A 238,353-nucleotide genomic window follows, 5' to 3' on the forward strand; every position below is an offset into this window, starting at 1 on the left:
TGCAAGGAGCCAACAGAAGATTGTGGTGACCTTGCTAAAGCTGAGGCAAATGCTGTCTACTACTCTTCTTTTTGTCCATGCAGCCATCAGTCCTCTCATCACCCAAGGTGCTCAGGTTGGTCAGGCATGACTTGCCCTTGGTACATCCGTGCTGGCTACTCATGGTCACCCTCCCATCCTTCCTCTGCCTGAAGAGGCCTTCCAGAGGGATTTGCTTCTTAATCCCGCTGGGGACTGAGGCAGCCCACAGTCCTTGTGCCCTCCGTCTTGGTGATGACATTTACCTTCTTCCACCCATCACACTGGAAACACACCAGCCTCAAGGGAAAAAATGAGAGCCTGAGGGAGGGGTGCCCAGAACTGGAAGGAAGGTGATGGGAAGGATCAGCTGAGGAGCGTGATAAAGGACTGAAAGGGGCAGCAAGAAGAGAAAAGGGCCCTTCTGAAGGGACGAAGGAAAGGTCTAGGGCTGGCCCTGTCTCTGGTGGCTCTGATGGGGCTTTCCAAGCCCAATGGGAGATGTGGGGTACCTCTTTCTACAGCCTTTTCACACCCAGCAAGGGTGAGTGCCAAGGGCAGCAGAAACCGCTGATGGCTAAGGTCAGGTGTATTTTGCAGAATGAGAATTAGCTTAGACACGGAAAGCCCCGACCCACACCCTTTGCTGAGCACTATGTGGGGCAGCAGGCTGAAACCTCCCAGAGCCAAACGCAAAAGGAAAGTAAATGTCACACAGAGTCCCGCCAGAGTTCAGCCAGATCCAGGCTCTCCCTCTGCTCTCGGCAAGGAAAAACCGTTCAGAGTGCACTGCTGTGAGCAAACTCCCACAATCTGGGCAGCATTTGGCATTTAAAACCCTTCCGGGGCCACATCCTCGCCTTTTCTTTCCTCTCCAGCAGAAAAATCAGCTACAGGAGCTGCAGAGCACGGTGCGATGCCACGGATGAGCCTTGGCAGGTCGGGTCCTGCCTGGGGCTGAGCCCCCTCCATCCTCCTCCCTGCTGTCAGCATCGCCTCTCGCACCTCCTCATCTCCCCGCTCGATACCAGCCCTGCGGCCACGGCCCGGCTGACAGCGGGAGACGGATGGGGCCGAGCCGGTGCCGCAGGAACACGGGACACATGTGGGGATGCGATGGACGCAGGGGGCTTGGGGAGATGGTTTCTCCCCGCTTTGCATCAGTCCTGGTCCCAAAATCCAGTGCTGCCGACGCAGCCACCTCGGCCACCCTGCAGCGTACGGGGCCCAGAGGGTTTCCTCTCTGTTACGATGGCCGCAGGATTTAAGCACCAACCCCAAAGCAGAAGTGAAGGCTGAGGCTCCATTGGGAGAAAACCGCTGGCTTTGGGCAAAGCAGGGAGGGATTTCAGCCCTTGCCCAGTGCCACCATCACCAGGGTACCGCCGGGGACAGAAAGCCATCAGCATCCCCACGAGGATGTCCCCTGTTCCCTCCAGACCCATCCCCAGAGCCCCGGCATCCCTCATCCCACCCAAATACACTCTTGTGGTGTGCAATGAGACGGCATCCGTAGACCCATTGCAGTTTGCAGGGGAGTGGGGGGCTCTGGAGTAGCCCCTCTGCTTTCTCCCCCCCCCCCGCAGCCCCCCACCCCTGTGTCAGTCGCCTCCCTGCACACATCCCTTGCCCCCGCAGCACTGGCTTGTCCCCATCCATCTCCCGCTGTCAGGCCGGTATCGAGCGTCGCGATGGGAGGTGTGGGATGGAGGGGGCTCAGCCCCGGGGCAGGGCTGGGGGTCCCGGGTACCACGGCAGAGACAGAACCAGTATTTGGGATGGGTGCGGGGGGGGGGGGGGGAGTGCTTTCGTCCCCACCGCCAGAGCCGCAGAGACTTTGCGTGAGCAAAATGCTCACATGTGGATGCCTCAACGCCTCGCCGTGCTTTTTAATACAAGGTGTTGACGGCGGGCTGTCGGTTGAGCCGTCGGTGCATGGGCTGCCGTGTGTCGAGAGGGGCTTTGCCCAGGGGAGAGGGTTGGAGCAGCCCCCGTCTCCCCCCGCTCAGATGTGTGACACGAAGGGGACAAGGAGAGCCCCAAAAGAGCTGTCCCTCCCCAGCCCAGGGTACCCCGAGATCCAGCTGGGGACCAGCGGTGGTCCCAGCAGTCCCAGGACCACCGCTCGCCTCCCGTCCATCATCATCGCGTCAAGGCACGAAGGCAGGTCGGGGAAGGGGGCCGTGCTCCAGCCCCCACGTCTCCACCCCCCGAGCTGGGGCATAAAACCCCCCGGCACGCTGCGGGGGTACAGTCCGGAGCTGGTGCTGTGCTGGGAGGGGCTTCGTTGGGGGTCCCCACTGCCGCCGTGCCGGGGGACGGAGCCACGGACACCTCCTGCCCACCCGCTGCACCCATGGCAGGTAAAACCCACCCACGGCAACGCTCCCCTGTACCCAGCGGTGGGGTCCCGCCGTGGTTTTGGGGTGCGGTGGGTCACCCAGCCCCACCAGAGGGTGGGACTGCAATGGGGAGGGGGATAAAACCCCACTACGGTGGGGGGCCGGGACTCCCCAGTCCTCCCACCCTCTCCACGGAGGGAGGATGCGATGGGGTGGCTGGTGGTACACGGGGTCTGCTCCTACAGCTGGGGTGCAGGATCAGCCCCCCCCCTCTCTCCCCAACACCCCCTCACCCCTCCGCAGCCTTTCTGGGGGGGCCGGGCGAGGGGTCCCCCTGCGGCACCGGCCTCGGGTGGGCAGGCGAGGGGCCGGGGACCAGCGGCAAGAACCGGCGCGTGTGCCACGCCGCGGCACGGCTGGAGATGGGCAGCCTCTGGGAAGAGTTCAACCGCCTGGGCACCGAGATGATCGTCACCAAGGCGGGCAGGTAGGGACCGCGGCGGGGCAGGGGGGGCTGCCGGCGTAGGGGGCACCCCCTTCCCACCCTCCCCCCCCCCCCTTCCCCGCAGGAGGATGTTCCCCACCTTCCAGGTGAAGCTGTCGGGGCTGGACCCGCTGGCTGACTACGTCTTGCTCATGGACTTCATCCCGCTGGATGACAAGAGATACAGGTGAAGATGGGGCGATGGGGATGCTGGTAGCGGGGGGGGGGGGCTGGATCCTGGCGGTGCTGAGCCCCCCCCCCCTGCCCCACAGGTACGCCTTCCACAGCTCCTCCTGGCTGGCGGCGGGACGAGCCGACCCGGCAGCCCCCGGCCGCGTCCACTTCCACCCCGACTCCCCGGCCAAGGGAGCGCAGTGGATGCGGCAGATCGTCTCCTTCGACAAGCTCAAGCTGACCAACAACCTCCTGGATGACAACGGCCACGTAAGGACCCCGGCCTCGGGGTGGGCGATGCTGGGGGGGGGGGACACGATGCACCCCTGCGTGGGGGGGGGTCCTGCTTACCTCCCCTCTCTCTCTTCCCCCCCCACCCACCCACCCAGATCATCCTCAACTCCATGCACCGCTACCAGCCCCGCTTCCACGTGGTCTTCGTGGACCCGCGACGGGACAGCGAGCGCTTCGCCCACCAGAACTTCAAGTCCTTCAGCTTCCCCGAGACCCAGTTCATGGCCGTGACGGCTTACCAGAACCACCGGGTGAGCCCCGGGCTGGGGCGACAGCGGGGTGCCCCCCCAGGGACCCCCTGACCTCGCTCCCCTCCGCAGATCACCCAGCTGAAGATCGCCAGCAACCCCTTCGCCAAGGGCTTTCGGGATGGTGACCCCGAACCATGGTAAGCCCCCCCCCCCCACCGCCCCGATGCCACGATGAGGGGCTCCACGCCGTCTCCCCTGAGCCCCCCATCTCTATTGCAGGTGCGGGGCGCCGGCAGGGTCCCTGCTGGGTGCAATGCCCCGTGCCCGGGCCACCGCGCTGCCCTCCCGCCCCGAGAAACGGGAGAAAGGTAGGGGGGCTGGGGGGGGACCTGACCCCCTGTTGCTGTCTCTCCCCCCCCCAGGGGCTCCCCGCAGCCGTGGGGCCCTGGTCACCACCGTACCCCCACAACCGGCCCCGCTGCCGGCCCCCCCCGGCTTCCCCGAGCTGCCCGCAGCCTCCTTCCAGCCCCTCGCCTGCCCCCCCGGTGTCTACGTGGGGGCCAAGCCCCGCACCCTGCCCTACCCCCTGCCCACCTTCCCCCCGCTCAGCACCTACGGCACCACCGCGGCCCCCACCTTCAGCTACGGGCAGCAGTGACGGCGCGGGGCACCCCCCCACCCCCCCGGGACCCCCTACCCAGCCCGCGGCGGAGGGGACGGAGACGCAGAGCTGGGGACGAGCCACGGGGACGGCTTTATTTGCTGCCGAGGAGGGGACGGGGAGGATGCTGCAGCCGGACCCCCATCGTCCCCCCCTGGTCCTGGGGGTTTGGGGGGGGGGGAACCCTGCCCCCCCAGCACCCCCCAGCCGAGCTCCCCGCAGCAGGGTAGGGGATTGGGTCCAGCCGATGCTCCGAGCCCCCCCCCGGCATCCATCCGGCACGGCTACTCCCAGGCGTTGGGCGCAAAGGCGAAGGGGCACAGCTTGTACCCGGCGCCCACGTAAAACTTATTCTGAAACTCCACCCTGCCGAGGAGAGGGGCCGGTGAGGAGCGACACTGGTGGGGGGGGTCGGTCACCCCGTCCCACCAGCACCCCCCTCAGCCGGGCTTACCAGTGCAAGCGCAGGGCGTGGAGGAAGGCGGAGAGCCCCTCCATCACCAGCAGGATGGCCACGGTCAGCACGGCGAAGGCGGCGAAGACGGGCACCAGCACCACGCCGCCCGCGTAGTTCAGCCGCACGAAGCCGTTGCGCATCACCATGGTCCACAGGACCTCCGACAGCTCTGGGGATCGGGGCGAGGGGGGGAGCGTGAGGCTCTGCCCGGCCCCGGGGGGGGGCACACGGGGCGGGGGCCGGGGGGTACTCACGGGCATGGGCCAGGCTGAGCGCCCAGAGCCGCAGGTAGGACGCGGTGTTGGAGACGCAGCCCAGGCAGTACTCGATGGTGTGGATCGCCTGGTGCATGAAGATCTCGGCGAAGTCCAAGTGCTGCGGGGACAGAGGGGACACGGGACGTCGGCGGGGGGGGCACGACCACCCCCACCCCACCGCCCGAGCTTGCCGGGCCGGCGACCCTCACCTTGGCGTCGGGGCCGTGCCCCCCGCTCTCCACGTCCTCCTTGGTGGCGTTGACGGAGCTGCCGGCCTCCTGCCCCTCCAGCAGCGGCTCCTGCTCCGCCGTGGTCACCGGCTGCGCGGGGACGGCACCGACGGTGAGACCCCACCGCGTTCCCCCCGCCGAGCTCCCCCCCGCCGCCTCACCGTGACCCCAGCCTTACCGCAGGGCGGCCCGTCCTCGGTGCGCGCTGCTGGCAGCACAGGTAGAGCGGCGTCCCCAGGAGCAGGACTGGCACCGACGCCAGCGCCAGCACCACCAGCACGGTCTGCACCGGCACCTGCGGCACAGGAGCACCGTTTCGGGGTCCCCTCCAGCACCGGCTACCCGAGCTGAGAACGGCCCTGCTCGTGACACAGCGGGGGACCCCCTCCCCAACCACACCAGCCCCCGCAGGGCTCCCCGCTGCTCCCAGCTTGGGCAAGGAGAAGGGTGGGCGCGGGGTCCCCGGGTGGGTGCCCCCCCACACACACATCTCGGTGGGGTGCTACCTGCCCCCGGTAGAGCGGGAGGTTGCCAGCGTTGGAGGTGAAGAGGAACATGTCGATGAAGTGGATGAGGATGCTGGGGGCCACCAGGGAGTCGGCGGCGCTGAATTTGACCCACTTGTAGAAGATGAGGAAGACGAGGTAGCCGAAGAGAGCCAGGAGGAAAACCATCTCGGGCAGGAGCTCCAGCACCAACCGGTGCCGCTGCTGGAAGTGCCTGGGCAGTGGGGACATCGGCCACGCTCAGCCTGGCACGGCGCACCCTCACGTGTCCTGGGCTCCCACCCAGATGTAGGGGTACGGGACCCCGCTCGCCCACCCCGACCCGGGTGTAGTCCAGCCCCGGACTCCTTAGCACGACCACGGGTGGCCAGAGCTCGTGGGCGCAGCCACGGGGACTCACACGTGGTTGAAGACCCCCAGCAGGACGCCGAAGCCCATGTGCACGATGCCCAGCACCACGGACATCTTCATCTTGAAGGAGTTGAGGAAGTTGAGGTGGTTGGTGGCCAAGCTCCAGATCTGTCGTGGAGGACAAGGTGGGTGAGACTCTGGGCCAGCCCACCGAGGGTCCCACCCCATCCTCTCCTCCACGGGACACTCACCGGGTCGATCCCGAAAGGATAGGGCCCTTGGAAGACGCCGGTGATGTTGGGGTCCAGGGTGAGGGACGGATGGGTGGCGAGGTAGGCAGAGCTGTGGGCAGAGCGAGGGGGTGTCAGCGCAGGCGGGGACCCGGGCAAGCTTCACGGGGGGGTTGGGAGTCCCACCTCCAGGAGGAGCGGTTGGCCATGGTGGCCACGCTCCAGGCGGAGGGGAAGATGACGGTGGCTTTGCTGAAGCACTCGTTGTAGATGAAGCCGGTGTAGATGGAGAAGGCCCCCATGAGCAGGATGAGGTAGCGCCCCTCGAAGAACGTCAGCCAGATCTGGTGGGGGCAAATGTGACTCCCACGTCCCGCACCACCTCCCTTGCCCCACACCGTCCCCCTCCCACACCACCAACCCTGCCCCATACTGTCCCGCACCACCAGCCCCATCCCACACCACCAGCCCCATCCCACACCACCAGCCCCATCCCACGCCTCCAACCCCATCCCACGCCTCCAACCCCATCCCACGCCCCCAGCCATGTCCCACACCTCCCAGCCTGGCCCCCCCGCCACGTCCCCCTCACCTCGTTGCTGGCCTGCCGCAGGCTGGGGCTGTTCTCGTACAGCACCATCCAGAGAGCAAAGAGGAACATGAGCAGCCCGTGCCCCACGTCCCCAAACATGATGGCGAAGATGAAGGGGAAGGTGATGATGGCGTAGGGCGCTGCGGGGGCACAAGGGACCATGTCACACGGGGCACCCCCCCCACCTCAGCCCTGAGCTGTGGCAGGGGGCTGGGGGGGCCTTACCGGGGTTCACCTCCTGGTAGCTGGCCACCCCGTAGGCGTCCACGATGCTCTGGAAGCCGGCGGTGAACTTGTTGGTGCGGATGAGGGTGGGGGGGCTTTCCGAGGTGGGGATGCGCTGCACGAAGCACTCCACGCTCGAGCCGCTCTTGTACTGCGGGGAAAGCGCCCGGCGCCTGACCCACGGCAACCCCCCCTGCCCGGCACCCACCCCACCATGGCCGGAGGACACGGGGACACCGAGCAACCCCAGCACAAGGACACGGGGACACCGAGCAAATTCGGGCATGAGGACACGGGGACGCCGAGCAACCCACCGATCCCTGGCGCAGGGCGTCCTGCACTTGGGTGAGGTCCCGCACGGGGCACCAGACCTCGGCGATGAGGCACTTTTCGGTGACATCGAAGCTGCACTGGTTGAGGATGAGGTAGATAGCCTTCATCTTCTGCACCTGCACCCGCCAGGTGGGCAGCGCCAGCACCACCTTGTCCAGCACCTGCGCCAGGTACTGCTCCGTCTCCTCCAGCACCTGCAGGCACCCGGCACGGGTCAGGGACCGGGGGGGGGGGGGCGGTCCTGGCGCGGCCCCCCAGTCTTCTCTATGGTGCCCAGCTCACCACGCTGAGGTCCTGGATCTGGTTGTGCAGCCCGCTCATGGTGTCCGCCCGGCTGGCTTCGCTCTCCGGGTAGGGGTACATGTGGCAGTGGAAGCTGGGACACACGGACGCCGACGTGTTGGGGGGTGCCAGGGCTCCCCGGGGGCACCCCCACCCCCCCCCACTGTGGGGAGTATGGAGCAGTTTTGCTAAATAAACCTCTGCGTGGCCAGACGCGTGGCGCGGGGCCACTGGCTCACCAGTCCGAGATCTTGCGGATCTTCTGCCCGATCTGCTCGCCCCAGTAGGAGATGAGGAAGATGACCCAGGTGATGCTCTCACCCTGGGGACGGCACAGCCCAGGTCAGCCCCGGTTGTCCCGGCCCCCCTTCCCTGCCAGCCCCCAGCCCGGTGCCTCGCTCACCGTGGCCGGGTCTTCCATGGGCTCGGGCATCTCCACGAAGCTGGCCACCAGGTAGCCGCGGCAGGCGCGCCACAGCAGCCGCTCGAAGGCGTTCACTCGCCACGGGTGAATGACGCCAGCCACGAAGCTGCGGGGACACAGCGGGGGCTCTGGGACGGGCACGGCTCTGCTGCTGCCCCTGCCCCACGGTTCCTCCCCAAACCTCATCCTACAGCTACGCCCCACGGCCATACCGCCGCCCCGTAGCCCATCTGCAACCCTCACCCTATACCGTTACCCACTTTTCCTGCTCCGTAGCCACGCCGTTGCCCCGCGGCTCATCTCCAACCCTTATCCTACAGCCGTCCCAGGTGCCCCACGGCCACGCCGCTACTCCGTGGCTCATCTCCAACCCTTATCCTACAGCCGTGGCCGTTGACCACTGCCCCACGGCTCACCTTCAACCCTTATCCCACAGCTTTCCCAGCTGCCCCACGGCCGTGCCGTTGCCCCACGGCCCATCTCCAACCCTCACCCTGTGCCCTTACCCGCTGTCCCTGCCCCACGGCCGTGCCGTTGCCCCACGGACCGTCTCCAACCCTTACCCCACAGCCGTGCCCGCTGCCCCACGACCACGCCACGGCCCACGGCCCCTCTCCAACCCCCGCCCCACACGCCAGCCCCACTTACTTGATCTTGCGGTCAAGGTGCTGGTGCAGGGAAGGGTCGAGGATGGGCTCACGCTCGGAGAGCGCCCGGGGCCGCGGCGGGGAGCCCAGGGGGGCCTGCGACGACGGCGAGCAAAAAAGTTGAAGCTGCGGGGCGAAGGGCAGCACCCCCGGGACGGCGGGTCCCCGTTCCCCCCACCCCGGGACCCACCGGCAAACTGGTGAAGCGCTGGCCCTCGCGCAGGACGTGGAGGTACTGGCGCAGCTCCCGCAGGCGCCCGCGCAGGGAGGCACGGTTGCGGCTGACCTCCCGCAGCTCCTGCGCCAGCTGCTCCGACTGCTCCTGCACCCGCAGAGCCTCCCGCGCCAGCGGTGCCCGCGGGTTCTCGGGACACGGCTCCAGCACCCGCCCGGCACCCCGTAGCTCCTGCTGCAGGAAGGCTGCGAGAACCGTGGTCAGATGTGGGGGGCCGGGGGGAGGGGGGGGGCATCAACCCACCCCTGAGCAGCCCCCCCACCTCCTCTTCCTCCACCCCGAGTCAGCCCCGCGTCCCCCCGGCACTCACTGAAGGTCTTCTCCATCTCCTCGCAGCGCCGCACCTCGCCCACGAAGCGCCGCTGGAAGGCACTCACTTTGGGGTTCAGCTGCCGGGGTTGGGCGGGGGGGACACGGTCACGGCACAGTCCCGGCACGAGTCGGGGGTCGAGCGTGCCGGGGGGGGCCGGGCAGCCCCAGCACCCCTGGCCCAGCACCCTGCCGTAGCCCCCAGTATGCAGGGCACCCCAAGCCCCCCCCCCGTGCACACCCCCTGCACCCCAAACCCACCGCACCAAACCCACAGCACCCACAGCAGCCCAAACCACCCAAACCAAATCCGTGGCACCCCAAAACACCTGCATGCACCCCCTGCACCCACGGTAGCCCAAACCATCCACCCCAAACTCCCTTGCACCCACAGCACCCACACACACCCAGACCAACCCCCCCCTGCACCCAAGGCACCCCAAACCACCTACCTCAAGCCCCCTGCACCCAGGGCACCCCAAAACACCCACCCCAACCCCACTGCACCCAATCCCTACACCCAGGGCACCCCAAACCCACTCAGACCAACCCCCCTGCACCCAGAGGCACCCCAAACCCACCTACCCCAACCCCCCTGCACCCAGGGGCACCCCAACTCCACTGCACCCAACCCCTACACCCAGGGCACCCCAATCCCCCTGCACCCAGGGCACCCAAACCCACTCAGACCACCCCCCCTGCACCCAGGGGCACCCCAAACCCACCCAGACCAACCCCTACACCCAGGGCACCCCAAACCCCCTGCACCCAGGGCACCTCAAACCACCTACCCCAAACCCCCTGCACCTACAACACCCAAACCCACCCACCCCAACCCCGCTGCACCCAGGGGGGCACCCCAAACCACCCGTCCCAACCCCACTGCACCCACGGGCACCTCAAACCACCCACCCCAAACCCCCTGCACCCCACAACACCCAAACCCACCCAGACCAAGCCCACCTGCACCCAGGGGCACCCCAAACCCACGCCCTGCACCCGGGGGCACCCAAACCCACCCAAACCCACCCCCTTGCACCCGGGGGCACCCAAACCCACCCAAACCCACCCCCTTGCACCCAGGGCACCCCAATCCACCTGCACCCACCCTGTGCACCCGGGGGCACCCAAACCCACCCCCTTGCACCCGGGGGCACCCAAACCCACCCAAACCCACCCCCTTGCACCCAGGGCACCCCAATCCACCCGTACCCACCCCGTGCACCTGGGGGCACCCAAACCCACCCAAACCTACCCCCTTGCACCCAGGGCACCCTAATCCACCCGTACCCACCCTGTACACCCGGGGGCACCCAAACCCGCCCCCTTGCACCCAGGGCACCCTAATCCACCCGTACCCACCCTGTACACCCGGGGGCACCCAAACCCACCCCCTTGCACCCAGGGCACCCTAATCCACCCGTACCCACCCCGTGCACCTGGGGGCACCCAAACCCACCCAAACCCACCCCCTTGCACCCAGGGCACCCTAATCCACCCGTACCCACCCCGTGCACCTGGGGGCACCCAAACCCACCCGTACCCACCCCGTGCACCCGGGGGCACCCAAACCCACCCCCTTGCACCCAGGGCACCCCAATCCACCTGTACCCACCCTGTGCACCTGGGGGCAGCCAAACCCACCCAAACCCACCCCCTTGCACCCGGGGCACCCTAATCCACCCGTACCCACCCCGTGCACCCAGGGGCACCCAAACCCACCCAAACCCACCCCCTTGCACCCAGGGCACCCCAATCCACCCGTACCCACCCCGTGCACCCAAACCCACCCCCTTGCACCCAGGGGCACCTCGACCTACCCGCACCCACCTCCTACACCCCAAGACACCCAAACCCCCCCCCGCCCCACCCCTACGTACGTCCCTGAACTCAAGCAGCCCCCGCTCGCCCAGCTCGCTGACGCAGCTGTAGGCCGAGGCCGACTGGAGGAAGAGCTGGGCCAGGCAGACCTCCTCGCTGCGGAACAGGGACCCCATGGTGGCCCCCCCCGGGGGGGGACCCCGCTCCGGCCCTGGGGTGCGGAGGAGTGAGGGCACCCGCCTGGGGTGGGGGGGGCACACACAGAGGGACGGGGGTGAGGACTGGGGGGATGGCAGCAGGGCTTTGGGGGGGGGGGGGGGGGGTCTGGCTGGGGGGTCCCGGGGGGGCTGTAGGGTCCCGGGGGGGGGGGGGCGGCTGCAGCGGCGGAGCCGGGCTGTCCCCGCAGCCGTGGCCGGGGGGGAAGTGACCCGCCCCGGTCACACGCGGCTTTTCCCAGCCCTGGGCTTGCAAAATACTTTCCAGTCGTGTCGTGGGCCCCCCCCCGCCACCCCACCCCCCCCCCCCCCCACCCCGTTCAGCTGCATCTGAGTCAGGGCCACCGCGTCCCCCCCCCCCAGCCCCGATGCCCGGTGGGGAAGGGGGGGGGGGGGTGCGGGCAGGCTGTCCCGGACCTCCCCCCCCCCCCCCCAAATTTTCCTCCGTGGGTGCTGCCCCCCCCCCGCCCCGTACCCGGGATGGCGGGGCCGGCCGGGCTCCGGCACTTCCACTTCCTCTTCCTCTTCCCCAGGAAGGACCCGGCCGCGGGGAGGGACCGGCTCCGTCCGGCCCCACCGACCGGGGAACCCCCCCCCCGGCCCCGCTTGTCCCGGCTCACACCGCATCCCACCGGGAAGAAAGACACCCGGACTTCCCCACCCAAACACCCCCACGGCAAGCACGGGGCCGGGATCCCTCCGGACATTCCCCCCCCCCCCCCCCGCCGCCATTCCCCGAGGAGCACAGAAATGGAAACACCCCCCCCCCCCGAGCCCCCTAACCCCCCCCGGCACTGCCCCTTGCTCCCCGTGTGCCCCCCCCAACCAGCCTTACCCCACAGCCTCCGCACCCCCTCCCCATCCCACACCTTTCCCCACCAGCGACGCACCCCACGTTCCCTGTGCCCCCACCCCGACGTGGGTGACGGCATCCCCAGGACCCCTGTCCCCCTCCCCGAGACGTAACCACACACCCCCAGCCCCCCCCTCCCCGGGCTGTATGTGCCCAGGGGGGCTCAACCCCTCCCCTGCCCCAGCGCTGGAAAAGAAGAGAGACGGAAAAAGCCGGAGCTCCGGGTTAGGAAGGGGCCGGTGCCCCCAGTGCAGATGGGGGTGGCAGAACCCCCCCCCCCAGACCCTTTATTAGGGGAGCGGGAAGGAGACGTGGCGGCGCCCGGCCGTCACCGGTACAGGTAATCGGCCTGGATGTTGGCCGCGATCTCAGCCTCCCACTTGTCGCCGTTGTTGAGCAGCTTCTCCTTGTTGTAGAGCAGCTCCTCGTGCGTCTCCGTCGAAAACTCGAAGTTGGGGCCCTGCCGGGATGAGAGAGATTCGCCCTGAAGGCTCATCGGACCCCTGCCATCCCGGTCGGGGGGGGTGTCTCTACCCCACAACTCCGTGTCCCCCCCCTCCGCCTCGGCTCACCTCCACGATGGCGTCCACGGGACAGGCCTCCTGGCAGAACCCGCAGTAGATGCACTTGGTCATGTCGATGTCGTAGCGGGTGGTACGGCGGCTGCCGTCGGCTCGGGGCTCGGCCTCGATGGTGATCGCCTGCCGTGGGGTGGGGGGGGACACGCACACACACACGCCATCAGCTCCCGCTTTAGGGGAACGCGCCGTCCCCGGGAGCTAGCGGGAGGAGGATGAGGGCGGACGAAGGCTGACCTGTGCCGGGCAGACAGCCTCGCAGAGCTTGCAGGCGATACACCTCTCCTCCCCGGAGGGGTAGCGGCGCAGGGCGTGCTCCCCACGGAAGCGTGGGCTCAGCGGGCCCTTCTCGAAGGGGTAGTTAATGGTGGCCGGCTCCCGGAAAAGATAGCTCAGCGTCATGGCCAGGCCTGGAAAACAGAGAGGGAAGGGTTACGGCACGCTTGCGGGGGGCTGGCACCCCGCAGAACGGACCGGGGGCCGTGCGTGGGGAGGCTGAGAGGGGTTTGTTCCACCCGTGGAAGCATCCGACCAGCTCCGGGACTCGCCTCGGAAGAGCTCCGTCCACAGCAGGGTTTGGGCAGCCCGGTCGGTGATGGATCGCATGTCCATGGCCGGCTCCTGGACGTTGACGTACTCTGCGGGGAGAAGGACGCTGTGCCCACCCCGGGGTGGGGGGAGAGGGAAGCTGTGCCCACCCTGCGGGGAAGGGGTGCGAGGGGGAGGCACCCCAGGGTGGGAGGGGAAGGGACGGGGATGGGGGGGGGGGACAACGCGCCCCTACTCACTGTAGGAGTCCCTGGGGCCGGTGGTGCTGAGCGGGCGCAGGTAGCCCAAGGGGGCCGGTGGGCCTGTGGGAAGGGGAGAGAGAAGGGTCGGGGGTGGGTTTTGGGTCAGGGAGAGGGGGGTGAGGGGGGGGCCCGGCGCAGCCCTCACCTGTGCAGGCAGCCCGGTACAGCAAACGCAGCGTCGCCATGGCCGGTACTGCTGCGGGCAGAGGGGCTCGGCCTGATGCTCGCTGCCGGCCCTCAGGTGCTGGGCCAGCAAGTGGCTGGGGGGGGGAACGACATGCCCCCCCCCTACTTCCCACAAAGGACCCAAGCGTCCTGACCGCCCAACCCTCTACCAGAAGAGACCCAGACCCCCCAGGACCCCTCCTCCCGCAAGGGATCCAGGTATCCTCTCTCCCTGCAAGGCAGCGAGGTATCCTACCCCCCCACCCCCACAAAGGACCCAGGTGTCCCAACATCCCCCCCCCCCAAGGGACCCAGGTGTCCTGCAGCCCCCCCCACCTCCCCAAAGGGACCCAGGCGTCCTCCCCCCACGCCCCCCAAGGGACCCAGGCGTCCTGTCCACCTCCCACCCCCCCCCCCAAGGGACCCAGGCGTCCTCCCCCACCCCCCAAGAGCCCCAGGTGTGTCGTGTGTCCCCCCCCCCAAATAGACCCAGGTATCCTGTTAACCCCCCCCCACTTCCCACAATGGACCCGGGTGTCCCCCCCAAGGGACCCGGCCGTCTTGGTTCCCCCACACCCCCCCCCCCGAGGGACTCATGCAGCCTCCCCCACCCCAGAGAACCCCAAAGCCCATCCCCAAGCCCCCCCCCCCGGCCCCAGAAAGGCCCCAGGCGCCTCAATATGTGTGTCCTCGGGGGTAGGGGGGGGTCACAAGCATCCGGGCCGCCCCTTCTCCCCCAAGCAGGATCCGGGGGCCACGACAAGCCACCACGGGCCACCACAACCCTCCCCGACCAAGCCCCCCCCCCCCCCCCCCCCCCCCGGCCCGGCTCACCTCCCCCAAGGACCCAGGCGTCCTGACCCCTGGCCCGCCCCCTCCAAAGCGCAGTGCGCATGCGCGAAGGGGAGAAGCGCAAGCGCAGAGCGGCGCCGGGGGTCACGGGGCGGGGCCGCCGAGCTGAGGGCGGGGCCTGGAAGGGGGTGTGGGCGTGGCCTGGAGGGGGTGGGCGGGACTGTATGTGGGGTGGGCGGGGCCTGGAGAGGGGGCGGGGCAGACGGCGCCAGTCTCGTTTCTCATTGGCCGGAGGCCGCTGGGGAAGGGAGCGGGGGCGGGGAGAAGTTGGGGAAGGGGGAGCTCGGTAGATTGGGCGGCGCGGTGATTGGCCCAGCGTGAGACGGAGGGGCGGGTCCGAAACGTACGGCGGAAGCGGAAGCGGAAAGGGGTGTTTATGATGGCGGCGGCGGGGCTCCGGGGAGGAGGCAGGCGGCCCGGTGCTTGGTCTCGGTGGCGGCGCGGAGCAGCGGGAGGCGGTGCGGGGCGTAGGGCGGGTAACGCGGGGTGTTGAAGGTCTCCCGGCCGGACCCGCGAAGCAGCGCGGACGGCTGGTGCGAGAAGGTTTCGAAGCTGGAACGACCGTGGTTAACGGCCTAGGCCGCTCTGCCCTGCGGGAACAGCGCGCTTCAGAGCCCGGTACCGTCCCGGGGAACCGGTGCTGGGCATAGGGACAGGGGAATTCAGGGCAGGAACCGGGACTCTATGGGCAGGAACGGCGGGCACCGGGGAAGGGGCTCAACGTCTAGCTCTGACCCCCGGCACAGCCTCTCGGGGCGGGAGGGTCGGCACCGGTAGGAGGCACGGCCCTGGGGGTCCCAGGAGGCACCGGGTAGGGGTTCAGGACTAGCCCCAGGGCAGCAGGGACCTGCTGTGGGTAGGGGGGGTGGGTGATAGTAGAGCTGGAAGGGGTCTGGGCAGGATTCCCCCAGGAGCAGGCAGGACCCTGCCGGCGCTGTGTTCAGCGGGCTGGGGGGTTTCCCGCAGCACCCCATGCCTGGAAATGGCCGTACCGATGCTGCCGAACGGCAGTGAGGGGATCGTCATGTGCATGATGGTGTCGTTGGCGCAGAAATCACCGCTGCTCGTCCGCTCCAGCACCCGGTTCACCACCTGGGGGGTGAGGGCAGAGGGGTGCTGAGCACCCAACAGGCACCCCTTGGCTGCCTCCTCCCTGCTGCCTGGGGTACACCAGGACGTGCACGGCTGGGGACGTGGGAGCTCCCTCCTCCCGTGAGCAGGGACGAGGCCAAAGGAGCTGCCCTGACTTGTTCTTGCCCCCCAGCTCCAGCGTCACGGGCGTCAGGTGCTTGGCAGCGGCTGTCATCACGATCCTCCCCACGGAGGGGCTGCCTGTGGGCAGGGGGAGCAGCATGAGCCCAGCGTGGTCAAGGCCTCCCAACAGATCCACGCCAGGCTTGTTGGGGCAGCCCCACGCCTGTCTCCATGCCTTGAAGAGAGGGATGGGACTGGAGTGTCCCTGTGGGATGTACCGGTGAAAAGAATATAGTCGAACTTATTCTCCAGCAGCCTGGTGGTCTCCTCCACGCCGGCGGTCACCACGGCAAAGCAGTCCTGTGACACAGCGAGGAGGTGGGGAGCGGGGTACCGGAGGCGGGCAGGAGCAGGGTGACGTGGGGGGGACGTGGTTTGGCCGAGCAGGTTGGGGACACAGAGGGGCAGGTGTCCCTGGAGAGGGAGGTGGCTGCAGCCGAGGGCACTCCTACCTCGTCCAGGTACCTGGGCAGCGTCTCGGCCACTAATCTTTCCACGTTCCTGGTGATTTCAGAGGGTTTCATGACAACGCAGTTACCTGCAGGACAGGAGCTCCCTCCTGGTAAGGACCTCGCTCTCGGGTAGCGGAAAACTTGCCCCCCTGTGCAGCCCCGCCACCATCACCCCATTCCCACCCCAGGGAGGACACAGGACACCCCCCAGTGAGGTTTCGGTACCCCGCGGCATGGCAGGGACGCAGCCCAGCCTCACCAGCAGCGATGGCCCCGATGAGGGGCACCAGCAGGAGGTTGATGGGGTAGTTCCAGGGCCCGATGATGAGCACCACCCCGTAGGGGTCCTTGCGGATGAAGGCTGAGTCCAGTTGCGTTGCCTGTGGAGGAGAGGATGGTGTGAGGGACGCCTGCCTCCCATCCCCTGCGTCCCCGACCAGCCGCTGCCCCGTACCCAGTTCTTCTCCACGTGCTTGTCCTTCACCCAGGTGCCCAGCTTGTTGAGCGTGTGGTTGAGCTCGCTCCTGCACATGGAGAGCTCGGAGACCTCCACTTCAAAGGGCGGCTGGGGACACACAGGAGGTCATCATGGCCACCGCTGCGCGTACAGCCCCGTGGCCACCCCGGGATGGTTGTCCTCGCAGAGGTCAGCACGGAGTCTCCTGGCAGGACGTGACTGGCGCTGCTGGGGCAGACACCCCCAGGGACACCCTGTGGCCTTGCAGTGGCAAGGATGGGTGGCACAGCCACCCCTCCAGCGTGCCACCTGCCTCACGACATGCTGCCTGGCCACCCCACGCCAGCAGCAGGAGGTTGCGGTTTTAGACGTGGATTTGGTATCTCGAGAGCTTCAGCTACACCAGACGCGGCTCCGGCGGCGGGGATGGGAACAAGGGCCCCCGGTTGCTCTCGGTGGAGGCTTCCCTAGAGCTAATTCGTCCCATTTCAGTGCAGCCAGAGAGGGTTGCTGTATGGTTCCCCCCAGCATGGGCATCCCCAGAGCTGAAGATAACTACAGAAAAACAAAGCCCACCGCTCCCTGGGTGCAGTGGGCTCACCCTGGCCAGCAACCAAGCACACGCCCGGCTGTTTGCCACTACCCTGCAGTGGGATGGGGGGAGACTCGGAAGAGCAAAAGCAAGAAAACTTGGGTAGAGATACAGTTTTATAAAGGAAGGAATGGGGGGGGGCGGAATACCAAGTGATGGAAAGGGAAGCAGCCCCCACCGGCTGCCCTGGCCGTGATGCTCTCACCTTGCGCATGTCTGCGGCGGTGGCCTGCAGGATGTCCCGCTTCTTCTCGTCCAAGAAGCGTCCCAGGGCCTCCAGCTGGGCCAGGCGGTACTCCATGGGCCGCGTCTTCCCCGAGAGCCAGGCTGCCCGCAGGCGGCTCACCAGCTCCGCGTGGGGACGCATCCCGAGGGGAGGCTCTGAGCACCACCCTGCTGATAAGGAACTACCGCTTGCCTTGGGTCAGACGTGGCCTGACTGCAGGGGAAAATCCCAGAGCGTGGGCTGGGTGACGCAGCTGACTAGTCAGTGGACAAAGCCGTCACCTTCCCTTCTGCTCTCGGAGAGTGGGGTTGGCCCAGCCGGGAGGGGGGACCCCTTCTCCCAGCACAGCCAGCCCCCCAGGCTGGGGGATGGAGCAGTACTGGTGAAGGAACAGCCTGGCGCGGCCCTCTGCTCCCCAGGAGCTATGCGCCATGCTAGGTGGGACTTGTCCGACAGAGTTTTGTTCCCGAGAAGCAGTGGGCTGGGTTTGATTTGGTTTCTCTGTTTTCAGGGCACGGGGTGGGGGTAGTGGAGCCGGAGGAGAGGAGGAGCAGCTGGAATGGAGGAAGGGAGCCCAGAAACCCGCTGGGTTGGAGCCAAAGCAACCAGGACAGAGCAGAGAGGGGCTCCAGAGGACAGCACACCCCAAAACGCTGCAGGAGAAGGCCCCCCAACCCCGCTGGCACCTTACCTGTCCCTCTCCTCTGGGTTCAGCTGCCTGTGCTCACTGCAAGGTCTCTGTCTGGTATTTCCAGCCCCGTGGGAGATAAGGGAGGGTGAATTGCAGGGCATGGGGTGGAGAAAACTTGAGACTATCCCAGCTCAAGGGTTTGGGAGGAGAATGTTGGTGTGCACCTTCTCGGGGCGGGAGGGGGGAAGAGTCCCCAAGGAGGGACACGGGCAGCGGGAGGTGACCACCGGCATCCCCCCCGGAGCACCCCACCAGTCCTTGCACCCCTCTGCTGTGGTGGGGCCAGCAGCAATGGGGCAGGAGGCTGCTGGCAGCGGGCATGGCTGGAACCCGTAGAGCTGGCGAGGGAGATGTGGGGCCCAGGGACTCCCTGTGGGGCTCTGCCCCCACCTCCTGGCAGGGTCCACCCTCCCACTGGTCCCAGCCCTCCCCAGTTCTCTCCCTCCTCTAGGCCAGCGTCTCCATCCCATGCCCCGACTGATGGGTCGGTGGGCAGGCAGGGAGGCGGAAGGGAAGCACGCGGGAGGTCATCGGTTGCAAGGAGACGCCTTTTCATTGCATGTGGTTGCAAAGAAATGCTTTTTCATTGCAGGTGGTTGCGAGGAAGCGCCTTTTCATGGCACGTAGTTGCAAGGAAACGCCTTTGCGTTGCAGGCGGTTGCAAGGAAACACCTCTTCATTGCACGTAGTTGCAAGGAAACGCCTTTGCGTTGCAGGTGGCTGCAAAGACCACCGTGACCGACAGCAGGAGATATCACGGTGGCGGCGGGGGACCCTCAGAGCAGGGTGCAGGCGTCCTTGCGCTTCACCTCGGAGGCGACCCGGACGATTCCCAGCTTCTGCTGGCTGTAGGGCGGGTAGCGCAGGGCGTTAAGGGCCTCCCGGCCCATGCCGCGGTGCAGGCAGCCGCGGTGGTGGGTGAAGGTGTCGAAGGTGAACTTGCCGTGGTGCATCCCCATGCCGCTGTTTCCTGCAACACAGAGAACAGGTCCCCAGCTGGGGGCTGGATCTGACCTTTTTTGATCCCGAAACCTTGGCTGCTGCCGGAGTGACTGGGAAGGGCGTCACTGGCTATGCACGTGGTGGTGGAGCGGGCAGCAGCAATGAGATGCTCCCGCCAGACGAGCTCCCCTACGGCAGGGATACCCTCCAAAACACATCCCCTGCGTGCTGGCTCCAGCCCCGCTGCCAGCAAGGCTCCAGGAGCGGAGAGGGGTGATCGTCAGGGTGGTTTTGGTGAGGATGTGACCCATCTCCAAGAACGGGTGAAGGGACTGTTGGGAGGTGAAAGCTGGCTGGCCAGGAGGAAGCAGGGAAAGCCAGGCAGGCTGGCAAAAAATAAGGAAATCCAGCTGTGTGCTGATAACTGATGTGATAAAATTCTGAGAGTCAGCTTGAGCCAGTCTGTCTTCCTGATAAAATGCAAATCCTGGTAAAGCAGATGAGTTATCTTTGGTGTCTCCCGTGTCAGCAGCCCCAGCACAGAGAAAGGTCACTAGATGGCTCTCGGCCAGCTGAGCAGCTGATTCTGGGGAGGAGAATAGGAGCTGGTTTTGCATGGTAGTGGAGATCATCTGATCAAAAGTGGGTGTCTGCACTAGCTAGACTCCTTCCTCTCTGCGGGAAGAGAGGAGCACTTCTGGACATGTTTTTTAAGCCTGAGTAGACATCCAGAACAGGCCAGAAGAAATACAGCCCCAAAGTGCTGTTTCTGTCCGTGAGCTGTGAAATGCCGTGTCCCAGGGGTATCGTGGGGACTAAAAGTTTCCCTGGATTCAAGGAGAGGCTGGGTAAGTATGTGGAGTCCAGCACCCTGTACCAAACACGTGGGACTATTCTGGCTTAGCAAATCATTTGAGCTGGAAACAGACGGAGGCTGGAAGACCTTCAGGAAGAAGTATCGTGCATGCGTGCCCTGTTCTTACTCATCCATCTGCATAGGGTTGTGGTGGAAGAATGCAGAACTAGACACAGGTTTGTTCCGAAGCCTTTAAAAGAACTAAAGGATTGTTTTCCAGCTGGTGCTCTGGATAGAAAACATCCCATGGGAGCTCAAAATCACAGAGATCAACTGGAACATGAGAGCTACACAACTTATAGCTGGTAATCATTTCCTTGCTTCACGTTGCAGGGAATCCTTGCATGATTGCCTGAATTGATCAAGTATAAAGCTAAAACCACTGCCTGGTGGCCAGTGTAGATGCGGAAGAGACTGCAATACTGCAGTCTATATAGATAGATCGGCCTTAAAAATATCACCTTTGGGTGATTTGTTAGTTCTGAGGTGGGATGGTGGGAAATGCTTGTAAAGCTTTTAACCCTTAAGGTATCTCTGCTAGGCTGTGATCTGGATCCCCTGCTGTTTACTCCCGAACGGTTTTATGCAATATAGGTCTTCAGGAGTTTATATAAAGGAACGCGTGTGCATTGGGAATTCACAGGAAATTGTGCTGTCTTCAGACGTGGAGTCCAAAATGGACATCCATGAAAAACTGAAATTCTGAGTTCCTGAAAACTGTGGATAAGTGACATTTTCCAAGTTTTCTCCTGCAGAGAAAAGGGGTAGCGCAGCAGCGGGATGGGTGTGACAGGCTGGCTGCCGGCACCCTGCAGTGACACTGCATGTGGAAAGGAAGGTCTAGAGATGTTTCTGTGGTGGCCACCTTCAAAATTCCCTACCTTTTAAACATGAGGGTTCCACATGTGTTCAGCAGAAACAGGGCTGCAAAGCCCAAGAGCTCAGCCCTGGCGCAGTGAAGCAAAGGGCTTCTGGTGGGGTCCTGCCTGGTGCAGAAGGATTTCCCTGCAGACCATTGAGCCCTCTGGACCTGGACCCCCCCGAGACCCTTCCTCGCCACGGCCAGCATGGCTCAGGCACCAGGGGTAGGATCACGCCCGGCTCACGTTGGCCAGGGGCAGGCAGGTTGGGGGATTTGGACCCACCGATGCCACCGAAGGGCAGCGAGGTCAACGTCACGTGCATCAGGGTGTCGTTGCCGCAGAAGCCGCCGCTGCTTGTCCGCTCCAGCACCTGGTTCACCACCTGGGAGGGAAGCAGAGAAGGTGGACGTGGGTCTCGCACCCTGTTCCCGCACCTCCAGCTGCAATCCTTCCCCCACAACCAGGGCTGTCCGCTCTAAGGAAGAATTTTTGGAGCGTGAACAGGGCTGTATACACCTGCCAAGGAGCACGAGGCAAGCGTAGCCCTGGCTTCCCGCAGCCTGTACGCTATACCTTGTCATCAGAGGAGAAGGCATACACAACCAGCGGCCGCTCGCGGCTATTGATAAAGTCAATGGCTTCATCCATGTTGGCCACAATGACGATGGGCAAGATGGGGCCGAAGACTTCCTCATGCATGATAGGATCAGAGGGCTGCACGTCCACCAGCACCGTGGGAGCTGCAGAAAAGAAACCCGAAGGCATCAGCCATGCACAGAGGTTGGAGATGACACCTTGGTCCTCTCCCCAAGACCCATACCTCCTTTAAGATAGGATGCCTCACCAAGATCCCCGATTCCCGTGCAAACCTTCCCTAAACTTCACTTCCATCTGGAACCTCCCCTCCAGTTGTGAGACCCTCTCCAAAATCCAAGCCCACTCCATACAAGGATGAAGACTGATGTGAAGTTCATGCCCTCACCGACGTAGCGCTCCTCCTTGTCTGTCTGTCCTCCGATGACCGCACGCCCGCTGCGCAGCAGGGTCTGCACCCGCTGGAACTGCTTGTCCCCCACGATGCGGCCAAAGTCGGGGGACTCCTGAGGGTTGGGGCCGTAAAACTCCGTGATGGCCTTACGCAGAGCGGGCAGCAGCTTCTCCTGCATCTCCACAGTGCACAGCACGTAGTTGGGTGCCACGCAGGTCTGCCCCGCATTAAAAAAGCGGCCCCAGGCCACCCGCCGGGCCACATTCTGCACGTCGCAGGTGTCGGACACGTAGCAGGGGTTCTTGCCCCCCAGCTCCAGCGTCACGGGCGTCAGGTGCTTGGCAGCGGCTGTCATCACGATCCTCCCCACGGCGGGGCTGCCTGTGGGCCGGGAAAAGATGCATCACGGTGAGGATCCCACCATGCTACAGCACAACCTGTGGCCTTGGTCGTATGAGGAGCCAGGACCAGGGAAGACGTGCCAAGTCCCACTCCTGTCCTGCACCCACCTTGGTGTGCAGCACAGGACTGCGCCCTCACCTCCAGCACCCTCTCCAGCTCCACTGTGGCATCCCCCAGCTCAGCCATTACAAAACCCAGTTATGGCTCTTCGATCCTCAGACATGTTGGTGGCAGATCCTGCACTGGATCCTGACACCAGATCCCCAACACAATGAGCCCTGCCACCTTGGAGCCACAGCGGGGTGTCCGGTGGGAACCCCTCTCTTTTCTTCATTGTACAAAACCCATCATACTCTGCTCTGGCCCTCGGGACATACCGGTGAAGAAGATGTAGTCGAATTTGTTCTCCAGCAGTCTGGTGGTCTCCTCCGCGCTGGCGGTCACCACAGCAAAGCAGTCCTGCAACGTAAGAGGAAGGGTCACCCACTGTCAGCATCCACTGTGTCCCCGTCCCCACCAGCAGCATCCCGGGCTGCTGGGCACGTGGACACCGGCTGAGCGTGGAGGAAGGAGGTACGGCAGCACCTGAAACCAGGGATGGCGTGGTGCTGGTGCGTGCAAGGCAGGCACAGTGCTGGGAGGGCACAAGGCGCAGCAGTGTGTGGGCAGGGGCTGGGAACACCCCAGCCATGAGACAGGGACAGGGAGAGCTTCTTACCTTGTCCAGGTAGCTGGGCAGCCCTTCAGCCATGAGCATCTCGCTGTTCTTGGTTATCTCCGAGGGTTTGATGATGACACAGTTACCTGGGGGGGAGACAGGCGGGATGTCAGAGCAGTGACATGGTGACAGCCAGCCCTTCTGGCACCCCAGCCTGAGAACAAGGTGTCCTCGCCGGTGCCCAGCGCTGCCTGGATCCTCCGGGCCAGGAGAGAGCTTCGGCTCACCGGCAGCGATGGCCCCGATGAGGGGCACCAGGAGGAGGTGGATGGGGCAGTTCCAGGGCCCGATGATGAGCACCACCCCGTACGGGTCCTTGCGGATGAAGGCCGAGTCCAGGCGGGTCACCTGCAGGACACCCACCACGTCAGGAGTGCTTTCTTGAACCACCGTCTCCATGCCCGTGTCCCATCCATCTCTGCCTGGCAGCTGGGTCCTTCCCCCCCATCCTCTACCTCATCTTCCCCCTTACCAGATTCTTGTCCACGTGCTCATCCTTCATCCAGTGGGACAGGTTGTTCAGGGTCTCATGGAGCTCGTTCTTGCAGAGGAGGATCTCGGAGAATTCGGATTCAAAGAACGGCTGGGGACAGAGCACCCTACGTGTCAGCTCCACATGTGCTGCAGCACAGCAGCAGCTCTTATCCCTACCCTGCATGTTTTTTTTACCCAAGATTTGAGGACCCAAGCCCTTCATGTCCCGTGGTGGATGCACACTTTGTTCTCACCCCCAAGCTGCACAGCACAGCCTGCCATGGGGAGGGGGCCAGCCCCACCACATCTGCGGGGTGGGGTGTTGGTAAGCTCCAAAATCCTGTCGCAATATCACCAGGCTTGTCCTGTTGACAGTCACCTGCCTGCGGCCAGGCTTTCTCTGCTGGGAGCTCAGTTGAGGTTCGGGAAAATTAAGTATTTGGGGAGGAGAGGGGTCTGTGAAGGCAGTGGTGGTGTTTGGGGGAAGAAAGGGCTGGTCTGGCTGTTGAATCCTGTTTGGTCTGGAGACAAGAGCATCCTGAGTCACAACCCCTTTTTCTATCACATGCATTTTCACACCCAAACAAAACAAGTTGGTGGACTCCAGCAGGATGGGCTATTTTTTCATGACCTGCCAGAGAGCAACTCAGGTAAGAGTCTTCAAGGGTTTAGCCAAATAAATAAAAGCTCAGAAGAGATCCGGGTGCAAATCCCACCACCCCCCCGCTTTGCCTGGCTTTGGCTTTCCCGCTGTGGACGTGTCACCGGCATGGGAATAGCGCCAGTGCTGAGGTCCGGCTGTGCCAGCAGCTCCTCACCTTCGATCAACAGGGGACCCGTTGATGTTTGTCCTACAGTTGGGTTTCTTCTTACGCAGGGGCACGGTGGAAGGTGAAGGTGGATAGGGGCTGGTGGGGAAGTGGCAGGTTTGAAGGATAAAACCAGCCGGTCCTGGGGGGTATCCACCACCCAGGTGTCAAGATTTGGGAGGAAATATGGGAGAAAAGGAAATACCCAGATTTTGGAGCCTGTTTGAGCAGGTTTTTTTGGCAGAGTGAGCTGAGAAAGCAGGGAGGAGATCCACCACCAAGCCTAGGAAGGAGGGAGAGCAGAAAGCAAAAGCTTCCAGAGGTTGTCCTCAGCAGGGCGGGAGGAGGGACAGTCATGCGGAGAGGGAGCCCGAAGGGTGGAGGAGTTTGGGAGCAGTGCAGGCGTGTGGCTCGGCACGACGTCAGGAGGAGAAGCAAGATGAAGGAAGAAGCTGGAGTGCCCATCCAGGGAGAGAGAGAGCAGCACGAGGAGACCAAGGTGTTGGATGTCTTTTCCGAGGAAAAGGGAACCTCAGGAAAATGAGGAAGCACAACTGACACTAACAATAGCTACCAGCCCGCTGCAGTGGGGATCTGGGTGAGCGGGGTGGCTCGGGTGGGCTGGAGCGGCTGGGCTTGTGCCAGGGGATGTGGCCCAAGCCGGAGCAGATCCCTGCACGGGGCTTTCCGCGATGAGGCCAGAAAAGACCGAGCCTGGTACTTCACTGTAGAGTAGAAGAAAGAAGAAGCAGAGACCCAGTGACCAGGGAGGGTATTGCAGGAGGTGTCCAACGTGTCCCTGAGAAGAGACTGGACAAACCGCAGGCAGAAGGATGCTCTGACTCCCTCGTGTGACAGCACAAACCGCTCTCTTGGTAAGGGAGCAGCAGTAGATGTTCGGGTATCTTGTTTTTCCCTTCACGGGAGTGGTGGCCCCAGGGGCAGCTCACGTTGCCGGGTGGCCGGTGCTGCCCGCAGTGCCACGGCAGCAAGTGTGGAGCACGCACACAGCTCACTGTGGACAGGAGGCAGCGTTGCTGGCTTCCAAAGGTATTTGCAAGTATCGTGTATTTGCCCTGTTTCTGAGCATTTTTCAGTGACCCTGGGCTGGACAGACGTTTGATCTCACACAACGCACCATGCTTGTGTCCATGTATGAGCTGTGGGGGTTTGCTAAGCTGCAGCTATCGCCGGTGGCTTGGGGATAACCCTCAGCAGGGTGCTGCTGACTTCGGCATGGTGTGGCCAGATGCGGAGGAAACCATGTGATTGAAAAAAAGAAAATTCATGACGGTACTACTGTGAAATAGTTAATAATGGTACTAACCAAGATGTTAAATCCCAGATTTTAACCCCCAATGGCATTGTGCTGTCTTGGGCTCATCAGCGGAGTTTTTCCATCTCAGATTTCTCCCTTGGGTGAGGGTGGATGTCGGCCACCACCATTTCTCTTCTCTCACGCTGAAGGTTGGATGGGCAAGACCTTCGCATGAGTGCCAGCCACAGCCCTGGCCACCAGCTGCTGGGCACCACACGAGCTGCAAGCACCGCGCCGGCCAGACCTGACCGGAGACGCTCCGCACCGGGCAGGGAAGGGAAGGTGGTCCCGCTTCCCTCCGCCAAGGGAGCATCTGCCCAGGACCGAGTCAGTGCTGGCAGCGCTTCCCAAAGCCCGCGTTGGAGGCTTCCCAATGCAGGTGGGTGTCAGGGTCCCACCCAGATCAGGAAAGGAGAAGCACAAAGGGTGCAGAAGCAAATGGGAAGCGAGGTGAAATGCAGCGCAGCTTTCCCTAACGGGGTCAAGCATTACTCCGGGTCTCCTCTCAGCACAAGAGCTGGCTGCTTAAAAATAGGAAAAATGATGCGGATGCCGTCGATCCGGACTGCGGTAAGGATGGGGAGGGTGTCCAAAGGGAAGTGGTGAACTAGGATGGAGAACAACAGATGATGAGCCCTGTGTGGTGCGTGAGGCTCTGGCTGTGGGTGAATGCGCTGTACCAAAGGGGGAACTATTGGGCTGGGGTGGGGGGCTGGAGCTCTTTGAGGACTTCTGGAGATGCAGGGGATGGGTCTGCTCTGCCTTTGGTGACCACGACGGAGGTGGGAGGGAGGGAGGGAGCAAAGAGGCAGGGGACGATGCAAAGCTGGGGGGTCCAGGCTCTGAGACCTGCAGGCTGGGTGGGCACCGAGAGAGGGGAGGGGACAACGTTTGGTGGAAAGCCCAAGGCAGGGAGCACACAGAGGGGGTGACAGGAATTGGGGATGGATGTGCCCAGAAAAGAGGTAAACTGAGGCTGATGGGTTTGGGAATAGCTAATTATGTCTGGGCACTCCCCACAGTCCCGCTCTGTCCACACTGGGGACGGTGACGAGCTCTGGGCTAGGATGTGCTCCAGCTCGGTCTCTCCTTTGCTGCCTCCATCAACATCCACTGGCTCCAAGCCCGGGGCAGAGCCCAACACGGGGCTGGAGCACCGAACGGGTGGGAAAGCTCCACCGGGGCATCACATCAACCCTCTGCGTGACGGCAGGAGCCGGCAGCGCTGTGGGCAGCCCCTCCAGCCGCTGGATCCCCTGGTTCCTGACCCCCTCTCACCTTGCGCATGTCTGTGGCGGTGGCCTCCAGGATGTCCTTCTGCTTCTCATCCAAGAAGCGTCCCAGGGCCTCCAGCTGGGCCACGCGGTACTCCATGGGCCGCGTCTTCCCCGAGAGCCAGGCTGCCCGCAGGCGGCTCACCAGCTCCGCATAGGGGTTCCCGCTGCGGGGACGGGAATGTCAGAGGGATCCTGTCCACCGTCCCCGTCCCAGCCCCTCATGGTCCCGGTGATGAGAGAGAGGAGCTCCACATCACCCCAGCCCAGCATCAAATCGGAGCCCTGAGGAGAGGGCAGAGCATCCGCACCCCTCCTGCCTCCCCCCTGTCCCGGCCACACGCTCCCACCTCATGGCATCGCCGTTATCCTCGGGGGCTTTCCCAGCCCCGCTGCTGGGGGGCTGCTCCCCGGAGGGCTCGGCGGGCTGCTGCATGCCGGGTTGCGGGAAGACGCTGCCGATCTCCACGGTCCCAAGGGAGCGGCACGGCGCACGTTACACCAAGGCTGCCCGCAGACTGGGCAAGCTGCCGGCAGTCTCGCACCGTTTGGGCTGCAAACCGCAGGTTCCCCACCCCAGCTAACAGGGTGTTTTACCCGGAGGAGGTGGCCTCAGCGAGCCTGGCCAGCACCCCGGCACTGCAGCCAGGATCCCGCTGAGCCCTGGGGCTGCCTGTGGGGCTGGCAGGGTGCAGGCAGGGTGCAAGCAGGGTGCAGGCAGGGTGCAGGCAGGGTGCAGGCAGGCAGCCACCCCAGTCCCTGGTACAGCTCGTTCCCCCGGAGGAGGGAGGCTGCCTGCCCTGCCGCACGTCACCGCTGCCTCCGCTCCAGCCCAAACCACTTGGGATGCAAAACGCGCCCCAAATCCAGCCCGGGGCACCTCAGTGCCACGCAGGCACCAGGCATGGGGTGATGGGAGGTGGACGCAACCCCATCGGGTTGTGATGGTGTGGCTGAGGGTGTCATTGCGATGGATGGGGACGTTGGGGCTCTGGGCACCCACCCCCTGGGGCTCAGCTGCTGGATTCCTGCCCAGTACCCCCCAAGCCGGGTGACAGAGGCGCGAGGGGAGGCCAGGCAGGAGAGCTCAATGCAAAGTCTTTACTACAGACAGGGTTACATGGAGGAAAAAGCAACGGCCGGCACTGAGAGGAGGGAGAGTGAGGTTCATCCAGAAGGAAAGGTCCGTCTAGCGGGAGATGGGGCTAACTGCTGGTCCTCAGCCTGGTGGGGACCATTTCTCTGCTGGGAAGAGAAGTACGGGCTGAGAAAAAGAACTTTTTGTCATTTCATATGTGTCCCAGCAAACAGCTCCCCTGGAGCAGAGACAGCTGGGGATGAGTGAAGGTGCGGGACGAGATGTCCATCCCCGTCATCCAACCTGCGTCAGGGTGGCAGCGAGGCAAAGGACGTGGCGAGGGAACGGGAGACCGGTGCCGGGGAGGGAGGAGGATACCGGTCTCCTGGGGAGGGTGGTTTTGCTCCCTGGGGAGACCCAGCCAGGAGTCCCCCCCTCCCAGTCCGTGAGCACCGGGGGGCAGCCCTCAGAGCAGGGTGCACATGCCCTTGCGCTTGATCTCGAAGGTGGCCGTCAAGAGCCCCAGCTTCTGCTGGCTGTAGGGCGGGTAGCGCAGGGCGTTGAGGGTCTCCAGGCCCATGTTGCGGTGCAGGCAGCCGCGGTGGTGGGTGAAGGTGTCGAAGGTGAACTTGCCGTGGTATTTCCCCAAGCCGCTGTTTCCTGCAACACACAGCACAGGTCCAAACTTGCTACGGGACTCCGCTGAGCGTCATCAACGCAAAGAAAACCTTACAGGCTTTCCTCGTTGTCCTGGTTTCAGCTGGGATAGAGTTAATTGTCTTTCTAGTAGCTGGTACAGTGCTATGTTTTTGAGTTAGGTATGAGAAAAATGTTGATAACACACTGACATTTTCAGTTGTTGCTAAGTAATGTCTAGTCTAAAGTCAAGGATTTTTCAGCTTCTCATGCCCAGCCAGTGAGAAGGCTGGAGGGGCACAAGAAGTTGGGAGGGGACGCAGGCAGGACAGCTGACCTAAACTGGCCAAAGGGGTATTCCATACCATGTGATGTCATGCCCAGTATATAAGCCGGGGGGAGTGGGGGGATCGCTGCTCGGGAACTAACTGGGCATTGGTTGACGGGTGGTGAGCAATTGCGTTGTGCATCACTTGTATATTCCAATCCTTTTATTGTTACTATTGTCATTTTATTAGTGTTATCATTATCATTATTAGTTTCATCTTTTCTGTTCTATTAAACTGTTCTTATCTCAACCCACGAGTTTTACTTTTTTTCCCAATTCTCTCCCCCATCCCACTGGGGGAGGGCGGGCAGTGAGTGAGCAGCTGTGTGGTACTTAGTTGCTGGCTGGGGTTAAACCACGACACTCATGCAAATGCTCCCGCTGCTGAGCAACGCAGACGTGGTGGAGGAGATCTCACCCTTCCCTGTGCCTTTTCCAGCTCCACAGCCACTCAGTCCAGCAAATCCTTCTGCACCTCACCACTGTTTGGAGGTCCAAGTGCATCATTTTTACTGGCCAACATTTATCTACATAAGCTTTGCTGGGTCTACAAGGCTCAATTTCCCTCTACAACCTCTACGGTGCTCTACCATATCTACCTATGGTTGGGAGCTACCAGCGTGGCCCCTACGAAGGTCAGCTTCTTCCTGGAGCTCTTAAAAATTGGAGCCACATTAGCAACACCAGTTCTCCTGATTCCTGTGGCTGGTTTAAGCTTGAGGTTGCACATTGCGGTTAATAGCCCAGTGACTTCACATCTGAGCTACTGTGGAAGCTTTAGTGAATGCCATCTCACCCCGATGACTTCAGACCCTTCACCTGACTGGGCTGCTATAAAATGGCTTCACCTGATAATTTGAGGCAGTTTGTCTGAATCATTTCCATAAAGATAAGTTATGGGATGGGAACCACCAAAAATTGTTCCCTGAGCCACAGTCAGGCAAGGAATTAATCGTGCTTTTCTGTCGTGGTGTCCTATGATGTCTGAATCAGCCATGAGCCCTGACAGAGATGCTGAGCATGGGCAGCATAAAACAGATATTTTCCCCAGAGAATATTCTGGGGAAGAGAACAGGACATTGGGAAAGTATTCTGGGGAAACATCATCAGAGGCTTCCTGTATTCCCGTGTTCTTCCCTGGACAATGCTACAACCAGGGCCCAGGACTGAGCAGACCTCACTTTTCACCTGAGAAAACAATTGTTGCTGCCCCTGGAGAGCAGAAACTCTTCCTCTTTGCCAAGGAGGATCTCCAAGTTACCATAAGCAGGTTCTCCAGATATTTCTAAGCGTTTTGCTCCTACTCTTTAGTCCTAAAAGGCAGAATGAATGTACAAGCCTGCTCCTGAGTGACGTTAAGGGCTCCTATCCAGCACCACGCCATCTGCAGGAGGAACCTCACCTACCCAAGAAGCATGACAAGTCAGACGTTCCCAGATGAGGAGCAGAGTGACCATAGGATAGACCAAAGGGAGCAGCCCTTGAGGAGCACCCAGGTAAGCCTGAGTAGGGCAGGAACCAAACCCTGGCACAAAATTTACTCACAGTGCCCGTGCTGCTCGGAAATACCAGGGAAATAATCAAGTGGTACAGATTTCCCTACCTTTTATATGAAGCATTTGCACATACTCAAGGAACACTGTGCTTGGGACAGCAAGAAAAGAGAGAAGAAACCTCACAGTGCTCCACGCATGGTCAGCAGAAACAGGGCTGCAAAGCCCAAGAGCTCAGCCCTGGCGCAGTGAAGCAAAGGGCTTCTGGTGGGGTCCTGCCTGGTGCAGAAGGATTTCCCTGCAGACCATTGAGCCCTCTGGACCTGGACCCCCCCGAGACCCTTCCTCGCCACGGCCAGCATGGCTCAGGCACCAGGGGTAGGATCACGCCCGGCTCACGTTGGCCAGGGGCAGGCAGGTTGGGGGATTTGGACCTACCGATGCCACCGAAGGGCAGCGAGGTCAACGTCACGTGCATCAGGGTGTCGTTGCCGCAGAAGCCGCCGCTGCTTGTCCGCTCCAGCACCTGGTTCACCACCTGGGAGGGAAGCAGAGAAGGTGGACGTGGGTCTCGCACCCTGGCTCCACGGGCACCGCTTGTCAAACATCACCCCATCAGCCCGGTGTGCCCAGAGCAGCTGGGCTCAAAAGACCCTTCCAGAGCATGCCACGGAGTGTCAGGGAGGTGGGCGCTAGCCCTACTGCCCCGTTCCCCTCACCCCACTTTCTGGGCCACGCACCTTGCTGTCACAGGAGAAGGCGTAGACAGCCAACGGTCGCGGCCGCGCATTGATAAAGTCAATGGCTTCATCCATGTTGGCCACAACGACGATAGGCAGGATGGGCCCAAAGATCTCCTCCTGCATGGCCGGATCAGAGGGCAGCACGTCTGCCAGCACCGTGGGAGCTGCGGAGAAGGGTTATGGCAACGCATCACTCAGTGCGCAGGCACGGATGGTCCCACAAGCCCCGGGGCCCCGGGCCCTCACCGATGTAGCGCTCCTTCTCGTCCGTCTGTCCTCCGATGGCCACGCGCCCACTGCACAGCAGCGCCCGGATGCGGCGGAACTGCTTATCCCCTACGATGCGGCCGAAGTCAGGGGACTCCCGAGGGTTGGAGCCAAAAAACTCGGTGATGGCCTCACGCAGAGCGGGCATCAGCTTCTCCTGCATCTCCACAGTGCACAGCACGTAGTCGGGTGCCAGGCAGGTCTGCCCCGCATTAAAAAAGCGGCCCCAGGCCACCCGCCGGGCCACGTTCTGCACATCGCAGGTGTCGGACACGTAGCAGGGGTTCTTGCCCCCCAGCTCCAGCGTCACGGGCGTCAGGTGCTTGGCAGCGGCTGTCATCACGATCCTCCCCACGGCGGGGCTGCCTGTGGGCCGGGAAAAGATGCATCACGGTGAGGATCCCACCATGCTACAGCACAACTCTGGGATGTGGCACTCTGGGGAGCCAGGTCCAGGGAAAACACACCAAGTCCCACCAGACCCTCAGACACACACCCCCCGGATCCTCCAACGGATCCTGACACAAGATCCCCAACACAAGCCCTGCCTTCTCAGAGGGCAGGGAAGGGGTCCTGTTCGCAGGCAGGCTGCCCACCATCGCATGTTGACGGGCAGGGTAAGCCACAGCGGGGTGTCCAGCGGGAATCCCTCTTCCTCATTGCACAAAAACCAGGTAGGGCTCTGCTCTGGCCCTCGGGACATACCGGTGAAGAAGATGTAGTCGAATTTGTTCTCCAGCAGTCTGGTGGTCTCCTGCACGCCAGCAGTCACCACAGCAAAGCAGTCCTGCAACATAAGAGGAAGGGTCACCCACTGTCAGCATCCACTGTGTCCCCGTCCCCACCAAAAGCATCGCGGGCTGCTGGGCACGTGGACACCGGCTGAGCGTGGAGGAAGGAGGTACGGCAGCACCTGAAACCAGGGATGGCGTGGTGCTGGCGCGTGCAAAGCAGGGTTGGGAACACCGTGGCCCTGGGGCAGGGACAGGGACAAGGACAGGAAGAGCTTCTTACATTGTCCAGGTAGCAGGTCAGCATTTCGGCAATAAGTCTCTCGCTGTTCTTGGTCGTCTCCGAGGGTTTGACAACAACACAGTTACCTGGCGGGAGATCGACAGGACATCAGAGCAGTGACATGGTTGACAGCCAGCCCTTCTGGCACCCCAGGCTGGGGACGAGGCCACTGGCCAGACCCCCTTGCTGGTGCGCCTGGCACTGCCTGGATCCTCCGGGCCAGGAGAGAGCTTCGGCTCACCGGCAGCGATGGCCCCGATGAGGGGCACCAGGAAGAGGTGGATGGGGTAGTTCCAGGGCGCAATGATGAGCACCACCCCGTACGGGTCCTTGCGGATGAAGGCACAGTCCAGCTGCGTCACCTGTGAGAAAGAACACTACCTCAGTGCCGTTCCCACCGCCTCCTGCCCTGCCTCAGCCCAGCACACAGTGCTGCCCTCCCCAACCCGCTCTGCCCCTTGCCACTGGCAATTTGTCTCCCCCTCTTCCTTTCCCAGGTCAGCCCAGAGCTTCTGCCTTACCAGATTCTTGTCCACGTGCTCGTCCTTCATCCAGTGGCACAGGTTGTTCAGGGTGCTGTTGAGCTCGTTCTTGCAGAGGAGGATCTCGGTGAAGTAAGCCTCAAAGGATGGCTGGCGACAGACATCACGTAAGCATCACACCAACACTGACCCCATCTCCTCCCCTTCTGCAGGGAACATCTCCCCCCTCTTCTGCCCATAAAGAGCAGGAGAAGCTATTAAGTAGCAGCTATTAAGCAGAAGTTGCTATCACCTCCTGCAACCCCCAGGCAATATCACAGTCCCTGAAATTTTATGAAAATAGGTATTTGGCCAGAGGAAAAAAACAATATTTAACATCTTCACAATATTTAACAGCCTCCTGAGCTCAGCATCTGTGAACTGCTCACCTGGCAACAGAGCCCTGAGCCAAGGGGGGACCGAGCAATGTCACCGGAGCTCCAGGAGCTCCAGAAAAGCTGGTACTGGTGTCAGAGGCAGCTCTGCGCTGCTGACCTGGGACGGAACAGTGCTGTTGTACTGGTGCGTTTGCGTCCCAACCACTTGGACACAAGAGTTGGAAGCAAAGCCCTGAGCTCCCTCCCACAGCCCGTGCACAGAAGCTGAACTTAAGACCCTGCTTTGTTCAAACAGAAATGTAAAGAAGAGCAACCGCTTAATTAAATGCCTGATGATGGAGCTCGGCTGCATGTCACCAGACTCCCCGTCCCAGGCAGAAACCCCCCATAGCTCCTGGGACTCCTGCACTGAGCTGGCAGGCAGCTGGGAAAGGCAGGTCGGGTGAGATGCCCCAGTCAGGGAATTAAACAAACCCAGCAGGTTTCTCCAAGATACACCATCCCATGACTAAATGGACAGTGACTTGGGAGCGGTGGCGGGACGTCAGAGCCGGGATCACAGGGGCTGCTGAGGCATTTCCTGCCCACGGTGGGTCCTCTCTGCTGCTGTAACCACAGCCGTGAAGCACAGCTCAGGACTGTTCTTGCAGAAGCATGAAGACACAAGAAGATAACTCAGCAGGCTCAGTAAAGCCCCTCCGTCACCCCAGAGCAAAGCTCCTGCGCTCTGAAGCCGTGTTTGCAAAGCGCAGTGGGCGCAGGTGTCTGACACCCTCCACCACAAGGTCCTTTGGACTCCTCCAACCCAAAAGCATCCCTGGGTGGGAGCCTTCCTCCATCGCTGCAGCAAAACACCACTTTGGGGTTGGAAAGTTTGATTGTTGGCTCCCAGGCAGCAACCTCTCATGCTCCACCACCAAGCCCCACTCAAGAGATTTTCAGGTCCCCAACGCCGCTCAAGCGCCTGGACACACGCCACTGCCAGGAGGCTGAGCTGCTCCTAGACGTGAGGGCTCAGCAGGCACATCGGATGTCCGGTGAAGCAACGGAGCCGCTCTCGGCCAGGGCTGACAGTTGCATCACTAGGAGGATGAGGAAATTGCTGTTGAAGATGGGCCACTAAGGGTTTTGATGGGACACGAAGGTTGTAAGATGGGACATTAAGTCTGAGGTCATCCAAATGCCTTCAATCATCAATGGAGAGAAACCGGCATCCCTGGAGGTGAGGCACCCACCTCAGATATGTAAGACCAGATGAATTGTCCATCTAACTATGAAGGCCTGACTGCATAACAAGCATATTACTAGACGACCAGCTCTAATTACATACAATTAGAAGAGATGAAGGACGCACTTCAAGCACTGATACCTATCAATCCCCGGCTGAAGGAGAAGGCCCTCACCTCAAACAAACAAGGCAATTACAAACCTTGGGAGATGTCAAGATGTTGAAAGCCGTGTCTGAGGGCACGGGCCGCTGCACTGATATGCCCACAGACACAAGTCTTTTGGGTCTGAGTGCTACCACTACCAGTTAAGACCAGTTATGTTGCACTGGGGCAAGCCATCCCTCTGAAAAGATTTCCTAATGCTGCCTGAGAGAAGCGGGCGGTGGTCCGCTGGGCTGCAGCACATGTCAGGAAGGGAAAAAGGGGGAGAAAAGGATCCTGAAGCGGCCAGACAGAGAAGAGTTGAGCTGAGACTGCTAGACACAGCCACAGCAGGAATGCTCCTGCTTCCTCGGCAGACCATCCGGGAGTTCCTAGCGTGCCGCGATACCCAGAGCCACATCCAGGTCCCTGCCTGTGCCACCGCACGGCTCAGCACCATGCCAATAAAACCAGTCCCTACGAGGCCAGCGAGCCGCCCCGGCCCTGAGCAGTCCTGGGAGGAATGTGCAAGGCCAGCAAGTTGCACAACACCAGTAATCCCAGGTGCGACTGTGCTGGCGAGGAGCACCCCAGGACATCACCATCTGCGGAGGTCGCACGAAGCCACCGGGGACTCGAGGCGTGGGGCAGATGCAGAGGGCGAAGCTGGGTAATGCCGAGGTTCCACCTCGCATCGGCCAACAGAGGCTTTGCCCCATTTAAGTGCACCGGAGACAGGGTTAGCAGCATCGACCCTGCCCAGCAGCATGGTCCCTACGCATGCTCCAGCTAACGCTTGCTACACAGAGCTCTGCAGGGACCCAGCACCTACGGGTGCACCACACCAGCCCTGGAGCACGTCAAGGGGGATGCAGGACCCTGACGAGGGGATCCCCATGCCCAGAGCCCCACACCTGCACCCAGCAGGGTGCAAGACCCAGACAAGGGGGTATGAAGGGCCCCAAAGATTTGACCCCGGTGGCCAGCACCCGGCCCCCTCTCACCTTGCCCATGTCTGCGGCGGTGGCCTCCAGGATGTCCTGCTTCTTCTCATCCAGAAAGCGTCCCAGGGCCTCCAGCTGAGCCACACGGTACTCCATGGGCCGCGTCTTCCCCGAAAGCCAGGCTGCCCGCAGGTGGCTCACTAGCCCCGCATAGGGGTTCCCACTGTGGGAATGGGGATGTCAGAGGGATCCCAGCCCCGTCCCAGCCTCTCACACTCCCAGTGAGGATGGAGAGGAGCTCCACATCACCCCAGCTCTGCGTCACCCCAGCCCAGCATCACATCAGAGCCCCAGAGTCCTTGGGGAGAGGGCAGGGAGTCCACACACCTGAGTCTTCCCCCTGCTGCCAGGAGCAAGGGCTCCTTGTGCACCCTACACTGCACCATTCCCGGCAGTCTCCTCCCTTGGGCTACACAGGGGTGCGGTGGCCCATGGACCCCAAACTTGTCCCCCAGCATCCCTCAGCAGCAGCAACCTGGGGACTCCGTCACCCCAGCACTGCCACAGCACCCCCTGCCCACCTCACCCCAAGCACCCTGTCTCCCTTCCGCCCCCAGCCACATGCCCCCAGCCCCTCACTCTCACCATACGGCACTGCAGATCACCGGCCCCTTCCCGATGCCTCCGCTGCCCCCGCTGCCCCCGCTGCACCCGGCAGCTTTCCCGGCATCACTGCCCATGGGGCTGCACTTGCTGTAGCCCGGGGGCTGCTGCCCAGGGGGCTCGAGGGACTGGTGCATGCCGAGCTGCGGGAAGGAGCTGCCAGTCTCCACGGACAGTGTGGTGACCCTGGGGAGAGACACGGGGTGAGTTACGCCGGAGCTGGAAGCACTGGAGATGCCAGCTCGGTCCCAAGAGGAGTCACCCGTGCCCCGAGCAAGCCAGGGCTGCCTGCGGCACCTTTGAAGGGTGGCTTGGTGCTCAGGGCTGTCCAGGCCGCGGGGTGACTCAGCCCGGCGCGGCTGCCAGAGGCCCCGGTGCGCCCGGCGGGGGATGCCTGGGATTCCCAGGCCCTCCCCGCGCTCCGGGATGGCCACCAGCCTCCAGCCATGGACCTGCCCAGGTTGCCCTGCTGACATAGGGTCACCCCATGGGGACCTCTGGGACCCTGGTGTGGGGCAGCATCCCAGGCTGCCCCACAGGGATCCCCAGAGCCCCCAGTGCAGGGCAGCATCCCAGGCTGCCCCACGGGGATCCCCCAGGACCCTAGTGTGGGCCAGCATCCCAGGCTGACCCATGGGGATCCCCAGGGACCCGAGCGTGGGGCCGTGTGAGCCAGCACCGGTACTGCCGCAGCCCAGCCCACCTTCGGGCACAGCATCGCGCCACCAGCACACAAAGACATCCCCAGAGCTGGGGAGCAGAGCCGCAGCCCCACATCTGCCCCCCATGCCCCCCTCCATGCCCAAAGCACCCTTCCTCAAGGGAACCCACCCAGCGGGATGCCCAGTGCCCCACAGCCTCCACCTGCGTGGGGTCAGAGAAGCCCAGCCATGGGGCCAGCCGAGTGCCACGCAGGGGGGTCCGGTCCCTGGGGCCCCAAGGTGCCTACCTGGGGGGCTGAGCGGTGGCGAGAGGAGCGTGAGGCCGGGCTGGCACTGCCGAGGCTCAGGGTGCCCCTCCTAAATGCTGTGGGGCCAGTGGCCGGGCCCCATGGCTGGGGGTGGGCAGGATTGTGCCCCGCCTCCGTGGGGCTGGCCGTGGGGAGATAGCACCCCGCCTCCGTGGGGCTGGCGATGAGGACAAGGCCTGGGATGGAATGGGATGGGATGGGACGGTGGCACTGGGGAACTCCCATGGCCACCAAACCACCACCGTGAACCTTGACCCATTGGGACTCCACAGATACCCGTCACCCTGCTCCCCAGGGCCACCTTGACCCACGGGGACCTCAGAGACACCCATCATCCTTCTCCCCAGGACCACCCTGACCCACGGGGACCCCGCAGACACCCCCGATGGACCCCATGGGTCCCCTCTCTGCCCACAGGGCTGCCCACTCCCACCCCAGTGCCGGCCGCCTGAGCCCTCAGCTCACCCCGCACCCGGCCCTGCCTGCCGGCACCGGTTCCTCCTGCCCGGCACCGCAGCCCTCACCTCCCCTCCACCGACGTCGGCTCCCCACACGCCCGCTCCCCCACCCCACCTTAATTACCCCGCTTCGTAAACAGGAAGGGCAGCAGCCCTGCACCACACACCCTGCCACCGCGCCCCGGGCTCAGTCCCCACGGCCACACTCCCCGGGGACCCACAGCAGCCCCCCAGGGAAGGGGGAATAGTTTCCCCCCTGGCAGCACCCCAAACTGGCACCGTGAGCTTGGCCATGATGCCCAGAGCAGCCCCAAGAGCCAACCCTGGCTTTGAGGGGGGCACAGGCCTTCCCGAGCAGCCCCTGCCTCCACGGAGGATGCCACATGTCCATCGGAGAGACCCACAAGGGACAGCAGTGGATCAGTACTGAGAATGGGCTCGTGGGGGGTACCGGGGCCCCCCACCCCAATTTGGGACGTGCCCGGGGAGGAGATGCTCCACACAGCCCCGGGGGATGGGGAAAACCGGGGGACCAGCTCTCCATCTCCGTCACCGGAGCCTGAACTGAGGCGGCTGCAGACCCGGGGGTCGCACGGTGCTGGGGATGCAAATCAGCCCCGGGGGGGGATGACACACGCTGGGGGGGTTGTACCCCCAACCTGCCTCGCCGTCCACCATCGCTCGGGTTTGGGGTCACAGACCCGCACCCCCGGGAAAGGCCCTTTCCCCCCCGCACCCCGGGGTGGCTCCTCTTGCCCAGGACGAAGGGGACCTCGGGGCAGGTGTTGCTCCCAGGGCCGCATCCTGCACCACTGCCGTGCCCCTTCCCAGGGCTGTCCCCCACCATGTCCCCCTCGTCCCATGGGAGCCACAACCTCATCACCCTCCCACGTGGCACTGGCTGCTCCTTCACCGCATCTCAAGAATCCCCCGCTACCGGCTGGGCCGGATCCTGCCCCGGCTCCCGGTGACGGAGATTTTACCCTCGGCCCTGCCCAGAGATCTCCCCACCCTGCCCTGTGGCACCGGCACTGCACGGCCATGGGCACCCCGCCATCGCCACGTGCCCGGACGCCCTCCCAGCCCCGGGTTTTGGGTGACGCGAGGACAAGCGTATGCCCCGCCAACCCCCCAAACCAGCCTCGCACCCCCAAAACGAGGTGTCCCCCCACCCGGGGCACCCTGCCACATCACCCGGGCCGGGAAAGGGAAGCGAGAGCGGCAGGGCCCAGAGCAGGACAGGCACCCAGTGCCACGGGCCACCCCGAGCTGGCAGCACCCACACCAGGGCCCGGTGGGGGTGCTGGGGGGGGGGGGGGGACAGGGGTGCTGGGGAGCGGGGTGCTGGGCAGGGAGCAGAATGAGGGCCGTGTGGGTTGGGGTGGGTGCTGTGTGAGGGATAGGGTGCAATGGGTGCTGTGCAGGGGGGGGGGGTCAGGGTGCCGTGTGGTAGGGGTGTGCAATGGGTGCTGTGAAGTGGGGGGGGGGGGTGTCAGGGTGCTGTGCAGGTTGGGGTGGGATGGGTGCTGTACGGGGGGGGTGGTCAGGATGCTGAGGATGGGCGCAGGGTGGGGGGTATGGGAGGGGGGGGTACGGGCTGGAGGCGGCAGCAGCGCAGGCGGACCGGGACCGGGACCCGGGGGGGCTGCGGGACACGAGGGGTGCGGGACACGGGGGGGGGTGCGGGAGCCGGGGAGGGGTGGGGGGGGTGCCGGAGCGGCCCCTTTAAACCCCCCCCCGGTCCTGCCCGCCCCGATCCCGTCCGAAAGAGGAAGCATCGCCCGCTCCGCCCCCCCCGCCCGGGCCGGCCCGCACGGCTCTGGGACCGGGGAGCAGGGGGCTGGGGACCGGTGTGGGGGTGCTGGGCGCAGGGGTGCAAAGCACGTGGGTGCCCGGTGTAGGGGTGCAGGGTACGAGGGTGCGAGGTGCTGGGTGTAGGGGTGCGGGGGCTGGGGGTGCTGAGCCCATGGGTGCAGCTGTGGGCGTACGAGACACGTGGGTAGAGGGCTTGGGGGTGCCAATAGTGTCCCCCCCACCCCAGCCCTGACACCATCCAGGCCCCCCCTGCCCAGAGGCGGCGATGGAGAAAGACCCCAGCTGCTACCAGGATGCGGCCAAGATGGTGGCGGGTGATGGGTCGAGCGCCGAGGGGACGGAGACGCAGGTGAGGCCGAGGGGGGGGACCCGTGGGGGGCTGGGCCCGCGGTGGCCATCCCCAGGGCTGACGGCTGGGGTCACCCGCAGCTGGACGATTTTGTGGGTGCTCACCCCGACTACAACGAGGAGGAGGAGGAGCAGAAGTACTATCGCCGCAAGCGCCTCGGCATCGTCAAGAACGTGCTGGCCGCCAGCCTGGCCGGCACGCTCACCTACGGTGTCTACCTGGGTACGGCCTTGCCCCTCTCTGGGGACCCCCCACCGAGGTGTAGGGGGCTCAGGGCAGGGGGTGACGGCTGCTGGACCCCCCCCCAGGCCTCCTGCAAATGCAGCTGATCCTGCACTACGATGAGACTTACCGGGAGGTGAAGTACAGCAACATACAACTGGAGGACATCGACCGCAAGGTGCTGATGGGCATCAACGTCACCCCCGTCGCGGCGCTGCTCTACACGCCCGTCCTCATCAGGTACGGTGCCGCCCGCGCTCCCCGCCGGCACACCGGCACGGGGGCCCATGCTTCTCCCTCCTCGCCCCGGCAGGTTTTTCGGCACCAAGTGGGCCATGTTTCTGGCGGTGGGCATCTACGCCCTTTTCGTCTCCAGCAACTATTGGGAGCGCTACTACACGCTGGTGCCTTCCGCTGTGGCCATCGGGGTGGCCATCGTTCCTCTCTGGGCTTCCATGGGCAACTACATCACGCGGTAGGCAGCGGCGGGGGGCGGACAGGGTGGGTAGGGGGGCCGGGGAGCACCAGCTGACCCACCGTGCCTTGCAGGATGGCCCAGAAGTACTACGAGTACGTCAACTACAAGGAGGAGCACGTGCAAGAGCAGCAGCGGGCGCCACGGGGCGCCTGCAACACCTACATCATCATCTTCCAGACCGTCTTCTACACCTGCTTCCACGTGAGTGCCGGCAAGGCGCGTGGCGCGGGCAGGGGGCCACGCCGGGCAGCCCGGCACTGAGCATCCCCCCCTATATGTCTTGCAGCTAAGCTTCGTCTGCGCTCAGATGCCCATGCTCTTCTTCCTCAACAATTACCTCTACCAGCTCAACCACACGCTCTTCGGGGTCAAGCACTGCGGTGAGCGCGCGGGCGCGGGATGGCACGGTGGTGTGTGGTGCGGGATGGCGCGGTGGCACGGGGACCCCCCCGGTGGGGGCTGAGCCGTGGCATGTGTGCCGCCCTCCCCGGCAGGGACCCTGAGCCACGGCACGCTGCCCGGCTTCAACAAGACGGTGCTGCAGAGCCTGCCCCGCAGCATCAACCTCATCATCGTGGAGAGTGCCCTGATGGCGGCCGCCTTCCTCGCCATGCTGGTGGTGAGTGCCAGGGTGGGCAGGGCACGGGACGGAACGCCGGCAGTGCCTCACCCACGGTTGCGCGGCAGGTCCTGGTGCTCTGCGGCTCGGCGTATCGGCCCACGGAAGAGATCGACCTGCGCAGCATTGGCTGGGGGAACATCTTCCAGCTGCCCTTCAAGCACATGCGGGACTACCGCCTGCGCCACCTCTTCCCCTTGTTCATCTACAGCGGCTTCGAGGTGCTCTTCGTCTGTACCGGCTTCTCCTTGGTAGAGCCTGGGGACGGGGCGGGGAGGGGGGTGACAGAGCGGGGACAGCCCGGCCGGGTGACGCTGAGCCTGTCCTCGCTGCAGAACTACGGCGTGTGTGCCCTGGGGCTGGAGAATCTGGCGTACCTTCTCATGGCCTATGGCTTCTCCGCCTCGGCTTGCTCCAGCCTGGCCCTCTGCATGCTGCGCCTGAGGCGGCAGATCCCGCTGCTGGCCGGAGCCCTCGTTCACGCTGCCCTCCTGGTGACTCTCTTCTGCTGGGCACCCGAGCCCCGGCACCTGGTCCAGGCACCTCTGCTCTACTCCATAGCCGTGCTCTGGGGCATGGGGAGCGCCCTCAACAAGACTGGCATTAGCAGTGAGTACCGGGAAGGTCCCCGACACAGCCTCTCTTGTCCTCTGGCACGGCCAGGTTGTCCCCAGCTCCCCAACGCATCCTCTCCTCGTGTCCCCCGGCACCGCAACCTGCTGGTGCCCAGCTCCTTGGACCCGCTGACAAGGAGCGGGACAGGCCTACTGCAGCTGGATCCTGCTAACAGTGCCCCGAGAGGGGACACCGGAACGGGAGGGGGATGCTGACAGCTGGTCTCCTCTGGCGCAGTCCTCCTGGGCGTGCTGTACGAGGACAAGGAGCGCCAAGACTTCGTCTTCACCATCTACCACTGGTGGCAAGCCCTGGCGATCTTCACCGTCTACCTGTGGTCGGGGCTGCCCATGAAGGTAAGCGTGGCCGGGTGCCACCTCTGGTGCCTGCCAGGCTCGGGGGGGGTGCAGTGCCATGCTAATCCCCCGCTTTGCCCTCCTGCAGGCCAAGCTTTCCATCATGCTGCTGACGCTGGCGGTGGCGGTGGGGGCCTACCTCTGGATGGAGCACAAGGTGGCACAGCACGTGGCATACCGCCTGCCCCGCATCCCCCGCCCGCGCCACAAGATGCACGGCTACCGTTACTTGGAGGAGGACGACTCCGACGAGACCGGCTCGGAGGGCGACGGTGGCAAGGACGACAATGATGAGCACCCAACGGAGGCCACCGGAGGGGACGAACTGCCAAAAGATGATGGGGACCAGCTGGGTTAGAGACAGCCTGTCCTGCCGCACCGCCGTGGTGGCCACCCCCCTGCTCTCTGAACCTGAAGGGAGGGTCCACGGCCCTCCCTGAAGCTGCCCAAACCCCCCGAGCGGGCCCAAACTTCCACAGGCTCCCCTCAGGCTAGGCTTACAGCCCCCCCAGGCAGACCCACAGCCCCCCCAGGCCAGGCCCACAGCCCCTCGGCAGGCCCACAGCCCCTCAAGCCAGACCCGCAGCCCCCCCAGGCAGACCTGCAGCCCCCCCAGGCCAGGCCCACAGCCCCTAGGCGGGCCTACAGCCCCTCAAGCCAGACCCACAGCCCCCCCAGGCCAGGCCCACAGCCCCTAGGCGGGCCTGCAGCCCCTCAAGCCAGACCCGCAGCCCCCCCAGGCCAGGCCCACAGCCTCTAGGTGGGCCTGCAGCCCCCAGGCCAGGCCCGCAGCCCCCCAGGCAGGCCCACAGCCCCCCGCCACCCCCTGAGGTACCACATCCAAGCCGGCCCGGTCCCCCTTTGCACCTTTATGGCTCAATAAAAGCTCTCCCGCCCGCCGCCTCCGCTGCCGCCGTACTCCGCCTTCGCGTCGTCGCGGCTTCGCCGCCCTCCATGAGGGGAAGCGCGCGCTAGGGGCCACCCTGGACGGGAGGGAGGGGTGAAACGACTACAACTCCCGGCGTGCACCGCGCTCCCGCGCGGTGCACGCCGGGAGTTGTAGTCCCCCGCCCTGCGCCAACTCATTGGCCCGCCTCCCCCGTCGGACTCCCTTACCCACAATTCCCCTCGGAGCAGGGAGGGGAGGGGGCGCGGTTGGCGGAGGGCGGTCACGTGCGGCGGCGCCTGCGCGCTGCCGGCTGTTGTTGTGGCGGCGGCGCGGCCCGCGGCTCCCCCCCGGCCGGTAGCGATGAGCGACAACGATGACATCGAGGTGGAGAGCGACGTGAGTCGGTCCCCGTTACCGGGACACCCCCCACACCCCCCCCCGCACCTCCCAACGACGCTCCCCCTCCCCCGGTACCCGTCGGGGAAGGGGTAGCTGTGGCGGAGGCGGGGGGGGGGGGGGGGGTAACGTTTGGTTTCTCTCTTCCCTTCCATCACGGCCCCGTTTCCCGGTGTCCCCCCCCACACACACACCTCCTTCCTTTTCCTCTTCCTCTTCCTCCTCCTCCCCGCCGGTCCGGTCCCCTCAGGAGGAGCAGCCGAGGTTTCAGTCCGCGGTACGTCCCTGCCGCCCCCCCGGTACCGGGAGCACGTGGGGGCGAGGGGGGCAGGGAAGGGGGGGGGGGGGGCACGGACTTGTGGGGTTGTGTCACTTGAGGGGGATGTGTGTTTTTGGGGGTGTCCTGTGGGGCTGGGGCTTGGGGAGGGGACATCTGTGGGGCTGGGGCTCTGGGGGGGGGGGCTTTTGGGGGGGGAACTGGGGGGGGGACCTGTGGGGCTTGGGGCTCTTGGAGGGGGGGAAATCTGGGGGGCTGGGGCTTGGGAGAGGGACGCAGGTGTGGGGCTGTGTATTTTAAGGGGGGGGGAACACCTTGGGGGGGGGCATGGAGTCAGAGGTTTGGGGGGGGGGATGATATGTGGGGCTTATGTCTCTTGGGGGAGGTGTTTGGGGGGGCTGTGGGGCTGGGGGATGGGGGGTGGTGGGTTTGGGGTGTAATATACGAGGCTTGGGTCTCGAGGGGCGTGTGTTGGGGGGGGATCTGTGGGGCTGGGGCTCTTCGGGGGAGGGGGAGCGTGGGGCTGGGGCTTTTGGGGGGAAAGTGGGGGTGTCTCTCTTGGGGGGGGCGTTATGTGTGGGGCTGCATCTCTTGGGGGAGGAGATGTGGGGGTCGTGTCTTTTGGGGGCATCTGGAGCTGTCTCTCTGGGGAGGCTGTCTCTGGGGGGGGGGCATGTGGGCCCGACTTTTGGGGTTGTATGACACTGGGGGTTGTGCTTTTGGGGGGGACACATGGGGTTGTGTCTCTTGGCAGAGAGCAGATAGAGGGGCCTGTGTATGGTTGTTTTGGGGAGGGGGGGGGGGCATGTCTCAGGGGGTGCAGGACAGAGTCGCGAGGTGCTCCTGGCCCTTGGGGCTGTGCTGTTCCCCACTCCGCTCCCCAGCTCTGTGTCATCCCCCCACCCGCCCCCCCCCCCGTGGGTGCTCAGGCCTGCCCCGGTAGCAGGAAGCTGCCCACGGGTTCCGACGGGCCGGGGAGGGGGGAAACTGAAAGCAACGGGAGCCACCTCCTCCCACGCCCTCGCCCTGCCGCCGCGGTGGAGCCGGAGGTGTCGCGGCCGCCATGCCGCCCGGCCGAGGAGGGCTCGGGGGTTCGGCCGAGCTCCCGCACCGGCTCCAGGCACCTCATCCGGAGCTGCCAGCGTGGGATTTTTTTTTGGGTGAAGGTCGGCAGCCCGGCTTCTCCTGCCCTGGCCTCTCCACCAGGCGAAGCGGGGCGGCTGCCGGAATGCTAACGAGGCTTTTCACGTTGACTTCTGGGACCCGGTGGGCTGTCCTGCAGCACCCACGGGAGAGGGGAGCAGGTCGCGGTTTCCCCCGTGGTGCCACCCCCTCAGGCTCCCCTCTCCTTTCCCTCTCAGGCCGACAAACGGGCTCATCACAACGCGCTGGAGCGCAAGCGCAGGGACCACATCAAGGACAGCTTCCACAGCCTGCGGGACTCCGTCCCCTCCCTCCAAGGAGAGAAGGTGAGTTTATGGAGCGTGGTGGGAGCCCGGCCACGCGCCCACCCGGGGTCCCGGCCCACGGCACCGAGGCTGGACAGGGATTTCCACGGCACCGACGAGAAGCCACGTCAGCGGGGCTGAGCCACGGTTCCTTGCCCGCGGGGCTTGCCGAGCGGCATTCCTGGGGGCAGGTCGTGCACCCCGGCCTCCGGCACCGCCTGGTTTTTTGGGAAGGCAGAGGGGGCGAATCCGCCTCGGGCGGCTGGATCTTCCAGGCTCGTCCACGGGGCAGCTCTGCCCGTTGGGGATAGCGGTGCTTTGCTTGGCGGCGGTGGGGCTGTCGGCACCCTCGCGCGCGACGGTGGCTTCTCGTTTCGGGATGCCGCAGTGGGGGACGTTTTGGCTGGGGCCGGTGCTCTCGGTTCAAGCCCAGCACCGTCAGCGGGGTCCAGAAATGAGCCCTCCCGGTGCCAGCGAGGCTCTGCCCCACCACGGGGGTCCCCGGTTGGGTCCCCGGAGGAGACGAGAGTTGGGCTTTGGTTTGCCCGGTGACATCAGCAGAGCAATGGCAAAATCCTTTCTGCTGCGCTGCGGGTGGGACGGGGCAGACAAAACCCCACTGGTTCCACCCCCCCACACCCGGGCTAGGTCTTTATCTTGCCTCTGTCTTTTCCCACTATTGCAACAGGCATCCCGGGCCCAAATCCTGGACAAAGCCACAGAGTACATCCAGTACATGCGCCGGAAAAACCACACGCACCAGCAGGACATCGATGACCTCAAGCGGCAGAACGCTCTCCTGGAGCAGCAAGGTGAGGGGGTCCCGCGGGAGCCGGGCTCGGGGAGGGGGGTGACACGCGTGCCGGAGCCCCCGGGGGGGTGACGCGGTGGCCCTGCCTTGCAGTGCGTGCGCTGGAGAAGGCCCGGTCGAGCGCCCAGCTGCAGGCTAACTACCCCTCGACGGACAACAGCCTCTACACCAACCCCAAGGGCAGCACCATCTCCGCCTTCGACGGCGGCTCCGACTCCAGCTCCGATTCGGAGCCCGACGAGCCGCAGAGCAGGAAGAAGCTGCGCATGGAGGCCAGTTAGGCCCCCCCGCGGCCCTCCGCCTGCCCGCCGGCTGCGTAAGGACTCTCTCCCTTCTCTCGTAGAGGCTCTCGGACTGCAGCTTCCCAGCCCTCCCCGGCCCTTTTCCCTGCTCTAACCGCAACGGCCCCGGGAGGAGCCGGCCGGGCAGGGCCTCACAGCGCCCGCCCGACAGACTTGGGGGGGGATGCGGGGGCCGCGAGGAGACGTCCCCGTCGCCCTCCCACAACTAGCGAGCCCCTCTCCCCTCTGATTTTATATGAGCATTTCTATTTATACCCGGGGACCACGGCAGTCCTGAGCTGAAGGGTGAGGCTGTGCAGGTGCCGGGCAGCACCCCCCCCCCGCCTCCCTGTGCCCCCCCAAAAGGCCGGGCCCCGCAGGGAGCTGCGCCTGCCCCCCCCCCCCCCCCCCCGGCAAGCGCTGGGGGTCTCGCTATTTATTTTCTGCGTGTGCAATTCCACCTGCCCCCAGCGCCTGCGAGAGCCGGGGGGGCAGCGCCCGCACCCCTCCCTCCACGGGCTGCAGAGCCGGGGGGGGGGCCCAGGCTGGGTGGTCTGCGCGTGCATCCTGCCCCCCTCTTCCTTCCCTCCCTCACCCCCCCAAAACGCCTCCCCCGGCCCCATCCCACCTCCGTGGCATTTTCTGAACTCTAGTGTCCCGTCCCTGCCCCGTAGGTGACCCCGTCCCCTGTCCCCGTTTCGATGCCATTCATTCCATGGATCTAAGGTATGTTGTACATACTGCCCAGAGTTGTCTTGCAAGTTAAGGCTTCCCTTTACTATAAGACTATAAATAATAAAAAAAAAAAAAACTTATTTTATCCTTCCCCGTGGTAGCCGCGTGTTTTTGGGGCGGGAGGGCACCGGGGCAGCTCCCGGCGCGGGCTGGAAACAGCCGGAGCTTGGTGTCACCTCCTGCCCCGCGTCCCCAGGGTCACCATCGGTGGGCACGGAGGCGGTGGCAGCTCCGTGCCCTCCCCGCGCACAGGAGACGGCAGGTGTCGGTTCTGGTTTATTGATGCCAAAAGCTCTGCCGCGTCCCGTGTCCCCCTCGGCCAGCTTGGCTCCTGCCGGGAGGGCAGCCGGATGCCCGGCCCGGTGGCAGCAGGACCTGACGGCCACGGGGCAGGCCGGTTTTTGGTATTGCTAGCACCCTGAGGACCTCGCTCTGCCCGTCCGCGCCGAGATGCCGCAGCAGCTCCCCACCGGCCCCGGGCAGGGCTGCTCCGCACAGTCTGGGGGCAGCGGGGCCCCTAGTTGGCAGCGGCCGCCGGCTCCAGGCTGGGCACAGGCTGCTGCAAGAAGTGCATTACCGCTCTCGCCACCTTTTCCGGGGTGATGTTGTAGACGGGGTGCGTGGCCTGCTGCGAGAGAGAGAGAGAGAGGGGAGGTTATTGCTTTTTCTGGCGTTGCGGAGGACAGGCAGAGGACAGGCAGCTCACGGCGATGCCCGGCAACCTACCAGCCGGTTCTCGGGGCCGCCCAGGACCACTTCGTGGTGGAGGTCGCCGCTGCCGAAATGCTGGGCGATGGCCAGCCCGCTCAGGCAGTAGCAGGTGTGGTAGAAATCTCGGGACCTGGCGGGGGGGGATATTGGGGTGCTGAGCAGGGGGCTGGGGCACCAGGCGCCCCCCCACACACACCCCCCGCACCGAGCTGGTACTCACTTGCCCGGCTTATCGAGCAGCCCCCCGGCCGGGCACTGGCAGCACAGGAGGATGTATTCCTGCAACGCCAACTGGTGAAACATCCAGCGTTCCATGCTGAGCGCCGTGTCGCCCGCCTGGAGGGGGAAGCCGGTGAAATGCCTGGTGCGGGGGGGTCCCAGAGAGGTGGCAAACTCCCCCCCTGGAGCCTCCCGCACATCCCAGGGAACCACCAAGGCCTTGGCCCAGCAGACAGTGGAGCCTCGCTGCCAAAAGCCCGTGGGGAAGCACGAGTCGCCCACCCCCGAGAACAGGGACGTGAGGACGCCCGAGTTGCTCTGCGCTTCGTTCCCTCGTGAAAACGCCTTCCTCCTTCCCGGAGATGCCGTTTTGGGGGGCAGAGGAAGCCGGGACCCCCCCCCCACCGCCACCCACAGCCGACTCACCCCTGGCGTGCAGAGCACGGTGGAGCAGGGGCAGGAGGCCGCTTTGCCAGAAGGAGTAGCAGCCGTCCACCAGCTTGTTGCAGCGGCCCTGGAAGCCGCCCTCGAAGCACATCTGCCGGCCGGTCACCCAGTGCTGTGGGGGACGGACAGGAGCGGGTGCCAGCGTGAGGACGGGGACCTCCTGGCACCGCCAACCTGCCGTGACCCGTCCCGGCTAAACGCCGAGGGGCCGCGGGCACGGTGCCGCTCACCAGCAAGCTCCGGAGGTTCAGCAGATGTTCCTTCTTGAGGATGACCAGGCCGCCATGCCGCAGAAGGTGTACCCGCCGTGGGCCTCCTATGCCCGGCACCCCACCGATGCCGCCCTCCCAATTCTGGCACCTGCGCGCGGGCGGCGGGGTCAGGACGTCGCCGACGCGCGGGGGCCGGTCCCCTGTCCCCCACCCGTCCCCGCGTACGCGGCTCTCACCTCGTATCCACTCGGCCGTCCCGGCAAAGAGCGCCGGAGTGAGGATGTTGGTCAGCGAGGCCACGGAGGCGGCACAGTAGGCGCTCCTGGGGGACACGGGCGCTCAGGGCCGTGGCACCGGCTCCCCGCCGCGGCACCCAGCCGGCTGGAAGCACGGCAGAGCCGTTTTTCCCCCCCTCCCCGGCCCGCGGCGCTCGCCTACCTGACGTCCACCTCGCCGCCGACGTGCATGAGGAAGGAGCCGTCGGGCTGCTTCAGCGAGTGCAGGTACTCCAGCAGCTTCTTCCTGCAAGAGCCAGCGAGCTGCGAGAAGCCGGGGGGGGGGACACACGCATCCTGCCTCCCCCCGGGCCCCGCCGCCAGCTGGCCGAGCCCCCCCACACACACCTTCAAGGCGCCGGCCGTACCTGTCGATGACGCCGAACGCCTCCTCTGTGCCGATGATGCAGAGCGCGTTGACGGCGGCGTAGGTGGGGGCGAGTGGGGGTGCTGGCCGGGGCCCCCCCCAAAGCCACCCTGGGGGCTCTGGCAGCGGCTCAGGAACTGGCAGACGCTGGGGGGTGGGGGGTGGGGGAGGAAAAGGGGCTCAGCGCTCCCCAGCCTCACCGCCGGCACCCGGTGGGTTGATATTTCCCACTCCGGGCGAGGGAGACCCCTTCTCGCCCCTGCCCCGCAGCAGGCGCTCCATGGCTGGCGGCGGGACAGGGGCCAGCCCAGCCCCGTTAAACCCCCGGTTCCCCCCCCCCGGAGATCAAAGCCAAGGGTTATTCTCTCTCTCTCTCTCGCTCTCTCTCCCCTATCTCCATCCGTCACGAGATGCTGGCTGGAAGAATAGGCGGCATTGACGGCCGCGGGGGAGAGACAAAGCGTTCCTTTGCTCCCGGGGACAGCGGGAGGGGTGGCACCTCCGGCATCACACGGGTGGCCGGCGGGGGGGGGTCCACAGGCTGCCGTTACCGTCCCCCCCCTCTCCGGCTCTCGCCGGTGCCACTTACTCGGAGGCGACCGACTGGGGAATGGGCTCGTCCAGCAGCTCCCAAGCTGTGCAGGATCCAGTAGCAGAGCCAGGGGCCGGCTGGCGTCCAGACACTGCGGGGAGACCAGAGGGGACAGTCAGGGTGGCCAGGGAGCGGTGGGGGGCCTGGGTGGTGCAGGCAGGAGCAGGCAGAGCTCTTGCAGGAGAGGGTACAGGCAGGAGACACACACACCCCCACACCCCCCCCACCAGAGCTGCTGCTGCTGCCCCGGAGCATCACCACAGGGACAAATGCGACCCAAGGGGACGTTAGGAACCTCTGCCCCGGGGCCGGCAGCGACGGAATCGGGCCCGGCAAACTCCGGCAGCGGCCCCGGGGGCGAAGGGTTTGCCCCAGCCAAAGGGCAGAGCAGAAAGCGGCAACACCGCCGGCATTGCGGGTACCTCATAGGCTTCGGTCAGCTGCCGGAGGCCTCTCTTCAGGTAATGGAAGTGCTTCTCCCGGTGCAGGACAAATCTGGAAGAGAGGCAGGGCAGGGCTCGGCAGGCAAAGCGCCGGCAGCCAGGACGGCCCGGCTGAGACGGGGCTGGGGGGAACACGAGCCCCGAGCCGACACCATCGCGTTCAGGCTCGCGGCCGGCAGAAGCGCCAGGATCCCACCCCAACGCCCGCAGGAGCGGCCGGTCCCTCGTGATGGGTCTCAGCAGCCACCGGAGTCACTGGTTTGGTGGGGGGGACGGGGGGGGTGGGGGGAGGCTTTATTTATTTATTTATTGTTATCGAGAATTTCGGCAGCTGGCGGGAAGCAGCTGCCAGGGGAACTTACTGCGAGGCGTGATGGTTCGTCTTGCAGGCGTTGAAGATCTCCTGCACGATGTCTTCCACCTTGGTCTGCCGCCGGCCACAGCGTGAAGGCGCGGCGGGGGGAAACGAAGATCACGGTCAGTTCTGGAAAGCGGCTCTGCCATTCCCAAACATGGGGGGTGTCCCACCCCAAGCCCCCCTGGCTCCCAGCCTGGCCAGGGGAGGGCTCCTGCCCCATCCCAGGGTGTTTTTTCTGGCTCATGGCCGCTCCCTGTTACCGGCAGCACCGTCTCAACGCCTTCTACGGCAAAAACCAAAGCCACCGAAAGCCGCTCGAGGGTCCTGCCCGCCCGCAGGACGGCTTAGCAGGAGCTGCCAGAGGAGCTTTGCGCCTGGGATTAGGCGAGGGCTTGGGCACCGTCCAGCGTTGCTTTTCAAACGCAGCAATTTAAGGATAAGAGTTTGGTTCGTCCCAGGACCCCCCCACGTAAAAACACCCCCGGCCTCCCTCCTCCCGCTAACGCCAAGGCGGCATCGCGGCTGACCGGTGACTTGTGACACCGTCCCCTCGTTTTAAACTTGAGCTCAACACGCAGCACCCCGGCACCGCAGCTGGTGCCGTCCCAAGCCGGGGTAATCCTCCCGGCCCCCCCAAAAAAATACCCTGGGCTTTGGCTGGGGGTGTTCTCAGCGTCACCTTTCACCCCGTCGGGGCCCGTCCTGGCGGAGCCGCCGCCGGGGCTGGATCAGGCTCAGCCGGAGCAGGGAGGGGGGTCCGGCTGTCCCCCCGGACCCCTTCGCCCTCCCTGAGTTGGCTCTGGGGGACACGTGTGACAGCCCCCAGTGGGTGTCCCCCCCGGGAGCTGCTGTGGCTGGTGGGTGGCAGCCACCTCCCCCCCCCCCCAGCCCCCCCGAAACCCCGGGTGCTCAGGCTGCTGCGACAGGCGGGTTGTGAGGCCAGCAGCTGCGTGGGGAGGAACCGGGGCAGGGATCACCCAGCCCCACGGCAGCCTGGCACCCCACAGCCCAGCCCCACAGCAGCCTGGCACCCTCGGAGCCAGCTCTATGGCACCCCAGCCCTGTGGCAACCCCACAGCCCAGCCCCACGGCAGCCTGGCATCCTCAGAGCCAGCGCCATGGCGCCTTCAGAGCAGCCCCGTGGCACCCCACACCCCAGCCCCACAGCAGCCTGGCACCCTCGGAGCCAGCCCCATGGCACGCCAGCCCCAAGGCACCCCTCAGAGCCAGCCCCATGGCAGCCTGGCACCCCACAGTCCAGCCCCACGGCAGCCTGGCACCCTCAGAGCCAGCCCCATGGCACGCAGCCCCAAGGCACCCCTCAGAGCCAGCCCACGGCAGCCTGGCACCCTCAGAGCCAGCCCCATGGCACGCCAGCCCCATGGCACCCCACACCCCAGCCCCACAGCAAGCCTGGCACCCTCAGAGCCAGCCCCATGGCAGCCTGGCACCCACAGTCCAGCCCCACGGCAGCCTGGCACCCCACGCCCCAGCCCCACAGCAGCCTGGCATCCTCAGAGCCAGCCCCATGGCACCCCACGCCCCAGCCCCACAGCAGCCTGGCACCCTCAGAGCCAGCCCCATGGCAGCCTGGCACCCCACAGCCCAGCCCCACGGCAGCCTGGCACCCTCAGAGCCAGCCCCATGGCAGCCTGGCACCCCACAGCCCAGCCCCACGGCAGCCTGGCACCCTCAGAGCCAGCCCCATGGCACCCCACAGTCCAGCCCCACGGCAGCCTGGCACCCCACAGCCCAGCCCCACGGTAGCCTGGCACCCCACAGCCCAGCCCCACGGTAGCCTGGCACCCCACAGTCCAGCCCCACGGCAGCCTTGGCACCCTCAGAGCCAGCCCCATGGCACCCCACAGCCCGGCCCCCCGGCAGCCTGGCCCCCTCGGAGCCGGCCCCCCGGCCCCCCCGCCGACTGCTCGCCGGAGGTGGCGGTCCGCAGCCCGTCGTCCCGCAGCCGCCGCCGCCCGCCGGGGGGCGGGGGGGGGGTGGGGGGGGGAGGCTCCGCCATGCTGCGGGCGGCTCGCGCCGGCGGGGGCAGCGGGGACGACGGCGGCCGGGCGGGGACAGACGGCCACGCCTCCCCCGCCTCGCCTCGCCCCGCCCCGCCCCGCCTCGCCTCGCCCCGCCCCGCCTCGCCCCGCCCCCCTTCGCCACCGCCCCCCCCTTCGCCGCCCAGGCCCCGCGCGCGCATGCGCGGCGGGACGGGACGGGGCGGGCGGGAAGGGCGCTGCGTCACGGCGTCGCCGCGCCGTGACGTCATGGCGGCGGGGGGTGTGGGGGGGGGGCTACCTGGCCGGGGCCCGGCCTCGGCGGCGCTGCCCTGCCTTATTGCGTCACTGCAGCGCTGCGTTGCGTCATCGCGCTGCAGCGCTGCGTCATCGCGCTGGAGCGCTGCGTCGCGTCATCGCGCTACGGCGCTGCGTCATCGCGCTGGACCGCTGTGTCGCATCATCACACTACAGCACTGCATCATCGTGCTGGAGCACTGTGTCGCATCATCACGCTACAGCGCTGCATCATCGTGCCAGACCGCTGTGGCGCATCACCGCACTACAGCGCTGCGTCATCACGCCAGAGCACTGTGTTGCATCATCACGCTACAGTGCCGCGTCATCACACCGGAGTGCTGCATCGCTGCGCTGACGCTCTGCGTTGTGTTGTCACGCTATGGCCCTGCATCGTCCCTCCGCGCCGCGTGGTGCCGTGCCAACGTGCCGCGGCGCAGCCTCGCGCCAGGGTGTCGCTGCATGGCGGCGCGCGGAGTGCTGCGGCACTGCGGCAGTGCCGCCTCGCTGCTGCATCGCCACGCGGCGTCTTCGCCACGACGCTGCCCCATGCGCTGCTCTGCCGTGCCGTGCCGCCGCGGCCTGCCCCGCTGTGGCCGCCTCTGCCGCGTGCTGCACCCCAGCGCCCAAAACTGCACCCCAGCACTGCACCACTGCACCCCAGCACCCAGCACTCGCACCCCAGTGCTCAGCACTGCATCCCAGCGCCCAAAACTGCACCCCAGCACTGCACCACTGCACCCCAGCGCCCAGCACTGCACCCCAGCGCCCAAAACTGCACCCCAGCACTGCACCACTGCACCCCAGCACCCAGCACTGCACCCCAGCGCCCAGCACTGCACCCCAGCGCCCAAAACTGCACCCCAGCACTGCACCCCAGCACCCAGCACCGCACCCCAGCACCCACTGCCCTGCCTCGGGTCCCTCAGCCCCGGGACCCCCCGGTGTCCCCCGGTGCCCCCCTGGGTGCCCCCCCCGGCCCCCCCGTGGGGCTCCCCGGGGTGCAGCTCCCCGTGTCACCCCGATGTCCCCTGCCGCACCCCCCGGCCGTTCCCCCTCGTGTCCCCCGCTCTCTCCTTGGGGGGGGGTCCCTGGTGCCTCCCCGGACGTCCCCTCCCCATGTTCCCCAGCGCACCCCCCGTGTGTCCCCCCCCCGGTGCCCCAGTACATCCCCCCGTGTCCCCCACCTGTGTCCCCTGCCGCCCCCCTCCCCGCCGGTGCATCCCCTGTGCGCCCCCCCCGCCCCTTGCATCCCCGGAGCATCCCCCGTGTCCCCCTCCCGGTGCTCCGGAGCATCCCTCGGTGCATCCCCGGCGCTCCCTCCCCCGTGTCCGTGCCCCCTCCCCCGGAGCATCCCCCGTGTCCCCCCCTCCCCACAGCATCCCTCCCTCCCTCCGCCCCGCCCCGGTTGCCAGCCCGGCGGCGGCGGCGGCGGCGCAGCGCTCCCGCCCCCGGTAACGGCGGCAGCGGCGGCCCCGGCCCGGCCCGGCCCGGCCCGCCATGGCCAAGCAGTACGACGTGCTGTTCCGGTTGTTGCTGCTGGGGGATTCGGGGGTGGGCAAGACCTGCCTGCTCTGCCGTTTTACCGACAACCAGTTCCACCCCGCCCACATCTCCACCATCGGTACCGCCGCACCGGCACCGGCCGCGGGACGACGGGGAGCACCCGGCAGCGGCGGGGAGCTGGAGGATGCTGGGGGGGGGGGGGGACGACGGACGGGAAAAAGCGGGGGGAACCGGGGAAGGGGAAAACCGGGGGAACCGGGAGTGCTGGGGAGCCGGGGCACCGGGGAAACGGGGAAAGCGTGGGAAACGGGGAGCAGGGGCACCGGGGGAAACGGGAAAACCGAGGGAACCGGGAGCACCGGGAACTGGGGAGCCGTGGCACCGGGGAAACGGGAAACTGGGGAGCCGTGGCACCGGGGAAATGGGAAACCGTGGGAACCGGGGAGCAGGGGCACCGGGAACGGGAAAACCGGGGGAACCGGGGAACCGGGAAAGTGGGGAGCCCGTGGCTCCGGGGAAATGGGAAAACCGTAGGAACCGGGGAAACGGGGAAACCGTGGGAACCGGGAGCACCAGGGAATTGGGGAGCTGTGGCTACCGGGGAAATGGGAAAAACCGAGGGAACCGGGAGCACCGGGGAACTGGGGAGCCGTGGCACCGGGGAAATGGGAAACCGTGGGAACCGGGGAAACGGGAAACCGTGGGAACCGGGAGCACCGGGGAATTGGGGAGCCGTGGCACCGGGGAACGGGAAAACCGTGGGCAGTGGGGAACCGGTGAGCACCAGGGAACTGGGGAGCCGTGGGCACTGGGTTACCGGGAGCACCGGGCAGCCGCAGCACCGGGGAAATGGAAAACCGTGGGCACCGGGGAACAGGAAAACCAGGGAGCCATGGCACCGGGGAACCGGGAGCACCGGGAAACAGTGGGCACCGGGGAACCAGGGAGCCATGGGCACCGGGGAACCGGGAACAGCAGGCAGCTGCAGCACCAGGGAACCGGGAAACCGTGGGCATGGGGGAGCCGGGAGCACCGGGCAGCCGCAGCACGGGGGAACTGGGAAACCGGGGCACCAGAGAGCCACGGCACCGGGGAACCGGGGCACACTGGGGAGCAGGAACGGGGAGCACCGGGAAACCGTGGGCACCGGGGAGCTGCGGTACCAGGGCACCAGGAGCTGTGGAACCGGGAAAGCGAGGGCACTGGGCAGCCGTGGCACCGGGGGAACCGGGAAAAAACAGGGCACCAGGGAGCTGCGGCACTGGGGAACTGGGGATACTGGGGAGCCACAGCACGGCAAAACCGGGCACACGGGGAGCACCGGGAGCACCCGCCCGGCAGCGGGACCGGGGCCAGCACCCGCGCAGTGACCCAGCACCGGGGCCGCCTGCCAGGCCTGGGACCGGGTGTGAGCACCGGCACCGGGCTGCTACCGGGGCACCGGGCCACGGCGGGGCTGCGGCTCGGGGCACGGGCGAGTCCCGCACCCGGTTCGGCAGCACGGCCGGGCTTGGGTGGGCCAGGAGAGGGTGGGGGGACCAGAGGGACCCTGGTGGCAGCGGCTCGCGTGATGGGGGGGACACACCGGGGCACCCCGTAACCTCTCCGCTCCCCATCCCAGGCGTCGACTTCAAGATGAAGACCATCGAAGTGGATGGCATTAAGGTGCGGATACAGATCTGGTGAGTGCCGGTGCCGGGCCCTGGGGTGGGGGGAATTTGAGGGGGGGGGGGGCTGAACCCTGCTCCCACCCCCCGGGTGGGGGCTGAGGCCTGACCAACTCATGCCGGTGGGTGGCAGCGCTGACCCGCTCTCCCCGGCTGCAGGGACACGGCAGGCCAGGAGCGGTACCAGACCATCACCAAGCAGTATTACCGGCGGGCACAGGTACGGGGTGGGGGGGGGTCCCATCCTGGTGCACAGGAGAGGGGAAACTGAGGCACAGGGGTGTGCGTGTGTGTAAATGGGGGTGTAAACTCCCCCCTCTCCCGCAGGGCATCTTCCTGGTGTACGACATCGGCAGCGAGCGCTCCTACCAGCACATCGTGAAGTGGGCGAGCGACGTGGATGAGGTCGGGGGTGCGGGGAGGTCTGGGGGGGGTCCGTCCCCCACCCCGTAGCGGAGGGGGGGGGGGGGGTCCTCACACCACGCCCTCCTCCCCAGTACGCGCCAGACGGCGTCCAGAAAATCCTCATCGGGAACAAAGCGGACGAGGAGCACAAGAGGCAAGTGGCCAAAGAGCAAGGGCTGCAGGTGAGCGGGGGGCTGGCGTGTGCCCCCGGGGGGGCCAGGGCCCCCCCCTGCACCCCCTGCATGGCCAGGGACGCCCCCCCCGAGCCCCCCCTTGCACTCCCCAGGGACCCCAACAACCCTCCTGCAGCCCTGCCTGTGTCCAGGGACATCCCCCCTGCACCCCAAGCATCCCAGGCCCCCCCTGCCCCCCCCAGCATGGCCAGCCCCCCCCCCCCCAGGCTCCTGCACCCCTCAGTGAGTCCGGGGACCCCTCCACGGTACCTTTGCACCCCCAGGGCTGCTGCTAAGCCTCTCTGTTCCCACCCCCCCGAAGACCCCCAGGCCCCCCCTGCACCTCAGCATGGCCAGGGACCCCCCAAAACACCCAGTGCCCCCCCCTCAGGACCCCACTGCACCCAGTGTCCAGCCCCCCAGGGGATGCCCCTACGCCAGCCCCCCCCCCCCCCCCCCAGTGCCACCACGGGCAGCACAGCTTGTCCGTCTGTCCGTGCCTGACTGTGCACGTGCCGGCGGGGGGGGCCAGGGTTGGTGACACCCCCCCCCCCCCCAAATTATGGTGATGCCGCCGGCCCCTCGCCCTGCAGCTGGCCAGGGAGTACGGGATGGATTTCTACGAGACCAGCGCTGCAGCAACCTCAACATCAAGGAGGTGCGGGGGGGGGACGACACGGGACTTGGGGGGGGCCAGGGTGGGGGGTCCCCCAGGCTCACGTCCCCCCCCCACCACTCCTCTCCCGCAGTCCTTCACGCGGCTGACGGAGCTGGTGCTGCAGGCCACACCGCAAGGAGCTGGAGGGGCTGCGGGCCCCCCCCGCGCCCCCGCCTTGGCCCACCTGGAGGAGGACGAGCAAGCAGCAGCCCCTGGGGAGCGAGGACAGCCCCAAAGGCTGCTGGTGTTGAAGCCTGGACCCCCCCGACCCCCCCCCACACCCCCCCCCCCAGGCTGTGTTGGTGGGGGGGCACGGTGGGTGTGGGATTGGGGTAGTGGAGGAGGGGGCGGTGGGGGGGCAGCGGGTGGCAGGGGGTGACCCGGGACCCCCCCCCTCAGGGATGGCAGGGGCCTGGCAGGCGTTGCAGGGGTGCCCCCCACCCCGACACCCGCGCTCCCCCTTGGTGGCAGGGGTGGGGGGGGTGTCACGGGTGCTGTGTGCCCACCCTGTGCCCGTGGGACCCCCCCCCAAGTTTACACACACACACACACACGGTTTGCAGAATAAAGGTGATGCTGGAGGTGGCCAGTGGCTCATGCGCTGCCGCGGGGGGGCTGCAGGGACAGTGCCATGCCGGTGGCATGGTGCCACGACGGCCGTGCCCCCACCGGAGCCCCTGACACCGCGGGGCAGCCGCCGGCACCGGGCAAGTGGGGCAGAGCGCCGCGGGCAGAGCTGGGCCACCGCAACCCGAGCGGTTATCAATAATTGAGGCTGCTCCGGGGCTGCCGGCACAGTGTCCCCTTTCCAGGCTTGGGGGGGACGGGTCCGTGGGGCACCGTGTCTGTCGCCACTACCCGGTGGGGCTGCCGGCTCGGCCCCGGCCGTAGGAACAGCCCCACGCGGATTCAGGAGCCGGCCCCGGCAGGGACATGGCCATCATGGTCAAACAGCTTGGCAGCGGGCACTGGGATGGTGGTGGGCACTGGGATGGGTGGGCAATGGGATGCTGCTGGGTACCGGGATGTTGCCAGGTACCGGGATGGGTGGGTACCAAGACAATGGTGGGTACCACAGCAGATGGGTGCCAGGGTGGATGCTGGCACTGGCACCAGTGGGCACTGGGACTGGGGGGAAGGCAGCAGGCACCAGACAGCAAGCGCAGGAGGCCCTGGGGGCGATGCCAAGGCAGCCCCGGGGAAGGAGATGCGCTGAGGCACCCATTCCCCCCCTTCGCCTGGGTCCGGATCGCACCCTCTGCAGCCCCAGCTCCCGGAGTCCCGTTATTTCGTGACTCCCCCAGCTGTTCCCAGCCCTCGGGGACAGCCCGTGCCAGGCTGGAGGCACCGAGCCCCGCGGCATCCCACAGCTTGTGGGCACGGGGAAGAGCAGTCATGCCGCGCCGGACCGTGCCATGAATTATTGAGGCAGGTAGGAGCATCGCCTTAGCCCCGCGCCACCCGTGCCTTGCCTCTTCCTTCCCGCCTCGGGTGGGTGCCAGCGGGTGGGTCGGGTGGGACGGCTCCGGTTTCTGCCAAGTCACGGCGGGGGCGAGGAAACCTTTGGAACCGGCACATCACGTGGGTGCCGGACAGCCCTTAAGGCGCGCCGACGGGCGCGTGGGGAAGGCAGACGCGCGCCCGCAGCCATGACCGTCCCCATCGCCAAGTCCTTCTACGACCTGAACGCCACCTCCTTGCAGGGGGAGAAGGTGGACTTCAACGTCTTCCGGGGCCGCGTGGTCCTCATCGAGAACGTGGCGTCCCTCTGAGGCACCACGGTGCGGGACTACACCCAGCTCAACCAGCTGCAAGCCCGCTACCCCCGGCGGCTGGTCGTGCTGGGCTTCCCCTGCAACCAATTTGGCTACCAGGTAAGTCCCCGGGGGCCACCGCGGTGCCCGGCGCTGGGCGTGAGGAGCGGGAAAATGCGGCACGGCCCCGGCTTTTTCCTTCCCCGCCGCAGGAGAATGGCACCAACGAGGAGATCCTCAACAGCCTGAAGCACGTGCGGCCGGGGGGTGGCTTCGAGCCCAACTTCACCCTCTTCCAGAAGTGCCAGGTGAACGGGCAGGACACCCACCCCGTCTTCGCCTACCTGAAGGCTCACCTGCCCGCGCCGGCCGACGAGGTGGCACACCTGATGACCGAACCTCGCTTCCTCACCTGGAGCCCGGTGCGGCGCTCCGACATCTCCTGGAACTTTGAGAAGTTCCTGGTGGGTCCCGAGGGGGAACCTTTCCGGCGCTACAGCCCCCGCATGCCCACCGCCCAGCTGGAGCCCGACATCCAGCGCCTCCTCAAGCTGGCCAAGTAGGGCCGGCTCCGGCATCGCCCCCCGCCGCCGGCTGCCACCCCTCCCGGACAGCCCCAGCCCTCCGCCGGGTGACGGCCCCCTCCGAAACTGCCGTGGGGAGGGGGCTCGATGGGGGCAGAGGGCCGGGGCGACCGGGGTGGCACGGGCTGGCGGCAATAAACGAGCCGGAGGGAGCATACCCGCGTCCGCGTGGTTTGTGGGGGGGCTGCCGGGGGACCAGCCGTGGGGCAGGCAGGAGGAAGCAGCCTCGGGGTGCCGGATCCAGGATATGGTGGTGCAGGGATGCAGCGGTGCCAGGCTGGCAGCGCCGAGCTCCCCGTGGGTGTTGCTGGGGCTGGGTGCCAACAGCGGCACGTCACCCCAGGGGAGCGATTTTGGCAGCCGTGGCTCACCCGGCTCCCTCCCGCCCCAGGAACATGCATCCCCTGGAGGGGCAGGGCTGGGTTACACCCCCCAGGGAAATGGGCCCCGGGGTGGGGGTGCAGTGACCCCACACGAGCTCCCACGTAGCCCCTGGGGCAGCAAAAATAATTAAGTCACTTCTCAGCAGGGTTTGGGAGAGCGCTGGTGAGCAAAGCGGGCGCTGGGAGGCAGGGAAGGGCCAGATCCGCTACAGGGAGAGGAATCCCACGGGCTCCCGGGAAGGGAAAAGCCCCCCCGATCCCTGCATTGGGCCCCAACGCCCTTCATCAGCCACGGGGAGTCCAGGGGGGGTGAAGCCCACGCCCAAAGCACTCCCGCCTGCACCACCGAGCTGTAACACGTCACATTTATTGCCCCCACACACGTGGGCTCCTGAGGCAGGATGGGGCGGGCATTTTTTTGGACCCCTTTTCGGGGTGACAACATGCTGGGCCCCCTTCACGTCTTCAGCACAAGGGGGGCTCGGGCCGTGGTGCTACACCCCGTTCCTGCAGCCGGAGTCGGAGCTGCAGGGTAGCGGGCACGGCTGAGCCACCACCGGGCATGGGGGAGCATCCAGCGTCGGGCGTCCGCCACATCCAGGCTGGAGGTTTGGAGAAGAGAATCACGTTAAGGGACTGCACTGTTCCCAGGGATCCCCATGCCAGGGATCCAGGGATCTCCTGGTGCCGCGACTCTGCGCGGTGGGGAGCGGGAAGGAAGGATACAAACCGGCTTTAGAAGAGCGGGGTCATCTGGCGGGGGTCGTCGGGCAGGATGCTGATGGAATCCTCGGCTCGGCCGCAGAGCAGGCACAGCATGGTGTACTCCTGCGGTGGGACAAAAGAAGGGGGGGACTGCCATAGCCGTGTTCTGCCACAGCCCCACTCTGGGCACAGCCAGGGAAACCCGAGCCGGAGCCGGCACCCGATCCTCGATTGCAATCAGACCTGGAGGGGATCTCGTTTCGTCCCCCAGGATGAGCCCCACCGGCTCCCCTGAGCCCATTTTCCAGCATTTAGCTGCTGAATAGGAAATGTGCCAGGGAGGAGGGCCGGGAGAACCGCAGGGCCCTCCACCACACAGCCACGTTTTACCGCTCTGGGCCACACACATCACCGACATTCCCATGCAGGGGCTGCGCGGGAGGTGAGAGGTGAGCTGGGCTACCCCCCGCCACGAAGCAGGGACTAGTGCCAGAGAGCTCCAGGTAGCCCCGAGCACAGGAATACGGCTCTGAAATCTTCCAGGCTGGCACCACAGCTCGCCTCCGAAGCCGCCTGGCTCCCTCCTGCGGCTGCCAGGGCAGGCGGGAATGAGCAGGGCTGCCCACGGCAGGGTGGGTGTGGAAACCCGGTGCCAGAGGAAGAGCCCAGGGCTCGGCTTAGGATGTCTCCGGAGTCGGGAGAGGGGCTGCGGGGGCACAAGCCGCTCCCCGTGGCGTACCTGGTAGTCGTCCACCACGCTGAAGGTGTACTCGTGGCGCGCGATCAGGTGGTGGCAGTTCTTGCACAGGTCTGTGGAGGAGAGAGGACAGTCGGTTAAGGGGCTGAGGGGACCCGGCTGCTCCCAGGGGGTATCCCCCCCCCCTCCCCAATCCCCTCAGTCCCTTGGGGACAAGCCCCCACCCTCTGTCCCTGCCCTCATCCCCTGGAGCACTGACCCCCCCCCCCCCCAGTCCCCGAGGTGGGTCCCAAGAGCATCAACCCCCCTAAGGACCATCAGCACCACGACACCCCCCCCTCCCCAAGCCTGGAGATCCCCCCCGAGCATCACCTCCCCACCCCCTGCCCCCCCAAGAGCATCAATCACCCCCCCTCCGAGTATCGATCCCCCAAATCTTCCCTCCCCAAATTAACCCTCCCTCGGGCCTCGCCCCCCCCCTCCCACCCCGAGACCCAGACCCCCCCACCCCCCCCAGCCCTCAACCTCCCCCCCGAGCCCTCAGCCCCCCCCCCAAACCCCGTCCCCCGGCGCACGGTCGTAGGTGACGATCTCGTCCCCGCCGTGCAGGCCGGCGGCCCGGTTGCCGAGCAGCACGAAGTCCCGGCGGCCGCACTGCGCGCAGCCGACGAAATTCAGGAGGAAAGAGCCGCCCTCCAGGCAGGTAGTGCCCTAAGGCGGCAGCACAGAGCTGGTACCGGGGCCGGTAACGTTAAACGGGCCCGGCCCGGCCCACCCACCGGCCCGGTCCAGGCCTACCCGCTCCGGGTACTCGGTGCCCACGCAGCCCCCGCACATCCCGCCGCCGCCCTACAGATCTCGCGAGACTTCCGGGGGGGGGGCGTGGCTTAGCGGTGGGCGTGGTTCGCGGAGGCGATAACCCCGCCTTGTGGGCGGGGCTTTGAGGGTGGTGAGCGTATATATGGGCGGGGCTTGGGGGAGAGAGGGCGGAGTTAAGGTGAGGCGGGCTGGGCTGTGCGACCCCCGGGTCTGCTCCAGCCCCCACCGGAGCCCCCCAGCCCGGGCTGACCCCCTCGGGTGAGGCGGGATGGCCCGGTGAGCAGCTCGGAGCCGGCCCCTGCAGCCCCCCCCCGGTGGGGTGTGGGCAGCCAGTGCGGAGTTGGGGAGGTCTTGGGGCTGGCTGGGGGCAAGCAGGACTGATTGTGGGGGTGCTTGGGCTAGCTGGGGGGCATCTAGGGTTAGCTGGGGGTACTTGGGGCTAGTTGGGGGATACCTGGCAATAGCTGGTGGGTGCCTGGGACTAGCGGGGGGACACCCAGGGCTGCTGGGGACACCCAGGGCTGGCTGGTGGGTGCCTGGGGCTAGCGGGGGGACCCCCCAGGGCTAGCTGGGAGACACCCAGGGCTACTGAGGTCACCCAGGGCTGGCTGGTGGGTGCCTGGGACTAGTGGGGGGACCCCCAGGGCTACTGAGGACACCCAGGACTGGCTGGTGGGTGCCTGGGGCTAGCGGAGGGACCCCCAGGGCTAGCCAGGAGTGCCTGGGACTAGCTGGGGGACCCCCAGGGCTAGCCAGGAGTGCCTGGGGCTAGCTGGGAGACACCCAGGGCTACTGGGGACAACCAGAGCTGGCTGGTGGGTGCCTGGGGCTAGCGGAGGGACCCCCAGGGCTAGCCAGGAGTGCCTGGGACTAGCTGGGGGACCCCCAGGGCTAGCCAGGAGTGCCTGGGGCTAGCTGGGAGACACCCAGGGCTACTGGGGACAACCAGAGCTGGCTGGCGGGTGCCTGGGACTAGCTGGGGGACCTCCAGGGCTACTTGGGACACCCAGAGCTGGCTGGCGGGTGCCTGGGACTAGTGGGGGGACCCCCAGGGCTAGCCAGGAGTGCCTGGGACTAGCCAGGGGGACTCGAGGAGAGCTGGGGGATGCCTGAGCTGGTGGGGGACAGGCAGGGCTAGTTGGGGGACACCCAAACCTGGCTGGGAGACCCCCCAGGGCCAGCTGAGGTGCACCTTGGGCTAGCCGGAGGGTGCCCCGGGCTAGCTGGGGGGCAGCCCGAGTTACCGGGGTCTCGCCGGAGGAGGAGGAGGAGGAGGAGGAGGAGGAGGAAGGGCTCGCCCCACCCGTGGCAGCGGGCCGCTGACGCCGTTCCGTGCCCGGCAGGTGCCGGTGCCGGTGGCGGCGGCGGCCGGGGGGGGCCGCTGTGCTGCATTGCGGGGCGGGCGGCCCGTCCCCGCCCGCCTCCGCCCGGCCCTCCCGGGGGGGAGCGGGGCTGTCTGGGCCGGGCAGCTCCACCGGCCCCGGACAGGAATGCCCCTGCGCCTTCAGATAATGTTATTTATATCGCCGTGCAGGGCGGCTCCGCTCCCCCCGTCCCGCTCCGGTCCCGGGCCCGCCGCCGCCGTTCCTCCGCCCGCCGCTCCGTGCAGGTGAGAGCCGCGGCCGCCCCCGGGCACCGGGATGCGCCGCCTCCGGGAGGGGGGGGGGGGGGGTGTTGAGGAAAGCGGGAGGGACCGGAGGGCACCGGGAGGCACCGCTCCCCGGGGAGAAGCGGGGGGCACCGGGACGCGCTGCCCGCCCCGGGGATACCGGCTGCAGCAGCGGGGGGGGGGGGGGGGGGCTGCGGGCACGGAGCAAAGTTTGGCGGGGCGGGGGGGCTCAGCACCCCCTTTTTTCCCCTCCTGCGGCGGGGGGGGGGGGGGGTCCGATGGCACCCCGTGTCCCCCGGGGGCTGCTCTCCCCGGCGGGGGCCGGGAAGGACGGGAGCGGGTGAGGGGGGGTGACTTTCTGGGGACACCCTGGGGACGCTTTCTCTGGGGTGACAACCCCCAGCGGGGTCCCCGCACCCGTCCCGGGTGCTCCCGGCACCGTCGAACGTGTGCCGGTGGGACGTGGTGGGCAAACCGGCTCCGGAGGTGACGCGGGGCACCTCACCCGGCCCGCTTCCACCACCGATTTTTAGCAACTGGGGAAACTGGAGTTACTGGGAAGAGTTTTCTGGCTTCCGTGCCCTTGGCCCTCCTCGTCCCGGCGCAGCGGCAGGAGGATGCTCGCAGGCGGCCGTTGGGCTGGGGGAACTCCTGCCCGCACCCCAATAAGGCGGCAACCACCCGGGACTGATTTCCCGGCTCCCTTCTCAGGGCGGCTTTTGCAAATCTCCAGCTCCCGGAGTCAGGGGATTGTGGTGCCCTTCGCTCCGCTGGATAAAGCCAACGAGGAGCGTTGGAGGGGGTGGCAAGCAAAGGAGACCCCTGCAACCCTGGTGGGTGCCGGCACGGCCCGCCGAGGGGTATTTTGCAGCTATCGGGTGTTTTTAGGGTTCCGGTTGGTGGTTTTGGGGTAGGCAAGGAGGTGCAGGGGGGCAGCTCCTAAGAAGGGAGTGGGGCTCGGCCCGCGCTGTGCGCAGGGGAGGCCTATTTATAGCCAAAAATATCTGTGGAGTGTCAGCACGTGTGCGTGTCGCCACGCGGTGCGCTGGCGGGTTAGGTGACATGGGACGGTCCTGGCACGGCCGGCATCTGCAACGACTCCAGCCCTGGGGAAACCCAAACCTTCGCCCGCCGGGTGAGAGTGTAGCCGGGGAGCCGCGGCCGGAGCGGGGCATCGCCGGCCGGAGGAGCTGTGCCATGCCGTGCCCAACGACCCCGTGCTGTGCCGAGCGGCCGTGCCGAGCGGGGCCATCTGCTCCCGGCCCTGGCCGTGCGCCTGGGAGGCAGGCGGCTGTCGGGGGGCTGTGGGCTTGCCCCCCGGTTCCTGCCCCTTCCCAACGGGGCCGGTTGCACCGGGAGCGTGGCTGACCGCTGGCTTGGTGGAGATGCAAAATAAAAGCATTAATTGCTGAAGCGAAGCAGCTGGGGCGATGCCGGGCAGCGGGTGGCCCAGGGACCCGCCGGGCTGTGGGCGGAGGTGACGGGCAGCTACTTCGGGGTGTTTTGGGGGACGCCGACGAGCTCTCGTGCACCGGCAGCCGGTGTTTCGGCACCAGGCTGCGGTGGCGAGGGCTGAGCCGGGGAAGGGGTTCACGGGTGGCAGGAGTCGAACCGCTGCCCCAGCCGTCCTCGGGGTGCAGGGGGGGTGTCACCTGGACTCGGCGGGGGGACCTCGGCAGCGGCACGGTGCCAGCCCCTTGCCGGGAAGTGCTGATTCACGGCGCTGAGCCGCCGGCCGGGGAAGACGACGCTGCCCTGGCCCCGGCTGAAGGATGCTCACGGTGGGCCCGACACCCCGGCACTCCCGGCGTGATAATCCCCGGGCAGCGGGTGCCGGCAGCGGCGTGGTTCTGCCAGACAGGGCTGTTTGGAAGGCGCTGGTGCGGCAGAGGGAGATTTAAAGGGTCGGCGAGCGCCCGCGCTCGAAATACACGCCGGCGGCTCCCTTGGGCCCCGCTGTGGCTTCCCTCGGCGCGATCTCCTCCTCCTCCTCGGACGCTCGCGGCCGTGGTCCTGCTGTTGTGGTGGTGGCGTGGGGGAGGCCCTGCCAGGACCGAGGTCTCCCGCCGGGATGGCAGCGCTGGGCTGCGGCGTGCCACAGAGACCCGACACAACTCGGCGCGCCCAGCCTGTTCGCAGCGCCCAGGCAGACCGGCCGCAGGTCCTGCGGTGTTGGGGTGGAGGTCCCCAGATTTGGGCTTCCCCAGGGGTTTTCTGCTGCAGGACAGGAGAGCAAGCCCAGTGCCAGCTGCGCTGGCTGGCAGCGGCAAGAGCCACGGCATGGAGGGCTGCGGGCCCCGGTCTTGCACGCTCCCGTGTGCTCCTGCCTGCGCTTGCATGGCCTTGCGTGCTCTCCTGTACCGCCTTGCATGCATTTGCATGTCCTTGCTCGCATGTGCACGCTCCTGCATGTCCTTGCTCGCGTGTGTGTGCTTTTGCACGCTCTGGCACAGCTCCTGCATGTCCTTGCTCGCACGTGCATGCTCTTGCACGCTCCGGCATGCTCCTGCATGTCCTTGCTCATGCGTGCAAGTTCTTGCACGCTCCAGCATACTCCTGCGTGTCCTTGCTCACGCATGCATGCTCTGGCACGCTCCTGCAGGTCCTTGCTCGCACGTGCATGCTTTTGCATGCTCCTTCATGTCCTCGCACGCTCTTGCGTGGAAGCCAGCTCCCGAGCCAAGGCCATGCCTGCGTGGCCGCGATTAGGGTGCGGAGATGGGGCCCGGCCCTGATAAAGCTTTCGTACCCGCTGGCTGCCCGGGAGGTCCCCCGGGGGCTGGGGGGCCGCGAGCTGTCATGGCTCACGGGGACACGAAGGGTTTGGGGGCACCCATGGTTTCCCCCTGCCGCACCGTGCACCCGCGGCCGAGGGTTCCTGGTGGCTCCGAGGTGCTGGGGGGGTCCCGGCTGGGGGGCTGGCCGTGGGGACCCCCCCCTACCACCACCACCGGCCTGGCACCCCTCACCCCACGGGGGCCCCAGCAGCCTCCTCCCGCCCAGCCCGGCCGCTGACAGCTGCTCGCAGGCATTTTTAGATACCGGCCGTGTCCTATCTGTGTCTCAAATGTCCCTGGGGGTGAGCGGCCCCCCCCCGCCGGCAGCTGTCGCCCGCTTTCTGCCACGGGTGCCGGCGAATCCCCTCCACGGCGCAGGCGTCGGGGTGGGTGCGAGCAGCACCCGCTTACCCCAAGGGCACCCGACGGTTGGGACGATGTCCCTGGGGACCTGGCCCAGGATGCTGGGTGGGCAGGCAGGACCCGGGTAGGGAAGCACCGCCGTAAGGAGCCGTCGGCACAGCTCGGCACAGGGATCCGTGCCGGCAGGGCGAGTCCCCGAGCGTGCGGCACCCAGGTGCCCCCCAACACCTTGGTGGGGCTGAGGCTAAATCCCTCTGAGCAGCTTAACCAGCAGCTCTGAGCCGCAAATCCCCACGCGTGGCAGGGACGGCGAGCTGCCGCGGCGATGCCGGTGCCCACGGCCTCCGCTGTCCCGCAGGGGCCTCTCGCCGGTAGCCAACGGCCGCCCGGCCGGGGGACGCCGGGACCATGACCTCGGCGAACGACTACGAGCAGCTGGAGCTGCAGCAGCAGTACAGCCGTTTCAACATCCCCTGGGAAGCCTCCGACGATGAGCTGGACAACGACAACAGCTCGGCGCGCCTCTTCGAGCGCTCCCGCATCAAAGCCCTGGCAGGTCGGGGATGGGTCTCGGGTCCCCTCGGTCGTCCCGGGTTGTCCCTGCTGCTGGTGCCACCGTGCCCGCTCTCGTTGCAGACGAGCGGGAGGCCGTGCAGAAGAAAACCTTCACCAAGTGGGTGAACTCGCACTTGGCTCGCGTCACTTGCCGCATCTCAGACCTCTACATGGACCTCCGGGATGGGCGGGTGCTCATCAAGCTGCTGGAGGTGTTGTCAGGAGAGCTTCTGGTAGGCCTCCCATCCAGCTGGAGACCCTGGGACCCATGCCATGCCATGCCATGCCATGCCATGCCCCACCAGCTCTGGTGCTCCACCAAGGCTGTTGACCTTGGCGTTGACCAAGGCTCCACCAGGGTTGGGTGGCAGCAGGGGTGCAGGGGGTGTCCCCGGGCAGGGGTGGGGGTTCACGGTGGGGAGGGGTGGGTGCTGAGCGCTGTCATGCCCCAGCCCAAGCCCACCAAGGGCCGGATGCGGATCCACTGCTTGGAGAACGTGGACAAGGCTCTGCAGTTCCTGAAGGAGCAGAGGGTGCACCTGGAGAACATGGGCTCCCACGACATCGTGGACGGCAACCACCGCCTCGTCCTCGGCCTCATCTGGACCATCATCCTCCGCTTCCAGGTAGGGCTGGGTGGGGTGGGGGGCACCCCTCAGCTCAGCACCCCATGGCTCGTTCCCGAGTGGGAGCCCTTCTCCGTGGATGTCCTCTTCCAACCCCAGGATGTCCTTCTGCCCCCAGATCCAGGATATCATCATGCAGACGCAGGAGGGCCGGGAGACACGCTCGGCCAGGGACGCGCTGCTGCTCTGGTGCCAGATGAAGACGGCGGGGTAGGTGGTGGGACCCACACCCCACTGCATTGGGGACCGGGGGTGCCCAGAGGGTGACAGTGACGCTCTGTCCCCATCACAGGTACTCCCATGTGGACGTCACCAACTTCACCTCGAGCTGGAAGGATGGGCTGGCCTTCAATGCCCTCATCCACCGGCACAGGTAGGCGGCACGGCGGCGGCCACTGGGACATGCTGGGGCTGTGGTGGCACCGGGGGATGTCCCACGGGCGCGTCACCGCTGTCCGGCACCCTCTGTCCCCAGGCCCGAGCTGTTTGACTTCCAAAATCTGACCAAATCCAACGCCCGGCACAACCTGGAGCATGCGTTCAGCGTGGCGGAGCGGCACCTGGGCATCACCCCGCTCCTTGACCCCGAAGGTGAGGCTGCCGCTGCCAACCCTCCTGCCTCAGTTTCCCCATTACACCCTGGGATGTGCCCAGGCCCCGTGGAGGGACAGAGAGGTTTCCACCCCGTGGAAGTGGGGTCTGGGTGGGAGCAAGGGGGGACCTTATGAGGCCGTGGTGGCCCGTTGCCATTGGGGTGATGCCGGGGCGACGCAGGCGCTGGGTCAGGACTGACGCCTCTCGCTCACGCTGGGCAGATGTGTTCACGGAGAACCCCGACGAGAAGTCCATCATCACCTACGTGGTGGCCTTCTACCACTACTTCTCCAAGATGAAGGTGCTGGAGGTGAAGGGCAGGCGTCTGGGCAAGGTAGGGGATGGCGTTGAGGTGGGGGGTGTTCTGCCAGGGTGCCGGCACCCTGCGCTCACCGCCGGCCCCGCCGCAGGTCATTGAGCACGCCAAGGAGACGGAGCGGATGATCGAGGGCTACGGGGGACTGGCTTCCAACTTGCTCACCTGGATCGAGCAGACCATCGTCTCCCTCAACAGCCGCAGCTTCGCCAACTCGCTGGCCGGGGTGCAGCACCAGCTGCAAGCCTTCAGCACCTACCGCACGGTGGAGAAGCCCCCCAGGTAAGCGCCCCCGAGCCCCCCGTGCCCACGCGGTGGTGTTGAGCACCCACGGGTGCCCGAAGGCTGAGCTCTCTCGGGGGCAGGTTTCAGGAGAAAGGCAACCTGGAGGTGCTGCTCTTCACCATCCAGTCGCGGATGCGAGCCAACAACCAGCGCGTCTACACCCCGCACGAGGGGCGCCTGGTCTCCGACATCAACCGGGTACGGGGCCCATCCCGGCAGCCTGGCCGTGTCCTGTGCCGTGCCGCGGGGACACGCGGCTGCTCCCGCCGCACCCTGCAACCTTGGGGGCAGCTCTTCCCCTGATATCCCCGGGAGCTTTGCTCCCCAGGCTGTCCCAGGGCAGGTCAGGGATGTGCTAGGGCAGCTCGGCTCCATCTCGGGGCGAGTCAGGTCCATCTCCCAGGGCAATTCGGGTCCATCCCAGGGCTGTTCAGTTCCTAGGGCAGTTCAGGTCTATCCTGGGGCAGATTGGGTCTGCTCGAGAGCAAGTCAGGTCCATCTCCCACGGGCAGGTTGGGTCCATCTCCTGAGCCAAGTTGGGTCCATCTCCTGGGGCAGTTTGGGTCCATCCTGAGACGGGTCCTAGGGGAGTTTGGGTCCATCTCCCAGGGCAGTTCAAGTTCATCCCAGGACACATTGAGTCCATCCCGGGGCAGGTCAGGTCCATCCCAGGGCAGGTTGGGTTCCTCCAGCCGTGCTCCCCCATCCGCGGGTCGCATTAGGGTTCGTCAGCAGAACAAGACGCGGGTGGGTGCGGGGACGTGGGATGCGGGTGCCATGCCCGTCCGGTGCCGCCTTCCCCCAGGCCTGGGAACAGCTGGAGAAAGCAGAGCACGAGCGGGAGCTGGCACTGCGCACCGAGCTCATCCGGCAGGAGAAACTGGAGCAGCTGGCGCGGCGCTTCGACCGCAAAGCGGCCATGCGGGAGGCCTGGCTGAGCGAGAACCAGCGCCTGGTGGCACAGGTGAGGCCGGGGACACCCACCCCCGGGACCCCGGGGTGCCCCGCCGGAGCCTCACCGCGGGCTTTGTGCCGGGGCAGGACAACTTTGGCCAGGACCTGCCGGCGGTGGAGGCGGCTAAGAAGAAGCATGAAGCCATCGAGACGGACACGGCCGCCTACAGGGAGCGGGTGCAGGCCATCGAGGCGGTGGCGAAGGAGCTGGAGGTGGAGGGCTACCACGACATCCAGCGCATCAACAGGCGCAAGGACAACATCCTGCGGCTCTGGGAGCAGCTCCTGGAGCTGCTGGCCGCCCGGCGCCAGCGCCTGGAGATGAACCTCGCCCTGCAGCACCTCTTCCAGGAGATGCTCCATAGCATCGACTGGATGGATGAGGTCAAGGTGAGTCGCGGGTGTTTGGTGCCACCATGGGTGGGATGCCACCATCCCACCAGGCAGGGCATTTTTGGAACCCCTGCCCCCCAGGGAGGCAGATGAGGTGCTGGGGTGCTGGCAGCGGCTTTTGGGTAGCAGTGGGTGCCGTCCGCTGGAGCTGGTAGTTGGTGACGGCTGGGGCTCTCCCGCAGGTGCAGCTGGCATCGCCCGAATCCGGGAAGCACCTTCTGGAGGCAGAGGAGCTGCTGCAGACCCACCGGCTGCTGGAGGGTGACATGGCCCTGCAGGCGGAGAAGACACGGGCCATCAGCGCCGCCGCCCTCCGCTTTGCCGACGCCGAGGGTAGGTGTGCCGGGATGCCCCGGGACCGCAGCACGACCGGGTGAAGCCGGGACGCCCTGCTGATGGGCGCCTGCCCCGCTCCCTGGCCAGGCTACCGTCCCTGCGACCCCAAAGTCATCCGGGACCGCGTGAGCCACCTGGAGCTGTGCCGGCGGGAGCTGCAGGTGCTGGCGGCCCGAAGGAGAGCCTTGCTGGAGCAGTCCCGATCCCTCTGGACCTGCCTGTGGGAGCTGGATGAGGCGGAGGGCTGGATCAAGGAGCAGGAGCAGCTCTACTCCTCCCTGGACTTTGGGAAGGACCTGCCGGGCGTGCTGCTGCTCCAGCGCCGGCACGCCGCCTTCGAGGCCGAGCTGCGGAGCCGGGGCGACCGGCTGGAGCGGGCGCTGGCAGCGGGCGAGGGTCTGGCGGCGGCGGCGGGGGGCCAGGCGGCCGGCCGGCTGCGGGAGCGGGGGGCTGCGGTGCGGGCGCTGTGGGCGCAGCTGGAAGAGCTGGCGGCTTTCCGCCGGCGCGGCTTGCGGGAGGCCGAGGGCTTCTTCCAGTTCCAGGTGGAAGAAGAGGAGCTGGCGGAGGGACTGCAGGATGCCTGCCGGCGGGCGGCCGCCGAAGAGCTGGGCCAGGACGAATCCCACACCCGCACCCTGCTGCGGCAGCACTGGGAGCTGCTGGAGGAGATGGCGGCCGCCCGGGAACAGCTGAACGGGCTGGCCCGGCGAGCCGAGGGCTTCCCACCGGAGCTGCGGGCCGGCCCCGAGGCGCAGAGCCGGCTGGCGGCCCTGCGGGAGCTGCACGCTGAGGCGGCCGCCCTGGCCGAGCGGCGAGGCCGCCAGCTGCAGGACGCCCTCGACCTCTACACCGTTTTTGGGGAGAGCGATGCCTGCCACCTCTGGATGGGGTCCAAGGAGACCTGGCTGGGGCAGCTGGAGGTCCCCCAGGCGTGGGAGGACCTGGACGTGGCGCAGCACAGGTAGGGGCTCTCGCGGCGGCGGCGCTGCCGTGCCGCGTCCCGAGGTGTGGCCCGTTCTCAGCCCGGCCGTTCCCCGCAGGCTGGACAGGCTGGAGCAGGAGATGGCCACCGTGGCTTCCCAGATCGCTGCCGTCAACCAGGCAGCCGACGGGCTGCTGGCGAGCGGGCACCCCCGCAGCCCCCAGGTCCGGCAGTGCCGGGAGCAACTCGGCGAGAGGTACGGCGGGCGGGCGACGCCGGGGCGAGTGGGTGACGCTGGGGCGGTCGGGCCGGTGCCGGCCGGCTGCATCCCCTGCCGTCACCCGCCTCCGGCTCGCAGGTGGGACCGGTTCAGGGAGCTGGTGTCCGAGCGTCGCCGGGCGGTGGGCTCGGCGCTGCGCCTCCTCAACTACCGCCTGGAGAGCGAGGAGACCCGGCAATGGCTGCAGAGCAAAGCCCGGGCGGTCAAGGCCACCGCCGAGCTGGGCCGGGACCTGGCCGGCATCCTGGCCACCCAACGCAAGCTCTACGGCATCGAGCGGGAACTGGCGGCCGCCGAGGACCGTCTGGCGGCCCTGCGCTCCCAGGCCGACCGCCTGGCCGAGGAAGGACCCGAGGTGGCCGAGGAGACGGCTGAGCGGCTGTCGGCGGTGGGGGCCGCCTGGGGGGAACTGCAGGAGGCCCTGGGGGAACAGGCGGCCTCCCTGGGGGAAGCCGGGCAGCTCCGGCGCTTCTTGCAGGACCTGGATGACTTCCAGGCTTGGCTCTTCGGAGCTCAGAAAGCCGTGGCGGCTGCCGACGAGGTGCCGGCCTCTTTGGCCGAGGCGGAGGAGCTGCTGCGGCGGCACGAGGCCGCCCGGCGGGACGCGGAAGAGCACGCGGGCGCCTTTGCCGCCTTGATGGAGTCGGGGGAGCGGGCGGTGGGGGAGCAGGAGGACCCCCAGTACGAGGGGCTGCGGCAGCGCCTGCGCGGCGTGGAGGCCGGCTGGGCCGCCCTGGGCAGGATGGCGGAGACCCGGCACCGCTTCCTCGCCCAGTGCCGCGGCTTCCAGGAGTTCCTCCGCGACGCCAAGCAGGCGGAGATCCTCCTCGCTAACCAGGTGGGTGCCCAAAGAGGGTCCTTGGAGGGGGTCCCCGACTCGCGGGTGCCCCGAAAAGGTGCTGAGCCCCCCGCCGCGTTCCCCCTCCAGGAGTACACGCTGGCCCACTTGGAGCTGCCCGCCACGCCGGAGGGCTCGGCTGCCGCCCTGCGCCGCTTCCAGGACTTCCGCGCCGGCGTGGAGAGCGGTGCCGAGAAGGTCCCCGAGGTGGTGGCCGGCGGCACCAAGCTGGTGGCCGAGGGAAACGTCTTTGCTGAGAAGATTGCCGAGAAGTGCCAGGCCCTCCAGGAGCGGTGAGTCCGGCGAGGGGGCCGGCGGGCGGGCAGCGTGCGGGCAGCAGGGCTGATGCTGCCTGTTTCTGGTCACCCTGCCAGGCACGGAGCGGTCCTGGTCAAGGCGGAGGAGGCGGCGGGTTTGCTGCAGGACAACCACGAGCTGCAGACCTTTCTGCAGAGCTGCCGGGAGGTAGGGATGCGGCACGGCCGGCAGCGCCGGGGGGGGGGTCCCGGCCAGCCGAGCCCTGACCCTCCTTGTCCGCAGTTCGACGCCTGGGTGGAGGAGAAGATGCTGACGGCACAGGACACCTCCTACGGCGAAGCTCGTGGCCTCCACGGCAAGTGGCAGAAGCACCAGGCGTTCATGGCCGAGCTGGCATCTAACCAGGGCTGGCTGGAGAAGATCGAGACGGTGGGTGCCGGCACCGGTGCCTGGAAGCCTCACCGTCCCCCAGCTGGGCGGGAGGTCCCCGTGCCAGCGTGGAGCCGTGCCGTGGCGGCCGCCAACCTTTTCGGTGTTGCTGGCAGGAGGGGAAGGAGCTGGCGAGCCGCAAGCCGCGGTACAGCGAGGTGGTGGCGCAGCGACTGGGCGAGCTGCGCGGGCGGTGGGACGGGCTGCGCGGCGCCGCTGAGGAGAAGGGCCGGCGGCTCTTTGAGGCCAACCGCTCGGCGCTGTACGCCCGGAGCTACGGGGAGCTGGAGAGCTGGCTGGGGCAGGCGGAGGAGGAGCTGCGCGCCGCCGAGCAGGCCAAGGACCTCACCGCCACCAACCTGTTGCTGAAGAAGCTGACGGTGGGTGGTGGCACTGCCAGCCGAGCGGCTGGGGGGGCGGAAGGGCGTTGGCAAATCGCTCTTTCCTTTGGGTAGGGATGCACCGCTCCCCAGTTCGGGGTGGCAGGGGGTCCAAGGTGCCGGGTCACGCCCCGGATGGGACTGGCCGGTGCCTTGGGGGTCTCCGGCCTGCCTCTGCCCCCTGGCTTACGTGGCTCTACCCCGCCAGAGGCTGGAAGAGCAAGTGGGCATGTGGATGAAGGAGCTGGAGGAGCTGGGGTGGCAGGGTCTCACCCCTGCCGGGGATGTGCCGGACGCTGACGGGCACGAGCAGAGGCTCCGGAGGCGATTCCTTGACCTGTTGGAGCAGCTGGAGAGGAGGAGGAAGGAGCTGGAGACCACCAAGGCCATCTACCAGCTCAGGCGGGATCTGGAGGATGAGACGGTGAGCATCCTCGCCGTGGCGGGGTCTGGCACGCTGGGGGCACCCGCGGGTGCCGCGTGGCGCTCAGCAGGTGCTCTCGCCCGCAGCTGTGGGTGCAGGAGCGGCTGCCTCTGGCAAGGTCGACGGAGCATGGCACCGACCTCCCGAGCGTGCAGCGCCTGGCCAAGAGGAACGAGGTGAGCCCGGACGCAGCGGCGGCGCCCGCCGGGACCACCCGTCCCATGGGCGAGCCCTGCTGTGACCACCCTCCCCGCCGGCAGACGCTGCAGAAGGAGCTGGCGGGCCATGCCCCCCGCCTGGCCGAGGTGCTGCGCCGGGGCGAGGTGGCGGCGAGCGGTGACGAGCCGAGCCCGGAGCTGGAGGCACGGGTGCAGGAGCTGCAGGGGCTGTGGGAGACGCTGCGGGCGGAGGCGGCCGCCCGGCACCGGCGCCTGCAGGAGGCCGGCGAAGCCCAGCAGTACTACCTGGACGCCGGCGAGGCCGAGGCTTGGGTCAGCGAGCAGGAGCTCTTCATGGGAGCTGAGGAGAAGCCAAAGGTGAGGATTGGGTCCACGTGGTGCCCCAGTGTCCTGGGGGGGGGCTCTGTGCTGTGCCATGTGGTGCCATCCTATGTCAGCCCAGGCCGTGCCATGCTGTGCCGTTAAACGTCATCCGGTACCATGCCGTGTCATGCCGTTACGTGCCATCCCATGCGGTGCTGTGCCATGACGTGCCATCCATCCCGTGCTGTACCATCTCATGCCGTGCCATTATAGGTCATCCCATGCCATGTCATGCTGTGCTATAACACGCTGTCCATCCCATGCCGTGTTGTGTCCTCACATGCCGTGCCGTTACACACCATCCCGTGCTATGTCATGCTGTGCTGTTATGTGCCATGCCATTATAGGTCATACCCGTGCCATACCTTGTCATTACATGCCATGCTTGGCCATAACAGGTCATCCTATGCCATTCCGTGCTTGGCCATTCCATGCCATACCATCCTGTGCCAAGCCACGCCGTTACACACCACCCCGTGCCACGCTATCTGTGCCATGCCATGCCATACCCCACTGGGATCACCAGTGCTCCCCGCTGCATTGGGCGGAGGCAGGACATGCCCATAGGGTGGGCGCTGGGGCTGGACCCCGGTCCCTCTCCCACGGCCATGCCAGGTGCTGACGGGCGCTGGCGTTTGCCGTGCCGCAGGACGAGGAGAGCGGCTTGGTGATGCTGAAGAGACACGTCCGGCAGCAGCGGTCCATCGAGGACTACGGCCAAACGATCAAGGAGCTGGCGGGGAGGGCTCAGCAGCTGCTCTCCGCCGGCCACCCCGAGGGGTAGGTGCCACCACCGTGTGTCCCCTGTCCCTCGGGGCAGCCCTGTGCCCTCAGCACCGCGGCGGGTGGGTGGTTTGGCTTCAGCTCCGGCAGCGTTGGCTGCCCCGGTGCTTCACTCCGGCTGGGTGGCATTGACCCGGCTGTGGCAGGGAGGTGGTGGCAGAGGGATGCGGGGAGCGCGGAGCGGGTCCCTCCCCCAAACCCCCCCCCCCAGTTGGCAACACGGGTGGGTCGGGGACATCCTTTCCTGGGTGAGAACTGGGGTGTCTGTGTGCCGGGGCCGTGCAGGGAGCAGATCATCCGGCTGCAGGGCCAAGTGGACAAGCACTACGCGGGGCTGAAGGAGGCGGCCGAGGAGCGCCGCCGGCGCCTGGAGAACATGTCCCACCTCTTCCAGCTGAAGCGGGAGGTGGAAGACCTGGAGCAGTGGATCGCCGAGCGCGACGTGGTCGCCTCCTCCCAGGAGATGGGGCAGGACCTGGACCACGTCACGGTGAGGGTGCCGGGGCAGGCACGGCGGGTGCCAGCGCGTGGTTTTGGGGGGGTAGACTTGACTCTTCCCTCCCCCACGCAGCTCCTGCGGGAGAAGTTTCGGGAGTTTGCGCGGGAGACGGGCAGCGTGGGGCAGGAGCGCGTGGACCGAGTGAACCTGGCCATCGAGGACCTCATTGACGCGGGGCACGCGGAGGCGGCTACCATGGCCGAGTGGAAGGACGGGCTGAACGAGAGCTGGGCCGACCTCCTGGAGCTGATCGACACCCGCATGCAGCTCCTCGCCGCCTCCCACGACCTGCACAAGTACTTCTACGACGGTGCCGAGCTGCTGGCCCTCATCGCCGCCCGGCGCCAGGAGCTGCCCCAGGACCTGGGCGAGGATGCCGGCTCGGTGGAGGCTTTCCACCGCATGCACAGCGCCTTCGAGCGTGACCTCCAGCTGCTGGAGGCGCAGGTGAGGCTGCGCCCCGGACCCGCGGGGATGCCTTGCAGCGCTGCCGCCGGCACTCAGCATCCCCCACGCTCTCCGGCTCCGCCGGGCAGGTGCAGCAGTTTCGGGAGACGGCGGCACGCCTGCAGACCGCCTACGCAGGGGAGAAGGCGGCCAGCATCCAGGAGCAAGAGCAGGAGGTGGCACGAGCCCTGCGGGCGCTGCTGGAGGCATGCAGCGGGCGCCGGGCCAGGCTGGTGGACACGGCCGACAAGCATCGCTTCTTCGGCATGGCGCGGGACCTGCTCTCCTGGATGGAGACCACCGTCCGGCAGATCGAGACGCAGGAGAAACCCAGGTATGGCTGCGCCCCGCGGGCAGCCGGAGCCGGTTGCTGGGACCCGGCACTGATGCCACCACCGACGCCGGCACCTCTCTGTCTCCAGGGATGTGTCCTCGGTGGAGCTGCTCATGAAGTACCACCAGGGCATCAGGGCTGAGGTGGATGCCCGGGGTAAGAGCTTCACCGCCTGCATCGAGCTGGGCAAGAAGCTGCTGCAGCGCAAGCACCAGGACTCGCCCGAGGTGAGGGCAGCCGGGGTGGGGGCACGGCAAGGACGGTACCACCGGGGCCCCCCCCGTGACGGTGTCCCCTCGCTCGCAGATCAAGGCGAAGCTGATGGAGCTGGTGGAGAAGAGGAAGGCCATGATGGAAACGTGGGAGCAGCGCTGGGACCGGCTGCGGCTGTGTGAGTGCACTGGCGGTGCCGGGGAGGACCGTGGCTCGGCTGGGGGGGGGGCATGGTGGCAAGGGGCTGAGCGCTGCCCATCCCTGCCCACAGTGCTGGAGGTGTGCCAGTTCTCCCGGGACGCCTCGGTGGCCGAGTCATGGCTCATGGCGCAGGAGCCCTACCTGGCCAGCAGCGACTACGGGCAGACGGTGGACGCGGTGGAGAAGCTGCTCAAGCGGCACGAGGCTTTCGAGAAGTCCTCGGCCACCTGGGAGGAGCGCATCGCCGCCCTGAGGAAGCTGACGACGGTGAGGAAGGCTCGAGGTGGGGCACAGCTGGTCCTAGCTTGCCCCTGCCTGCCCTGCCTCAGTTTCCCCACCCCACATCCCCACCAGCCCCTAACATCTTCGCTCCCTTCCCCGGCAGCTGGAGCTCCTGGGCGAGCGGACGCTGCGCCAGGGGCTGGCGCGGGACGGGGTGACGCGTGCCGAGGCTCCCGACTACCGCCTGGATCTGGACGGGGAGCTGGAGGCTGGGTAAGAGATGCCAGCACCATCCCCAGGCAGCTGTGGCAGCATCTCGGGCAGGGGCAGCTTGCGGCACCCACCCGGCACACGGGCGTTTTTTCCAGCATCCCTCTTCTCAAAGCATTAAGGGCATTTTTTTTAGCAATTCACCATTTTGGAGCAGTAAATTCATGAAGGTGAAGAGGAGAGATGAAGGTCAAGCCCCACCGTGCTGGGGCTTTCATCCTCAGGGGGGACGGGAGAGCAGCAGCCAGCCCCAGGTCCCTGCGGGACCACAGCTGCGTTTCCCCAGCGAGCTGGCTGGGACGGGGATTTTAGGGGTGCACGCTCTGCCGGGGATGCTGAGCGGGCTGCTTCCCTGCCGCAGATCCGAGGAGGAGGAAGAGGAGGAGAAGAGGGAAGGTGCTAGCATGCGGGAGGTCTCTCCGCCCGCCGCCGATGGACCAGAGCTGGTCAGTTCTCAAGTTTAGCTTTCTCTTTCCCCAGCAGCAAAAAAGGTGTCCCTGCATGTCCCCCAGACTCCTGGCAGACCCCATGGACGCGGCTGTGGCCGTGACCGTGGCACGCCGACGGCTGCCCTCACCCCTTGCCTTGTTCCTTGCCTTGAGTTGAATAAATGCTAAATGACCCTAAAAAGGCCGGGCGGGCACGCGGGTGCTGCACCTTCCCCTTTGCCCCAGCTCCTGGGGTGGCCGGGGGGTCCTTGCGGTGGCTTGGAGCACCCCTGTTCCCCGTGGCCAGGCTTGGGCCAGCTGGTGGAGGCTGGCACCCATGGGTGCACGGGGGTCTCTGGGATTGGGGCAGCAGCCAGAGCTGGAGCATCGGCCCTGGAGCGGGCAGATCCCAGCCACCATCCTCTGCTGTCGGCGAGGCAGCGTGCATCCCAGGAGAAACCCACGGGACACCGCACGGCCCCGGCCCCGTGGCACCCGGCTTTCCAAGCACCCAGTCCTGGGAGCGGGGCCGGCTCTGTCCCGGCACGGAGGGGACATTGTGCAGAGCTGCCCACGGACACGCAGCAATGACGCTCCTGGCTGGCCACGCTCACGTCAGCCCCACAGCACGTGGCCCTTGGGGCGTCATCACCTCATGGGGATGGCACCCTGCGAGGCATCGTCACCCCAAAGGGCATCGTCACCCGAGAGACATCATCACTGTGTGGGGGCATTGTCACCCTACAAGGCACCGTCAGCCCTTGGGGCATCGTCACCCCTCGGGGTATCATCACCCTGGGAGGCATCATCCCCCACGGGGCATTGCTACCCTCGGGGCATCGTCACTCGGTGTGCCAACCACCTTGTGCTTGCTGCCAGCCCCTCTGCCTCTCCTGCCTGCTCTGCCTGCTCGGGGACAGGATTGCTTTCTGGTTGTTCTGCCTGCTTGGGGACAGGAACCCCTTCTGCCTCTTCTGCCTGCTTGGGGACATGGGCGTCTTCTGGCTCCTTGGGGACAAGATCGCTTTCACCTGCCTGGGGACAGGATCCCTGAGTACCTACTCAGGGACAAGATCATTTCTGCCTGCTTGAGGATACGGGCATCTTCTGGCTCCTTGGGGACAGGGTTCCCCTCTGCCTGCTCGGGGACACGGCCGCTTTCACCTGCTTGGGGACAGGAGCCCCCTCTGCCTGGGGACGAGACTACTGCCTGCTTGCTCGGGGACACAATCCTTCTCTGCCACAGTCACCTCCCGGCTGCCAGGGACAGCGTCCCTCCTCCTGTCCCTCTCGGCAGGACACACCGCAGGACCTCCACGTGCTCCCGGTGGTGCCGGCAAACGTGGCTGGGGCCATCCCTGGGCGCAGGAAGAGGGGATGGGCACCCCAGGATCGCCGTGCCCCAGCCCCTCCCGTGGCACCCAGCTGCTGCCCCTGGATGGGCACCCCATTTGCCGGGCACCGTGGCCCCCGACCAGAGCCCTCTGCCTGCCGGCATCCCCTGCTGTCCCCAAGCCCCCTGCGTGGGGGACAACACCGGGATGGCTCCCAGGGCTGCTTGCCTGGCTCGGCTCAACCCCATCACCCCAAATCTGGGGGGGCCCTGGCACCGTGCTGAGCGTCCCAGGGCTGGACTGTCCCGCAGCTGCTTGCTGGCGTCCTCCCAGTTGCCACCAGCTCCCGCTTACCGGAGCTGGTGGGGTCACTGGCACGGAGATCTAGGGGTGACCCACCCCTGGCTGGCACCCATCGCCGGTTTGGGGACCCTGAGCCCCCGCTGGAGATAGGGACCCCCGCGCGGGGTGCCACGATGGGAGGGAACGAGACCTCAGGATGTGGCTTTTGGTGGCGAGCGGGTGCCACCGCGGCGTAACAGGGCTGTTGCTTTGCGGCAGCTGGCGCGGACGACGGGCGACGAGGAGCCGGCGTTGCCGAGCCCAGGGCCACCGCGGCAGAAGCCGGAGGAGCCGGCCACGCTGCCGGCCCGTACCTGCAGCATTCAGCTGGAGGGCTACCTCGGCCGCAAGCACGACCTGGAGGCAGCCACCAAACGGGCGTCCAACCGGTAGGCACGGCGGACGGCGGCGGTGCCGGACGGCGGCGGTGCCGGACGGCGCGGGCGCGCGCTGGGCTGACGCGGCGGTGTGACGGCAGGTCGTGGAGCACGCGGTACTGCGTGCTGCGGGGCGGCCAGCTCGCCTTCTTCAAGGATGCCAAGAGCCGGGCGCTGGGGCTGCCCTGCCACGGCGAGGAGCCCCTGGGACTGCGGGATGCCCTCTGCGAGGTGGCCGCCGGCTACAAGAAGAAGAAGCACGTCTTCAAACTCAGGTAAGGCACCGGGACGGCACGGCACGGGGGGGTGGGGGGCACACGCCTCACTGGCACCTGCGGTCCTGTCCCCAGGCTCAGCAATGGCAGCGTGTGGCTCTTCCATGGCAAGGATGAGGTGAGGAGCATCCCCGGGGGGACGTGGCGGGGGCTGGAGATGCCCCAGGGGACAGAGGGGACCAGTAGTGCCCAGGAGGACCCAGGGTGGCTGGTGGTCCCCTGGGGACATGGCGGTGGCCAGCAGTGCCCGGGGGGACACAGGGTGGCCCGTGGTACCCGGGGGGACGGAAGGTGGCTGGTGGTTCCCGGGGGGGACTAGCAGTGCCCAGGGGGACGTGGGGTGGCCAGTGGGATACAGGGTGGGCTAGAGATGCCCAGGGGAGACCAGTAGCGCCCAGGGGGATGCACAGGGTGACCTGTAGTGCCCAGTGGCTCACAGGCGGCCAGGGGTACCGTGAGGACGTGGCAAGGGGGGGGACATGGGGTGGCCAGGGGTGCTATCAGGACAGGGTGGGGGGCTGGCGGTGCCCAGAGGGACGTGGGTGGCTGGGGAAGATGTGGGGCGGCTGGCATCACCCGGGGAGCCAGAGGGTGAGTGGGAAGGTGATGGGGGGCCAGGGGAGCCCCCCCCCCGAGCCCCTGCCCATGCCCGCAGGAGGAGCTGCAGGCCTGGCTGCAGGGGCTGAGCACAGCAATAACCGAGTGCCGGAGCAGCCGGGAGAAGGCGCAGAGCCTGCCCCTGCCCCCGGCCCCCCCTGAGCCCCCCCTGCCCCGCAAGGACAAGGAGAAACGGTTCAGCTTCTTCCCCAAAAAGAAATAACACCCCTTGCTCCAGGGGGGGGGGGGACCCCGCACCCTGGGGACCCGTCACACCGGCGGTGCCCGCGGCCACGTGTGCATAGGGACCTGCATGTGCACGTACCTATACGTACAGCCGGGTCTATAGGGGCAGCTGCCGGGCTTCATGCGTGTCCAGGAGCCGTACGTGCCCCTGTACGGGCACGCGTAGACGCACCCCCTCACCTCTGCGAGTGCACGCGTGGGCTCACATCTATGTATGTATATAGCGGCACATATACGAGCGCGCACAGCCCATGCGCGTTGAACACGTGCCTGTGTGCACATGTGTATATATATATATTTATATTTATATATATACATACGTTTCTATGCTTAAGGGTATGCACACACCTATGCGGAGGTGAACGCAGACCTACACCTACGTCCCTGCGTGCACACGCGTAGGTGCGTACGTGCCCTTCCAGGCGTGTGCACCCAGGGGTGCCCCCACGCACAGGGGTGTGCAGCAGCCCCGTGCACACACGTGTCCCTGTGTGCACACGTGTGCACACGTGTGTCCCCGCATGCAGGCGCACCTACCCCTCCACGCGCACGGCCACGGGTGTGCATGCCCCACACGCGTGCATGCCCCCCCCCCCAACACCCACACGGTGGGCTGCCGCAGGGGTGTGTGTGTCCCCCCCCCCCAAAGCCATAACCCCCCCACCCCAGCGCGTGGGTGCAGAGGGGGCAGCTCCGGCCCCTGTGGGCACCAACCAAAGAGCGTCGGCCCGTGGGCACAGGGAGGGGGGGCCAGCACCGCTCGCCATTGCCCCCCCTCCCGCACCCACCACCAGTGCTGCCAGGGCCGGGGGGACCCCCCCTGCACCCCGCGGCCGAGCCAAGTCACCCCGGGGGGAGCGCGGGCGACCAGAGAGGAACTTTTGGTTCAGTTTGGTTTTTTGGGTTTTTTTTTGTTTGTTTTGTTTTGGTTTGTTTTTTTCTAATAAAGATGTGAAAGCGAGCCGGGCACAGTGCTGGGTGCCCGGGGGGGGGCACGGGGTGCCCCTGCTCCTGGGCAGGCTGGGGGTCCCCAGGGTGCCCCTTCTCCCAGGTGAGTTGGAGGTCCACAGGGTGCTCTTCCTGGGTGAGCTGGGGGTCCACGGGGTGCCCCAGCTCCTGGGGAGGCCGGGGGTCCCCAGGGTGCTCCTTCTGCCAAGCAACCTTGGGGGTCCGTGGGGTGCCCCTTCTCCTGGGCAGGCTGGTCCTCCACCGGGTGCCCCTTTTTCCAGGTAGATTAGAGGCTCACAGGGTGCTCCTTCTCCCAGGTGAGCTGGGGGTCCACGGGGTGTCCCTGCTCCTGGAGAAGCTGGGGGGTCCATCGGGTGTCCCTGCTCCTGGACAAGTTGGGGGTCCACGGGGTGCCCCTTCTTCCAGCTAGGTTGGAGGTCCGTGGGATGCTCCTTCCCCCCGAGGGTCCGCAGGACATCCCTTCTCCCCCCCGTCGCCCACCTAGCTGGCGGCGTCAAGGGTCTGAAATTTCTGCCGCAGGTCCCTGACGAGGCCGTGGCGAGGGGGTTCGGGGGGCTCGGGGGTGTCGGGGGGCTCCGGGCAGCGCCGCCGGTACTCCTCGGAAGCCTGGTAGGCTTTGCAACGCTCCACCACCGCCTTCAAGCAGATCTTCTCCCGGGTGGTGGGCGAGCGGATCTGCACGTAGGCGGGGGGCTCGGCGGGGGCCGGCAGCCGCTCCAGCACCAGCACCCGCTGCCCGGAGCCCAGGGGGGCCTCCGCCGCCACCCACAGTGCCCCATCGCTGCTGTGCCGCGCCGGCACCGGCTCAGGGGTGCCGGACCCCCCGCCCGCCTCGGCGCTCCGGCTTCGGCCGCTGCCCCGCTCCTTTTCGGCCGGCCGACCCCCCCGGCACGGCCCCTCGGGTGCCGAGCGGCTGCGGCTCACCGGCGGGGGCCGCGGGGCGCCGAAACGGGCGCGAAGCTCCCGCACGTCGGGCCAAGCAAAGGGCTCGGCGCTGCTGGGGCTGGAGGGGCTGCGGGTGGCAGCCGGGGAGGGGGACACCGCCAGCCCCCCGTCTTTCGGCGCAGCCGCCGAGGGGGTGCCGGCACGTGGGTCCCCCTCTTTCGGCTGCACCGGGGCGCGGCGGGCACCGGCGCGGCGGCTCTTGATGCGGAGGCTGTATTGCCGCGCCAGCTGGTACACCTTGGTGCCGGGGTGCGGGGGGGTCAACAGCAACCGAGGCGGTGGCCCGGCCGGCGGCCCCTCGCCCCCGGCACCCAGGTCGTCCTCCTCCACGATGAGCAGCGGCTCGGGGGGCTGCAGCCCGTTCTCCCGGCACGGCTCCTCCGGTGCCGGCTGGATGGGGGGCTCGGGGCTTGCCGGGGGCCGGGGGAGACCGTTGAGGCGGGAGACGGAGCTTCGCACCAGCCCCTTGGGGATGAAGGAGAGGCTCTCGCGGCGGCGGACGCTGAAGCCGGCGTCCCGGTTTTCGGCTTGACCGTAGTAGCTCTTGATCTTATCGAGGAGCAGGCGGTCCCGGCTGGAAAGCAGCGACTCCCGGCGGGTTCCGGTGAGGGGCTCGGGCTCGGGGACGGTGCTGTGGGACCCCCCGGGCTCCCCGGTCTCGAGCGGGGGGCCGCCGTCCAGGCTGAGGGCGCTGCCGCTGCGGCTGGCCGGCCGTCCCACCGGCCCCTCCAGCGCCAGGCTGCTGCGGCGGGAGAAGCTGCCGCCGCCGCCGAAGCGTTCGGCGATGACGCTGGCCTGGTCCAGCACCGAAGGCGGCAGGATGCTGTCTGCAGCTCCTTCTTCTTCCTCCTCCTCCTCGCTGCTCAGCCCCTGCAAATCCTCTGCAGCACGCTCCGGCTCCCCCTCCCCGCCGGGCAGCGCCGGTACCGGGGTCCCCGCCGAGGACGGGGCTTCGGGTGCCCCCAGCCCCTCAGGGTGCTCCCCGGAGCTGCCGGCCTGCGGAGGAGCGGGCGGGTGGGTGCTGGGTCCTTCGGGACCCCCGGGCGGGGGCTGCGGGGCTGCACTGACCTTCTCGCAGCTCCCCGGCCCCCAGCTGCTCGGCCGCTTGGGTCCCTCCGGCGCCGGTGGGTGCCCCTCAGCCTGGGCGAGAGCAAATATGGGGTGTCATGGGCTGCGGGGGGACCCCCCAGCTGCTCTGAGCAGGACCGCTGCCGGCGGCGAGTCCTGGCCAAGCCACAGCTGAGGATCCCGCAGCGGCCCCGGGAGCAACAAGGGGTGCCCCGAGAGCGATGTAGGGTGCCCTGCGAGACACGCGGGGTACCCCAGGAGTGATGCAGGGCGCTCTGGGAGTGATGCCGGGCGCCCCAGAAGTGATGTGGGGTACCCTGGGAACAATACGGGGTGCCCCAGGAGTGACGTGGGGTCCCTTGGGTAGCACGACGCAGTGGGTGCCCTCCCTGGGGTTTGGGGGGCTGGGGTGGGTACCTGCTCCTCCTGGGGTTCCACCGGCAGGTCCCTGGCCCCGGGCAGCTCCTCCTGGTAGTCCTTGCCCAAAGCCTCCTCTACATCTTCCTCTTCTTCCTCCTCTTCCTCCTCCTCCTCTTCCTCCTCCACCACTCCCTCAGCAGCCGCCCAGGATCTGGGGTGCTGGGGGGGGTCCCCGGCCTCCAGGAGAGCCCCGTCGCTTCCAGCGTGCTGCGCAGGGGCGAGCGCTGGGCTCAGTGCCCCGTGCCCTCCCGGCAAGCGGCGTGCCAGGGCAGGGGGGCACCGGGCACCCTAACCCACCCTGCGCCCCCGCCTTACCTTGAGCCCTGCCAGCCAGGAAAGAGAAAAGCGGAGGTTAGGGAGAGGGCAGCACCCCGAAATACCCCCCCCCGGCCCCCCTCCGCCCACCCAGCCGGTGCCAGCGGCCGTGCCAGCTCACCTTGCTCGCCCAGCTGCCGCAGGATCTGCTTGGCAGGCTCTGCGGGGAGAAGTTGGGCATCCAAATCGGGCGACGACGGCGTCATCCTCGTGTCCCCCAACCCTCCCAGCATCCCAAGCCCGGCACCCAGCCCCCCACCCCAGTTGGGGTTCCCGCTCCCTGCCGGCATCCGCACCCGACTGCCTGCGCCCCGTGTGCCCGTGCAGCCGATCCGGCAGCGTCTCCGCGCGGTCCCGGCACTGGAAGGGCTCTGCGGGGAACAGGGACACCCGTCAGCGCCAGCACCCGGTGCCCACCGTCCCCCACGGGCATCGGTGCGACCCAGCCACGGTTTTTGCCCCGGGGAAGGGACGGCGGCGGTGGGGACGCCGGGGATGCGCGGCTCTCACCGGACTGCCGGCGGCCCTGGCGCGGTTCGGCGGCGGCGTCACCCAAGGGCTGGCAGGACCAGCTCTTCTTCAGGCGCTCGGGGCTGCAGCGGGGCAGGCGCGGGGGGTCTGCGGGCACAGGGGGTGACGCTGGGGGACGGGGGGGACAGGCAAGGGCAGGGAGGGGACTGCGGGGTGCCGGCAGCACTCACAGAACAAGTCCATCTCCAGGATGGCTTCCTTAGCCTGGGGTGGAGGAAGGATGGAAGAAGATGGGGAGGGAAGCTGGGGTGCAGCTGCCCCCTCCTCACCGGGCAGGGGGGGACGACCCCGGTGCCAGCGTGGTGTCCGTCCCCCTCTGCCCTCACCTTCTGGGGGATGATGGCGTGGTGGTTCTCCAGGATAAGCCGCTTGATGTGGTGGGTCCACACACGCTTCTCCTCCACGCTTTTGGCCTGGGGAGGACAGGGAGGCCAGTGGGGTTGGGCAAGGGGGTCCCCAGGGTGCCCCCCACCCCGTGCCCCCCCTACCTGCAGGCTGTGCTGCTGCTTGCCGTGCTTGTAGTGAGCCAGGCTGAAGCAGAGCGAGTCCCGCGTGCTCTCGATCAGCATCAGCGAGGAGCACTGCGGGGAGAGGCCGTCAGTCCCCCATCCCCAGCACCCTCCTAGTTCCCCCCCCCCCATCCCCAGCACCCACCGGGATGTGGCTCTTGTAGACGTAGTGGTCACCGCGGCGCTTGGTGATGAGGAGGGTCTTGTCGAAGAGGAAGACGGCACGCTCGTGGCGCGCCCGCTGCACTCGGAAGGTGCCCTCCAGCACCAGCTCCCCGTAGCTGGTCAGGTCCGGCCCCTTCCAACCCAGCAGCAGCGACTGGATCTCCTGCGCGGGACCCCGGGAACGGGCACGTCAGATCGCCCGCCGCCGCGGTGGTGCCCGCCCGGTGCCACCCGCCGTGCCGCCGGCACCCACCTGCTGGCGGATGGCGTGCTCGTGCTTGCGCTTCATGTCGTTGATGTACCAGGCGACGCAGGTCATGGTGTCGATGGCTTCCAGCACCACTTCGTAGTCGTCCCCTGACTTGTGCTCAAAGTGCTTGGCGATCTCCTGCCGGCAAAGGACGTGGCGTCGGGGCAGCGCCAACGGGGCTGCGGTACCCGGTGCCGGGGCTCGTGCCATGCCGAGGGACCGGGCTGTGCCAGGTGCCTGTGCTATGCTGGGTGTGCGCACTGTGCCAGGGAAATGGGCCGTGCCGGGTGCTCGTGCCATGCCGGCAAACCAGACTGTGCCAGGGAAGGGTGCCCGTGCCATGCCAGGGGACCAGGCTGTGCCAGGGAGTTGTGCCGTGCTGGGTGCCCGGACTGTGCCGTGGAAGCGTGCCACGCCAGGTGCCTGTGCCATGCCGCGCGCCAGGCTGTGCCAAGCGCCTGCACCGTGCCACGAGCTCCCCCCGTGCCGGGTGCCTGGACTGCACCGGGTGCCCGTGCAATGCCAGGGGACCAGGATGTGCCAGAGAGATGCGCCGCGCTGGGTGCCTGTGCCGTGCCATCCCCCAGACTGCGCCCAGTGCCTGTGCCGTGCCATGAGCTCACACCATGCTGGGCGCCCAGGCTGTGCCAGGGAAATGTGCCACGCCAGGCGCCCAGGCTGTGCCACGCTGGGTACCCATGCTGCGCCGGGTGCCCAGGCTGTGCCGGCTGCCCGTGCCCCATCAGCTGCCTGAACCGTGCCAGGAACTCATCCTCTGCCACATCCCCACGCCGTGCCAGGCTCCCAGACCGCGCCGGCTACCGGTACCCTGCCGGGCGCCCACGCCGTGCCGTGCCACATGCCCGCACCGCGCCGGGCGCCGGCTCACCTGGAGCAGCAGGTGGTACTTGAGGATCCTCTGGACGGGCTTGAGCAGGTAGGCGCCGAGGGGCAGCGCGTGCCGCAGCCGCTCCTGGCACTCGCGGAGGAACCGAGCCTGCGGCTTGCTCCTCATGCACTCGGCCAGCGCCGCCACCGAGCTGCGGGCAGGGAGCGGGCTCAGCCCCCTGCCCGCTCCCCTGCCCGCCCGCGCCCCCCCCACTCACCTGGGGTAGTTGTTGCAGTACTGGGTGTAGATGGCAAACTCCTGGCTCTGCGGGCAGGGGGAGCGTGGTGAGAGCCCAGCACAACCCCGTGGTCGTCCCCCCCGGTGCCCCCCCGCCGTACCCGCGCTTACCCGGGTGACGAAGCAGACGGCCACGGCCACGGGGTCGCTGGCGCAGCTCTCCAGGTTTTGCAGCAGGGTGCTAGGGGGGACAGAGGGGACGGGGTGATGGCAGCCCCCCCACCAGCCACAGGATGGGGTGGCACCGGCTGTGCCCCCCCCGGCGGCACCGGGAGCACCCACCTGCTGAGCTCGTAGATGTCCTCGATGTTGCCGAAGAGCGCGCTGACCTGCTCCGGCCGCAGCACCGGCTCCTCCGTGTCGATGATCTTGCCCAGGTAACCCTGCCGGGCACCCACGGTTGGCGACGGTGGCACCGGTGCAACCAGCCGTCCCCACCAAAACCCCATCCAAGGGTTGTCCCCCCCGCCAGCGCTCACCTCCACGATGCTGCGCAGGTCGCGGGCGTAAGTGCGCTCCGACTCCACGATCTCCAGCACCACCCGCCCCAGGTAGCTGGGCTCGGCCCCGGGGCCGCCGAAAGGTGCCAGGGGGTGCCCACCACGGGTGCCCGGCCACCCCCCCGGGGAAGCGTTGTTGTTGCTGTTGCGCAGCCCCTCAGCCCACGGCTCGGTCCCGCCGCCGGCCGGCTCCTCCATGGCGCGGCCGGGCTCCGGCACCGGGCTCAGGGCAGGGCGTTGCGGGCAGGCGGGCACCGGCATGCCGGCATCCCCCGGCACCGGCAGGGCACAGGGCGGGTCTGGGGGGGGGGGGGAGAGCAGCGTACTTAGGGGCTGTTTGGGGCCAAGGGGGGGCTCACACCTCCTCCACGGTGGAGGGAGAGCCCCCGGGGTTGACCTGATGGCCGAACCCTCCAGGCCTGGGGGTGCCAGCATCCCCCAACCCCAAAAATCCCAGCTATGGATAAGGCCAGGCAGGATAGGGCCCGGCCGGATCCTGGCACAGCCCTCCCCCCCCGGGGCCCTGAGATTTGGGGATTCGCCTCCCCCTTACCCCAGAGCAGGGTGATGCACCCCAGGAGCCGGGGGCCGCGCTCCCGGAGGAGGAGGCGCTCCGGCGGGACCAGCGTCATCGCCGCGCCGAGCCCCCACACGCTGGCACCCCGCGCCGGGGCCGTGCGTCACCGCCGCACCCACGGGACACCTTCCCGGTGAGCTCAGCGCTGGCTCACCCTTCCGGACCACCGGTGCCGCCGACCGCTCCCCCGCGGCACCGGGATCCTCCCGTGGCACCGAAACCGCTCGGTGCCACCGAGCCGGTTGGGGCACCCGAAAACCGGCCGCCGGCGGCAAAGCGTGCCAGAGCGGCAAGGGCTCGCTTCCCCACCGTGCTTTTTGGCAGAGGGACGGTTTGCGGCAGGGCACCGAGCTCGCTCACCCCGGCGGGCGGGTGGCCGTGGGGACGGTGACCTTCAGCCGGGCCACGTGCCGGCGGCAGGGCTGCCCGAGCCCCCCAGCACTGGGGGTGCCGGCATCGAACCGGTCAGGCCGGTTCCCGCCAGCTCCTCCCCGCACCCGCCGTACCCGCCGTGCCGCATGGCCGCGATCCCGCCACCGCCCTCCCGATGGCTTTCCCGCCCAAGCCAGGATCCCCCCCCAAAAACCCACCGCCTTGCCCCCCTAAGCGGGGGCCCAGCCCCACATCCCCCAGGTGCCGGCACAGCTGGCTCTGCCGTGGGGCACCGCCTCGGCACCCTGGCTCTGGGTGATTTGGGGAGCAGCCCCCCCAAACCCCAAATCCTTCAGCTGTGCCCCGACCCTGCGGCCACCTCGGCCAGGGGGGGACCCAGCCCCACAGGCAGCCCGTACCGCCGGGGACGCCGGGGCCAGCAGACCCCGAGCACCCACCCCCGGCAGGGTCCGACCCCCCATCCCCACCCACGACCGGGTCCCTGCCGGGGGACAAGAGGGGACACCCGGCTGGCACCGGGGGGGGCCAGACAGGGGCACAGCTGCCCCGTGCCCGCCACGGGGGGACGGCGCCCCGGTGCCCGCGGGGGCTTCTCCACGTGATGGCCGGCCGAGGATTTGCGGCCACCGCAGCTCGTCCCCGAAGGCCGTCCTCGGCCGCCCTAATCCGCTCAGCGTGCCAGGATTACGGCGCCGGCCCCACGTCACAGGGACCGCGGCCACTCGCCTCGGTCCCCCGGCCACCGCCGGCCCGCCCCGCCGGGCAGGGGGGGGGGTTTATCCTCTTACCCCCCCAGCGCCGCCGCGGTGGGCACGCAGCCGGCCAGAGCCCGGGGGCTCCTGCCTGCCGCCTCCTCTGGGTGGGGATTAGCCCTGACCTTCACCCCCGGCGGGACGGGCTGCTCCCCCCGACCCCCCCAAGCTGGGGGCTGCCGGAGCCCCCGGGTACCCCCAGCCCCACCATGGGGGACGGAAGAGCCCCCTGGGGTACCGAGCTGGATGCGGCCCCTGGGTGCTGCCGGCAGCACAGGCAAGGACGCCGGGGGGCTGCCGGCTGGCTCCGGCACGGCGGGTCCCCAAAACTCCCCAGCTGGGGGAAACTGAGGCAGGGGCCGAGGTTGTGCCAAGCCGCCGGTGCCGGCGCGAGGGAGGTGGTATTTTCTCCCCGCCGAGGGATCGCCGGCCCCATCGCACATTCCTGCACGGCCCACGGCGCTTTCCCAGGGCCCTGGCACGGCACGCCAGGAGAGGAGAGGGCGGGAAGGCCAGGGGTGCCGGGCTGGGCAGCCGGCCGAGCGGGGCCGGAGGACGGCCAGCCCGGCGGAACCATATAAGGGAAGGCGGTTCACCATTTCCAGGCGTTTTCCAGGATCCCAGCGGCCCTGGGAACGGGGAAGGTCGCCGCCGGCTCCAGCCCAGCTGCCACGGCTCGGCGCGGCCATCGCTCCCGGCCCTGGCTGGCACCGCCGGTGCCCGGCGGGCACGAGCTGGGTGCTGGCACTCCTGCCCGCAGCATCGCGGTGCCGCAGGTGGTCCGGCACAACGGGTGACCCCGCGCCGCGGCAGCCGCGACGCCGTGCCCGGGTGGGACCGGGGCCCGCGCCAGCGGTGCCGTGCTCCCGGGACACGGCGGCGGCGACCCCGTGGGGCTGCCAAAGCCTCTTAGTGCCCGGCACCCGTGGCGTCCCGCGTGGCCGGCAGCCACGTAATCCTGCCAGAGGGGCGCGGGGCACCCCCACCCCACAGGTGGCTGGGGGTCCCGGTGCGATACCCCCGTCCCAGCCCCCCCGGCACGCACCCGGGGGTCACCCCACGTGCCGCAGGTCACCCCACATGGCACCCCCAGGACCCGTGGTCCCCTGCCCTCCCCCGGGACCCACGGCCCTGCCCCACGGCTCACCAGGACCCTCCACCCCCGTGCTCCCTCCAGCACCCACGGCTCCCGCCCCACTGGGACCTACGGCCCTGGGCACCCTGCAGACCCACAGCTCCCCCCCCCCACGGGGACCCGCCGCTCCTGCCCCACCGAGACACAGGGTGCCGGCCCCACCGGCACCCACGGCACCGAGCCCCCCGGGACCCACAGCTCCCCGTCCCACCGGCACCCGCAGCGCCGGGCACCCCGGGACCCACGGCTCCCACCCCACGGGGATACAACGGCTCCCGCCCCACCGGGACGCAACGGATCCCGCTCCACCGGCACCCACGGTGCCGGGCACCCCCCGGGTACCCGCCCCACCGGCACCCACAGCTCCGGGACCGACATCTCCCGCCCGGCGGGGACCCCCGGCTCCTTCCCCAGGGGGGACCCCCGGGGCGCCGCGCCGCGCGCGCCGTGTCCCGCTCCCGCCGGCGCGCCCCGTCCGCCGCGCGCCCCCGTTCCCGCCGCCGCCCGCGCGCCCCGGGCCGGACTCACCGCGCGCCGCCGCCGCCGCCCCGGCCCGGCCGTGCCCGCAGGAAGCGGCGGGAGAGCCCCGGGGGCGGGGACTGCGGCCGCCCCGCCCGGACCGCCGGGCTGCTCCGGCGTCGCCCCGGCCCCCGCCCGCTCCCGGACACGCTCCCGGACACGCTCCCGGGCGCGGTCCCGGTGCTACGGTCCCGGGGTGGCCCTGGCAGGGTCCTGGCACGGTCCCGGGGTGCACAGAAGCACGGCGCGGGGGGAGCCCGCACCCACCGGGCACCCCCCCCCCGGGGTCCCTACCCGAAGGGGACACGGGCACCCCGTGGGGTCCCTGCCCCGCGGGGCACCGTGAGCGAGACCCCCGGGGCCGCGGCAGCGTGGGTGCCCGCGGGCGGGGGGATGCACCCGGCGTCCCCTCCATCCCCACGGCCGCCCCTTCCCTCGCCGGCGTCCGGCTCCCGCCCCGGCACGGCATCGCCTCCCCGCCACGCGGGAGCCCCGAAAGCCGCCCGCCGCCAGCTCCCCACGGCTCCCACAGCGGCCCCGGGGTCCTTTGAGCCCCCCAAATCGAGCAGGGGGGGCAGCTGGAGCCCCCGGCCCACGCGCGGCACCCCACGGCACCTGCCGCCGCCAGAATAGGGCCGTTCTGCAGGCGGGCGGCCGGGCGCCTTGTGCCGCCGGCGCCGGGTTCCCGCTCAAAGGCAGGATTGTTCCAGGCCGGCCGCCCCCCGGCGCGGCGTGCCCGGCAAGGCCCCCGGCACCAACGCCACGCGGCGTCACGGGGAGAGCGTATGGCGTCGCCGGAGCGGCGAGGCCGAGGGGTCGCCGCCGCCGCCCTCGCCGGCACGTGCAGGCGGCTGCCGGCTGCTTCGCCGGGGCCGAGGCGTGAGGAAGAGGCGGGTGCCGGAGGCTGGCACGGCGGGTGCCGGCGGAGCGGTGCCCGGCTGGGCGGGCGTGGGAAGGCGGCGGGTCTGGCTGCGGCAGCAGCCGGCGGCACGGGCGGCAGCACCCGGTGGGCCCCGGGGTGGTGGGTGCTGCCTGGGGGGGGGGACACACACACGGGGCGGCTCTGGCCCCCCTAGCCCAGCCCCTGCCCCGTGCCCCTCTCCCCACCCTTCTCCCCATATCTTCTCCCCAAACCCCCTCCCTTTCCCATCTCCCCAGACCCTCCTCCCCAAACCCCCCTCCCCAGATCCCCTCCCAGGACCCTCTCCCCACACCCCCCGTCCCCATACCCCCTTCCGACCCCTCTCCCCAATCCTCCTCCCCTTCCCCCCTGCCTCCATACCCTCCCCCCCAAATCCCCCTCCCCAGACCCTCTCTCCACCCCATCTCCCCATAACCCCTCCTTAGACCCTCTCCCCACCTCCCTCCCCATATCCCCCTCCCCATATCCCCCTCCCCAGACCCTCTCCCCATATCCCCCCTCCCCAAATGCCCCTCCCCATATCCCCCCTCCCCTTCCCCTCTCCCCAAATCCCCCTCCCCGACTCTTTCCCCACCCCCCTCCCTAGACCCCCTCCCCAAATCCCCTCCCCATCCCCTCCCCCCAAATCCCCCCTCCCTAGACCCCCTCCCCACATCCCCCCTCCCCACACCCTGCCCCCTTCCCCCGCCCGCCCACTAGGGGGCGCCGCAACACTCGCCCCGCCCCGCGCCAGCCCCCGCCCCTCCCCGTCACCCCCCGCGCCTCCCTTCCCGTGATGCCCCGCGCGGGTGAGGCGGGAAGGCGGGCGGCAAGATGGCGGCGGGTTTGGCGGAGCGGAGCTGCCTGGAGCTGAGCGCGGCGGCTCGGGGCCCACCGCGACGGTTTCAAGAGGTGGTTTTTAGCCCGCCGGGGACGGCTCCTCTCCCCGCCGGTCGTTACGGGGACAGCGCGGGTGGGTTTTGCTACCAGGAGAGCGCGCAGCTCGCCGCCGCCACCAGGAACCGCTTCGTGCGGTGGTGAGTGAGGGCCCGGGGGCAGGCCCAGCCGCGGCGGGAGGGGGCCGGGGGCAGGCAGGCGCCTGGCCCCGGCCCCCTCCCGCCGCGGTTGGGCCTGCCCCCGGGCCCGGTTGGGCCCATCTCCCTCCCCTGCCCGTGCCCACCGTCCTCATGCCACCCCCGGTTTCTTCCCTCAGGACCACGTCGGGAGACACGGTGGAGCTGGTGGAGGAATCTCTGGACGTCAACCTGCTGAACAACGCCGTACGCCTCCACATCCAAGGCTGCCCGTTTTTACCGGGCGGCGTGCACCTCTGCGAGGTGCAGAATCACTTGGTCGTCCTCCTGATCACCGGGCAGACGGTGCATCGCCTGCTCCTGCCGCATCCCGCTCGCATGTACCGCAGCGTGAGTACCGGGGTGGCCTGCTTCTTGCTTGTGTCAGCCCCCTGCCTCGGTCCTGCCCGTCAACGGCCCTCAGCGAAGCCGCTAAGCACATTGCAAAATAGCAAAGGCCTTGGCGTGCTTCTCAGCAAGGGCACAAAGTGCTGCTTCCCACCTGTACCGCTTTTGGCCAGGGTAGAGTTAATTTTCGTCATAGTACTTTGTGTGTGCCATGTTTTGGATTTGTGATCAAAACAACATTGATAATGCGCTAATAATTTAGCTTTTGCTGAGCAGTGGTTGCACAGCCTCAAGGCCTTCTCTGTTGCTCACTCTGCCCCCCCTGTGAATAGATTTGGGGGTGTGTAGCGCTTTGGGAGGGGGCACAACCAGGCAGATGACTGAAACTAACCAAAGGGATGTTCCTTGCCACATGACATTGTGTTTGGCGATAAGAGGGAAAAGCAGGGGTTTTGCAGGGGTTTGCAGTTTTTGCTTGGGAACTGGCTGGGTGTTGGTCTATCCAGCCTTTGTGTCCCTTGTTTTGTCTTCTCTTCTTCTGCTTGTCCTTCACTTCTTAAGCAATTATTTTATCTTTTTATCTTGGCCCCTGAGTTTTCTTGCTTTTATTCTCCCTTTCCTCTTTCCCCATCCCATTTGGGAGGGAGCGGTTGAGCAGCTGTGTGCTCCTTCACTGCCCACCAGGATCAACCCCCAACATGGCCCTGTCACGGGGCTTCACGCAAACCCTGTCGCCATTGTCATGTCTGTGTCATGTGGGCTGGCTGTCGAAACACTGGAGGTGAGCTGCTGATGGGTATGAAGCTCAGCTTTTCCTGAGCCTTTCCAGTTGGGCTGGATTTTTTTTTCCCTGCCGAACAGACCATATACTGGTTTTGGCTGGGACGGAGTTGGTTTTCTTTGCAGCAGCTCGCATGGTGCTGTGTGGCGGATTTGTGACCAAAGCAGAGTTGGGGACATGCTGCTGCTTGAGCTGTCACTGAGCAGTGCGTGCACAGCACTGGGGGCTTCTCCTTTTCTCGCTCTGCCCCCCCCCCCCCCCCCCCCAACAAGCTGGCTGCGGTGGGCGGGAGGCTGGGAAGGGACAGTCCCTGTGCTGTGACACTGTGTTCAGCAACACGGGGAGGGAATTGGGGCAGCTGACCATTGCTCGGCGCCTGGCTGGGCATCAGGCTGCTTGGAGGAGGTGGTGAGAGATTGCCTTGGCGTTGCTTGGCTTGTTTTTATTTTATTCTTCCTCTTTCCTTCTCTTATTAAACCGTCTTTATCTTGACCCATGAGTTTTTGCTGCTCTTGTTCTCCCATGCCCTGCTGGGGCCCGCGGCTGGTGACAGTTACCTGCCAGCTGGGTCAGTCCACCACAACCGATCGGTTTTGTAGCTCTGTGGCAGGGATTTGTACCCCAGGCTGGAACCCTCTGGTGTTTCCAGAGGTGCAGAGCTGGAGCATGTCAGGCTCTCTTTGAGTTTTGTGGAAAACTCCGCGCTTTAGTTTCTTACTCTCCAAACTTTTCTAGTTAAATTTCTTTACAGGTGTTATAAACTGCTAAACTCCCAAGTCCTCTGATTCTTGACCAGATACAGCAAGCGCGTTCATCAGTGTGGGGTAGTTCTCTATGTGGAAGTGAAAACTGCTGGGCATAAGAGTCAGATAGGAAAAGCAAGCTGGAAATCTCTTGCTTTGTTTGGAACTGAATGTGCTCAGACCGCATGTGGGGGAGGCAGAAGCCGTAGGCATCAGACTTGCAGCGTTTGCCCCAAAGCTGAGGGTATTTCAGATTTGTGAATAGGGCTCTGATTTTGATGAAAGTTGGTGACATAACCTGAAATGAGGCTCAGAGGTTGGAGGTGGCTCTGCTGGTGGTCCTGGGGCCCGGCCTTGTGATGAGGGAGGCCTGGCTGTGTTCGTAACTTGCCCTCTATGCAGCAAGGCATAGAATCTTTTTATTTCATGTGGAAGATGGATCTTATGCAAAATTTACATCTCATTTACCCATTTGCTGTGACTTTTTCTCTCGTGTCTGCTTCTGGTGTGTCTTGTCAGGTCCCTTTCTTCTCTTGGAGAGCTTATCTCTTGCTTTTAGTGTTCCAGACAGCTTTCCCAAGGGATGATGCTGTGCTGTTGCAGAGCTGCTCTTCACAGGACTTGTTATCAGCATTTTGCTGTGAGCTGTCTCAAAGCAGCTGATGGGCTGCGGGACTCCTTTGGGGGTGTTACAGTATATGAGCGGGGGAGAAAGTGAGCGTTCTGCTAGAAAATTGCGGGTTTTGAAATCCCTTTCATATCTGGTTGTGAACAGCAGTGGTCATGGGTTAACAGTAAGGGAAACAGGAGTGGTAGTGATGAGAGTTCTTACCGGAAAAATCCTTTTTATCAAGTAGCAGCATCACAGTTGCCATTCCATAGGTGTCTGGTTGTTTTTTCTGTGCCTTGTGTATGTGTGCTCGGGTTTTGTACTCTCTGCTGTTTCCCTTCTCCAGGAGCTGATAACAGAGAGCCAAATGCAGTCCGTGTTTACAGATATTGGCAAAATCAACTTCAGAGATCCTTCAAATTACTATGTGATTCCCAGCATGCCAGGCCTGGCATCTAATTCTGTTGCCTCAGCGGCGTGGCTCAGCAGTGAGGGGGAGGCTCTCTTCGCTCTGCCCTCTGCTTCGGGAGGGATCTTCGTCCTTAAGCTGCCTCCTCACGATGTGCCTGGTAAGGAACGGGAACAGGCTGCCTCCTCGCATCCGCCTCTCTGCGAAACACCGCTCCATGTAGCATCCCCTCTCCTAGCTTTGAGCTTTGCTCGAGTTTAATTTTTGTCATGTGTTGTACAAATTCAGTCCACACACACAAAAGCTCTTTTATATCATGCTTGTGAAGCCCCTTGCTGGTGGCAGTAAATATTTTGTTAATGAGTACTCAAAGTATTTCTTAATATCGCTTTTATTTTGAAAGGAATGGTTTCGGTTGTGGAATTGAAACAGAGCTCAGTGATGCAGCGTTTCCTTACCGGTTGGATGCCAACTGCCATCAGGTTAGTGTCTGGTGACGAATAAGCAGAGCTAATTTTGTCTTTTCGATTCCCTCACCTAGAGTTTCTAGCTGAAGTCAAAGACAGGCAAGTCAGCATCTATAAATACTCTGCCAAAAAAGTTAACTGGGTCACAGGGCCTATCACGGTACGGAAGTTGGGACTTGAACGCTGGATTAGTTCATCTTAATGGGGTCCTGCTGATTCTGCGTGTCTGTGTCTACGAATATGTTATATCTAGTAATTGGCCTCCAAGGATTTGCCCAGGATATGGCTCGCAGCCAGCGCAGATTAAGGATTACAACAGTTTTATGTTCTTGCCCTTGTTCTGAAATGTCAGGCTTGTTCCTGACCGGCAGAGGTTACCTGTGGATGACACAGACGCTCTGTGTGCAGACTGGGCTTGGTGTTGGATCGTAATCATTACGGTATCTTAGAGCGCACAACCAAATTCTAGGCCCTGTTACCTGGAAGTGATAGCGAGTCCCCTGATGCCCTGAATGACTGCGACCATCAGCAGTGCGTTGCTTGGGGCTGGCTGGTCGGATCCTTGCTTCCCTCTGGATCCTTCGCCTGCGTTCTGCAAGCACTAGGCTGGGGCTGGGGAAGCCAGGGATGTGCTTCGGCTCTACCAAAGCGGGTGAAGAACTGGGCATTACTGGTGTGGTGGGCTTCTCTGTGCCTTGGATGCTGACCCGCACAGTCCTGAAACGCTGCTCTCTCCTCCTGATCTCACACCACTGATTTATTTGTTTTTAAACACAGCGTGATAGAAACCCTGTGCCTTGGATCTATGCGCTAGCCTTGATTTTCTTTTAAGCTGTTGAAATAAATTCTGTATTTTCAGAGGTGACTGTGGCCCATCGGACCTGCCTATCAGCCTCTCTGTTCATTGCCTAGATCACGATGCCTTTCTCTTTGCTCTCTGCCAGGACCATAAACTTCGGATGTGGTCCTATAAGGTGAGCGAGGCCTGGATTTGGGGGAGCAGCGTCTTCCACCGCTGCTTGAGCGATAGTCTGACGCTTAAGGAACGAAGGCGGAGTAGTTGGCATAGATTTGGTGTGCTGTTAAATTGTCACTGAGTCAACTTCTACACGCTGGGGTTCAGGGCAATTTGTGAAAACTGTTGTGGCGCGTGTTTGTAGCCACATTTGGAAAGCAGTTGGTGGGTCTTCTCTGTAGCAAAGCCTTGCGCATAGGATAAGAGGCAGTATCAGGTTATTTAGAAACGTACTGGAGCTTTCAGGAAGGCAGGCGGGAGCTCTTCAAGGGCTGAGGAGGCAGACCAAATGGATTTTATACTGCTTTTGTGGTAATAAGAGTGTCTTTGTAATGTGGCTCCTTGTCAACAAGAAGTTAATAAAAGCCTCTGCTCGCTGCATGCCACTTGCTCCAATATCAGTGCCAAAGCTAATGGACCAGCACAACTGCTTTCACGGCTCATCTGCACTGGAATGCGTGCGTGCATTACAGGAGGGAGGGGAAGGTTTATTGTATGTGCCTGGGCTCTGAAAGCCCGTGTGCTCGGTGGGAGAGGGCACAGGTGAGATGGGGAAAGCTGAACAGTGTTAAACAGTGGTTTGGGTGTGCATATGGATGCTTTATTTGCATCCTTTAGAGGAAGATCTGGGCAGACTTTGGCCAGAAGAGGAAGGATGAGGGAGAAGGGCAGTTTCTCAGTCCCGAGTCTTTCCTATGCTACTTTCCTGACACCTTTATTTTGCATAGGATCAAATGTGCCTGATGGTTGCAGATCTGCTGGAGTTCATGCCGGTCAGCAGGGATCTGCGGCTTGCAGCTGGGACTGGGCATCGACTGCGACTGGCCTTCTCCCAGTCCCTGGGGCTTTACCTCGGCGTGTACATGCATGCGCCCAAGCGAGGGCAGGTATGGAGTGACGGGGCTTCCTCGCTGTGAATGCATCTTTCTTGGGCTGCATGGCAAATATGTTGTTCCTCCTTGGATTTGGGCCTGTAAGGCAAGAAATAGGGAAAAGTTTCATGTCTGACCCTCTGGAGAGAGCAGTACTTTCTGAATAAACATTTTTGCTCTCAAAACTCTGCAGGATACACGTGCCCTCACCCTGGGACTGGAATTCCCTGTGTGACTAAGCTGATCTGTTGAGTGCTAGTGCACTTGTCCACCTCCTGTTCCGGTAGGATCCCAAAAGCACGTATGTGCCGTGGGAAAAGGAAAGGTCCAAAAGGAGCTAAAAGCATGGAAATACTGATAGTATGTTTATGTCGGGCTCCTGGGAGCATGCAGACGCATCGCTGTGCGTTGCCAAATGTTGACTTCTGTAGAACTTCTGCTTCTTGTGGTGAATAATAAATTTAGCAGGACAGGAATGACGGCACGGAGCAGTCTCATCTGTTGGACAGCTTACCCTCTCCATTCTCCAGGGGATTCACATACAGAGCAGAAGCGTGTGTCGTGACTTCTGCTGTCCCACCAGCGCTCTGCTTGCTCTGGTGAGAACACCCAGAGCTTGGTTTGCGACAAGTGGCCTCAGGATTCAGGGCTTTTCCACTTTAGTCTCCTTACTTGCCCATGTCGTGTTGTTGCGAGCAGTGCCCAGCAGTGATGGTGTTACTGTTTTTCTGGTTTAGCCTTTCAAAAGACAGCTAGAAATCCTTCAGACTCAGGCAGAGATGAGTGTCCTTGCCAAGAAGGCTGAAGCCAGCGATGTCGGTACGTGGCACAGACGGTCAGCTTGGCAGGGTCCGTGGCTGGCTGTGCGTGGTGTATTCAGCTTGGCCCTCCTGCCCTCGGCCCTTAGGGGTCTGTTGACTGTAGCATCAGGCAAGGAGAGGGACCAGAGAGATGAGCTTCCCCGTGACGTGCTGGTTATTGGCTTAGCTGTCCTTGAGCAAATGACTTACAAGGTGCGTTTGTAGTTCTGTGTCTTCCAGCTGGTGAGCACTGAGAGTAACCGCTACAGCCTTGACCACATATCCTCCCTGTTCTCCTCGCAGGTGAGCAGTGGGGCCCGGCTCCCCCAGAAGGCACCGAGACAAGGGGGAGGGTTGCTTACTGAGAGATCAGAGGCCTGGACTTGGGGATTTGAGAGTGAATAAAGAACTCTTCCCAAAGCCTGCTTAAACGATACGAGGGAATGTTTTGCTGTCGTTAAGTACACACGTCTCTCTGCTGTACTTGAATTTATGATAAGAAAGTAAATTTGCCCTCTCTCTCCTAGGAGACTCTGGTTGACTTTGCCTTAACCTCGGCTGAGATCTGGGCACTGTGGCACAACGAAGAGAATCAAACCGTTGTGAAATACATCAATTTTGAGCAGTGAGTTTCTGTGCTGAATCGCTAGCATTGATAGCTTTGTGGGGGTAACTACAGGAGCCGCTCCACATGCTGCTCATTAAAAGCCCTGTTCAAGCTCCTCAACTTGTCTCCTGCCCTGCTTTGCTGACCAAAGTGTGTGGAGATGCAGCAGTACCTAGTTCTTCCTATTGCAGTGTTCGTTTTGTAAACAACTGTGTCTTTCTGCAGCACATATTACATGGAATTTTTTTTTTTTTGGTTCTGCTTTCTAATGAAGCTACAACTCAGCTGCAGGAATGTGAAAAATTTAAAAAGCTGGGTGGTAGTCTTGCTGAAAGTGGAGTCTGCTGTGAGTGTGTTGGAGGGAGGGCTGTAGTTCACCGACACCTCCTTCAAAACATAACCATCTGGTCTCTTCCAGGAAAGATCATGTTTTGCATGATGTGAAAGAATCATCCCTGCCTTTATGAAGCTGAGAGGGTAGGCTTGGTGCATAACCAGGACTAGGGAGTTAAATAGTGGGTGAAAAAATGCTGTGAGTGTGCAAGTTTAGGCAGAAGAATCTACTGGTCAGTTTGAGAAAGAGTTGCTTGGTGAGCACATGTGATGAGGAGAATGTTGATAGAAATGAAGGAATCCAACCTGTTCTGTTAGCTTAGGGCTGGGGATGCCTCCATTAAGTTCTCCTGGCTAAATCTGTCACTTGTCACTAATCAAAAGCTCCTGTTATCAGCTCTAAAGGGCCATGGTTGCTGTAAGTCTGTGATCACTGGTGAAAGTGACAGGTTTGGTTCAGGTAGCTGCTCCCAGGTGCGCTGTGTGGGAGCACTGCAATGCAAAGTTGATTCTGGTTTTGTTTTTCTGCCAGAAATGTTGCGGGCCAGTGGAACCAGGTCTTTGTGCAGCCACTGCCTGAAGAGGAAGTGACGGTTCGACACGATCAGGACCCCAGGGTGAGCCGACTATAAAATAGCAACAAGAAGTAACGAAGCTTCTCTGCCCAGGAGAACATTAAGACAGTTCAAGTGTACAAATTATATTGATACACTCTTAAAATGACTGCAAATTAAAGGGGACAAGCCTTAGCTCCTGTTACCACAGCATTAAAGCACTAAGCACGGTTATGAAACCAGAAGTTGAGAGATGAGGAGAAATTCAAGTCAGTCAAGAGAGAGCCTTGAGACAAGACACATGAATAAAGAAGATTTGGAGTGTGCAGGAAGCACTGTTCGATAAGGGGAACTGCTAAGGGGTTGGAAGGGGAGAGGTTGGAGCAGGATGGGGGTATGAACTGAAGCTGGAAAGAAATACAGATCCATGGGATGAGTTTGAGAATGGGAGGAAAGACCAGAAGCAGTATCTTAAATGCTCTCCTCCTGACGTGTGTGTCCTTAAATTGCCATCTTTTTCTCTTTGCAGGAAACCTACCTGGAGTATCTCTTCATGCCTGGCCGGTTCACAAATGCAGCTATCCAGAAGGCTTTACAGGTTAGTGAGAGGGCATTTGGTGCGCTCTCTGTTCAGCTTCTTCCTGGCCATTTAGATGTGAGGCAACAGGATTCCTTGGAGCTCTTGGCTGGCATCAGTTTGCGTTTGATAGTTTGTAGACCTGTCAGTAGTCACTGAAGCAAGTCAGCGGCTGTTGTGCCATATTTCAGCCGGTGTGTGCTGACAGCGGGAGGCAGAACGTGGTTTCCAGAAGATGTTTTCCCTTCGGACAGCAGGTTGCTGAGCTTGCTTTTCATTGCCTGCTGCTTTAGCCCTGTGAACAGACTCTCAGCCCACTGTAGTGCTGTTTCTCAGAATATATCCGCTCAGTTCTGGCTCCTCTGGGGCTGTAAAGGGCAGAGCAAGGCAACATGCAGTGCCTTTTCAGGAAAAATGGAAAAGCTAAACTTCCACTACTCTGATTGGCTTGATTCTTTGTGCTGTGACCTTATGGCAGCCTACAGCAAGGTATAAGAGAGAGCTGCTGTGAAGGTGTGCAGCACTTCTTTCCTTACATCCCAGTGCACTGCCTGCCAGGAGGCTTCCTCCATTTCCATAGGAAGACGAAAGCTGGCTGTACGTTCACGTACCCCACATTTAGCAGCTAGCTGTGTTTTTTTAATACTTTTGTCCTGCAAATTACTGGATGATGCTGTTGTGTTTGCTTTACGTCGCTCAATGCTGCTTGAACCTCAGGGATACAGCGCTCTTGCTTTATAGTAAAAGTTTGCTGTGCTGCTTTTCAGATCTTTTCTCAAGGAACTGAGAGACACATGGATCTGACGTGGGATGAGTTAAAAAAAGAGGTTACCTTAGCCGTGGAAAGCGAGGTGAGATTTCCCCCCTCCCCCACCCCGTGTTTTGTTCTTACGTTTGTTGTATGTATTGTGATGGTTCAACGAAGTTAAGTGAGATACAAAGTGACCCCAGGCCTTGTTTTGTCCTTTGTCTCTGCAAAGGAGTTATGTGACTTTTAAAAAAAAGTAGAGATCTTCATCCTTCCTGCCTGGCTTTTCCCTTCCCTCTTCTTTTTTGGAGTCCTTTCTTCTTTCTTCCTGTTCTGCCGTCTCGGCTGCCTGGGCGCACTTTGCATGGAGTGTGCTTTGCTGGTGGCGCATCACCTGGTGCCCATTTTCAGCTGCCTGCGCGTGGGCACTGGTCACCACCACGCAGAGCTGTTGCTCATAATTATGGACACCAGAAGATAATCTGCTTAGGGGACCTATCTGAAAGATCAACTGGCTGTCCTTTTGGATTTGAATTTCCTCCATTTTTATCCTACTTCTCCAGATTTTACTCTGATATGCCTGATTCTCTAAGCTAGCAGTCCTTCCACCTGCAGCTCATCCTTGAGGCTGCTCAGACGATTGCTAGAAAGTTCACAGAAAAAGGCAGGTTTGTATCCTCTATAGCAATCGTCATGCATGATGTTTTTAGAGATCTGCAGTGCTGCCCTTTTTCTTGTTATTGTTGGTGTTGCTTTATCTAAGGTTGTATAGAAATGGTTCTTGTGGGCTTTGTTCCCCTTGCTGTTTGCTGTGTGATTCACAGGTGTAGGAAAACTTACATTTTGACAGTAAGGTGGTGGGGAAGAGCACTGTAACTGCTGTTTATAAACCTTAACCACGTAAAGGTGTGGCACTGGTCATGGGACACAAGACAGCAGTCTGAACGCTACAATTCTTCTCTCTGTTCCACTGCCTGTGTTCATCTGAAGTCTCGTTTTGGTCCCGCTAGTTCCAGGGCAGTGTGACAGAATACGAGTGCTCGCTGGAGGAGTTTTGGCAGCTGCAGGTGGAGTTCTGGTCCAAGTTCTATGCCTGCTGCCTTCAATACCAAGAAGCGCTCTCACGGCCCCTGGCCCTGCACTTGAATCCCTACTCCAACATGGTGTGCCTGCTGAAGAAGGTGAGGCTGAGCAGTGGTGGCTTTTTGGCCACTGCGGCCAACTGAAGCAGTCATCTCCAGGGAGGAGTTCTGACTGAGGTGTGGATTTGGGGAGCTCAAAGAAGGGCTTTCTCCTCACCTTTCTAGGGCGCCTTGTCTTTCCTTGTGCCCTGCTCCTTGGTGGACCATCTCTATCTCCTCTCTAATGAACACCTCCTGACTGAGGACGACGCTGCCATCTTTGATGGTAAGTGAGGAGACATGGAGCTCTTCCATTGTTGGAGGCTGAAACACTGCATGTCAGGGAAGCCTTAGGCAGAGGGATTTGGGAGTTTCCATAGAGGCCTCTTGAAGTGCTCCTGACTCCATAATTATCTACCTGGAGATAGTTTTCTTATTTTGGCATTTGTAGGGAGTTTTATTTTGTGCAACCTGCAGTCATGCTTACACCGGGAATTAGAAAACTGTGTCAAGGCTACAAATCTGCTGTGACTCGTTTCAGATAACTTAAAAAGGAAGAATATTAGATTTCAGGCTGCATGTTGCTCAGTGACAAGGACCTGCATTGGTGGATCCTTTGCCCTTGTGGCCTTACAAACTACCTGTGTAGGCTGCGGTTAACTGGTGCCTTCTTCATGCCCGCTCTCTTGGAGCTCGATAGTGTGCTGGCAGGTCCCCAGTGCTGGTGGGGAGAGCGGGATGCAGAAGCTCGTGTTTTTGATCATGTGGGTGACCCCCCCATGTGAACCCTGCTTAACACTATCTCAGCTGGGTGCTTGCTCAGCTCTGCCATCCCCACCGAGAGCTGCAAGACCTACTCTGACTCAGTGCAAGTGGTTCTCTTTTGTAAAATTTACCAACCTCTCGGTCTTGCTGATGGAGTAAACTCCTTTCAGAGATTACAGACGAGAAGGAAACTTGTGATCCTCTAAGCACCCTGGCGTGCTGGGCTCAACTGCCCAGTTCTGCAAACTTAGATTTACTGCAGTGGTTTTGTATAAATGTTTTCACGTAAGCTGTGGTGAGGGACTGTGCCGTTTCTTCTCGCTGGGAAGTAAACGCCAGAGTGTGCAAAACCCGTCGTTAATATTGTCGCCACAGTGCCCTCTATGCTTTGCTGGCTGTGGAATGACGTTTCACAAGAAAAAGGCAACGGAAAATGTTACCTAAGCTCCACTTTCATGGTCAAGTGATTTTTATATTTTTGTAAAGAAGAATCGTCATCCATTTGGTTGAGCTATTTCTGGATGTGAGAAAAGGAAAGCTGGAGGCCTGGGCTGGGTTTGGGAGGCTAGCAGTTCCTGCCCTGTCCGTTTCAAACTTCTCAAAAAACGTGACTTAATTTTAAAAACACATACATAAAGGATTGCATTGCAAAGCAGTGATTTAAACCCTCAGTACTGAATTTTCAGATCAATTCTAAGAATGTGAAAATCCTCTCTCAGCTCTGAGGGGTAGTGCTGCAAATAGATAGCTGCTGTGACGAGAGTGTGTTCTGCTTGGCAGAGCTAAGCTATCTGAGCCACTTGCTCGGGGGTTTTTTTGCTTTTATGCTGCACTAATTATTTCCTTTCAACCTGTGGCTGGAGAAAATCCCTTGGAGGTAATTTCGTTGTTTTATTGTTGTATCAGTATTTTTTACTTTCCAAATAATAAAGCCCAAATCTTCCCCTTGTGAACTCCTAAGTTTTAATTTGGCCTTGTAGGTAGCAGGGAAGGGTCAGTTTGACATGTGGGACTGAGACCCATCTGATGCTGGTAGTTTGCTGATAGGAGCTGAACTAACTGGTTTTTGAATGGTCCTTCCACCTTCGCTTTGAAATCTCTTGTAAATATACAGTTAGATTCTTTCATTACAGATTTGGAGATGTCTCGTGATGTTGTCTGTCTTGTCCAGTGCCTTCGACTGATCGGAGAATCAATTTCCATGGAAATGGCATTCATAATGGAAATGGCTTGCTCCCGCCTCCAGCCTCCAGAAAAGGCTGCAGAGCAGATCCTGGAGGACTTGATAGCTAATGACACGTAAGAAGATGTTTTTGCAGAAGCTCCCCTGCAGGGAGGCAGGGATGGCTGAGCAGGGATTGCCTGGAGCCATCCTTGATTGGCGTCAGAGCACATTTGGGATGTGCAGGCTCTCCCTGTGCTGCAGGAGACTTTTCCAGGTCCCCTCACAGATGGGGAGCGTGGGTATTGGTGAGGTTAGCAGGGTCTACCAGAACCCCCTTGCTGTTGCCTGCGGCCCTCCTGAAAAGACATTTTGGGGATTCTCAGGTGAGATAGAGAGCAGAAAAGGAACAAGTTCCTATTAGGTGGTGGTTGCAGTGTGGAAAGCAAGTGCCTGTAGACACTAGGTAGAGGTCAGAGCCTTGGTCAAGCCATGTGGTTACTGTGCTAGCCGCCTCAAATCATTCCCCCGTGGAATGCCAGCTATCTGACTGTTATTTCCTGGTAGCCTGGGGGAGTGGAATAAATAGACTGGTCCCTGCAGGCGCTGTAATAAAACTCCAAGCCAGAAGAGGATTCCTATAAAGATGTCCAGGCTGATCAGATACACTCCCCTCCAGAGAGAATCAGTAAGGGAGGAAAGGGAGCCCTCTTGAGTTAGATTTCACGTTGCTGATTATTATTATCTTTTTCACTTTGCAGGGAAAATGTGATGGAGGATATACACAGCAAACTGCAGGAGATCAGAAACCCCATCCATGCCATTGGAGTGCTCATCCGAGAAATGGACTACGAGACAGATGCTGACATGGAAAGAGGTGATAGCTCTACAGCAGGATGTTTGGGCTGGGAAAGTGTTCTTGTCGGTCTAGTTCCTCCCCTTATCTCGGTGTTTTTATCTTTCAGCTCATCATCTAAATATGCGCATGAACCTCACCCAGCTGTATAGTAGTGGTACCGCTGTCAATGTGGTTTGCTGGGGGATATGTAAGATTGCCACGATCCGTTTCCTGATCTGTCGGGACCTGTTGATCCTCCAACAGCTGTTGCTGCGGCTTGGAGATCCTGTGAGTACAGCCCTTGAAGCTACTGCTATGCTCTTTGAACTTTTGGTTCTGGGGTTCTGCTGGTGCCAGACTGTGAGCTCTGTCTCTTCCCACAAAACACTGGAGGCTGTTTGAACTAGCCCCAGGCTTGGGCAAGCCCTGTTCTCTCCTCCAGCTGCTTTTGTCATCCTAAGCAAAGCAGTGGTGCGCTGCACTCACACCCTAACTCCTTCTTTCCATGCTGAGCATCCAGGAAGCAGGAAGCAAAACTCTCTTTGCAGGAGGAGGGCATTGTTTCCTCAGCGCTGCCTGAGCATGTACAGTTCTCCCGTCTATTCCCCATCCCTCCTATGCCACTGCGCAGCCCAGCACGCACACGATTGCAGCCTTGTTCTCTGGCAACACAGCACGCAGCACCTTTTGCGTCACAGCAGCAGTGTTTACCCAGAGGCCTTGGTTTCAGCCTCCGTGAGGCTGCTGCAGCCAGTGCAAACAGCTGCTGTAATGGCAGCTGTGTTTGTGGTCATGGGGTGGGCTGGGCTGGATCCATCCTGTTGGTCGTGTGGCCGCACAAGAGATGGTGCTGATGGTTTGGGTGGACGCAGGGGTGCGGAACAAGTCCCCAGACAAGGGGAGTGTTGTTTAAACCAATATTATTTACTTGGAAAGGTTACTGTAGTAGTTTCTTGGTTGAAAAGAAATCCCCTTCTTCCTGGATAAGGTTGCCCTGGGAGCATTTAAAGCACTTTGCAAGGTGCCCTTCTGCAGCCAGGCTGTCACAGACCACAAGGCATGTGACCTGCTTCTTGCTTGATGAGGAACTGCTGCTTTGCCACCTATACATGCTTTTGTCCTTCACAAGCGTGGATCGTTTTTTCTCTCGTCTCACCTAGCTGTGCTGCTGTTGGCTAGAGCATACAGGGATGCAATGCCTGGGCAGCAGGGCTGGGCCCCGAGATGGTCTCTGCAGCAAAGCTGTGATTTCACTCTCAGTGGTGGTGTTGCAGCGGCACAAAGCACGTTTTTGCTGGTGTCCCTGGCATCAGCAGGTGCTGGTGTTTGCAGACTAGAGAAGCACTCCATGTGCACATAGCTTTGCTTTTTAAATTTTCCCCACGGGGTCTGGGCCACCAGAATAATTAACTCATCCCTTGGTCTAAGGTGACACTGTTATTTGTGACTGGGTTATTCTGGCACATGCAGGAGTCCTGCTGGTCTCCTCGATGGGTTGAGTTAACTGCTGGGCTGCTGACTTCCTTGGTGTTTGCAGGAGGGACGAGCTGGGCCTGATACAAACCTCACTGATTGCCGTTTTCCTGCCATTGCTCTCTGAGCTTGGCCTCTCGGTGTGCCAACCTCTGTGGTTTGCTTGCAGATGGTTTTGGGAGGGGGACAGCTTTTCCAGTCTCAGCAGGACCTGCTGCACCGCACCTCTCCCCTCCTGCTGTCCTACTACCTGATCAGGTGGGCAAGCCAGTGCCTGGCATCAGACGTCCCTGTCGACACGCTGTAAGTCTCTAGCATGCCCGTTCTGTCTTTGATTGTAGGTTCCTGCTAAATCCACCTGAAATGCCCTTCCTGGTATGAAAAGCTGGTGGTTGCTGTGGGAGTATCACTCTAGGAGTCAGGTTGTGCTGGGGAGGGTTTTTTTTCCCCTTTCATGTTTTGAGCTGACTTTTTGCCTTGTGCTAATTCTGCCGTGTGAGGTCTCTATGTTCTGTGCACTGTTGCCTTTTTCAGCAGTAGGAGTCATTTGATTTGAACAATGAGCACAATTAAAGCAGGAGGCGTTTTGTTGTTTCTTCACTGATGGCTTTTTCTTCTCTAGGGAATCTAATCTGCAGCATCTATCTGTGTTGGAGTTAGCAGACACCACTGCTGTAACACCACATAAACTAGGTAAGACGTCCACCGTTCATCAGCTCTCAGTTTCTGTTATTTATACCTCTTGCACTCTGTGTCTCTGCCACCCGAGGGAAATGCTTCATGCAGTGAGCTAATGGAGTGCGTGGTTGGATGACCCCACTTTATGTGGAGATGTTTGTCATGCTGCCCACCACCAAAAAACAACAACAAAACCAAAGTATCTTGTAGCATTGGACTCAGACTGGAGACGTGGATCTTATTCTCAGCCTGAGGAGGATTTGGCTCAGCCAAACATTATTAATTCTGGCCCTGGCAGTACCAGCCAAGCTCACCTCTTGCTCCTGTATGTTACAGTGGCTGTAGTGGGTCAGACCATGTCTATTCTGCTCACTAGCCTTCATCCCACAGTGACCACGAGCAGCAGCTCAGGGAAACGAGAGAATATAGAAATACTTCCCCAAAACGTGCTTGTGCTTCCCACACTTTGCAATTCAGACGTGAATGTTGCTCACAGCCAGTACCTCATGGGGGAAATTGCAGCTGATAATTCGTTCACATTTTGAAAGTCTTGCTGCAAAGACGTACGCTTTGGGTTACTGTCTTGGGGGAGAAATCCTAATGGGTGAGACTGTAAGGCAATTTAATTAGGAGGATGTGTACCTTGAAGTGGTTACAGAGGGAGGTGGTGAGCAGGGTAGGGGAGAAAATGCACAGGTAAGAGCCTGCTGTAACTAGTCTGCTTGGCGCTTCGAGGCTGAGACACTTCAGAGGGAGCTGAGAAAATCAGTGGCAAACAGGCAGCAGTGCCATGTGTGAAGGACTGTGAGCTGGGGAAGAATTTCCTCCGTGTGCTGACAGGCCTGAGGCATCTGTGCTCTTTGTAAGCAGGCTGCGATCTTCAGAGTCTGAACTCACCCTGAATGAGAGTCTCGGTTCAGGAGGCAGTTGCCTCGACGTAAATGTCAGCGCATGAAAGCGAAATTGAAAACATCCTTTGTGTGTGCCAGTGTCGTGGGTTATTTCTTGGCCCGCTCATGAGGAAAGTCCTGTTTGACTGCTGTGCTTCAGGAAAAATATGTGAAACGTAGGGAAGATAGAAAGGAGGTGGCAGCTTGGGGAGAGGCGTTGAGAACAGTTCGCTAATGGGACACTGGGCTGCTTAGGGTGCTGGAATGAGGGAGGCATTTGAAGACAGCCAGATAGCCAAATCAGCACTCCCTCAGCCCTGCCCTGCAAAACACTCGGTCATGCTGGAAAGCTGCAGCTGGGTTGCGAGTAGTGCAACTGGAGAGAGAACACAGCTCTTTTTTTTTTTTTTTTTTTCTTTCCTGTTATAATTGAGTTGTGGTTAATAAACGTTGCAGTATGTGGCTCTTTGATCTCCTGCTCCTCCCTCTGACTTAACGAGACAGCAAGAGAAATCCAAAACCAACAAGTTCGAGTATTGAACATACTTACTGTTTTGCTCTGACTTAATCTGTGATGTTTGGGCTGATGAGCACAGCATGGTGTAGAAGGCCTGGGATGGCTGCTGCGGGCTTTTTTCTCAGTGTTTCTTTAACTTGTATTTTTAGTATCCGCCCCTCAAACAATTGTGGAGCTATTCTTTCAGGAAGTAGCCAGAAAGCACATCATATCTCGACTCTTCTCGCAACCAAACACTTCTTTGGCTGAAACAAGTTTGAACTGGCCCCATCTCATTACTGCAATAGTGGCTGACTTTCTGCCGCTCCTGTATCCTTGGCTGTAAACCCGCTGCGAGGTGCTCGCTCTCACCGGGCTGTAACCAGGGGGACTTTCTGTATGACATGGCAGTGCCGGAGCCCCTGCGCAAGTTGTGTGAGATTGCATGGAGGGTGCGTATCGCGTCCCGGTCCTGAAGCTGGGAGTGCCAGTGGGTCTGTGGGAGGAGGGCTGGGGCTAGCAGAGGGGTTAGGGTCGTGGGCTGTGGAGTGCTTGGGGGCTGTAAGTTGGCCATCTCTGCCACTGAGCCTCATACAGTTCCAAAATCGATGTTTTCCACACCCAAATTTCAAAGACAAGTCTGAACAAGTGACTGTTGTTAGTGTTAGTGGGATTTGTGGGTATTGTAAGATTTCACAGAGTCCGTCCTGTTTAGGTGCACAACAAAGGATTTGAGTTTTTGACTTTAAGCCCGTGAGCTCTAACAACTTGACTTGGTGAGGTGCGATGCTGGGAGATTTCAAAGGGTAACAAGATTTGGGCAGTTGTGGATTAGATGTACTAATGGTTTTGTTCTAATATGGATAAATCTTATTACAGAATAATGACTTGTGTAAAGAGCAGCTTAATCTTCTCTGCTTTCCCCCCACAAACTGAGCATGAGAGGCATGCCAACTTTCAGACTAGTTCTCTGAGCTCTCCGGACTGGATTGTCCTCTGTTCCTTAACCTCCGCTCAGATGGCCCAGCAATCCTGGCTTCCTCTTCCCGGAGTGCCTGATGGGGAGCTGTCAGTACACCCAGCTGCAGGTGAGTGCTTCGCATCGGCTCTCTCACAGGAGCTGAAAGGGGAAGAGCAGGAGTGAGTGCAACAGTCTCTTTCCACACGTGGGTTTCTTTCAGTAGCAGCTCTGCGCTTTGGCTGATGCAGAGGTATAACACAGCATAAGCTCCATGCACAGCTAGCTGCCTTACCTCAGCTTAGAAAAAGCTACCCAAAGCATCTTTCCAGTCGCTGGAGTGTGTTCTGCTTTCCCCTTGTCACTGCTCTCTGAGCTCAGACATGGGCTAATCTTCCCATGTCTCTCTTTTGGAGGTAATGGGCTGCAAGTTTGTCCTGCAGATGAAGCGTGCTGTAAGGAACGATTCTGTTGGAGGACTGTTAGAAATCTCTTTTATAACTATTGTGGTGTCAGTGCAGTGAACAAATTGTAAGGTAGCAAATATCTTCCATCTTCCTCATGCATCTGTCCCGTTCCCTGTAGTGTCCACCTCTGCTAACAGAAGGGCTTTTTGCTAAATATCTTATACCTAGAAAATGTTGCAGAGAGTTTGCGGGGGAATGATTTAAGATGGTCATCTTGTGCATTTCCTCCTTCATCTGTTTTCAAGAAAATCCAGGCATAAGTGCTCAGGATTATTATATACCCTTTTCGTGGAGGAGTTCAGTCTCCCAGGGCTTGTCTGACAGCGTGATGCTGCGTGCAAGAAGCATCTTTGCGGAGCTTGTTTAAATATCACAGCAAGCCCGTAATCCAATAACTTGTTAGCTGCTGATGTACCCGTAGCCTTTCCTGTGGTACCATTGCAAACAGATTGCCCGTGGGACTGGGGGTTCAGAAGGCTGTCTTCAACCCAGCAGCAGAAATACTGTTTCAGGAGGGCTCATCTATTCCTTAAATGTCCTTACTAGTAAAAACTGGTGTAAGAAACATCTATCGTCTTTCCATCCCTAGCTGTACTCCCAACATCTTGGTAGCAGGGTGAGTGAACTACTCTTTTTCAGGTGTCTCCACAGACTGCTGTATTTCAGACCACTGTTTCTCCACCACCTCTTCCTGTGCTCTTCAGGGGCTTGGTAGTTGTAGCTGCTTGTGCTGTAGTTCTGAGCTGCACGATTTCTTGTCTGCAGTGCCATGTGACACATGTCATTCCCTGACTGATGGCAGTCCTTGAGGCATGCAGGGCTAGGCAGGCTGTTACTAATGAGATGTTTTTTCTGTGCTTAGCAGAACCTTTTATTCTCACAGTCCCTTACACCTGGGGGCTGAATTGCTTTCTTTTGTGTTCGTGTTGCTGCTGAGAAGAATGTCAAATCTGCAGAGCTTTTGAGCCAGGAAATGCCAGGACGGTTTGGGCAGCATCGTTCTACCTCCTGGCATATGTGCACTCTCGTGGCGCGAGCACGCTTTGAATTTCCTTGCATTGCTTTCGCCTCGCTTGTGTCCCGCCTTGAGGAGATACGAGAGACTTTTATCTCTGCAGGAGCGGGCTCTTCCTCCTCCCCTCTACCTTCTGTTACACTTACTGATCCCAGTCGGTCACGTAAACTTGGATTAAGTGCATTGACCTCGGGGACCTAACACCAGATTTGCTGTGAGTGCAAGCACGGTGACCCAAATAGAGGTGGAGATACAGGAAGCACCCTGCGAGTAACAGGAGGGCACAGAGAAGGTCTAGTGACCAAAGCACTGGCCTGGGACAATGGCCAAACCTTTCCTTGTTGCTTATTCTGTACGACAAGCTGTTGAGCAAGCCTGGGGTGGGAATTATCTGTTGTGGCTAGCTAATCTGAGCGGTGAATCCAGGCTCAGAGGATGCATTGCCATGTGGCTTTTAGTGGACCCGTGGCTGGGGTAGGCAAGGCATATGTGCTGGTAGTTTATGCACGTGCAAAGATGCAGGTCGGCTGGTGAAACCTTGGCTTTACCGCTGGGTCCTGGCTTCTCCTCCTCTTTTCCTGCCGAGTCCCAGAGCCATGCTAGTGGGACATCTCTGCTTCTCCAAGTATGAAGAGCATACGCCACTTTCCCAGGCACAAGGGATGCCAGCTTTTGAGTTTTCATCGTGCCTCCTAGCTGCTTTTTGATAGGTGATGACACTTTGCAGCCCTTATATTATCCTGACAGAGCAGGCACAGGGCCAGGTTGAGTTGTACTGCCCCGTAGTTTTGGCCAGCATCCGTGTTGTGGCTTTATTTATGGTGTGTCCTTGGTGCCGTCAGTGCTCCACCCCATGCCTGTCAGTTTGTTGCTGTAATCAATGGTCTTCCTTGGCTGCTCTCCCTCTCCTGCCCTTCTGCACAGATACTGCTCTTCTAACCCCTGCTTTGCCTGTTCTCCCGCTGCCTTCACACATGCACGCTCCCGTTCAGGCTCTCTGCACGCCAGGGTAATGTTTCCTTTGCGGTTCCCTGCAGCAGGTTTGCAGTGGTTGCAGAGAGCATCGTGTCTGATTTTTGGGGATGTTGGGTGCTGTTTCTGAGGTGCTTCATACAGGCATTGGAGCTATGCAAAGCAGGTTGTTTCCTGAGAGCACATGGGGGATGTCTCCCTATCTTTGCACCGAGGGGACTTCGGGGCTGGGGAAACCAGCCCTTGAGCTGGAAGAACAGGATTTGTGTGGGCACAGCAGCTAAAGGGGCCACCAAAATAGCACTTTGGTGTTAGAGACCTAACCCTTCCTCTGGTACTGGGTGCCTGCAGGTCGCGAGCGAGTGCTGACCTGAATCAAAACTCCCGTTCCTCCTCTCCTGTAGGAATACATTCGCCTCCTGCAGCCGTGGTGCCACGTGAACATGGGCTCCTGCTGCTTCATGATGGGCAGGTGCTACCTTGTCATGGGTGAGGGGCACAAGGTAAGGCCCTCGTTTCGTTCTGGCCCTGCCTCTCTCTGGGGTCTGGGACCTTTTTCCTTGGGAGGGTAGAAGTGCACAGGTAGGGCCAGTTTTGTTTCTGCTGTGCAAGTCAGGAAACATCCGTCTTGAGCTCTGCCTCCTTTCGGCAAAGAATGGGATGGGAGAGGGGTGGGGGGATCTGCGCTTGGGGAAGTTCTCGTTAGCTTGGGGCCAGTGGGTCTCGTACACTGGAGCTGGAATAGGCAGCGCTGTCCTCTCACCGGTACAGCAGGCTGGGTCGGTCCCCCAAGGGGCACACGCAAGCTTCTTTCTGGTCTGCTTCTAGGCTTTGGACTGTTTCTGCCAAGCTGCGTCAGAGGTGGGAAGAGAAGAGTTCTTGGACAGGCTGATCCAACCTGAGGAGGGTGAGATGGTCTCCACTCCACGCCTGCAGTACTACAACAAGGTACGGCTGAGCCGGCCCAGCGTACACGGTCCTGACCGAGTAAATTGGCACCAAGTCGTTCCACGCAGACACTGCTTGGAGAGAGAATTCCTGCTTGGTCCCTGGCTTTTGTGGAAGTGACTTGAGACTCAGAAAATGTACTTTTTGGGGAGGTGAAACCTCAGTGTAGTCTGTTTACTTTCTTTGGGGGATGATGGTGAGGTGACTACAGTGTGAAATCTAGGTACTTTCCACCTGTTAGTTTCCTAATAGCAGAGGCCTTTGTTATCCAGCAGACAAAGGCAGGGTGAGATCCAGCTCCTGGAGGCAGAAGCCAGACATGTCCAGGCTAGATGTAAGATGCTGCTTAAGGGGCAGGTTATTAAGCTTTGAGGAAAAATAAAATTAATGTCTTTAAATTGAGATAGGATCTTTCTTCTTGCATAATGCCATAGTTCAGACAGGCTGCAAGCTTGGACCTAGGCTCATTGTAAGGGATTCCCTGATTTTAAAATCCAGAAAACACAAGGATTGTCAGGTGCCCTTGGAGAGGGAACTTTTCTAATACAGCTGCATGCATGCTTGGGGACAGAATCGTTTACCTCTCTGTTGCAGGGGTTTACTGTAACTGTCAACGCTAAAATGTTTCAGAAAACTTGCATTTGCAGAGATGAATCCTCTAGAAAAGCTGTAGCCTCAGCCTGGTGTGCTGGGATTTGTTTCAGACCTCTGCAACTTGCCAAAATCTTCCCTTTTTCAGTCTAATTGCTTAGAAACATTGGCAAAATCTTCTGCCTGCTCTTACGGTTGGTACAGTCAGGAGCAGCTCTTAAAAGCAAACAAGAAAAACCCCTTGCCAGCCCGACCCGTTCTTCAGCACTGTTGCAGCCAGCACTAGAGTATTGTCTTCTCCAGGTTCTGCGCTTGTTGGACATGGTGGGTTTACCGGAGCTGGTTATCCAGCTGGCTACCCTGGCTATCATGGAATCGGCGGATGACTGGAGAAGCCAGGTACAGGTCACTTCTTTTGCATCAAGGTGTTTCTTCAGGGAGCTTAAACAGGAATTTCTTTTTAGTTGTATAACTTGAGACATGCTGGTTTGTCCTCTTTGGTGTTTTCAGGCTACTTTGAGGACTTGCATCTTCAAACATCACTTGGATTTAGGACACAACAGTGAGGCATATGTAGCCTTAACACAAAACCCAGATCCAAGCAGGTAGGTGACAGTTTTATGCCTTTATGCTCACTTGTCTGGGAGGTCCATGTACCAATTTTTCCATCAAATGGAAAGGAAGATGATGCTTTAGGGTGGGACATGGCTGCTCCACTAAGAGGTTTTGTTTTAGCTTGTGTAAAGGTGTGTTTAAAGAGGCATACTTTGTTTTTGTAAGGACAGCTGGGATCAGCACTATCTCAAAGGAGGAAACCGGGGGGTAAAAAAAAAGCTGATTTAGGGAAGAGCCAAAAGAATAGCTGAAGGATTGCATGCAGCATTGTATGTTGAAAAGCTGTAGGAGTCCAGTCAATTTAGTTTAATAAAGAAAAGACTTGGAGTTGAATTTTCAGCTTGAGTACCATCTGGGAAGTGAACTGGGTAGAGGAAGCTTCACCCTAGCAGAGGAGGATGTGGTGAGTAGGAATGGCTGGAATAGATGTTCAGAGAAGTAGGAATGCATTTTAATTGAGGCTGAAGAAAACCTTACCAAATAGAGCTGAGGGAGGGAGACTGCCCTCCTGAGAGACATTTGCAGAGGATCTCTGCTGTCCAGGATCTCTGTTTCCAGCACAGGAGAAGTCTGAAGGGACTTGTTGGTTCTAAGCCAGAAAAAAACCTACGGAGCTTGTCACAAAGCGGCACGTTCATGGCTTAAAGCCTGCATCCGGAGATGGGTTTGTTCCTGCTCCTGCGGAACGGTTGTGCTTCTCTCTCCGCAGGCAGCTGGACTGTCTGCGCCAGCTAGTGGTGGTTCTCTGTGAGCGCTCCCAGCTCCAGGACCTGGTGGAGTTCCCCTACGTGAACCTCCATAACGAGGTAATCAGCCTGCGCTGGGAGGAAGGGGGACACAACCGGGCTCTTTAAAGGGATTGTCGACCCATTTGAGCCTCTGCGTGCTGCAGGTCGTGGGGATCATCGAATCTCATGCTCGAGCAGTGGACCTGATGACACACAATTACTACGAGCTGCTGTACGCTTTCCACATTTACCGCCACAACTACCGCAAGGGTAAGGCTCGGGGTGGGCACGTTGTAGCTTATAGCCCACCTGCTTGGGACACCGCTTCCCCTGTCCCTGCAGGGTGGCCTGTCCTGGGTCTTGGCTGATGTATTCCCCTTCTCTCCTCAGCTGGAACAGTGATGTTTGAATATGGCATGCGCCTGGGCAGGGAGGTGCGGACGCTCCGAGGGCTCCAGAAACAAGGAAACTGTTTCCTCGCTGCTATTAACTGCTTACGGTTGATCCGCCCAGAGTATGCCTGGATAGTGCAGCCAGCTTCTGGAGCTGTGGTAGGAAACGCTGAGCTTATTATGAAGCCTCTGACCTAAGCTATTGACAGTGGGGACACTTACAGGTGTATGTTTGGGAAGGAGCTTCCAAAATCCTTTCTGATGTGATGAAGAGGCGTTGGCCTTCTTAATCTGTGGCTTTCATCTTCTTGGCCAGCTTGTGTAGCACTGTCTTGCCCCGCTCAACGGAGACATTAGTCCTGTCTATCACCCATGTGTGTTTGCCCCTTTTTGGAGCAGGGTGGAAGCAGGACAACTTTTGGGAGGGGGCTGGTGTATATATGTGGGAATATATCGCGTTTTATTGAAGACAGAGCAAATCTTTCTGGGGAGTCTGAACAACCAGAATACCAGTCAAAAGGAGAATTACTGTAACATGGTTTGTGTTTCAAACCTGTTTGCAGGGAGGTGGTGACTGTAGCCTTATCAGCTAATGCTGTGCCGTGTTTCTGATAGCCAGAGATAAACGTAACCTGAACTGCCAAATGGTTGTATGGCTTTTCTGGTTCAAATCAAGGCTTGAAACGGAGATGTGGTGTTGGGGCTGTATCGTGTCGAGGCAGTTTGTCCTTTGGAAACCAGGTGGGCATAACCCTCTTTCTGCTTTTTTCCTGCAAGTACGAACGCCCTGGAGCATCCCCGAAGAGGAGCCACGATGGGGAGTGCACGGCTGTTCCAAGTAAGTGCCTGGTGCACGCTCTGACTCTTGTCAGGGAGCAGCCGTTCCCCTGGCCTCAGAGCTCTGCTGCTCCCACGTGAGCTGGGAGATGGCTCAGGGCAGCTCTCGCCTATGTCAGATCAATAATTTGGGGGATTGTAAGCTAGTTAACTCTCCCAGTGTTAGTGTCTCCCAGTTGCAATAAGCTGCCATGTAACAGCTGTTCCCCAAGGAGCTTCTGTGCACACTCCTCTGCAGTTTGATGTCTTGTCAGCACTTTTGCTTTCAGTGGAAATAACTTGCAATTTTAAAAAGAAAAGCATTGGTGAGGCAATTGTTCAAGACTTTTGTTGTTTGTGCTCTTGGAAACCCTGCTGACGTAGTGAGTCTCTGCTGGTAAGGTCTCCACTTTGCCTGTGTCTGCTAAAGCACAGCGTGGTGGGGTCAGGTTAGACTCACAATCCTCAGCATTACGACAGAAGAAATTACGGTCAGGTATTTCTAAAACAATTATTTCTGAATGAGCTCTTTTGTAGCGTATGCCTGGCGGTCAGAGCAGCAGCTGTTACCAAACATTAGATAACATCTCTAATAGAGGAGGAATGGGAGATTTGTATCAAGGAGGTAGGCACAGTTCAAGGTAGCAAGGAAGAGGCAGCAAAACCTGACCTCTCCTCTGGTGCTTTCTGTGGTACGACTCCTCTTAGGATGGCAGAGGGCTGTAGACATTTTGCACAATGCCTGAGGAGCCCTTTTTAAATTTTTAAAATGCCGAGAGCCCTTCGTGTCCATCTGTTACAGCAACTCACCAAATCGAGATCCTGGAGCTGGAGGATTTGGAGAGGGAGTGTGTGTTGGCCCGGATCCGGCTGACTCTGGTGCAGCATGACCTGTCAACGGCGGCTGTGGCAGGTAAGAGGGATGCGGTACAGCCAACTCGCGCTTCCCCCCGAGGTTTTTGCTCGTTATAACGCTTTCAGTCGTAGCTCAGGTGAGGAAGCAGCAATTTTGTTCTGACCCAGAGACAAACCTAGGCACTGGCAGGGGCCATTCAGTTCGCCTCCCTAGCATGAAATCTCGCCACCAAGTTCAGCAGCTTTGGAGAGGCAGATCAGGAGAAACAATTTTAAGTTTTCCACAGTTTTTTGGCTTTGCCGAACTCTAGTAATGGTCTGCGTGGGGCTGGGGTTGAGCTCATGAGTTGAGACAAAAAGGCATCTTTTTGCCTTGCTGGAAATTGCCCCCAGATGAAGCAGAATTAGAAAGCCCTAGAAAAAACACTTGCTGCGAGACTTAGGTTATTGTCCTGGATAATCCTGCTTCACGACACAGTGTTAGCTTATCACAGTTGTTCCTTGTTGGGGAGCAGAGGGCTGCAGCTCTCCCACCCTGACCCTTTAAGTATGTTCTGCCACTCCCTGATACGAGTTATGCAACACGTACACGTTTTTCCCCGCTAAGTATCAGGAGGGGATGACTTCCCAGTAAGGGATTGCAGGGAAAGGATTGAACAGCTGGTTTGAGGGCAAACTGGAGATGCGGGGAGCCGAGTGCCACAGTCTCCTTTCACCTCCTGCCGCTGCCCCTCCTGCCTGCGCTGGCAGAGCTGAGCTGATGCCTTGTTCGCTTGGGTACAGGCCTGCTGTGCCAGCGACAAGGCTGTCCCCTCCCTACTCCCGTAAACAGCGGCAGCGTTTGCTGACGGGCTGTACGATGCTGCCTGTGTCCCTCTCCAGCTGGTGCCTGATCAGGGACGGCTCCGTGGGTCACTGCTGCTTTGTGCAGTCCCTCCAGGGACGGCTCCTGGGCTCGTGAGATGCTCCTGAGGCCAAGAAAGCCTTAAGCCCCGTGATGAGGAGTAGTACTGCTGCAGGGTGTTTTACATGGGCCCATTAGCACGGTGCTGCTGTAACTCTGCCGCTGAATTGCGCGGGGTTAGGCCCCAGTAAGCACTGGGGTGTGACTGGGAGAGGCGCTTACCTGGTCCTCCTTCTCTGCAGGCAACTCTACACCTGAGGAAACAGTTGCTCTCCTGGTCCGGGCCGGCCTATTTGACACTGCCATCACTCTGTGCCAAACATTCAAGCTGCCCTTGACACCCATCTTTGAGGGACTTGCTTTCAAGTACGTAGCGAGCTTCTCCTCCCCACCTCAGGTGACGCGCGGTTGGAGAGACGTGCCCTGCGTGATGCTTGGCAGGGCGCAGCTTGCAGCTCCCCAGGGTCAGAAGCCAGCGCTGTCCCAACCTGTCTGCTTGCCGTGGCTGCTAATGCTGCGCACAGCCTCAGCAGCTGCTGGCTCAGTGGTTTTGAGGCGGAACTTGCTCTTCACGCCTGAAAAGGAAAAATAAGAGAGCCTTGCTGAGGAGGTAGTAGAGGGGAGAGATTTTTCCCTGGTCTCGGGGGAGACAGCTGGCCTCTGACAGTCGCGGGTGATCCCAACCCAGGCACAACCATTACCTGGAGACCTTTCTGGTGAGCTGGCTCATGGCACACTCCTCCTGATGCCCAGTGAGCTGCTTACAGAAGATTTGTTCAAGCTGTTGAGCGGCTCTCAAGTAGCGGTTGGCTCTTCTGTCTGATCTCTGTGCTAGCCGTTTGCTCTCATGCCTCACCTCCAACCCCAGGATTCCTCTTCTCCTTTGCCTCTGCACGCTTCCAGAAGACGCTTTGTGCCTGCAGAGTTGTTCAGGAGCTCTGCTGCGACCTGTTCCTGTGGCTGGACGCACAGAGGGCATCTCTTGCCCAGGCTCGGGCCCTAAACCTTGCTAACATCAGAGTCCTTATTAATTCTTCTTTGGCACTTAGAGCAGCTTAGAAATCGCTGTAATAGCTGCCTTTTCCTGCCAAGCTAGCTAATTCGTAGCTGTTGCTTGGGAATAGTTCTGCGAGGGGTGGCTTTGAAGCTGGCACCTGTGGAAAGGCAGGGTGAAAGGACTAGGCTCTGAAGGCAGCCACCTTTGCACTGCTCTGTCTTGCAGGTGCATCAAGCTGCAGCTGGGAGGGGAGGCAGCGCAGGCAGAGGCCTGGGACTGGCTAGCAGCAAACCAGCTCTCCGCCCTGGTTACCACCAAGGAGTCCAGGTAGGTCCTTGTCTGTGGGGGGAGAAGAGCAGAGCTGCTCTTTGTCAGAGTGGATCATTTCTGGAGGCAAAAGCCTTGCAGGAATCCAGAGAGGGTCACGGGTTCTTAAAAACCCCCTTAAAGCAGACCTGTGGGACTGGGACAGCGGGAGAGCCATGCTCCCACGCCGTCACCACGCTCTCCCCAGCCTGCCCCACTTTGCTGGGCCTCGAGCGCACACATTGAACCCGGGCAGCGGGACAGGTCCCCTGGAACACGCCGTGGCCTGGCAGACAGTGGCAGGGGCTGCTGGCACAGGTTCCGAGGGGAAATATTGCCTTGCAGTGCCACAGATGAAGCTTGGCGGCTGCTGTCATCCTATCTGGAGCGTTACCCGTCCCAGAACAGCCTGTACCATCGCTGCGTCATCAACAAGCTCTTGGCACATGGGATACCTCTGCCCAACTGGCTCATTAACAGCTACAAGGTGAGAACAGGGAGAGGGTCACCGCTCAGCGCGTACTGCCTGCTGGCCAAAAAACCCCAGCTGTCCCAGAGTTGCCAGATGACCTGCGCTTCGACAGGCACCTCCATGTCGCAAGCTTCATCCCACCTTCCTGTTCCCAGCTCCGGGAACCCGTGCCAGATGCTTTGTGCCCGTTGCCGAGGCTCAGAGCAGGTTGCTCTCAGCATTACGGTGGCTCCTGGGCGCGTTCCCTGGCTGACGTTTCCCTCTTTGATTGCAGAAAGTGGATGCTGCTGAGTTGCTGCGTCTCTACCTGAATTACGATCTGCTGGAGGAGGCTGTGGATTTGGTCCTGGAGTACGTAGACGCTGTGCTGGGCAAAGGGCACCGGTATTTTGGAATCGAGGTGAGCTCACCTGCAGCGTGGGATCTGGTGGACCGTTTCTTGGGACAGATCCCGCTTGGGATTTGGGTATTGTGCCCATGACGGTGCTTCCAGGAGAAATGGGTGTGGATAACCCACCCTAGAGGAGAGGGGACCTCTTAGTGGGACCAGTAGGACAAGCAGCCATTGGCATGTGGCGGCTGGAAGCTCTTCCTCACTGTGGCTGTGGGGAGGAGCGTTTTTGTCACCCGCACAACGTGACGCAAGGGTTCCTCTCCCCTCCAGTTCCCCCTGTCCGCCACGGCCCCCATGGTGTGGCTGCCCTACACCGCCATCGACCAGCTGCTCCAGGCGCTGCGGGAGAGCACCACCAACCATTACAACGTCGTGGTAGGTACCGCTGCCCGGGGAAAAGGAAGGGTGCTTGCAAACGCCCTGCGGAGGGCCCGAGGGGTGACGGGGAGCACCGCAATTTGCCCTGTGCCTTCTCCTGCTCCTGCCCGAGCAGAAGGAAAGTGGGAAGGGGATGCGGGACAGGCCGGGAGCCCTCGTCTCTGACGCCTGCTCTGCCCCTCGCCCAGCTCTATCAGAAGCTGCACGACAAGATGGAGGACTACCAGCAGAAGGTCAGCGTGGCCACCCGGGATCACCTGTACCGCCGCAATTAGCGGCAGCCCCCTCGCCCACCCGGCCTCGGCCACTGCCCGCAGGCTCCCGGCTCTGCGCCACAGGACAGCGCCCGCTCAAGGTGACGTCCCGGGGAGCTGACGCCGTCCCACCCCACGCTGGCTCAGCCGGTGGTGCTATTTTTACTCGTTTTTTCCGTAAGGGTCCGGTTTGGGGAGGTGGAGTGCACCTTTGGGGTGTCACCTCCTCGCTGTCCCTGTCCCCTATGGGGGGGTGATTGGTGATTAGCAGAGCTCTGGGGGTACAACCACCGCCAGGGCCGCCCCCTCGCTCTCATCCTGTACCATACGCGGCAGGTTTTTGGCATTTCTTTTATTTATTGTTGTGTTTTTGGATGAACTTTAATAAACTCAAAGTGTTATTACAGGTCTGTGTCGGGATGGGTGCTGCTCCCCAGGCACCCCTGGGAGCACAGCGGGGATTTTGGGGTGGGGGGTCGAGGGGTGAAGCAAGCGCGGGCTGTGGGGCTTGTCTCGCCAGGATCCTGCACATCCATCCCTTTCTTACAGGGAGCTCTCTATAGGGCCTGCCGCAGCACTGTGCCATATAGCACGCCTGAGGGCTGACACCTTGCTCTAGGACCGAGGCACAGTACTGTGCTATAGGGCAGGATGGACCTATATCCCCAAGAGCCCAGTATGCGCTATAGGCTCAAGGGCCAGCACCCTGCTATAGGGCAGGATGGAGCTATAAGCATGGGGAGGGAGTTGCTGTAGGGTGAGAAGGGGCTATAAACCCCTAGGAGCAGTGTTATGCTGGATGGGGCTACAGCTATAGGTCAGGGCAGGTCTATAGGCTTGAGGGCCAGCACCCTGCTATAGGGCAGGATGGGGTTATAAGCGTGGTGGGGGGGTTGGCTGTAGGGTAAGAAGGGGCTATAGACCCCTAGAAGCAGCGTTACGCTGGGTGGGGCTACAGCTATATGCCAAGATACAGCTATAGGATCCAGGACTAGCCCCCTGCTGTAGGGCAGGACGGGTCTATAGGATCCAGGACCAGCACCCTGCTATAGGTCAGGATGCAGCTATAAGCAGGGGGAGGGGGTTGCTGTAGGGTCAGAAGGGGCTATAGACCCCTAGAAGCAGCATTGTGCTGGACGGGGCTACAGCTATATGCCAAAGATGGAGCTATAGGATCCAGGACCAGCACCCTGCTATAGGGTGGGACAGGGCTATAGGCTTGAGGGCCAGCACCCTGCTATAGGGCAGGATGGAGCTACAGGATCCAGGACCAGCACCCTGCTATAGGGCAGGACGGGTCTATAGGCTCGAGGGCCAGCCCCCTGCTATAGGGCGGGACGGAGCTATAGGATCCGGGGAGAGGCGGGAGCCCTAAACCCGAGGGGCGGGGCGATGCTCCAATCCGGGAGGGGGGCGGAGCTCCCTTTCCGCCCCGCCCTTTCAGCGCCATGACGCAATACGCACCGACCCCGCCTTTCCTTTCCCCTCCTCTACCGCGCAGGCGCGGCCGCAGCCCTGAGGCGCCTTCAGCCGCCGCCGCCGCCATGGGGAAAAAATCCCGCGCCGCTCCGGGCCGAAGGCCCATCCTTCAGCTTTCTCCTCCCGGACCCCGCCGGGACGAGGCGGCGGTGCAGCCGGTTGAAGGCACCGAATCGGGTTCCGAGCCGGGTAATAATCGGCGGGAGGGGATGTGAGGGGAATGGCGGGCGGGGGGGGGGGGGGGCGGACGCTTTGTTGGCGGGGCGCGGCCTAGTGGAGGCCTCGGCGCGGCCTAGCGGCGATACCGGGGGGGGAGGCGGAGGGGGGGGGGGGGGAGCCGCGGGGCGGGGCTCCGACCCCCCCCCCCGCGGTCCCCCCCTTCCGCCTCCCCCGATTCTAGCCCCCCCCCCTTTCTTTAACGATTCCCCCCCTCCCAGACGAACCCGAAGCGGTAACGGAGCCCCCCCGCAACGCTCCCAACCCGCCGCCCCCCGCTGTCAAGCCCACAGGTACGAAGCCCCCTCAAAAAAAAAAAAAAAAAGAGGGGGGTTGCCCCTTTTTATTCTTTTGGGGGGGGGGGAGTTGTACGTTTTTAAGCGCGTTTTTTTGTTGGGGTAAGTTGATTTCCACGTTTATGTGCTTTTGATCTGGGGGAGTGGGGTGATCGCCCCCCCCCACTTTATTTTTTTTGGGGGGGGGGGGCAGGGTTATTGCTCCCATTTTCCTGTTTTTGAGGCGGTGGTATGATGTAAAAGTTCACCCCCCTGCTGCCCCTGAAGCGATTTGTGAAGGGGAGGTGATTTCTTGCCTTAAAAATTTGGGTTTGGAGATGTTTTTTCCGCCCAGTGTGGGGTTTTTTTTGTCTGGGGGGAGGAGGAGGTGGTGTTTTTTTTTGCCGTTACTGTTGTTACCCGTCGTTAGCTCTTAAATAAATCCGACATCAATTTAATAATTTAACATTTAACATTAAATAATTTAACAATTTTAAACTTTGGTATTTTGGGGTGTGGTGACTCCCCCCTCTGTGGTTTGCAGGCAGAATATGATATTTTCTCCCCCCAAGTCTCTTTTTTCAGGGGTGGGGAATTGCTTTTTCCTCCTAATGTTGCTCGGTTGGTCGGTCTTTTTTTTCCCCGGGGAGGCTATTTCCCATTCCTAGTGTGGTTGGGGGGCTGGCACCCCCCCTCGATTTTGGGGGTCAGGAGATATCCCCGCGGATGTTTTGAAGAGGGAGGGGCGGCGTTTATCCCCTGAACGCTCGTGGCTGCTCCCCCTTTCGCAGGATTAGCGGGGTGACGGCGGGACCACTCGAGTCGCGGCAGGGTGGGGGGTGGGGGTGGGATCCGCTTCTCCGAGGCGGGATGTGCTGCGTCGTGGCCCCCCCCCCCCCTCGCTGAGGTTCCGCTGTTCCTCTCTGCCCCCCACCCTGGCCAGGAGGTTTGTGTCTGCTCGGCGCCTATGCAGACAGCGACGACGAGGAGGGCGAAATCCCGGAGAAGTCTGCCCGTTCCGCGGACGCTAATGGCAATAATTCGGCAGACATCGACAGCACGCTGGCAAACTTCCTGGCGGTTAGTGCGGCTCCGGGGAGAGAGGGCGGAGGGGAGCTTCACGGTCCGAGGCGTTGTCCTCTGCCGATAAATGTTTTGACTCCGCTTTTGCCTCCCCTGGGATTTGAGGATCGTGTCGGGATGTTGTTTTCGCAGGAGATCGATGCCATCACGGCTCCTCCGCAGCCCGCCGAGCCCTCCGCCGCCTCTTCCGCGCCGCCCCCCACTCCTCCCCGCCCGGAGCCGAAGGAGTCAGGCTCGGGCCAGTCCTCGGGCACCGCCAACGGCGCGGGATCTGCGCCGGCCCCGGAGTGGCAGTACGATACCCAGTGCTCGCTGGCGGGAGGTGAGCGCCTCGCCCAGGGTCTTGGGGCTGGGGGGGCTTCTGTCCCCCACTTTGCTCACCGAAGGGAGCTGAGGGCGGTGACAAGCGGTTGACGCTGGGAGAAGGGGGGTGACAACGGTCTGGGGAACCGATCCGGTTGGCGGTGGGACGCAGGCTCTGCGCATCCTGTGGCTGACGGCCTGTCCTTGTCCCCCCCCGGCAGTGGGAGAGCTGGAAATGGGCGACTGGCAGGAGGTGTGGGACGAGAACACCGGCTGCTACTATTACTGGAACACCCAGAGCAACGAGGTGACCTGGGAGCTGCCGCAGTACCTGGCGACGCAGGTCCAGGGCCTGCAGCACTACCAGCACAGGTGGGAGAGACCCCCAGCCCCGCGAGGGGAGGCGATGGGGCTTTGTCCCCCAGCCCGCCCTTCATTCCCTCTCCTCTTCCTCAGCAGCACCGTGGCAGGCGCCAACGGCAGCTTCGTAGCGGCTGCCGAGCTGTACCCCCAGGAGAAGGGGGCCGCCCCGGGCAGCGTCGGCCGTGGGGCCAGCCTCACCAAGCGGGAGGTGAAGAAGGTCAGTCGGACGGGCCGAGCACCGGGTTCTGGTTGCCACGGGGCTTGTAGGGGCGCCCCTTTGGGCTTCCTCGGCAGCGGGTGGGTCGCTCCGCTCCATTCGCAGCCCAAAGAAGGGCCCCGTCAGCACGAGGGGCCGCCTGGGCTCCGTCTTCTGCGGGCTGCGGTCTCCTTCGCTGCTTGGGGAAGGCGTAGGGCTGGGGCGAGGGGGCAGGGAGCGGCGGCTGCTGGCGGAAAGCTCGCACGGCTGCTGCCGGAAAGCTTACGCGGCGCTCGACCCGCAGGAAGTGAACGAAGGCGTGCAGGCTCTCTCCAACAGCGAGGAGGAGAAGAAGGGGGTGGCTGCAGCCCTCCTGGCACCGCTCCTGCCCGACGTGGTGAAGGAGGAAGAGGAGCGCTGGAGGAGAAAGGTGATCTGCAAAGAGGAGGTCGAGCCGCCCCTGGAAGAGGAGGCAAAAGCAGAAGAGGCGGCGGCCGCCCCCGAAGAGCCGCAGCCCGGCAGGGATCCCCTGGAAGACACGCTGCAGGAGGATCTGTGCAGCGTGGTGCAGTCGGGGGAGAGCGCTGAGGAAGAGGAGGAGCAAGACACCCTCGAGCTGGAGATGGTGCTGGAGAGAAAGAAGGTAAGGGGGAAATTTCTGTCACTGAAACGAGGCCGCGGGTGCAGCCAAGGAATAGTTGGGGATAAACTGGGAGCAGCAGACGTTTTCATCTCTGTCCTCCTGCCTGCTCTGGGAGAGTGACCCTGCGTTTCCCGTGCTGCTCCTATACAGGCCTGGGCTCCATATGGAGCTTCACAGCTTCATGTGGACGCTGTGCTGACGAGTCAGCGGCCGTTGGCAAACTCTTGCCCCATCTTCCCTGCCATTAACGCGGTGCCCCGGTTAGAGCAGCTGTTTGCTCTTCTTTCACGGGTGACTCGTAACCGCGGCTGTTCTCTGGGGGACGCTCAGGTCCCTGAAGTGCCGCTCGCTGTCATGTCTCTTGGCAGGCGGAGCTGCGTGCCTTGGAGGAAGGCGATGGCAGCGTTTCGGGCTCCAGCCCGCTCTCCGACGGGAGCCAGTCAGCCTCGCAGGATGCAACCCGCAGGCTGGCCTCTAAGCGAGGGAAATGGAAACTGTTTGTTGGAGCTGCCAGCCCTGAATCCGCGAGTCGAGGTTCCAGCAAAACAGGCCGGGAGAGCCCGGAAGCGGGAGAAGCAGGTAATTGGAAAGGCTCCCTTCGGAGGGAGGAGCGGGTATTTGGAAAGGCCGCAGCCCTCTCCTGCCGGGGTCTCCTTTCCCCGAAGATGCACGGGGCGCCTGGAGCCCCACGTGGCGCGTAGAGGAGCCGGGCAGGCGGTGAGGTACGTGTGCCAGGCAGGGGACAGGCCCAGAAGGGTGGCTGTCACCAGTGTCGCAGGCTGGCAGTGCCAGTCTTGCAGGCTCAGGGCAGTGTGGGGTTAAGCTGATGCTCTGCCAGATTCTCTTCTTTATCCTAATTAAAAAGAGAAAACAGGGGGGTGCCCATATTCAACACTTTTGTCAGGAAAATAAATAGGAGAGTGCCTGTACTCGACGCTTTAGCAGGAGAAGGAATGCAGAAGCGTGGTAACGGCTGCTTCCCATCCCACCGCCTTCTGCTTTCCTCCCAACATTATAAATCTGAACTGTGGTACATGAGGAACTGTTGTCTTCCTCTTTTCAAGTTCTGTTTCTAAGCTGCCTGGTAACGGTCGCCAAACTTTAGGCAGGTGAGGTGTTCCCCAAGAGCCGCTCCGGCTCCGCGCTTGTTGGTGCGTGGGAAACGTAAGGCAGGACCCCGCTGCCAGGAAGATGTGGTTCACATAAGGGTTGTTTGATACCAGGATACATTGCTGGAGGAACAGCCCCTCGGCAGAGCTCGCGTTCCTGTTCATGCTCTGCTTTCCAGTGGTACAGCCATGTTCTTTCAGAGACTGTTGTCAAACGTATGTTAAGGGTAGTTCATCCGATGTTGCAGAGCATCGTGTAAATTTATTGTCTCGGGGGAAATGACACGATTGCGGCTGTTAGCCCGTGCTTCGCTACCTGTACCGACCCTCCCATCCTCCCCAGTCCCTCCAGAGCTGCGCTCCCCGAAGCGCGCTTGAGAGAACAGCCTGTGCCTGGCAGCCCCGGGACTCCCAGATGTGCCAGTCCCCGGCACGAGGCTTCAGGCCAGCTGCCTGCCTCGTGGCAAAGAGGGAGGCAGCCCCTCTGGCACAGAAAGCTGGCTGAATGAGAGACAACTGCTTTTCCCAGGAAAAAACGGTACAAAAGTGCCCTGAGCCCGGAGCAGGCTGCGTCGTGCTGGAGTGGGAGACAGTGCCCTTCCCTAAAATGGTGTTGATGTGGTCTTAACGCGCGTCTGCTTCAGGCAGAGGTGTGATCTGGATGGCAGGCCTGGTGTTAAGTCGGTGATGTCGTTTGTCCGGGGTGGCTCTTTGCGGGATGATTTTGCTGGAGGGTTTTCCCTTGTGCCTCGCAGGCCCGTGGGCAGAACATCCCTGGAGCCAGTTCTTCCCAGCAGTGTTGGTTTCCTGCTTACCTGGGAAAGAGGAAGCTGTTACTCTAAAATAACCTGGTTTAAAAGTTAAGCACCCTGTTGCTGCAGGGTGGTTGAGGGAACTGTCCTGCCCTTCAGCACCAGGACACACCAGGAATGTGGGTTTTTTTACCCCCCCAAGGGCTTTTGGTAGGAGTCCCTCACAAAACTTCCCTCCCTGGAATTTGTCGCTTGGACAGTGAATTAGTCACCACTGCCCTGTGATGCGGCAGAGGCAAAACCTTACCGTCTTGACAACTATTTGGGAGCTCTTCGGTCTTTGACAATGGTCTCAACTTATTTAATACCTGATGCTTTTTCTTGACAAATTATTAAACCTCCGGAGTTTAACGCTTGCCTGCCTGGTGCTTGACTCTCTTCACGCTTCCTTGAACCCTGCGCTCCACGCTGTTCCTCCTTCCTGCCCTTGTGCTGGAGCAGCTGTAATTCTCCGCTTCCTGTGCCGTCCTTCTGGAAGGACCCCCACCATCAAAACACAGAGCCAGTGACCCTCTCTCCTTTTTAATTTCAGGCTCTCGTTGCCAGCTCCTGTAGGAAAGAGGCCCCGGCTCTTTCCCTGCCCTCTCCTCCAGCGGCTTTGGCCCCCGGCACGGTGTCTCCAGCCCACTGTTGGCAGCGCCATGGCAGCGGTGGGAGAAGGGCTGACCTGTCATTTCTTCTCCTGCAGCGGCAAGCACAGAAGCAGCTGATGCGATGTCAGACAAAGAGGCAGAGTCTGAGGAGCCCCAGGAGAAAGCAAAAGCCCAAGGGGCACCAAAAATAGAAGAGGAGGAGCAGGACCTAAAGGTACGGAGATGCAGAGGTGTGTGTCTGTGAGATCCGTCCCAGCTCGCGTAAGGGACGTGGCCGGGCGCTCGGCCGCTCCCCCAGGCCCCGGCCAGTTCGTGGCTCTCCCAGGGGCTCGCCGTGCCGCCGGCAGTGCGGAGGGACATGCTGGCTCCCTCGGTCACCTCTGCCCAGGGGACACCTGAGCTTTGGGCTGTGTGTTTGCCCCAGCTGGAGCGACCTTGTCTGCCTCCTGCACTGCCGGCGGGACGGCACCGTAGCCCTGCTGCAGCTCTACACCTCAGGTCCCTTTGCGGCTGCGAGAACAGCTTGCCCTGGCCCTGTGAAAGAGTGGCCATGCAGGATTGGGCCAGCATTTCTGCAGCCCAGTATCCTGTCTCCAGCAGGAGCCAGCAGCAAAGGCTTGAAAGTGTTGTAAAAAAAACAAATAAAAAGGGGGGTGTGGGGGGCATAAAGACTGAGCCCAGGGGCTTGTCATGAGAGAGAGCAAACACTTTTGTCTTGACTTTCTTTTCACCAAAAACGGTATTACAGTCCTCTGGCACGTGCCCGTTCAGTCATCCCGTTTCCAGGCTGAAGACTCCTCATCCGTAATCTCTCTGTGTCTGGAGGCTGCTGGTACCTATTGCTCTGCCCTTCCCCTGGCGTTACTTTTTTGAAGTTGTTAGATGCAAATTGGGGAAGCCCTGGGGACTTCTGCAGCATCGTACTGATGCCGCGAAAAAGGCTCAGGCTTCGGTACTGATATCTTCTCTTCCGAGCCTTGGTTTGCTCTTTTTTGGCTGCAGCTGAACAGTTCCCAGAGCCCCTTCCTGAGCTGTAGTAGTGACATGCAGAGCTACAGGCTCTGGGTGATGGTTACGCAGAGTGGTAGGGGAGATCTTTTCCATTTGTCCTTTTGATTCCCCAGTCGCTCATTACCCTGCGATCTCCTGCAGCGTTAAATTTGGCTCCTGAGTAATTTCATTTCGTTAGCAAATGTTGTCACCTCCCTGTACCAGATGGTTTATGGATGGGGAATCGCCGGCTCGTGGTAGAACTCCGGTGGAAACCGGCAGCGAAAGCTGACCTCCGGCCATGCCCTCGTTTCCCACCACTTAATCATTTTACCAGCATGAAAGGGAAGGGCTTCGTTATTGTCCTCATGACAGATTTAGCATCTCTCCCATGAAAGAACTCTAGCAGAGTTTTGAGATGTGATGTTCCCTGCCCAAAACCACTGTGCCTCCCTCAGCATAGCATCTGCATGAGGCTTGTCTGATTTTTTTAAATTCAATTTATCTAAAAAAAGAGAGGAAAAAAAAGCCTGCAGCAGGACCACGCTTGTTGGCTGCTGCACCCCAGATGGCTGCCGAAAGCCTTTTAAGCTGTCACGTTTGCTGTCCCCTTTTCTCCTGATACTGGCGGTGCTCTGTGATGGACTGTGTGCTGTAGCGTGGTGCTTTCCCATGCAGGATCCCCTTAGAGCTGTTGGAGGAATGCCGTCTCCTTGGGTAATTGGTACCGTTTGCTTCATCGGTTTGGGGTAATCTGTCTTCTGCCGGATCTCTGGTTTGCAGGAGATCCGCCGGGTCCTCTGCTGCGAAGTCACCCTCTGCTGTGGGATCTTCCCTGGCTTCTCCGTAGCCACGTTAACGTGGGAATTGTTTCCCTGCCTCGGGCTTCTCTAGCGCTGCTTGTCTGTCTGGCCCGTCCTCCTCTCTGGAGACAGACGCTGCGTTGTCGGCTTTGGGGATCTTCCAAAGCCTCTTCCAAAGAGTGAAGGAAAAAAGAAATTTTTAGAGCCTTCCCTTAAAGCAATCATGATGCCGCTTGCAGGCGTCCACCCCGTTTCTGCTCTTGTTTTCTGGCTTGTAGGTGCTTTCACGCAGGCCCCTCAGTCAGGGGGATTGACACGGGGGATCCCTACGTCCCCGTGCAGTGCCCCAATGGGAGGTTTTGCTCCCGTGGGACGCTGGGGTTGAGTAACAGTGGTCGCTGTGGGCTGGCCTGAATCTTAACATAGATACTGTCTCCGCTTGGGAGTAAATCCGGAGCTGTTACCCCTTTCCTGTGCTTTCCAGCTAGTTCCTCCGGAAAGGGGTGATTTATGAAGCCTGAAATTATATCCTGGCCCATTTCCTTTGGGAAATGGTTGAAGCATTAGATTTAATGCTTTCCGCCCTGGCGATTGCTCTGCTGTAACTCCAGAGCCGGGGCGCCGAAGCAGACCGAGCCCGTACCCTCCTTCGGCTGGCGTGGAGCGGCGACCGCTCTGGCAAGCGCCGGGAGCCGTGGCTGGGAGTAGGGCAAGGTCCGCACGAAGGAGTTGGGGTTCGCTGGCACCTCCCGCGGCTGCAGTAGGAGGTCTCATCCTGCCACCCCACAGCAACCCCCTCCCTGGGGCGCAGGAGGTAGCGGGGCTTCGAGGAGGGGGTGACAGGCGCACACACATTCAGGGTGGCACGTCCCAGTCCCGCCAGGCTGAGGGGCCGGGGGCTGTCCAGAGTCTTGTTTGCCGGGGAAGGCCTCGAGCCGTGAGGCCGCAGCCGCCCGGTGACGCTACCCGGGGGCAGCTCTTTACTCTCCCCTTTCTCCCTGGCAGTTTCAGATCGGAGAGCTGGCAAATACTCTGACTAGTAAATTGGAGTTCCTGGGCATCAACAGACAATCTATCTCCAACTTCCACATGTTGCTGTTGCAGACAGAGGTAACCGAGCCTTCGCCCCTCGCTCCGGCCTTCTGTTCCGAAGCGGATCAAATACTGTCCGCCGTTCGAGCGCCGAGGGCCGGTGCTGCGTGAACCTCGTGGCCGCGGCGGCACCGCACCGCGCCGTGCGGCGTGCCCACCCGCCCGCCTCCTGCAGGGCCCTTCCTCGGCGGGGGGAGAGCATGGCTTTGCGCGGAGGCGGTGTCTTCCTCCTGGCCCCCCCGAGTCCCGTGCCGTAAGGGAGCCTCCCGGACCTCGAGTCCTGTCCCGAGGGCCGCTTGCAGCCTCCCTCAACGGCTTCCCCCGGTTCTTGCCCTCTAGACCCGCATTGCAGACTGGCGAGAAGGTGCTCTCAATGGAAACTACCTCAAACGCAAACTCCAAGACGCAGCCGAACAGCTAAAACAATACGAAATAAACGCCACCCCTAAAGGCTGGTCCTGCCACTGGGACAGGTACGCGCTCTCCTACCTTTCTCACCTTTCATCTCTGACATCTCAGACATGATTTGTGACCATCACCACCCGACGACGTGGCGCCGTCCCTCTCGGAGACTGAGAGCAGCTTCTGTTAGCAGTGCTGGGCAGGCAGAGAAACGTCCGGCACTCGCAGAGTTTGGGCCAGCCACCAAACTGGAGGATCCAAACGGAGTGCTCAGTGCTTTGAGACGGAGCTGATTCCCTGATCGGACAGAGCTGGTTTTCACTCTCGCGAGTGTAAAGCGCTGTGGAGGGCGGGCCTGGGGGGTCGCGCATGCGAGAGCTCTGTGAACTTTGCAGGATCTCTGGATCACCTCTTCTGACCAACAGCTCTGACAAAGGACAAACTTCAACTCATCGACGGAACGAAGAACAAGATTTCTGTCTCCTGCCAGCAGGTCAGACCCAAACATTTCTTTGTCTATTTGGCTTTCTTGATTAATTTTCCTTTGTTTGAAATCTTTGCTCTTTTGTTTTTCAGCTCCCAGATCCGCTCCCTCTCTCTAGCATTCACTGTGTGTTTGACACCAAGAGTATCATAAAAGCGACCTCCGCGCACCACGGGGTAGGGGGGCAGCCGCTTCTCTCCATTGGGCTGTTCCCCGGTGCCTCTTCTTGGAGGGCGACTTTCAGCCAAGGTGGCGGCTGAAAGTCCCGATGCTAGCGAGACGTCGCTCTGCTGCACGCTGGCCTGCTTTCTCAGCCCTCCCCTCCCTCGGAGCGGGGGGCTCAGGGCGACGTTCACGCAGCCAGCAATGCAAATAGCTTTGAGCGAGCCGGCTCGGGCCTCTCCTGCCTCTGTCCTCAAAGTTGTTTGTTGCGTTTGGGAGAGCGGCGGCCCTGCCGCAGAGGGTCTTCCCTGCGAGAGCGCACCGCTGTCGTGGGCAGGCCCGCCTCGGAGTGTCGGTGGCGGGGGAGGGAATCTAAAGCCTCCTTCTCTTTCTTGTGATTTAGGGAGCATAGACGCTATTTCTATGTTAACGAGCGCTCAGGAGAGTCGCAATGGGAGTTCCCCGACGGGGAGGACGAAGAGGAGGGACAGCGGAGCACCGACAGAAAAGCCGACGGTCCTCCTAAACCACCTCCAAAAGACAAAGGAGAGCGCGCCGAGGACCCCGCCGAGCGCTCCGCAGGTACAGCCGGGGGCGGGAACGGGGATGGGGGAGGAGGGGGTCGCTGCAGTTGGGGGGTCCTGGCCCCGAAGCGGGGCGTTGGGGGGGCCCCACCGAGCGCTAGAGCAGTACGCGATGGCGCTGGCCTCCCTCCCCGGGCTTTAGCGAAGCCGGGACGAGCGCCGCTCCCGCGTCCGAGCTGTCCCCATCGGTTTTAGGCATCGCAGCGGCGCCGGGGAAGGCGGCGTGCAGCTCGTCGGTCGAGCCCGTGGCGTGAGCTCTGCCTGCCCGCTCCCAGGCAGGGCCCTGGCAGGGAGGCAGCGGGCAGGAGCAGGCAGCGCGGTCCGTAGCGTGGGTTTTCAAGCCTGTGTCAATATGTATTCTTCAGGCTCCCTTTGTAAAGAATCCTTCTCAGGCCAAGTTCCTGCTACGTCTCTCATGCCGCTCACTCCATTTTGGACTCTGCTTCAGTCCTCTGTCCCGGTCCTCCAACCTCCCTTGCCTTTGGAAATGCCTCCGCCGCCTCCGCCTCCACCGGACTCGCCTCCGCCGCCGCCCCCGCCGCCCCCACCTCCCGGAGAAGACAGCGAGATCCAGGAAGTGGAGATGGAAGATGAGGGGGGCGAGGAGCCGCCCGCCCCAGGAACGGAGGAAGACGCTCCCCTGAAGCCTCTCCTGCGCCCAGCTGCCAGCAGCAGCCAGGTGAGCGGCGGCGCCAGCAGCCGGGCGAAGCCGGACCTCAGCCAGTCCCACCGCCCCGTGTCCAGCGCAGGGAGGGGGCGTGGAAGGGCGCTCATTCGGCCGCACCTCGGGGCCGCGTCCCTCCCGGCTCGGTGCTCACCTCGGCACTCTCTTCCAGGGTGCCGTTGAACCGAGCCCGGCCCCGCTGCTCTCCGCCAAGCCTCAGAAGAGGAAAGCCGTGGAGATGAGCCCGGGGCTGATGCAGCGAACGGCCACCATCGGCAGCTGCCCCGTCATCTACAGCCAGCCCCTGATGGCCGCCGGCAAGTACCAGCCTTCGGCCGTGCCCCTCGCCTCCCTGAGGCCGCGCCAGCGGCTGCAGGGCGAGATCCAGGGCCGCCCCAACCTCCGCATCGCGCCGGGCCACGCCGGCCCTCAGCCCGCCGCTCTGGGCCTGCAGTCCGGCTACCTGGGCGTGACGGCGCCCGCCGCGCCTTCCGTCATGAGCTACTCGGAGTGCGCCGCGCCCGTCAGCCTGGCCGCTGCTGCCGTGCAACTGGCCCCGGCGCGAGGAGCCCTGCCCGCTGCCGGCACCGCCAACCAGCCGCCGCCTCCGCCGCCCCCCCAGACACCCCCGCCTCCCGCCCCCAAGGCGCCGCCGCCACCGGAGAAGGAGAAGCCGAGGAAGGGGCGGAAGGACAAGGTAGGCAGGTGCTCTTGCGCCGGTCACTCGCCGGGCGCCCTCTTTTCCCTTTCCAGCCGCCCTCACCGCGGCCTTTTGCATTTCTGGCACAGGGCAAGAAGGGCAAGACGAAGATGCCGTCGCTGGTGAAGAAGTGGCAGAGTATCCAGCGGGAGCTGGATGAGGAGGAGAACTCCAGCTCCAGCGAGGAGGATCGGGAGACCACTGCCCAGCGGCGCATCGAGGAGTGGAAGCAGCAGCAGCTGATGAGGTACGAGCCCCGGGAGGCTGCCCCGGCATCGGCAGCCCTTCTCCGTGGCACGCTGCCTGGCTCGGCTCCACCTGGGGGGAACGTTTCCTTGTCCCCTGTAGAGGCAGAGAGTGGGGATCCGCATCTCCGGCCCTGGGGGGAGGCACGCGAGGGTGGGGGGGGGACTGTCACCTTGTGCCGCCCGGGTGCTGACACCCCGCTTTATCCCCGCAGTGGCATGGCGGAGAGGAACGCCAACTTCGAGGCGCTGCCAGAGGACTGGCGAGCGCGGCTGAAGCGGAGGAAAACCGCGTCGAGCACATGAGGCGCGGCCGCACTCTTTTTTACAGATGTACAGTTCAGAGCCCTTCACTTGACCGTTGTCCAATAAATTGTAGCAGTTTGGGACGTGCCGTCTGGTTGAGCGGGAGCTGTCCCTGCCCCTGCCGCGGCGGCAGGAGGTCGGGAGCAGTTTGGGGCCGGCGTGCGCGGTGGTCCTGGCTTGGGCTGATACCGTGGGGGCCCTTTGTGGCCCCGCTCCCCTGGGCGTCTGCCAGGATAAGGAAATCCCTCTGGCTCCTTTCCCAGCTCCACTCTGGGACCGCCCCGTCCCTCCCTGCCACTGGCCGGTCGCTCAGCGACCGCGTCCTGGCTCCCTGGCGTCGCCGGGACCGGAGAAGGGTTTTGCCGGACTTCTCGCAGCCATGCAGCCCTCGGGGGGCTCCGCTGCCCGGGTCGTGGAGGGAGGACTGGGGGGGTTTGGCAGAGGGCTGGTCCCCGAGCCCTACGACAGCTTCATGCGCAGCCACCTGCGCTACTACGGCTACTTCCAAGGTGAGCCATGGCCGCGGCGGGGCCCTGGCCGCAGGGCCGTGTCCCCTCAGGCCCCCCCCGGCCGCTCGGGCTGCAGCGGTGCTCTCCCCAAGGCCAGAAGGCAGGCGGGCAGAAGAGCCCCATGTCCCTGGGGGTCCCCTCGGAGCAGCACCCCACCGAGGCACCTGGTACGGGCAGCACCGACCCCAGCTACCTGCGGGGTCCCAGGCAGGAGCCGAGCCGTGAGTGAGACCCCCGCAGCCCCCCAGCACTGGGGTCGGTGCTGCCCCAGGGCCTGCAACTGTGTTCTGCCATGGAGGGTGCAGTGGGGGGTGGTTTTGGGGGGCATCCCCACCCCAACCCTCCCAGCCTGGGCTCCTCTATCTCTGCCGGAGCCGTGTCATGGAGCCGGGAGCGCACCAGAGCCCCCCCAGCCCCTCCTGGTCCCCTTGCAGCCCCTGGGGTGCTGGAGCCAGCCCCCTCTGCGCGGCGCCGGGGCACGCCGCTTCCCTCGGCACGGCACCGTGGGTCCCCGGGGGAGCCGCGGGCTCTCTTCGCCCTTCCCTCGGCGCGGGGCCCCCTGCCCGCTCCCCGCTGGCCCATCGAGTGCGAAGTCATCGAGGAGACCATCGAGCACATCGGTGAGGGAGCGCTCTGGCTGTTCCCCCCACTCACCCTGGTGCCAGACCCCCACTGTGCCTATAGCACCCATCCGCACCCCCCCACAGAGTGGGTGCCCCCTGAACCGGAGCCCTTCTGCCAGCCCACGGGCCCTCACTGGGCCCCGGCCGCCCGCGGTGAGGAGCACGGCATCGTCGTCTACCACCTCAGCCCAGGTAGCGGGGAGCGGGCAGCACCCCAGGGTGCTCCCTCGGTCTCCCCAGGCCCCCATCACCGTCCCTCCGGGCTTCCCCCCACAGCACCCCGAGGCTCCTGCTTCACCCGCGCTCGGATCGGGGGGGCCCCGGGTCCCCTCTCCTCGCCGGCAGCCCCCTTGGAGGGTCCCCAGGACACCACGCTGCTCTTTGAATCCCGCTTCGAGAGCGGCAACCTCCAGAAAGCCGTCAAGGTGTAAGAGAGGGGCCGGGGGGTGCGGTGGTAGCGGCGGTAGGGCCAGGAGCCGGAGCATGGCCCGTCCCGCCGTGCAGGGGCCCCTACGAGTACGTGCTGACGCTGCGGCCGGACCTGTACACCACCAAGCACACCCAGTGGTTCTACTTCCGCGTCCAAAACACCCGGCGAGGCCCTCTCTACCGCTTCACCACCGCCAACCTGGCAAAGCCCAAGAGCCTCTACGGCGAGGGCATGCGGCCGCTGTTCTACTCCCAGCGGGATGCCCAGAGCCGTGGCATCGGCTGGCGCCGGGTCGGGGCCGACGTCCGCTACTACCGGGGCGGCGGCAGGGAGGAGCCGGCCGCCTTCCGCCTCTCCTGGACGGCACGCTTCCCCCACGATGGTGACACCTGCTTCTTCGCCCACTCCTACCCCTACACCTACTCCGACCTGCAGCGCTACCTGCGGGCGCTGGCGGGTGACCCGGTGCGCTCACGGTACTGCGCGGTGCGGGCGCTGTGCCGCAGCCTGGCCGGCAACACCGTCTACCTGCTGACCATCACTAGTCCCGCCGGCGCGGCGGCCAAGCGGGCGGTGGTGCTGAGCGCCCGCGCACACCCCGGGGAGAGCGGCGGCTCCTGGGCCATGCGGGGCTTCCTCGATTTCCTCCTCAGCGCCGACGCCGATGCCCAGCTCCTGCGCCGGCTCTTCGTCTTCAAGGTGGTGCCCATGCTCAACCCCGACGGGGTGGTGGTGGGCAACTCCCGCTGCTCCCTGGCAGGCCGCGACCCCAACAGGGCTTACGGGACAGCGCTCTGCGGCTCCTTCCCCGGCGTGTGGCACCTGCGGGCCATGGTCGAGAGGTGAGGTGGGGGCGTGGGGAGCCGGCAGGGCGGTGCCGCTCCCGCGGCAGTGCCAGTGACCATATCCCGACGCACGCAGGGTGCTGGCGGAGCGGGAGGTGGTGCTTTACTGCGACTTCCACGGGCACAGCCGGAAGAACAACGTCTTCATGTATGGTTGTGACGGTGGCGGAGCCGGGGCCGGGCTGCGGCTGTGCCAGCGCATCTTCCCCCTGATGCTGAGCAAAAATGCCCCTGACAAGGTGGGACGCTCAGAAGCCATTCTCGGAGCCAGGGAGCGGCGTCCCTGCTGAGCTTTGCGGTGACACCGGATGGCGACGTGGGGAACGCGGCCGCCATGCCGCTGCCCGAGGCACCGCCACGGTGTCTCTGCGGGGCTGGAGAGGGGCACACATCCCCCCGCCGTGCTGACCCCGGGGCTGGCCCCAGTTCTCCTTCCCCAGCTGCAAGTTCAAGGTGCAGAAGAGCAAAGCGGGGACGGGCAGGGTCGTCATGTGGCGCATGGGTGTCTCCAACAGCTACACCATGGAGGCGGCCTTTGGCGGCTCCACGCTGGGTGAGGGGCCGCCACCGGCCGGGGCTGACGGTGTCGGGTGCGTTGGCGGGCGGGTGGGGTGGTCCCCGGGGCTGGGAAGCTGCCGCTTGTTTCCTTTTCCCCTGTCCCCTCCAGGTGGGAGGAGCTCGCACTTCACCGTGGAGGATCTCAAGTCGCTGGGCTACCACCTCTGTGACACCCTGCTCGACTTCTGCGACCCTGATCCCGCCAAGGTGGGCCAGCAACCGCGGCTCAAACCATGGCACCCAGGCCGGTTCCGGTGCCGTAGGTGGGTCGCGGTGACGCTGGCTCCATCGCACAGTTCCAGCAGTGCCTGTCGGAGGTGGATGCGCTGCTGCGGCAGCGGCTGGGCCGGGAGCCGGGCTCTGGCGGCAGCTGGAGTGACGTCTCCCCCTCGGAGCTGGAGTCCAGGTACGTCCCGGCCGTGCCGTCCCGCAGAGCTACGGCGGTGCCGGCGGGGGCTGCAGGCGGTTGTCTCCTCCACACAGCACCAGCGGCTCCGACAGCTCCGTGTCTGACGGGTCCCCGGCTCACCTCCGTGGCCCGGCCCGGCCGGTGAGTCCCTGGGTGCCGCTGCTTTTGGGGTGGGAGGGACGAAGCGCCGGGGAGGCACGAGGTGTCGCAGGGTGCAGACGCCCCGGCACCGCTTTGCCATCTGGTGCAGCTGCAGCAAGGGAGGAGGAAGCGGCTGCGGAGCTGGAGAGCGAGGAATGCCCAGCGCCGGAGAAATGCTGTCTACTGGAGCCGTGCCAGCGTCCCGGTGCGCCTGGGCCCACAAGCACGGTCCATCCAGTCCCAGAGGGGACGGTCCTGCAGGGACACTTGTCCCCAGTGCTGTCCCAGACTGGTGCCAGCACCCCTGGGGCTCCAAGTGGGTCTGACCCCTCTTCTGTGACCCCCCCCCAGGCCAGGCTGGGGCCCTCCAGGACCCGCAGGCAGCCGGCTCTCCCCGGCATCCCGAGGGGAGGCAGCGCGGCGGGAGAGGAGCCCAGAGCCGGCTCCAGCGTGACCTTTCCCAGCGCAGCCAGAGCAGGGGCTGGCCGCCACGCCGCCACGGGGGGATCTCAGCTGGACGGTGGCACAAGCGCGGTGTCGCGCCGTCGGCCGCCGCTGAGCATCCCTCACCCCGGTGTCACCGGTGATTGCTCACAGGATACGGCCCCGGGAGCCGAAACAAAGCCGTCCCGGCGGCGGGGAGGGCAGGCGACCGCTGCCCGCAGGCACGGGGCGCGTCCCCCCCTCACCGCCCACGGCAGGGCCTCGCCGCCCGCCGCCCCGCGCTGCTGCGCCTGTGCTCGGCATTAAAGGCGGTGCCGCCGCGGCCGTGCCTCTGCGCGGTGACGCCTGTTTTCATCGCGCCGTTCCCCCCGCCCCGGGGGCTCCCCCTTGGCCCCCGGCCCTCCGGCCTGCCCCCAGGCTGCCGGCATCCAGCCCCAGGCCCAGGCCCTGCCACCGTGACGTCACCTCAGGCCTCCTCGCCATGACGTCACCTCAGGCCCTGTCGCCATGACATCACGTCAGGCCTCCTTGCCATGGCGTCACCTCAGGCCCCGTCGCCATGACGTCACCTCAGGCCCCGTCGCCGTGACGGTCACCTCAGGCGTCCTCGCCATGGCATTACCTCAGGCCCTGTCGCCATGACGTCACCTCAGGCCCCGTCGCCATGACGTCGCCTCAGGCCTCCTTGCCACGGCCGCGGCGAGGCCTCAGGCCCCCTCGGTGCCGCAGGCCCCGTTGCCATGGCGACGCCTCAGGCCCCCCCCGTCGCCACGGTGACACATTTCCCCCCCCCCGCGCCCCTCGTTACCATGGCGACCCGGTGGGGCCCACCCCCCTCTGGCCGGAAGCGGTCGGCGGGTGCGCCGGAAGTACCGGGGAGGGTGGCGGAAGCGGAAGCGGCGGCGGCGGTGTCCTTCTGGGCCGTGACGCCGGGGCGGCACCATGGCGGACGCGGCCTCGCAGGTGCTGCTGGGCTCGGGGCTGACCGTGCTCTCGCAGCCCCTCATGTACGTGAAGGTGCTGGTGCAGGTAAGGGGCGGGGGGGGGGGGTGTCGGTAACGGGGAGGGCACCGGGGCCGGTACCGGTACCGGCGGTGGCCCCACGGCAGCCTGTCCCCGCCGCAGGTGGGGTACGAGCCGCTGCCGCCCACCCTGGGGAGGAACGTTTTCGGGCGCCAGGTCTACCAGCTGCCCGGTCTCTTCGCTTACGGTAAGTCAGCCCCGGTGGTACGGCACACACCGCTCCCCCCTCCGCCGTGACCCCCGCCCCGCGGGGACGGTGGTCGAGTGGGGGGGCGTCCCCCGTGGCGTGACGCGTCCCCGCTGTCCCCAGCCAAGCACATCGTGAAGGTTGACGGAAGAGCGGGACTCTTCAAGGGACTCACCCCCCGCCTCTGCTCCAGCGCCATCGGCACCGTCGTGCACGGCAAAGTGCTGCAGGTACCGGGGGGGACACGGGGGGACACACACACACACGGGGGGGGGGGGCTCTGCCACCGGGAGCTGGGGACGTGCAGACCCCACGTCTTGCCGCTTTGGGACTGGCAGGGCCTCCCCCGTCCCCCCTGGCTGTACTAACCCTGCCCTCTCCTCCCCAGCGGTACCAGGAGGCCGAGCAGGCTGAGGTAGGTGTGAGGCCGCTTTCCCCGGTGAATCCTCCCTCTCTCTTCTTCCCTTTCTCCCTCTCTCTCCCCTCTCTCTCCCCTCTCTCTTCCCTCTCTCTTCCCTCTCTCTTCCCTCTCTCTTCCCTCTCTCTTCCCTCTCTCTTCCCTCTCTCTTCCCTCTCTCTTCCCTCTCTCTTCCCTCTCTCTTCCCTCTCTCTTCCCTCTCTCTTCCCTCTCTCTTCCCTCTCTCTTCCCTCTCTCTTCCCTCCCTCCCTCTCCTCCCCTCCCATGTGCCCCCGCAGCTGTGGGCAGAGGCACCCTGCCATCGAGTGCTGCCCCCAGGGAGAAACGCGGGGCTGGGGGGCTGCTGAGCCCGTGCTGGGGGGGATGACGGGTCCTTTCAGGGGTGGTGGGGAGGGAGCGGTGCCTTTTCTGGGGCCCTGTTCCCCATCTGATGCCTCTTTCCCTCTCTAGCCTGGAGCCAGCAAGAAGGAGCCCGTGTCCTCGCTGGAGCAGGTTCTCAAGGAGGTGAGGAGGAGGAGGGTGCTGGGGTGCGAGAGGGGCTCGGTACAACACCAGCACCGTTGGGGTCTCTACCTGCCGCGTCCCTGTCACCTGCCCCCCCCGCCCCCTCCTCCTGACAGCCCATTTCTCCCCCAGACCTCCCGAGAGATGGTCGCTCGCTCTGCCGCCACGCTCATCACCCACCCCTTTCACGGTAGGTGCCCCCCACACCCCCGCCACGGCTGGTGCGTGGGCCCGGTGATGGGTGTCTGTCACTCCTCTGTCACTCCGGAGCGTCCCTGTGCCCCCCCCCGACCCCCACGCTGCCTGTCTCTGCCCGCAGTGATCACCCTGCGCTGCATGGTGCAATTCATCGGCCGGGAGACCAAGTACAGGTACGGGCGGGGGGGGCCGGGGCTGCCGCGGGGGGCTGCCTGCCTGCCCGTGGTGTCCCCTCTGACCACGGCGTTCTCCTCTTCCTCCCCGGCCCAGTGGGACGCTAAGCGCTTTCGCCACGATTTACCGAGAAGAGGGTGTCCTGGGCTTCTTTGCGTGAGTGCTGACAACCGGGGTCTCGGTGGTGGGTGGGGGCAGCGGGGGTCTTTCCCCAAAATCCATGAGCCTCGCTCAGGCATCGCTCCTCGCTTCGGCCGCGGCGCCGCAGCTCTGCTCTCCCATCTCGCTGGGCTCGAGAAGCACTCTGCCCTGACCTCGCCATTGCTGGGGCGCACGGTTTCCCGTTCTGCCCTCCCCGGGGGGATTCCTGGCGCAGATCCGGCAAGCCCCCGCCTCGTAGCCACCGGCCTTGGGTTGCGCGGGTGACATCCAGTGCCTGGGAACGTTAAAACAGAGCAAAGGTGCAGTAATCCTTCCCTGGGAGCACCGGCTGGGGAGGTGTTTTGGGTCCCTCCAGCAGCTCCCCTCCGTGCCCGTGTTGCCTCTGAACCGTTTGTCTGAACATCCCCGCTCCCAGGGCGGGGAGTTCCCCCCTCACCTGGTGTTTTGGGGGGACGGCTGCTCCCTCCCATTCCCAGCTGGCTGTTCCCCGGCTCTCCACATGGCCGGATCTGGGTCTGCCCTGGGCTCACGTTCCCGCTGCCTCTTCTCTTTCAGCGGCCTCATCCCCCGGCTCCTCGGGGACATCCTTTCGCTCTGGCTCTGCAACATGCTGGCCTACCTCATCAACACGTACGCGCTGGAAAACGGGGTATGGGCTCCGCACCCTGCTCGGGAGGGCCCAGGTTGCATCTAGGGGGACAGTCCAGGGGGGCAGGACCCCGCTTTGGGGTGACAGCATGGCTCCGTGGGGGTTGAAGGTGCCTTTTCTCCTCCTGCAGGTCTCAACTATGGCTGAGATGAAGAGCTACTCACAGGCAGTCACTGGAGTGAGTACAGCCCGTGCGTACGTGTGTGTGTGTTGGGGGGGTTGTGTAGCCCCGTGTGTGACGCTGCCCCGGGGAAGGAATGCTCCGTGGAGGAGGCGCATGACCCTGCGTGCCCGTGGGCTTACAACCTTGGCCTTGCCACCGTGTAGCCTGGCCCCGCATGGAGCCTGCGGGAAAGGGCTCCCTTCCCCGGGGGGGGCCCTGGGGATCTTTTAGGGCTTGTTCTCCCCGCGTGGAGGGAAGCGGGGAGATCCCTGTGGGGGCCGGGGGCCGCTGCCGACCAGCCCTGCTCTCCCTTGCAGTTCTTCGCCAGCATGCTGACCTACCCCTTCGTGCTGGTCTCCAACTTGATGGCTGTTAATAATTGTGGGTGAGTCTGCTGCTAGTTCCTACCCCCTCAGCGAGGGCGAGCCCGCGCCCGGGGGGGTGCTGGCGTGGGCGACGGCCACGTGCCTCCGCGCTGGATCGGTTCCCCAAACTGCCTTTCCGAAGCTCCCGGGTGGCAAAGAGGTTTCAAACTGGCTGTGGGGTTGATCCCTCGTTGGTAGCGCTGCGGTTGCGGAGGACACGTGGGGACATGTGGGGAGGGAGCCCGGCTTCGAAAGGACCGTTTTGGGCTTCAGCCCAGCGCGGGGCTGCAGAGGGGACGGGTGCTACCCCACTGGCTCAGCCCTGGGTGGAAATAATTCCTCGCGGGTCTTCCTTTCCCTTCCCCAGGCTGGCCGGGGGTCTCCTCCCCTACGCACCCACCTACTCCTCCTGGCTGGACTGCTGGAGCCAGCTGCACAGGGAGGTAAGTGGCCGGAGCCGGGCAGCGCCAGGATGCTGCCCGGCCGTGGCAAGAACCGGGTGGGAGCCCCGTGGGGTCTTGGGGGGGACGCAGCGGGGCTCAGGGCAGCCCTGACTTACCCGACGGTGGTCATCTTCCCCCTTCCAGGGCAACATGAGCCGAGGGAACAGCCTGTTTTTCCGCAAGGTGCCCGCAGGGAAGCGATACGTGTGGGAGGAGAGGAGGTTTCGTTGAAGTTGGAGCCGGGAGGGGAGTTGTGAAGCTGATGCCGGGCTCTGGAGGCAAAAAATGATGAGAGAGTGGTGATTTCTATACAGTTTTTTTTAAAATCATTTAATGCTGAGAGATGAAGGCAGATGTGTGAGGGTGTCTGTCCTGGGGCCAGGGGCTTTCTGGGGAGGGGGGCTGGCTGATCTCCAGTGTTCCTTCCCCATTCCGACCGCCCTAGCACTGTCCCTATTATTCCCAATTCTTTACCCAACCCCTTTTTGTCAGCCGGTGCCCGCCTGGACCCCCGCTGTAGTCGCAGTCAGCCAGGCTGGGTGCTGGATCGGTCCCACGACACATCGTCACGTCCGTCCTGTCCCCACGAGGACCAGCGCCTGTGCCTTGTCTTTAGCCTGAAAGCGTTGGTGTTGCCGAGGCTGCCTGGTAAATCCGCTGGCAGAAATCCTTCTCCCGCTTCCCATGGTTACGCCCTGGGAGCCTTTTCCCAGCCTTGGACCCAGTTTGAGGCTGTTTTGACAGAGGAAATTCCCCCATGAGGTAATGGTGCCCGGAACCATCACCCCCTTAGAAAAAACCGCTTGTTTCAAAAACCAGCTGTACAAGCGTCACAGGCGCTTGGGGAGCGACAGCCCCAACAACCCCAGGGGCTGCCCCCAGCCCAGGGGGGGGATCAGAAGCCGTTCATTAACGGCTGGGGATAATTGTGGGGCAGCGGCGTGGGTGGTGGCAGGGCCCTGGGAGGAGCGCGCTGCCCGAAGGGCTCCCCGCCTGTGCCTCAGTTTCCCTATCCTCGCTCCCTCTCGGGGCTGTAGTGGTGGGGGGCAGCGATCGGATCGATCCCACCGTGGGTGTTCCCCGGGTGTCGCAGCACCCGTGGGGGGTGTCACAGCACCCCCAGGCAAGGGGGGACACGGGGCTGGTGACAAGGGGAGGGATGGTGGCACGTGTGCACAGCTGGAGAAGGGGCTGCACAGCTGGATGGAGAGTTGCACACCCAGCGGCAGGGTTGCACAGCTGGAGCAGGGCTTGCACACCCTGCAGGGGTTGTTGCATATGCAGAGGGGGGGTGCAAAGCTGCGTGGTGGTTTGCACACCCGGTAGAGGTGGTTGTGCACAGCGGGGGCGTTGCACACCCGGCAGGTGAGTTTGCACACCCAATGGGGGGGGGTTGCACACCTAGCAACGGTGGTTGCACGCCTGGTGGGGGGGTCGCACACCCAGCAGGGTGGTTGCACACCCGGCAAAAGTGGTTGCACACCCAGCAGGGTGGTTGCACACCTGGCAAAAGTGGTCGTACACCTAGCGGGGTGGTCGCACACCCGGCAAAAGTGGTCACACACCCAGCAGGGTGGTTGCACACCTGGCAGTGGGGTTGCACACCCGGCAAAAGTGGTCGCACACCCAGCAGGGTGGTCGCACACCCAGCAAAGGTGGTCACACACCCGGCAGGGGGGTTGTACACCCGGCAAAAGTGGTCGCACACCCGGCAGGGTGGTTGCACACCCGGCAAAAGTGGTTACACACCCAGCAGGGTGGTTGCACACCCGGCAAAAGTGGTCGTACACCTAGCGGGGTGGTCGCGCACCCGGCAAAAGTGGTCACACACCCAGTAGGGTGGTTGCACACCCGGCAAAAGTGGTCGCACACCCAGCAGGGTGGTTGCACACCTGGCAAAAGTGGTTGCACACCCAGCAGGGTGGTTGCACACCCGGCAAAAGTGGTTGCACACCCGGCAAAGGTGGTTGCATGCCTGGTGGCGGGTTGCACACCCGGCAAAGCGCGGTCGCACACCCAGCAGGGTGGTTGCACACCCGGTGGAGGGGTTGTACACCCGGCAAAAAGTGGTCGCACACCCAGCAGGGTGGTTGCACACCCGGCAAAAGTGGTCGCACACCCAGTGGGGTGGTTGCACACCCGGCAAAAGTGGTCGCACACCCAGCAGGCTGGTTGCACACCCGGCAAAAGTGGTTGTACACCCAGCAGGGTGATTGCACACCTGGTGGCAGGGGTTGCACACCCGGCAAAAGTGGTCGCACACCCAGCAGGGTGGTTGCACACCCGGCAAAAGTGGTTGTACACCCAGCAGGGTGATTGCACACCTGGTGGAGGGGTTGTACACCCGGCAAAAGTGGTCGCACACCCAGCGGGGGGGTTGCACACCCGGCAAAAGTGGTCGCACACCCAGCGGGGGGGTTGCACACCCAGCAAAAGCCGTCGCACACCCGGCAAAGGCGGTCGCACACCCGGCGGGGGGCTTGCGCAGCCGTCGGCGAAGGCCCGTAAGGCGGCGGGGGGGGTGCCCGGGGGCGGTCCCGGGGGAGGCGGTGCCGTGGGCGGCCGGTACCGGACGCCCTCCCCTCCCTCGGTGCCGCCGCCATGGCGGAGCCGTGCGCGGGGCTCCTGAGCAGCGGCAGCGAGCGGCGGTGCCGGGCGCGGCTGGCGGCGGCGGCGGCGGCGGCGGCGGGGCGGCGGGGGGCGGCGGCGGCGGCGGTGCTGGTGCCGCTGTGCTCGGTGCGCGGCCGCCCCGCGCTGCTGTTCACGTTACGTTCCCGCCGCCTGGGCGGTCCCCACAGCGGTGACGTCAGGTACCGGCGGACGGGGAAGCGGGTACCGGGAACCCATGGGACGGCCGCCTTTTTGACGGTGCCGTTAAATTTTTTTTTTTTTTTTTTTTGTAGTTTTCCCGGGGGGCGGCGGGACCCGGCGGACGGCGACGCGGTGGCAACGGCTTTACGGGAGACGCGGGAGGAGCTGGGGCTGGAGCTGGGAACACCGAGCGTCTGGGGGCAGCTGCGGCTGCTGCCCGACCGGGTACCGGGCACCGGGAAGGGGGGGGCACACGGGGATGGGGACGGGGAGGGCGCCGGTGGAGGTGACAAGGACACCGGGGAGGGGGGGGGGAGTGGCTGGGGACACCAAGGACACCGTGGGGTGACAAGGACACAAAGGCAGGGTGGCAGGGACACGGGTGACAGGGACACGGGTGACAGGGGTTTGGGGTGACGGGGCACTGGCTGTAGGTAAGGGGGGGGGGGTGACAGAGACACGATGGGTGTCAGGGTTGGGCGCAAGGAGGGGTCAAGGCGAGTAGGTGGCACTTTGGGGGGGGGGGGTGTCACCACCCGCCCCCCCCCCCCGGTCCCTTGCTGATGCACCTTCCAGCAGGGGCAGATGGTGGCTCCCGTCGTGGCCAACCTGGGGGCCCTGGAGGGCTTGACGCTGACCCCCAACCCCGACGAGGTGGGTGACGCTTGCACCGGTCGCGTCCCCTGCTCGGGGGCGAGCACCCCCATTCCCCGGCTCCCACCGGTAACGTCGTGGCAAACGATGCCGGCCACCCCCCCCCCCCCCCCTCGCCGCCTGTGCCGTCAGGTGGAAGAGATCTTCACCCTGCCGCTGGCTCACCTCCTGCGGGAGGAGAACCAAGGCTACACGCACTTCCGCACCGCCGGCCGCTACGGCTACACCCTGCCCGTCTTCCTCAACGGCCCCCACAAGGTCTGGGGGCTGACGGCCATCATCACCGAGCTGACCCTGGAGCTGCTGGCACCCGACCGCTACCGTCGGAAGACCCACGTGTTGGCCCGCAGCCCCTCGGGCCGGCCCCCCGAGGGGAGCTCGGCCTGACGCCGGAGGGGATAGGGTGACCCCCCTGGGTGCCAGGGTGGTGATTTTGGGGAGGGAAACGGGGTGGGGGGGGGTTGCGTGTACAGGCGGAGCTCTCCCTGTGCCTCGGTTGTGCGGCTTCTTTCATCCGCACACGGGGATGGGCGGGAGGTGGCTGCCGTGGGGAAATGGCAACCCCCCCCCCCAACACTCCGTCGGTGCTACCACCCACCGCACTCCCCGCGGCTGGTATCACACACTGTGATTTAGTAAAAAGCCATGTTTGGACCCGCTTGCGCCACAGCCTGTAAGTCAGGGAGCGCGGCTGGCCCTCGGTGCCAGCATCACGGGGGGTCGGGGGGGGGGATGACAGCTGTCCCCCTGGCACTAGTACAGGCAGGAGCTGCCCTGGTGCCACCGCGGCGGTGGCAGGGAGGGCAGGGTCCCCAAGGAGGGACACGTGGCTGTGTAAATACCCCGGCTGCTTGGTGCTGCCCCACAACCATCGACTTTCCCCTTGCCCAGTCCCAGAGAGGGAACATGGAGTCTCATGGAAAGCCAGGATCTCCCCTCTGGGGGTATCCAGACCCTGGCTGCGTGATCCCCCCATCCCTGGGGATCCCCTGCTCCGGGGGAGGCAGGACCCAGAGCCCCCCAACAGTCCCTTCCCACTATTTTATGCCCAAACCCCCAGCAAAGAGAGAAGCCTGTGAGCACAGCAGCGTTTATCGGGGACCCCTCAACACAGCCCCACAAAAAGCTGTGAGAAGCCCCGCACCCCCAAGAAGTGCCCCACCGCCACCCCAGGCAGGACAGGGCAGGGTCACTGCTGCCGGCAGCCCTTGCTCCACCGCTGGCTCCTTACGCCGATGCCGCTCGGGCTTTGGCCTCCCCGTAGCGCCGCATCCTCTCCTCCAGCTCGGGTCGGAAGTGGCGGATGAGGCCCTACACAGAGCAAACGAGATGGGTTAACGGAGCAGGGAAAAGCTGCTGCCCACCCCTGACCCTGCTCCCGGCCTCAAATCTGCCAACCCCCCCGCCCCGCACCTGCACGGGCCAGGCTGCGCCGTCGCCCAGGGCGCAGATGGTGTGGCCCTCGATCTGCTTGCTGATCTCCCACAGCGCGTCGATCTCGGCCACCTGCGCGTTGCCCTGCACGAACCGCGCCATGACCTTGTTCATCCAGTCGACGCCTGCGGGGATGGGAAGGCCGTGAGGGGCCTGTGGTGTGATGCCCACCCCACCCCATAGCCCCCCAGCCCCCCCTGCTCACCTTCCCGGCACGGGGTGCACTGCCCGCAGCTCTCGTGCTTGTAAAACTCGATGAGGCGAGCAATAGCTTTAACGACATCGGTCTGGGGAGGGAGGGGAGGGTGAGGGCCCCGCCACGGCACGGGTGAGGCCGGGGAGGGGGCTCGTCCCTTACCGATTTGTCCATGACGATGACGGCGGCCGTGCCGAGCCCGCTCTGCGCCTGCACCAGGGAATCGAAGTCCATCAGCACGGTCTCGCACACCGACTTGGGGAGCAGCGGCGTGGAGGAACCCCCCGGGATGACAGCCAGCAGGTTGTCCCAGCCCCCACGGACACCCCCTGCCAGAGAGGGGGGGGACAGGACGGGCTGAGCCGGGCCCGGCACCGGCCCGGTGCGGTTTGGCAGGGTGGCCCGCAGCGCTTACTGGCATGCTTCTCGATGAGCTCCTTCAGAGGCACCGACATCTCCTCCTCCACGGTGCAGGGGTTGTTGACGTGACCCGAGATGTTGAAGAGTTTCGTCCCCGAGTTGCGCTCCCGCCCGAAGCTGGCGAACCAGGCGCCCCCGCGCCGGCAGATGGTGGGGGCTACGGCCACTGTCTCCACATTGGCCACCGTGGTGGGGCAGCCGAAAACACCTGGAAGCGGTGAGAGCTCTCAATGGCTGCCTCGTCCCTGCAGCAGGATGGCGGCCCAGGGACCACTTGGTTCTGTCCGGTCGCCACCATTTTGTCCCGCTCTTGAGCGGCAACTAGAAATCGAGGCTGGTGCCACCAAAAGCCACGCGAGCCGGTTGCGGCAGGAGCAAAGCGGGGAGGGCTGGGGACGTACCCACGTCGGCGGGGAAGGGGGGCTTCAGGCGCGGCTTGCCCTGCTTGCCCTCGATGGACTCGATCAGCGCCGTCTCCTCCCCGCAGATGTAGGCTCCGGCACCCCTCACCACGAAGACATCGAAGGCGTACCCCGAGCCGCAGGCATCCCGTCCCAGCAGCCCGGCTTCGTAAGCTTCCCGGATGGCCACCTGCGACGGGGGGATAGACGGATGGGTCTGGGGGCTTCCCCCTCCCCGCCGACGGGGTGTCCCCAAACCCCGGCCCCGCGCCGCTCACCTGTAGGTTGGAGGCTTCGTTGTAGAACTCACCGCGGATGTAGATGTAAGCGGCGCGGGCGCCCATGGCGCGTCCCGCCACCAGGCAGCCCTCCACCAGCTTGTGGGGGTCGTGGCGCATGATCTCCCGGTCCTTACAGGTGCCCGGCTCCCCCTCGTCCGCGTTCACCACCAGGTACTTGGGCCTGGCGGGGCGGGGGGGGGGGGGCAAGCGTTGTCAGGGCCGCGCTCCCCACCGGGAGGGAGCCGCGGCGCGGCGGTGCCGGTACGGATCTCACCTGCCGTCCGGGGGCTTGTTCATGAAGCTCCACTTGAGGCCGGTGGGGAAACCGGCGCCGCCGCGACCCCGCAGCCCCGAGGTCTTGATCTCACCGAGGATCCAGTCCACCCCCTTGAGCAGGATCTCCTTCGTCTTGTACCAGTCGCCGCGGCGCAGGGCCCCCCGCAGCCTGCGGGCACGGTCGGTGGCACCGGGACGGGACGCACCGGGATCCCCCCCCCCCCACCACCACCACCACACCGGCCCCCGGTACTCACCTCCAGTCGTGCCGCCCGTAGAGGTTGGTGAAGATCCGGTCCTCGTCCCGCAGCGACCCGAACTGCGTCTTCTTGGGCGCCGTCTGCGGGGGGACGGGACGGGACACGGACTCAGCACCGGTAATAACAGTACCGGCGGGATCGCCCCCCCCCCCCGCCGCCGCCGCCGCCGCCGCCGCCGCCGCCGCCGCCGCCGCCATTTCCCCATCCCCGCTCACCGAGAAGGAGGCGGCGGGCAGGCGCCGCAGCGCTAGGAGCTGCCGGGCGGCCATGGCGGGGCGGACACCGGCACCGGGACCACCGGGACCACCGTCACCTTCAGTCGCCCCCGCAGCGTCGCGCCGGCGGTGACGTCAGCGGCGCGGCGCTGCGCTAACGCCAGCGGGCGGGGCCGCAGCGGGGGAGGAGGCGTGGCCACACGGCAGCGGGGCGTGGTCACGCGGGGGTGTGGACACGCGGGGGCGGGGCCTCGCGGGAGGGGGCGTGGCTAGGCTGGCGCCGCGCCCGCGCTGCCACGTGCCCCGCGCCCGGGCGCGGGTCGGGTTTCGGTAGCTGAAACCGGAGGCCCCCGGTCCCCCCCCCCCCCCCCGCCGCCTCCCCGGGGCTCCCCGCTCCCCCCCCCGTCCTCCCACCATCCCGGGGGGGGGCTGCACCGCGCCGCTCCCCTCCCAATGCCGTTTGGGGGCACGTTTGGGGCCACGTTTCCCACCCCCCCCCCTCCCCAATGCCGGTGGTTGCCGGTGGTGGCCTCGTCCCGGCGAAGCACCGGGGGGCCAGGGCGACCGCCGGGGCTCGGGGGATCCGGTTTCCCTCCCGCCTGGCCCCGGGGGGTGGGGGAAGAGATAACGGGGAGCGGCGGTGAGACGGGGCGGCAGGCGGAATGTTTTTCCTCTTCCGTGGGCCCCAGCGGAGGGGTACCGGCAGCCCCGCGCCCCCCACCTGCCGGGGTGCCTCCCGCCCCCACGGTCCCAGCAAACGGGGCGGCCGCCGCCTCCACCCGGCCCCGCGGCTCGGGGGGCATGGGGGACCCGGCACCGCCGGTACCCCGGGTCGGCCCAGCCAAGGCAGCGTGTCCCCCACGGAGCGTCGGTGGGCCGGCGAGGAGCTGGGGCTCCAGCCGCCCCCCACTTTCGGGCAGGTAACCGGCAGCAGGGGAGAGGGCCAGGGTATGGCCGGGCACCGGAGGGGGGGGGGCGGGCCCTGAGTGCCCCCATGGGGAGGCTGGGGAACCGGGGAACAGCTGGGCGGCTCCCCACATCTGGAGCAGGGCGGCCAAGCGGGGAATAATCCGGGGGATTATGTGTGTGCGCGGGCGCGGCGCACCCCCCCCCCCCCGCCTGCCCTGCATATCCCCAGATATTCCATAAAAACCTCAAATCCCCACGCAGCCACGGCCGCTATCACACCCCCCCCGGCCCCGGCTCACCCCGGCGGGGTGGCAGCCCCCAGGACTGCGCCAGCCGGCCCCCCGGGGCCAGGCATGCCCTGCGGCGTGGGGGCAGCCCCCAGCCATGGGCAACTGCACCAAGACCCCTGAGCGGAGGCTCCCTAAGGTAAGGCCGTCCCCGGGGACAGGAGGAGGGGGGGGACCCCTGGCTCGGCCCCCCCCCCCCGCCTCGACGCTGACGCCCCGCTCTGCCCGCAGGATGGGAAGTCGCGCTCCGGTCCCCCGGTCCCCGGCGCCGGTGACCCCGAGGAAGCGGCGGAGGCGGCGCAGTCTCCACCGCTGCAGAATTATTCGGTGCTGCAGGGGCTGGTGGGGCCGGCCTGCATCTTCCTGCGGCAAAGCATCGCCATCACCCAGCTGGTAGGCGCCCGCCCCCTCCCCGCGCACCACGCGCGCCCGCCGCACCGGGCACCGCGTTGGCGGCTGCGCCCCGCCGTCGCCCGCGAGCCGGCGAGGGGATTTAAGGCAGGATTCCTGGGTGGGGGATCCGTGGGAGAAGGATCCCTCCTTCGACTCTTCCCGCTTTCTCTTTCCCAGGACCGAGAGCTGCGGCCCGAAGAGATCGAAGGTGAGGTGCTGCGCACCGAGGGGACGGGGACGGGTGACGGTCTTCGCCCCGGTTGGGAGCTCCCCCGGCTGCAGCGGGGCGACGGGCGGGTGGGAGCGGGCAGCGGTGCCGGCGGTGACGCCGCGCTGCCCTCAGAGCTGAAGCAGGCCTTCCGGGAGTTCGACAAGGACCGCGACGGGTACATCAGCTACAAGGACCTGGGCGAGTGCATGAGGACCATGGGCTACATGCCCACCGAGATGGAGCTCATCGAGCTGTCCCAGCAGATCAGTACGTGGCGGGGCGTGGGGGGGGCCCCCCTCCGCCCTGCCGGCAGCCGGGCTTGCCCCCGGCGATCCCTGCCTCCTCACCCCCCGGTGACACCCCCCCCCCCTTCTCCTCGCAGCCGGGGGCAAGGTGGATTTTGATGATTTCGTGGAGCTGATGGGCCCCAAGATGCTGGCGGAGACGGCGGACATGATCGGGATCAAGGAGCTGCGCGACGCCTTCCGTGAGGTGAGGGGACAGGGATCGGGGCGGGGGGGGACAGCCCGGGCGCGGGCAGGCTGGCCAGCCGCCGGCACGCCGAGGGCGGGCCGTCGCCGACGGGCACTTGCCGTGCAGTTCGACACCAACGGGGACGGGCAGATCAGCATGGCGGAGCTGCGGGAGGCCATGCGCAAGCTGCTGGGGCAGCAGCTCAACTACCGGGAGGTGGACGAGATCCTCAAGGATGTGGATCTCAACGGGGACGGCCTGGTGGACTTCGAAGGTAGGGGCCGGGGAGGGGGCCGGGAATATCCACGGGAATATTTGGGATGTTCTGTACGTATTGTCCCGCCGGCAGAGTTCGTGCGGATGATGTCGCGCTGAGGGCGGCGCGTGCCAACACGGGACCCGAGCCCCCGCCGTGCCTTACAGAAGAGGAGGGGGCTGCAGAAGAGAAGCCCGGCTCCGGCTGCTGCGGCTGGGGCCGTGCCGGTGCGAGCGCGGCACCTGGGGCAAAGCCCTCGCTTCTTCGGCGCCGGAGGTGCTCAGACTCAACCTCGGCCGCACGCCTGCCCGGCCGCCGAGGTCCAACCGCGGCGTGGGGCGCCGGGGCCGACGCCGGACCCCTTTTCGGCACAGACTCAGCTGGGCTTTGGCCGCTTTCACCCTGATCTCCGCTCTCTCCTGTTCCCCCGCTCCGCAGCGTCCCTGACCTCACCCCGGCTGCTGTTCCCCAAAACCCAAACGTGCCGGTCTCCTGCCCTCCCGCTGCGCCCCAACTCTGCCGGCTCATCCCTCCAGCCTTCGTTTTGACCCCCGTACCCAACGCCGAGCCCCTCAGCCTTGACCCCGCTCCCTCCACGCCGTGATTTAAGGCTGACCTTACGGCGTAACCCCGACGCCTGTCCCCCCGTTACCGCCGTTTGGGCTCAGACTTACCCCGGACCCTGCTCTGTCCTGCCCCGCGCCACTGAGGCATCCCTCCGTTTTCGGGGCCGGCGTGGACCCTCACGGTACGTTCCATCCGACCCCCGGCGCAGGGGAAACTCCTCGGGGCTTCGGCACCCCGGCCAGGACATCCTTGAGGAAAGAAGCCGGGAATAAAGCGTTTGCCTTCTCCCCCACCTCCCCGGGAGCACGGGTGGGAAGGGGAGAGGCACGCTGCAGTTTGGGGTAATTTTTGCACCTCCAAGTTAAGGAAATCTGCTGCTTCCGAGTTGGGGGGGGGGTGTGTCTGAACAAATTTATTAATTTTTTCAATCCTTGCCCTTTTGAAATGAAAAATTCTCTCTCTGCGGACTTCTGTTTGTCTTTACGTTGAGTATAAATAGCACTCGCTCGCTCCACGGTCGTCCCGTGTGTCCGTCCCCCCCCCCCCCCCCCGGTACAACCTGTCTCCCGGACAGCAGGACCCCCACACCGAATGCCGCCCCGAGAGGCGGGCCGGGGCAGCCGTTGACCCCCGGTACGGCCCTGCCCGACCCTCCCCAGGCTGCCGGGACCCCCGGGCACCCCCTCACCTGCGCAGGTCCCGGGGACATTTTGGGGGGGGGGGGGTGTCCACAGGGTCCCCCCGGTGCCGCGGTTCTCCTCAGCGGGGCCGGTACCGGGGGTCGCTCCCCCCTGAGGGGATGAGGCGCACGGGGGGGGGGGGGGGAGAAAGGGGCGGGGCCGACGCCGCGTGTCTCCACGGTGACCGGTGGGGGGGGGGGGGTGAGAGGCGGGCGCGGCGGCGCGATGACGTCGGCGCGGTGGCGTCATCACGGCGAGCGGCGGTGCCGGTGGCGGGCGAGCGCGGGGGGGGGGGGGGGGGCGGCCGGGTCAGGTCGGGCCAGGCCGAGGCGGAGCCGGCGCCGCCGTCCGCCGCTCCGTTTCGTTCCCCGGGTCGGAGCTCGCGTGTCCGTGTGTGACCGTCACGGGAGTTTGAACGGCGGTCAGCGTCGGTAACCAACCGGTGGGGCGAGCGTGGGGGGGGGGGGGGCCGCCCACCGACCCCCGTGAACGGCTGGGCGGCCGTCGGGGATGTCCTACAAGCCTATCGCTCCCGCCCCCGCTACCCCCGGAGCCGCCAGCGCCAGCCCTGCCCCACCGGGGCCCGGGGCACCACCCGCCGGTGAGTGTGTACCCCCCGGTAACGGCGGGGGGAACGGAGGGGGGGGGGGGCGGGGAGGCAGCCGTTAACCCTCCGTTTCTCGCAGCCACGAGTGTCCCGTCGCCCTCCGGCTCCGTCCCCGGTGCCGCCGCCCCTTTCCGGCCCCTCTTCAATGACTTCGGGCCGCCGTCCATGGGCTACGTGCAGGTGAGAGGCGGGGGGGGGGGGGACGGCGAAACCGGGGACCGGGGGGTGGCGAGGGCGGCTCTCAACCCTTCTGTATCCCCCCCCCCCCAGGCAATGAAGCCCCCCGGGGCTCAGGGGTCGCAGAGCACCTACACCGACCTGCTCTCCGTCATCGAGGAGATGGGGAAGGAGATCCGGCCCACCTACGCCGGCAGCAAGAGTGCCATGGAGCGGCTGAAGCGGGGGTAGGGGCAACGGGGGGGGGGGGACACACACATACACACCGGCTGACCCCCGGTCCTGCTTGCCCGGGGGTCCCCCTGCCCGGGTGTGTTGGTGGGGGGAAGGCGGGGGGGGGGGGGACGACACACGGGAGACTGATGTGGGGTGTCTTTCTGCTTCTCCCCGCAGGCATCATCCACGCCCGGGCGCTGGTCAGGGAGTGCTTGGCAGAGACAGAGCGAAACGCCCGCACGTAACGGCTGCTGACACCCGGGACCCCCCCCTCTTCCCTCCCCGGGACCCCCCCCCCGGTGTCCCTGCCCTGCTGGTGGTGGCGGGGCTGCCGTGCTGCCTGTGCCCCCCCGCCCCGGTGCTCTCTTTATAAATGCGTGTTTTTATAAATAAAGGATGTGGTTGGGATTCTGCCTCGGGGCGGGCTCTGCAGGGGGGGCTGGCTGTGGGGACAGGGGGACACGGGGGAGCGCTGCGGGGGGGGGGGGGTCAGTGCCCCCGGGGGCTGCAGCCGGTGCTGGGGGCACCGGGGAAGAGCTTGGAGCTACACTAGGGGGGGAAGGGGGGGTCCTAGAGCTGTGCCCGGGCAGAGGGGTGCAGGAATGAGCAAAACCTTCTTTGAACACTTAAAAAAAGGGGACTTTTTTTTTTAATAAAACCCCCATTTTTCCCGAGCCCGGTGGTGGCGGTGACCCTGCCCGCAGGGTCGGTCCCCCGGGGCTTGGGGGGGGGGGGGGGGGAGGCCGGTACCGGCACACGCGGAGTGCCCGTGCAGCGGCGCTCGCTGCCTTCCTGTCTCTGACGTCACGCGCCGCCCCCCCCACCCCCCACCCCCCAAACGTCACGGCCGTCTCCGTGGGAACGGGCTGTGATGTCACGAACCGAAGAGCAGCGCAGGTTCGGCGGGGGACGGGGCGCGGAGGGCGGGCGGGGGGGGGCAGCGCCGGGGGCGAGCGGAGCCGAAGGGATCCGAAGAGAGCCGAAGGGAGCCGAAGGGAGCCGAAGGCGGGCGGGCGGGGCCGAGCGGGCGGGGGGCGCGTTGCCATGGGAGCGGGGCGGGCCCGGGAGCGTCGCAGCGGGCCGGGCCGAGCCGGGCCGGGCCGGGCCGGGCTGAGCCGAGCCGGGCTGACGGCCGCCCCCGCAGGCGCTGCCCCCCGCCGCCATGCTCATCAAGGAGTACCACATCCTGCTGCCCATGAGCCTGGAGGAGTACCAGGTGGCCCAGCTCTACATGATCCAGGTGGGGCCGGGGGGCTGAGTATGGGGGGGGGGGGGGCTGAGCATTGGGAGGGGGTGCAAGGGGCTGTGGGGCTGAGTATGGGGGTCTGGGCACTGGGGGGGGTGCAGGGGGCTGTAGGGCTGAGCGTTGGGGGGGTGCAGGGGGCTGTAAGGCTGAGTATGGGGGGGCTGAGCATTGGGGGGGTGCAGGGGGCTGTGGGGCTGAGTATGGGGGGGCTGGGCACTGGGGGGGTGCAGGGGCTGTGGGGCTGGGCATGGAGTCTGGAGGGGTGTGGGGGGCTGGGGGGCTGAGCATGGGGAGCTGGGGGGTGCAGGCAGTTGGTGGGGCTGAGCATGGGGGACTGATGATTGAGGGTGCAGGGGGCTGGGGGGCTGAGCATGGGGGACTGAGTATAGGGGGGGTGCAGGGGGCTGTGTGGGGCCTGAGGCTGGCCCCAAGGGATTGGCAGGGTGCAGGGGTGTCAGTGAGGTTCGGGTGGGTTTGGGGCCACCGAGCCAAGCGGGGGGTCCTGGGAGCAGGTGTGGGGCTGGGGGGTGTAAACACACGGGGACTGGGGGTTGCACGAGGGTACGGGGACCCCGGGGGCCTGTGAGGTGCCAGGCCTTAAGGGCGTGTGGGTCTCGGGGTTAGGGGGTGCTGGGGGGGCCGTGCTCACCCGGCAGCTCTCCCCACAGAAGAAGAGCCGGGAGGAGTCGAGCGGCGAGGGCAGCGGGGTGGAAATCCTCGCCAACCGGCCCTACAGCGACGGCCCCGGCGGCAGCGGCCAGTACACCCACAAGATCTACCACGTTGGCTCCCACATCCCCAGCTGGTTTCGGGCACTGCTCCCCAAGGCTGCGCTGCAGGTGGAGGAGGAATCCTGGAACGCCTACCCCTACACCCGCACCAGGTGGGACCCGGCGGAGCCGAAGGGTGGGCTGCGGGGCCGACCGTGCCACCGGGCTCAGCCCCGTCCCTGCATGTCCCCCAGGTACACCTGCCCCTTCGTGGAGAAGTTCTCCATCGAGATTGAGACGTACTACCGGCCGGACGCGGGCCAGCAGACCAATGTCTTCAACCTGAGCACGGCTGAGAAAAGGCAGAGGATTTTGGGTGCGTACGGCCGCTGCGAGGCTGGCTCGAGGCGCCGGGCAGGACCCGATGCCTGCCGGGGTTCCCACGCGGCGCTCCCCGAGCTGGGTGCGTGGGTGTGCTGCAGCGCCCGAGGGGCTCAGCTTCCCGGCTGGCTGCAGGGGCTCAGCGTCTGCAACACTCTTGGCTTTGCTCTCCCTGCCGGCCCTTGCGTTTTGGGGACAGCTATAGAGGGACCCCGGCAGGGGAAGGCACCTGTGCCCCAAGCTCCCTGCCCTGAGCTCCCTGCCTGCTTCCTTGGCAGCGCTGCTAGAGTCCGCATTAAAGACGTTTTGGGGGCCAATTTCGTCCTCTGCCTTCTTCCCTTGCCTGTATGCTTGTTTGCAGCCCTCCCCTTCCCGGTGCCAGCCTTCTCCCCTCTCCTTCCATGTCCCAGCCCCTGTCCCACGCAGTCTGGCACAGCTTTGCCTTCCCAGCCCCTCTCTAGGTGTGCGTGGGAACCTGCACCAGGCTCCTGCAGGGCGTTTCGGATCAGCTGGAGCGGGGGGAGCTGGAGAAGCGTGTCCCCATTTTCCCACCCCCTGCCCTGATTCCCTTGCTCCCCAGGGCTTTGCTCCAGATCGCTCTCCAGGTCCAGGCCCCTCCGCTGCTTGCCAGAGGGACCGGCGGGCAGAGCTGGGAGTCCAGGGTGGGATTCCTCCCTTGCCGGTGGGTTTGGCCCCGGCTGCTGCGGCTGCCCTTTCCTGGCGGTGTCGATCTGGTCGTTTTAGGCGCTGGAGTGCAGAGCGTGACGCGCTGCCTCTTAAAATGGAGGCCTAAAATAGGCACTTGGAGGAAATGATTCATCTGACCTATTTCTCTCATTGGCTCTTGCAGCATTGGGGACGTCCGGCAGGGATGTTGGTGGCTTGGGCTGGGGGGGACGAATTCTGCCCCTGCCACCGCCAGGCAGCAACCGAGGCCAAGCGGATAGCGGGCAGGGCACGGCCCTGTGCCCGCTGCCTGCTGCCCTGCCTGATTTTCCCCGCCGGTGCCCGTCCTGTGGGCTTTCCGCAGGGCATGCTGCGTCTCGGGTAGCTGCTGTCTCCCGTGGGGAGCGATGCTGAGGTGGGACTGGCCCGGACGCTGACCCTGCTGGGATTTTCTTTGCCAGCTCTCACCCCAGCATCCCGTAACACCGACAGATTTAAACCCCATCTCGCGTTTCAAAGGGCAACGGAGTAATGTGGTTTGGGCTGTCGGGACGAACCATGGGGGTAACTGCGTCCTCGCCAATTTTCTCACAGCAGTAAAAGCAAACAGATCCACCGGTCGTCGCGTGAGTGACGCTGCCGGGAGCTGCTCGGGGCTGGCAGGTCCTATCCCGGCTCCTCGCTGCTGACCGCAGCGTGCCGCCATCCAGGCTGCTCGGCCAGCCCGTCGGGCGCTGATTTAAGGGCTCATGTTTGCCACACAATTTGGACACCGCGGGTGCTGCTTTCCCACCCCGTGGTGGATTTTGCAGGCTGGGGAGGTTTGGAGGGGTTGTGGCGCTTTGCATTTCAGCTACCTGCCACAGGAAAAGCCCCGCTTCAGAGCGCGTGCCCTGCAACAGTTCCGCGCTTTCTGAGCCTTAAAAGTCCTTTTCCCCCCTTTTTTTGGCCCAAGCTGGAGGAAGAGGCCAGCAGGCACCTCAGGGGTGTCAATGGGGGCAAATAAATGCAGGCTCTGGCAGAGCCTGGGGACGGGCTGGGGGGTCTGGCTGGGGACAGCTCTGTGGGAAGGTCCTGGGGGCCAGCGGGGTGCCCTGGGACCCCCCCAGGACCCCCCAAGACTGGGCTGGAAGGAGCTGGCCTGGAGATGGGGCTGGAGCAGCCAAACTGCAGGAGGCTTTGTGCAGGGTTGGGCCCGAACGGCCCCCCAAGGTCTGTTGGATCATGTTTTCCTGGGTGCCATCTGTGAGCACCCCCTCCAGTTTTGGGGAGGCCACCCCTTGTTTTGGGGAGAGGGGGGACGTTGCCATCGCACCCCTTGGCTCGACGGGGGCTTCTCCTGGGTCCTGTGGTGGTTTTGCTGTGCTCCGTGCCCTGTTATTGGGGGACCCTTGGGTCCGGAGGGGGAGCAGCTGGCGGGCCTCACCACTGCGCCGAGCTGCTCGATCCGTCTGTCCTCAGCACCAGCCCCTGCGTCCCCCGGGGTCACCGGGGCCGCTCTCCCAGCTGCCAAATCTCCTGCCTAATGCGCGTATGTGTGTCAGCCCCGGCTCTTCGCACGCCCCGTCGCCTCCGCGCCTCCCCCCGCGCCTTTCACAGCCGCGCGTGCACCCAAGGGGACGTGTTCGCGTGCACCCGAGGGTGTCTTTGATGTTATAGAGCGTTTGCTACCGGCTGTGTCGGACGCGCGGCTTGCGGGAATAATTTGCTGGGTGCCCCCTCTGATTTTGGTGCGGTTTTCCCCTTTTTTCCTGCTCGAGGGGGGCTCCCACCCGCCCGCGTCCCCTCGCCGAGCGCTGCAGGGTGACGAGTGCCGTTCCCCCCCGCAGACACCATCGACATCGTGCGTGACCCCATCTCCCCCGGGGAATACAAGCCCGAGGAGGACCCCAAGCTCTACCACTCGGCCAAGACGGGCCGGGGCCCGCTGGGGGACGACTGGCTGGAGGCGGCTGCCGGCGGGCCCCTGATGTGCGCCTACAAGCTCTGCAAGGTGGAGTTTCGCTACTGGGGGATGCAGTCCAAAATCGAGCAGTTCATCCACGACGTGGGTGAGTGCGGGGCAGCAACGGCGAGCCCTCGACCACCGGCACCTTGGCATTGCTGGAGGGGGGCAGGTTTGGGGAGCCCCGGGGCCATGCCGGGCTCGCTCCCCCCCGCACCCTCCCCGTCGCAGGTTTGCGGAAGGTGATGCTGCGCGCCCACCGCCAGGCTTGGTGCTGGCAGGACGAGTGGACGGACCTGACGATGGAAGATATCCGGCAGTTGGAGGAGGAGACGGCGCGGATGCTGGCGCAGAAGATGGCCAAGTGCGGGGAGGTCGAGGAGCCCCCCATCGCCGGGCCCAGCCCCGAGGGGCGGCCGGAGCCGGGGGGTGCCAGCGGGCAGGAGGGGGCCGAGGTGCAGGGGGTGGCCGATGCCTCCCCTGACGATACCTTTGCCAAGCAGTGGTCCACCTCTTCCCGGTCCTCCTACTCTTCCCAGCATGGAGGTGAGAGACCAGGTCCTGCGCGGGTGGGATGGGGACCCCCAGCCCCCCAGCTGCTACCGTTCTCTATAGACGTGTGGGGGGACCCTTTCTTCCCTGGCCTGGGGGGGCTCTGGGTGACCCAGGGGGGGCTCTGGGTGGAGGAACAAGGGGGAGCTGTGGAGCAGGAGTGGGGTCTCGCTGTGGGGGAGGCTCTGGGTGCTGACCCCGTGCTGGTGGCAGGGGGGGTGTCTCCTCAGAGCCTGTCCGAGTGGCGGATGCAGAACATTGCCCGTGACTCCGAGAACAGCTCCGAAGAGGAGTTTTTCGATGCTCATGGTATGTCGGGGCAGCCCCGCGGCCACGGCACAGCATTTCAGTGGCAGGGACCACGCGCCAGCTTGGGGAGGGCTGGATGTGCCTGGCGGGGGGGCCCTTGCGGGCTCCCCACCCACGGCCCCCCTCCCTGCCACCACAGAGGACCTGTCCGACAGCGACGAGGTCTTTGCGAAGGAGATGACAAAGTGGAGCTCCAACGACTTCTTGGACACGCTGGAGCGGCCGGCGGAGCTGGACGAGGCACTGGGTGAGTGGCTGGGGGGGGGGCCCTGGCCCCAAACCCCAGCATGGGTGTCCTGGGAGGGGGCCAACCTCCGCCTGGACACCCCGGCCGGGCTCACCGGGGCCGTGTGCTCGCAGGGGACGGAGCCGGCGCCGCCAAGGCGGATGGCGAAGGATTGGGGGCACCCGGCTTCCCCGAGGTGCGTGCCTGCCTCGTCCCTTCCCTCGGTCCGTGCCCCCCCGCCCCGGCACGGGTGCCGACGGCAGCGCTCTCCTTCCCGCAGGGGGGCTCGGCGGAGAGCGCGGGGCAAGCGTGCCGGATCCACGCCCTCTTCCTCATCCTCCACAGCGGTAACATCCTGGACCAGGGAGCGGGCGAGCCGGGCTCCAAGCAGGCGGACGTGCAGACGCTGGCGGCCACCTTCGACGCCGTCACCCGCGTCCACTTCCCCGAGGCGCTGGGGCACGTGGCGCTGCGCCTGGTGCCCTGTCCGCCCATCTGCGCCGCTGCCTACGCCCTCGTCTCCAAGTACGGATGGCAGCGCCGTGTTCCCCGGGGCCGCGTAGCGTGCCGCGGGGCGAGGAGGGGGGCTGTTCTCCTGGAAAACCACCCTAGAGCCGTGGGAGGGGACCGGGGAGGTGGTGGCCTCAGACATGGGACTTTCCTCCTCTCGGTGTGGCGTCCGGGACAAGCGATGGGATGGGGATAACTCCCGGTGCAGCATCCCGGGGCAAGCGTCGTGCGGTGGGATGGGGATATTGGGGCAGCCCTCTTCATCCTCTCCCCTGTTTCCATCTCAGGCTCAGTCCCTACAGCCATGACAGGGACAGCCTGTCCAGCAGCCAGGACCACATCCCGCTGGCGGCCCTCCCGCTGCTGGCCACCTCCTCGGGGAGTTACCAGCACGCCGTGGGTGCCGTCATCGCCCGCGCCAACCAGGCGTACAGCACCTTCCTGCACTCCGGGGAGGGGGCCGGCTTCTGCGGCCAGGTGAGAGGGGAATTCGGGGGATTCGGGGCAAGCTTTGCTCTGGGTTCCAGCTGGGGCTCGCCTCCGCTGGGAACTGCTTTGCCCCTGTGCGGTAGGGCTTGGGGGCTCTGTCCTTCGTTGCCCTCGGCACGGGTGCGTGCCGTCCGCAGGTGGTGCTGCTGGGGGACTGCGTGGGCGGCATCCTGGGCTTCGACGCGCTCTGCCAGAGCCGGACGGGATCAGGGGGCAGCCGCAGCAGCAGCCGCCGCGGCAGCCTGGTGAGTGCCGGCACGCTGCCGCCGGCCGGGATCGGGGAGGGTGGGAAGGCGGTTTGCGCCCCTGGGTGCTGGGGTGCAGGTTTGGCAGGGGTGCCGGTGGCAGCTAAGCCGGGCGCTCGCTGCCTCTCCCCCTGCAGAGCACGGAGCCCGTCTCCCCCGAGCTGTGTGGCGGCAGGGACCCGCTGGCCGACGGGGCGGACGGAGCAACGGGATCGGGCCAGGCCAGTCCTGAACTGGGGGCACAGCTGTCCTGCCGGGAGCAGGGGGACAGCCACCATCACAGCTCCTCGTGCAGGTGAGAGCAAGGGGGATGGTCGGCTGTGCCGTGGCCCGTCCCCGCGGGAGCTCTGCTGATCTCCCGACTAATTTTGTGCTTTATGGAAACGGTGAATTTCCCACCTGTGCCAGCCTGGGAAGGAGCATTGCATGGGGGCAGCCTGCCCTTGGGGGTGTCTTGCTGGAGCTCCCCTGCTTCCAGCAGCTCTTCCAGGCTAACGGGGCCGTGCCAGGCACAGCTTTGCCCCCGAGGTGGTGGGAGAGGGATGGCACTGTCCCTCCCCATGCCCACCGGCCCCACTGTCCCAGCCTGCAGGCCAGCGAGGCCCCGCTGGAGGCAGAGGCACCGCGGAGCGGCACCGCGGCGCTGGACGGGACGGAGGGCACCGGCACTCGCCTCGACTTTAAGGTATCCGGCTTCTTCCTCTTTGGCTCCCCGCTGGGGCTGGTGCTCGCGCTGCGCAAGACCGTCATGCCCGCTCTGGATGGTGAGGACCCCCGCCAGCCGTGGTGCCAGCCCCCGACCCTCCCCGCGGGGCTCGAGCCCTCATCCCCGAGTCGTGCTCCCCCCGCCCCCTGCAAGCCTGAGCCCCCCCAGGACCTCCCCAAAGAGCCCTGCTTGGGTTTGAGACCCTTGCACACCCAGCCCTGGCTGCCTGGGTGTTGGTGTTGGTGTGCGCCCGAGCATCCCCTTCCCTGCTCTGTGCCTGGTGCCCTGGGTTTGCCTCCCCAGCCTTTCCTCTCACTGGGTCTTGCTTCCTCCCCTCTGGGTGTTGAGCTCCCGGCTCTGCCGCCCCGTGCCCGCCAGCCCTCGGGCTCCTTGCCGTGCAGGCTGGGCAGCCCTGAAACCCCCCCCCCGTCTCTGCCCCAGTGGCCCAGCTGCGTCCTGCTTGCGAGCAGATCTACAACCTCTTCCACGCGGCCGACCCCTGTGCTTCTCGCCTGGAGCCCCTCTTGGCCAAAGCCTTCCACGCCGTCCCGCCGCTCAGCGTGCCCCGCTACCAGAAGTACCCCCTGGGTGACGGCACCTCCTCCCTGCTGGGTGAGCAGCCCCCGTGCCGGGCTGGTCCTGGGCACCCCGGGCACGTTGCGGGCTCCGGCGTCGTGCCGGGGTACCCAGAGCACTCACAGCGCTGCAGGACCCCAGCTGGGTTGGGGGGGAAGGTGATGTGCAAGCCCTGTCCACCCCTTTGGGGCTGTGCTGGAGGGGGGGGTCCCCAGGGTGGTTGGTGTCCCCAGGGGGCTCTGGGTGTCCTCACTCGTGTCCTCTCCGCAGCGGAGGCCTTGCAGATGCACTCTGCCCTGTTCCTGCCCGAGGTGGATGTGGCTGCCCCCCCTACCCCCACCGGCAGTTTCGGGGGCTTCTGGAGGGGCAGCGAGCCGGGAGACCCCCCCACTCCCGCCAGCACCAGCGAAGTCGTCAAGAGTAAGTGCCGTCCCTGCCCATCCCATCCCATCCCGTGCCGGTACCACGGGATGCGCGATGCAGAATAAGGTCCGGGGACGGATTCATTCCAGCTCTCCCCGCAGTCCTGGAGCGCTGGTGGGGCCCGAAGCGCATCGACTACTCGCTGTACTGCCCCGATGCCCTGACCGCCTTCCCCACCATCACCCTGCCTCACCTCTTCCACGCCAGCTACTGGGAGTCCTCCGACGTGGTGGCCTTCATCCTGCGCCAGGTACGGTGGGACAGGCGGCACGGCTTGCCGGGGCCGGCAGAGGCTGAGCCGGGGTTGTGTCGCTCGGCAGGTGATGGAGAAGGAGGGGCCGCAGCCGGCGGAGAGCGAGGAGACCTCTATCTACAGCCCCGCTATCCCCCGGGAGAAGTGGCAGCGCAAGCGCACCCAAGTGAAAATCAGGGTATGTGCTCCGTGGCCATCGGGAGTCCGACCCTTTGCCGGGGCAGTGCCGGGCTCCGTCCATCCCCAGTTGCCCGGGCAGACCCCGGCCATGGGCCAATGCAGCCGGGAGGGTTTGCTCCCATCTGCCAGAATGATGCTGGGATGGTCCCACAGCACGGTGGGGCCTGTGTGCCCCCGTGGGGGCTTCCTCGGGTGCCACCCACGGCCCCGGCACGAGCTGCTGAACCCCTGGTGTCCCTGCAGAACGTGACGGCCAACCACCGGGCCAGCGACGTGATCGTGTGCGAGGGTAAAGCGCAGGTCCTCAGCGGGCGCTTCATGTACGGACCCCTGGACGTGGTGACGCTGACCGGGGAGAAGGTACTGCTGGGATCACGGGTGCTGCCAGCACCCCATCGAACAGGGTGGGGATGTCCAGGAGGGGGCACGGGGCTGGTGTCGCCAGCGGCAGGGGAAGGGATGTGGACCCTACGTGGTACGGTAGGAGAGGGTCTTAAGGACTTGTAGGTTGGGGACGTGGCAGGATCTGAAGGTTCAGTCCATGCTCAGCCCTTTTTCCTCTCCCAGGTGGACATCTACATCATGACACAGCCGCTCTCGGGGAAGTGGCTGTACTATGGCACTGAGGTGACGAGCGGCAGCGGGCGCCTGACCTTCACCATCCCTCCGGACAAGGCTCTGGCCATCGGCATCTACCCCGTGCGGATGGTGGTCAGGTGAGATGCGGGGGTGCGGTGCCATCTCGGTTCCTCCTCCAGCCCTTTCGGCAGAGCTAGACCTGCCCGCTCCGTGGCAGAGCCTCCTCTGAGCCGCCCCGCTCTCCCGCCCCAGGGGGGACCACAGCTACGCCGAGGCGTACCTGACGGTGGTGGCCCGGGGCACCGAGTCAGTCGTGTTCAGCATCGACGGCTCCTTCACCGCCAGCGTATCCATCATGGGCAGCGACCCCAAAGTGCGGGCAGGGGCTGTTGACGTCGTACGGTAGGTGCCCTTAAAGTACGGGGGACAATCTCCTCCTCCTTTCGCAGCGTGGCCACAACCCAACTGGGGTGGCGGGGTCATGGGAGCAGGCTGCCTTCCCATGGACGAGCTGGGGGATCTCCTGCCGCCCCCTCACCCAGGGAGTTTTCACAGCATTTCTGTGCTGGTGCCTTCTCATGGGGGAAATACTCTACTCCTGAAGCCTGCTGTGACACCCCCATAGCTCTGCTGTGCCTTCAACCTTGATAAAATCTCTGGGAGGAGGAAGGTTTTGGAGGCAGCACCCATGCGTGATGTGTTGGGAGATGCTTGGTGGCTTCCTGCCGGCAGGACTGTCCCCGCATGGGCTCCTGGCAGCGACCCGTGTCCCCTCCTAGGCACTGGCAGGACTCGGGCTACATGATCATCTACGTGACGGGACGCCCCGACATGCAGAAGCATCGCGTGGTGGCCTGGCTCTCCCAGCACAACTTCCCCCACGGCGCTGTCTCCTTCTGCGACGGGCTCACCCACGACCCCCTGCGCCAGAAAGCCGCCTTCCTGCAGAGCCTGCGCACCGAGGTGGGGACGGGGACGCCGGCAAGGTGGGGACACGGGGCTGATGGTGGTGGAGGGGTAGCGTGAGCTGTGCCCCTCTCCACCCCGGGGGTCGGGGGAGCTGTGTGCGGAGATGTTCGGAGCTGGACCACGCTGCGATGGTGGAGCTGGCACCCTCTCCCATGACTGTGTTCAGGGCACAGAGGGGCAGCTCCCAGCCCGTGGCGTTGCAACCATCCCTCATAAAACGAGGGTGTCCGCGTCCCCTGGGGGTGGCTGTCCCTGCGGGAAGGGTCGTTCCCTGCCCTAACGCTCCCGTCCATGGGCAGGCGGAGATCACCATCGTCGCTGGCTACGGCTCCACCAAGGATGTCTCCGTCTACAGCTCGCTGGGACTCGCGCCGGCGCACATCTACATCGTCGGCCGGGCCGTCAAGAAGTTCCACAACCAGTGCCAGGTATGGTGGCAGGGCTGGGGACGCGTTGGGGCTGCAGGGGACAATTGCTGACCCCACCAGTGCGCAGGGAACACGTGATGGCCGAGGCTGCCGGCTCAGGCTGTCGGTGCGTCCCCACAGTTCCTGTCCGAGGGCTACGTAGCCCACCTGGCCCAACTGGAGGCAGCGGCCCTGGCCCACTCCCCCAAGGGACCCCCGCGGCCCGTGCTGGGCAAAGGCACCTACGGCTGCCCGGCGCCCGTCGACTTCCTACGCAAGCAGAGCCAGCTCCTGCGGTCTCGGGGCTCCAGCCAGGCGGAGCGGGATGGGGGACCCCCACCGGCACCCCCAGGGCTGCCCCGGGCCAAACCCCGCAGCGTCAGCCTCAAGCTGGAGGGTGAGGAGTGAGGGTGGCACGGTCACCATCCCGCCGCTGCAGCCTTCGTTTCTGAGCCAGGAGCACCTGGGGCCAGAGCCTGCGACGGACCCCGAGCCGATAGGAAGGAGATGAGGTGCTGGGTCCTCTGAGACTGAGGGGCCCTGGGAGATGGCACTCCAAGACCCCCCCCCCGAGGGCCAGAGCTAGCCCCTCGGGGCTGAGCCACCCCGGGTTCCCCCTGATGCCCCCCAACTCTGCCTCCCCCCTTGCTGCCCCATCCCCCTGGTCCTTTGGGGCTGCAGAGCTGCTGCTGGGCAGTGCCTGGTGGGGTTTGCCCCCTGGGAACTGGTGTGTTCCCCCCCGCCGGGGTCATCTGTCCCTGGGCAGTGTTGGGGGGGGCTACACCCCAGGGCAAGCAGCACCTCCCTGCTCCCCACCTATTTATTTCCGTTCGGTGTCGCCAGCCGTGGGGCAGGGGAAGGGCCGGGATTCAAAAGTGGTTCCTCTGTTCTCTTCGTTCTGGTGTGAAATAAAGCGATGTAAAGACGAGGTGCCGGGGCCCACGTGTCTGCTCTATACGCACTCGGCCACGGACGCCAGCGGCTTCCCCTGCCAGCAAAGCCCTGGCGAGCCTCGGACCCAGGGCCACGGTGTCACGCAGGGAGGTGGCCTTGGGGGACAGCAGTTGGGTCACGAGCAATTTAGGACACATCGTGGGGTGGGTAAAGCTGCTAAGAAATACAGCCTGGGGTGGCTCTGGGCTGCACCGCTGCTCTCGAGTACGCGTTGATGCCGACATCAAGCTGTACGTCGTGTGAGCGGCTAAACCTTTTCCACAAGGGAACAGCCGTGGTGTTAGGGCAGGGATGGAGGGACCATGGAGGCTGGAGGAGGAAAGCTGCTGGCTTCAGTGAGCAGAGCAGGGCCAGGGCGGCTCAGCCACCCTGCTGTCATCTCCGGGCTGGATTTTGGGGGACCGCAGTGGCGCGGGCTCAGCTTTGAGCACCTGCAGCACAGGGCCATGAGGGGCATGCACTGACACAGCCTGTGTGTGCATTAGAGCTGCTTTCACATCCTGAGCCCAGGAATGGAGCCTGCTGGAGAGTTTTCTTGGCTCTGCACCTTAGAACAGTCATTTAGCAGCTATAACACATCCATGATGGGGGGGAGTGCTTATCACAGCAAGCAGGGGCTCAGTTTTGCAGTGAGTTTGCAAGGCCTCAGGGCCAGGGCTTGCCATGCTCCCTCCCCTCGACCTGTTCCTGGCCTGCCTGCAACTTTGCTTTACCTCATATATCTGTAACAGCAGTTTTGCTAAGTCACCAAGCGCCTGTGACTATTTTTACTTTTGTTTATCTTGGCATAGCACGACCAGAGTTTTATATAGATAGTAGTAACAAGCAGTTATTCTATACAAAATATTTACGACGCTGACATGACGATGTAGTATAGAGGAAACACCGGCTTGGGATGATAGCAGCAGCCTTGAGACGTGACGATGCAGGACGTGGCGTGGCATACGGGGGTAAGAGCTGGGGCTGAGGCTTCGTATGGGAGCCCCTGTGGCCGTAACCAGCTTGGCCAGGCCCAGGGGCTCAGCCCAACATAAAGTATAAAAACATCAAACAATGAATAAAAGAACTTGGCACAGAGCAGCAGGCTTGAGCTTGTGTCACCTCACGCGTCCCTTCCCGGCATGACGATGAGCATAGTCTAAAGCCCAGCAAGGAGCTTTGCCTTTAGATTGCGCTTCAACTGTGAGCTGCGATTGCTATACGCTGCTTAATACTGCGACTTCAGTGCACTGCTGTGTCACCGGGCCGTGGCGAGCTCCCGGGCCACTTCGAATGACTTCAAATAAGTAAAGTTTGTATTAAACATTAATAAACATCAATGAACATTCCACATGTGGAATATCTAAAAGAACCTTTTCAGAGAGCGTTGGGCTCTCCGCTGCGGCCGTGGACTCTACTGCGAGAAAATGCCCTTGAAGCGAATCTTGTCCTCGGCGTCCTTCTCGCGCAGGCGGGCTTCCAGGCTCCGCAGCTCCTTGGAGACGACGGGGCGCAGCGAGGGGTCGAGGGCCAGCACTTTGGCAAAGTCAGCCTGCGCCTCCGCCACGTTCCACACCGCCGCGTGGGCCTTCCCCCGCTTGAAGTAGGCCTTGACGTTGTCTGCAGGGAGAGAGCTGGTGGGCCGGGGGAGCGCGGCGGGGGCCTCCCTGGTAGCCGCTCGCCCCACCGGCACCCACCGCGGCCGGCCGGGCCGGCCCGCGGCTCCTTACCCTCGTATTTGTTGAGAATGGAGGAGCAGTGATCCAGCACCTCGTAGTACTCCTCGCACTGCAGCTTGCATTGGCAGTAATTTAACAGCAGGGGTGTGATCTTCTGGTCGAGCTCGATCCAGTCCGGAGAGCCAGGCTGCTCCTGCAGGATGAGATGGAGGGAAGAGCGTGAGGGGAAGCTCCCAAGCCCTGCACTCCAGGAGGGATGCGGGGAGACCTACGTGCACCCCAGAGAGGGGCCAGGGAGCCCCACCTTCATCTGCAGGTTCTTGAGACAGGCAATGGCATCATAGTATTTGGCAGCTGCCTCCTGCACCTTGCCCTGCCGGTACAGCTCGTTGCCCTCCTTGTGAATCAGGGGTACGGCCTGCAGCTTCTCCTCATCCGTCATGGCCCACGGGTCCTGCTGGTAGGAGCCGGGTGCCTCCACCTGCCGGCACCCCGTCATGAGGGCAGAGCCCCAGCGCCCTCCTGCCCGCAGCCTCCACCTGGGGTGGGTGCTTGCGGCCCCCAGCCGCCCCTCCCCGTGTCGGCACGAGCGGGTGCCTCACCTTGAGCACCTCGATGTCGAAGATGAGGGGCTGGGGGTTCTTCTGGAGCTCATCGAGGTCGGGGTAGCCCAGGGAGTAGTGCTCGTGCAGCTGGGCGATGCTGCAGCAGTGCCGCTGCCCCTCCAGTGGGTCCTTCCCCGCCGCGATGTTGCGCAGGCTCTTGGACACCAGTGGGTAGAGCACCACGTGCTGTGGGGTGGAGATGGCCGTGATGGGCCGGGACCGCACCGGGGGGACCGGGACGCTGCCGGCCTCGCACCCCGGTGAGGGGCTGCGCCACGTGTGGGCACAGCGCAGGCCCCGCCCCCGAACCAGGACGCCACGCCCCCTAGGCGGAGACCCCGCCCCAGGAACCACACACCACGCCCCTCCGGCGCAGACCATGCCTCCCGAGCACGCACACCACGCCCCCCGGGCGCAGACCACGCCTCCCGAGCACGTACACCACGCCCCCCGGGCGCAAACCACGCCCCCCGAACACGTATACCACACCCCCGGGCGCAAACCACGCCTCCCGAACACGTACACCACGCCCCCCGGAGTAGCAAAACCCCGCCCCACTCCGGCCCGGCCCCGCCCCACCTTGGCGTCGCAGCGGAAGCGGGCGCGCTCCCCCGGCCTCATGGTCCGCAGCGCCGCTTCCCACACCGGCAACTTGAACTTCTTGCCGGCGATCAGCTCCATGGGCTTTCCCCGCGCCCGGCTGTCATCCAGCGGCGCCTCCTCATCCCCGCACCGCAGCGTCCGGTAGTGGAAAGTGGCCTGAGGGGGAGAAGTAGGCCGCGGCGTCACCATAGCGACCGGGGGGGGGGGGAAAGGACGACATCGCGCATGCGCGCCTCGCTCGTCTCTCCCTCCCCCCCCCACCAGCCCCCCCCCCCTCCAAGCCCCGGAGGCGGCGGTGCGTCCCTGACCTTGGTGCCGTCGCGGAAGTCGGGCAGCGGCCCGGTGCCCTCCCGCAGCACCTCCTTGTACACGCCGTCCGCCCGCAGCTGCTCGACCTGCTGCGCCATCGTCGCCCGCCGCTCCCCGCCCCGCCTCGTCTCTCCTCGGCCGCCTCCGCCGCCGTTCGGCTCTTTCCGGAGAGGAGGCGGCCGCGCGGCGGCGCCCCCTACCGGCGGGGAGTGGGACTCGGCGCTAGGGCGGGGACTACGGGGGAGTGGGCGGGGACTACGGGGGAGTGGGTGGGGCCAGGCCCGGCGGCGGCGGGAAACGTTTCCCGCCCTGCCCCGACCCGCGCCCCGTTCAGGAGACCGGGGCGGGGGGGCGGATTCCGGCATAAAAACCGGCCCTGAGGCTCGACCACGTCCCTGGAAGGGCCGCGGGGTGGGGTGGGGGACGCCCCCGGTGTCCCCGGCGAAGGTCACCTCCTGCTCCGGGGGGGGGCACCGAAGCCGTGTCGTCCCCCCCCTCTTGCCAGTCCCGGCGGGGTTTGCATCCCCGACAGCTCCCCAGGGAGGGCCACGAGGGTCAGGCAGCCGTGGCAGGTCCATGCTACGCCATCCCGGATGATGCTGGCGTTGGGGGTCGGCCCCATGTGCTGTCCCGGGGCGAAACGGGGGGACATTTGCAGGTGGAGGGTCCCCGGTCCTGCACGGAGGCCGGTGGCACGTGGCGGTGCCACCCGTGCTGCCTGCAGGTGTGCCCCCGCGGGGAGATGGCGGTTCCCACCAACGGCCGTCACCATGTGCCTGCAGCCCCTCGGCCACCTGCGTTTCCTGGCTGCCGCCGCGCCGCCCTCCCGCAGGTCGCTGGGCCCTTGCACCGCCACCACGATTTGGGGCTGTTATCGTGCTTTTGGCGGTTTTGCCTGGGCTCGCACAGCTGCAGCCGTTCAATGCGAACCCGCTTGCCGCATTGCCGCCTTCTCCTCTGTGTCTCGCCGGCCAGGCCATGGTCACCGGCACCACTCGGCACCGATGGAGCCTGCCAGGTCCCGTGGCCATGGGTGGCTCAGCCCCGTCCTCATCCTCACACGCAACCGAGACCTCGAGGGATCTCCTATTCCCTTCCACCTCCTGTGCCCATCGGTCTTTGCTGGTGCTCGGTCCTGGCTTAACCAGGCGGTTGTCACCCCCCCCCCAGCACCGGGTTAGTTCCATGCCCCCCCCCCAAGCAGCGTCACCGCAGGCAGATGCCGGTGTGCAGAAGCACGGCGTTATCGGTAACGCTGCAGGTGGCCGGGGAGCCGCGTGCGGTCGATGCCGACGCCGCGTCCCCGCCTGGGGGGAAAACGGTCTCCTTCCTGCCCGCGCTGCGAAGGCGAGCGCGGGGGCACACCTGCAGGCAGCACCGCCATGTGCTGCCGGCCTCCGCGAGGGGCCGGGGATGTGCCAACTGCAAACACCGCGGTGAGCCTGGGGGTTGCTGTCACCTTGGTGCCCCCCCCCGGGGTCTCCAGGTACGCTGGGGCGCGGAGCACCACGAGGATGGGTGCCGACGTGCACCGCGCCGGTGCTGAGGGCGGCCCTGTGGAGGCTTTGGTAGGTTTTGGGGTGAATCCTGTCGCCATCAGGACTGGGCTCTTGCCAAGCTCGGGCAGCAGGGTCGGCGACACGGGTGGGAAGGGTCCACGTGCCCCGTGCCGGCCGCAGGTGGCCTGAGAGGGGGCTGGCTCCCCCCCCCCCAGGGACATCCGGGTGCCGACCCACCGTGGCGAGGTGTGTGACGCCAGAAGCGGAGCCGAGCCTCATATTTGGGCACGGAGCAGGTTATTGGAGGCCGGGCCCCCATCAGCCGGGAGATAACCCGCCTGATAACGGCTCAAAAGGTGCTGCCGTCTCCATTGGCTCCCGGCTGCGGCGCTGCCTTATATATCACCCACCCCGCACCGGGGTGGGGGGGGGTGCGGGACGGCAGGATGGTGCCCGTCGGGGTGCTGGGGCTGCTCCTGTGTGTGCAGCTCTGCGGGGGTGAGCGCCAGGGCAAAGGGCAGCCACGGGGCAGGGACCCCCCCCGAGTCCTGGTCCGGGCTCAGCACCCTCTTTGCCGCAGGCACCGGGGAGCTGCGGCTGGTGGACGGCGGCGGGCGCTGCGCCGGTCGGGTGGAGGTGAAGCACAACGGCGAGTGGGGCTCCGTCTGCAACTACGACTTCGACTGGGGTGCCGTTTGGGCCACCGTGGTGTGCCGGCAGCTGGGCTGTGGCCTGGTGGCCAAGGCGTCCGTCTACACCCCGTTCGGGCAGGGCACCGGCCGGATCTGGCTCCAGCCCTTCTTCTGTGGGGGTGACGAGAAGACGTTGCAGGACTGTCCCCACTTCGGCTGGGGACGGCACTTCTGCGGCCACGATCGGGACGTGGGGGTGACCTGCACAGGTGAGGGTGGGGGTGGCTGTGCCGGGACACCCGCCGTGTGCCGGGACATCCCTGGGCAGGGCTGAGGCCGTGCCGGTGCCCCGGTGCAGACGCGGTGGAGCTGAGGCTGGCGGCCGGCGGGGGTCCCTGCGCCGGGAGGGTGGAGGTGAAGCTGCAGGGCCGCTGGGGCTCGGTGGGGGATGACAACTGGGACATGGAGGACGCCGAGGTGGTGTGCCAGCAGCTGGGCTGCGGCTCGGCCACCGGCGCCTACATCGCCAGCAGACGCTTCGGCAAAGGGGACGGCCCCATCAGCCTGGCTGTGATCGACTGCCGTGGGGACGAGGCCGCCCTCTGGAACTGCGAGGTCCGTGGCTGGGGACCCTACGCGGGCGTTCACGACTTCGACGCCGCCGTCGTCTGCCAAGGTAGGAGCCGGCGGGGCCGGGGCGGGGGGAGACACACACGCACCGGTGCCGGCACATCCCTCACCACCGACCCCCGTGTTTCTCCCGGCAGGGTTTGCCCGGCTGGTCGGCGGTGACAGCTCCTGCGCTGGGCGGCTGGAGGTGCGACGGGGACGAGCCTGGACCAGCGTCTGCGAGGACCACGTGGACATCAAGGCCGCCCGGGTGGTCTGCCGGGAGCTGGGCTGCGGCGCGGTGCTGGCCATCCCCGGCTCCGGACGGTTTGAGGCGGGAAAGGGGCCGCTCTGGGACGAGGGGTTTAATTGCACCGGCACCGAGCCCCTCCTCGCCGCCTGTGCCCGTCGGCCAGCCCGCGGCCGGGGCTGCACCGGCCATGCCAGCATCATCTGCTCCTGTAAGTGCTGGGGGTGCCGGGGTAGGGGGGGGGGGGTCCCCGCACTGTTGTGTGTCCCCCCCCCGGCTCCAACACCCTTTCTGCCGCAGCCTACACAGGTTTCCGGCTGGTGGGCAACAACTCGAGCTGCGCCGGGCGGGTGGAGGCAGAGGCGGGGGGGACATGGGGGTCCCTCTGCGCCACCGGCTGGGACCTGCCCGACGCCCACGTCCTCTGCCACCACCTCGGCTGCGGTCCCGCCGCCGCCGTGCCCCCGGGAGGCTTCTTCGGCGGGGGGGACGGGCCGCTGCGGCGGGACACCTTCAACTGCGCCGGGAGCGAGCGGCACCCGGGCGAGTGCCCCGTGGTGGTGCTGGGGGAGCCCGCCTGCCCCCCCGGCCACGCTGCCGCCGTCAGCTGCTCAGGTCTGTATGGCACCCGCCGGGAAAAGCTTTAAGGGGCTTTTGGGACACCCCAAAAATGGGGAGCGGAGGATGCGGGGCCATCTTGGGGCGAGGGGAGGGCCGAGCCGGGGCCCCGCCATCCCCTCGGGAGCCCTACGCTGCTGGTGCCGCGGCCACACGGCACCGCCGGGGATTTTGCAGGCATTGCCGAGCCCCTGCGGCTGGTGGAGGGCGAGAGCCGGTGCGACGGGCGGCTGGAGGTCGCGGCAAGCCCCGGGGTCTGGGCCCGCGTGCCGACGGGGCTGTGGGACGCCCGGGGTGCCGGCGTGGTGTGCCGGCAGCTGGGCTGTGGCGTGCCAGAGAAGGTCTACGGCGTGCCAGGCTCGGGCACCGCAGGGCTGCAGGGGCTGCGGTGCGCTGGCACCGAGGAGAACCTGGCCCAGTGCAACGTCTCGGGGACGGCCGCCACGCCGACCGGCAGCCCTGAGGAGGTGGCTGTCGTCTGCTCGGGTGAGTATCCCGGGAAGGGCTGGGGGGTGCCAGCACACCGATCGGCCGCCCCAGCCCGGTGCCCTCCGTGCCCCGCAGGCAGCCGGCGGGTGAGGTTGGCGGATGGCCCCAGTCGCTGTGCCGGGCGAGTGGAGGTCTACGTCAATGGCACCTGGGGCAGCGTCTGCCGGGAAACCTGGGGCATGCCGGATGCCGCCGTCGTCTGCCGCCAGCTGGGCTGCGGAACGGCGCTGGCGGCAACCGGCTCGGCTCGCTTCGGTCCCGGCACTGGACCGCTGTGGCCAGGTACCGGTGGCTGCGCCGGGACCGAGGCGTCTCTCTGGGACTGCCCGGCTTCGGCACGGCACGGCTGCCGGCGCGATGGCGGGGCGGCTGCCGCCGTCTGCTCAGGTCAGTGCCGTGCGCCCCGGGACCGGGGAGGGGGGGGGTGCCTGGCCGGGCCATGCCGTGACCCCCCCCGCCCCGCACCCCCTTGCAGAGCAGCTCTCCCTGCGGCTGGCGGGCGGCAGCGGCCGCTGCAGCGGGCACCTGGAGGTGTTCTACAACGGCACCTGGGGCCGCGTGTGCGCCAACGGCACCGGCCCCGCCACGGCCACCGCCGCCTGCCGGCAGCTGGGCTGCGGGGACGGGGGGAAGCTGGTGGTCAACCGCATCGAGGATGCGGTCCCTGCCTGGTTGGCTTGGGTGGGCTGCGAGGAGGGGGCACGTTCGCTCTGGCACTGCCCCTCGGCACCCTGGCACCTGCAGCCCTGCAGCTCCGGCAGGGACGCCTACGTCGCTTGCGATAAGGACAGTGGCGGCACGAGCGGGACGCCCACCCCGTCCCCGGGGAGCCGCTGCCCGGCCGGTGCCACTTGCACAGGTAGTTTTGCCCGTCCTGGCAGCCCCCCGCGCCGGGCTGGCCGGGGTCCCCCTCCTCATGCCGCCTGGCGATGTCCCCGCAGTCGTCCCCACCGGCAGCACGCCGGCGGCGGCGGCGAGGACCGACGTGCCGGTGCCGACGATCCTGTGCGTGGTCCTGGGGTTGCTGCTGTGCCTGGCCCTGGGCGCCCTGGCCGTGCAGGCGTACCGCGGCTGGGTTCGGCGCAGAGGTGGGTGCCGGGGCAGAGCCGCTTTGGGGGGGTCCCTGGGTTCCTCTGCCGTGGGGTGGTGGGTCAGGGGGTGGGCAGCGGGTGGCCCCACGGCCCCGGGTGAGCGCTGCCTGTGGTTTCAGGTCGCGGCAGAGCCACGGACACCGTCTCCGACGCCATCTACGAGGAGCTAGACTATCCCCTGACGCCGGAGTACCAGGAGGTGCCCAGTCGCTCAGGTCGGTGCAGCCCCCCCCCAGTGCCTGGCAGCTCTCCCCGAAGCGGGGGGCTCTGCCCCACCGCAGCACCAGGTCCCGGTGGTGCAGCACAGGCTCACGCCTGCGGCATGGGGGTGCCCCCCGGTCCCACCGCGGCCCCGCTCTGCGGCGAGGGGCCGTGTTGCCCACGGTGCCGGCTCCGGCCACCCCCAACACCCCGTCCTCCCCCCACCAGGCTCCCTGTTGGAGGGGTCGGGGACGAAGCTGCCGTATTACACCGGGGACAGCGTGGAGGAGGGTGACCTCAAGGCGGCCCCAGGTAGGGGCACGGAGGCAGGAACCCGGTGGGGACCCCCGGGGAGAGGGGACGTAGCCAGGCTGGGGAGCCAAGGGGACACGGCCCCCCCCCCCCCCGCCATTGCGTGGCGAGCCCAGCTCAACTCATTAGCGTGCAGCGAAGCAGCACCTTTCCCTGCTGATTAATCCCTGCTGCGGCTCTGGCTGAGGGCTCGCAGCCCCAGTGCCACCAGGACATCCCCGGTGGCATGGCCGGAGTGGGGGGGGTGGCACAGCCAGGCTCCTGCCACGGCCCCCAGCTCACTCCCGTCCACCCCCGCGCCTGTCCCAGACACCCCTGCCCTGCCCAAGCACGGCCCCCCGGATGGCTACGACGATGCCGTGGCCGCGACGGAAGAGTCCCCTGCTCCCGACACTGGGGATATCTCCGAGGGGGTGGCACAGGGGAGCTGGAGCTGTGACCAACCCACAGGTAAGAGGGGCCACAGCCGCCCTGTCCCCTGGAGACCCCCCTCCGAGGGGGGGGCTCGGCTGCGGTGGCGGGCAGGGAGCAGGCAGCAAATCCATGGGGGCTGCGGCAAGACCCCAGCCAGGGTCTGGCAGGAGGGACACGAAGCAGACACCCCCCCCCCCAAAGGCACTGGCCTTTGCTGTCCCCTAAGGTGGGAGTTACCCCCCGCCAAGTCCCCCAGGAGCCACAGGGGACCCCCTGACACAGCCCCCGGGGAGCACAGACTATGACGATGCTGGCGTCAGCACGCTGGGGACATCGCTGTGAGGACGCCTGGGTCTCACCGCGGGAGTCCCTGGGGACACGCGTGCAGGGTGGTGGAGCTCTGTCCCCAAGGAAGGGTGGCCCTGGCCGTGGAGGTCACCTCTCCCTGCCCAGGACCGCAGCAAAACAGCTCCCGTTCCCTCCCACGAGCAGCGCTGCAGGGATTTCTTTTTTTTTTTTATTTCACTGTGAATTTATCTTTTTTTTTTTTTTTTTTTCTATTAAAACCCAAAACTGGCTGGAGACTCGCTTCCAGGGCTGGCACCTTGCTCCCAGGTACATCAGCCATCCCTCGGGGATGTGGGGCAGGAGCTGGACCCATAGACTCATCCCCAGGCATGGTGGGGACAAGGCAGGGGAGGACAGGGAAGAGCATGGGGGGGACATGGATTCCTGGGACTGGCCCCAGGGCCTTTATTTGGCATCAGCAAACACCCACACAACAACTCCCACTGACACGTGTGGGGAAACGGGAGAGGGAAGAACCTGGACCAGCTCTGCCCTGACCCCCAGCAGATGCAGGCAGGACCTCCTCCCCGTGCCCCCATTCACGGGACAGGCTCAAACCCAGGGAGGCTTCCCCCCCCCCGGTGTCAGCAGCACCAAGAACTGGGCTAGAAACGGCTCCGGTTGTTGCAAGGACCTCTCCTACAAGAGGGGAGCGTCTTCCTGCCCCCCGGCCCCCCCGTGCCCGGCAGGACCCCACGGTTGAAGGGCAGCCGGGCCATGGCCCCCGGTTGCGGCGCGTCCTGCTCGAGGAGGTACCCGATCTTCAGGTCGGGCTTCAGTGCCCGCAGGGCGGCCAGCTCCTGCAGCACATCTTCATTTAACCCGGAGGTGCTCAGTCTTTAGAGGAGGAAAAGGAGAAGAGCTGTTAAAAAAACCACCCTCGGCTCTCCTGGGTACCAGAGCATCCCTTCCCTGCCCCAGAGCATCCGACCCTGGGATGCCGGGGATGGAAGGGGGACGTGCCAGGCACCTTACCCCAGGGCCTGCAGCGGGCAGGCGGGATGCCGGAGCTGCTGGCAGAGCTGCAGGACGCCGTCGGCTCCCAGCTCGTTGTCGCTCAGGTCCAGGCAGGTGAGACGAGGGCTCTCCACCAGCCGAGCGGCCAGGGTTCGGCAGCAGGCACCGGTCAGCCGGCAGCTCCCCAGCCTGCGGGACCAAGGCAAACGTGGACCGGCCGGTTGGTGACCTGCTTTGGGTGGGAAGGAGGGAGCGCCGGCCGGCCCCCCTGCACCTTACCGCAGCGTCTGCAGCTGGCAGGCACGGTTCTGGAGCCCCTCGCACAGCAGCCGCACGCCGGCATCGCGCAGCCCCTCGCTGAAGGACAAATCCAGCTCCTCCAGGCACGGGCTGGCGCCCAGCATGCCGGCGAGGTCCTCGCAGCAGGCGCTGGTGAGGCGGGAGTACCGCAGCCTGCCGGGGACCCGCGGGAAAGACCCTCAGAACCAGCCCGAGGGTCCCCCCGGTGCCACCCCACCACGGTGACGGTCCCCACCCCAGTGCTCCTGCTTTCGAGCTCCTCGCCCTGGGAGAGCGGGACGATGCCACCCCAGAGGGTGTCTTTTGGGGTACCTCCCTGTGGGTTTGGCCGCCTGGGAGATGCCCGCGGGGTGCTGGCGGGGGGGGATGCCCGGGGGGTACCGAGGCCGCTCACCGCAGGACGCGCAGGCGGCAGCCGGGCTGCCGCAGCCCCTCGCAGAGCAGCCGCACGCCGCCGTCGCCCAGCGTGCCGTCGCCCAGCTCCAGCCGGCGCAGGCTGGGGTGTTCGGCCAGCAGCGCCGACAGCTCCGCGCAGCAGCTCTCCGACAGCCCGCACCACTGCAGCCTGGGAGCAGGGGGGAGAGCCGCAGAGAACAGACCAGCTCGTCACACCTGCCCTGCCTGCCCACCCCTCTGCCACCCAGCCAATCAGCATGGAGGGACCACACCCACCCCATAGCCAATCAGCATGGAGGGACCACACCCAACCAGGGCCAATTAGCATGGGGGACCACACCCACCCACCCCATAGCCAATCAGCATGGAGGGACCACACCCAACCAGGGCCAATTAGCATGGGGGACCACACCCACCCACCCCATAGCCAATCAGCATGGAGGGACCACACCCAACCAGGGCCAATTAGCATGGAGGGACCACACCCACCCTTAGCACAGCCAATCAGCATGGAGGGACCACACCCCCACCCACCACATGGCCAATCAGCATGGAGGGACCACACCCACCCTTAGCACAGCCAATTAGCATGGAGGGACCACACCCCCACCCACCACATGGCCAATCAGCATGGGGGACCACACACACACCCCCCACAGCCAATGAACATGGAAGGACCACACCCAACCAGGGACCATTAGCATGGAAGGATGACACCCACCCCATAGCCAATCAGCAAGGAGGGACCACACCCAACCAGGGCCAATCAGCATGGAGGGACCACACCCACCCACCCCATAGCCAGTCATCATGGGGGGATGACACCCAGCCAAGGCCAATTAGTATGGAAGGACCACACCCACCCCATAGCCACTCAGCATGGGGGACCACACCCACCCACCCACCCATTGGAGGGCCAATCAGCATGGAGGGACCACACCCACCCAGCAGATAGGGTCCCGCCTTCGACCCCCAGCCAGGTGCCGGTGGTCCCCAGGCAGCAGCAGGACACGGCAGGGGGGTGACTGTGCCCCCCCCACCGCGCCCGGGGCAGCACCCACCCACTCCCCTCCGGTTCGGGTGCCCCCCACCCGCACCCCAGAGCCAGCCGGGGCGGCCAGGCCCCGGCCAGGGCACCCACCCCGTGCCGGCGGCAGCGCCGCGGCCACGGTTTCAGCTCAGCGCCGAGCGCGGGTCTCTTACCGCAGAACCCGCAGGTCGCTGCCCGGGTGCCGCAGCGCCCGGCAGAGCGGGTGGATGGGGGAGTCCGGTTCCTCCTCGGCGAGGGGACGGCGACGTCCTCCGGCTCCCGAGGCACCGGAGCTGCAGGGGGACAGAGCCCCGGGGGGGGCACGGGCAGCCCTCACCGGCACTGGAAGCTCCCGGCTTCGACGCCGGCACACCCTCACCACCACCACCCCAAGCAGAGCTCGCCACCAGCTCACGGGTGGTCTCCTCTGGAGGGACCTCCATGGCTTTGGAGAGGCAAAGGATCACGAGCGTTACTGCTGGCGTCACCTCCTCCCAAGCAAAGCTCGGGGCGTGCTTAAAATTTCGGCACGGGGGATGTCCCCTCCCTCCGCAAGCGGGAAGGAGGACGCGAAGCCAGACCGAGACCCCGGCACGGATGGGGCTGTTCAGGCCGGGGAAGTTGAGCCGAGAGGCTCCATCTCCATCAATCCCACCGCACGCTGCAGACAGAGGAGCCTGCACGATCCTTATTCTCTCACAGTTCTCCCCAAGAATAAGTAAAATCCTTCGCTGAGGAACTAAACCCCCCAGGGAAAGGACAAGCTGGTGTTTGGGTGGAAGGAGCTGAAATGCCCTTAAAACCATCCTTTGGGGTGGAGAAGGAGAAACCTTTGTGATTTTGGGTCGCTAGAGGAGAGACGGACGGTTCTTACCAAGGCACCGACGTGGCCAGCTCTTCCCTGGGATCCTGCTGGTCGAAGGAGCATCCCCGGAGGGTGACGCAGCCCAGCCCAACCCACTGCCTGATGCAGAAGGAAAGCGCCATTTGGTCGTACAGGGTCAACTTGATGTCCTGCAAGTCTATCTCAGTGAAATGACCCAACGCACTTTGCACGAAGCTTTTCTCGTTCATCTCAAACAAAAAGTGGAAAGCGTCCAACTCTGAAACCTTCAGCGCTTGGCCGGGATGGGCGATGCCTCCGGGCCTCCCCTGAAGCCACCTCAGCATATCTTCCCTGGCTCGCGATGAAATTCTGCACCCAATGATTTCGTTCACGTACTCTATCGATTTTTGACTTACGAGACCAAACAGGAACCGCACCGTTAAGTTCAAATCCTTCCTGGACTCGCTATAGCTTTCTAATAACATATTTACATCCTTCACAAGAGCCCCCGCGTCGTCAACCATTTCCTCATCATCCTCCAGAACATAAAACATTGCCGCAAAAAACTCCTGGAGGTGCAGGTGGGTGAAGCTGTAGACGTTCCCATGGTCTACGCCTTTCTTTGAGATCTTCTCGTTGAGGAAGAGGGGGAGAAGGTCTGGCTGGTCCAAGCTATGGTCCTTGATTTCCTTCTCCTCAAAGAGGACCTTGTGCTTCCAGATGCCGTCGGCAGCCATGGAGCAAAGCTCGCGTAGGAACTGCTGGAGGTCCTGCAGGTTGTCCCTGTCTCTGCACTTCATTAACCGGGAAAGGTAAAACACGCTCATCTGTGTGGTGGCTTTAGAGCACTCAATGAGGTTTTTCTTCTTGTTAAGCTCTTGTTCAAGGATGGTGCAGATGGTCCAGCTCATGACAGGGATGACGCACAAGCTGTAGAGGATCTTGTTGCCTCTGGCAAAGCTGAAGGCCACGTTGGCTTTATTGTCATTCTCAAAATACCTGTGGAAATATTCCTCTCTCATGGCTGCTGAAAATCCTAGTATTTCCGCGTAATACTCACCCTCCAGGCACTGCCCCAGGCTTTGAAGAGCCGTCGGCCTCGTGGTGATGAGCAAGGAGGACTCGGGGAGAACAGTCTTCTTCAACAAGCTCATCAGGGTAGTTTCCAGGGGCTTCACTTCCCTGGGGTCAGAGCTCAGCTCATCTTTGGGCTGAACCAAGGAAAATCCCAGGGCCTCAAAGCCATCAAAAATGAACAGGATCTTCTTCTGGTCATCCAGGATCTTCCCAGCCGGCGTTCGCCTGTGAGGGCAGCACTTTGAAACCAGGTCTGCCACACTCGCTTCCTTGGTAAAGGCAATGTCTTTACAGTCTATGCAGAAGATGTAGTCAAACTGCGTGTAGGCGGTCCCTTCCACCCACTCCACCATCACCTTCCTGATCATCATCGTCTTCCCCATCCCCGGGGCCCCCACCAGCACCACGACCTGCGGCGTTTGCCCATCTTCATCGGCTTTAAACAGCGTCTGTGCGGTGACGGTGATGGTGGCTGGTCCGTTGCTGACGTCGGCACATCCGTGGCTGGTGCCCGCAGCTTCATGCTCGCCTCCGTGCTTGCTCCGAGGCTTCCTAGCAATGGTCAGGGCAGTGTAGCGGCTCTTGACGGACAGGTTCTTCCCGAGACAGGAGTTCACTTCTTTGTACCGGAGGAACTCCCGGACCACATGCTCTCTGTATTTCCGCTTGTACTCTGCACCGGCAAGAAGCAGAGTTAGTCCCAAGTCCAGCCGGATTCCCGAGGAGCTCCTAACCAGCCCATTGTGCTCCCGACACACCAACGGGACACTTCTTTCAATGCTCAGGGCTTTCCTAAGCCTGGCAGAGGCAATAAGGACACCGTCTGTGAGTATTTAGGGCCTCTGGTCAGTTGGGGGGGTCCTTCTCCTCTCCTGGGTCCCCCCATCCTCCTGATCCATCAACCTCTGTTTTAACCACCCTGCAATCCTCATCCACCCTGGGAGCAAATGCAATTGCCTGGACCCACCTGCAGCCTCCGTCCCCCTCTGCTTGTACCCCTGGGGCCAAAGGCACCGTCCCTGGGCTCCCGGGATGCCTCCGGCTCCAAAGCGTTACCAAATGTGAGCTCTGCAGAGATGTCCTTAATCCCCATCCCAGGAGGAAAGGATCTGCCCAGCTGCCTGCCAGGAGGTGCTGAGAGCTGAAGGCTCTTCTCCAGGAGAAGAGGGAGCCCGGCAGAAAGTGGGGACAGCAAGAGGAGAGTTCACTACAGCCCCCACACTAATAAGATCACAGCGGGACATCTTTATGTTTCCAGGCTCCCTGGGGAGCTGAAACCTGCTCTTACTGACTCCTACCTGTCTCCAGGGTCACTCAAGGGAAAAAGAGACAAAGAAAAGCAAAATGCACGCTGGCTTCCTACCTTTCACCTTCTCGTCCAGGAGTTTCTCCGCGAGGTCTCTCTGGTTCATCTCTTCGAACAATCCAATCGCTATGTCCATCGCAGCATCTTCACTGTAGTTCTTGCCCACGCAGCTGACAAGTGTGGAAGGGTGGGCAGCCTTCGCCAGCGAATCCTTGGGGATATTCCATCCTCCTTCCACATGAACTTCCGATAACTTCGTCTTAAACTCCTGAAAGTCTTTAGGTGTGAGATCTTGCAGTGCTTGTAAGAGGACAGCTAACGCACGCTCTTCCCCTGCCATCGCAGGATGTCGCCTGCGAATACCAACAGTCAGAAATCACGGCTACACCGTGGCAAGAGGTTTTGGAGCTGGGCACCGAGTTTGTCCCATACAGCCCGGTTCTTCCCGCGCCGAAAAAGCTGGGGACAGTCAGCCCAGCGTGACAAGGTCACCAGGGCTGTGGGTGCTGCAGGATCCGGCACCGTGGGGATGTCCCCCCCGGCGTGGGGCACAGGAGAGAGAAAAACACCCGAAAAACCATCCTGGGGGTTTGTAACCCGACTGGGAGCTGCAGCCCCTGCGGGCAGAGTTCCCCGGCCCCAGGGACAGTTGGGTCCCCTCGGCGCGGCGTGGCCGGCCGTGCCGCGATGCCCTCACCGCGATGTCCGAGCGGTGGGATGGCGAGGCCCTGCCGGAAGGGCTCAGGCGCTGCCTGAAATCCCCGTCCCGCGTACAACAGGCAGGGTTTTGCTTTTCAACAGCAGCCAGACATCCGGCACACCCTTTCCTCTTTCCCTGCCACGGGGCGACTCGCCAGCCGGCCTCCATAAAACCACCCGGATAGGCAATTTAATACCCGGAGGATTCCTGGCAATAAGCCCCACGAGGAAGATGCTGTTTTGGGGGGGGAGAAAAGGCAGCTTTAGGAAAGCGCACTGATGCTCGCAGACGGCACAGCCCCTCTCCTGCCTCTCGCCTCCCCGGTGCTGGCAGCTCACCCTCCTCCTAACAACATGTCGTGGGTTTGACTGAAAAGCCACCGAGCTGCTGAATTTCTAACCCTTCCGGAGTAACCGCGCTTTGCTCGGGGTCCCCGAGCCTTTTACTAGGCTTGTCTTGGTAAGAAAAGTCACAGCACCTTCTCCTCCTCCCTCTTTGGGACTCCTTATTTCTGGTATTGCTCTTCTCCTCCCCATTTCCAGTCTCCCGTGTCTTTAGGACACAAGTAGCATCCCGCAGCTCTCCGGGAGCAGATGCGACTGGAATTAGTTTCCTGTAAATTCAGGAAATCGGAGGGAAGCTGCGGTTTCCTGCAGGGATTACTGCCTGCTGCAGCTTTCACCCCAGAGCAAAAGGGGACCTCCAAGGGAGCCTGTCACAGGCAGCGTGAAGCTAAATTTAGATGCTTGCAATAGCAGAGTAGGATAGAGAAATTAAAAATAGCTGCGGGAAACAGAGAATTAGACTGGGAGCTGTCAGAGGAAGAGGATTATCGAGGTGTTACGTATGAAAGGGAAAGGAAAAAGGAGCTGGGAACAACAGTTGCTGTCCCAGTGTAACAGCTATTCTGAGGCTGCACAAATAAAGTACAGTTGTGGATTGGAGCGTGGCACTTCTAGAAAGGTCTTCAAGCTTTGGATCAAATGCAAATGAAATAGCTCAATGCTTAGAGCTTGTGCTACACCAACCTTCGCTCTGACATGCACTAAGGGACCCATAAATGCCCTTCTTGCTGAGAGAGTTAAGTCAGATTGCCCAGCAGACAGGTAAGAAACCAGCAGCACAAAGATGGATCCAGAAACTAGGAGAAGATAGAGAAGATTTTTCTGAACCAGTGCAGAATTGCTAAGATGCCAGCGGGATGCGATCTCACCAGCCCTTTGCTGGTGAGGCACAGGTGGCTCCAGCGACGAGTCACTGGAACTCACTGCCCAAGTTCAAGGAAGCCTCAGCGGAGGGGTGCTAGGAATTATGGCCCGGATTCAGGAGAAAAGGGGAAAATTTAACATGGGCTGAGCAGGACCTGTGGCTTTCAGTAATGGGGGGGGTGGACACCAAAGCAGAGGAGTATGGGATGTTTGGGAAATGGCGGTGGCAGGCGTAGTACATCAGGAAAAAAATGGATCAAAGATGTTAAGGGCTCTGGAGAGCGTTAAAGGATTTAAGAGAAGATATGACAAAATGGGATGGGAAGGAAAGACGGGATTTGCTGGAAGGAGTGATACCGCAGCTGAAAGGAGCGGTAGCAGGACACCGTGATGCTCCGGCGTCTCTGCCAACTCCCAGCTGGCCAAAGTCATCCGTAAGGAGGTCGGCTTTGACCCGGCACTGCCCACACAAATGGGTGCCTGTGTGCCAAACGCACCGGGACCCCGGGGGGCTGCCCTGAGGTTGTACCCAGGAGATCTGACGGTACCAGCGGGCTTTTGATGCAGTACTGAAGATCCCTTTATTTTAGAAAGCGATCGGAAGATGGAGCATGGACTCTTATTGGATTTTTGTCGGTAATACAAAAACCAAGTGAAGGCTGTTATAAAGGGTGAAAGGAGAGATACGAGCTTTAATGGAGACAGATAAAGAATGATGGAAAGAGCCACCCAGGAGGATGGCAGAAAACCCCGCCAGTTAAAACCCACTGCCCAAGCTGACCTGGTGGGACCTTCCAGTTCCCTGTGCAAATACTCATACCCTAAGGAAGCTGAGATTTCTCCGAGTGAAATCATTAAGGATTACTTTAAACAAAGCGTTTCTTCAGAAATTACAAGCCCATATAATTTCCACTGTGGCCCATTAGAAAGGCTGATGGAAAACCCTGGCAAATGCCGGTGGAGTACTGCCAAAGAAATGCATTACCCATGAGAACAGCTCCTACTTTAGCAAACATGGCAGTGATTACTGCTGTTACCAGAAAACAAGAAGTGGGTTTCAGTTATAGATCCAACCGTTTCGTCGCCATCCCACTTACTGAAGAATCAATTTTAAGATTTGCTTTTGCATTTGGAGAGAGGGAATAAACCCTTGCAGAGGTACCGCCAGGGCTTCACAACGCATCAGGCTCACGTCAAAAACCTGTTCAAACTATTGTCTCCAGAGGATAAAGAAAAAACCTCTTATGTGGATGATATTCCAGTGACTGGAGCTACTGAAAAGGTGAGAGGTACCAGAGTTTTAAAATCAGTAGACCAAACAGAATTTGAAGTCAATTTGAAGCAGGCACCATTAGTGCAAGCTGAGGTTAACTACTGGGAGTTACAACTGGCAAGCCAACAGGCACAAGAGTGGTTAAAGCTTTGCATGAAATACAGGCTTCTCCTGGTCAAGCCCAGCTGAGAACACCATTAGGAAGATTTAATTTCTGACAGCAGCCCATCCATAACTTTGCTGGTATCTGCAGACCACTGTGGGAATCACTAATTGAGACTCTGGAGTGGAAGTGGAGCTCAGGACACGATGATGCCCTAACTCAGGTGGAAAGAAGCTGCTCTAAAAACCCCTGCACTAAAACACCCTGCACTGGGAAAGCGCCTTTCAACAGGAATTTCCCAATCCGCTGATTCTAGGGGAGCAGAAAAATAGTTACAGCAGGTACCAGCAGCACGTGAACTGTGCCTGCTTCAGGGTCTGGACCCAAAACTCCCCAGCAGCTGGGCTGCTGCTCTCACCCTCGCAGTCCCATCTACTCCTACCCCTCCCAGCTTTTAGGGAAATTCGGCAGCAGAGTGCCATCTACGTGCATGCCAGCAGGCATCGATATGAATGGGTAGGAGAGATACGGTACAGACCTTACAAGGACCAGATCGTCTCACTCCTGCCCTAAATGAACAAGGTGCAGACTGCGCTGGTGAGAACAAATCCAATTGCAGGTACCAGGTATGGATGCAAGTGTCCTTTTTAAAGAACCCAGCAATAAACCAAATGTATGCTTCATCAATGAGAGCCAGATATGAGCAACCTAAAAATAGTCCTCTATGCTGCTATTAATAGAGCAGGAGAGCAAGTAGTAGGGAAACTATTTAAAAAAATAGAGTAGAGGCTATTTTAGACATTATTAAGAGACAAACTCTCTAAGCAGAACCCATTGCATGTCTTTGTGGACAGTGATTATGTTAATAAAGAAATAAAATACTGGAGGTACGGCTGGAGAAGGGGATAGAAAACACGATGGGAGATGAAGAAACTGAGATTTCTCTTACAAGCTCAGAAAGACAATGGGAAGAATATCTATGTAATGCACGGTAAAGTACATGGGAAGCCTGAAAAACATACTAAGAAACAGTGTAATAAGCCAGGAGATCAACTGACTCAGTTTAGCTGCTGCAGTCTCGAGCCCCGGGAAGGTCTGCAGCATCCTTGCTGGACTCATGAGGATGACCTGCTGTTTGTGGATGACCAACAGAGATGGGGAACAGCTATCTGCAGGGCAGAAGCTGTGTATTAAGGCAACTCCCCAGGCCTTGGCTGTCAGATTTTGCCCATCTGGAGCTTTATTTTCTTTCAGTTTAACCAGAGTAGCCAGTTATTCCTGCAATAGGATTTTTCATGATTAAATATCTAACCTGAGCTCTGTTGTGGTCTTGCTTAGCTTGGTCTAACAACTTAAAGCCATAATAATAACTTGGGATCCAAGAATAAAAACTGTTACAGCTCTCGAGGGAGCCCGGAGAGTTACAGCTCTTGAGATCTGGATCCACCCAGGCTGGGGACTCACAGTTAAAGCATTGCAAAAATGCTCCAAAATTATAATAACCTAATGACCTTGGTGGGTTTATTGGCTTACAGGATCAGCCTTGCGGGACAACAATTTGCAGAGAAGCAGCTAGACCTAGTGAGAGAGACTGAATCCTTTAACAGTCCCTTAAGCAAGCATGTAAATAGAGGAGAATATTGCAAAGGGGGTAGGGGAGGAAATGAAACAAGAAAGTAACAATGTGTTTGAAACAGATGGAAAATTAAGCACTAGCGGTACTTGATTAGTTAAAGGCTGAAAGAAGCGTGTGTTAAGTGTATAAAAAAGATAGATAAATATAGTAAGTATAATCTTGCTTATGCTAAAGGCAAATGTATTGGCTAACTGGAAATTATATTGGAAGGGGAAAATATCCCATCAGTGTCAGATTATGGGGAGGTACTTGGGAACTTTCAAAGGACAGAGGCTTATAGAAATACTGCACCCTGCTGTACAGTTCATTGCATTTACATTTTTGCAAAGTTGTATTGGTTATGATAATTGCAATATACTATAGATCTAGAATGCTTGTAAGTAAATATTATTATTGCAGACCTAGCTAATTATTATGTGAACTATGAATGAAAGTTAACAATACCATAAATAAACTCAGCATCACCAGGAGGAGAGCATCAGAAAAGCCTGGGCTGGGTGAGGCGGTGGGATCAGGCTCTGCAGGTGGGGACGGAGGGCTGAGCCTCCCGGGGGGCTGCGCTGGGTGGGCAGTGCTGGCACAGGGTGGGGGGATGCACCGGACCTGGGGAGCTGGGTCAGGAGATGGAGCCAGAGACAGGACTAGGAACAAAGTCACAGCACGGTTGCGAGGTCCATGGAGGAGACAGGACCGGAATCAAGGCTACGATACAGACCTCAGGTCCTTCCTAGGGTCCGGACCAGAGAAGGGCTACCTACAGCGTGGGTACAAGGTCCATCCCAGGGACAGGCTGAAGGCAAGCTAAAATGTGCCTCTGAGGGATTCGGTGAAAAGATGAGCTGCCTCCAGCACTGAGCTGAAGCCCATACAGGAGACAGACTCCCCCCCCAGCACTGCTCAAACTGGGGGGGAGTGCGCAGGGCTGAGCTTAGAGCCCAGGGGCCCACGGCAGCGGGTGGGGAGGGGGTCCAGGTGAGGCTGGTCAGGGCTTTGAGGCTATTTAAAGCCCCTCGGGGACAGGCAGGCTTGTATTTTTACCGTGAGGACTTTCTGTGCAGGGTGCCAGCAAACACTTCAGCTGCTGCAATGACTGCAAACCCACGTTGGCTGCTGCAGCGAGCTGCTCCACCATGAGAAATGTCCTTCATCCTGCTTCCCTGGGAGTGCAGAGGTAAGGAGAAATGGCTGCTGCCCAAATGGCTGCAGGTTTTTGCTGCTGTGTAGCCTTTTCCTCCGTCTCCAGCCATGGGTCGGCTGCAACTGGGGCTCTAGGAAAGGAGAGAGGCTCCCTTGGGGGTTTCTGATGCCCAGGGATGAAATGAGTGTAAGCCCGTTCTGTGACCTGCTGTCCTGCTTTTCATGCTCTAGTTTATGAGCAGGGTACCTGTGCCTTGGTTAGGAGGGGTAAACCCATCCTGTGGAGGAGACGGGGACTGAGGAACTAGGGATTTTGCAGCTGAGGCTGTTGGCTGCCTGCAGCTTGCATGGGGCTGGCCTTTCACCCAGGTGTGATGGAAAAGAAAACGCTTCGGGGGGGATGTGTTTAGCACAGCTGCCTCGGAGGGATGCTGGGAAAGGATGTTTTAAGGCCCATTGGGAGTTTAAGGAGGGGGGAAAAATAGACTCTTTATTGACAACATCTTGGCAGCCAATTGCAAATGGTGCAGCTACTGTGGCAAGGCTTTGGGGGATCCCTGCTGGGTGGCTCCTCCAGCAAAGGAATAGGACATGGAGCCCAGCAGGCTTTGCCAGGGCAGGGCAGAGCTAACGGGGAGATGGTTTAACCCAAACCATGTCCATTCAGGGTTTCACAGACCCCAAAATGAGCCTGGCTCTGTGGCACCATGGGCTGAGCTGTATCCGTCTAGCTCAGTTTCCCTGCTCAGAGCCTGAGCAGCATCACCCTGTCCCTCCTGCTTACAGGACGTCGAATAAGTCTGGGGACAACTGTTTCTCTCTGAAAGTGCAGGACATGCCATGCTCCTTGCCAAGGATGCTGCTGCCACCAAGCCCCCCCCAGCAGGGCTTGCAGGGGGGCTTCCCAGGAGCCAGGGCTGTTCTTATTCCTGCTAACTCATCCTGGGGTATGCTGTGAGCCGAGAGGGAGGAGGCAAAACCAGCAGCACAGTTTCTAAAGGTTTCCCTCTCCACCTGACCTTGAAGAAGCTGTTTTCACCTTGCTGTGTCTTGATCTGAATTGCTGCTTGCTGTGCCTGCGCCGGTGTTCGGCTCTCTCCCATGCTGCGTTAGGGGTGATGTGACCCACTTGCCGCAGGGGACCCTTCCCGTGCTTGGTGCCAGGGGATTTCTGAGTGCTGCCTAGCTCTGGAGCTCTGCTCCTTTCCTTTGCTTCCCTTTTTTCTGCATTGGTAAAAATATCTTTTAAATTCAAAAGTTTAAGGCATATGAATGCATCGCGTGGGGCTGTTTATCTCCTAAGGCAGAGGCAGCATGCATGAATGCAAGGAAATCGCAGCTGGAACCCCCTGGACTCAGCTCATCTAAGCTCTGGGGACTGGAGCCGGCAATTCCCACTTGCAGGAGTCTCCCTCCTTCCTCCTGCTGTGTTGAGGGGAGGCACAGAGGCCAAGGATACTTCTGCCTGATGTAGAAGTGGCAAGAAGGTTTTATGAGTCCTGTGCCCAGCTCCTGGGAGCAGCGATTTGGGTGTTTCTCCTGCATTAAATCACAGATTTTCACAAGTTTTGCAGAAACTTAGCCCCTCTCTGCTGCTGTCAATAGATCAGCAGATTTGGGAGGTGTCAGAAAGGGGAAGCGGCTGTTTGCAGCCACTGAATGGTCTTGGCTGTGCCTGGCACAAGTCCCTAAAAGAGTGGGGAGGGCTGGCACTGCTAAGCATGGGACCAGACAGGCAGCAGAGGGGACATCAGCATCAGCCACAGCTAATCCTGTCTGTGCCAGCTTGTCTGAGCCAAGCAGGCTCTGAAGCCAAGGACTACATCAAGATAACCTTGCTCATCCCTGTTCCAAGGGAGTGTTGGTAGCTGCATCCAAAGCCAGCCCCTCAAAGCACAGCCTTTCCTGGGAGGTTGGGGTTCCCACATCCAGCTCCTGCGTCTTCTGCAGTTGCCTTCAAGCATGGGCAGATTTTTTTTCTTTACAGTGGACTTTAAGCAGCCTACGTATTTTTAAGCATGTTTACATAGGTGAGACACACTGCCTTAGCTCTTGTGGGCAGTTTGGCAGAGCCAGAGAGGGTCAGGGAAGAAAATACTGATTTTTCTCTGGAGTTTCTGCCCTATTGCACTGACGATGTTTGTGGCTGAGCTGTCGCTTGGCTGCTGTTTATGGGAGGGAGAAAAACACAGTGGCCACAGAAGTAAAGTGAGTTATTCTGTGAGTGGCTGAGCTGACAAAGTTGTTTCTCATGGATTTCTGAACATAATCTCCGTAGCGTGTCTATACTACACAGTGTATACCGCACTACAAAGATTCTACAAAATCACATGGAGCTGGTCAGTGGGTGCCAAGTAACTGTATGGAGGAAGGTGGGCAAGCATCACATAGCCCTTATTTCCTGAGAAAACTGGGCTAAAAGAGCCCTAGACAGTCCCAGGACCTGGCCGCGCTTTGGGGTACAAGCAAGATTTGACCTGAGTGGTGTGAATTTGAGACCTGTGCCCGGCTGGAGGAGGTGAGGCTGGGACAGGGAGGGCTGTTTGCTTTTAACCAAGGTGCTGCAAAGCACCGGTGTGGCTAAAGAGGAGGCTGTGTGTCTGGCACAGCCTGGCTGGATGTCTGACAGCGCTCCGCAGCGGGACCTGGGCTGTGTGCCCAGCTCCGAGCCGGCCTTGGGCTGCCCGCAGCCCCTCACGGACCTTGCAGGACTTTTGTAAAGGGGAGTCAGACCCCGGCCCGCTGGGACAAGGGAGGGTCTGGGGAGAAGGGAGGCAGAGCTGGCACAAAACTACCTGAAGGCGCATCACTTTAGCTTCCTCCCTCTGCCGTGCAGAGCTGCTCCTTGGCAAGACAGGTTGCCACTCCTTAACTCACTGCTGGGGGATTTTCATGCTCAGAAATCCCTTATCCTGGGGTGGGGGGGCATAGTCCTTTTTTCCTCTTGTCTACACACAAGCATCCCAATTTATCAGGCTGGCCCCCTCCTGTTTTCTCCAGTGTGTTCCCCCCCTCCTCCTTTGTGGCTATATTCACTAGAATTGCTGCAAACCCGGGCAGGCTTTGGAGGAACAGGCAGAGGGCTCAGTGCTGCAGGGACAGCCCCGAATCGCAGAGCCAGCAAGCCATGGCTCAGCCCCAAATAACAGGGGATATGGAGATGCAGCTGGCCTGTCTTGACCACCCTGCTGGCCCCCCCAGGCATCCTGTCCATCCCCCCCCCAAAGTCCCAGCCCTTCCCTCCGGATTGGAGCGCTGTCAGCCCCCCCTTCCCCTGCTCTCCATCTTCATGCGGTCTGCAGAGGTGCATTGTGGGAAACTCCCAAGTTCCCCCCCCCCCCCCCTCTGCGCAAGAGCCAGCTCCCAAGGTGTGACTCGTTCAGCCGGCCGGAGGACAGAAGGTAAGGGCTGCTGCTTTCCTCCGTGCATGCCGGGGGGACGAGGGGGCAGAGCTGCCGGGGGTCCCTAGCTATCGACGGAGCGACGCGCAGCGTTCCTGCTCAAGGTGACATGGAGAAATAGAGACGCAGATCTACCTGGTCAAGGTGAGTGTCTGCCTCCTCACAGCTGCCTGGGATGGAGGCCGGGGGCTGCCACGCCGGCCAGCTCAGGAGCACGTACCCACGCAGCTCTCCCTGTTAATAGGCGACAGTGCTTTTTCTTTAACCCAAAACAACGAGCGCAGTGAGGATGGCTGGCCCTGAGCACCTCCCTTCCCACCCCAGATCCCCTCTTCTGCTCCCTGAAGGTCAGGCAGCCAGAGAAGGCATTTTCGCAAACGCAAGTGCGTGGGAGTCTGCCTGCCTGCCCACTGCGTCCCCGTACCTGCGATCTCCTCCGCCGCCTTTGCGGGATGTGCTGTGCTTGCCTGATCCGAGCTGGGCTGGCCACTGCCAGCTGCTACCGGGCTTCAGCGAGGGGGAAGCACCAGCCCTGGGATAGAGAGCTGGGTTTGATTTTTTTTTTTTTATTTTTATTTTTTTTGCAGAAGGGCTCTGGAGGCAAAACGTCTCTGAGCATGGAGAAGTGGAGCCGGCCATGTGCCGGAAACGGGGCGGCCGGGAGGGCGGAGGGGAAGCAGCATTCCCGGCTGAAACCTTCCAGCCTTGGCAGGAAAGCCTGTACACCTCCCCGAAAGGTTTTGATCAGGTTTCCAGCTGCGTTTCCTCTCCCGTCTGCACGGGCAGTGGCATTTGTTTACCCTTCGCTCTGGATGGGTTTAATGTCTCTGTTTAATTGCTGTCAATCCTGAGGCGGGAGGCAAGCACAGCTAGGAACAGCCAGCAGCCCTGGCTATGAGCCTTCACCAAGGAAGGAGGTGGGGGTTGTTCTGTGAAGCAGGGGGGCTTTGATATCAAAGGGATATCCTTTGATATGACCCCTGCCTTGTGCTGGAAAGGAGCTCGCAAAGGGAAATCTGCCCCCCAAAAATTCAAAATGGAGAGAGATGACAGAGGCAATAGTGCCTATTTTAAGCTACAGGGAGAAGATAGCACCAAATGAACGGGAGGGAGGAGGACACCAAACCAGGGCTCTCCTTTCAAGGTGTGTGCTCCCAGGGATGAAATGCATGGGGGGGGAGGATGTCTTGGGCTTTTCAGTCTGATGTCCCTGCCTCTCTGCACGTCTATGTTCATCCGTGCCCTGTATGTTTGCAGGGACCTGTTGATTTGGTCCCTGCTCCTGCTTAGTTCTCTGACCATCTGGTAGCTTCTGATGGGGTTGGGTGGGGGAGGAATAGGATTTTTATTCTTGAATCGAGGTCAGCCTGGCAAAACTTTGGCATTGGGGCAAGAGGAGGAATCCCTCCGTGTCGCAGCCCCGTTTTCCTGGGTGGGGCTTGGGCAGGATGCTGTCGGGAGAGGGAGGATGGACTATGCTGGATTGAGTTTCCTGCTCCATCTCAGGACTGACCTCCAAAAGTCTGACCTTCACGGGTTTGACCTTCAGTGTTTTCCATCTTTCCTTTCTCAGCCACGGTGCCCACCACCAGCCTTTAACCCTGTGATATTGTGGCAGGACGGGGGAGGAAAATCTAGAATTCCCCTAAATGCGGATATTCATCCCTCTGCATCCGTCCCCTCCGCTGGCAGGCTGCCAGGACTGGGGGCTGGTGAACACCCTGGCACACTCTCCCCATCCTTGGTTGGGCATGGGGGCAGGCAGATGGGAGGGATGGAGCTCTGAGCAAGTATTTCTGTGCTGGAGGTGCGTTGGCCATCCTTCCCCCAGATCCTCTCCAGCTTTCTGCAGGGAGGGAGAACGAGCACCCTGGTTTTGCTGCACAAAGTAAGTGAGGGGCTTTACCCCAGAGCAGGAAGGTCACTGCCTTGTGCTGAATTGGTCCCTCGTCTGCCTGCAGTGGCTTCTTATATTTCAGCTGCAAAGCAACAGTTTTCAAGCTGGTGCCTGCAGATCTGTGGGCTGTCAGATTCGGGACCTGGCTCTGCACATGCAGAATTGCCTCTGTAATCTTTTTGCCAGCCACAGCTGAGCCACGAGGGAGGGTGATGCCACGAGAGCCTGGTGCAGTCCTGCATCGGTCGGAAGGGATGGATTAGTCGGGATGCCCATAAGCTGAAGAGGGCTGTTAAATCTGCTGCTGCTTACTGCAGTGGTTGGGGCTATTTTACTGTGTCAGAGATGATCCTCCCTCATCTTTTTTGCTTGTGGCTATTGCATTTGAGAGATACAGAACTCGCTGACTGTCAGGAAGGGGCCCTAAAAGCATTGATCTGTTAGAAAGGAAATCAACCTTCTGCATCTGGGTACTAGCTCCTAGCTTCCTGGGGAGCAACACCCCAAATTGGAAGCATCTGTCCTCTTGGCTAAGGCAGTTTCCCAAGTGCTGGCAGGCTCAGTGTAAAGAGTAGGGCTTTGTGGTGGAAAGGAATGAGTTGTACACCCTTCTCTAAGAGGCAGAAAGGAGGCATGAAACACTTTCTGACCCTGCCACAACATTATTCCTGAGATGGCATTGCAGACCCAATGCTGAGCAGAGAACTGAGACCTGCTCTGTGGCCCCAGCCTGGGTGTTAGGCTGGATGTTGTGGGGAATGACTTACCTATTCCCTGGGGAGACCTGAGCATTTTGGGGGTGGCAGTAACCTCGCTCCTGGAGCAAGCAGCTCCCTGGGAGAATGGCTGAGCAGAGCTGAAAGTGGTGCAGACCTCCACGTGATGGAGGAGGGGGTGTCGCAGATGCTGAGCTATGAAGCTGTGGTTAGAAGGGTGATAATTACCTTTTCAGTAGCAGGGCTGCAACAGGAGGCTGCTGGGCCAGCTTCTGCTGGGGCTTTTGGGCTCCGGTGCCCTGCTTTCTGACCTCACAGGAGGTGCCAGCCTGTCCCTAGGAAGGGATGTGCCACCTTTTGGTGCAGCAACTTGTCCCCAGTGCCACGGAGCTGCTGGTATTGAATCACTGGCTCTGGGAGGGCTGGAAAATCGTTATAAAGAAATAAAATGAGTGTGTTTGCAAAATGCTGAGTGTGGCAAAAGCCAAGAAGTGAGGAGGTGCCCAGGGTAGGATGCAGGGGTGGCACAGCAGTCTGGGACGCAGGGTACACCCAGATATCTGCCCATGCCTGCCTGCGAGATGTCACGCTTGTGGTTTAAGGCTCTGTGGTTCATGTTGCTGCCTGTGCACACCTTCCGCTGCATCTCCTGAATCGCCCCCCGTTGAAACTACTCCAGTGCTTCAGTCTGGTGTCCTGCCAAATAGCTGCCATGGAAAAAAGTCATCCTGGTTGAAAACCCTTTCCTTTGTTCCCCTAAATTTCTGTCTTGGGGTGACTGATGCTCAGTCCTGTCAGGGAGAGGCTTAAGATCTAACACCTCGTGATTCTTGAAGGGTAAAAGCTACAGTCTTGTTCCACTACAAAAAATGGAACTATCAAGTGGAAAAAAGAGTATTTGATTCTGTGTCTGAGGGGGGGCTCAAACCCAGGATTAAAGCTAGGACAGCACAGCAAATTGAGGTGATCTGAAATTGTTTTAGTTATGACAGTCCCCCTTTGGGGGACCCTCCACTGTGTTACGATCCTGAGAAGCCAGGCTTTGCAGCAGAAAGATATTTCCAACCTAATTTCAGCACAGTATTTTCAGATTCTTTTTAATTCTAGAAACGGTTTTGCTGTAAACTGTGGCTGAGACCGCAGCTGGTCCAGCTGCATGGCGAGGGCTGGTGGCACCTGAGCAGGTGACCAGGCAGGTTGTACAGCCTTGCCAGGCGTGACTTCTCTTGCTGACGGGTCCATGCTGGTGTAACTCAGTGCCCACCCCTACGGACATCAGTCAGGGCATGTGATTGGCACCACTAGAGAGTTTGAGATAAAATCTTTTATTTCCCCAGGCTGTTGTGGTAACGCTTTGCTGATTTCTGCTATGTTTTGGGGCAGCAGTAAGCCAAGGCATGAGAAGGAGGTTTGTGTTGGTTTTGTGTCCGTACTAGTGCAGGGTGCCAGGCAACGCTGAGTTTGGGTGATGAGTTGCCCCTTTGGGACTGTGTGTGGTGAGCACTCCGACGCAGGAGGGAAGGAGTGGGCTTGGTTGGGGTTTTTTGGCAGGAGCCTGTCTATTTTTAATAGAGCTGTGGGCAGGAAGCTGAAGTGAGCTGCAAGTGCTTTTCAGCCTGTGTTGCTGCAGAGGTGGCCGGGTTTGTGCCCGTGAGGTGCCCTGGAAGGAGCTTTTGCGGACGGTGCAGCAGGAAACCTGCAACGGGAGCTCGCTGTGGGTCTGCTGAAGGGCAGGGTGAAATAGCAGCAAGCTGTCCTTCCTTTGATGCTGCGGGCTTAAGGGCAGTCAGTCAGGTTTACCTTTTCTCATGGTTCTTATTGCTTTATTTTCACACAGGGTGAGAGAAGATAACAGAACAAAAATGTGGAGTATGTTCTTGCTATGTACATGGCTGTGTACAGGCAGAGTGCTTGAACAGTGTAGGTTAGAGCTGTGTTTTGGGGCTAAAAAAAGAAAAGAACAACAGTAAAGCCCCTGGCAGAGTATGGCGTGTGTCTCTGCAATGTCGCCTCCATCTCTCCGAGAATAAAATGTCTGCCACGTCCATCCCAGCGAGATCTTTGGGGTCAGGACAAGCGTGGCTTGCAGATGTGACACTTGGCTCAGATGTCATCTCCTGCAGAAGTCATGATGTAGAAAAAGGATATTTAGCCTTTTTCTGGGCTCGTGCTGGTGGGGGGTGTATCGGGGCTGGCTATGGGGCTCCAAAGTGCTGTGTCACCTGTATGGGGAGCGTGGCTGGGCTGTGGCAGGGCAGCCTCTGGAGAGGACACTGGCACCTGTGTTGCAAGCTGGGACTTTGCCCCATCTCTGTGCAGCTGGTGGCCCACCGGGGTGCCCAGGGTCTGCATCCCACAGCCGTTCCCTTTGCATATGCAAGACAAAGCCTATTTTGCTGGGCTACAGGAGCCTGTCCTGTTTCCACACCTTGCCTTGGTGCCAGGTATAACCCAACTTCTGAACACTGATGCATCACCCAGGCTAGGAGAGAGGTGACATGTCTCGGTGGCACAGGGAATGAGGGGTAGGGTCCTGCAAGGCTGGCCACGCTCTGGGGGCTGTGGGGGGGGCACTTCTGGTCCTTGGCAGCACCAGCTGGGCATGCAATGAGAGCGTTGGGTCTCGGTGCAGCCGCAGGACTGACGCAACCGTGGAGCGGAGGCTTTGCTGGCAAATGTCCCCCTGTGGCAGCAATTTGAAGCTGCTGCTGCCGCCGCCTGTTAAAATACTTTCAGCATCTGACTCTCTCCACGTCAAGATTCAAAGGGCTTGTTTGAGAGGGAAATGTTTAATCCAGGGCTGGGGGGAGGGATGTGGGGAGTAGCAAACAACAGATTGGGAAAAGGATTCATAAATATCTCATCAGAGTGAAGTGGGTCAACAGTGGTTGCTGTAACTTGGTGCTGCTGTCTCCAAGGCTTGGCTTTGGGAGGGCTGGGAAACACAGCAGTCTCCCTGCACAGCCTGATCCTGGTGCACTGAGGCTGTTTAAAGGCACCTTCCACAAGCAACTCCTGCTTGCGTTGTGTTTTATCACATTTGCTGTGCGTTGCGTCAGGGGGGGGGGGGGCCAAAATAGACTGTAAGGGAGCTAAAATCCTCCTTGGGGAGCTGCCCACAGCAGCTGAATGAACACAAGCTCCTTATGTAAAGCTGTTTTAATATTTATGGTAACACTGAGAGGCACTGCATTACCTCATCTGTCTTCACAGCACTTCTTGGAGATGGGGGGAAAAGGCTTAGTCACACTACTCTGCCGTCACTTACCTTAGGTGCTTGCCTGGCATCTCACTGCCTTTAACATGTTTATTCCCCCAGCAGCTCGGAAAGGGGGAGAACTGCTATTTGTCCCCATTGGAAATGGGGAGTTGAAGCACTGGGAAACAAAATACGCTGCTCGATTGCAGAAGGAGGCTGGGTTGGGGCAGGGGACTGAACACAAATCCTTACAGCCCTGATGGATCACTCGCCATACGGCAGAGGAAACAGGCACAGACCCCTGAGGACACTTTCCAAAGGACAGTGTCTGGTCCTCCAAGCTGCATTACTTAGGGGTTAGACAAGAAGGTCGAGAGCCCAAGCATTGACCCCCTTGGAGCCATCAGCAGCTCCCCACTTCAGTGGGGGGAAAAAAAAAAATTAGGCTTTGCCTACCATTGATCTCTTTTCACTAACGCCACATGCAAGCCCTCTCCAGCATGAATAGCCTGACCAGCTGTAATGACCACTGTTGGCCGGCACCCGTGGGATGGGCAGAGTGCAGGAGAAGGATCTCCCTCTGCTGTACCAGAGAAAAACAGTTCAGCCACCTCTGGCACAGACCGGTATTTCTTTATGGAGAGCAAAGGTCCGTTTGTTGTGTGCACAAGTTAATGAGCAAGATGGAAAATGAGGCCTCGTCGTTTCCCACTGAGCACAGCTGCTGCATGAGCTCAGCCTCCCACAAATCAGTCGCTGTTTATTCCTTCCCTATGCCGCACCAGCCGTCCGGCTTGGTTGCAGGCTAAGGATGAGTTGTCTGCATGGAAGAGGTGAATGGGATCCTAGGATCTCCGGCAAGGTGTTTCCAGAAGAGATAGGGGTATGTTCAATCTAAACTGTTGGGTCTGAGTCTGGCCAGGCACTTGAGGAGTTCAGCCTGGAGCAGGGGCAAGGCTGCAGGAGCAACTGCAGAAATGGAAGAGCGCATCTCAGGAGATCAGACTGGTGAAACTGGGCTTCTGTGGCCAAATGAAAGGAAGGCAGAGACAGCAGATACCGAACAGCTTGGGTGAACAGATACTAAAAGGAAGCAGAGCTACATAAATGAAGAGACATGACTGACTGATGATTCTCCTTGGGTTTCCAGAAGTGGTGGGATGCCCTGGTGACTGATACAAACTCTTTGATGGGCAGATCTCCTCAAAGGACAGTGGAGGTGCTCCATTTGAGCCACTGACTTTTTTTTTTTTTTTTTTTAAGGTGAATCCCATAGGGGAAAAGTAGGGCTAGCCTGGCTGTGAGTCAGCAAGTTGATTCTCATTTCCACCCTAAAATAACTCAGAAGTGTGATTCCAGCCCTGCCTTCAGCTAGCAGCTGTGGAGGGACAAATCCTGATTTTTTTTTTTTTTTTAAGATGGGTTTTGATGGTTTCTTACATGATGTTCAGTTCAGCTAGCCAGGACTTGCACTCCCTCCTGCAGTCTGCTCATTTCAGCCCATGCTCACAGTCCCTCCTTTTCTTAACTCTCTTCCAAGCCACTTTGGTGCATGGAGAGATTTGCTAATCTTTGGGAGAAGAAAGGGAGGTGAGAATGGTCTTAAGCCTCAGGATCTTAGGAGGGACACCCCAAACCCTATGCCTGTGGCTCTCAAATTATCACTTCTCCAGGGCAATGTGCTTGATTGCAGCCTATTTCTTCTTTTGCCATAAAATGACGAGTGGCAATGAACTGGCATTGCCCTGTGGCCAGTAACCTCAGACCTCTTTGGAGAAGCCTAAATCTGTCAGAACAAGCTACCTTTTACTTGGCATTTTCCTCAGCACATCATGAACTCACCTTAGCCATGTGCTCCAGCTGATTTTCCTCTGACCACTTCAGTTAAGACTTCTCTGGTGATGGTAATACTCCATATGACCATGCTGTCTTGCATCTGAGGGTCTCGCATTGGCAAGTTCAGCCCCCTGTATTGTATTGATTCCCACTCAAGGGGAGAGTTTGTGACATGCAAAAGTCATGTAGGAAGCCTGTGGCAGCACTCGATACCCCCAGTAACACCCCCAATTTCTAACAGCCTGGTCCCAGTCACTTCAGCTCATAGCTGGCTTACCTTTTGTAGTCAGAACACTGCTTCTTTTTTGTTTTTTCTTTTTCCCTTTTTCAGGAAGTTATTATTTTCAGGTGCCTCTCTGAAGCGGCCAAATTCTAATTTTCTGTTTGTGTGCACAGACTGCCACAGGAACAAAATCTGCAGACTTAAGTCTAAAATTACCTGCTCTTCACCAGCTGGTGCCAGCGCCTGAATCTGTGATGGTAATTCAATCCTGTGAGCCAGTTTTGGCAGGTGCAAATTGCACTCACCAAAGGGAAGCTGTCTGAGAAGAGGGCCATTTTCTGTCCCTTAGAAAGCTAGTTTGGTCTTAAATGACCAAATGCAAGTGTGCCAGCTGAGACAGAACCTGCTGAAGGGACCTGAAATTAATTGGTATTCAGGGTATGTTCTTCCTCCGTGACACTGAAAACCTTTCATTGTGGTGGTGTAAGAGCGATTGACTGAAGAATATGAGGATGACTCCGTTGGGTGTTGTGTTCTCAGGTTCAAAGTCCTCCCTTAGCTTCAGGAAGGAGGGTCCTGGTCCTGAGAGGCACAAGCCATCTCCTTCAGCACCGCTGAGTGCTTTCAGCTCTCACTGACTTCCAGCTATGTCCTTTCAAAGGGAATTGAGAGCAGGCTTTGTTGTGTACCTTGTCTCCTTGCAGATGACCTCTGTCCCCAGCCCGTGGGAATTAAGCAGACTGCTACCATGCCTGGCTCAAGCAGCGTGGAGTTGTGGGATGGTCTTTGCCATGGTTCAGCTGCTTCAGTCTAAGGGGTTTGGGGGCTGATAGTGGAGTTGAGGCAGGAAGAAGCATTAATGCTTGCCTAGTAATAGGGACCCATTTAATTCTTTGCCCAAAAGCCAACACAGGCCATGCTACTGAAGTGAATGGGGCTTTGGTACTTACAACTCTCCTCTTTGCCCCAAAAAGGAAAACCTTCATGCCTTTTTTCCAGACAGGTAGGAATGACAAAGAAGTGAAGGGAGATTAGGGGGTAAGGAAGAAGATTTGAGGATATACAAGGTCTTTTCTGCCATCTCTGGCTCTTTCTGCACAGCATTGCTGTAGGTCAGACATGGTCAGTAGCTATTCTGGAGACTGCTGTTTTCAGCTGGAGGACACCTGGAGCGTGTGGATGGACCTTTGTTGCAAGTATAAATTCAGATACATAACCCCACTGTGTTGGTTGAATTCTTTCTTGCTATCAGTGTGGCAGTTGAGGACCCAATGGAAATGGTCTGCTTTTCATGAAGGAGGGAAAAACCCTATGTATGAGCCCCATGCTCAGCACTGCTGTGACCCTACGCACATCTGTGGGGTGCAGCTTCTCACTGCACCCCAGACCCCAAAACCCTGTAGCAGCTGCTCAGTCTTGCAAAGCTGCTGGCTTTTCCTTCCAACTTGAAACAGTGAGGGGGAGATTATAGGGCTGGGGGATGGGGCTGGTCTCTGCAGAAGGAAGAGGACCTTCTAACAGTGATATGTTATAATAAAGCAATGACTCATCTGCTCCATTCAGCACAGGATTGATGCAGCTTTCATCTGCGCACGCAGGAGACAGATGAATAGATGTATTTGCTAATTTGCTGGGGGGGTGAGGCAGAAAAGGTGCCCTTCAGGGAGCCAAGGAAAGCTGTTCCTTACGTCCGCCCTGTTGCTTTGGCTGGGGCCAGCTTGTTGCACTGGTGAGTCTGCACTGACCTTGAGAGCTGCAACAACCAGAAGCATCCCAGCAGGGCTGTGGTGCTTGTGTGCCGCTTTTTGCAGCAGCAGGAATTTGGAGGGCTTTTCTTTTCCTTTTCCTCTTTGATCACTGGTTTCATGATCTCTGCTCCCTCTTCCCAGCCTGGGTGAGAGCTGGTTAGCTGCTGGCAAGTGAAAACCTCCCTGAAAAGGCACAGATTGTTAAACAAAGAAAATAGCATGGGGGGTGGGAGGAGGGAGGGAAGGAAGCCTCTTTCTCGCAAAACCTTATTCTCAAGTGCTGCTGTCTGTGTGGGAGGCAGAGAGGGAGCTGGAAGGGGGAGGAATGGGTAGACAGGCAGAGACAGCAACTGAGGAGGAAAGAGAAGGGAGGAATAAATAGATGTGAGGAACTATAAAGAAGAAAGCAAAGGTGGAGAAACAGGCCATTAGAAAAAAAACTTTGTGTGATGGAATGAGGGAAGAGGAGGAGACAAAGGGCTGGAGAAAAAACCATCACATCTGTATGTGCAGGCTTAGTTTTTGAAAATGAGGAAAGCATCTTTCTTTGCAGCCTGTGGGACACAGAGGTGCTTAAAGATGAGCACATGCTCATGCCCTTGAAAGCACAGGACTGGAAAGGGGAAGGAGAGGAAAAGGGAAGAGGGGATGATACCCAAGGTAGGGAGTCTAGCTGGGACGTAGCTAATAACATACAGAAGAGGGACTCGATGATCTCGAAGGTCTTTTCCAACCGAAATGATTCTATGATTCTAAGTACTATGATGGAAGAGGATGCTGCTAAGAGTACCCTGGGTCAAGAGGAGGAGGAAGAGGGCAGCACAGATGGCTGCAAGCCAGCATGATGCAAACCCAGCCAGTGGCTCTGGTAGCTGTGCTGCAGCCGTTGGGGGCAGAAAGGGTGCTTGAGCTTCTCGGATGCAGTGTTTGACAGCATCAGCTCAACCAAGCCAAAGGGCCTGGAGAGATGCTGGGCAATTCTGTGGCTAGTTCCAGTGATGGAAAGCCACTGACAGAAAGCCCTTTCACGTGGATGCTTAAGAACTGCTGATACTGATTTTTGGCTTAGCTTGGTTTCTACATCTTTTAAAACCTTTTCTAATCTGCATGAGGGGCTTGCATTGCTTTTAGTGGAAACGCACTTAGAAATCAAGAAATTCTTTAATGAGCTGTTTGTAGCAGTGCGGGGCATGGATGTGGGACAAGGCTCCATGGCACAGTGTAGGCTCTGAGCAAAAACAGCTTTCCTGCTTCCAGGAATCTGGAAACCAGATCTGATCAATGAGGGGTGTGGATAATCTGTGAGGTGCTTGAGCTGCACAGAGTCCCCATTTCTCAGCAAAGGGGCCAGTTTTCCCCCTCTGTGATTTACCCCTACCATCTCTGTAGGCTGCACATAGCTTTCCTAGGGAAAGCAGCAGCAGTTTAATGCTTGGTTCATACAGTAAAACTGCACAAATACTAGAGAGTGTGTGAGTAGCCCAGCTAATTGATATCAAAGTGACTAAGCAGGTAATTTAATATTTATGACACGATGAATCTGACTCTTCCTGCTTTAACCTCTAAGCCCGTTTCAGTCTTGGGCTCCGCTTACTATTTCTTTGTCGTCATTGCGCCAGATGTAAAATGAGGATAAATTGCTCCCAAGCCAGAAGAGCAGAGTCCTGTGAGTGACTGTGTGCAGCCTCCACCCTGGATCTACATAGGATTTCTACTGAGCAGAGCAGTACGAATATTCTTTGGAGGCAGTAGGAAGGAAAAGGTGAGGCAGGTGGTATCTACAGAAATATTACAAAATGAGCAAGGAGAGGAAAATATTCTTGCACTAGGTCAGGACCTTATGTTTATCTACCAAGTCCCAAGCCACAGAGAAGGTCTGAAGCTTGGTGAGTATCTGGGACTGTTTGGTACTAGATGCCCAAGTGTATGATACATCTTCAGTGAAGCATGAGGGGACAGTGGTGGTGTTTTGGGTTTCCAAAATGGTTTAATATCACAAACTCAGAAATGTAAGTATTGTTTAGCTGCAGTCAAAGAGAGTATGCTTTTTTTACACCCAAAGTAGTTCTGTCCCACATAGAGCTGCTAGGGAAATTTGATTGCTGTTTTTTAAACAAGTGAAGGGCTGGTTTGATTTTTTTTTTTCTTTTTTTTTTTCTCCATGGGAAGAGCTTGGAGTTAGGCTGAATTGAAAATCTAAGGGAAGATTAGCAACTATCCTGCTTAACACTGGCTATGAAACCCTGGGGGCAGATTATCTGCCTCTCACCTTTCAATGTTTTATTTCAAAACTGGCCAACTTGGATCATCTTTTGGAGACTTCAGGCTCCATCTCAGCAAATACTACCCAGCTAAAATTTATCCTCTCTAAGGGAGGTGTGTAAGGTAGGTCCTGTGAAAAGCCTTCTGGAAGTGCCTGTCCCATCTCCATGCTACAGGAAGAGCTGAGACTATTCTCCTAGGATAACTGCCAACCTTCCAGACAGCCTTTTCAGTATGTGGCATATCACGGTCACCACGCCTGGTGAGCACAGCATGAGAGCTATGGAATTCCATGATTTTGGTGCTGCAGTTCCCTCAGTCAACTCCAGTTGACTGGCATTGGAGAAGATGGTGGCCATCAAACAACGGCTTACAAGGGAGAGCAGGAGCAGGGGGAGTTTCTATCTTATACCAAGCTGTAATATGTTGCCCAGCTTTGCTCTGGACCCAAACCTGGCATTTCTGTGAGTAGGTTTCCTCCAGGCCAGCGTTTCCTCCTAGATGGAGGTTAAACCACCACATTTGTTAGCCTGTTTCCCAGAAGAGTCAGCAGCACAGACCATTGCTGCAACCCTGGGACCTTCTTCCTGTCTGTCATTAAAGGAGTGATCTGCACTCTGAGCCACTTTGGAAGAAACATCTATCTGTAGAGGTTTTTGAGGAGCCTCTTTATTTCTAAATCCAGACAGCTAATAAGCTCATATTTCACTTAGCAGGCAGAAAGCTCTCAGCAGGCTCCCGGCAGTGCTGAAGGTCAGCAGGGAGGTAATAAAGCAGGCGACTCGGATCTGACTGCTGCCTCCTGTTTACTCATTATTTCCCAAGCTCAAAGTTGACATGGTGCTGCGCCATCGGAGGCCTGATGGCAAGCTGCCCAGCAGCTGTCTCCTCTCCTCCCATTGTGCAGAGGTGTAGCCATGGGAGCCCCATCTCCCGGCTCACCCTGCCTAGATTGCTGCCTAGCGAGGCTTGCTGGGGTGATGGTTTTGGTGTGTTTTTATACCCCTTTGAAGCCCACTTTGTCTATTTGCTGAATTCTCTGGGTGTGGCTATGCTGTTCACTGCTTTCATCAGTTCCCTGGGGAAAATGGCTCCAGCTAATCACCTGCAGTACATCTGACATCCTGCTCAGCTCTGTAGGCAAGCCCAGCTAATGCACTGCAAAGAGGAGACAGGAGTGAGATCTCTCAATCGCTGTGAGATCCAGCTTTACAGTAAATTCATGCAGTTGCACTGGAGACAATACATTGGTTCACACCAGCTGAGGATCTGGCGCTTGCCTTATTTTGCTGTAGCTCCACCAGAAATGCTGACAGCAATAATCCTTGTAGCTCTGATACCTGTGATAACTGAGGAACTAATCCTGTTTTTTCTGCAGTACCTGTCTGGATGGGGAGTATCACACAAGATCACATATTAACCGCTTCCTAAACTTAACTTGGGATAATGCTGCAAAAAGATGGGTAGAGAGTGAGATACAAGCAGGGAAGAGCTATTGATCTGCTTTCCCATTGATCAAAATGTTCTCTCCTTACCCAGGAGGAAAGGAGCTGTGGTGAGCAAATGAAAAGTAATATTTATTTGCTCAGACATGAGTATATCTTGTCACTGACAAATGGCTTCACATACATGGCCAGGATGGACTTGTCTTCATTACACGCGGACCCTAGATGTGGCAGCCATAGATGATAGTCAGTCTGACTTGTTTGATGTTTTTGCAGGTACAGGCACTATAGTAGATGCTTTGAATACAACTCACGGTTTCTAAAGAAAGAGCCAACAGTTTTCCAGTTTTGTCTTCTGTCCTCCTCTGTTGCCTCCAGGTAGAACGGCACTGGCTTGCTCTGTCCTTTCACTGACCTCTCATTGCTCTGCTTCCTCTTCCAGGTGCTGTATCATGTCCAGATAGGACACCACCAGTGTGAGAATCATCCCAAGACAACTGCTCCAAGGGGTTGAGCTCAGGTGGCTCCTCTGCTTTCTCCAGCAGCCAGGCAAAGGAGAAGAGCTGGGATAGCCCCACGCGTCTGGTCGCTACCCGCAGCACTTGTAGGGATGGATTCCAAAGGCAACGTCCGAAGTGCAAACAAACCTGATGCCAAGGCCCCCAGCTCTGGAAAGCCAGAAAAGCCCAACCCTGGGCCTGCCACGAATGCAGACAAGAAGGAGATCCCCAAAGAGCAGCCCGCTCCTGCCACTGCCACCAAGAAGGCAGGTGGTGATGCTGCCGTCGTGAACAACCACAGCAACCTGAAACCCAGCCCCGCCGCCACGGAGACACAAGAGGCCACCGGCCAGTCCCCTGACTCTGACCACAAGGGAAACAGCTCCGAGGAGTCACCAGGCAGCATCTTCGACAACATGAAGCCCTTGATCATCGTTGGAGGAGTGGCAGTGGCTGCGCTTGCTGTGATTGTGGGAGTGGCGTTCCTAGCCCGGAAAAAATGAAGACCGAGATAGGGTGGGGATGAGAAACCCAACCCAGCTGTACAGCTCCTTTTGAGACAAATGCATGCAGAAAAATTCTATACATATCTATATATATATAAAGCGAGCTAGATAGGTCAACAACAAACACCAACTGCAACTCCAAGAGTCTTGTTCAAGACAACTGTGCCAGTTTGACCCAGTGTGGGTAACTCCATGCACTCAGTGTGTTCTTTCATGTAATATATCTTGGCTTATACCACTGTGTATAGATTACTGCTTCTCCTGATCGGTGTAAATGACGGTGTCCCCTCCCCTCCCTGCTGTCCTCCCTGGGAGACACCCCCACCTCTCTTGCAGTCCCCTGTTTTCAAGTCCAAAGTGTTCTGCATCCCATCCAGAGTCCCTGCTTTGTGTTTTGGTTTCTGCTTGGTTTGTTTTTAAGTTGGGTTGTGGTAAAGAAGATGTAAAGGGAGATGGAGCCTAGTGCTAAGACCCAGTTTGCCTGTCACTGTGTGTTGGGCTGGTGTTTATCCAGCACCCCTGGGGCAGGGGAAGCACTGGGTAACTGCAGGCAAAAGGCAGCTCCTTGACCCAAACAGCAAAGAGTGATCTCTACTAGGTGTCTCGTGTACCTGCTGCTCATCAACCCACTTTTAAAAACCCAACTCGAAAGTGCCCCGGAGAAAACAGGTTGGCTGCAGGTGGAGGCTGAGACTGCAGCATGGTAGAGCTGAGTATGCAACTTGGGACGTCGCATCAAGTCATTTCTCTGGCTGAGCTGCCAGTGGGGGAGTGAGCAGAGGGGCTGTACTGTGACCAACAGTGCAGTTAGCGCATGGAGATACCTGGCGAAGTCCCATGCCAACCTCGGGCAGGCAGCAGCTGCCATCTGCTTGGTTTCTTGCATGTTGGCAGGCAGCCTTCAGGATCCCATGGCTCACCAAGGTCATATGGGCAGCATTTGGGGATAGAGAGACTTTGTTTTGGATCTAGTATTTCCTAAAGTTAGGCTGGGCTTTGCAGGATTCTATGGCCTCAGTCCAAACTCTCTCGAGGTCAGCTGGACTCTTTCTGTTCATTTCTTTGGGCTTTGGATCAGGCCTTTCACCTCATTTTTTTCCCACTGAAGGCTATGGTCTTTCAGTACGTGAGAAAGTAGAAAAAAGGGAGACATCAGCTGGTTTTAGGGGCAGAGAGGACCTGGGACCCCATGAGAATAACACTGACCTGCTTTATACCAGGGAAACTCTGTTCAAGGGCACTGGAAGTCCGTCTGTCCTAGGGGGATTTGTTACCTCTCTCCTATGACGGTAGCAGGGATTTGTGACTCCTTCACACTTTGGAAATGGAAACAAATTCCCAGCCCTCAGGAACAGCCTGGTTTCGTTGGTGAGTACCTTGGCTTTAAAGCCAGACCTTGTGAGGGGGAGAAGGAAGGTAGGCAACAAGAGATGGTGTTCAGTGCATTGGCTGATGCCCTTCCCCTAACACCAAGGGGTGGGCAGATCTTATTCTGAAAGTTTCCATTAGATTACTCTTGGCTGCTGCCCTGCTGCAAAAAAGAGTCTTACAAAAAAGACCTTGCATTTTGTTTTTAAATTAGGTCAGAGATTAGATGGGGTCAGAACTGCAGAGCCTGGAGCTCAGCAGCAGTTGCAGCCAATGGGCAGGGTTTTGGAGCGATGATTAGCAAGAGGTTGTGACAAAGTGGAGTGAGTTCGGTTAAAGAGCCTTAGTCATACATCTTTAACTAACCTGGATGTATAAATTCAGTGGGTACAGGGCCAGAGAAAGGTGTACATTCCTCAGGTACTGCCTTTGCAGTATCTGCTTCTGGCAAGATTACTGCATAAGATGGTGGGTGTGTGTAACCTGATCTGGCAATTCTTCTCTTGGCTCATGTCTGTCTTATTTACCTCTAAATTTGGTCTGCTGAATGCACGTGGCTTCCCCAAAGAAAAGGTCTTTTGATGCAGCCTGGCCATTCCTATGGTGAGCTTTGTCATCCTCTTTTCCCCAAGGCTCATAAAATATTCCCAAAGGTGCACAGCCTTTGGGAGTATCAGATGCTGTCTTCTGATGAACAACAGGCTGCATGCAGCTGAAGTTTAATGTCTACCTCTAACTTTACCAGTACAGAGACAGGGGGTGGGCATGCTGGGTTCACAGTGGTTTTTGGAACCAGTGCTACAGCCCCAGGTGAAATCCTGGTAGCTTAAAGCACTCTTTGCATATATTGTGGGTGTGTCTCCTAGTAGCAGTATGTCACTTGCAGCCTGGAGAATTTATTTGGTTTGAAGCAGAAGGGGCCATGGTGGGGTGTTTCTGTAATGCCACTTTTGTCTAGAGAACTGATTTCCCCTCATCCTGTTTTGCAAATGTTCAGAGGTTATTTTTTGGGGGGGGAGACGGAAGGGCAAACAATAGCAAAGGAGTAGGAAAGGTATTTGGAAAGCAGAGATGTGAGAGAGAATACAGCTCAGAAGCAGTCCCAGCACAGCTCCCTTGCAGCGACTGTGGCAGGGCTTTGCAAGAGGACGCGGTGAGGCTGCTGCATCTACACTAAGAATCTGGGAGTGCTGCAAAGCCCCCAGACCCTGACAGTGCCCTGGGCACATCCTTTTGCCACACTGGGGAGAGATCCCATTGCATACCAGCTCCCCCTGCTCCTGCTTGCACCCTGCACCGTGCATTCTGGTTCCCTACAAGAGAAATCTGGGTGCATAAGCCAGAAGCAAACTGCAGTGCAGTCCTGCCAGGAACCTGATGTCCATGACTGGGAGACCTGTGCCCACTGGGTACAGAGTAACGTATCCAAAGTACTGGGGTTTGGATGTGGGGACAGCTATTGCTGGGCTCCTCTTCCCTCAGATCTCTGAAGCACAAAGCTCTTGGCTGTAGAGAAATTTTGCTTACGTTGCTCGTGAGGAAGGGAAATTGGTCACTCCTGCTCTGATTCATGTTTTGGCAAAGTAGGGTGGTGATTTTCAGACAGTGACTTTGGTTTTCAAGTGGGAGGACTGTCTTCAAGAGATGCTTCTACCTGTCTTGTCTGTTCCCTCCCTCTCAGCCCTGGCATATGATTATTTTTTTTTAGCAGTGTGTGACAACATTACAGATATAGCGTCTATCTATTCTGCCCTGACCAGGATAGATAAATACAGGGGGAGGAAAAAGAAACACCTGCTTCATTTGAATCTCCTATTTTACTTTCTAAAGTGTTTTTATTTCTGTGACTTAACCTTTGTCAACAGAAGAGGGGAAAAACAGTTCTCAGCCAACATGGGCCTTAACCATTTCTGTCCCCCTTTAACCCCCCCTGCCCTTAGAGCACTCAGATCCAAGGCCAGTAATTTCATCCAGAAACACACCACAGAGGTGGTGATGGGACTGCAGCTCATCATCTGGGTATGTAACGACATGTGAACCCTCCCTAGGCAGTGAACGTGCTATGTCCTGTTCATAAGGGATTTTCCACTTACTGTGATCACTTAACATTGCCATCTGCTGTCCAGATTCACTACCTGGATCCCACCTCTTTGGCAGTTTGGTTTGGAAAACACCTGTGTGTGTGTGTATGTGTGTATACACCACCCTGCCTTGAAGAATATTCTGCATATGTATGTATACATACATATATGTTTATATTACTGCAGTCTGGGGAGGGAAAAAACAAGCCAACCTGGAGATGACCCTTCATTTGTTCCCCTGCAATCACACAAAGTGTCCGTGATGTCTTTTTTGTGCCATTTGCATCATGCCATGCAGCACCTGAATTCCTTTTCGGTCCTCGTTTCTTCTCAGTGCAAAGAATGTATGGCTAGTGAACTGCTGAATGTACGATGTGCCCGTTTGTGCTAGAAGCTCAAAATTACTGTTCCCCTCCCTGGATAGTCGTGTGGGCTACTTGCTTTAAAATAAGGCACTTTTAAACTATACTGGACTGTGTTGTAGCGCTTTTCAAAGTGTGGGTCTAGTGTTGATTTGAGTCAGGTAGACCAAGCATAGATGCCATACAAGCTCCTAAGCACACAGCTGGGGCAACGCACTTCAGTCCTGACTTGCAAATGACATCCTCTTAGCAAACACCTCCTGTTCTGCCTTAATGTGCCAGGCTGTGCAGTGGTTTCATTTTGAGAAAAAAAAAAAAAAAATGTCCAGCGAGAACTAGGCTGAGAAGAGCAAATTCACCTCTCTCAGAATTGAAGCGAGATTGAAACCAAATTTGTCAAAGGAGAAGGCTTAAATGACTGAACTCGCTGTGCTAAATAAATAGTTGTCTTTTCTTGTACTGAGCACATGCCGTTATTTGCTTGATGTTATTCTTTGTGTGGTGTTTGTGATATGAAGTCCTTCTAGTGATATCTCCATGGGGAGAATGAACTAATGCTTAAAACTAATCAGATTCTGTGCTTGGGATTTGAAGAGATCTAGATTGCTAGTTTACTCTTTTGATAAGGTCTACAACTTATAAATTTGCAAAACTGACTTCAGACATGGTAGCTTATCACTAAAACTATAGATTCAATTACTACACCTGATCTCAGTCTATTTTTAAGGAGCCATAAGTTTTAGTTGAATATAAAGATGTCATTATGCTCTCTTGGACAACTTGGTAGAAGGTTTTTGAAGCTTCTAGCTTTAAGAAAGATGAAATGGATTACACTTCTGCTTCTTCTTTCTACTGATTTAATACGCTATGGATAAGTCCCTTTATTCCTAAGAGTTCTGCAGTAGGATGCAAACAAATCTGGAAGCCAAAGGATAATGCAGCAGTATTTTGAGGAGGGTAAGAATGCATTCTTGCAGGTGCTGTTCACCTCTCAGGCTCACACTTAAAGCGCTTGAACAGTCGCGTGCCCTGAAGCACTTCTTAGTTCCCTTAGGTTGTGTGGTAAATTAAAAATGGGTTTATGTCTCTGCTGAATCAAAGTTTAGGGGTTGATCCATAGGCTACTGAAAACATGGGAGATTTTTCCATTGGCTTTACCATGCTCTGCTCAGGCCTTTGAGATCTTATTGGCACCAGGGATACGATTGCAGGTCATCATAAAATGTAAAATCATTTCAATGGCATGTTTTTTTTAAAACTGACATGAACATTCCTTAGCCCTTCTGCTGGGTATAAGGGAAGTCTCTGGTATTAACTGAGGCAGCCATGCTCACAACCGTGCTTATAGCTACATCAGTATTTGCATATAAACAACAACAGTGTAACTAAAAAAAACTAGAGTTGGTGAGATGACTTCTGCCTTAAAAATTCCCTTCCTTTTCTGGAAATGCCAGTGGGGTTTAGAAATCGGCTTCCTTCTAACTGTTCTTAGAATTGGTTGAAACTAACAGTCCTGAAGATTTGAGAGAAAAAACTGTTCTTCAAGAAACAAACCAAAAAAAGAAGGCAATGAAAAAATGTATTTGAAATGTGAAATTCTTGGAATTTCAATCAGCTCTACAGAAAGCTTCAGGTCAGTGATTCCCAGAGGGTAGAAGAAATAGTACAGAGTAATGCAGAGGGAAAAAGCACGATTTCATTATCTTAACAGTTTTGGTAAAGACATGTTATTTTTTATACCTTATCTACTTCTGGGTATTTTTTTTCTTGGACAAAAGCAAAAATGACCAACTCTGCCATGAAAATTAACTTTTGCTAACTGACTTTTCCAAATTAATTTTTGCTGGCTCTGTTCAATGTTAAAGGGTTAGTGAAGCGAGAAGATGACCTGAAGTTTTCTACAACCAACTTTGTGTGATTAAGGGAAATGGCAAGTTTACAATTTCGGCATTTTGAAAGGCTGTGTTCTCTTTTTGCATGCTTTGCTATGAAAAGGACTGAAAATCCAACATACTTGCACTTCAGTCCTCTTAGTCTGTGACTTCATGCTAGGGCAGGGATGCTGGTTCCCTTCTCAAGCCATGTAGCATCTTACTGTGGTCTCATTCCCTTCAGCACAGAGACAGGAGAAATCTCCCGAGCTAGGAAGAGCTGTCTTCCGTAGGGGTAAGCAACTGCATCACGTAGTCTTTTTCATAAACTGACTGCAGCTTTGCTTTACAGGCTGGGCACCTCCCTTCATGAAGAGAATTGGCTTTGACCTGGATAATAAAAATTCTATATCTAAGTTAGTTAAATTTTCAGCGCAGGAGGCTGGAATCAGGATGTTTCCTGTTATTTACACCAGAGGTATTTGGTCCTTTACTCTTTTTGGGAGAAATCAGCTCATGCTGAAGATCTGACCTGGGCTGCCTCCACATTTTAGGTGTTATGAGTGGCACTCGATTGACAACTCCACCGTTGAAAGCAATGAAGCCTGCGCAGCGATCTTCTGGGCCAAAGGATGGGGTACCACCCAGGTACTTCAGGATTTACGCTCTGAGGGTTACGAAGAAGCCAGGAGAGGGCGATGTGAGCAGCGTCTGCCTCGTACTGTGGATTAAATATTGCTGCTGTTTTCAGCCCATCATCGCTCTGTAAATGCTTCTCCTGCAGTGACTGTTTTTGGCCTATTCTTTTTAAAACCTCTCCTGTCCTCATTCAATTGGAGATTAGTTCCCTCCTGAAGTTCATCTATTTGAAGTATTACTTAACCACTAACAAGAAGTTATTTTTTAAGTGGCATTAAGGGCAAAGACCACAGAATAAGATGTCTTAGCTGTCATGGTGAATATGTGGCAAAAATGAGAGGCTACTTAATCTAAAGGCAAACTAAAGGCAGCTATACAGAAAGCTGATCTCTTTGAGCTAGATGATCTTGAATTCAGCAGCCCAGATGATGATGCAAGGTGCTATTGAGGGTACTGCAATGTAACTGAGACATCGGCTTGGAACATGCCCCATGTGCCATTCAGCTGGACTTGGCTGGGTGTGTTCATCACCATTTTTCTTAGTCTTTTATTGCATCTTGCTGTGGTTAGCTCAGATCACATTACCTTGATTGACTGGCCCTGGGGAGTTTAATCTGTTGAGCAAAGGGGTTTTATGGTGGCTTTTTCCTCTTCTTTTTCAAATCATCAGTCCAGCCCTGTGACCTGTTTTCTTTTTTAATGCCCAGATTCCTAGGCTTTATGTTCATGCCAGATCTTCAACTGCTACACACTACATGGCTCTGTTGGTTTCTGGAGATCTGATTCATTGCTTGCACTTTACTGCTTCTTTGGCTACTGCATGCATTCCTGTTCCTTTTCCTTACTTTCTTCTCAGGCAACTCGGCAGATGTGGCCTTTCCACAGCTAGGCAGAAACCCTGCCCCAAGGCAGAGGCAGATTTTGGGTAGCCCCACTCAAAAGATACAGCCAACGCTCAGCCACCGAGCACCTAAGGGCAATGCAGGGACTGCGTGGCACAGCAGGGAATGTACGAAGTTTTCATCTGCCCTGATTGCTAAGGCTTGAGGGTCTGAGTCTGCAAGAGGCTGAGTGCTCTTGTCTGCCACAGGAGTTCAGCAGATGAGAAAACCACATCCGGAAGGTCCCTTTCTTGTCCTTGCTCTTCCATGTCAGTAAGTCACTGCATGGCCACAAGCTCTGCTCAGGATTGAAGCCTGCCTGCCAGTCAGGTGTGAGGTATTCTGGATGCTCAAGAGATGATGACACGACGTGACCATACACTACACTTGGCTGAAGCTAGTGCTTCTGCAGTCCTCCGGTTACCGGGGCACCAAACATACAGGCAGAGAAGAGAGGTTCTCAAGCACTCAAGAGCTGGCTCTCGGCTGAAGTCAATGACCTGCATTCCTGCTGGCCTTGAGGAATCAGCTCATGTGCCAGGGGTATCCCACAGCACTCGCTCTCCCTCATCCTCCATTAGCTGCAGGATTGAGGACATTGAAGACTGCAAGGATTCTTCTGTTTGAATGGGCTGCTTGGGTGTTACCATTTGATACAGTAGTGCAAGACTGCTGGGCCTTGAAAATTCACATCTCATTCCACTAACCATGCTAATAAGCTGATAGTCGAAGCCTGCAAGTCGTGTGACAGATCATAGCTGTTGGCTTTCCAAATGCAGGGGTTTGGCTCTACCCTGTGCTATAGTTCTGCTCACTGCTTTGGACAGCGTGTGCTCTGTTTGGATGCTCTGACATGCGGTACTTGGGGACTCATGTTCTCTGCTCTTTGATGCTATGTTCTTCAAATTAAATAGATTTTTTTTTTTTTCCCTGAAAAATGTAACTTGCCTTAAATAGGGTTTGGACCAACATGTTACTCCTGCTCCTGTTTCTCTTTCAGTTGCTCCCAGCTTGAAATTCACAGACAATTCCGTTATTTTTTTCATTTCTCATAATGCAAAGCCCCAGTGCAGCATACCAAGACTAAAGTTACAGGTTCTTTCTGTCTGTGCATGATGGTGCTACAGTACCAAAACTCCTGGCAGGAAGAGAGGAATCTTTAATCATCTTTGCAATGGTAAAGGCCTGCATTGTATCCCTGGTTTTGCCACAGCAGCTTCAAGCAGTCAAGTTTCTGGGGCAATTTGATAAGAACAAGGGTGCCATACAATTTTGTCATGTTAAAAAACAAAACAAAACCAACAAACCAACCAACAAGTGAATAATTTGGCTTTACTAAGTTTTGAGCAGCCCTTCTTAAGCCTGGTGCCTTTTCCTGAGTCACTGGTTAGGACCGTTTCAGTTGAAATCTTTAAAAGGTGCAATCTCAACTCCCCAGTGAAAACCAACTCTCTTCTAGTGGTAGGTGCAGGTTGTTTACAAATTTGTGGAGAAAATAAAATTGTAGAAAGGGAACTCGAAGGTCAGATTACAGGGGATTTTTTTTTTCTTTAGGTTTGCTTGGATTCTGTTACTTTTCCAGGGACTGATCCAAAGCCCTCAGAAGTCAGACGGAAAGCTCAAAATGGTAGTGGGGAAATGCCTGCTGCTACCTTGGAAGCCACAGGCATTTTTCCAGTGACATCGGTGGGTTTTGAGTCAGCCCCTGAACATGTTTTCCAAATGACAGTAATTTTCAGTGACACCTTGATTTCTTCCCTGTATAAACAGACCTGCTTGTCACTTACACATATTTACCTGTGTTCAACATACAGGTTTGGTTTTTTTGCTTTCAGAAACAATATGCTGCTAGACACGTTTCCTGGAGGGAAATGGACACCTACCTACACACAAAGCTATACAGCTAATTTATACCTTGTTGAATTTATAATCTTGTCTATGCTTCTATGGACACTTTGTATGGGCTGCAGCTCAAATCCTAAAATAGTCAAGAATTTTTCCTTTCCCATATAGTATTCTATTTACTTTGACTTAAAAAAAAAAGCGTATAAATGCAATAATGCAGGTAGACTAGAAATACTAGATTGAAAATTAAAGTAGTTTAGCTTGTCCCTTTGTGACTGACAGTGTTGTACAACACCCAACGCTGTACCCTAACATTTTCCAGGCTTTCTACGTAGCTGAATCTAGTATTAGCTTTGAAAACCCATTGTATGAGTGGTGGGTGGATGGGTTGGAAATGTGTGCTCTCTACACACTGTATGTTACTCACATCAGAAGCTGTATGGCCACTCCATATGCTGTGAAACTGTAAATGATTCCCAATACACCTGTAACTCTTACCAGGATTGTGAGAAATAAACTATATATAGAGATATATATATACACATAGATATATTGTATAATTCCTCATGTGAGCATCTTTGTGTATGTGGGGGTGTGAGTGAAAATGGCTGTTCTCCCTCTCATTCCTTATTCGTGACTGTTTCCTGCAGGCTCAATATTTGCTAGGATTAGCAATCCCGGTGAGAACTGTAAGAAAAGGCAGTCCCTGCCCCCAATAAACTCCTGCCTGCCCAAGGAAAGCAGACAAAGGAGGATTATTGTTATTCCCACATAGGGACTAAGGTGTAGAACAATTAAAGACTTATCCAGAGCTGCAGAGGAAACCCTTTCTGATGATCCCCTGCCCTGCAGGCTGGTCTCCAGACTTTGCTGCACCATTGTTTGCTGTGACCTCTCCCCTGCCAAATTGGAGTGTGCTCTGATTTGCTTGGTTCTGTTTTTAAGTTGGCCCAGGAGCATCCGTCCTCACAAGTAAACCATCCCCTGAGCACCTGGCTGATGTGCGTGGGGGTCCCTGCACATCAGTGTGAGCCAGGGATTCCCTCCAACCTGTCAGAGGGGAGGAGGGTTTTGGCAGTACACGTCACTGCAAATAGTTGCTGTCACGTTACACCAGCTCCAAACAGGGTCTCTGCAGAAGTCTGCAGGCTTTTGGAAATGAATCTCTTAAGAACTGGGAAGACAAATATTCTAAACTCCTTGGGGTCAGGAAAAAGGAGCAGCCTTTAGTTGTTTCAAAGGAGCTGAGGCTCTTCTTCAGTTCCTAGACTGAGGGAAACGCACCCTCTTCCAGTGAGAGCCTGGCCCGTCTCTTCTCAACAGAAGAGGGTGTGCAGCCGTGACTGGGAAAGCGGCAGGGGTGGTACGGCAGCTGGTGATGCTGCAACTTGGAAGGTTTCCCCATAATTTGAAATCAGTGGAGGCACCTGCACAAACTGTCCTCCTCGGTCTGAGATGAAACAGTGCTGCTCGCTCGATAGAGAGGAGGGGGAATGGGCTGGGGAATCTTCCTCATGTCTCCTTCAAACAAAAAAAGTGTCTCGTTTCTCACTGCCAAGGAAGTCAGCAGCACAGACGCATCAGTGCAGTTGTGGTGCCAACTGAGAGAGCAAAGCTAGCGTCAGCTCGGTGCTTTCAAACACTGGTTTGGTTGTCTTCCACCCATCCATTCTGTGTTTCGTCTACTTCTTTGCCTCCACATATTTATAGAAATTTTAAAAGTATGAAAAGCAGAGGCTATGTTTACAATTATCTTAAACTATGCATTGCTTTTCCCTGCTCCCTTCTACTCCAGCCATCCTTTAGCCACAGAAACTGACACAGTGCCAAATCAGCGTTTTAAATGAGAAACGCAGCAGTTATGTTTTACCAGACCAGATTTGAAGACGAAGCACTCAGCTGACTTAACATAACAGTAATGTCCAGGTTCTGTCAAAAAGAACAGTCTGCATGAAGTAGCAATTTCTATTGTCCTCATGATCTTGTCACAGCACTAGTTACTACTCACATTTGTTAATCTCCCCAATTAAGCAGAGAGGGGCTGCAAAGTGTATCTAGTGCTTTCTGGAAGAGAATTCAACAGAAGACCATTTGCAAAATGGTGCTTTGGTAAAACTGAGGCATTGGCACCTACTGAGCAGTGGAAGATCAAGTATTAAGACATCGCTGTACAGTTTAATCTCCCAGCAACTGGGGTGCTCTCACATGCATTTCTTCTACGTCTTCACCTTAAATCATTGTCAAGTCCTCTAATGCTTTGTGTTTTGGGCAGTCTAGGGAGGATGGGAAGAGCTGATGGAGCAGCATTTGAGACAGCAGTTTTCCTTCTGCTCTTGGATTTAGAAAAAAGCAGTGGATTCACAAACAAGGAATAAGGAGCATAAATGCGAGGCTCCGTGCCATAAAGGCTTAGGCTGCTGGACTGGCACTGAGTCCCCTGCACAGTAGCTAAACTGAATAGTGAAAGATATGCTTTGGGTTTGTTTGGTTTTTTTAAATCATTTTCTGGCAGCTAAGCTGGAGCAAAGAGAGAGAAACATCCAGGTAACTCCATGGTTAACCAGCCTACGGTTTCGGAACACACTTTTGGAGAGAAAAGGAGACTGATGGACAGATGATTGAAGAGATGGACAAGCAGACAGCCTGATGGCATAAGCTACATTTCCTTTAGGAAACCAGGCTAGAAATTAGGTCCTTTCAAATAAATAAACAAAAATAATGGCAGAATTGTATTGTCTTCATTTTATATCCATCATTTTATAATGGCATTGTCTTTTTGTAATACACTAGCAACCATCAGGAGATAAACATATTAAATTAACACAGAGATGAAAAATGCAAAATCCAGAAACTGAACAAGGTTTACAAAAGTTACTTTTCCTCTGGTGAGCCACAGAACCGAAAGCAATGACACCTGCAATAAATGAACATTTTCCTTGAAGAATAATGGCTCATTAAAGATTAAGAGCATACGCAAAGGAGGCAGTCTGGACCAGATATGAGGGATGGGAAGGACAGTTTCAGGAAGGTTTGGATGACTTTATTTAGTTTGCAATTCCGATGCTCGTTCCAGCGGCTCCAGGAAATCACCTGTTCTTCACCCATGTTCTTCACGCATCCTTTTTTTTCAGCAACCTACTCTGACAGATGCGTGTGCATCTCCTAACATCCCATATAATTAGTTGTGTCTTCTTCAGGGATGCAAAAGAGCAGAACGTACGTCAGTCCCTCCACAACATCCCTGGGGTTATTCATCCTGAGGGTGAGAGGTATCAAGAGCAAAACCTGAGAAGTAACTTAAAAGTAACTTAAAACCAGCTTAAGCCAGTAACAGTTTAAGCCAGTAACTTAAAAACAGCTTGGGTTTATCAAAGGAGTTTTGTTCCTCCTTATCTCACGTGTCAGAAACACATCGCTAGTACAATATACCATGATTCACGGTGGCTTGGAATTCGTGGGGAGGCTTCTGGTGTTCGGTTGGCTGGGGAGGGACTTTGTGTAGTTGGAGCAAGGAAGTCTGAAACCCAGCACTGCAGCTGGATGTGGCCTCTCAGGTGGGCATTGAAAATTAGCTGACATTTTGACATTAACGTCTGCTTTTTCATTTCCAGTCCACAACATGGTGTCACTCACTTCTCCTTCTCTGAGGTGGGGCGGTCCCTATACTAAGTCTTCAGTGTTTCAGTCCTACTAGGCATCAGTATCAATTTGATGAGGGGGAAAAAAAAAAAAATCAAAACCCAATATAAGACTTGATGAGGAAAACAGCCGCACTGCTAGAGCAGAGCTTGAGGAGAGCTAAGGACACCACCACGCTTGACTATGAAGGGGAAACAAAGCACGGCGGCCGCCGCACGGTAGCAGGGCGGGAGGCAGGTGGGACGTGCCACCAGGTGATCCGCATCATCCGCCGTGGTGACCCCCCCCGAAGAGTTAAAAAGCACCGCGACCCCACGGGCCCCTCATCACCGCACCGCCGCCATTCCGCCTTCCCGCCGCTCCCCTCAGCACTTCCCTCTCCTCAGGCGCCGCCGCGCGCTTCGCCCAACGGCCGGCGCGCGCGCCCGCGCCCCCCCCTTCTCCCCGCACTGCGCATGCGCGGCGCGGCCGCATGAGGAGACGGCCCCCTCCGCCGCCGCCGGGCTCCGCCGCGCCCCGCGCCATGTCGGACCGGCTCGGCAAGCCCACCTGCCTTATCGTCGCCAGCGCCGCTGCCGCGGGTGAGACGCTGTCGGTGGGAGGAAACCGGGCCCCGCTTCTCCCTTCAGCGCACCGGTCTCACCCGGCCGCGTGGGCTTCTCCGGCCTGCGGGTCCCCGGCGGCCGCCTCCCCCCGCCCTCCGCCATCCCCACCGTTCCCCGAGCTGCAGCGGCCGCGCTGTGTGGCCGTTCCCCTGCCCGCGGGGCCCCTTTGCCCGCTCCTCGGTGGTGTGCCCCGCGTTTTGCACGGTTTTTTTTTGCACGCGTGTGCCCGCACCGCAGCTTGCACGGCCGTGCCGTGCGTTTGCAGGCGTGGATCTCGGCTGTGTGTGTGCGTGACGAGTCGCTGCAGCTGAGGTGTGCGGGCAGCCGTGCATGCCCTCCCCTCGGCCTTGCTCTGCACGGGTGTTGACACACGCTGCCCCTGCTTGTGCACCTGTGTTGCGCACAGATGCGCTTGCTTTCCACAGCTGCTGCTCTGCGATGCACACCTGCCTGCGTGTCCCTCTGTGCACAGCTGTGCTGCTGAATACCTCCTGGTTTTGCCCCTCTGCGCCTACCTGCTTCGGAGCACGCATGCTGCTGAGCTGCGCTTGGCTGTATACCTGGAGGAAGCCAAATTCCCTTCCCTTCTGCCCTCCCTGTAACCTTCCCAACCCGGACAAACAGAAGACCTTCATCGTGTATTTCTCAATACGTAGCTCCCCTATAATGAAGGCTGTGCGTTTCTTACGTCTTAAAATAACCCTCTGAAATTATTGAGAGCTTTTAAGATGAGCAAAAAACCAAGCTCGTGTGCTTTTCTAGATAAAATGAGCTAGTGTGGCTGGGATTAAAATGTGACTGTTGTTTGCTTAAGTTGTTGGACTCTGTTTTTCAGGTGTGTCAGCCCAGTCCTTCCTTCACTGCTTTACACTGACTAGCTCTGCTTTTAATCTGCAAGTTGCGACTCCTGGGGTAAGTAAAAAAGGGCAGTTACTGTGATTTCAGTCTGAAACCAATTAACATCTCAGTTGATGAGAGAGAATTGTCCTAAATATTTTTGAGAAGTGTTTTGTTGTTCTTTACAGATTAAGGGACTTTTTTTTTTTTAAATTGTTTTCTTAATCTTGAAGTGAATGCATGCTTCCTATAGTATGGTTCTGAAATTCTCTGTCCAGTATCTGCTACCCACAAAGAGTGGATGGAGGGAGAACTATTAGAAGAACTACTTCAGTGGGAAAAATGGAAGACTTCAGGTTTTTGAGAGCTGAAGTATCTCAAAATCCCACATGGTTATGCTTCAAGAAGTGTAGTGGGTGTTTGTGTGGTGATACTAACCACAGTCTTTGAACCATGTTTCCCCTAGGGGAAGTCAATTGATTTTGTGGATGTGAACGAGAGCAACATGCGCTGGATACAGGATTTTCGTATGAAATCGTATGCAAACCCTGCCAAGTTGGAGTCGATTGATGGTAAGGGTTTTACTGTTGGCCAGTGTGTCATCTCCATTTATCAGGAAAACAGATGCTTCTTAGAGTTAGGTCTTTAGGGAAGAATGACACAAAAATGGCATAAAACTTGTGTTTTAAGAGGAAGCCCTGGCAACTACAGTTGCTTGCTTTTTTTTTTTTTTACTTAAGAGGAAGTCACGGCAACTACAGTTGTTATTTTCTTATTTATCTTGGGTTGGTAATTCTCTTTTATTATATAGATATGCACACTATATATATTCTCTCTTGTGTGTGTATATATATTGTTTTTTTTTTTTTAAATAAATATTTTGCTAAAGTAGAAGCTAGCAGACGTAGTGGTTTTAAGCTTTGTCTGGGTAAGAAGGTCTCACTAAAATGTATGTTCTTTGTCCTAAAAAGGACTTTTTTCTCTACTCCACATAGATCTGTTAATTTCTTTAGTTCATTCAGTTTATACAGTTTTTGACTGACTTACGTGGTATTAATTTTGTCAGATCTGAAATGGATTTATTATGTATGGTCAAGCTTTTTTGTTTATTGCTCGTATTACAATTAGTTTATCTTTTTCTCCTTACTAGGTGCTAGATACCATGCGTTGCTGATTCCAAACTGTCCCGGGGCTATGACTGACCTTGCAAACAGTGGGTACCTGGCTAAGATATTGCAGCACTTCAGCACTGAGAACAGTAAGTGAACGTCATTAGATATTTTGTTAAATAAAATAGTACTACTGTACTGGTCATGTAAGACTGTTACCTTCCAATGACTTAAAACTGTTTACATAGTTGAAGAGCATTCAGTACTGGAAAGAGCTGCTTTAGAGAAATGTATCTTCTCTTAAAAAGTATCCTCTTTATGTAAATATATATAAAAATATGGAAGTAGCTTTTCAATGCTTTTGTCAGAAGAGGGTTCTCTGCCTTACAGTGGTACAGAAATTGTTCTCTCCAATTCAGTAGGATTCAAGGTTCAGAGCCAAATGTGGAATGTACCAGGATCATTATTAAGGCTGTAGTTAATCAAGACTTATGTGTGTGCTTCTCATTTACCATTCCAGTATGTGTTTTTGACTGGTGCTGTCTCTGGACTTGGAGTTAACAGCTAATAACTCTTTGCAAGGCTGGGGCAATTCTTTCTGTAGTGTGCAGGAAAAACCTTACAGCCTAAGAGAGTATAAACAGTGCAGTATAATTTTATTGCAGGAAGGCAACATGCTTTAACATGAAGAATCTCATGAATGCTCATCTGTGTTTTGGCTGTTTGAAGATTCTCTCAACTTCTCAGATATGCTTTGGTTTTTCTCTAGAGCCTATCTGTGCGGTTGGACATGGAGTTGCAGCTTTGTGTTGTGCCACCAATGAGGATAAATCCTGGGTATTTCAGGGATACAGCCTGACAGGGGTAGGATGAGCTTTCACCGGACTTTTGCTGTTTGGGGGATTTTTTTGGTGTGTGGGGGCCTGTGATTTCATGTTCTGGCATTTCTGGCCTTATCCTAGAAATTCCTACAAATATAAGTCATCAGTTTGGTACCCTTGGTTTATGTGCAAGATGTGGAGAGTTGTCATTAGCAAGGGGGCCCAACACTGAGTGCCTGAAGGGATTGTCTCATTTAGCTGTCATGTGGAGGCTGTTTTCCTTCTGATGATGCAAACCTCTATAGTACAACTTCTAGGGTTGAAAATTTACATGCACCGTTAAGAAGTTAAGTTTATGGGACTCACAAAAGCTATCAATGTCCTGATGTGCTTGTATTTGGTGTTACAATCCATGATAAAATATTTTAAATAAGGCATGATGTGGCCTATATAGTTGCTATGGAAACCATAAAATTCAGTTTCCTCCTGTGCATATAAAAACTGAACTAAGTACTCTTAATTTTTCTCTTCTTCATTTAAGCTGTTTCCCATATTCATTCCAGAGTACTGTTATTTGGACTCTGCAAGTGGCAACAGCACTTGTGTCCAAATGTTTGTGTCCAACAGCCAAACAGGTCTGCGCTTTCATGAAGCTAATCGCATGCACGCTGTTCAGTGTCCAGCTGATGTACAGAAATTGCTTGGTGTCATTCTTTCTTTGTCTCACTTAAGAATTTTCAGTTGCTCCCTACAGAAAATCCATAGAAGCTGCTTGTGATCATTTGGTTTTATGCTTCATTTCTGTTTCATTTCCTGTTGGGAGAATCATAGGGGGAACAGAATAACAAATTGCAGGGGGAAGTACGTGTTGGTGTTGCTTGCCTTTTTTTAATAAGAAGGAAGACAGACTTATTTCCTTTTGATCTTTTTCAGCCCTCTGTGTACGAACTAGTAAGGCAGCCTAATTTTGCCAGTTTGTCCATTATTGTGGAAGATTTCGTGAAAGATTCTGGAGCTACGTTTAGTGGTATGTCACTCTCTTGTTGTCCAGGACTTCATGTTTCGTGGCTGTGTTTTGAAAATGAATGTTTGTGTGCCAATTTTATACAGATGAACAGGACTCTGACAGGATATCTCTCTTGCATTCCCATTTCGTGGATATAAACAAATATCTTAGTGGATTAGAAACTGAGTGTTCTAAGAGTAAGTACCACAAAACACTGTGTGTGGAGAAGTAGGGCAGTACAGCATAGCACACTGATCTCCGTGGTTGTCCATGCATACTCTTTGACCCCACGGTAAACATGAGGTTGCTTGTCCTGCTGTGAAGGAAGAACAGGTACTGCAGGGAAGGGTGTGTGCAGGAGAGTTGCTGTCCATGGGCAGATGCACAGTCCATACCTGCAGGGGAATGTCTGTACATAAGTAGTATGCTGCAGCTGCTTCCTTGCTGCATGGCAGGGAGCATGTGCTCTGCTGGGTTTTGGGGTTGTTTTTTATTCAAGCAAATGCTTCGTTATTTAAAGTTGGAGGAACTATACTGAATGCTTTTTGGTTGCTGTGACTAGTTGTCTTTTACCATCACGTATTTCACTCGTAGCTAGATCTGGTTTTGTACTATTTCTTGTTTCGTTACTACTAATTTCATTAGTTATTATTCGTCAAAATGTAGAAGTTTGACTTTGAACTGCAAAATCTGAAGTTTTGTCCTGTGAGAGAAATTAAATCCATTAAAGTGTGGAAATGTCACTTTTTTCCTAGTCTGTTTCTGAATGTGCAGGGAAAAGTGTCGTTTTCCTTTAAGTGCTGCATTCTTGCAATACTGAAGAGCTACAGGGAGAATTAATGAGCTGTAAATGGCCCAGTTCTTCAGTTGTAGCTGTTGTTCAGTCTCCTGTTTTGTTAGGTAATTTTTTAGAATCTGTCCTTAAAGAGAATAATGAGATGCCTGTGGTATTTAAGTCATCCTTTACTTAACAGAATAGTGCCACCCATTGAATTGACACAATTTGAAGTGGATAGATTAGAGACTATGCACATGGCATGGACAGGAAACAGAACCAGGCTCCTAATGCCATGCATCTCTTTTTTACTAAGAAGAAATGCCACTGTCTTATCAAATTGCTGTATATTCTTTGCTTAATCCTGTTCCATCCATGCTGCTGTCAGCCTGTTTGTGTGTTTGAATGGCATCTTTATGCTTTTCAAATGAGCTGCTGCCACCACCTTCTGCATAGTGGCTTCAGTACTGACAGTTTAAAAGCTGGTGTCTCAGTGGTACCTGTTATGTTAACATATGCTTGGTTGCAGTGGTACTGACAAATTAAGCAAGAGGAAAAGCATGTGGGGTTTGAAGGCACTTAGCCTGTGTTTAGACAGTCACTGGCTGGGAGAGGGAGAAGAAAATAGGAGTTGTTCATTACTGACAAAATAATGGTTCTATCTGGAACAAGGTAACTTAAAAATACGAGTTGGAGTACTGAACAATTGCTGGTAGATAATAACACATTGGGGTATTATAATTGGCCAGAAAATAAGTATCTTCCTGCAGGCTCTTTGTAGCATGGTGATTACAACTTTGATGTCTTACATAAGAAGAGTTAATATTGTATTGCAGGGTAATTACAACTTTAAAATACATACTTTGAGGGGTTTATTACCAAAATCTCTTGATATATGCACTTTAGCCATCTGGTGTTAATTGAATCAAGGGACCAGTCCTGCTGTCCTTTCAGAGAAGGACTTTCTAGAGAAATTGTTTCAGAATTAGGGGCTCGAGATTGTCCCTGTCTGTTGGGATTATAGATTAGCATGTCAGTCACCCAGCAAATCTATCTGGTCAAAATAGTTATCTTTTGTGTTAGTTCTATCAGAGATGTGATATTGACACTGAAGTAGTGTCCACTAACACAATGCTTGTTGCTTTTTCTCCTGTATTTAGCCAGCAGTCCAGATGCTGTACATGTCGTGCTGGACAGGCACCTGGTGACAGGCCAGAATGAGAATTCCACTATTCCTGCGGTCCAGAATCTTCTTATTCTTTGCAATGTCAGGTGAGGCAATATGGGAAATAAGAACTAGGAGCAGACAGTGGTGAGCATCTTTTAGTTTCAGGAATATTGTCCCCCAAAAGAATTTTTTTGCCTAGGTTAACTGCTGAAGTGCATGTTGTCTTTGTTTGACCTAGTTATTCGGTTGGTTATCTTTTTAGTAAAATGCATTTGTGATTATTAAAAAAAAAAAATGGTAACATGGGTTGGGAAATGCACATCTATCTATCAGGACTGGTAAAGTAAAATGCAGAATAGGCCTAACAACATTTCTGTTAAGAGAACCAGCTCTTGTGTGGTGTTCTTTGTGCTTTGGCAAGTTAGCATTTAGTCAGCTATGTTTTAGGATTCTGGGAATGAATGGATTTAATTTCTTTGGTAATGTCTTGGCTGTTTGACTGTCTGTCTTCTTGTCAGATAGAAGAACACATATAAATAACCACAAAAATCTTCTTTTGTTCAGGTGAATGTGTGTTAGAAGTCCTTTCCTGGCTGTGGACTAACAGGTCGTGTCATGTTTGGATGTGTTTCATTCAGCAGGAAATGAAGGAGCAGGTCTCTTTGCAAATAGGATGGATGAAGAGCCAGCAGGCTAAGGATTTTCTTGTCTGTTAACTGGATAAAACATCCCTCTTAATTTCTGTCCTGGACTATGAAGTGACTGTGACAGTGAAGTGGCAATGTCAGGTTTTGCATATATAGAATGCATGAAGGTTGTGAATAAGAAAACTTTGAAGTGCATCACACTTCAGAAGCAATTATGAAACCACCTTGCATTTTTGTTGCTACATCTTTTTTCACTGCTTCTCTCTAGACACTTAATTTACAGATGTGGGAACTGTCTTGTTCAAAAAAAGAAGTTGGTGCTGTGAATACACATTGCTGAAGCTGAAGACCCTGCTCCAGGCTGACATTATACTGATTGTTAATAACTCTGCCCCAAAGAGTGCTTGGAACTCTGTGAACCATCTGGTGTTTGTGTTTCAAATATCAAAATCTACACCTAGAGCTTCAATGAAATGCAATTTCAGATGCGTTCTCACTCTTTTTTTTTTTGGTAGGTCACAAAGTTACTGTTTGAACTCAATGTGTCTGGGACACTTGGATATACTTGGAATAGGATGGAAAATGTTTAGCTAAACTCTGAATAAAGCAGAACCAGTTGTTTGAAGGCAGCTCACTGTGGTGATACTGTTGGCATAATGTGCCCTTGTTTTCTTCCTTGCCTGTTCATGTTATTGGGCTTCTGTTTAAAAAGTTTGCTCAGCTGTTCTTAAATGGTCTTCTAACTGGTTATCTGTTCTCCTTTGTGGTGCTTATGTTATGACTTTTGTTCTCTTTGAAATGTTTGGAATATTTCTCTCTGGCAAGTACATTGTGGTTGTCTCTTGCTGCGATTTTATGGACAAAGGAAGAAAAAAATGTAGGCAGCTAGTGTGGATCACATCTTTTGAGGAACCAACTGTAAGGTGAAATCTGGCCTTCTCTTTCCTTTTGAGAAGCAGATGTGGCTAAAGTTGAGCATGGAAAGGAGTAATCAGACCGAGAATATTTTTCAATGTTGCAGGCTCAAAGATACTAAATCTATGGGAAAGTAGACAGATTAACATTTTTCCTTCACTCTTGGAACTCAGGGCAACATTTCTGCAGTGCTCTGTGAGGGAAAGGACCTTTGTGGTTGGCTGTTTTTTCTTAACAGGATAATACTATATATTGGTTATAACCAGTCATCAAGCAGGGTAATTTTATGCCTTTTCTGTAGAAATTAAATTTTTTAGTTCCATCTCAAGAACTTGGTGTGATTTTAAAAGATAATCTGCTATGAGATTTGAGTCTTCTACTGTTATTTTGGAGCCCAGCTTACAGATTTTTGGCTTTGATAGAAATTAAAATTGGCATTTGAAATTAAAATTGGGCTTTGATAGAAATTAAACTACCAAATAGCTTTGATAGCTTAAATCCTCATTCCTGACAAGTCGTCTTAGGGATTTGTTGACCTCTGTCACCATCACGGCATACTTTGTGTCTGGATTTCTGGTGGGCTGTCTACTGAAATGATGTGGAAAGTTTCTGTATTTGTACTGCAGTAGTATTTGGAGTTGGGATCATTTTGTCTTGAACACTGTACCTACAGCAAGGAGACACTCTGCCACCAAAAACTTTATTTAAATAGAGGAAGTGAAGCTTCATGCCCTAAACTCCAGTGATTGCCTGAGCAAGGAACTTAGTGATAAAACAGCCCTCTCATGTGGATGGTGGGCTAGCATTGTGTCATCTTTAGAAATTATGCTGACAAACGTGGAGTCCTCCAAACGTGCCAGCTCTTGACATACTCATTTAGCAGGTGTTCTGTAGTGTGATGGTTTTCCCCTCTACCTGGTTTGAGTGTTGCAGTTGGAACACTGCAGGGAGGATGAGCTTTTGGCAATGTTTGCAAATGTTTGGTGTTTCACTGTGATCAGTTGTTTGTAGAGGATTCTGGCATTTAAACCACATGATGGGCCCTTTTGTCCCAAAGCCAGAAACTGCTTTTCAAACAGATTGAAAGCTTCAAATTCCTGAGATTTTCAACCCACACAAATCCTGATTGTTTCAGTGTTGTGCTCTGGAGCGCTTGGTGCTTTGGTCCTAGGGATGTTAAATAGCCAGGCTTATTTCCTTAGAAATCTGTCTGTTCCTGGTAACATCCAGCTGCTGATTTTTTTTTTTTTTTATTTAGGGAACCATGTATGTGAAGAGTGTTACATGTTGTTTGGGCTTAATGCATGGGAGCGTATTTTATGTTTTCCTCTGATGTTCTTATGGGCAGACATTGATGCTTCTAGCAGATACTTCAGAGTGCCTCTGCAATACATGGAGCAGAAACATTTGTTGGATGAATCCAAAGGGACAAGGGGCTTTCTCAGATGATTTAACCCTAGGATAATCTTTACAGCAGCTGGCTCGCAGTTGTAAAGAAACATTCCTGTATTGCACCCCCACAAAAGATTTCTTTGCCAACAAGAAGACAACACACATCACTGTGCATGCCAGCATCACACCACTAAAGCTGTGTATTGGTCCCTGCAGGGAATAAAGGAAAGTTAGAGAACACCTTTAAGGTAATAGGAGCCTTTACTGGCAGTTTTACACATAAGTTGTGATGAGGGATGCTCAAAACAGTTGAACACAAAATATTTGCAAACTGATTTGCAGCAGTTGGAGTGAGCCCTGAGCCCTGCTTGTGGGTGTGATCTCTGTTTTGATACTTTTTACATTTTAATTCAATTTAAGTTTTGGCTGTAACAATAATGGAAGGGTCATCTTTCTAGTTTGACTAACCTAATGTTCACAGGGCAAAAGAGATTAATGTGTGACACAAAAGCTGATGAGGAATGGCCAAATCCCCAACAACTTGGGCTTTGATCATGAGTCCTCTGTGCTACCATACCTCTCCTATAGCTTGATACTGTAGCTGCAGTCAGTGGAGGTAGCTTAGATCCTCTGAAGATGGAGAAGGTGTCAGAGACAACTTGGGCAGATTCAGCTTTTCTGATGAGAGGAAGCGTTGTCTCTTCAGAACACTTAAAGCATTTGCTTGTTTTAAGGGATCCCTTAACAGGATGTTTGAACTCAGTCTTTGTCGCCATCTGCAGCTAATAGTTTTTAGTCATGCTAACATTCCATTAGTGTTTTAAAATGTTTAAATAAGATTCTTTTCCTGGAGCTTCCACAGTATAATCTTTTAAAAAATAAAAAAAATTGAACCTTCTGCTTTATTTGTCTTAGGTCCTGTGTGATAAGCTCTGCCATTTGATTCTGGGTATCAGAGTGCTTTTCTGTTTAAACTGACTTCTGTTCCATTGCTGATGGAACAGCCCTTTTTGGGCTGTTTGTACAGGGTTGTCCACTTTCCTTAGTGTGGGCTACTGTCAGCTTTGAGTTCCCTTGTAGGCTGTTGCTGCCACAGCAGTGACAATTAACTGAGAATCATTGGGCTTTGCTTGTGTGCTTGCCCTAAACAACAGCAGTGAGCCAAATGGGGTAACATAGTAGGACTGAGTCCCAAAACTCTGTAAGAAATTACCTGGCTGCTGTACTGGTCACACCACTGTCCCAAAAGGCTACACCCAGTGTCTTGTGTCCTCTGTAGTGCTAGGGTGTTTAATACTAGCAAGAGATAAAAGGAGCCTTTTGTCAAATGCAGACTTCTAGGTCTTTAGGGCATTTCATTTCAGCCCGAGGGTCAGTGTTCTCCCTCAGTTCCCCTGTCTGGGATCTCCATGTTGTCCCCTAGGATGCAGAAGACTGTCAAAAGCTGACCTGTCGTCCTGCTGGGACTAGGCAGCTGAGAACACTGGGGCACTAATTTCTCCTCTGTAATGCCAATGCATCAAAACAAGTACCAGAATAAATGGTATTTATTCAAAGATAAATATTTATTCAAAGAAATGACTCTTTGATCCTGATTTGCTTTAAAATTTCAAATGGTACATATCAGATACTGTCTGGCTTGTTTAATGTAGTCTGTAATAGCCTATGATGGCTGTATTTGATAGTCCTTATAAATTAATCTCTAAGGACTAATTTTAAAGTGAAATTCTGCATTGGGAGGCTGAAAATAAATGAATGTACTTACTATGTCAGTGCTGTGGACCCTAGTGGCTGTTCTCCCAACAGCTCTGCTCTCTTGTACCTCTCCCCTCACAACCTCGTTTCAGGAATACAGAAGGTACTGAGAGCAATTGTTGGGAGTAGCAGCATGTCTCCCTTAGCACATTGTATCACAGAATGCAAGAGGGAGCTGAAAGAGGAAGGAAAAGCTTTTCTAACCTCCCTGCCCCAAGCTTTCCCTGTTTGCATAGAGCTGGATGTTGAAATTAGAGAGCTGCCACCACAAGGGAAGGTTGATAACTTTGTATTTGTGCTCATCAGTTAGTTGCTGCTCTGTGACTCTTGGAAAGGCAGAGGTGCCGTGGGATGTTGCAGCCTCCCCACGAGGTGGTGGTACTGCTTTATACACACCTTTGTGTTCCTCCTCAGCCACCAGCGAACTCCATCCCCAAACACCAAGTGTGAAGATGTTGCTTTCCTCTTGTGAATTCCTGAGGAAGGGCCTGCCATTTCTCTGTACCTGTGCTGGGCAGGTGAGCTGCAGCTGAAAGAGGGAAAAATCTGGGACACTGCCCAGGGCTGCAGTAGCTCAAAATGCATATTAACACAAGGTTATATACACTAAGGTGTGCTGTAAGCAACAAGCTACTCCTGGGGCTTCCCAGTAATCTGTGACCATAGGGTCTGCTCTCTCATGCTCTTCCTTTTCTTAGGAGGATGAGGGCAGCATAGTTAGAAATCTTGTCATGAAAGCCTCAATCCTTTGTCATCTCCTAAAACATTATGTGCTAATGCTACCCTGCATGCTTCCCTTAGAAATTATCCCTTCTCAGCATCACCTGTTACTAAACCCTTTTTCTCCCTGAAGTTCTCCACTTAGCAGTTTTTCTTTGTGTAAAGCCAAGGGCCAACCCTGAATTGTAGCAGTTTGTTTTAAGTTGTTTGTTTCTAACCTTGAACAACTGAGTGAAATTTAAATAGGTGTGCTGCCACTGAAAATGAGTTTGAGCCCGTGGAGTTGCTCTGGTCTCTTCATCTCTGAGATCAAATACCAGCAATATAAACTGGAGTCACATATCCCTGGAATAAGAGATGGGACTTGTACTGCTCAGGTGCTGCAGAGGTGAAGCTGAATTCCTAGCTTAGGCACAACGTCCCTAGCCATTAATGCAATGTAATGCCAGTCTAAGTATCAGAATGCATCTGAGTGATGTGGACTGTAGCAAGGTAAGAATCCCCTCTGCTTTCTAAAAATGCTACATTTCCTTAGACACAACTGTGCCTGGAGGGTGCTGTGATTGTGTGGATTTCACAGGACGAATGGGGGACCCCTTTGCAAATACTTACTTTGCATGAGCCAAATAAATCTGAGCACAGACTGTAACCTAGATCCCAGTGGTAAAGCAAAAACAAAGTCAAAAAACCCAAAGGTCAAATTGTAAGCTTCCTTCAGTTTTACTGAAATCAAAATTGAGCAGCGGAGCCCACAGTGGCCTCTAACAATCCTCACCCTGACAGCATAGTGGCCATTAAACACACAGAAGCCCAACAGGGCCTCCTGCAGTTGCTGTTTTCCCAGATGTTCACAGATGCTGTGCAGACATCCTCTGTGAGGCCCCATGTGTGCAATCCTGAGGGACTCGGGACCTGCAAGTCACCCTGCAGGAGGGCAAGAAAAGAGTGTTGGATGCTGAGGGTCACGGTGTGCTCATGTCAGAGCTGGACCCCTACATGGACCACAAAAGCAAACCAGCCCTGCTGTTGGGTTAGAGTCATGAATTGCTTGCCCTTTCTTTGCTTTCTGGATGGTGGAGGGGTTTTACTTATTTTCCCAGCAGAAGAGAAATTTTCTCTTCAAATACAAATGCTGGATCATACAATTTCTGTATAAAGTTTACAAGACTTGTAAGCTAAATCCATGAAGCCCAGCAGCCCTGTAGAGAGCAGCTAGAAAAGAGGGAGCCTGACCCTGCCTCCTTTCCAGGCAGCAGCCATGACTGTTGTCACCTCAGCCCTGCCTGGATGAGCCATCAAGTCCCCAGGGTGGGAAACACAATCAAACTTAAACCTGGCGATCACTGCTGATGATGTGTTTGAAAGAACAAAAGAGGAGACCAAGCAGCAGTTGCCAACCAGATGAAGGGTTGACAGCATGGCTAATGCACAATATAATAGCAGTTACAGGCTGTTAGGCCAATGGATATTTGGGGAGACTTCTATTGCCTTTTGAAGACATTTGGTGCTGATCCTGCGTTTTATGATAGCTGTTTCGTGGTATTATTGCAGCTTAGGTCCTGACACTATGCAGGTGGTGAGTGGTGCATGCTTAGTCCCTTTTCTGGGCTTAGTCCAAGCATGCTGCTGGAGCTGGTTTGGTCACCCTTCTCTTGTGTTGGCTGATACCACTGTAAAGGAAGACTTTTCATATGGCAGGATGCTGATCCTTTCCCCGTTGTCTGGGGCTGGGCTGAGAAATGCAGGTCTTCTGATCCCCAAAAAGCAGTTCTCCACTGGCTTTTCCACTGGCAAGTAAAGCACAAAGGGTGTTTTCTTACGGCTGTTTCCTTTGCTCTGTGGAGATCCTCCTTAACAGCTGCTGGCCATGGTTGGAGGTAGGATGCTATGCTAAATGCATCTACAGTCTGACCGGTTTGGCTGTTCTTGAGAAGGAGCAAGAGAGATGTGTATCACTTAGGCTATATTGAAGCCTGAGCTGTTATTCATAGTTATTAATGATAATAACAAGGAGATTTGTATTTCAGCTATTTTAGTAAGTAACTTTCTCAGGATCCTGTAGTTGACCTAGCAGAGGCCGATTTCTGCTCCTCCCCGCCCCAAGCCATGGCCCTATTTTCTTATATAAAAGCAGACTTTTGTGATTTTTTGCTTCTATGCAAATTGTGTGACATAACAACTGAATGCCCTTGGGGATACATTTACCTGTTAAAGTGAACTGCAGAGGAACAGAGCTCAGAGCCTTGCTCCATTTTGTTCCTGAAGCATTGTATGGATGGATCTCCAGCATCCAAGACTCGGCTGTCAGGGTAACTGTTTGCCTTGGGAAATCCTCAGCTGTTAGTTCCATGGGATATGTCCCTTCCAAGCCCATCCCATTGCATGTCAGAGCACAGCATTCCTGAACCAGAAGGAAGACAGAGCTGAAGCACAGCCTCGGCCTCTGGACATCAGCTGGGAAATCGTGAGAGTCTGAGCACCCTGCCTCAAAGAGACTTAGCTTTCACGATAACAGATGAAAAGGATTTTACTTGCCAACGAAGGTATGCAATATGGAAAACAAACAATAATGCAGTACAGATACAGCAAATTCATGAGCTATGTGAAATTAAATTTATGCAAAATGTATGAACAGAGAATGATAAGAAAAACAAAAGTAAAAAGGAGAGTATTAGTGTTCTTTCAGACAAGCGTTAGTGTTGATCTAAGGAGAAATTATCCAGGACAAAACCTATCTGGTATGCCTCAGTTTCAAGATGGGTTTGGGTATCCTTGGGGAAAACCTCTACATGTACATTGGTTCAAGGAAAGGAATGGCTGTGCTGCCAAATCTCTGTTCTGTTTTCTAGTATAAAAGTAGTTAAATCCATATAAAATAATTGGGCAGAATCATAAGGTAAAAATTACATTCCATGGCTTCTCAAAGCTCAGCGGTTTCTTTATGCCTTTTGCTCTTGGACTGGCTGCTTTACTTGGCTTGTCCCTCCAAAACTTCCTGATCCTTTTACTTCTACATAAGCTACAGTAAAGCCAAGTTGATCTGAGCTGTCAATGAATTAATAGTTACTTGTATAGAATTAAAGTACTAATTGTATTCTAATCCTATTCTAACTGTTATCACATGCTATTTCCTATATTATTTCATACTAAATATTATTTATAGGTCTATTCAGACTGCATGGTAGATCTGAAACTGTGAGCCATGTGCTTTGATTTTAATTCCCAATGCCTCAAGCCATGCCATAGGCTGGAGCAGTGGTTCGTGGGGCTCAGCCTCATTGCAGAGCCCCGTTTGGTGTCAGGATGAGAGCAGGAGACCCCAGGCCTGGCCAGTTCCTGGCAAGGGACAGCCCTAACATAGTGCTGAAGTGTTGGGTGCCTGCAGTTGGGCGTCTCTTCGGTGCAAGGACTGTATTTTTTTTATACATCTGTGTGTCAGGAGCCCTTACAACGAGGATCTTACCTATGTACCCTAAGGAATGAATAATAAAATAAAAGACTAAAGCTGAGCTTGGGATTATCTATCTTCTATTTTTTTTAATTAAATTGCTACAAATTGTGCTTTTGCGTTGAACACATTTTCTACAACTTTGTACTGAATATGACAAACTTTTTTTAGCCAAGAAGCAGCAAAATCACTGAAAGTGGTTATTTCACATTTTCTCTTTGAAATATACCTAATATATATTTTTAAGGCTGCAGAAAAAGCCTGGAGACAAAATGTTGCATTTGACCCCAAGTAAAAGGTATTTCAGCTTTTTACTTCCATTTATCCTGCTTCTTGTAAGTCTCAAATATATTTGTTTCATGATTTGCATGTTTGTGTGGGGTTTTTTCAATTCTGTGAGCAAACCAGAAATCATTTACTTGCTAGCTGTATTCTGTGCTCCCAAGCTAAACTGTCTGCACAGTCTGTTAAACAAAATTTGCTTTCTCCTGGGGGTTTTTCTTAATATTTCTGCCACTTATTTCCCTGCCTGAGAATTACAATGAAAATAAGAGTTGAAAATGTCCATTCAGATCACTTGCTGAGCTTTGAATACAGTCTGCTGTTGTTGGAGACTCTAATATTTTAATGAATGTTTTTCTCTTGCAGGAATACTCCGGGACTCTGATATGTGCCAAGATCTCTGATGGCAGGCACTACTTGCACAGAAACTTACTGGATCCTGCTACACAGGCAAGACCCACACATACGGGGAGATACAACACTGTTTCCTCTTGGAATTTTGGAACGGAGGATAGAAAGAACGTCCTTTTCCAGCCTGGTATGCCAGCAGACTCGTGGGGTATATTTGCACTTTCCCTGCAGTGGCAGGATGTGTCCATGAACTCAGATGTGGGCTTGCCCAAGCGTGGCCTCCCCACCATTGCTTGCCCGTGCTTTATTGGCATGGTTGCTCAGTCAGTCCCCCCTCAATTCACACCTGGCCCTGCTCAGCCCAACCCACAGAAATTCCTGCTTTGTTCAAAGTGTGGTGTCTCTCTCTCTGACCACCTCAGAGGGCAAACTACAACCTTACGTGTACGTGCAGTTTGTAGCACTCTGTGGCCTTAACCTAGGCTCTGGTGCTTAGACTACCAACACTTGAAGGAAGCATACTGCAGAAGTTTGCCTGGTGAGAAAGGGGGTTGATGGCAGCCCTCTGTGCTGGCTCTTGTCCTGGTGTGGGTCTGGGGAAGCCCAGGTGAAGCCCATCTCATGAGGAGGGCCAGGTAATTGGGCTCAGGTGTAGATCAGGTGGTAAAGGGAGTCTTCCTGGCCGAAGAGGCTGGAAAGGTTTAGCGTTTGAGGTGGGGAAGTATTATTGGCTCTGGGGGTGTTTAATAAAGGGCAAGGGCATTTTTAAACCAAGTTTTAAAGTGTATGTATTGGTTCTTTGGGATTTCCCCATACGCATGCATTTTATTTCCCCCTACTTGCTGAGTCTAAGCTTGTCCTTGTGGCCGTGATAGCTAAAAAGCTTTCTGGGAGACAGCAGACATCTCCTGCTCCTGATTTCTTAATCTGAGGCGGTATGGAGATCTGGGAAGCCACTAAAAGGAGTTTGTAAGCTGGGCTCAGACAGGATCCTGGGAGAGATCTCTTCATCTCCTGAAGAGAGATGAAGATGAGGAAGAGTTATGGAATAAAGGTGCTTTGTGAGATTGGATAAACAGATGTATAGGCTGAAGGTTTATGTGGTGTTGGGTTTTTGCTCCATTTCATAATGAATGTGGACTTTGTGACTTAGCCACGTACATCAGTCACCTCACAACATATAGACTGTGCTGAAGAGAAAAAGCCCCAGTGCCAAAGTGGGAAACTGCAGCTGCTACCAGAGCAGGTAAGCGATCCTGTGACAATGAACATTTTAAGCATAACTTGTGCATCTCCTGCCCCCTCAGCTCTTGAGGGGACCATGTGTCTGTAGGTATGCGGAGTAAGGTTTGACTGTTACTGAGGCACCCTTTCGGGCCTCCTCTTCCCCTTTCGCTGCAGTATTTTATTGTCTCTTGAGCTACTTCTGGATTTGACCCTTTGTTAGTAGCAGCTAAAGCCTAGGACAGATGCAGAGAAATGATTGTACATCAGATGCAGATGCATAGCTGAGCTGTTTCAAGAAACTGGCATGTAGCTCTCCATGTTCTGCAGAAAAGATGTGCTGGTGCCCCAGAGCTACCTGACAGCACTGCATTGCCTTGGAATGGTTTTTTTTTTCTTTAACGCCAAATAGGTACAAATCTCAGGAGAATGACTCAGCTAAAGGAATCAACAAAAAGATTCCTGTTGACACCAGTGGGCTGGTAAATGCAAAGTTCAGACAGATGGTCCTTCTGTGTTGCATCAAGAATGAAGCTGGTCTGAGGACTGATCAGCTGGGGTCAGTGCTAACTCAGGTAGCTTGGCTTCATGCAGCTTCTCTGCAGTATAATCGTGCCTGAACCCTTCCACCTGTAAGAATGCAGTAGTGGCCTAAAATACCTCCTAATTCCTTTGCTAAGAAGTCAGGCATTAGGACATGCTTGCCTTGATGTAAGACAAGCCATGGCAGGCTGAGAATCATCCAGCTATCCAGGTGAAGCTATAGCCTGTAGAGAGGCTTATCACCTGTCAGTGAATGTGAGTAAGAAAGATCCATTTTTCAGGGAGACCAGCAACAACTGCAACAGGTCTCTCTATACAGCAGTTTTATATTTGTCACTTCTACAGCCCCAGATCTTCCTCTTCAGAATATGAGAAATACTTGAGCTCTTCATCACTGACATTGTGTTTAATGTGCACAGTTTGCTAGATTAAGTAGGCTTGTTGTTGTGGGGAAATACTTTTGTCTGGCTGAGGATCCCCATCCTACCCTGTCATTTGTTCTGATTATGGTAATAGCAGTTTTTGGAAAACATGTTGAAGTGCCTGCTCATGAGTTGTTACCTTTCAGAAGTCATCTCTGGTTGCTCTGGCTTGCCATGGGTCTCACTGGTCTATCATCTCTGCAGCTCTCACAGTGGTGCTGTGCAGCTTTATTAAAGCTATCCCAGGGAACTGTAATTCTGGACTGGCTGCAAGTCTCATTCTCTTGCCTGAGGAAGTCATGACTTCATACTTCTGTAACTGTTAACAGTTAGAGCCAAACTTTTGCCTGTTTTGAAAATTG

The 238,353-nt window shown here is 60.3% G+C and overlaps 27 protein-coding genes across 45 annotated transcripts; 17 read left to right on the forward strand and 10 right to left on the reverse strand.

Moving 5' to 3' along the window:
- Positions 1 to 4,275: 4,275 nt before the first annotated feature.
- Positions 4,276 to 11,314, reverse strand: TCIRG1 (T cell immune regulator 1, ATPase H+ transporting V0 subunit a3). The gene is made up of 19 exons (XM_052811972.1): positions 11,123 to 11,314; positions 9,244 to 9,322; positions 8,889 to 9,118; positions 8,700 to 8,794; positions 8,031 to 8,157; positions 7,867 to 7,949; positions 7,628 to 7,721; positions 7,327 to 7,539; positions 7,013 to 7,163; positions 6,788 to 6,927; positions 6,382 to 6,539; positions 6,217 to 6,307; positions 6,015 to 6,133; positions 5,615 to 5,828; positions 5,287 to 5,403; positions 5,088 to 5,198; positions 4,876 to 4,996; positions 4,619 to 4,790; positions 4,276 to 4,530 (listed from the first exon to the last, which is right to left on the reverse strand). The coding sequence occupies exons 1-19, from the start codon at positions 11,237 to 11,239 to the stop codon at positions 4,449 to 4,451; spliced, it is 2,514 nt and encodes an 837-aa protein (XP_052667932.1). The 5' UTR covers positions 11,240 to 11,314; the 3' UTR covers positions 4,276 to 4,448.
- A 1,036-nt stretch (positions 11,315 to 12,350) lies between these two features.
- Positions 12,351 to 14,593, reverse strand: NDUFS8 (NADH:ubiquinone oxidoreductase core subunit S8). Of its 2 annotated transcripts, none has more exons than XM_052812023.1 (7): positions 14,500 to 14,593; positions 13,646 to 13,693; positions 13,498 to 13,560; positions 13,258 to 13,347; positions 12,947 to 13,119; positions 12,704 to 12,832; positions 12,351 to 12,591 (listed from the first exon to the last, which is right to left on the reverse strand). In XM_052812023.1, the coding sequence occupies exons 1-7, from the start codon at positions 14,558 to 14,560 to the stop codon at positions 12,460 to 12,462; spliced, it is 696 nt and encodes a 231-aa protein (XP_052667983.1). In that variant the 5' UTR covers positions 14,561 to 14,593; the 3' UTR covers positions 12,351 to 12,459. The 2 variants fall into 2 exon arrangements, with proteins under 2 accessions (XP_052667983.1, XP_052667982.1); XM_052812022.1 differs by having other exon boundaries at positions 13,646 to 13,696; positions 14,500 to 14,567.
- A 281-nt stretch (positions 14,594 to 14,874) lies between these two features.
- LOC128152429 (aldehyde dehydrogenase family 3 member B1-like) lies at positions 14,875 to 18,556 on the reverse strand. Its single transcript, XM_052810647.1, is given in 10 exon segments — positions 14,875 to 15,086; positions 15,088 to 15,107; positions 15,510 to 15,609; positions 15,653 to 15,849; positions 15,990 to 16,071; positions 16,224 to 16,309; positions 16,483 to 16,603; positions 16,678 to 16,788; positions 17,478 to 17,665; positions 18,190 to 18,556. Coding segments are annotated over 9 exon segments (1,074 nt in total). The 5' UTR covers positions 17,640 to 17,665; positions 18,190 to 18,556; the 3' UTR covers positions 14,875 to 14,891.
- Positions 18,557 to 18,751: 195 nt separating this feature from the next.
- Positions 18,752 to 27,420, reverse strand: LOC128153095 (aldehyde dehydrogenase family 3 member B1-like). Of its 2 annotated transcripts, XM_052811990.1 has the most exons (10): positions 27,184 to 27,420; positions 26,838 to 27,000; positions 23,431 to 23,541; positions 23,186 to 23,306; positions 22,959 to 23,044; positions 22,618 to 22,699; positions 21,833 to 22,219; positions 21,424 to 21,590; positions 21,133 to 21,232; positions 18,752 to 19,159 (listed from the first exon to the last, which is right to left on the reverse strand). In XM_052811990.1, the coding sequence occupies exons 1-10, from the start codon at positions 27,267 to 27,269 to the stop codon at positions 18,966 to 18,968; spliced, it is 1,497 nt and encodes a 498-aa protein (XP_052667950.1). In that variant the 5' UTR covers positions 27,270 to 27,420; the 3' UTR covers positions 18,752 to 18,965. The 2 variants fall into 2 exon arrangements, with proteins under 2 accessions (XP_052667950.1, XP_052667949.1); XM_052811989.1 differs by lacking the exons at positions 26,838 to 27,000; positions 27,184 to 27,420 and having other exon boundaries at positions 22,959 to 23,306; positions 23,431 to 23,670.
- A 491-nt stretch (positions 27,421 to 27,911) lies between these two features.
- On the reverse strand, positions 27,912 to 40,296 carry LOC128153093 (aldehyde dehydrogenase family 3 member B1-like). Its single transcript, XM_052811986.1, has 11 exons — positions 40,173 to 40,296; positions 36,211 to 36,414; positions 35,626 to 35,788; positions 32,914 to 33,024; positions 32,634 to 32,754; positions 32,393 to 32,478; positions 32,084 to 32,165; positions 31,358 to 31,744; positions 31,109 to 31,275; positions 30,807 to 30,906; positions 27,912 to 28,571 (listed from the first exon to the last, which is right to left on the reverse strand). Exons 1-11 carry the CDS (start codon positions 40,232 to 40,234, stop codon positions 28,378 to 28,380), a joined length of 1,677 nt encoding a protein of 558 aa, XP_052667946.1. The 5' UTR covers positions 40,235 to 40,296; the 3' UTR covers positions 27,912 to 28,377.
- Positions 40,297 to 40,945: 649 nt separating this feature from the next.
- On the forward strand, positions 40,946 to 42,637 carry UNC93B1 (unc-93 homolog B1, TLR signaling regulator). The gene is made up of 5 exons (XM_052812014.1): positions 40,946 to 41,139; positions 41,208 to 41,390; positions 41,475 to 41,748; positions 41,992 to 42,110; positions 42,199 to 42,637. Exons 1-5 carry the CDS (start codon positions 41,110 to 41,112, stop codon positions 42,466 to 42,468), a joined length of 876 nt encoding a protein of 291 aa, XP_052667974.1. The 5' UTR covers positions 40,946 to 41,109; the 3' UTR covers positions 42,469 to 42,637.
- Positions 42,638 to 43,249: 612 nt separating this feature from the next.
- MAX (MYC associated factor X) lies at positions 43,250 to 47,037 on the forward strand. Of its 4 annotated transcripts, none has more exons than XM_052812029.1 (5): positions 43,260 to 43,395; positions 43,646 to 43,672; positions 45,034 to 45,140; positions 45,802 to 45,932; positions 46,025 to 47,037. In XM_052812029.1, the coding sequence occupies exons 1-5, from the start codon at positions 43,360 to 43,362 to the stop codon at positions 46,210 to 46,212; spliced, it is 489 nt and encodes a 162-aa protein (XP_052667989.1). In that variant the 5' UTR covers positions 43,260 to 43,359; the 3' UTR covers positions 46,213 to 47,037. The 4 variants fall into 4 exon arrangements, with proteins under 4 accessions (XP_052667991.1, XP_052667993.1, XP_052667989.1 ...); XM_052812030.1 differs by having other exon boundaries at positions 43,261 to 43,395; positions 45,034 to 45,141; positions 45,809 to 45,932; XM_052812031.1 differs by lacking the exon at positions 43,646 to 43,672 and having other exon boundaries at positions 43,250 to 43,395.
- A 173-nt stretch (positions 47,038 to 47,210) lies between these two features.
- On the reverse strand, positions 47,211 to 62,289 carry FNTB (farnesyltransferase, CAAX box, beta). The gene is given in 19 exon segments (XM_052812051.1): positions 47,211 to 47,575; positions 47,674 to 47,788; positions 47,879 to 47,989; positions 48,303 to 48,436; positions 48,555 to 48,604; positions 48,607 to 48,640; positions 48,642 to 48,689; positions 48,777 to 48,858; positions 48,975 to 49,058; positions 49,180 to 49,252; positions 49,255 to 49,325; positions 49,768 to 49,808; positions 49,810 to 49,842; positions 49,844 to 49,861; positions 50,193 to 50,265; positions 50,576 to 50,640; positions 61,443 to 61,513; positions 61,976 to 62,111; positions 62,199 to 62,289. Coding segments are annotated over 19 exon segments (1,389 nt in total). The 5' UTR covers positions 62,238 to 62,289; the 3' UTR covers positions 47,211 to 47,464.
- On the forward strand, positions 54,270 to 57,591 carry RAB15 (RAB15, member RAS oncogene family). Its single transcript, XM_052812027.1, is given in 9 exon segments — positions 54,270 to 54,492; positions 55,996 to 56,056; positions 56,201 to 56,261; positions 56,369 to 56,446; positions 56,539 to 56,628; positions 57,213 to 57,249; positions 57,252 to 57,277; positions 57,369 to 57,404; positions 57,406 to 57,591. Coding segments are annotated over 9 exon segments (636 nt in total). The 5' UTR covers positions 54,270 to 54,368; the 3' UTR covers positions 57,529 to 57,591.
- GPX2 (glutathione peroxidase 2) lies at positions 58,289 to 59,770 on the forward strand. The gene is made up of 2 exons (XM_052812028.1): positions 58,289 to 59,151; positions 59,244 to 59,770. Exons 1-2 carry the CDS (start codon positions 58,927 to 58,929, stop codon positions 59,592 to 59,594), a joined length of 576 nt encoding a protein of 191 aa, XP_052667988.1. The 5' UTR covers positions 58,289 to 58,926; the 3' UTR covers positions 59,595 to 59,770.
- Positions 62,290 to 63,686: 1,397 nt separating the features above from the next.
- On the forward strand, positions 63,687 to 82,272 carry SPTB (spectrin beta, erythrocytic). The gene is made up of 36 exons (XM_052811934.1): positions 63,687 to 63,828; positions 67,327 to 67,524; positions 67,605 to 67,756; positions 67,976 to 68,149; positions 68,268 to 68,359; positions 68,442 to 68,522; positions 68,625 to 68,740; positions 68,965 to 69,077; positions 69,154 to 69,341; positions 69,425 to 69,542; positions 70,150 to 70,308; positions 70,386 to 70,688; positions 70,874 to 71,024; positions 71,115 to 71,988; positions 72,068 to 72,205; positions 72,308 to 73,067; positions 73,158 to 73,360; positions 73,442 to 73,532; positions 73,608 to 73,754; positions 73,871 to 74,134; positions 74,343 to 74,558; positions 74,645 to 74,734; positions 74,819 to 75,094; positions 75,750 to 75,880; positions 76,169 to 76,373; positions 76,455 to 76,829; positions 76,919 to 77,163; positions 77,252 to 77,390; positions 77,470 to 77,554; positions 77,648 to 77,844; positions 77,963 to 78,072; positions 78,431 to 78,515; positions 80,393 to 80,562; positions 80,652 to 80,825; positions 80,901 to 80,943; positions 81,481 to 82,272. The coding sequence occupies exons 2-36, from the start codon at positions 67,377 to 67,379 to the stop codon at positions 81,643 to 81,645; spliced, it is 6,978 nt and encodes a 2,325-aa protein (XP_052667894.1). The 5' UTR covers positions 63,687 to 63,828; positions 67,327 to 67,376; the 3' UTR covers positions 81,646 to 82,272.
- Positions 82,273 to 82,583: 311 nt separating this feature from the next.
- Positions 82,584 to 89,622, reverse strand: PLEKHG3 (pleckstrin homology and RhoGEF domain containing G3). The gene is given in 16 exon segments (XM_052812050.1): positions 82,584 to 84,578; positions 84,651 to 84,722; positions 85,068 to 85,393; positions 85,507 to 85,545; positions 85,682 to 85,756; positions 85,896 to 86,003; positions 86,087 to 86,120; positions 86,243 to 86,329; positions 86,405 to 86,497; positions 86,571 to 86,753; positions 86,844 to 86,978; positions 87,730 to 87,880; positions 87,947 to 87,993; positions 88,078 to 88,147; positions 88,249 to 88,349; positions 88,446 to 89,622. Coding segments are annotated over 16 exon segments (3,264 nt in total). The 5' UTR covers positions 88,728 to 89,622; the 3' UTR covers positions 82,584 to 83,117.
- Positions 89,623 to 90,037: 415 nt separating this feature from the next.
- LOC128152431 (basic proline-rich protein-like) lies at positions 90,038 to 92,475 on the forward strand. The gene is made up of 3 exons (XM_052810648.1): positions 90,038 to 90,447; positions 90,805 to 90,981; positions 91,182 to 92,475. The coding sequence occupies exons 1-3, from the start codon at positions 90,038 to 90,040 to the stop codon at positions 92,473 to 92,475; spliced, it is 1,881 nt and encodes a 626-aa protein (XP_052666608.1).
- Positions 92,476 to 93,551: 1,076 nt separating this feature from the next.
- On the forward strand, positions 93,552 to 123,833 carry NUP160 (nucleoporin 160). 2 transcript variants are annotated; one of them, XR_008238841.1, is made up of 36 exons: positions 93,552 to 93,780; positions 93,957 to 94,167; positions 96,645 to 96,867; positions 97,111 to 97,189; positions 98,034 to 98,148; positions 98,918 to 99,076; positions 100,087 to 100,164; positions 100,389 to 100,486; positions 101,334 to 101,418; positions 101,885 to 101,953; positions 102,700 to 102,783; positions 103,691 to 103,861; positions 103,988 to 104,087; positions 105,700 to 105,865; positions 106,490 to 106,605; positions 106,694 to 106,854; positions 108,209 to 108,342; positions 108,662 to 108,732; positions 110,274 to 110,433; positions 111,122 to 111,191; positions 113,920 to 114,018; positions 114,344 to 114,463; positions 115,358 to 115,453; positions 115,565 to 115,659; positions 116,379 to 116,475; positions 116,562 to 116,667; positions 116,788 to 116,948; positions 117,567 to 117,627; positions 118,408 to 118,518; positions 119,607 to 119,730; positions 120,587 to 120,688; positions 121,013 to 121,154; positions 121,414 to 121,539; positions 121,804 to 121,908; positions 122,100 to 122,266; positions 123,667 to 123,833. XR_008238841.1 is itself a non-coding variant. In XM_052811935.1 (35 exons), exons 1-35 carry the CDS (start codon positions 93,578 to 93,580, stop codon positions 122,184 to 122,186), a joined length of 4,185 nt encoding a protein of 1,394 aa, XP_052667895.1. In that variant the 5' UTR covers positions 93,552 to 93,577; the 3' UTR covers positions 122,187 to 122,571. The 2 variants fall into 2 exon arrangements, 1 of the variants encoding a protein (XP_052667895.1); XM_052811935.1 differs by lacking the exon at positions 123,667 to 123,833 and having other exon boundaries at positions 122,100 to 122,571.
- FNBP4 (formin binding protein 4) lies at positions 123,681 to 135,752 on the forward strand. 2 transcript variants are annotated; one of them, XM_052811964.1, is made up of 16 exons: positions 123,681 to 123,833; positions 124,082 to 124,153; positions 125,079 to 125,215; positions 125,351 to 125,540; positions 125,743 to 125,893; positions 125,978 to 126,101; positions 126,385 to 126,723; positions 127,092 to 127,302; positions 129,333 to 129,451; positions 132,036 to 132,140; positions 132,462 to 132,595; positions 133,574 to 133,752; positions 134,120 to 134,433; positions 134,591 to 135,115; positions 135,208 to 135,365; positions 135,579 to 135,752. In XM_052811964.1, the coding sequence occupies exons 1-16, from the start codon at positions 123,710 to 123,712 to the stop codon at positions 135,667 to 135,669; spliced, it is 2,973 nt and encodes a 990-aa protein (XP_052667924.1). In that variant the 5' UTR covers positions 123,681 to 123,709; the 3' UTR covers positions 135,670 to 135,752. The 2 variants fall into 2 exon arrangements, with proteins under 2 accessions (XP_052667924.1, XP_052667926.1); XM_052811966.1 differs by having other exon boundaries at positions 125,981 to 126,101.
- Positions 135,753 to 135,951: 199 nt separating this feature from the next.
- AGBL2 (AGBL carboxypeptidase 2) lies at positions 135,952 to 139,956 on the forward strand. Of its 3 annotated transcripts, XM_052811971.1 has the most exons (13): positions 135,952 to 136,178; positions 136,271 to 136,399; positions 136,613 to 136,798; positions 136,886 to 136,993; positions 137,078 to 137,228; positions 137,306 to 138,073; positions 138,153 to 138,315; positions 138,503 to 138,629; positions 138,744 to 138,841; positions 138,931 to 139,040; positions 139,118 to 139,184; positions 139,294 to 139,436; positions 139,541 to 139,956. In XM_052811971.1, the coding sequence occupies exons 1-13, from the start codon at positions 136,049 to 136,051 to the stop codon at positions 139,932 to 139,934; spliced, it is 2,574 nt and encodes an 857-aa protein (XP_052667931.1). In that variant the 5' UTR covers positions 135,952 to 136,048; the 3' UTR covers positions 139,935 to 139,956. The 3 variants fall into 3 exon arrangements, with proteins under 3 accessions (XP_052667931.1, XP_052667929.1, XP_052667930.1); XM_052811969.1 differs by having other exon boundaries at positions 138,503 to 138,841; XM_052811970.1 differs by having other exon boundaries at positions 138,503 to 138,841; positions 139,294 to 139,389; positions 139,536 to 139,956.
- A 538-nt stretch (positions 139,957 to 140,494) lies between these two features.
- MTCH2 (mitochondrial carrier 2) lies at positions 140,495 to 144,262 on the forward strand. Its single transcript, XM_052812013.1, has 13 exons — positions 140,495 to 140,657; positions 140,754 to 140,838; positions 140,962 to 141,068; positions 141,227 to 141,253; positions 141,707 to 141,760; positions 141,893 to 141,950; positions 142,080 to 142,131; positions 142,229 to 142,288; positions 142,850 to 142,943; positions 143,074 to 143,121; positions 143,424 to 143,491; positions 143,839 to 143,914; positions 144,059 to 144,262. The coding sequence occupies exons 1-13, from the start codon at positions 140,571 to 140,573 to the stop codon at positions 144,143 to 144,145; spliced, it is 903 nt and encodes a 300-aa protein (XP_052667973.1). The 5' UTR covers positions 140,495 to 140,570; the 3' UTR covers positions 144,146 to 144,262.
- Positions 144,263 to 146,500: 2,238 nt separating this feature from the next.
- On the forward strand, positions 146,501 to 148,033 carry NUDT8 (nudix hydrolase 8). Its single transcript, XM_052812025.1, has 4 exons — positions 146,501 to 146,724; positions 146,818 to 146,950; positions 147,302 to 147,379; positions 147,512 to 148,033. The coding sequence occupies exons 1-4, from the start codon at positions 146,516 to 146,518 to the stop codon at positions 147,764 to 147,766; spliced, it is 675 nt and encodes a 224-aa protein (XP_052667985.1). The 5' UTR covers positions 146,501 to 146,515; the 3' UTR covers positions 147,767 to 148,033.
- A 422-nt stretch (positions 148,034 to 148,455) lies between these two features.
- Positions 148,456 to 151,006, reverse strand: NDUFV1 (NADH:ubiquinone oxidoreductase core subunit V1). The gene is made up of 10 exons (XM_052811995.1): positions 150,863 to 151,006; positions 150,645 to 150,727; positions 150,386 to 150,556; positions 150,109 to 150,292; positions 149,831 to 150,020; positions 149,425 to 149,637; positions 149,172 to 149,338; positions 149,019 to 149,100; positions 148,793 to 148,938; positions 148,456 to 148,690 (listed from the first exon to the last, which is right to left on the reverse strand). The coding sequence occupies exons 1-10, from the start codon at positions 150,914 to 150,916 to the stop codon at positions 148,607 to 148,609; spliced, it is 1,374 nt and encodes a 457-aa protein (XP_052667955.1). The 5' UTR covers positions 150,917 to 151,006; the 3' UTR covers positions 148,456 to 148,606.
- An 852-nt stretch (positions 151,007 to 151,858) lies between these two features.
- On the forward strand, positions 151,859 to 154,473 carry CABP2 (calcium binding protein 2). The gene is made up of 7 exons (XM_052812026.1): positions 151,859 to 152,197; positions 152,290 to 152,451; positions 152,629 to 152,659; positions 152,795 to 152,929; positions 153,045 to 153,154; positions 153,263 to 153,410; positions 153,486 to 154,473. The coding sequence occupies exons 1-7, from the start codon at positions 152,156 to 152,158 to the stop codon at positions 153,509 to 153,511; spliced, it is 654 nt and encodes a 217-aa protein (XP_052667986.1). The 5' UTR covers positions 151,859 to 152,155; the 3' UTR covers positions 153,512 to 154,473.
- Positions 154,474 to 154,940: 467 nt separating this feature from the next.
- CDK2AP2 (cyclin dependent kinase 2 associated protein 2) lies at positions 154,941 to 156,047 on the forward strand. Its single transcript, XM_052812037.1, has 4 exons — positions 154,941 to 155,240; positions 155,326 to 155,426; positions 155,517 to 155,648; positions 155,816 to 156,047. Exons 1-4 carry the CDS (start codon positions 155,150 to 155,152, stop codon positions 155,882 to 155,884), a joined length of 393 nt encoding a protein of 130 aa, XP_052667997.1. The 5' UTR covers positions 154,941 to 155,149; the 3' UTR covers positions 155,885 to 156,047.
- A 418-nt stretch (positions 156,048 to 156,465) lies between these two features.
- Positions 156,466 to 167,939, forward strand: PITPNM1 (phosphatidylinositol transfer protein membrane associated 1). Of its 3 annotated transcripts, XM_052811937.1 has the most exons (24): positions 156,466 to 156,536; positions 156,784 to 156,879; positions 157,554 to 157,768; positions 157,850 to 157,971; positions 160,472 to 160,693; positions 160,819 to 161,133; positions 161,353 to 161,448; positions 161,588 to 161,695; positions 161,809 to 161,870; positions 161,955 to 162,199; positions 162,472 to 162,661; positions 162,811 to 162,918; positions 163,056 to 163,213; positions 163,504 to 163,682; positions 164,066 to 164,236; positions 164,471 to 164,620; positions 164,725 to 164,873; positions 164,944 to 165,054; positions 165,300 to 165,416; positions 165,624 to 165,772; positions 165,888 to 166,037; positions 166,415 to 166,598; positions 166,904 to 167,032; positions 167,153 to 167,939. In XM_052811937.1, exons 2-24 carry the CDS (start codon positions 156,802 to 156,804, stop codon positions 167,417 to 167,419), a joined length of 3,675 nt encoding a protein of 1,224 aa, XP_052667897.1. In that variant the 5' UTR covers positions 156,466 to 156,536; positions 156,784 to 156,801; the 3' UTR covers positions 167,420 to 167,939. The 3 variants fall into 3 exon arrangements, 2 of the variants coding, with proteins under 2 accessions (XP_052667897.1, XP_052667898.1); XR_008238842.1 differs by lacking the exons at positions 156,466 to 156,536; positions 165,300 to 165,416; positions 165,624 to 165,772; ... (2 more) ...; positions 166,904 to 167,032; positions 167,153 to 167,939 and having other exon boundaries at positions 156,658 to 156,879; positions 163,504 to 163,603; XM_052811938.1 differs by lacking the exons at positions 156,466 to 156,536; positions 165,300 to 165,416; positions 165,624 to 165,772; ... (2 more) ...; positions 166,904 to 167,032; positions 167,153 to 167,939 and having other exon boundaries at positions 156,657 to 156,879; positions 163,504 to 163,603; positions 164,725 to 164,968.
- A 788-nt stretch (positions 167,940 to 168,727) lies between these two features.
- On the reverse strand, positions 168,728 to 171,296 carry AIP (aryl hydrocarbon receptor interacting protein). Of its 2 annotated transcripts, none has more exons than XM_052812003.1 (6): positions 171,140 to 171,296; positions 170,808 to 170,987; positions 170,226 to 170,414; positions 169,928 to 170,104; positions 169,675 to 169,816; positions 168,728 to 169,564 (listed from the first exon to the last, which is right to left on the reverse strand). In XM_052812003.1, the coding sequence occupies exons 1-6, from the start codon at positions 171,236 to 171,238 to the stop codon at positions 169,359 to 169,361; spliced, it is 993 nt and encodes a 330-aa protein (XP_052667963.1). In that variant the 5' UTR covers positions 171,239 to 171,296; the 3' UTR covers positions 168,728 to 169,358. The 2 variants fall into 2 exon arrangements, with proteins under 2 accessions (XP_052667963.1, XP_052667964.1); XM_052812004.1 differs by having other exon boundaries at positions 169,492 to 169,564; positions 169,683 to 169,816.
- Positions 171,297 to 173,085: 1,789 nt separating this feature from the next.
- On the forward strand, positions 173,086 to 177,798 carry LOC128153134 (scavenger receptor cysteine-rich type 1 protein M130-like). The gene is made up of 13 exons (XM_052812047.1): positions 173,086 to 173,137; positions 173,220 to 173,540; positions 173,630 to 173,947; positions 174,039 to 174,341; positions 174,431 to 174,745; positions 174,926 to 175,234; positions 175,313 to 175,624; positions 175,713 to 176,066; positions 176,179 to 176,325; positions 176,448 to 176,543; positions 176,758 to 176,841; positions 177,151 to 177,291; positions 177,482 to 177,798. The coding sequence occupies exons 1-13, from the start codon at positions 173,086 to 173,088 to the stop codon at positions 177,595 to 177,597; spliced, it is 2,868 nt and encodes a 955-aa protein (XP_052668007.1). The 3' UTR covers positions 177,598 to 177,798.
- A 179-nt stretch (positions 177,799 to 177,977) lies between these two features.
- Positions 177,978 to 193,490, reverse strand: LOC128153084 (NACHT, LRR and PYD domains-containing protein 12-like). 2 transcript variants are annotated; one of them, XM_052811967.1, is made up of 9 exons: positions 193,378 to 193,490; positions 193,089 to 193,187; positions 183,553 to 183,848; positions 181,161 to 182,862; positions 180,460 to 180,579; positions 179,255 to 179,425; positions 178,840 to 179,013; positions 178,579 to 178,749; positions 177,978 to 178,440 (listed from the first exon to the last, which is right to left on the reverse strand). In XM_052811967.1, exons 3-9 carry the CDS (start codon positions 183,833 to 183,835, stop codon positions 178,209 to 178,211), a joined length of 2,853 nt encoding a protein of 950 aa, XP_052667927.1. In that variant the 5' UTR covers positions 183,836 to 183,848; positions 193,089 to 193,187; positions 193,378 to 193,490; the 3' UTR covers positions 177,978 to 178,208. The 2 variants fall into 2 exon arrangements, with proteins under 2 accessions (XP_052667927.1, XP_052667928.1); XM_052811968.1 differs by lacking the exons at positions 193,089 to 193,187; positions 193,378 to 193,490 and adding an exon at positions 184,472 to 184,963.
- Positions 185,102 to 216,878, forward strand: CEND1 (cell cycle exit and neuronal differentiation 1). 4 transcript variants are annotated; one of them, XM_052812040.1, is made up of 3 exons: positions 185,102 to 185,301; positions 189,474 to 189,586; positions 206,722 to 216,878. In XM_052812040.1, the coding sequence occupies exon 3, from the start codon at positions 206,890 to 206,892 to the stop codon at positions 207,280 to 207,282; it is 393 nt and encodes a 130-aa protein (XP_052668000.1). In that variant the 5' UTR covers positions 185,102 to 185,301; positions 189,474 to 189,586; positions 206,722 to 206,889; the 3' UTR covers positions 207,283 to 216,878. The 4 variants fall into 4 exon arrangements, with proteins under 4 accessions (XP_052668000.1, XP_052667999.1, XP_052667998.1 ...); XM_052812039.1 differs by lacking the exons at positions 185,102 to 185,301; positions 189,474 to 189,586 and adding an exon at positions 192,882 to 192,953; XM_052812038.1 differs by lacking the exons at positions 185,102 to 185,301; positions 189,474 to 189,586 and adding an exon at positions 192,960 to 193,097.
- A 3,544-nt stretch (positions 216,879 to 220,422) lies between these two features.
- On the forward strand, positions 220,423 to 227,766 carry GATD1 (glutamine amidotransferase class 1 domain containing 1). Of its 3 annotated transcripts, none has more exons than XM_052812021.1 (8): positions 220,423 to 220,552; positions 221,412 to 221,488; positions 221,880 to 221,985; positions 222,564 to 222,671; positions 223,292 to 223,386; positions 224,277 to 224,370; positions 226,285 to 226,396; positions 226,857 to 227,766. In XM_052812021.1, the coding sequence occupies exons 1-8, from the start codon at positions 220,444 to 220,446 to the stop codon at positions 226,858 to 226,860; spliced, it is 705 nt and encodes a 234-aa protein (XP_052667981.1). In that variant the 5' UTR covers positions 220,423 to 220,443; the 3' UTR covers positions 226,861 to 227,766. The 3 variants fall into 3 exon arrangements, with proteins under 3 accessions (XP_052667981.1, XP_052667979.1, XP_052667980.1); XM_052812019.1 differs by having other exon boundaries at positions 226,931 to 227,766; XM_052812020.1 differs by having other exon boundaries at positions 226,934 to 227,766.
- The last annotated feature ends 10,587 nt before the right edge of the window (positions 227,767 to 238,353 follow it).

Source organism: Harpia harpyja, chromosome 16 (genome assembly GCF_026419915.1).
Source record: "Harpia harpyja isolate bHarHar1 chromosome 16, bHarHar1 primary haplotype, whole genome shotgun sequence".
Classification (NCBI taxonomy): Eukaryota; Metazoa; Chordata; class Aves; order Accipitriformes; family Accipitridae; genus Harpia; species Harpia harpyja.

What these genes read in the sequence shown, in the direction of transcription:
- TCIRG1 (XM_052811972.1), bottom strand. Translation starts at nt 11,239, where the DNA reads ATGGGGTCCCTGTTCCGCAGCGAGGAGGTCTGCCTGGCCCAGCTCTTC. An exon ending in ATCCGCAAGATCTCGGACTG is followed by an intron (nt 7,722 to 7,866) that starts GTGAGCCAGTGG and finishes CGTGTGTCCCAG; the next exon opens with CTTCCACTGCCACATGTACC. An exon ending in ACGCCCTGCGCCAGGGATCG is followed by an intron (nt 7,164 to 7,326) that starts GTGGGTTGCTCG and finishes CTTTCCCCGCAG; the next exon opens with TACAAGAGCGGCTCGAGCGT.
- NDUFS8 (XM_052812022.1), bottom strand. Translation starts at nt 14,560, where the DNA reads ATGCGCACTGCGCTTTGGAGGGGGCGGGCCAGGGGTCAGGACGCCTGG. An exon ending in GTACCGGGCTGCCTGCACAG is followed by an intron (nt 13,561 to 13,645) that starts GTGAGGGCTGCG and finishes CCCTTCCCACAG; the next exon opens with GCCCACCGGCCCCCTTGGGC. An exon ending in AGGCTGTCTGCCCGGCACAG is followed by an intron (nt 12,833 to 12,946) that starts GTCAGCCTTCGT and finishes ACCCCACGGCAG; the next exon opens with GCGATCACCATCGAGGCCGA.
- LOC128153095 (XM_052811989.1), bottom strand. Translation starts at nt 23,655, where the DNA reads ATGAAGGGCTTGGGTCCTCAAATCTTGGGTAAAAAAAACATGCAGGGT. An exon ending in CAAGGAGGAGCGCTACGTCG is followed by an intron (nt 21,591 to 21,832) that starts GTGAGGGCATGA and finishes TCTTTTCTGCAG; the next exon opens with CTCCCACGGTGCTGGTGGAC. An exon ending in CCTTCTCCTCTGATGACAAG is followed by an intron (nt 21,233 to 21,423) that starts GTATAGCGTACA and finishes CTTCCCTCCCAG; the next exon opens with GTGGTGAACCAGGTGCTGGA.
- LOC128153093 (XM_052811986.1), bottom strand. Translation starts at nt 40,234, where the DNA reads ATGCCCATCAGCACCTTGCGGTCGATGTCCTCCAGTTGTATGTTGCTG. An exon ending in AGCACGTGGACAAGAATCTG is followed by an intron (nt 32,755 to 32,913) that starts GTAAGGCAGAAG and finishes TCTTTCTCACAG; the next exon opens with GTGACGCAGCTGGACTGTGC. An exon ending in CCTTCTCCTGTGACAGCAAG is followed by an intron (nt 30,907 to 31,108) that starts GTGCGTGGCCCA and finishes CTTCCCTCCCAG; the next exon opens with GTGGTGAACCAGGTGCTGGA.
- UNC93B1 (XM_052812014.1), top strand. Translation starts at nt 41,110, where the DNA reads ATGGCGGCCGCCTTCCTCGCCATGCTGGTG. An exon ending in CAACAAGACTGGCATTAGCA is followed by an intron (nt 41,749 to 41,991) that starts GTGAGTACCGGG and finishes CCTCTGGCGCAG; the next exon opens with TCCTCCTGGGCGTGCTGTAC. An exon ending in GGTCGGGGCTGCCCATGAAG is followed by an intron (nt 42,111 to 42,198) that starts GTAAGCGTGGCC and finishes GCCCTCCTGCAG; the next exon opens with GCCAAGCTTTCCATCATGCT.
- MAX (XM_052812029.1), top strand. Translation starts at nt 43,360, where the DNA reads ATGAGCGACAACGATGACATCGAGGTGGAGAGCGAC. An exon ending in CCCTCCCTCCAAGGAGAGAA is followed by an intron (nt 45,141 to 45,801) that starts GGTGAGTTTATG and finishes TTTCCCACTATT; the next exon opens with GCAACAGGCATCCCGGGCCC. An exon ending in CGCTCTCCTGGAGCAGCAAG is followed by an intron (nt 45,933 to 46,024) that starts GTGAGGGGGTCC and finishes CCTGCCTTGCAG; the next exon opens with TGCGTGCGCTGGAGAAGGCC.
- SPTB (XM_052811934.1), top strand. Translation starts at nt 67,377, where the DNA reads ATGACCTCGGCGAACGACTACGAGCAGCTGGAGCTGCAGCAGCAGTAC. An exon ending in ACGGTGGAGAAGCCCCCCAG is followed by an intron (nt 69,342 to 69,424) that starts GTAAGCGCCCCC and finishes TCTCGGGGGCAG; the next exon opens with GTTTCAGGAGAAAGGCAACC. An exon ending in ACTGGATGGATGAGGTCAAG is followed by an intron (nt 70,689 to 70,873) that starts GTGAGTCGCGGG and finishes GCTCTCCCGCAG; the next exon opens with GTGCAGCTGGCATCGCCCGA.
- LOC128152431 (XM_052810648.1), top strand. Translation starts at nt 90,038, where the DNA reads ATGGCCGGCCGAGGATTTGCGGCCACCGCAGCTCGTCCCCGAAGGCCG. An exon ending in GAGCTGGATGCGGCCCCTGG is followed by an intron (nt 90,448 to 90,804) that starts GTGCTGCCGGCA and finishes GGCGTTTTCCAG; the next exon opens with GATCCCAGCGGCCCTGGGAA. An exon ending in CAGGTGGTCCGGCACAACGG is followed by an intron (nt 90,982 to 91,181) that starts GTGACCCCGCGC and finishes CCCACCCCACAG; the next exon opens with GTGGCTGGGGGTCCCGGTGC.
- NUP160 (XM_052811935.1), top strand. Translation starts at nt 93,578, where the DNA reads ATGGCGGCGGGTTTGGCGGAGCGGAGCTGCCTGGAGCTGAGCGCGGCG. An exon ending in CAAAACCCAGATCCAAGCAG is followed by an intron (nt 115,660 to 116,378) that starts GTAGGTGACAGT and finishes CTCTCTCCGCAG; the next exon opens with GCAGCTGGACTGTCTGCGCC. An exon ending in ACCGGTATTTTGGAATCGAG is followed by an intron (nt 121,540 to 121,803) that starts GTGAGCTCACCT and finishes TCTCCCCTCCAG; the next exon opens with TTCCCCCTGTCCGCCACGGC.
- FNBP4 (XM_052811964.1), top strand. Translation starts at nt 123,710, where the DNA reads ATGGGGAAAAAATCCCGCGCCGCTCCGGGCCGAAGGCCCATCCTTCAG. An exon ending in TGGTGCTGGAGAGAAAGAAG is followed by an intron (nt 126,724 to 127,091) that starts GTAAGGGGGAAA and finishes GTCTCTTGGCAG; the next exon opens with GCGGAGCTGCGTGCCTTGGA. An exon ending in CAGCTGCCAGCAGCAGCCAG is followed by an intron (nt 134,434 to 134,590) that starts GTGAGCGGCGGC and finishes ACTCTCTTCCAG; the next exon opens with GGTGCCGTTGAACCGAGCCC.
- AGBL2 (XM_052811969.1), top strand. Translation starts at nt 136,049, where the DNA reads ATGCAGCCCTCGGGGGGCTCCGCTGCCCGGGTCGTGGAGGGAGGACTG. An exon ending in TCCCAGGCAGGAGCCGAGCC is followed by an intron (nt 136,400 to 136,612) that starts GTGAGTGAGACC and finishes GTCCCCTTGCAG; the next exon opens with CCCCTGGGGTGCTGGAGCCA. An exon ending in CTGCGGGCCATGGTCGAGAG is followed by an intron (nt 138,074 to 138,152) that starts GTGAGGTGGGGG and finishes CGACGCACGCAG; the next exon opens with GGTGCTGGCGGAGCGGGAGG.
- MTCH2 (XM_052812013.1), top strand. Translation starts at nt 140,571, where the DNA reads ATGGCGGACGCGGCCTCGCAGGTGCTGCTGGGCTCGGGGCTGACCGTG. An exon ending in CATCACCCACCCCTTTCACG is followed by an intron (nt 141,951 to 142,079) that starts GTAGGTGCCCCC and finishes CTCTGCCCGCAG; the next exon opens with TGATCACCCTGCGCTGCATG. An exon ending in CGTACGCGCTGGAAAACGGG is followed by an intron (nt 142,944 to 143,073) that starts GTATGGGCTCCG and finishes CTCCTCCTGCAG; the next exon opens with GTCTCAACTATGGCTGAGAT.
- NUDT8 (XM_052812025.1), top strand. Translation starts at nt 146,516, where the DNA reads ATGGCGGAGCCGTGCGCGGGGCTCCTGAGCAGCGGCAGCGAGCGGCGG. An exon ending in CCCCACAGCGGTGACGTCAG is followed by an intron (nt 146,725 to 146,817) that starts GTACCGGCGGAC and finishes TTTTTTTTGTAG; the next exon opens with TTTTCCCGGGGGGCGGCGGG. An exon ending in TGCGGCTGCTGCCCGACCGG is followed by an intron (nt 146,951 to 147,301) that starts GTACCGGGCACC and finishes TGCACCTTCCAG; the next exon opens with CAGGGGCAGATGGTGGCTCC.
- NDUFV1 (XM_052811995.1), bottom strand. Translation starts at nt 150,916, where the DNA reads ATGGCCGCCCGGCAGCTCCTAGCGCTGCGGCGCCTGCCCGCCGCCTCC. An exon ending in TGCCCGCCGCCTCCTTCTCG is followed by an intron (nt 150,728 to 150,862) that starts GTGAGCGGGGAT and finishes GTCCCCCCGCAG; the next exon opens with ACGGCGCCCAAGAAGACGCA. An exon ending in AACAAGCCCCCGGACGGCAG is followed by an intron (nt 150,293 to 150,385) that starts GTGAGATCCGTA and finishes CCGCCCCGCCAG; the next exon opens with GCCCAAGTACCTGGTGGTGA.
- CABP2 (XM_052812026.1), top strand. Translation starts at nt 152,156, where the DNA reads ATGGGCAACTGCACCAAGACCCCTGAGCGGAGGCTCCCTAAG. An exon ending in GCATCGCCATCACCCAGCTG is followed by an intron (nt 152,452 to 152,628) that starts GTAGGCGCCCGC and finishes TCTCTTTCCCAG; the next exon opens with GACCGAGAGCTGCGGCCCGA. An exon ending in CGAGCTGTCCCAGCAGATCA is followed by an intron (nt 152,930 to 153,044) that starts GTACGTGGCGGG and finishes TTCTCCTCGCAG; the next exon opens with CCGGGGGCAAGGTGGATTTT.
- CDK2AP2 (XM_052812037.1), top strand. Translation starts at nt 155,150, where the DNA reads ATGTCCTACAAGCCTATCGCTCCCGCCCCCGCTACCCCCGGAGCCGCC. An exon ending in GCCCGGGGCACCACCCGCCG is followed by an intron (nt 155,241 to 155,325) that starts GTGAGTGTGTAC and finishes CGTTTCTCGCAG; the next exon opens with CCACGAGTGTCCCGTCGCCC. An exon ending in CCATGGAGCGGCTGAAGCGG is followed by an intron (nt 155,649 to 155,815) that starts GGGTAGGGGCAA and finishes CTTCTCCCCGCA; the next exon opens with GGCATCATCCACGCCCGGGC.
- PITPNM1 (XM_052811937.1), top strand. Translation starts at nt 156,802, where the DNA reads ATGCTCATCAAGGAGTACCACATCCTGCTGCCCATGAGCCTGGAGGAG. An exon ending in GCAGCCGCCGCGGCAGCCTG is followed by an intron (nt 162,919 to 163,055) that starts GTGAGTGCCGGC and finishes CTCCCCCTGCAG; the next exon opens with AGCACGGAGCCCGTCTCCCC. An exon ending in GCACCCAAGTGAAAATCAGG is followed by an intron (nt 165,055 to 165,299) that starts GTATGTGCTCCG and finishes GTGTCCCTGCAG; the next exon opens with AACGTGACGGCCAACCACCG.
- AIP (XM_052812003.1), bottom strand. Translation starts at nt 171,238, where the DNA reads ATGGCGCAGCAGGTCGAGCAGCTGCGGGCGGACGGCGTGTACAAGGAG. An exon ending in ACTTCCGCGACGGCACCAAG is followed by an intron (nt 170,988 to 171,139) that starts GTCAGGGACGCA and finishes TCTCCCCCTCAG; the next exon opens with GCCACTTTCCACTACCGGAC. An exon ending in GCTTCCGCTGCGACGCCAAG is followed by an intron (nt 170,415 to 170,807) that starts GTGGGGCGGGGC and finishes TCCACCCCACAG; the next exon opens with CACGTGGTGCTCTACCCACT.
- LOC128153134 (XM_052812047.1), top strand. Translation starts at nt 173,086, where the DNA reads ATGGTGCCCGTCGGGGTGCTGGGGCTGCTCCTGTGTGTGCAGCTCTGC. An exon ending in GTGTGTGCAGCTCTGCGGGG is followed by an intron (nt 173,138 to 173,219) that starts GTGAGCGCCAGG and finishes TCTTTGCCGCAG; the next exon opens with GCACCGGGGAGCTGCGGCTG. An exon ending in GGTGGCTGTCGTCTGCTCGG is followed by an intron (nt 175,235 to 175,312) that starts GTGAGTATCCCG and finishes CGTGCCCCGCAG; the next exon opens with GCAGCCGGCGGGTGAGGTTG.
- LOC128153084 (XM_052811967.1), bottom strand. Translation starts at nt 183,835, where the DNA reads ATGGCAGGGGAAGAGCGTGCGTTAGCTGTCCTCTTACAAGCACTGCAA. An exon ending in CTGGCCACGTCGGTGCCTTG is followed by an intron (nt 180,580 to 181,160) that starts GTAAGAACCGTC and finishes GTCCCCCTGCAG; the next exon opens with CTCCGGTGCCTCGGGAGCCG. An exon ending in TGCCAGCTGCAGACGCTGCG is followed by an intron (nt 178,750 to 178,839) that starts GTAAGGTGCAGG and finishes TTGGTCCCGCAG; the next exon opens with GCTGGGGAGCTGCCGGCTGA.
- CEND1 (XM_052812040.1), top strand. Translation starts at nt 206,890, where the DNA reads ATGGATTCCAAAGGCAACGTCCGAAGTGCAAACAAACCTGATGCCAAG.
- GATD1 (XM_052812019.1), top strand. Translation starts at nt 220,444, where the DNA reads ATGAGGAGACGGCCCCCTCCGCCGCCGCCGGGCTCCGCCGCGCCCCGC. An exon ending in TGCAAGTTGCGACTCCTGGG is followed by an intron (nt 221,489 to 221,879) that starts GTAAGTAAAAAA and finishes TGTTTCCCCTAG; the next exon opens with GGGAAGTCAATTGATTTTGT. An exon ending in AGGGATACAGCCTGACAGGG is followed by an intron (nt 223,387 to 224,276) that starts GTAGGATGAGCT and finishes GATCTTTTTCAG; the next exon opens with CCCTCTGTGTACGAACTAGT.